At 46.1% G+C, this 288,358-nt stretch overlaps 3 protein-coding genes and 3 pseudogenes across 46 annotated transcripts in view; 1 reads left to right on the plus strand and 5 right to left on the minus strand.

Annotated features, from left to right (window-relative positions):
• Positions 1-3,036: 3,036 nt before the first annotated feature.
• Positions 3,037-213,345, plus strand: LOC129560676 (ankyrin repeat domain-containing protein 26-like). Of its 40 annotated transcripts, XM_088827789.1 has the most exons (21): positions 3,038-18,436; positions 27,936-28,449; positions 30,022-30,225; positions 35,471-35,618; positions 36,773-36,884; positions 55,756-55,989; positions 78,618-78,687; positions 81,680-81,832; positions 84,040-84,213; positions 85,320-85,445; positions 95,428-95,542; positions 95,705-95,878; positions 102,033-102,139; positions 103,965-104,102; positions 111,460-111,529; positions 116,166-116,226; positions 116,316-116,514; positions 119,996-120,092; positions 122,783-122,811; positions 133,346-139,915; positions 143,164-158,498. In XM_088827789.1, the coding sequence occupies exons 11-17, from the start codon at positions 95,537-95,539 to the stop codon at positions 116,492-116,494; spliced, it is 735 nt and encodes a 244-aa protein (XP_088683915.1). In that variant the 5' UTR covers positions 3,038-18,436; positions 27,936-28,449; positions 30,022-30,225; positions 35,471-35,618; positions 36,773-36,884; positions 55,756-55,989; positions 78,618-78,687; positions 81,680-81,832; positions 84,040-84,213; positions 85,320-85,445; positions 95,428-95,536; the 3' UTR covers positions 116,495-116,514; positions 119,996-120,092; positions 122,783-122,811; positions 133,346-139,915; positions 143,164-158,498. The 40 variants fall into 40 exon arrangements, 34 of the variants coding, with proteins under 34 accessions (XP_088683934.1, XP_088683915.1, XP_088683914.1 ...); XM_088827788.1 differs by lacking the exons at positions 35,471-35,618; positions 36,773-36,884 and adding an exon at positions 30,762-30,812; XM_088827806.1 differs by lacking the exon at positions 55,756-55,989 and having other exon boundaries at positions 81,676-81,832.
• On the minus strand, positions 26,320-27,091 carry LOC129560674 (acidic leucine-rich nuclear phosphoprotein 32 family member D-like; annotated as a pseudogene).
• On the minus strand, positions 47,687-50,061 carry LOC148775026 (large ribosomal subunit protein eL21 pseudogene; annotated as a pseudogene).
• On the minus strand, positions 112,215-113,370 carry LOC129560675 (U5 small nuclear ribonucleoprotein 40 kDa protein pseudogene; annotated as a pseudogene).
• A 22,006-nt stretch (positions 213,346-235,351) lies between the features above and the next one.
• On the minus strand, positions 235,352-252,927 carry LOC129560671 (little elongation complex subunit 1-like). Of its 5 annotated transcripts, XR_016035263.1 has the most exons (7): positions 252,569-252,926; positions 248,198-248,328; positions 247,938-248,058; positions 246,031-246,137; positions 238,973-239,071; positions 236,448-236,596; positions 235,352-235,717 (listed from the first exon to the last, which is right to left on the minus strand). XR_016035263.1 is itself a non-coding variant. In XM_055432767.2 (6 exons), the coding sequence occupies exons 3-6, from the start codon at positions 246,116-246,118 to the stop codon at positions 235,637-235,639; spliced, it is 351 nt and encodes a 116-aa protein (XP_055288742.1). In that variant the 5' UTR covers positions 246,119-246,137; positions 247,938-248,058; positions 252,569-252,923; the 3' UTR covers positions 235,352-235,636. The 5 variants fall into 5 exon arrangements, 4 of the variants coding, with proteins under 4 accessions (XP_055288742.1, XP_055288743.1, XP_055288740.1 ...); XM_055432767.2 differs by lacking the exon at positions 248,198-248,328 and having other exon boundaries at positions 235,352-235,651; positions 252,569-252,923; XM_055432768.2 differs by lacking the exon at positions 248,198-248,328 and having other exon boundaries at positions 252,569-252,918.
• Positions 252,928-264,922: 11,995 nt separating this feature from the next.
• LOC129560673 (liprin-alpha-1-like) overlaps positions 264,923-288,358 on the minus strand; it is a 23,974-nt gene continuing 538 nt past the window's right edge. The window contains exons 2-11 of the mRNA XM_088827589.1: positions 287,587-287,688; positions 286,953-287,117; positions 285,620-285,841; positions 283,562-283,708; positions 279,478-279,609; positions 277,772-277,995; positions 275,761-275,971; positions 271,119-271,258; positions 270,101-270,273; positions 264,923-268,792 (exon numbers count right to left, since the gene is read on the minus strand). Of these exons, the coding sequence (XP_088683715.1) occupies positions 270,144-270,273; positions 271,119-271,258; positions 275,761-275,971; positions 277,772-277,995; positions 279,478-279,609; positions 283,562-283,708; positions 285,620-285,841; positions 286,953-287,117; positions 287,587-287,688 (1,473 nt within the window). The 3' untranslated portion in view covers positions 264,923-268,792; positions 270,101-270,143. The remainder of the gene's footprint in view (positions 268,793-270,100; positions 270,274-271,118; positions 271,259-275,760; positions 275,972-277,771; positions 277,996-279,477; positions 279,610-283,561; positions 283,709-285,619; positions 285,842-286,952; positions 287,118-287,586; positions 287,689-288,358) is intronic.

Here is a 288,358-nt window from a genome sequence, read left to right on the forward strand (position 1 = left end):
TATCTCCAAGTGTGGGAATGTTGAAGATATTCTTTTTTCTGCACCCTCTCCTATGCTGTGTTCTTTTCTTCTTTTTGCTCATCTGACTGGCAAAAATGTTATGTATCATGTTTGTATGTTTTTATTAGTAAAGTTGAATATCTTTTCATATGTTTGTTGTCCCTTTGTATTTCTTTTGTAAATGTATGTCCTTTTTCCATTTTTCTGTTAAAGTAGTATTCTTTATCTGCTTTTTAAAAAAATTCATTGTATATATTACTTTTGCTCAGCACATAATTCGGAGAAGGCAATGGCAAGCCACTCCAGTACTCTTGCCTAGAAAATCCCATGGATGGAGGAGCCTGGTAGGCTGCAGTCCGTGGGGTCGCTAAGGGTCGGACACGACTGAAGCGACTTAGCAGCAGCAGCAGCAGTTAGATTACCAGATGTATCGTATGTATGAAATTAACAGCCAACAAATAATTATTTCTGGGCTTATCAAAGCACTAGCTCTTTGCATTGACACGATTGAAGTGACTTAGCAGCAGCACCAACAGATACACCAGGGAACCAGTAGATGGCATGCCTGAGTAAGGATGACTCCAAACTGGGGAAATGTTAGGATCTGGTCTAATTTAGTTAATTAAATTTATGAAGCATCTACCATGTAATGAGAGGCAGAGTGAGAATGCAAGAATATAAAAAGAAATCTAATGAGGAGGATTTGAAAAGGCAATGTAGAAATATCTACTGTGATAGAACTATAAACTAATGCTGGAGAAAAACAACGTTTTAGAAGGGACATCTGGGAAGTGTACAACAGTTCTTATGGGCAGCAGCTAACCAAATTAAAAGAAAAGACGTTTCTCATTATCTCATGTTTCCTAAAATAAATAAATTTACCTTTTCCAAGGTAAATAAATGTAAACCCTATGTTTATATTGTTTCATTGTTTTGAAGTAGGCAGCATTTGTGTATCTCCCATTTACAAAGAAAATGAAAAGTAAAGCTCATAGAGGTCGCTGCTTTCTTTAGAGTTAACAAAGGATCAGTGAGTGTCCAAACTGAAATGAGATCTTATGTTGTCCGAATTCCAGCCCAGTGGTTTTAAGTATGGTTGTATGTTTTATGATCAGGTTGTACCTATAATGAATAAACAAAGACTTTTGCAAGGGTGGAGGCCTGGGGGAGGTAAGTAGATGCAATACTAAGTTACCATGTATTACCAGTTAACATGGATGGTGTCAAAACGGGTTCACCCAGAAAAAGACCAGTTTTGGCTGGATGGCATCACCGACTCTGTGGACATGAGTTTGAGTGTACTCCGGGAGTTGGTGATGGACAGGGAGGCCTGGCGTGCTGTGATTCATGGGGTGGCGGAGAGTCGGACACGACTGAGCGACTGAACTGAACTGAACTGAACTGAACTGAACAACTCCCTAGGACTGTGAAGAAAGCTGATCGCTGAAGAATTGATGCTTTTGAACTGTGGTGCTGGAGAAGACTCTTGAGAGTCCCTTGGACTGCAAGGAGATCCGACCAGTCCATTCTAAAGGAGATCAATCCTGGGTGTTCATTGGAAGGACTGATGCTAAAGCTGAAACTCCAATACTTTGGCCACCTCATGTGAAAAGACTGAAAAAGTCTTTTCCACTGGCTGGAAAAGACCCTGATGCTGGGAAGGATTGGGGGCGGGAGAAGGGGACGACAGAGAATGAGATGTCTGGATGGACATGAGTTTGAGTGAACTCCAGGAGTTGGTGATGGACAGGGAGGCCTGGCGTGCTGTGATTCATGGGGTTGCAAGGGGTCGGACACGACTGAGCCCCTGAACTGAACTGAACTGAACTGAAGCTCAGTATTTATTATCATTTAGGGAGCACCTTTAAAAAAAGATTGTTTCACTAGTGGCTCAAACAGGAAAGAATCTGACTGCAGTGCAGGAGACCTGGGTTCCATCCCTGGGTCGGTCGGGACGATTCCCTGGAGAAGGGAATGGCGATCCACTCCAGTAGTCTTGCCTGGAGAAGGCCATGGACAGAGGAGCCTGGTGGGCTACAGTCCATTGGATCGCAAAGAGTCGGACACGACAGAGGGACTAACACTTCCACTTTTCTTTGTATAAAATGCTGCTGCTGCTGCTAAGTCGCTTCAGTCGTGTCCCACTCTATGCAACCCCAGGGACGGCAGCCCGCCAGGCTCCCCCATCCCTGGCATTCTCCAGGCAAGAACACTGGAGTGGGTTGCCATTTCCTTCTCCAGTGCATGAACGTGGAAAGGGAAAGTAAAGTCGCTCAGTCCTGTCTGACTCTTCGCAACACCATGTACTGCAGCCTACAGGGCTCCTCCGGCCATGGGATTTTCCAGGCGAGAGTACTGGAGTGGGTTGCCACTGCCTTCTCTGATTTGACGGCTACCCAGAAGCTCCAAATGCGAGCGCGCAGCCGAGCGAGCGCAGCGCGCCTGCGCCGTACGTGCGCGCGCATGCTCCCCGCCCCCGCCCGCCCCCGCGCCCTGGCCGTGGCGAAAGCCCGCCGGCGCTCCTCGCTGATGCCGCTTACCTGAGGGACCCGCGGCCGCCGCCGGCCGCCGCCGGCCGCCGCCGCAGCCTCCCGGGAGCCCGGCCCCGAGGTGTGAGGTGAGCCCCGGGTCGTGCAGGCCCCTTCCCGTCCGGCGCAGCGGGAAAAGGAGTGGGGAGTGGGGACTGAGGAGGTGCCGCCGCGGCTGCCCGCTCCTCGGTCTGACCCTGTGCCCAGGAGGCACCAGCAGCCGCGGCCCCTCCTCCTCAGGGAGCGTTATTCGCGTCGCCGCCGAAACAGAAGCCGTGGGCGCCGCGCTGTGGAGGGGTGTGTCGGGGCTTTCTCGGGGTGGGCGGCGGGCCGGCGCGGCGCGGGGGAGCCCGAGTTTGGGGCTGGGCGGCGCGGCGGGCCGATGCCCGCGGACGGGGTTGACCCTCTGGGTCCCGAGCCCGCGCCGAGCAGCCTGTTGGAGGGCGGCCCGCGCTCCCTCCGCGCCGCGCTCCCTGCGCCAGCCCTGGGGCTCGAGCGGTCGGCGCCGCGGGGGCGTGTGGCGCTCCCGGGCCGCTGGGGGCTGTGCGGGGAGGCCGCGGCCGCTGGCGGGAGGACAGTGCGCCGAGGGCTGGGCGCGGGCCCGCGGGGGGCGTCGGGGCTTCCCGGGGCCCGGGCGGCGTCGCAGCATCTGGACTGCCTCCCGTTTCTAGTCCTGAAAGCTGTCCCCTCTCCTCCCTCCCGTCAGTTTTGCAAAGTCTGCATATTCCTCCTCGAGCCTTCCCCCTCTGCCCCCTTGGACGCTCCGTGTGTTTGCCCTGGGGTAGGGCGGAGAGATTCATCCATAGCCTCTGAGACTTAGCAGCAGCAGCAGCAGCAGCAAACATGTCAAGGCATTGTAGCATCTTCCTAGAGGCCTTTATCAGAGTTAGGTGCCTTCCTCAATAAGAGAAAAAGGGGTGTTTTTTCTTTCGCTCTTAAAAGAACAAAAGCATATGCCACTAATTTAGGCAGAGGAGTCAACTTGAAGTTGCAGCATATCTAGGAAGGAGGACAAAAGGTCTGGGTTTTGGCCCAGAATAAATGAAATTTTGAATTTTGGTTCCCTTCTGAATGTAGGCAGACAGAACAGCAGAGCAGCTCAGCAGCTATAGAAATAAATGACTGCTGTATAAGGTTGGTCAAACAAGATCTTATTTTGTAGAAGTAGTTTGGAGAGACCTGTAATGTTTGTTTACGGGAATTGGGTTACTTGGCAAAGCCAATATCGCAGGAGCAAGGAAACAGACTTGACAAGGGGGATGTTACCTCCCTCTTGAGCCTTCTTTTAGCCTTTGGTGATGTGCTGACAGTCAAAGGGATAGAGGAATCCGTAGTTCTGTTATTAAGAACCATTTACTCCTCAAGATAATGCTTTCCATCCGTACTTTTTTTTTTTTTTTCCCATCCGTACTTTTAAGCAAATCAATGCCATCTTTTTCCTCCAGAAGAAGAAGGAAAAGAACAGAAAAGTGTTTGTTTGAAGTACCAAGATAGGAAAGTGATGTAAAAGCTTGAGTGGCCTGGCTTCCAAAGATAGAGCTGAAAATAAAAGATAATCGAGATGCAATTCTTCTTATAGTGTTGCGTTTTCTTTAGTGAAATAACAGGTTCTTCCTCTCCCCCCCTCCCCCCAAATGCTTTGAAACTGTCAGGAAAGTAAGGTAATTAGTAAAGCCTACCGTCCTACCTTCTCTTTCCTCCTCCTCCGTTATTTATTTTTTTCTCGTCCACTGACATTCCCTGCCTGTACGTCTCTCCAGAATCTACCAGTGCCCTATTAATAGAAGAAGAAAGGACTGTAGGTTCTTTCATCCCTTTTTCATCTTAGGTACTGTGTTCCTCTGAACTTTGTTTTGTGCTTTGAACATGGAGGTGGATTTTTGTAGAGAGATCCCCAGCCATGATTGAGATATTTGAAGTAGGGAGCCTTGCGGGGAAGATAAACAGTAAAGTGCACGTTCGTTCTTTGTATAGCACAGTGCTGTGAGAGCCTCATCATTGGGCAGAGAGAGGGGCTTTTAAATTCCCTGTAAGTCCTCTGTTGCCCACTTCACAGGCAAAGGATCTCTCTCTCCAACTTAAGTTTCGTATGTGTTAGTAAACCTATGAGATTTCATACTGAAAACGTACTCTGAGCTTGTTAGTTTGTTGATGTTAGACTGCTGTTGACTTTATTTTCTTCAGGAGACTTGTGATAGGAAACAGTTCTTACTGCATCTTTCCCTTCTTTCACAGGGACGAGCAGTGTTGGCCTCAAGTGTTTTTTAACCCCTAAATCTCTAGAATTAGAGACGTTTAAAGCTGCAGTTGGCCACAAAAAGAGCAGTAGTGCAAATGAAAAGCAAGACTTTGAAATATGTATGAGAGGAATTGTTCAGTATAGATTTGTGAGAAGGGTCACAGCGTCTTGAGGGAAGAAGTGAAGGTTTTTAATAGTGGCATTTCCAGAAGTTAGGAATGAATGTTTGAAGAGCAACAACTAACTCTTCTTTGACTAGAAAACACTTTCAACTGACTGTTGCATCAGAAATGATGAATCTATCTTTGAGTTACAATCTTTGAGTTATGCTGAGAACTAGCAACAGTTTTGGTGGATCCAAGGAATGCACTGTGAATGAAGTTTAAGAAAAAACAACTAGGCTAGTAGGCCTAAAAAAATCTTGGTCCCCGAAGTTTATCTCATTAAACTAATTTTATAGTCAAAACATGCAACCATGCTAAAGTGGGGGGAAAATCAGGAGCTTGATATTAGAGCATTTTCTGAACACATTTTAATGAAAAAGGGAAACCAGGATGGAATTTCAACCAGATTTTTTTTTTTTTTTTTTTAATTTTAAAGTCCAGATTCTGGCCATCTTTCAACTTTCCAGTTTTGCTTTTCGTTTTAAAAGATCTTCTGCTTCTGCTTTCTCTAGTCTTAAAAGTAATGTATACTTTGTAAGATGGACTGGATTTTGATGCCTACTGTTCATTTTAATCTTGAACTTGAATGTTTTCCCTGTATTTTTTTAAGCCCCATCACTCAGCACACTGGAAGATTAGATTATCTTTTGTAATCAGTAGATGACTAGATGGACTTTAAAAATTAGATAAAGTAGCAAAGTGATACCTTGAGATTAGTAAGAATCTAGGCCCTAAGAATTAAATATGGAGCTATATAAACTTTAGCAACCAGAGAACAGTATCCTGAGAGTGAATTTATTTAAAAAAAATAAGATATGGAAAACAAAAGGCCAAAACCCACATGAGTTTTAGGAAAAGGAATCGAGCACTTTGAGCAGTGATATGTTCTCAGTGTGTACTTTGCTGTTTATGTTCCTTGAGAGAAGCAGCTTCAGAGGTAATGATTGCTAATCCTTATAATGCAGTCTTGGAAAACTCTGAAAGAAGACAAAAGAATATCCTCCTGTTCCCATTGTAGCCAGTGTGTTTGAGGCAACCTTTAATTTCTGAATTGGAAACGCAAGATGTTACGTACATTTATAGTGTGTCAAGATAAGTAAATCTAAGCTGAGAAAGAGGAAAGGAATCACTTTCTGTACAGGAAGTGTGAATTGGAATAGAATTGCTAACATCTTTTGTTGCAGGGCCTTGCTGCAACAAGGGCCCACTTGCTGCAAGCCCCCAGGGCCCACTTTTGTCATTGTCTCTTCTGGGATTCAGCCTGCTTTCTTTCCTCTTCACAGTTGCCATCTCCTGCTTTTCCCAGCTGAGTTCTTTGGGTCTGGCTTTGTAGCCAGCCTCTGAAGACAGTTCCAAGACTGCATCCCCTTTATTGCTGTTCTTCAGGACAAATACTCACCTTATTTTAGGGGCTTTTACTTTTTATCTTCACAAGAGAACTGGTAAATTGGGGAATATCAGATTCCTGATGTTACACATTGATAAAAATTAAAGTGTAGGGTTAAGTGTATCTAGTCCTTTTTGTTTTCTGATGAAATAATCATCAGGTCACTTAATCTGAAATTAGTTTTCCCACATATCTTGTATTGTTCTGTAAAGAAGTGAATGTCTCTTTTCTCAGGGTTAGGGCATGGAAAACTGTTTCCAGACCCCTCATTTTCTACTGGTCCTTGGCGCCTGAGACTGTTCCCTCCAGTGAATCCAGCAATTCCCTTATTCAGCTGAGATTCTGCAGATTTCTGTAGTCAAAGATATAATATCAAAAAGAATGCAAAAAATCTTTTAACCTTTATGTAATCAGTTGCTGTATTTTGTCAGTGTTTCTTGGTTTCCTCAATCTTCTGTGTCCTGCTGTCTGAAACTTACAGCTTCTTCAAGGATGGTTCTCTTAGGAAAAAGGATTGTTGCTATCCATACTCACGTGATCCTGATTAGAAGCATTTGTTTCATTATATTATTGGAAAACAATTTAGAATATATATCAACTTTTTTTTTTAAACTGTGCATAATATTTGGTTCAGCTGAGAGGTGATCTGATTTTTTTTCAGTATTGAAAATCAATTTTTGACCCATTCTGAGTTTATCATCATTTTTTTTTTTTTTTTTTTTTGCTTTTCTTGCTGCCTGTAGTAGGGCAGTTTTGTGTCCCTTGGCTTGTTACTTAAGCAACAGTCAGTAAACATTGATTCAAGCAGTAGTATTGTCACCACACATTTACAGATTTAGCAGACTTAATTTTCCCATACACAAATAACATGTGACAGATTTAAAAATAACATTTCAGCATTTATAATACTTTACTCCTTTTTTGTTTTGTTTTTGTGTTTTGACCACGCTGTGCAGCTTGTGGCACCTTAATTCTCTGACCAGGGATCAGGGATCAAACTCGAGCCCCCTGAAGTAGAAGTGTGGAGTCCTGGGAAGTCCCTATAATATTGTATTTTTAAACAATTCAGGTAGTTTTATTCTGTTTCATGTATGTATATTTTTGACAAAAGTGGGAGACTATATGCTGTTTTGTAAACCATTTAAAATTTTATTTTTCACTTACTGTATTGCTCCTGTCTTTTCAAGTCAGCATATACAGATCCTGCTCATCATTTTTAGTGAGTGTGTTATGTGTTGGTTGTGCTGTAGTTTAACCAATTCCTTATTGGTAGACTTTCAGATTGTCTCTGGGTTTTTATTTTATAAACAGTGTTGTACTAACATTTCAGTTATACATCATGTGTACTTGTGTTTACTTGCTTAGAATAAATTGTAGAATAGGTCTGCTGAATCAGAGTGTATACATTTTAAGAGCTTTTGATGTCCATAGCTATTTTTTTGAAATACCAACTAGTTTACTTTTCCTCCAGTAGTATTTGAAAATGGAGAATTTCCTGGCGGTCTAGTGGTTAGACACTTCACTGCCTTGGTCCGGGTTCAGTCCTTGTTTGGGGAACTAAGACTCTGCAAGCCGTGAAGGACAGCCAAAAGAAAAAGAAAAATGTATCTCCAAGTGTGGGAATGTTGAAGATATTCTTTTTTCTGCACCCTCTCCTATGCTGTGTTCTTTTCTTCTTTTTGCTCATCTGACTGGCAAAAATGTTATGTATCATGTTTGTATGTTTTTATTAGTAAAGTTGAATATCTTTTCATATGTTTGTTGTCCCTTTGTATTTCTTTTGTAAATGTATGTCCTTTTTCCATTTTTCTGTTAAAGTAGTATTCTTTATCTGCTTTTTAAAAAAATTCATTGTATATATTACTTTTGCTCAGCACATAATTCGGAGAAGGCAATGGCAAGCCACTCCAGTACTCTTGCCTAGAAAATCCCATGGATGGAGGAGCCTGGTAGGCTGCAGTCCGTGGGGTCGCTAAGGGTCGGACACGACTGAAGCGACTTAGCAGCAGCAGCAGCAGTTAGATTACCAGATGTATCGTATGTATGAAATTAACAGCCAACAAATAATTATTTCTGGGCTTATCAAAGCACTAGCTCTTTGCATTGACACGATTGAAGTGACTTAGCAGCAGCACCAACAGATACACCAGGGAACCAGTAGATGGCATGCCTGAGTAAGGATGACTCCAAACTGGGGAAATGTTAGGATCTGGTCTAATTTAGTTAATTAAATTTATGAAGCATCTACCATGTAATGAGAGGCAGAGTGAGAATGCAAGAATATAAAAAGAAATCTAATGAGGAGGATTTGAAAAGGCAATGTAGAAATATCTACTGTGATAGAACTATAAACTAATGCTGGAGAAAAACAACGTTTTAGAAGGGACATCTGGGAAGTGTACAACAGTTCTTATGGGCAGCAGCTAACCAAATTAAAAGAAAAGACGTTTCTCATTATCTCATGTTTCCTAAAATAAATAAATTTACCTTTTCCAAGGTAAATAAATGTAAACCCTATGTTTATATTGTTTCATTGTTTTGAAGTAGGCAGCATTTGTGTATCTCCCATTTACAAAGAAAATGAAAAGTAAAGCTCATAGAGGTCGCTGCTTTCTTTAGAGTTAACAAAGGATCAGTGAGTGTCCAAACTGAAATGAGATCTTATGTTGTCTGAATTCCAGCCCAGTGGTTTTAAGTATGGTTGTATGTTTTATGATCAGGTTGTACCTATAATGAATAAACAAAGACTTTTGCAAGGGTGGAGGCCTGGGGGAGGTAAGTAGATGCAATACTAAGTTACCATGTATTACCAGTTAACATGGATGGTGTCAAAACGGGTTCACCCAGAAAAAGACCAGTTTTGGCTGGATGGCATCACCGACTCTGTGGACATGAGTTTGAGTGTACTCCGGGAGTTGGTGATGGACAGGGAGGCCTGGCGTGCTGTGATTCATGGGGTGGCGGAGAGTCGGACACGACTGAGCGACTGAACTGAACTGAACTGAACTGAACTGAACAACTCCCTAGGACTGTGAAGAAAGCTGATCGCTGAAGAATTGATGCTTTTGAACTGTGGTGCTGGAGAAGACTCTTGAGAGTCCCTTGGACTGCAAGGAGATCCGACCAGTCCATTCTAAAGGAGATCAATCCTGGGTGTTCATTGGAAGGACTGATGCTAAAGCTGAAACTCCAATACTTTGGCCACCTCATGTGAAAAGACTGAAAAAGTCTTTTCCACTGGCTGGAAAAGACCCTGATGCTGGGAAGGATTGGGGGCGGGAGAAGGGGACGACAGAGAATGAGATGTCTGGATGGACATGAGTTTGAGTGAACTCCAGGAGTTGGTGATGGACAGGGAGGCCTGGCGTGCTGTGATTCATGGGGTTGCAAGGGGTCGGACACGACTGAGCCCCTGAACTGAACTGAACTGAACTGAAGCTCAGTATTTATTATCATTTAGGGAGCACCTTTAAAAAAAGATTGTTTCACTAGTGGCTCAAACAGGAAAGAATCTGACTGCAGTGCAGGAGACCTGGGTTCCATCCCTGGGTCGGTCGGGACGATTCCCTGGAGAAGGGAATGGCGATCCACTCCAGTAGTCTTGCCTGGAGAAGGCCATGGACAGAGGAGCCTGGTGGGCTACAGTCCATTGGATCGCAAAGAGTCGGACACGACAGAGGGACTAACACTTCCACTTTTCTTTGTATAAAATGCTGCTGCTGCTGCTAAGTCGCTTCAGTCGTGTCCCACTCTATGCAACCCCAGGGACGGCAGCCCGCCAGGCTCCCCCATCCCTGGCATTCTCCAGGCAAGAACACTGGAGTGGGTTGCCATTTCCTTCTCCAGTGCATGAACGTGGAAAGGGAAAGTAAAGTCGCTCAGTCCTGTCTGACTCTTCGCAACACCATGTACTGCAGCCTACAGGGCTCCTCCGGCCATGGGATTTTCCAGGCGAGAGTACTGGAGTGGGTTGCCACTGCCTTCTCTGATTTGACGGCTACCCAGAAGCTCCAAATGCGAGCGCGCAGCCGAGCGAGCGCAGCGCGCCTGCGCCGTACGTGCGCGCGCATGCTCCCCGCCCCCGCCCGCCCCCGCGCCCTGGCCGTGGCGAAAGCCCGCCGGCGCTCCTCGCTGATGCCGCTTACCTGAGGGACCCGCGGCCGCCGCCGGCCGCCGCCGCAGCCTCCCGGGAGCCCGGCCCCGAGGTGTGAGGTGAGCCCCGGGTCGTGCAGGCCCCTTCCCGTCCGGCGCAGCGGGAAAAGGAGTGGGGAGTGGGGACTGAGGAGGTGCCGCCGCGGCTGCCCGCTCCTCGGTCTGCCCCTGTGCCCAGGAGGCACCAGCAGCCGCGGCCCCTCCTCCTCAGGGAGCGTTATTCGCGTCGCCGCCGAAACAGAAGCCGTGGGCGCCGCGCTGTGGAGGGGTGTGTCGGGGCTTTCTCGGGGTGGGCGGCGGGCCGGCGCGGCGCGGGGGAGCCCGAGTTTGGGGCTGGGCGGCGCGGCGGGCCGATGCCCGCGGACGGGGTTGACCCTCTGGGTCCCGAGCCCGCGCCGAGCAGCCTGTTGGAGGGCGGCCCGCGCTCCCTCCGCGCCGCGCTCCCTGCGCCAGCCCTGGGGCTCGAGCGGTCGGCGCCGCGGGGGCGTGTGGCGCTCCCGGGCCGCTGGGGGCTGTGCGGGGAGGCCGCGGCCGCTGGCGGGAGGACAGTGCGCCGAGGGCTGGGCGCGGGCCCGCGGGGGGCGTCGGGGCTTCCCGGGGCCCGGGCGGCGTCGCAGCATCTGGACTGCCTCCCGTTTCTAGTCCTGAAAGTTGTCCCCTCTCCTCCCTCCCGTCAGTTTTGCAAAGTCTGCATATTCCTCCTCGAGCCTTCCCCCTCTGCCCCCTTGGACGCTCCGTGTGTTTGCCCTGGGGTAGGGCGGAGAGATTCATCCATAGCCTCTGAGACTTAGCAGCAGCAGCAGCAGCAGCAAACATGTCAAGGCATTGTAGCATCTTCCTAGAGGCCTTTATCAGAGTTAGGTGCCTTCCTCAATAAGAGAAAAAGGGGTGTTTTTTCTTTCGCTCTTAAAAGAACAAAAGCATATGCCACTAATTTAGGCAGAGGAGTCAACTTGAAGTTGCAGCATATCTAGGAAGGAGGACAAAAGGTCTGGGTTTTGGCCCAGAATAAATGAAATTTTGAATTTTGGTTCCCTTCTGAATGTAGGCAGACAGAACAGCAGAGCAGCTCAGCAGCTATAGAAATAAATGACTGCTGTATAAGGTTGGTCAAACAAGATCTTATTTTGTAGAAGTAGTTTGGAGAGACCTGTAATGTTTGTTTACGGGAATTGGGTTACTTGGCAAAGCCAATATCGCAGGAGCAAGGAAACAGACTTGACAAGGGGGATGTTACCTCCCTCTTGAGCCTTCTTTTAGCCTTTGGTGATGTGCTGACAGTCAAAGGGATAGAGGAATCCGTAGTTCTGTTATTAAGAACCATTTACTCCTCAAGATAATGCTTTCCATCCGTACTTTTTTTTTTTTTTTTCCCATCCGTACTTTTAAGCAAATCAATGCCATCTTTTTCCTCCAGAAGAAGAAGGAAAAGAACAGAAAAGTGTTTGTTTGAAGTACCAAGATAGGAAAGTGATGTAAAAGCTTGAGTGGCCTGGCTTCCAAAGATAGAGCTGAAAATAAAAGATAATCGAGATGCAATTCTTCTTATAGTGTTGCGTTTTCTTTAGTGAAATAACAGGTTCTTCCTCTCCCCCCCTCCCCCCAAATGCTTTGAAACTGTCAGGAAAGTAAGGTAATTAGTAAAGCCTACCGTCCTACCTTCTCTTTCCTCCTCCTCCGTTATTTATTTTTTTCTCGTCCACTGACATTCCCTGCCTGTACGTCTCTCCAGAATCTACCAGTGCCCTATTAATAGAAGAAGAAAGGACTGTAGGTTCTTTCATCCCTTTTTCATCTTAGGTACTGTGTTCCTCTGAACTTTGTTTTGTGCTTTGAACATGGAGGTGGATTTTTGTAGAGAGATCCCCAGCCATGATTGAGATATTTGAAGTAGGGAGCCTTGCGGGGAAGATAAACAGTAAAGTGCACGTTCGTTCTTTGTATAGCACAGTGCTGTGAGAGCCTCATCATTGGGCAGAGAGAGGGGCTTTTAAATTCCCTGTAAGTCCTCTGTTGCCCACTTCACAGGCAAAGGATCTCTCTCTCCAACTTAAGTTTCGTATGTGTTAGTAAACCTATGAGATTTCATACTGAAAACGTACTCTGAGCTTGTTAGTTTGTTGATGTTAGACTGCTGTTGACTTTATTTTCTTCAGGAGACTTGTGATAGGAAACAGTTCTTACTGCATCTTTCCCTTCTTTCACAGGGACGAGCAGTGTTGGCCTCAAGTGTTTTTTAACCCCTAAATCTCTAGAATTAGAGACGTTTAAAGCTGCAGTTGGCCACAAAAAGAGCAGTAGTGCAAATGAAAAGCAAGACTTTGAAATATGTATGAGAGGAATTGTTCAGTATAGATTTGTGAGAAGGGTCACAGCGTCTTGAGGAAAGAAGTGAAGGTTTTTAATAGTGGCATTTCCAGAAGTTAGGAATGAATGTTTGAAGAGCAACAACTAACTCTTCTTTGACTAGAAAACACTTTCAACTGACTGTTGCATCAGAAATGATGAATCTATCTTTGAGTTACAATCTTTGAGTTATGCTGAGAACTAGCAACAGTTTTGGTGGATCCAAGGAATGCACTGTGAATGAAGTTTAAGAAAAAACAACTAGGCTAGTAGGCCTAAAAAAATCTTGGTCCCCGAAGTTTATCTCATTAAACTAATTTTATAGTCAAAACATGCAACCATGCTAAAGTGGGGGGAAAATCAGGAGCTTGATATTAGAGCATTTTCTGAACACATTTTAATGAAAAAGGGAAACCAGGATGGAATTTCAACCAGATTTTTTTTTTTTTTTTTTTTAATTTTAAAGTCCAGATTCTGGCCATCTTTCAACTTTCCAGTTTTGCTTTTCGTTTTAAAAGATCTTCTGCTTCTGCTTTCTCTAGTCTTAAAAGTAATGTATACTTTGTAAGATGGACTGGATTTTGATGCCTACTGTTCATTTTAATCTTGAACTTGAATGTTTTCCCTGTATTTTTTTAAGCCCCATCACTCAGCACACTGGAAGATTAGATTATCTTTTGTAATCAGTAGATGACTAGATGGACTTTAAAAATTAGATAAAGTAGCAAAGTGATACCTTGAGATTAGTAAGAATCTAGGCCCTAAGAATTAAATATGGAGCTATATAAACTTTAGCAACCAGAGAACAGTATCCTGAGAGTGAATTTATTTAAAAAAAATAAGATATGGAAAACAAAAGGCCAAAACCCACATGAGTTTTAGGAAAAGGAATCGAGCACTTTGAGCAGTGATATGTTCTCAGTGTGTACTTTGCTGTTTATGTTCCTTGAGAGAAGCAGCTTCAGAGGTAATGATTGCTAATCCTTATAATGCAGTCTTGGAAAACTCTGAAAGAAGACAAAAGAATATCCTCCTGTTCCCATTGTAGCCAGTGTGTTTGAGGCAACCTTTAATTTCTGAATTGGAAACGCAAGATGTTACGTACATTTATAGTGTGTCAAGATAAGTAAATCTAAGCTGAGAAAGAGGAAAGGAATCACTTTCTGTACAGGAAGTGTGAATTGGAATAGAATTGCTAACATCTTTTGTTGCAGGGCCTTGCTGCAACAAGGGCCCACTTGCTGCAAGCCCCCAGGGCCCACTTTTGTCATTGTCTCTTCTGGGATTCAGCGTGCTTTCTTTCCTCTTCACAGTTGCCATCTCCTGCTTTTCCCAGCTGAGTTCTTTGGGTCTGGCTTTGTAGCCAGCCTCTGAAGACAGTTCCAAGACTGCATCCCCTTTATTGCTGTTCTTCAGGACAAATACTCACCTTATTTTAGGGGCTTTTACTTTTTATCTTCACAAGAGAACTGGTAAATTGGGGAATATCAGATTCCTGATGTTACACATTGATAAAAATTAAAGTGTAGGGTTAAGTGTATCTAGTCCTTTTTGTTTTCTGATGAAATAATCATCAGGTCACTTAATCTGAAATTAGTTTTCCCACATATCTTGTATTGTTCTGTAAAGAAGTGAATGTCTCTTTTCTCAGGGTTAGGGCATGGAAAACTGTTTCCAGACCCCTCATTTTCTACTGGTCCTTGGCGCCTGAGACTGTTCCCTCCAGTGAATCCAGCAATTCCCTTATTCAGCTGAGATTCTGCAGATTTCTGTAGTCAAAGATATAATATCAAAAAGAATGCAAAAAATCTTTTAACCTTTATGTAATCAGTTGCTGTATTTTGTCAGTGTTTCTTGGTTTCCTCAATCTTCTGTGTCCTGCTGTCTGAAACTTACAGCTTCTTCAAGGATGGTTCTCTTAGGAAAAAGGATTGTTGCTATCCATACTCACGTGATCCTGATTAGAAGCATTTGTTTCATTATATTATTGAAAAACAATTTAGAATATATATCAACTTTTTTTTTTAAACTGTGCATAATATTTGGTTCAGCTGAGAGGTGATCTGATTTTTTTTCAGTATTGAAAATCAATTTTTGACCCATTCTGAGTTTATCATCATTTTTTTTTTTTTTTTTGCTTTTCTTGCTGCCTGTAGTAGGGCAGTTTTGTGTCCCTTGGCTTGTTACTTAAGCAACAGTCAGTAAACATTGATTCAAGCAGTAGTATTGTCACCACACATTTACAGATTTAGCAGACTTAATTTTCCCATACACAAATAACATGTGACAGATTTAAAAATAACATTTCAGCATTTATAATACTTTACTCCTTTTTTGTTTTGTTTTTGTGTTTTGACCACGCTGTGCAGCTTGTGGCACCTTAATTCTCTGACCAGGGATCAGGGATCAAACTCGAGCCCCCTGAAGTAGAAGTGTGGAGTCCTGGGAAGTCCCTATAATATTGTATTTTTAAACAATTCAGGTAGTTTTATTCTGTTTCATGTATGTATATTTTTGACAAAAGTGGGAGACTATATGCTGTTTTGTAAACCATTTAAAATTTTATTTTTCACTTACTGTATTGCTCCTGTCTTTTCAAGTCAGCATATACAGATCCTGCTCATCATTTTTAGTGAGTGTGTTATGTGTTGGTTGTGCTGTAGTTTAACCAATTCCTTATTGGTAGACTTTCAGATTGTCTCTGGGTTTTTATTTTATAAACAGTGTTGTACTAACATTTCAGTTATACATCATGTGTACGTGTGTTTACTTGCTTAGAATAAATTGTAGAATAGGTCTGCTGAATCAGAGTGTATACATTTTAAGAGCTTTTGATGTCCATAGCTATTTTTTTGAAATACCAACTAGTTTACTTTTCCTCCAGTAGTATTTGAAAATGGAGAATTTCCTGGCGGTCTAGTGGTTAGACACTTCACTGCCTTGGTCCGGGTTCAGTCCTTGTTTGGGGAACTAAGACTCTGCAAGCCGTGAAGGACAGCCAAAAGAAAAAGAAAAATGTATCTCCAAGTGTGGGAATGTTGAAGATATTCTTTTTTCTGCACCCTCTCCTATGCTGTGTTCTTTTCTTCTTTTTGCTCATCTGACTGGCAAAAATGTTATGTATCATGTTTGTATGTTTTTATTAGTAAAGTTGAATATCTTTTCATATGTTTGTTGTCCCTTTGTATTTCTTTTGTAAATGTATGTCCTTTTTCCATTTTTCTGTTAAAGTAGTATTCTTTATCTGCTTTTTAAAAAAATTCATTGTATATATTACTTTTGCTCAGCACATAATTCGGAGAAGGCAATGGCAAGCCACTCCAGTACTCTTGCCTAGAAAATCCCATGGATGGAGGAGCCTGGTAGGCTGCAGTCCGTGGGGTCGCTAAGGGTCGGACACGACTGAAGCGACTTAGCAGCAGCAGCAGCAGTTAGATTACCAGATGTATCGTATGTATGAAATTAACAGCCAACAAATAATTATTTCTGGGCTTATCAAAGCACTAGCTCTTTGCATTGACACGATTGAAGTGACTTAGCAGCAGCACCAACAGATACACCAGGGAACCAGTAGATGGCATGCCTGAGTAAGGATGACTCCAAACTGGGGAAATGTTAGGATCTGGTCTAATTTAGTTAATTAAATTTATGAAGCATCTACCATGTAATGAGAGGCAGAGTGAGAATGCAAGAATATAAAAAGAAATCTAATGAGGAGGATTTGAAAAGGCAATGTAGAAATATCTACTGTGATAGAACTATAAACTAATGCTGGAGAAAAACAACGTTTTAGAAGGGACATCTGGGAAGTGTACAACAGTTCTTATGGGCAGCAGCTAACCAAATTAAAAGAAAAGACGTTTCTCATTATCTCATGTTTCCTAAAATAAATAAATTTACCTTTTCCAAGGTAAATAAATGTAAACCCTATGTTTATATTGTTTCATTGTTTTGAAGTAGGCAGCATTTGTGTATCTCCCATTTACAAAGAAAATGAAAAGTAAAGCTCATAGAGGTCGCTGCTTTCTTTAGAGTTAACAAAGGATCAGTGAGTGTCCAAACTGAAATGAGATCTTATGTTGTCTGAATTCCAGCCCAGTGGTTTTAAGTATGGTTGTATGTTTTATGATCAGGTTGTACCTATAATGAATAAACAAAGACTTTTGCAAGGGTGGAGGCCTGGGGGAGGTAAGTAGATGCAATACTAAGTTACCATGTATTACCAGTTAACATGGATGGTGTCAAAACGGGTTCACCCAGAAAAAGACCAGTTTTGGCTGGATGGCATCACCGACTCTGTGGACATGAGTTTGAGTGTACTCCGGGAGTTGGTGATGGACAGGGAGGCCTGGCGTGCTGTGATTCATGGGGTGGCGGAGAGTCGGACACGACTGAGCGACTGAACTGAACTGAACTGAACTGAACAACTCCCTAGGACTGTGAAGAAAGCTGATCGCTGAAGAATTGATGCTTTTGAACTGTGGTGCTGGAGAAGACTCTTGAGAGTCCCTTGGACTGCAAGGAGATCCGACCAGTCCATTCTAAAGGAGATCAATCCTGGGTGTTCATTGGAAGGACTGATGCTAAAGCTGAAACTCCAATACTTTGGCCACCTCATGTGAAAAGACTGAAAAAGTCTTTTCCACTGGCTGGAAAAGACCCTGATGCTGGGAAGGATTGGGGGCGGGAGAAGGGGACGACAGAGAATGAGATGTCTGGATGGACATGAGTTTGAGTGAACTCCAGGAGTTGGTGATGGACAGGGAGGCCTGGCGTGCTGTGATTCATGGGGTTGCAAGGGGTCGGACACGACTGAGCCCCTGAACTGAACTGAACTGAACTGAAGCTCAGTATTTATTATCATTTAGGGAGCACCTTTAAAAAAAGATTGTTTCACTAGTGGCTCAAACAGGAAAGAATCTGACTGCAGTGCAGGAGACCTGGGTTCCATCCCTGGGTCGGTCGGGACGATTCCCTGGAGAAGGGAATGGCGATCCACTCCAGTAGTCTTGCCTGGAGAAGGCCATGGACAGAGGAGCCTGGTGGGCTACAGTCCATTGGATCGCAAAGAGTCGGACACGACAGAGGGACTAACACTTCCACTTTTCTTTGTATAAAATGCTGCTGCTGCTGCTAAGTCGCTTCAGTCGTGTCCCACTCTATGCAACCCCAGGGACGGCAGCCCGCCAGGCTCCCCCATCCCTGGCATTCTCCAGGCAAGAACACTGGAGTGGGTTGCCATTTCCTTCTCCAGTGCATGAACGTGGAAAGGGAAAGTAAAGTCGCTCAGTCCTGTCTGACTCTTCGCAACACCATGTACTGCAGCCTACAGGGCTCCTCCGGCCATGGGATTTTCCAGGCGAGAGTACTGGAGTGGGTTGCCACTGCCTTCTCTGATTTGACGGCTACCCAGAAGCTCCAAATGCGAGCGCGCAGCCGAGCGAGCGCAGCGCGCCTGCGCCGTACGTGCGCGCGCATGCTCCCCGCCCCCGCCCGCCCCCGCGCCCTGGCCGTGGCGAAAGCCCGCCGGCGCTCCTCGCTGATGCCGCTTACCTGAGGGACCCGCGGCCGCCGCCGGCCGCCGCCGCAGCCTCCCGGGAGCCCGGCCCCGAGGTGTGAGGTGAGCCCCGGGTCGTGCAGGCCCCTTCCCGTCCGGCGCAGCGGGAAAAGGAGTGGGGAGTGGGGACTGAGGAGGTGCCGCCGCGGCTGCCCGCTCCTCGGTCTGACCCTGTGCCCAGGAGGCACCAGCAGCCGCGGCCCCTCCTCCTCAGGGAGCGTTATTCGCGTCGCCGCCGAAACAGAAGCCGTGGGCGCCGCGCTGTGGAGGGGTGTGTCGGGGCTTTCTCGGGGTGGGCGGCGGGCCGGCGCGGCGCGGGGGAGCCCGAGTTTGGGGCTGGGCGGCGCGGCGGGCCGATGCCCGCGGACGGGGTTGACCCTCTGGGTCCCGAGCCCGCGCCGAGCAGCCTGTTGGAGGGCGGCCCGCGCTCCCTCCGCGCCGCGCTCCCTGCGCCAGCCCTGGGGCTCGAGCGGTCGGCGCCGCGGGGGCGTGTGGCGCTCCCGGGCCGCTGGGGGCTGTGCGGGGAGGCCGCGGCCGCTGGCGGGAGGACAGTGCGCCGAGGGCTGGGCGCGGGCCCGCGGGGGGCGTCGGGGCTTCCCGGGGCCCGGGCGGCGTCGCAGCATCTGGACTGCCTCCCGTTTCTAGTCCTGAAAGTTGTCCCCTCTCCTCCCTCCCGTCAGTTTTGCAAAGTCTGCATATTCCTCCTCGAGCCTTCCCCCTCTGCCCCCTTGGACGCTCCGTGTGTTTGCCCTGGGGTAGGGCGGAGAGATTCATCCATAGCCTCTGAGACTTAGCAGCAGCAGCAGCAGCAGCAAACATGTCAAGGCATTGTAGCATCTTCCTAGAGGCCTTTATCAGAGTTAGGTGCCTTCCTCAATAAGAGAAAAAGGGGTGTTTTTTCTTTCGCTCTTAAAAGAACAAAAGCATATGCCACTAATTTAGGCAGAGGAGTCAACTTGAAGTTGCAGCATATCTAGGAAGGAGGACAAAAGGTCTGGGTTTTGGCCCAGAATAAATGAAATTTTGAATTTTGGTTCCCTTCTGAATGTAGGCAGACAGAACAGCAGAGCAGCTCAGCAGCTATAGAAATAAATGACTGCTGTATAAGGTTGGTCAAACAAGATCTTATTTTGTAGAAGTAGTTTGGAGAGACCTGTAATGTTTGTTTACGGGAATTGGGTTACTTGGCAAAGCCAATATCGCAGGAGCAAGGAAACAGACTTGACAAGGGGGATGTTACCTCCCTCTTGAGCCTTCTTTTAGCCTTTGGTGATGTGCTGACAGTCAAAGGGATAGAGGAATCCGTAGTTCTGTTATTAAGAACCATTTACTCCTCAAGATAATGCTTTCCATCCGTACTTTTTTTTTTTTTTTTCCCATCCGTACTTTTAAGCAAATCAATGCCATCTTTTTCCTCCAGAAGAAGAAGGAAAAGAACAGAAAAGTGTTTGTTTGAAGTACCAAGATAGGAAAGTGATGTAAAAGCTTGAGTGGCCTGGCTTCCAAAGATAGAGCTGAAAATAAAAGATAATCGAGATGCAATTCTTCTTATAGTGTTGCGTTTTCTTTAGTGAAATAACAGGTTCTTCCTCTCCCCCCCTCCCCCCAAATGCTTTGAAACTGTCAGGAAAGTAAGGTAATTAGTAAAGCCTACCGTCCTACCTTCTCTTTCCTCCTCCTCCGTTATTTATTTTTTTCTCGTCCACTGACATTCCCTGCCTGTACGTCTCTCCAGAATCTACCAGTGCCCTATTAATAGAAGAAGAAAGGACTGTAGGTTCTTTCATCCCTTTTTCATCTTAGGTACTGTGTTCCTCTGAACTTTGTTTTGTGCTTTGAACATGGAGGTGGATTTTTGTAGAGAGATCCCCAGCCATGATTGAGATATTTGAAGTAGGGAGCCTTGCGGGGAAGATAAACAGTAAAGTGCACGTTCGTTCTTTGTATAGCACAGTGCTGTGAGAGCCTCATCATTGGGCAGAGAGAGGGGCTTTTAAATTCCCTGTAAGTCCTCTGTTGCCCACTTCACAGGCAAAGGATCTCTCTCTCCAACTTAAGTTTCGTATGTGTTAGTAAACCTATGAGATTTCATACTGAAAACGTACTCTGAGCTTGTTAGTTTGTTGATGTTAGACTGCTGTTGACTTTATTTTCTTCAGGAGACTTGTGATAGGAAACAGTTCTTACTGCATCTTTCCCTTCTTTCACAGGGACGAGCAGTGTTGGCCTCAAGTGTTTTTTAACCCCTAAATCTCTAGAATTAGAGACGTTTAAAGCTGCAGTTGGCCACAAAAAGAGCAGTAGTGCAAATGAAAAGCAAGACTTTGAAATATGTATGAGAGGAATTGTTCAGTATAGATTTGTGAGAAGGGTCACAGCGTCTTGAGGAAAGAAGTGAAGGTTTTTAATAGTGGCATTTCCAGAAGTTAGGAATGAATGTTTGAAGAGCAACAACTAACTCTTCTTTGACTAGAAAACACTTTCAACTGACTGTTGCATCAGAAATGATGAATCTATCTTTGAGTTACAATCTTTGAGTTATGCTGAGAACTAGCAACAGTTTTGGTGGATCCAAGGAATGCACTGTGAATGAAGTTTAAGAAAAAACAACTAGGCTAGTAGGCCTAAAAAAATCTTGGTCCCCGAAGTTTATCTCATTAAACTAATTTTATAGTCAAAACATGCAACCATGCTAAAGTGGGGGGAAAATCAGGAGCTTGATATTAGAGCATTTTCTGAACACATTTTAATGAAAAAGGGAAACCAGGATGGAATTTCAACCAGATTTTTTTTTTTTTTTTTTTAATTTTAAAGTCCAGATTCTGGCCATCTTTCAACTTTCCAGTTTTGCTTTTCGTTTTAAAAGATCTTCTGCTTCTGCTTTCTCTAGTCTTAAAAGTAATGTATACTTTGTAAGATGGACTGGATTTTGATGCCTACTGTTCATTTTAATCTTGAACTTGAATGTTTTCCCTGTATTTTTTTAAGCCCCATCACTCAGCACACTGGAAGATTAGATTATCTTTTGTAATCAGTAGATGACTAGATGGACTTTAAAAATTAGATAAAGTAGCAAAGTGATACCTTGAGATTAGTAAGAATCTAGGCCCTAAGAATTAAATATGGAGCTATATAAACTTTAGCAACCAGAGAACAGTATCCTGAGTGAATTTATTTAAAAAAAATAAGATATGGAAAACAAAAGGCCAAAACCCACATGAGTTTTAGGAAAAGGAATCGAGCACTTTGAGCAGTGATATGTTCTCAGTGTGTACTTTGCTGTTTATGTTCCTTGAGAGAAGCAGCTTCAGAGGTAATGATTGCTAATCCTTATAATGCAGTCTTGGAAAACTCTGAAAGAAGACAAAAGAATATCCTCCTGTTCCCATTGTAGCCAGTGTGTTTGAGGCAACCTTTAATTTCTGAATTGGAAACGCAAGATGTTACGTACATTTATAGTGTGTCAAGATAAGTAAATCTAAGCTGAGAAAGAGGAAAGGAATCACTTTCTGTACAGGAAGTGTGAATTGGAATAGAATTGCTAACATCTTTTGTTGCAGGGCCTTGCTGCAACAAGGGCCCACTTGCTGCAAGCCCCCAGGGCCCACTTTTGTCATTGTCTCTTCTGGGATTCAGCGTGCTTTCTTTCCTCTTCACAGTTGCCATCTCCTGCTTTTCCCAGCTGAGTTCTTTGGGTCTGGCTTTGTAGCCAGCCTCTGAAGACAGTTCCAAGACTGCATCCCCTTTATTGCTGTTCTTCAGGACAAATACTCACCTTATTTTAGGGGCTTTTACTTTTTATCTTCACAAGAGAACTGGTAAATTGGGGAATATCAGATTCCTGATGTTACACATTGATAAAAATTAAAGTGTAGGGTTAAGTGTATCTAGTCCTTTTTGTTTTCTGATGAAATAATCATCAGGTCACTTAATCTGAAATTAGTTTTCCCACATATCTTGTATTGTTCTGTAAAGAAGTGAATGTCTCTTTTCTCAGGGTTAGGGCATGGAAAACTGTTTCCAGACCCCTCATTTTCTACTGGTCCTTGGCGCCTGAGACTGTTCCCTCCAGTGAATCCAGCAATTCCCTTATTCAGCTGAGATTCTGCAGATTTCTGTAGTCAAAGATATAATATCAAAAAGAATGCAAAAAATCTTTTAACCTTTATGTAATCAGTTGCTGTATTTTGTCAGTGTTTCTTGGTTTCCTCAATCTTCTGTGTCCTGCTGTCTGAAACTTACAGCTTCTTCAAGGATGGTTCTCTTAGGAAAAAGGATTGTTGCTATCCATACTCACGTGATCCTGATTAGAAGCATTTGTTTCATTATATTATTGAAAAACAATTTAGAATATATATCAACTTTTTTTTTTAAACTGTGCATAATATTTGGTTCAGCTGAGAGGTGATCTGATTTTTTTTCAGTATTGAAAATCAATTTTTGACCCATTCTGAGTTTATCATCATTTTTTTTTTTTTTGCTTTTCTTGCTGCCTGTAGTAGGGCAGTTTTGTGTCCCTTGGCTTGTTACTTAAGCAACAGTCAGTAAACATTGATTCAAGCAGTAGTATTGTCACCACACATTTACAGATTTAACAGATTTAATTTTCCCATACACAAATAACACGTGACAGATTTAAAAATAACATTTCAGCATTTATAATACTTTACTCCTTTTTTGTTTTGTTTTTGTGTTTTGACCACGCTGTGCAGCTTGTGGCACCTTAATTCTCTGACCAGGGATCAGGGATCAAACTCGAGCCCCCTGAAGTAGAAGTGTGGAGTCCTGGGAAGTCCCTATAATATTGTATTTTTAAACAATTCAGGTAGTTTTATTCTGTTTCATGTATGTATATTTTTGACAAAAGTGGGAGACTATATGCTGTTTTGTAAACCATTTAAAATTTTATTTTTCACTTACTGTATTGCTCCTGTCTTTTCAAGTGAGCATATACAGATCCTGCTCATCATTTTTAGTGAGCGTGTTATGTGTTGGTTGTGCTGTAGTTTAACCAGTTCCTTATTGGTAGACTTTCAGATTGTCTCTGGGTTTTTATTTTATAAACAGTGTTGTACTAACATTTCAGTTATACATCATGTGTACTTGTGTTTACTTGCTTAGAATAAATTGTAGAATAGGTCTGCTGAATCAGAGTGTATACATTTTAAGAGCTTTTGATGTCCATAGCTATTTTTTTGAAATACCAACTAGTTTACTTTTCCTCCAGTAGTATTTGAAAATGGAGAATTTCCTGGCGGTCTAGTGGTTAGACACTTCACTGCCTTGGTCCGGGTTCAGTCCTTGTTTGGGGAACTAAGACTCTGCAAGCTGTGAAGGACAGCCAAAAGAAAAAGAAAAATGTATCTCCAAGTGTGGGAATGTTGAAGATATTCTTTTTTCTGCACCCTCTCCTATGCTGTGTTCTTTTATTCTTTTGCTCATCTGATTGGAAAAATGTTATATATCATGTTTGTGTGTTTTTATTAGTGAAGTTGAATATCTTTTCATATGTTTGTTGTCCCTTTGTATTTGTTTTGTAAATGTATGTCCTTTTTCCATTATTCTGTTAAAGTAGTATTCTTTATCTGCTTTTTAAATAAATTCATTGTATATATTACTTTTGCTCAGCCCACAATTCGGAGAAGGCAATGGCAAGCCACTCCAGTACTCTTGCCTAGAAAATCCCATGGATGGAGGAGCCTGGTAGGCTGCAGTCCGTGGGGTCGCTAAAGGTCGGACACGACTGAGCGACTTCAGTTTCACTTTTCACTTTCACACATTGGAGAAGGAAATGGCAACCCACTCCAGTGTTCTTGCCTGGAGAATCCCAGGGACGGGGGAGCCTGGTGGGCTTCCGTCTATGGGGTCACACAGAGTCGGACACGACCGAATTGCCAGCAGAAGCAGCAGTGTTCCCTTTAGTTGTTTTTTTTTAAGTTGCAAGTAGATGAACATGCTGCATAAGCAGCAAACTACAAACATGGAACTTATATGGATGTTTTGATACTGTAGCGAAATAAAGCTTTCAGGGCTTATTTGACATATTTAAGGATATGCATAATTGTTACTGTGCTGCATGATAAGCTTCCATATACATGACTGTGTTTAATATCACTTTTCCATAGCCAGGCATCACATTTCTGGGCCCAGCTTGAAGGAGGAAACAATACAATGGCAGGCCAAGAAGCTTTAACAAATATTTCTGACTTAGAGATTTCAGTATTAGAGAGATTAGACGTTTGGGGCAGATGTCGCTTGTAACTTTGGTGTTCCTAATTCCTAAGGTTGTAGACTTTCCTTTTCCCTTCTTCTACTCAAGACCATATGCTCGAGGGAAAAATTGGGAAGATTCAGCCATGGCTTTACTTTCTCCAAATAGTTTTTTCTGCCCAGTACTTAAAGCTTGGGATGCAGAGGTCCCTGTCATTGGTAGTGCACAAAGGACAGTTTCTTTCTCTGCTTTAGCCAAGCCAGTTCAAGTTTTCAAGGTCTAAGCTGTCACGGGCCCTAATATCTATTTGAATTGTCCTGTTAACCTGGGTCTCTGAGAATTTCTGAACCTGACTTTCTCATGTTTTCCCAAGTGAGGTTGTGTACTTCAAACAGAAATATTTGCCATCTGTGAAACGCGAATAAAGTAAAAGCAGACTTAACCTCATTACAAAACCAAATGGAAGAATGATAGTTTTAGAATATGCTTTTTTCCTACCAGTCCTGTCTTCCACTCTACCTACCCTTTCAGCCCCCAGTTCAGTTCAGTTCAGTGGCTCAGTCGTGTCCAACTCTCTGCGACCCCATGAGATGCATATTTTTGTCCCTAGAAAAAAAGTGAAAGTTGCATCCAACTCTCTGCGACCCCTTGGACTGTAGCCTGCCGGGCTCCTCTGTCCATGGAATTCTCCAGGCAAGAATACTGGTGTGGGTTGCCATTTCCTCCTCCAGGGAATCTTCCCAACCCAGGGATCAAACGCATGTCTCCAGCATTGCAGGCGGATTCTTTACCGTCTGAGCCACCAGGGAAGCCCCCAGCAAAGGCAGTGTCAAATCAGACTCTGAAACTTGGTAGAAACTCTTAACTGGAAATCATTCATATCCCACGTTGTAACTTTCTAGGGTTGACTCTTCTCTGCAGCCTGACTGTGTGCAATGAAGCATTTGTTGGTCAGACGTTTTCTATGTACTGAATTTTTGTACTATCTAAAAGGATGAAGCATTGTTGGGAAAATGTCCTGATACTACTCTTAGAATCTTGTTTGCCAGTTCAGTATTGGTTGATAGAAGTAAGTCTTTGTATCCGCTGTAATTCAGTAATGAAACTACCTAAAGTTTGATGTTGCTTTACCTTTTATAGAGTGCATTATTTTATAATTCACTTATGTACCATCTTTGATAGGGAGGTGCAATGTTTAGAAAGGAAAATTCTGAGCTCAGAGAAGTTAAGTGATTCACATAGTTGGGAAGAGGCTTAAATCCATATCTATTGATTTCTTTATATTTTACACCTTTCACAGATACCATCTGCTGAATTTATTTATTTTTAAATGTTAAGATTTTATTTACAAAACTTCTGTGTTGTATAGAAAGTAAAAATGCTGTTACAATCTTGGTGTGACTGGTAGCCACGGACAGTTGACTCACCAATCACAGCTATCCACACTACAGCAAGTCTTACACAAAAACCTAACAACTCTTACAGTTTTGTTGGGGTGAAGTCCCCAAGCTTGGTGGTGGATTTCCAAGAGGGACTAAATGGAGGAAGGTGGAATGTCACAGGAACTATTCTTTGGCTCTTTGGGTGGGTGGGTGTCCTGGGGTGTGTATCACAGCTACCTTTTTTTTTTTTTTTTTCTGTATAAAAAAAAAAAAGAAAAACCCAGCTACCAAGTCCATGTCAGCAGTCCAGCCAATACTGAACAGTTCTTTTTTTGCAGGTTATTGGGGTCTTATTAATCATCTTCTCCTTCGTCATCTGTTTCTCTCTTCCTCTTTTCACCTTTCCCGCTTTCTTCCTCTTCTTCATCCTCATCTTTGTCTTCATCCTCATCTTCATCATCTTCATCAACTGCTCCATCATGTCCAAATTCTTCTTCCTCCCCACTGACTTCATCTTCATCCTCCTCCCCTTCTGCATCTTCATCGTCATCCTCTTCATTATCAAACTCTTCTTCCTCACCATCTTCATCCTCCTCCTTATCCTCATCTTCATCATCCTCTTCTTCATCCACACCATCCACCTCGGCATCTGAATCTGGGGCTTCACGATCCTCTCGGTTATAGCCATCCAGATAGGTCAGCTGGGGCAGGAGCTTGAAGACACTGTCTCGGTAGTCGTTCAGGTTAGTAACCTCACAGTTAAACAGATCCAGGCTCTTCAGACATTCCAACTTTTTCAAAGGTTCCAGGGTGCTGATATCTTTCAGTTTATTTCCACTTAAGTTGAGATGTGTAAGTTTTGGGAGTTTTTCTGCTAACATATCCAGACCTCCACAGATTCTATTGTCACCGAGCTCAAGCTTTTTCAATTTAGGTAGTTTGGGAAGATTTGAAACTGAAATCAAGCCTACATTTATTAAACTGAGGAACTCTTAAGTTCACAAATTCAGCTGTTAAGCCCTCAGTTTTCCCATCATTTGATTTGCAATTGTCCAGGACAAGTTCTCGAAGAGCTTCCGGGGTCCGGTTCCTCAGCTCCAGGTAGATCCTTCTCTTCATGCCCATGTTTCTCTCTCTTCCCCCCTCTTCAAACTTAACTTTCCGCGGAGAGGGGAGAGGCGTCCCAGCCCAGCCTGCGCAGCGAGGGCCGTCGGGAGGGGTCTGCTTGAGGCAGAGGCCGACGGCACGGTCCTGGGTGCCGGCAGGCGAGCGGAGGCCCTGGAGCCAAGTTACTCGCGGGAGCAGAGAGAAACCATGGAGGGAAAAGCTGAATCATTTAATGATTAAAACATTTATAATAAAATGTAAGTAACTTGTTACTAAGTGTGGCAGATATTTAAATAAAATTTAGGACAACAGCATGCAAGTTTTTCCCAATGGATCAATTATGTCTTGTGACAAATGAAAAACTACCATTATAGATGGGAAATTAAACTGTATGGTATATAAACAACTGAGGGAGGAAACAGTGCCTTTATTTATGGATTCTCTGGTATATCTAGAGCAAGAATGCTAAGGTAGAAAAGCTATAGGATTTGTTTATGAAATACCCATGTGTTTTATCTGTAAGGCAGTATTGTGTCTCTCGGTCAAAGTCTGTGATTGTTGTTGTTGTTAGCCACACGCCCGGTATTTGGAACTTTAGTTCTCCACCAGGGAGTGCACTGGTGCCCCAGTAGTGGATGTGTGCAGCTTTAATCACTGGACCACCGGAAGGTCCCAAAGGCAGTATTTTAAAATTTCTCTTCCTAGAACTGATTGTTAGTGTGTAGAAACGCAACTGATTTTTGTATACTGATTGTGTATCCTGCAACTGTACTGAGCTAGTCAAAGTTTTAATATCAAGCCTGTAATATTTCAAGAGGAAATTGCTAATTTCTCCCATTTTTTAAAAACAATTATTTTTCAGATATTTCAGCCAAAGGCAGAAAGAGCTCTTCTCCTAAGATGGGAATGTGGTTGATCCACTTGACACGTTGGCCAGATGGTGCCCGATGTAATAAAATCAAAAGAAGAGGCAAGATGATGTCATTTTCCCGTATTGTGAAACCAAAAACAAAGGCCTTTCGTGAGACCAAGCTAACAAACCTCTGACGGTGCAAAGAGTAACTCTGTGTGAATAACTTAACAGCAAGATAGAAGAAGTACTTTCAAGCTGAGACCTGCAGGTGTACAAAGATCTAAAATACATATTGAGTAGGCCTGATCATCTGAATCTCATTCAGTCGAGAAAGCATGGCTATGAGTTGGATCGTCTTCTATCTGTGGCCCTTGACTATGTTTGTGGGCCGTATAGATGGGCACAGTTTGTTTTCTTTGAGCCTGTTACCTTGAGGATGTGCCAAGATTTGCCTTGTAACACTGCCCTCATGCCCAGTCTTCTGAATCATTATGACCAACAGACGGCAGCTTTAGCAGTGGAGGTAAGACTTCATCTGTTATTTGGCATGTTGTAGAAAATTGTTCGTGTATTGCCCTTTTAATCAGTCTAATGAATGTGTTTGATAAACAACAGGAAAAACTAATATGTTATTTTGAACTGCATCTTGTACATTAAAAAGTTATGTATTTAGGTTCAGACTCTGATCGATTGAAGATTTCAGGTTTGGGGAATGTTACTCATCTTAGTTTTCAGGTATTATTGTTTTATGAAGAAATTTGAAAGTTTGGAACTGGGGAAGTAATAGCCTTTCAGAAGTTTAAATTGTCCAGGTTATGGTTACATCTTTTCTGCTATTTGATAATAAGACTTTAAAGAGCAGACTATACTAATGATAATACTCATGAGTCACTTAGTAAATATTGAAGGTAACGTGATTTTGAAAATGGGTTCTTTGGTTCAGCCTTCAGGCTGGTGGGTTTACAGTATTTACATTGTCTTAAATAATTAAGATGGTATCCTGGTCTTACTATCTTCACATCGATTTAAGAACAGCAACTCCCAAGCAGTGATAAAGGTTTTGTTGTATGAATTATCTGTTCTTGACCTCTCAGGACTTCATGAAAATCTGTTGCCTTACTTGAAGTTTTCTAATGGTCATTCTTTAGGCACTTTTTAATTCTTTTACTTTAGAAGCTATGACCAGTTAATGGATATAGTTAATAATAGGTTTAAATAATTCCGTATGTGTTTCAATAATGGTTTTAGAATTGTGGACAAAGATATGTTGACCAGATAGGAATTAGGGGGCAGTAAACTGTGACAGTAAGAGGTAAAAGCTTTGGAGTTGTATAAACTGCAGCAGCAGCTACCACTTTCTATCTGTATTACTTTGGGCAAGTTACTTGAGTTTTCTTACCATTGTCACTTGGCTTGTAAACTAGAGTTAACACTTTGGAAGATACAAAATGAAGTGTTTCTAAAGTACTTGGCACAGTGCTTTTGGAGTAAGTTCTCTGAAAGTGATAGCTTTTCCCATTTTCCCATATTCTAATATTAATGTAGCTACATAGTACATAGAATTTAAAGTTTTTTTTTTTTAATTTTAGTCTTTAATCCTTTGTTACAGTGCTTTCAGCAAATTGAATACTACGTGTTTTAGAATCTTCATTTTATAGTAAAATTCAAAGGTTTAGTACTTCCAAGTAAACGAACATAAATCTGGGAAAGATTATTATTCATAGATTTTGAAATGTAGAGGGCAACTTGTATAGTCCAAATACTTGAAAATATTGTAGAGGTTGAATGAAATATTTCTGCTCTTCCACTGACTACACACAGTCTAACTGGTAAGGAGAGATTTGGTGTAGCCTGTGAGATTGAGTATATGAAAATGGGTATTGGTTTCATATAGGAATTTGGTTCGGGCATGGTATTCCCTGCCGGGTATTAAAACTACCCAGTTCTCTCACCAGGAAAATGAAGGAGGAATATCTTTGGCTCTGGTGTCATTTTAAGTCAGTATAACTCCTTTGGACAGCAAATAGGGTTGTAAGAAATAAGTCATGAAGATTTATGTACTGATTTGGGTTTAACTTTTGCCTCTTTCACGTAGTAGCTTTCAGACTTTGAAATTAAGTCACCTAACATTTCTGTGATCTGGAGAAGGAAACGGCAACCCACTTGCAGTACTCTTGCCTGGAAAATCCCTTGGACGGAGGAGCCCGGTAGGCTACAGTGTATGGGGTTGCAAAGAGTGGGACACGACTGAGTCACTTGACTTCACTTCAGCATCTTTGTGAAAATCATTTGTGAAAAGGTACTGATAACAAAAATACTTTGAACGGCTATTAGGATTAAATGAGAGATTTAAGTAGTTAGCACAGTGCATGACGCAGAATTTCGTTTGTAAGTGACACTAGAGCGAAAGTCCGAGAAAGACGATGTATTTGTTTCAGATGAGTTTGCATCTCTCATTGTGGGCTCCGAGGGCTTTCATGATGGTGGCATGGTGAGCTGTCTGTCCTCTCTTCAAACATGCCCATATAGGCTAGACATTTTGCTGGCAGTGAGACTGCATCTTTTTGAATTTCACTCATTCTAGGGAGAGCACCTAGATGAGAAAGAGAAAGCTTTGGTGATGTGAAGTGATGTCGGGGATAGTTGGCTTGGTTATCATATCAGGATAGTGATGCCACTGACAGTCTCCTGACAGTCTGAGAGTGTAAAGTTTCTATAATAGCGAAGGATATGGAATTTCAGCAATCAACACAGCACCCTTGCAAATAGAAGTAAGGATTCTTAGATCCTTACAAGGACTTGTCTGCTGATGACACCCTCCTTTCTCTGACCCAGGACCTTTGGATCAACTTGCCAGCTTTTAATGGGAGCAAATAATTGGAGCAGGTAACCCCAGCACATTCTTGAGTGTTCTTTGTGGGACTGGATGAGTTGAAAGACATTTCCTAGGTAATAGCATCGTTCGGCAGACCCAGGCTTCAAGCCTACCTCAGGTTCATTCCTGTACTGATGTTTGGTGAAATCAAAATGAGTGCTTCGAATGAAATAATATATGGTATTGAGCTAAGGGTGCCAGGAGAGAAATTGCAGAATGTGGGTTATTTCAGCGTTGCTTATTATTGTTCATAGTCAACAAGTTGGGTGTTCTTTCATTGTGTATTGAGAATTCCTCCTCAATACTTGGATTGAAATTGGAACATGTTCAAATAAATGGGGTGAATGTCCACTTATTAAATTGGAGAAAAGATCCTTGTTAGAATGTTAGTATGTATGTTTTTCTTACTTTACAAAAAGTGCGTTTCTACATAAACACATACATTAAATGTTTCTTCAGTTCTTAACTTGATGTCTGTCTTTTCCCCGAGTATTGTGGCTTTTGATAGAAACAAGATTGCTCATTCCTGAGTTTCCCACACCATTTTGAACTGTCTAAATTGCCAAGTACAGGATGCAGTACAGTTGTCTCCAATGTACAACTGACATTGTACAGGAGACAGGAATCAAGACCATCCCCAAGAAAAGAAATGCAAAAAAGCAAAATGGCTGTCTGAGGAGGCCTTACAAATAGCTGTGAAAAGACGGGAAGCGAAAAGCAAAGGAGAAAAGGAAAGATATACCCATTTGAATGCAGAGTTCCAACCAATAGCAAGGAGAGATAAGAAAGCCTTCCTCAGCGATCAGTGCAAAGAAATAGAGGAAAACAATAGAATGGAAAGACTAGAGATCTCTTTGGAGAAGGGAATGGCGGCCCACTGCAGTACGCTTGCCTGGAGAATCCCATGGGAGGAGCCTGGTAGGCTGCAGTCCATGGGGTCGCTTGGAGTCGGACACGACTGAACGGCTTCACTTTGACTTTTCACTTTCTTGCATCGGAGAAGGAAATGGCAACCCACTCCAGTGTTCTTGCCTGGAGAATCCCAGGGATGGGGGAGCCTGGTGGGCTGCCGTCTGTGGGGTCGCACAGAGTCGGACACGACTGAAGTGACTTAGCAGCAGCAGCAGAGATCTCTTCAAGAAAATTAGAGATACCAAGGGAACATTTCTTGCAAAGACGGGCTCAATAAAGGACAGAAATGGTAGGGACCTAACAGAAGCAGAGGATGTTATGAAGAGGTGGCAAGAATACACAGAAGAACTGTACAAAAAAGATCTTCACGACCCAGATAATCACGATGGTATGATCACTCACCTAGAGCCAGACATCCTGGAATGTGAAGTCAGGTGGGCCGTGGGAAGCATGACTACGAACAAAGCTAGTGGAGGTGATGGAATTCCAGTTGAGCTATTTCAAATCCTGAAAGAAGACACTGTGAAAGTGCTGCACTCAGTAGGCCAGCAAATATGGAAAACTCAGCAGTGGCCACAGGACCAGAAAAGGTCAGTTTTCATTCCAGTCCCAAAGAAAGGCAATGCCAAAGAATGCTCAGACTACCGCACAATTGCACTCATCTCACACGCTAGTAAAGTAATGCTTAAAATTCTCCAAGCCAGGCTTCAGCAATGCTTGAACTGTGAGCTTCCAGATGTTCAAGCTGGTTTTAGACAAGGCAGAGGAACCAGAGATCAAATAGCCAACATCTGCTGGATCATGGAAAAAGCAAGAGAGTTCCAGAAAAACTTCTATTTCTGCTTTATTGACTATGCCAAAGCCTTTGACTGTGGGGACCACAGTAAACTGTGGAAAATTCTGAAAGAGACAGGAATACCAGACCTCCGACCTGCCTCTTGAGAAACCTATATGCAGGTCAGGAAGCAACAGTTAGAACTGGACATGGAACAACAGACTGCTTCCAAATAGGAAAAGGAGTACCTCAAGGCTGTATATTGTCACCCTGCTTATTTAACTTCTGTGCAGAGGACATCATGAGAAACGCTGGGCTGGAGGAAGCACAAGCTGGAATCAAGACTGCCGGGAGAAATATCAATAACCTCAGATATGCAGATGATACCACCCTTATGGCAGAAAGTGAAGAGGAACTCTAGAGCCTCTTGATGAAAGTGAAAGAGGAGAGTGAAAAAGTTGGCTTGAAGCTGAGCATTCAGAAACCTAAGATCGTGGCATCCCGTCCCATCACGTCATGGCAAAAAGATGGAGAAACAGTGGAAACAGTGGCTGACTTTATTTTTCTGGGCTTCAAAATCACTGCAGATGGTGACTGCAGCCTTGAAAGTAAACGACGTTTAGTCCTTGGAAGGAAAGTTATGACCAACCTCGACAGCATATTAAAAAGCAAGAGACGTTACTTTGCCAACAAAGGTCCATCTAGTCAAGGTTGTGGCTTTTCCAGTGGTCATGTATGGATGTGAGAGTTGGACTGTGAAGAAAGCTGAGCGCAGAAGAATTGATGCTTTTGACCTGTGGTGTTGGAGAAGGCTCTTGAGAGTCCCTTGGACTGCAAGGAGATGGAACCAGTCCGTCCTAAAGGAGATCAGTCGTGGGTGTTCACTGGACGGACTGATGTTGTAGCTGGAACTCCAGTACTCTGGCCAGCTGATGCGAAGAGATGACTCATTGGAAAAGACCCTGAGGCTGGGAAAGACTGAGGGCAGGAGGAGAAGGGGACGACAGAGGATGAGACATGGATTTGGGTGGACTCCGGGAGTTGGTGATGGACAGGGAGGCCTGACCTGCTGCGGTTCATGGGGTCGCACAGAGTTGCACACGACTGACGTGACTTAGCAGCAGCAGCAAAATGGTGATATGCTGTCATTCTTCATTTCTCAGCTAGAATACTTTAAACAGAAACTTGCTCATTTTGATTATTGGACTGTTGAATTACTCTTATGTTCAGTCTATATAAAAAAAGACAGTAAATATGCAACTGTTCTCCTTTGTTACTTTTTAGTTTAATAAATTGATTCACAAGAATCTTTCAAAAGTGACTAATGAGATCTTTCTTCTTTCAAATATCATTGTTCTCCTTTCAAGTATCATTGTGAACTCATGGATTTTTTACCATATTTTATGCGTTTGAGTCCACTGCAGTTGTTGTTTTGTTGTGGCTGAGTCTGTTCTGTTTTTGGTAGTGAGCACCTCTTCAGGATAGCTCCTAAGTGTTTGTGATACTTCCCTAGTGGTTTCTGATAGCTTCCTTGCTTTCTGGTATGATCCAACCTTATTTCATAAAATTCTGCCTCAGAACTTGAATTATCACTTTCTTTAGGGAGTGCTGGTTCCTTTTGGTTGGAGAGAATTTTCACGGATTTTTGCAGACTGCTATCTGGGTGCTATGCTTATTGATACTGCGTTAGTAATTTATAGGTCTCGTCAAAGATGGAGCTAGGAAATAACTTTTTTTTAAAAAAGACAGTGCAGCATGAGTTTATACTGATAACTTGTAATTAAATAATATTGGAGAGTTTTTTGGAATTTTTGTTTCTTCTCGTGCTGAAAGCTTATGATATACAGACAGTACTTAATTTCAGAATCATATCAGTATCGTTACTGAGAGCCCTGTAAGGTTTCTTTGTATTTCTTATGTCCTTAGGATGTATTTCACCAAGGATGTGCAGTCAGATTACTGTGTTTTAGAGTTAAGTACTCCTCTGTTCGGCTTAACTCAATACACAGTTTAGGTGTGTGTTTCATTTTGATTTTGAGGAACGACTTAAACTTTTTTTTGTTTACATTTATTTTATAATCGTGTTTAAAAACTTGATATATACGACAAGGTACATTCAGAGGAGTCTAGTTTCTGGGCTGTGTTTGTGCTCAGTCACTCATCGTGTCTGGCTCTTTGAGACCCAATGGACTATAGCCTGTTAGGCTCCTCTGTCCATGGGGATTCTCCAGGCAAGAATACTGGAGTGGGTAATCATGCCCTCCTTCAAGGGAGCTTCCCAACCTAGGGATTGAACTCAGGTCTCCCGAATTTCAGGCAAATTATTTACCATCCGAGCCACCAGGGAAGCCCACGAATACCGGAGTGGATAGCCTATCCTTTCTCCAAGGGATCTTCCCGACCCAGGAACTGAACCGGAGCCTGCAGGTGGATTCTTTACCAGCTGAATCCTAACCTTCTTCTTTCCTTCCCTTGGGGGTAGTTGTTTTTTTTAAAGCTTTTTGTTTATCCTTCCATCAAAAATTATAGTAATTATAGAAAATGTCTGTATAATATCTCTATATAGCTATATATTGTTTCACGCTCTTTTGATATAGTGTCATACTGTTTGTTTTCTCTACCTTGTTTTTTTACTTAACAATATACCCTGGCTATTTCATAGTAGCACTTATAGTCAGCATTTTTTTTAATTGTGGCCAAATATACATGTTGCACTAGTGGTAAAGAAACCGCCTGCCAATGCAAGAGGTGTGGGTTCAATCCTAGGGTGGGGGAGATCCCCTGGAGGAGGACATGGCTTCCCAATCAAGTATTCTTGCCTGGAGAATCCAATGGACAGAGGAGTGTGACAGGCTACAATCCATAGTGTTGCAAAGAGTTGGAGATGACCGAAGTGACTTAGCATGCATGTACGCAAAATATATATAACATAAAATTTACCACTGGAATCTTTTCTTGTTTGTTTTTTGGCATACTGTGCAGCTTGTGGTATCTTAATTCCTCAACCAGGGATTGAACCCAGTTCCCGGCACTGGAAGTTCGGAGTCCTAACCATGAGACCACCAAGGAATTCCCCCATTCCAATCATTTTTAAGTGTGCAGTACAGTGGCGTTAAGTACAGTCACCTTGGTATGTCATTACCACTATCCTTCTTGAGCACTTTTTCAGCCTCTGCAACTGAAACACTATACCTGCTAAACAAGAATTCCCTGTTCTCCCCTCCCCTCAACCTTTGGCGGCCACCGTTCTACTTTTTTGTTTTCTCTCTGAATTTGATGACTCCAGTACCTCATTTAAGTGAAATCATAAAATATTTGTCCATTTGTGATTGGCTTATTTCACTTAGCACACTGTCTTCAGGATTCATCCATGTTGTAACAAGTGTCGGAATTCCCTTCCTTTTTAAGGCTGAATAATATTTCATTGTATATTTATGCCCAACGTTTAGTTTAATCATTCATTCATCAGACTCTTGAGTTCCTTCCACCTTTTGGCTATTATGAATATAGCTGCTCTGAGTACAGATATATAAATATTTGTTCCAGTCTTTGATTTAAGTTTTTTTTTGGGTATTCCCAGAAGTGAAATTTTAGGATAGCACGATAATCCTGTTTAATTTTTTGAGGAACCGCTGAACTGTTTTGTATAGCAGCTGCTCCATTTTACATTTTTGCTAGCGATGCACAAGGGTTCCAGTATCTCTCCATCCTCACCAACACTAGTTATTTTCTGGGTTTTTGTTTTGGAGTGATAGCCGCTGTATTGGGTACCAACTTGTCCTCATTTTTTAGTTCAGGTCCTGCTGAAGGACATTTGCTTTTGAAAGCAGAACTTGCTGTTGAGGTCCTTATTCATGTTTGTAGGGCCAGAAGCTACCGTGGTACCTCACACATAATAGCTGCTGAATAAATGTCTGAGTGAGTTAATGAACTTCATAAACTGAATTCCGGAAGGGGCGGTAGTCAGTCGTGGTTGTGTTACAGAGGTGTACTCAGCACATGATCTCCTGGAATTGTCAGTAGTTGTGGATTTGTTGGGGTTAGTAATGGTAGTCCTGACAGGAGTACCAAAGATACCACTTTCCTGTGAACACCAGTGTTTGCCTTTGCCCTTTTTTTTTCGGAGCGGGAAAAGGTCAAAGCGACTTGAAGCTTTCAACATTATGTATTTACACTTGTAAGTAGTATAGTAAAGTAGACCTCTCATTCTCTTTCTGCCTAAATAATCTCATCTCCATCTTTGCCTGTCAAATGCTAATGGTTGTACTTGATGTATCCCTCCAGGCTTCTCTGTCCATGGGATTTCCCAGGCAAGAATACTGGAGTGGGTTTGCCACTTCCTCCTCGAGGGAACCTCCCCGACCCAGGGATTGAACCAGCGTCTCCTACTTGGCAGGTAGATTCTTTACTGCTGAGCCACCAGGGAAGCCAAATTTGATCCATTAATTAATAGGAAAAAAATAGGAATAGATAATAAAATAATGTATGTGGTATCATCCTGTTTTTGTTGAAGAAAAGAAGTGTGTTCATGTTCATGTAGAGTAAGTGATCTGGAAAGATTTTTGTCAAGACCAGCAGTGATTGTTCTTGAATTAACACGATTTATTTGTGTTTTCTGTGTTTTTCATTTAATGTTTGTGTTTTCTGATTTTTTTTGTAAGAAACAAAATAGTAAAATTAGTACGGAAACTTTATTTTTAAAAATCCCAGCTGTCCTTTTTTGTCTAGCTCCCAGTTTCAGTGTCTCAGTATTTATTAAATATGTTTTTATGCGAATGACTGAAACTTAAGGAAGAACTTGGTAAATGCCATAAATAGGCATATAGTGCTCAGAGGATTCAAAAGAGAAAGGATCATGTGTGGAAAGGATCAGTTGCAGATTATGTTTGAATTGACCTTGAAAGGCAGGGATTTGTTTTGTTTTTGTTTTTTTTTTGAGAGGATACTATAATTTAATACCCCTTTGTACCAGTGATTAACATTTTGTGGATAGGCATTTGAGGAAACGAAATTTCTTTGATTGTATTTATTCTTTAAATTCATGGCTTATATTTTTAGGATACATGCATTATCAGTCAGACTGACTTATTATTTTCTATGTAGGTTAGTATTAATAAGGTGGTTTTCCCTAAGCAAACAACAGCCTGGTGAAGTGGATTGAAGAGCCTATCGTGTGACAGGGAAATGAGCCAGGAACTAGGAAACTTCTAAATTGAAAAAGGTGAAAAATACACACGTAGTGGAGAATTAATTGCATTTAGTTATTTCTGACTTTAGGGAAAAAAATAAACTTTTTGACAGTTTGATTTTCTTGCATTTTAGATCACTACACCCGGGGCAGATTCATGTCAATGTATGGCAAAACCAATACAATAATGTAAAGTAATTAGCCTCCAATTGAAATAAATAAAAGAAAAAAAAAGAATGCCTTAAAATGCTTATTTTAAATTAAAGTATTAATTCTGATGAGTTTGGTTTGTAAAGTTTTATCTTTTGAGACAGACTATAATTCATAACCACTCATGATACTTGAAATGCTAAAAGTTTACTTCCTGAAGAAAAGTCAAATTTTATGGGCTGCTTTAGGAGCTCCCCTTTGACCTAAGATAAATATACTCCTGTGATAAAGTCATATATCTGCAAACTAGCTCACTGAACTAATATTGGGAAATATTTAATATGCTGTCATAAGACATTAACAGAATAAATTTGTAAAAGAAAAGCAAATCTATGGGACTAAAGGTATTTTACAAACGTAGAATTTTATATATATATAATAAAGTAATTCTTAAAGTTTTAGACCTTTTCTCTTTAGAATTTTATTCTTAGAAAAAAGTTTTTAAAGATCTTCTTTTACATCACTTAAAATTATTCTATTTAAAAATAATTTCTTACTCTAATTTGGATCTAAAATGGAATGAATACCATTTTTGAATTTTCAAGGCCTTTCCACATTTGGTTTCACATTTAGTGAATTTAGTCATAATATTCCCAAACCCAGTAGGATACAGTTTCCATGGTTATCAGACCCTTTGTAGAGTGACAGAGATTGGCATTCTGATTCTCATGAATCAAATTTTGGCCTTTGACTCTGTTCCCCTTTCACACTCCTTGCTAAGCTTGGGCTGTTGCTGTGCTTGAAGGCTTGTCAGTAGGAATGGAAATTTCAAAGAAGAAAGAGAATCGGAGCACAAAGGCTTGGTTGATTTGAATTTGAACAAAGAATAGAAGGTTCCCTGTCTTGCACCTTTGTTGAAGAAGCCAGAAGTTTAATTTTAGAAAGTTATTTTTCAGTTTGTAAACGTCGTATACCCTGGTCTTAATTTAGTGAATAAAAGGACTGCAGCGTAAGGGAGTACTCAGTAAGAATCTTTTAAAAATTTTATCAGCTGAAGATTCTTTTTTCCTCCTTTATAGAGCTTTGATCGTCTGTGTTCCTGATATATATTCTCAACTTGGCAGTATGCTGGCTAACTCGTTTAATTTTTACTTTGCTGAAGTTAAAAATTGTTAGAGTTATAATCAGGGCAGTTTGCTTCTTTGAAAAAGATGAATGCTTTTTGTTTTTGCATAACTCTGTTGAGGTATGATTTGTATACAGTTAACTGTACCCATTTAACAGTGTTCAGCTTGAGTTTTGACAGAAGTATATATTTGTGAAACCATCATCACTATCAAGATATCATACATGTCCATCACCTCAAAAGCTTCCTGGGGATCGTCCCTGTGGCTTAGACAGAATCGAACCCAGGTTCGATCCCTGGATCGGGAAGATCCTCTGGAGAAGGGAATGGCAATCCACTCCAGTATCGTTGCGTGGAGAATCCCGTGGACAGAGCCTGGTGGGCACAGTCCGTGGGGTCGCAAAGAGTCTGACACGACTGAGCGACTAACAGTATTACACTACAGAAGCTTCCCTGTGCCCATTGTAGTCCACCCCTCTGAGTTGCCTCCCTGCTGTAAGCAACCACTGATCTGCTTTCTGTCACTGTGGGTTAGTGTTCATTTTCTAGAGTTTTATATGAATGTGCATGTAGTATCTACTTTATTATGTCTGGTTTCTTTCACCCAGAGTCGTGATGTAGAGATTAACGCATGTTTTCTTTTGCTTTTTTAAAAACACCATTCCAGTTGAGAGTTGACTTTTTCACTTGGTAGTTGAGCACAGGGAATCGAGCAGGGTTCCTCGTGCCCATCCAATAGGCCTTCTGCAGCTTTCTTAATTTGTAACTCTTTCCTAATCTCTTTTTAAGCTGTCATTTACTAGGTGCTGTATCCTATTTTATATATCCTTATTTGTATATATTGTTGTTGTTCGGTCGCTAAGTTGTGTCCGACTCTTTGGAACCCCACGGACTGCAGCATGCCAGGCTTCCCTGTCCTTGGCCATCTCCTGGAATTTGCTCAAACTCATCTGCACTGAGTCTGTGATGCCATCCAATCGTCTCATCCTCTGTCATCTCCTTCTCCTCCTCCCCTCAGTCTTTCCCAGCATCAGGGTCTTTTCCAGTGAGTCGGCTCTTCACATCAGGTGGCCAGAGTGTTGGAGCTTCAGCTTCAGCATCAGTCCTTGCGGTGAATATTCAGGGTTGATTCCCTTTAGGATGGACTGGACTGGTTTGATCTCCTTAATGCATCTATATATATTAACACCATTTTATAGAGGAAAAGCTGAAATTTAGAGAGGTTACAGAGGACAAACTGGTTAATAAGCTCAAGGGCTCTGGATAAGAATGCCACGGTTTAACTCTTGGGACTGTCTTTGTAGCTATGTGATCTTGGGCGAGGTACTTAACTTTCTATGTCTTCTTTTCTTCACATTTATTATAAAATGGTGTGACTGATTATAGTACCTCCCTTATGGGATTGTTGAGAAGATTAAGTTAGGTGTGTGAAGCACTTACAACACTGCCCAGCCTGTAGTAAGTGTCCATAAATGCTAGCTGAGACACAGCACAAGATACTTCTAGCTAGTGAGTGACAGAAGCATAAACTTAAAGCCTTATACTCAGTGCTGGCAGCACAAAATAGTGATTCAAGTCAATTTTAGAATTCATGATGGTGCTCACAAATGGAGGTTTTACTACCATGGTGACATGTCAGTATCAGCTTAGTTGGTGTTGTATGGTTGGGGACTGAGCGGGTCTGAGGCTGCCTTAGGGCATGCACATGCTTGCATGCATGATGTCTACACACGTATCAGCTGTGAGTATAATGCAGTTTTCAGCTTTGAAGTTGTTTTTTTTTTTTGGTGGCACTGGGTCTTCGTTGCTGTGCACAGTCTTTCTCTAGTTGTGGATTAAGAGCTTCTCCGATGCAGTGGCTTCTCTTGTTTCAGGGCACAGGCTCTAAAGTGCATAGGCTTCAGTAGTCGTGGAGCGTGGGCTTGATAGTTGCAACTTGCAGTCTCCAGAGCTCGGGCTCATTAGTTGTGGCCCATTGGCTCAGTAGCCCTGTGGCATGTGGGATCTTCCCAGACCAGGGATTGAACTGGTGTCCCTTGCATTTCAAGGTGGATTCTTAACCGCTGGACCACCAGGGAATCCCTAAACTTTAAAATAGTTGTAGACTCACAGGGCGAAGGCAGTGGCAACCTACTCCAGTACTCTTGCCTGGAAAATCCCATGGACGGAGGAGCCTGGTAGGCTGCAGGCCATGGGGTGGCTAAGAGTCAGACAAGGCTGGGTGACTTCACTTTCCCTTTTCACTTTCATGCATTGGAGAAGGAAATGGCAACCCACTCCAGTGTTCTTGCCTGGAGAATCCCAGGGACGGGGGAGTCTGGTGGGCTGCCATCTATGGGGGTCGCACACGGTCGGACACGACTGAAGCAACTTAGCAGCAGCAGCAGCTCAGGAAGTTAAAGTAGTGTAGAGATTCTATATACTGCAGCTGGTTTCACCAGGGGCCTGGAGGGGGCGGTGTCTTGCTATCTTTTGTAACTATTAGTATCAAAACTGGGACGTTGGACTTCCCTAGTGGTCAAGTGGTTAAGAATCCTCTTGGCAGTACAGGGGACACCAGTTTGATCCCCGATCCAGGATGATCCCACGTGCCTCGGGACAGCTAAGCCCATGTACCACAACTACTGAAGCCTCTATGCCCAAGAGCCTGTGTTCTGCAACAAGAGAAGCCACTGCAATGAGAAGCCTGCACAATGCAACTAGAGAGTAGCCCCCACTCACTGCAGCTAGAGAAAGCCTGCACTCAGCAGTGAAGACCCAGCACAGCCAAATAAATAAATAAAAAATTTAAAGGCACAGGTGATCTAAAAAAAAAAAAAGGAAAGTTATCATTGGTATACTCTTTAGCCCTTCATCATATTTCACCAGTTTTTACATGTACTCATTTTTGTGTCTGTATATGCACATGTACATGTATTTTTATTGTCTGTGCATTTTTATCACATGTATATGTTCATGTAGCCATCACTTTGGTTAAGATACTGTGGAAATTCCCTGGCAGTCCAGTGGTTAGGATACTGTGCTTCCACTGCAGGGGGCAGGAGTTCGGATCCCTCGTCGGGGAAGTGAGATCCCACAAGACCCGCAGCGTGGCAAAAAGAAAACAAAACACCAAAACCATACAGAACTGTGTTTATCACCACATCTTTCTTGTGCTTCCTTTCTCCCTACCACCCTTTCCTATTCCCAGGCAACGACTGATTTGTTCTCTGTCCCTATGCTTTTTGTCATTTCAAGAATGTTATATAAGTAGAATCATACAATATATAATCTTTTGAGATTGACTGTTTTCATTTAGCATAATACCCTAGAGATCCATCCAGGTTGTTTCATGTACCAGTCGTGACTGTTTTTAATTGCTGAGTACTATTCCGGTATAGAGATATTCTGCGGTTTGTTTAATCATCCACTGAAGGATACTGAGTTGTTTCCAGCTTTTTGCTATTACAGATAAAGCTGTTGTGAACAATCATTTACAGGTTTTTGTGCAGAGAGAAATTTTCCTTTTGGGTAGATAAATGCCCAGGAGTGTGGTTGCTGGGTTATATGATAATCATGTGTTTGAGTTTTTAAGAAACTACTCAATTATTTTCCATAGAGGTTCTACCGTTTTGCATTCTACCAGCAGTGTATGAGAGACATACGGTCTCAGCATTCTTACCACCATTTGGTATTTGCACTTTTTTATTCAGCTTTTCTCAGATGATGTGGTATCGTACGTGATTTCAATTTGCATTTCCCTTATGGCTAATAATATTGGACATCTTTTCATGTGCCATTGATATATCTTCTTTGATCAAATGTCTGTTCATGTCTGTTGTTCATTTTCAGTTGAATTGGTTTTGACTTGTGAGCTTTGAGAGTTCTTTATATATTCTAGATACAAATCCTTTGTTGGAAATGTAGTTTGTAAATAGCTTATTCTCGTTTATAGCTTGCTTTTTCATCCTTTTAACAAAGTCTAGGAGAATAGAAGTCTTAAATTTTAACAAAGTCCAGTTTACCAAGTTTTTTTTTCCTTTCAGAGAGTGCATGTTTGGTGTCGTTTATAAGAACTCTTCAGTTGGTCTGCAAGTTCTCTGAAGTTTTATACCTTTACGTCTCACATCTAAATCTATGATCAATTTTGAGTTAATTTGTATAAAGTAAGTTTCATTTTTTTGCCACTAGCTTCAGCGCTATTTGTTGGAGAGGCTGTCTGTCCTTACACTATTGAACTGCTTTTGCTTCTTCCTCAAAAATCCGTTATCTGTCCTTGTATAGATTTTCATTTGGGTTCTCTATTCTGTCCTGTTGATCTTTGCCTCTGTTTCACCACCAATACCACAGTGTCTTGATTTTTGTTAGCTATACAGTAAATCTTAAAATTGGATAGTAAGATTTTTCCCACTTTTTTTTTTTCAAAATTGTTTCATTTATTCTACTTTTTTTTTCATATAAAATCTCGAATAAGCTTGTCTTTAACTACTAAAAGTGTTACTGGATTGTGAACAGAAGTGTTACTAAATCTAGAGGTCGGACGTTGAATCGCCAATCCATAAACAGTGTTGTTGTGGATTGACTTGAGTCCCCCTGAAAAGTGAAAGTGTTAGCTGCTTGGTCGTGTCTGACTCTCTGTGACCCCATGGACTGTAGCCCGTCAGGCTCCTCTCTCCATGGAATTCTCTCCAGGGAAGAATACTGGAGTGGGTTACCATTCCCTTGTCCAAGGGATCTTCCCGATCCAGGGATTGCACCTGGGTCTCCCGCATTGCAGGCAGATCCTTTGCTGTCTGAGCCATCAGGGGAGTCCCTTGAGTGCCCCTAATAAGCCCTCACCTCCAGTACCTCAGAATGTGACCTTATCTGAAAATAGGGTCATTCTCAGTGTTATTAGTTAAGACAGATGTATACTGAAGTAGTGAGGGACTCCTGTTCCAATATGACAGGTGTCCTTAGAAAAGGCCATTTTAGACAGAGGTGCGCATAGAGGGTCGATGCGTGTAGAAGCTTGGAGAGAATGCTGTGTGAAGCTTAGGCGTGTGCTGCCACGAGCCAAGGAGCAGCTAGAAGCTGAGAAAGATACCTGGAGCATATCTTTCCCTATCACCTTTAGAGGGAGTATGGCTCTGCCAGCACCTTGGTCTCAGACTTTTAGCTTCCAGAAATGTGACACAATCAATTTCTGTTGTTTAAGCCACTCAGTTTGAGGGACTTTGTTACAGCAGCCCTAGCAGACTAATAAAACATATATCTGTTCATTTATTTATATCTTCCTTTCCGCACACAAGCCGTATGTGTTTTGTTAAGTATATACCCAGGTGTTTCTTTTTAAAAAAATAAATGGGATTATAAACGTATTGTTTTAATTTTGTTTCTGCATGTTCAATAGATATAAAAGCACAGTTGTTTACAGACATTCATTTTTTAGGTGTGTTTTTCTTGTATTCTGCAACCTTGTTGAACTTACTCATTCTAGGACTAATAAATTTTATTTGCTTTTTGGTGTTGTGGCTAGTTTAAGCATGTTTTTTTGAGATTCCTTGGGATGTTCTACGTAGGCAGTAATGACACATGCAAATCGGGACAGTTTTCTTTTTCCAGTCTCTACACTTGTTGTTTCCTTTCCTTGTTTTGTGCTGATGGGACTTCTAGGACTCTGCGGAATATGAGTGGTGGGACACGGCATTCTTCCCTTGTTTCCAGTGTTGAAGATAGAAATCCAGCCTTTCACCACAACGTATGATGTTTACCATAGGGTTTTTGTATATATACTTTGTCAAGTTGAAGAAGTTACTTTCTATATCTTCTGCTGCTGCTGTTGCTCAGTCACTTCAGTCGTGTCCGACTCTGTGTGACCTCCTAGACGGAAGCCCACCAGGCTCCCCCGTCCCTGGGATTCTCCAGGCAAGAACACTGGAGTGGGTTGCCATTTCCTTCTCCAGTGTGTGAAAGTGAAAAGTAAAAGTGAAGTCACTCAGTCGTGTCCGACCCTTAGCGACCCCATGGACTGCAGCCTACCAGGCTCCTCCATCCATGGGATTTTCTAGGCAATAGTACTGGAGTGGCTTGCCATTGCCTTCTCCGTTCTATATCTAGTCTGCTGAAAACTTTTAAAATCATGAATGCATTTTCGGCATCATTTGGTATGATCGTGTGATTTTTCTCTTTGTTATGTTAGCCTGTTGATTTGGTGGATTACATTGTTGTTGGAATATTGAACCAGCTTTGGATTTCTGGAACAAATCCTACTAAGTTGTGGTGTTGTATAATGCTTTTAATGTATTTTTGGACTTGATTTCCTACTATTTTATGAAGGATTTTTGCATTTTTTAAGGGGGTGGTATTAGTCTACAGTTTTCATCTTTTGTATTATCTTTGTTGGGCTTCCTTGGTGACTCAGAAAGTAAAGACTGTGCCTGCAATGCAGGAGACACAGGTTCAATCCCTGGGTCAGGAAGATCCCCTGGAGAAGGGCATGGCATCCCACTCCAGTATTCTTGCCTGGAGCTTTCCATGGACAGAGGAGACTGTTGGGCTACAGTCCATGAGATTGCAAAGAGTCAGATATGACTGAGCGACTGACACCCTTTTGTTTTGCTTTAATATTGAAGAATTCTTCTGTGTATTCTTGCCACCTCTTCTTCATATCTTCTGCTTCTGTTAGGTCCGTACCATTTCTGTGCTTTATTGGGCCCATCTTTGGATGAAATGTTCCCTTGGTATCTCCAGTTTTCTTGAAGAGATCTCTAGTCTTTCCCATTCTAACGTGTTCCTCTATTTCTTTGCACTGATCACTGAGGAAGGCTTTCTTATCTCTCCTTGCTGTTCTTTGGAATAGCAAAGATTGTTTGGCTCCATAGCAAGATTGTTTGGCCACCTGATGGGAAGAACTGACTCATTGGGAAAGACCCTAATACTGGGAAAGATTGAAGGCGGGAGGAGAAGGGGACGACAGAGGATGAGATGGTTGGATGGCATCACCAACTCAGTGGACATGAGTTTAAGTAAACTCTGGGAGTTGGTGACGGACAGGGATACCTGGCTTGCTGCAGTCTACGGGGTCTCAAAGAGTTGGAGACAACTGAGCAACTGAACTGAACTGAATATTAAGTAATCCGAAGTTCACAGAATTTGTTCGCATTAGTTCTCTGCTGTTTTCTGGAAGAGATTGTGTAGAATTGGTATTCTTTTAAAATTGTTAGATTTTTACCAATGAAAGCATCAGGCCTGAATATCTTTTTTCAGGAGATTTTAAACTACACATTCAATTTGTCGAATAGTTACAGGACTAGTTCAGATTATCAGTTTCATCTTGGGTGAGTTTTGGTCGTCTGATTTATGAAGAATTGGTCTACTTCATCTAACTTGTCTGGTTTATATGCATAGAGTTGTTTGTAATATTACTTATATATTTTTATCATTTTTATTGGAAGGTGAAAGTTAGTTTTGGCTGTGCTGGGTTGCCATTGCTGCGTGCAGTCTTTCCCTAGTTGCAGAGTGTTGGGGCTACTCTTTGTTTTAGGCTTTTCATTGTGCTGGCTTCTCTTGTTGGAGAGCCTGGGCTTTAGAGTGTGGGCTTCAGTAGTTGTGGCACACGGGCATGTCACTCTGAAGCATGAGGGATCTTCCCGGACCAGGGATGGAACCTGTGTCCCCTGCATTGGCAGGCGGATTTTTAACCACTGGGCACTAGGGAAGTCCTTCCTTATTCTGTTTTTAATGTCGGTACAGTCTCTAGTGATACCCTCTTTTTCATTCTTGATGTTGGTTAAGTTGTGTTTCTGTGTCTTTTTAAGTCATTTGTCCTAGAACCCTATCAATTGTACTGAAGTTTTCAAAGAACCATCTCTTGGGTTGAGTGATATTTTTTAAAAAATTGATTTTCTGATTTCAGTGTCGTTGACGTCTCTTCTTTATTATTTCCTTTCCTTTGCTTGCTTTTGCTTTATTTTGCTCTTTTTGGTTATTATGAGTAACACTACTCTGTTATGAACATTCATACGTACATTTTTGCTTCAGTTCAGGTCAGTCGCTCAGTCGTGTCCGGCTCTTTGCAACCCCATGGATTGTAGCTTGCCAGGCCTCCCTGTCCATCACCAACTCCCAGAGCTTGCTCAAACTCCTGTGCATTTAGTCGGTGATGCCATCCAACCATCTCATCCTCTGTCGTCCCCTTCTCCTCCTGCCTTCAGTCTTTCCCAGCATCAGGGTCTTTCCCAATGAGTCAGTTCTTCCCATCAGGTGGCCAAAGTATTGGAGTTTCAGCTTCAGCATCAGTCCTTCCAATGAGTATTCAGGATGGATTTCCTTTATGATAAGAGTGGTTTGATCTCCTTTCTGTCCAAGGGACTCTCAAGAGTCTTCTCCAACACCACGGTTCAAAAGCATCAATTCTTCGGCACTGGGCTTTCTTTATAGTTCAACTCTCGCATCCATACATGACTACCAGAAAACCCATAGCTTTGACTAGATGGACCTTTGTTGGCAAGTGATGTCTCTGCTTTTTAATGTGCCATCTGGGATGGTCATAACTTTCCTTCCAAGGAGCAAGTGTCTTTTAATTTCATGGCTGCAGTCACCATCTGCAGTGATTTGGGAGCCCCCCAAAATAGTCTCTCACGGTTTCCAATGTTTCCCTGTCTATTTGCCATGAAGTGATGGGACTGGATGTCGTGGTCTTAGTTTTCTGAATGTTGTGTTTTAAGCCAAGGTTTTGTTTTGTTTTGTTTTTTTACAGTCCAGGTCTTTATTTTTACACCCACCAGGCCATGAATTCATAGGGAATGGGCTCCAACAGTTCAGGTTCCTTTCCGTGGGTCCTCACAAAGTGTGCTTCTCTGGGTGGAGCAGGCTGGCGCTTCAGCTGAACCCAAGTCCCTTTCTCTTTGGCTTCCTTCTTTTTCTGATTGTTTTCCTTCACACGTTTCAGAAAGCTATCTCGGCTCTTAGAGTGCTTAATATGCTCGATATGCAGATTAATTCTCTTGGCAAGAATCTTGCCCTTAACTTGTTTGTTTACAATGATGCCAACAGCATGCTGGGTGACATTGTTGACTCTCCCAGTTTTGCCATGGTAACATTTGTGGGGCATTCGTTGTTGAACAGTACCCATTCCCTTGATATCTACAATATGCCCCTCCTTGTAGATTCACATGTATGTGGCCAAAGGAACAACTCCGTGTTTTCTAAACGGCCTAGAGAACATGTGGCGGGTGCCCCTCCTCTTTCCTTTTGTGGTGGTCGTTTTTTTTGGCGAATTAGCCTGAGGGGCCGGGGGAGAGATAGATGGAAGGCGGAGGGACAGGCCGGACTTTTTCACTCTCCTCTTTCACTGTCATCCAGAGGCTCTTTGGTTCTTTGCTTTCTGCCATAAGGGTCGTGTCATCTGCTCATCCAAGGTTATTGATATTTCTCCTGGCAGTCTTGAGTCCGGCTTGTGCTTTGTGCAGTCTGGCATTTTGCGTGATGTACTCTGCATGTAAGTTAAATAAGCAGGATTATTTTTGCTTAGTTAAAGTTATTTGCGGTAATTCCTAGGAGTGGAATTGCAGGGTCATGTGATGGTTTTATGTTTAACTGCTTGAATAGTGGCCAAACTGTTTTCCATAGTGGTTGCCTCATTTTGCATTCCTGTCAGCAAATTTTTTTTGTACCTAGTCCAGCAATCTTCCTCTCTTATGTAGTCGGTAGTTCATTTATATATAATGTAATTGGTGAGGTACTTGGGTTAAATCTGCCATCTTATTATTCGATTTCAGTGTTTCCAAACTCTTTTTCTTTTTCTCTCTCCTGTCTTGACTTCTTTTGTATTACTATATTTCTCTCTCTGATTACCTAGTTAGTTGTGCATTCTTTTATTGCTTACCCCAGAAATTATGATATGTACTCTTGACTTACAATAGTCTAATAAAAATAATAACTTTGGTCACTCTCCCATTAGTGTCCCTCTGACCCCTGTCTTTATCATTTTATTATTACACATAATTATTTTGTATTTTATACGTCTTTAAGGCATTATGTTTTGTGTTTACAGAGAATATTCATTTCTATTTTCCCACACATTCACCTCTTTTGTGGCTTTTAATTCCTTTTGAATTTTCATCTTAGATTACTTTTATCTTTTAGTGTAGGTTTGGGCCAGTAGTTTTTCTGTTTTTGCCTATCTGAAAATGTCTTTACTTTGCCTTCACTTATTAAAGGGTATTTCTGCTGACCATAGTATGATGGTGAGCAGTTGTTTTCTCTTAGTTTTCGGAATAGGTCATTCTGTTGTTTTCCAGCATTCCAAAGTCCAGCAGTAGTTGTTCTGTTGAAGGTAAGGTATCTTCCCCCCCCCCCCCCCCACTGGTTGTTTTTCCGATATTTTTCGTTGGTTTTCCACAGTTTAAATGTGATATGCTTAGGTGTATTTTTTTGTATGCATTCTTCTGGGGCTCTGCATACCTGTTTGAATGTATAGAAAAGTGAAGGTGAAGTCGCTCAGTCGTGTCCGACTCATTGTGACCCCATGGACTGTAGCCTACCAGGCTCCTCTGTCCATGCGATTTTGCAGGCAAGAGTACTGGAGCGGGTTGCCAGAAATATGGGTTGTCTTTAATCAGTTTTGACAAATTCTTGACCATCATCTTGTTATGTATTGCCTCTGTCCCTTCTTTCTTCCCTCTTTTGAGGTTCCAGTTATGTATATCCTAAAGATTTTCATGTGTTTCACACATCTACTATGTTTTTTTCTGTATTTTTCAGTAGGTTTTGGTCTGTGTGCTTCTGGTTTGGATATTTTCTATTGCCTTGTTTTCCATTTTGCCAGTTCTTTCTTCTGGTATATCTGATGAGCTCTTTACGTCATCATTTATGCATTTCACTTACAGAAGTTCCATTTGGTCCTCCTTATGATCGATTCCAATTTTCTGGAATCCTTCATCTTTTATTTTCTCACACATGTTTCTCATGTACCGTCTTGGGACTGAGCTGAGTTGAGGCTGGGTTTCAGTTTTGACCGGCCTCTGCCTCCCTGTCATTTGCCCCCACTGCTGACGTGTGGTCACTCAGGGGAGGGGCTTCCAGCTGCGAGCGAGTTATGCCCATTTCCCCTAGCTGGACTTGAGCCTCTAATTTATATTTCCTCATACTGATAACACTGGCAAAATCTCCACTCTGCTTTTCAGAGGCTTTGTGCTTAGCTTCCTAACCTCCTGCCCTATGCATCTCCAGAATTGTTAGATATCTTGAAGGGAAAATTTAGCTGTGTGTCAGGCCCAAACCTCGGAACTTCCCTGTTCACCCATCTGTCCCTTTTGTTTTGAATTCTGTCTGTAGTCTTTTTTTTTTTTTCCTTCTAATTTTTATTTTATATTGGAGCATCATCGAGTCACAGTGTTGTGTTAGTTTCAGGGGGTACAGCAAGGTGATTCAGTTAAATATACACAGGTACTGGCTATGGTCTTGCACGCCTACCAGAGCCCTGCTGGTTTCTTGGTTCTCTAGCATCAGCCTGGGCAAAACTTGCGTCTCAGTCTCTTGCCTTACACCCAGGTTCAGCAGATACCTCCTTGGAGAAGTGGCCGCGCTTATCGGGCCACCTCTGCTTGCTTCTCTGCTCTCTTATTCCTGGTCTGTCTAGTTGTTTTCCTTCAGTAGTTCTCTAGTAGCCTTCAAGAGATACTTTAAAACTTTTCCTATATTTTGAAGTTGTTCTTGATGGGAACATTGATTTAATTTAAAGTTATTCATTTAAAATGATTTCTTCATGCTTGGAAGTGCTGGGTGCATATAGTTTGTTATATGTTATTATATATAAATATGTTATATTTATTATATGTAGTATATATATATACTGTTATATGTAGTGTTGTTTTATACATTACTATATACTATATAGTAATAGTGATAAGAAGCGGTAAAGTGATCATCCCATATAGTTATGTATCAGTTATCACACCTCTTACACAGTTAACTTCTTTGAACACCAGTTTCTCTAAGTGACGCTTGGTTTTGTGACTGCGTTGTGTACAGAAGGCTTCTGGAAAATGTTTTATATCAATGTAAAAATAAATTGATTGAGTCTTAGTGGAAAGGCCTTGTGGTGAGATATATGTTACGAGGTAAAAGTCAGCAGTGACTCTGAAACTGATTGTATAAACATGTGAAAAAACTATTTGGTAGTCAAAAGCCCAGATGTACATTTCTTGGGATAATTGATCCCTTCCTGTGGTTATGATGATAATTTTAGTATGGTTTTATGTTTGGGGCCACTGTTTTTTCTTTTTGTTTCCTTAATATCAGCTTACAGTGTTAGCTCTGTTTACATCATGTGCTTTCAGAGTTCAAAGAACTCTAGTGTGTGTTTTTAAATTTTGCTTTTAATGTAAAAAGAACCGGAAAATATGAGACCGAAGTGATATCTCTTCCTTTACCTCCCACCTCAAAATGTGTATAACGACTGCTCTTCCTCTCCTACCCTCTCCTTTCATTTTTTGTCCTCGTCTCCTATTGATATATGTTAGTTGACAAAAATATAGAAATTGAAGTACATAAGGAAAACCACTTTGAAATCTCTTGTAATCCCATTACCAAGCAGTGATCAGGTTTCTGAGCATTTGACACGTATCTTTTGTGGGTTTTTCTATGTAAAACGGACTGTATGTATTGTTATTTGTCGTTCTCAGCCAGGCCTTTTCATTAATATCACCTGGAATAATTAAAATATGCGTATAGATTCTGCAGTACACCTCCTACTTAACCAAATCAGAATCTCTAGGGGTAGGGTGAAGAGGGTTTTGTTGAAAAACACAAAAAGTTCCCTTCAGAAGATTTTAATTGCCTTCAGAAATCTTCTAAAACAGAAAAAACAGGAATTTTGCCATATTATATGTGAAGAAAACTTTGACTTGTATACAACTCTCCATCTAATGGTTTGGTTTGGACTTTTTCTGGCCATTCCGCCCTGGGGTGAATTTGGACTGCTCTCGGGATTTCCGGCCATCTCTCTGTGCGCTCTGTGCTCCTATCTGTGTGGAGTACGGACGTGTCACATTTCCCTGCTGCAGGCTGTCAGCGGGCTCACAGTGAGTGCTCGAAGCTCAGGGAGCTGTTTGGTGTTCCTTGGCTTGAAGATATGGAATGCAGTAGGTGCGAAAATCATAGATTTTTCATGGACCATTGCTTCTTTTGCAGCATATTTAAAATTACTTGTCTTCTAGTTCATCAGTTTTTAAGAACTTTTCGAAGTGTGTATATTACTTATAATTTTGAACAGACGTTTCATGCCTCAGAGCTGTTCATTTCCTTAGAAATTTGGAATGAAATGAAAAAGGTAGAAAAAGGAAAACATTTCTGTGAAGAAGATTTTAAAGTAATCAAGAAAAACATAATCAAGATATTGATTGTTTGATATCTTTCCCTTACAGTTTTTTTTTTTTTTTTCGGGTTTTAAAAGTAATGCCATTTATAAAAGATTAGAAGATATAGAGAACATAATCATTTGTTGCTTCATTATTAAATATCTTTAATGATTTAATGGGACTCGAATATCTTTATGATTTCGGTGTTATTGACTACAGTAGTTCTGTCATTTCTGTTTTTCTTCCTTTTTTTCAATTTTGTTTTTTTGACCCTGCAACATGTGGGATCTTAGTTCCCTGATCAGAGGTAGAATCTGTGGCCTCTGCACTGGAAGCACGGAGTCAACCACTGGACTGCCAGGGAAGTCCCTTGGTTCTGTTTTACTGTCATGTATTAACATACCCAGACCCAGAAAATGTCAGATACTTTTCAAATCACTTCCAATATATAGATTGTAAGCATTTCCTAAAGGTTTGAGGACATTTACCTGACAGTCTTACAGATTTGTTTAAGAGAACATAGTTGTTAGTAATGACGTGTATGGTAGTAATAGTGCATTTTTTTATACTATAATGTTGTGCCTTTTCGTGTTCTTAAATGTTTCAAGGATAAAGCATAGATGAATACCTATAAAACTCTTACTGTCTAGCTTTGTCCAATAATATTTTGCAGTGTTTGCTTCAGACTTTTTTTTTTTTTTGTCCACACCCAAGATCCCAGATGGCTTGCAGGATCTTAGTTCCCCCAACTAAGGATGGAACCTGGGGCCCAGACAGTGAGAATACCAAGTCCTAACCATTGGACCACCAGGGAATGCCCCAGATTTCTTTTTTAAAGAAATAAAACAGTACAGGTAGAGCTGAAGATTCCTTCGTTAGTATCCATCTTGATTTCATTTCCTTCTTTTCTCCCCAGAGATGAGATCATCATTGTGTTGAATTTGTCGTTAATTCTTCTTATGTTTGTGTTTATACTCTTACTGTACGTCACAAGCATATCCATAAGCAACATTCTATACTTTTTTACGTTTCATATATATATATATATAAAATGTTGTACATGTATCTGTGTTTATATCTGTATCTGTTGTTTATATTTGTTAGCCTGGTTCTTTCCTCTTAAGTGCTGTGTAATGGCCAATTGTGTTAATACTACTATCTGGAGTTACTTAGCCATCTTCTACTGATGGTCATTTAAGTTATTTCCAAGGGTTTGCTATTATGGGCAGTGCTGCACAGAACACTTTTTTCTCCTTCATGTTTAAAATTAATTTTCTTTATCATCTGTCAATAGCCCTTGGAGATAGGTCAAAAGCCCACGTTGTTACTGTCATTTGATAGATGGAGAAACTTAAAACATGTATTAGTTACTTGTAGTCAGTTCACTGACAGTTGGCTTTCTTTTATGTGTCTACTCTGTTTTTCACCTATTTGACATACTCTCTTGTCTAGACCCACCCATCAAACCAGTCATGCACTGTCTCCCCAAAACCTTATAGTATTTATCGTCCCTCTTTTAGAAATCTAAATTTATTGGTATTTATAACAACAGTTATGAATTACCTCGGCAGGAATCCTATTTTATATTTTGTGTCTGACTCCTATTGTTTAATGGTCTCTTTATTTTAATAGATTTAGTACAGTTATAGAAGTGTCATTTTGATCTCTGTTTTGATAGTATTCAATCTGTTTTATGTCCTCAGTATTTTGCTGGAATTGCCCAACTCTGAATTCTTCCTTAAATTCTGACAAACTGATCTTTCACAATAACCTTTCATTCTTCCACGTCTCTCATATCCTTGTTCATCCTGTAGCTGTTCTTCAGTTTTAGGGATACCCCAGACTATCCAGTGTCATGAAATTAGGGTGCTGCGCACTTGTCCACTTTTTATGCTTAGTATATGTACATGTTTGGCCTCATAAACAGTGTGACTGTTTTAAAGAGCTGTCATAATTTACATACTTTGTAGTTCGCTTCTTTCACTCAGCGGTCTGTTTTTGAGATGTGATCATGTTGATACATTCAGTGATCATTTCTACATCATTCCCACCTCCCACTAGGAGCCAAGAGCTGTTCTGTGCCTGACAGTTTTCACAAGACCATGTGTAAATTGCATAAAAATGTGAGAGCAGCACACCTCTAGAGGTTCTGAAGGGACAAGGGATCTAGAAGTACCTGAAGCAGGTCCACACTGATTTTCATCAACGCTCTTAGCGGCTTCACTCACCCTCAGTAGAGGCAGTGTTGGCTCCACCAGACACAATGACTTGATAAGAATTAGCCTAAGGAGCGTTACTTTTTTTAAAAAAATAGTATTACTGCATTAGTATTTATTAATGCAATGGAAAATGTCATTTGAGATCTCTTATGATGCAATTCCCATAGCTCATCTTCTGACGTTAACCTATATTTATGACTGGAGAAATATCAATAACCTCAGATATGCAGATGACACCACCCTTATGGCAGAAAGTGAAGAGGAACTAAAAAGCCTCTTGAAGAAAGTGAAAGAGGAGCGTGAAAAGGTTGGCTTGAAGCTCAACATTTAGAAAACAAAGATCATGGCATCTGGTCCCATCACTTCATGGGAAATAGATGGGGAAACAGTGTCAGACTTTATTTTTTTAGACTCCGAAATCACTGCAGATGCTGATTGCAGCCATGAAACTAAAAGACGCTTACTCCTTGGAAGGAAAGTTATGACCAACCTTGATAGCATATTAAAAAGCAGAGACATTACTTTGCCAACCAAGGTCCGTCTAGTCAAGGCTATGGTTTTTCCCGTGGTCATGTATGGATGTGAGAGTTGGACTGTGAAGAAAGCTGATCGCCGAAGAATGGATGCTTTTGAACTGTGGTGTTGGAGAAGACTCTTGAGAGTCCCTTGGACTGCAAGGAGATCCAACCAGTCCATTCTAAAGGAGGTCGATCCTGGGTGTTCATCGGAAGGACTGATGCTGAAGCTGAAACTGCAATACTTTGGCCACCTCATGCGACGAGTTGACTCACTGGAAAAGACTCTGATGCTGGGAAAGGTTGGGGGCGGTAGGAGAAGGGGACGACAGAGGATGAGATGGCTGGATGGCATCACCGACTCGATGGACATGAGTTTGAGTGAACTCCGGGAGTTGGTGATGGACAGGGAGGCCTGGCGTGCTGTGATACATGGGGTCGCGGAGAGTCGGACACGACTGAGCAACTAAACTGAACTGAACTGAAGATCACATATTTATTGATAGAATCAGAACTGACATCCTGAGTTCCATATTCTAATACAAACCTTTTTCCTTCATACCAGTTTAGGGGACAGATTGACACAGATTTTTGTGTTAGTCTCTCTTCTGTCCACAGTGTTACCTTCTATCTGTCCTAAAGACATTGTTTGGAGAGCTTTCTTTTTTGAAGAGTAACATCAGTCTGTCAAAGTATTGTTTTTGGTCTGTAGGGTTGCTATCTTACACTTAGTATTTTGTTATCTAGGATAGTGAATGACAGCCGACAGGTCCTCCAGGAACCTGACTTTGCTCAGTCCCTCCTGAGGGATCCAGATACTCCTACCATAAGGAAATCCAGAGGAACTTCCACTCAAGGGATATCCACACATGCTCCTTCAATTCAGCTGGCCGTGGCGGATGACCAGAGAAGCACAGCAGGGAGTGTCCACAGCAAAGTGAGCAGCTACCATGGCAGCCTCCACAGGTCCCGTGATGGCAGGTGAGTTTTATCTGCAGCTTAGTTTATCTCATGTGCTAAGTTCGAGTCATACGGTGTCCAAAGGAAAAGCAGCCAGTTCTGAAACAGGAGTTGATCTTGATTGACCTTTCTGAACTTTGCTAGGTTCAGTTGTCCCACCCGGATTATGGTCAGACTTAATGCCAGCCAGAGGAGTTTAGACGTGATACAGCGAGCAACGTGGAGTCATTGCTCATGAGAGAGAAGGCAGAGTAAAAGTGGTTATTTTAGTGAGATTACCTTAGCAAACAATTATGGAATACCTATTATGTCAGACACTGTGTGAGTCTCTGGGGATACAAAACTGATTTAGACATGATCTTTGTTCTTAATAAGCTCAAGAAAAATAGGGTAGTCATTATTTGTGTTGTAGTTGAAAGCATGGGGTCTAGAATAATAAGCCTCAGTTTCCTCATCTGTAAAATGGAAATAGTAATAATATCTGTCCCTTAGCAATGTTGTAAAAAATAAATGAGCTGATATACCTAGTGGCTCAGAACAGTGCCCATCTCAGTAAGTGCCTGTTATCAATTTTTATGATCAATAGGATAAGGTAATAAAGTAAAATGCAAATATCATGGTATAGTCCAGAGGTTGTCAAATTTTTCTATAAAGAGAAAAATAACTAATATAATAAATATTGTAAGTGAAATACATAACAAATAACTTTAGGCTTTGTGGGTCACATGGTCTTTGTTGCCACCATTCATTTCTGCTGTTAATACCGTGAAAGCAGCCATAGACCGTATGCAGTCAAAATAGGAGTGTCTGTGTTCCAGTAAACTGTTTACAGAAACAGGAAGGGGCCCGATTTGACCAGCTGGCCACAGTTGGCCAACCCCTGTTTGGTAGCATGGACGAGGAGGGGGTGATTAAATCTGGTGGGCAGGAGGAGGGAGAAAGCTTCACAGAGACTGTCTGAGCGTGGGCAGGATGTGCCTTCTTGTTATATTTGATGATAGAGACACTAGAATTAGAAACCTCTTAGGAGCTCTGCAGTAATTCAGTTAAGAGATGATGGAGGTTTATGAAAGAACAGTGACAGTGCCAAGAGAGTAATAGCTGATCTGAAAGATATTCAAAAAGAAGAAATGAAAAGATAGGAGTTGGTGATGGATTCAAAGCAGTGGGAGAGAAGGAATGTGCCAAAAGAAATTTTTTTTAACATTTCTAAGCCTGGGATACTGAAAGAATGAAAATTATGTTGCCCGAAATTCTCTCTTCTGTGTTTCCGTGGCTGTGCTGTATCCTTCCAGGCTCATTCCAGCCTTTCTTTCCGTCTTCCCTGTCCTTGTCACGTAGGATACGATTCCTCGACGTACTCTCTTTTTAGACCTTCTTGTTTGTCCTCTCAACTTGCTTGCTTTTGCCTTGTAACTTGGTCAGCGACTCTAGGTTTTGAAAAGGAGCCGCCTTTGACCTGTTTTCTATCTTGTATCCGTTACCTTTACATGTTTGCTAACTTTGATGTGTTTTCTCTCTTGTATCCATTTCTTTTTATTTTCCTTGCGAGATTTTTGAAATATTTTGAATATTTCCTTTCTACCAGTTCCATCCTTCATTCTTTGTATTTCTGGTCTTTTTCACCTTCTTCCCCAACTGCTAACATAACCAATGACCTGTTTTTAAACCACCATCAAAGATCCTTTCTCTTTCCTGCCTTTTCCTTTCATTCAGCACTCCTAAGTGAAAAGCGCTCTTCTAGGTGCTAGGAACGCAGAGATGGAAGACAAAAGAGTAGTAGGTATGGTAAAATCATACACAGTGTGCTTTGGGTTTCCAAAGAAGAAAGCCTTTTAAGTCACTCTGGAAAGTCTCGTTCACAAACAAGGTAGTACTTTGATTTGACTAGGGTACAGAGGCGGCAGTTGGAAATCTCAGACAAGGAAAGAGCACGTGCAGAGGCAAGGAGGACGAAAAGGCATTTAGGTACCAGGGCCACTGAAGGAGATGAAACATGCTGAGGAGTTCGGGGTTTTTTCCCCTAGAGCGGTGAGAAAGTATTAAAAGACTTTGAGCATTGGGGTGATAAAATCAGATCTGCATTTTAGGAAGATCACTTTGACAACAGCACAGGAGAGGAGGTTGTAAGGAAGCCTAGTTGGGAAGTTTCTAGAGTAAAACTAGAGCTCTCAAGTTAAAACACTCATAGAGAGAGAGGAAACCAGAGAATGTTTCAGAATACCTGCCTCCATGAACTGCTAGCTCCAGCTGGCACGAGTGGTAAAGAACCCACCTGCCAGTGCAGGAGATGTAAGAGACATGAGTTTGATCCCTGGGTTGAGAAGATTCCCCGGAGGACGAAATGGCAACCCATTCTTGCCTGGAGAATCCCATGGACAGAGGAGCCTGCCATGGGGTCACAAAGAATTGGACATGACTGACGTGACAGCATAGCATGGCTCCATGAACTGACTTTCAGCAGTATTTGATATTTGACATTATTAGCCTCATCCTTTTCAATAAGGAATGAACAGTTATACGACAGCTCTTATGCCTGTGGCATTCTGTGTGTTTAGAGACACACAGAAGAAAGCTCAAGTATAATTTCTGCTTTCCAGGAGAATAGAACCTTACGGGAAAGGTAGGACATAGACATGATAACCAATTAAAAATAGTTCAAGCTAGCATATAATTAAAACTGTGCGTGTTCGAGATGGTCAGTGTTATAGAACTTCAAATGATCAGATTGGCTCCTCTGAAAATATCTCAGGAGATAAATAGAGTGAGCAAATGGTAGTACAAATTATGAGTTCATACTGAGCAGAGTTTCTGAAGGGAGTTAAATGTAGGAGAATTTTAGCTTCTGTAATCTAAATGAAATTCCAGTTTAGGTAAGAAAACTTTTAATCTTTAATATAAAAGTAGTGGTAATTAAAAAGCTGCGGGATGGAATTCCTTGAAGCTGAATCAAAAAGGGCATACCAAGAACAAGATCATCAGTCATCATCAGTTCAGTTGCTCCGTCATATCCAGCTCTTTGTGACCCCCATGGACCGCAGCATGCCAGGCCTCCCTGTCCATCACCAACTCTCGGAGCTTGCTCAAACTCATGTCCATCGAGTCAGGGATGCCATCCAACCATCTCATCCTCTGTCGTCCCCTGCTAGGTGAAGAACAAGATAGAGTAATGAAAACAATCCAGTAAGAATAGCCTAGCATGTGATTCAGAGAAAATGCTTATAAACACATGAGGGTCTCTTTGAAAGTTTAGTGTCATGGAAACTAGGGGATCGCGTATGACCTCCTGTGATGGCCTTTCTTATCTCTCTGCTTAATTAAAATCACAGTCATCCTTGAAGTCCTGCTTAATTCCCATACCATGGCAGCTAATTAATTGCTTTTTAAACATTCTTTGAGTGGGACCTATTTTCGGTACAGTTTGTTTTTCCCTCAGCTAAGTTTGCCGTTTCTGGAGAAGGTGAACTTGCTGACAGATATCTGTATATCCCCTGACAGTATCTAGCCCTCTGTTGTTCTTTAGTTGCTAAGTCGTGTGGGGTCTTTGCGACCCCATGGACTGTAGCCTGCCAGGCTCCTGTCTGTGGGATTTCCCAGGCAAGAATACTGGCGTGGGTTGCCATGTCCTTCTCCAGAGAATCTTCCCAACCCGGGGATCGAACCCACGTCTTCTGCATTGGCAGGCAGTCAGATTTTTTATCACTGAGCCACGAGGGAGGAAGCAAATAAATCTGTCAAGCAACTTCAGAAATAATTTGGGCATGCCATCTCATGGATATTTCTGTCTGCGTCAGTCAGTGTTTAAGTGTACACGTTAGCACTATATTTGGCCGTGGTTTTCTCATCATCTCATGTTATCTTGGCTGTAAGATTACACATATGCACACATATCTGCTTCTCAGTACTCACTCTGGTCCAGATTGCTTGATGGATAGTTACTGATCTCGGTGCTATGCAAAATAAAATAGACGTAGGTAAATATACCTACACATATATATCGACTTCAAAGAATAAGCAGTTGGTGGTTAGATGAGAGGATATAGAAAAGGAAATGGATGAGTAACTGGGTGGAATTTGAGAATGAGTGGTCAGTTTGGTACGTGGGTGACATTTTCCTGTGTAGTCAAGTCCTAATTATCCACCTCAGATAAGGCAGCTCTCCACCTGAAGGGTGTCTACTGACCCCGCTCCCTGCAGCTGAGAGGCTCGTCCTTCTGTGAAGGGGATCTGGTTGTGCATCCCCACAAGAGTTTTACATGGTACAGAATTCTGGTTGAAAGGCTTTTTTTCTCTCAACATTTAAAATATATCGTTTTCTGGCTTTTGGTATTGTTAAGGACTCTGCTGTCATTCTAACCGTTGGTCTCTTTTAGATCTGTCCCCTTTTCTGAGACTGTTTTTCATGACTCCTGTCTTTGGAGTTCTGCAGTTTCATTGAAGTGTGTATTTCTTTGTACTTCTCCTGCTAGTGGTATACAGTGCCTCCTTGGTCTGTGAATTCACGTGTTTAGCGGCTGTGGAAAACTTGTAGTCATTTTCTCTTGAAATATTGAGATTCTCTCAATTCCCTCCCTCCTGGGAATCTAATTATTGGGTTGGCCACAAAGTTCATTCAGGTGCAGAAAAGCCATACCGTCTTTCGGCCAACCCAGTATACTCCTATTCGACCTTCTCATTCTGCCCTCCATTTCTCTTGACATGACTTTCACATTTTCCTTGTCTCTCTTACGGCATTCTGGATAGTTTTATTTTCACCTACTACCAGTTCATGAAATTTCTCTTCAAACAGCAGCCTGAATTGCTGTTTCGTATTAAATATTTCAGGAGTTCTATCGAATGAGTTTCCATTTCAAAAATTATGTTTGTAGATTTTTTTAATCTGTTATTTCAAGTAATTTCTTGTAGATTGGTAACCTGTGACTGTATTTCCTATTTCTGTAAACATTACATACTTACCTATTCTGTCATTCAGTATTTGGCAATTTCAGTATCTGCAGTTGTAAGTTTGATGCTGTGACTCTGTCATAGTGGCTTGTTTTCTCATGTGTTTGGTGGCTTTATATTTTGAGCTCTTTGGTGAATCAGTTAGTGGGAATCCCGGAGAAAGTATTGTTCTAGCTGATTGATGGGAGGCACAGCTAACCTGCAAACACGTCAGCCTATGGGCCTGGTGATTTAGGCTAGCGAGGGAGTTCCTGGCTCCCTGTCTCAACTTCCCAACTGGCCCAAGGCTCACCTTTCCCAAATAAATAGCAACCACACTTGTGTGACCTTTCCCATCTCATCCACCTAATAGCCCCTGCTTGATGAGCCCTAGCTCCTTATTGGGCTGGTCCCAATTCATAATAATTTTTGAAGTGGGGGACTCTTTGGAGATCTCCCCTCAATCATGCAAGACCTGTGATATCTCAAATAGTGAGTTCTTTCCAGATTTAACTGGTTCGGACTTTGCTGTCGCTCCTACTCAGACGTATTGTCGGAAGTCATACTGTCGGAAGAAACCTGAGCATATTTATTTTCCTAATGCTCTACTTTAAGACAAACTGCTTAGCTCTTTAACAGCCTGAACAGTATGAATGAACTCAATGACCTTAACCAGTTACAGTGCGTGCAGTCACGTCAACCTCTTTGCCACCCCATGGACTGTAGCCTGTCAGGCACCTCTGTCCATGGAATTTTTCAGGAAAGAATCCTGGAGTGAGTTGCCATTTCCTCCTCCAGGGAATCTTCCCGACCCAGGGACTGAACCCATATCTCTTGCGTCTCCTGCACTGCAGGTGGATTCGTTACCACTAGTGCCATCTGGGAAGCCAAATTACCTTAACACATTTTATAAAGTCACTGATAAAATATTTGTGATTCAGTAGAGGGGTTTCTGGAGAAGGGAATGGCAACCCACTCCAGTGTTCTTGCCTGGAGAATCCCAGGGACGGGGGAGCCTGCTGGGCTGCCATCTCTGGGGTCGCACAGAGTCGGACACGACTGAAGTGACTTAGCAGCAGCAGCAGCAGAGGGGTTTCCCCAGTGGCTCAGCAGTAAAGAATCTGCCTGCAATGCAGAGGATGCAAGAGACCCAGGTTCAATCCCTGGTTTGGGAAGATCCCCAGCCCAGTCCAGCATTCTTACCTGAAGACTCCCATGGATACAGCAGCCTGGCGGGCTGCGGTCCATGGGGTCACAGAGAGTCAGACACAACTGAAGCGACTGAACAGCCAGGCAGGCAGAGGAAATAAAATGGAAGGTTTCATATTCGACATGATCAGGTAGGTGGTTAGTAGTCTTTGGAATCATAAATACAATTCACACCTTAGCTTTATCACTTACTGTAAGAACCTAGATAAGTTGTATTTAATTATAAGACTCAGTTCCTCCTTCGTAAAGCAGAATACAACTTATTGTGTTATTTTGAGAAATAAAGGAGATGATGTGTGTACATTCACTGAGGACAGTACCTGAGGCACAGTACATACTTAGTAACTAGAAGCTTCTATGACTGTTACATTATGTTGTTTCTATTTTACTATTCCCATAAACTACTCAAATTTTTCCTTGAACTGGTGTGGTGTGACTTCAGAGACAACTAGAAATAAGATTTGTTGGCATATCTTTACTATAGTGATGCGCTAGAATTTACTTTATTGAGTATTTTTAATACCATTATTTGATAGAGTAAAATGATGATCCTCGAAAGCAGTAACGAGAATGAAACAGTGACAGTTTCCATGGGACCGAAAAGTGCCATAGGTCACCAACCACTGTAATGAAAGAATTATCAAAGGTGATAGAGACTAATGCTTGCTATAGTTCAGAAGCTGGCAGACTACAACCTACGGAGCAAATCTGCCCCAATTATGTCCCTGCACACAAAGTCATACTGAAACACTTCCAAGTTGTTCATGTATTGTCTGTGGCTGCTTTTCTGTGATTGTGGTTTCCATTGCGCCCAGCCTCTGACAGATAAGGGTAAGAGGCTTATGGAAGCTTCCTGATGGGAGAGACTGACTGTGGGGGACACTGGGTCTTGTTCCCATTGGTGGGGCCATACTCAGCAAATCTTTAACCCAGTTTTCTGTTGATGGGTGGGGCTGTGTTCCCTCCCTGTTGTTTCACCTGAGACCAAACCGTGGTGGAGGTAATGAAGACAATGTCGACCTCCTTCCAAAGGTCTCGTGCATACACTGGCACACTCAGCGCCTCCCCATCCTGCAGCAGGCCACTGCTGACTCACCCCTCCACCCGAGACTCGTGGACACTCACAGGCACGTCTGGGTCAACTGTCTTGTGGGGTCACTGCTCAAAGCTATGGTTTTTCCGAGAGTCATGTATGGGTGTGCAAGTTGGACTATAAAGAAAGCTTAGGAATTGATGCTTTTGAACAGTGGTGTTGGAGAAGACTCTTGAGAGTCCCTTGGACTGCAAGGAGATCAAAGCAGTTAATCCTAAAGGAAATCAGTCCTGAATACTCAACTGGAAGAACTGATGCTGAAGCTGAAGCTCCAATACTTCGGTCACCTGAAGCAAAGAACAGACTCACTAGAAAAGACCGTGATGCCAGGAAAGATTGAAGGCGGGAGGAGAAGGGAACGACAGAGGATGAGATGGCTGGATGGCATCACCGACGCGATGGACATGAGTTTGAGCAAGCTCCGGGAGTTGGTGAAGGACAGGGAAGCCTGGGGTGCTGCAGTCCATGGGGTTGCAAAGAATTGGACCTGACTGATCACACGGACCACAGCCTTGTCTAACTCAGTGAAACTAAGCCATGCCGTGTGGGGCCACCCAAGACGGGTGGATCATGGTGGAGAGGTCTGACAGAATGTGGTCCACGGGAGAAGGGAATGGCAAACCACTTCACTATACTTGCCTTGAGAACCCCATGATCAGTATGAGAAGGCAAAATGATAGGATACTGAATGAGGAATCCCCCAGGTCGGTAGGTGTCCAGTATGCTACTGGAGATCAGTGGAGAAATAACTCCAGAAAGAATGAGGGGATGGAGCCAAAGCAAAAACAATACCCAGTTGTGGAGGTGACTGGTGATAGAAGCAAGGTCCGATGCTGTAAAGAGCAATATTGCATAGGAACCTGGAATGTTAGGTCCATGAATCAAGGCAAATTGAAAGTAGTCAAACAGGAGATGGCAAGAGTGAACGTCGACATTTTAGGAATCAGTGAACTAAGATGAACTGGAATGGGTGAATTTAACTCAGATGACCATTGTATCTACTACTGTGGGCAGGAATGCCTTAGAAGAAATGGAGTAGCCATCATGGTCAACCAAAGAGTCCAAAATGCAGTACTTGAATGCAATCTCAAAAACGACAGAATGATCTCTGTTCGTTTCCAAGGCAAACCATTCAGTATACAGTAATCCAAGCCTATGCTCCAACCAGTAACAGTGAAGAAGCCGAAGTTGAACGGTTCTGTGATGACCTACAAGACCTTTTAGAACTAACACCCCAAAAAGATGTCCTTTTGATTATAGGGGACTGGAATGCAAAAGTAGGAAGTCAAGAAACACCTGAAGTAACAGGCAAATTTGGCCTTGGAGCACAGAATGAAGCAGGGCAAAGGGTAATAGAGTTTTGCCAAGAGAATGCACTGGCCGTAGCACACACCCTCTTTCAACAACACAAGAGAAGATGCTACACATGGACATCCTCAGAGGGTCAACACCAGAGTCAGACTGATTATATTTTTTGCAGCCAAAGATGGAGAAGCTCTATACACTTAGCAAAACCAAGAGCAGGAGCTGACTGTGGCTCTGATCATGAAGTCCTAATAGCCAAATTCAGACTTATATTGAAGAAAGTAGGGAAAACCACTAGATATGACCTAAATCAAATCCCTTATGTTTATACAGTGGAAGTGAGAAATAGATTGACGGGACTAGATCTGATAGAGTGCCAGACGGAGGTTTGTGACATTGTACAGGAGACAGGGATCAAGTCCATCCCCATGGAAAAGAAATGCAAATAGCTTACAAATAGCTGTGAAAAGAAGAGAAGCAAAAAGCAAAGGAGAAAAGGAAAAATACAAGCATCTGAATGCAGAGTTCCAAAGAATAGCAAGGAGAGCCCAGAAAGCCTTCCTCAGCAATCAGTGCAAAGAAATAGAGGAAAAACAACAGAATAGGAAAGACAAGAGATCTCTTCAAGAAAATTAGAGATACCGAGGGAATATTTCATGCCAAGATGGGCTCGATAAAGGACAGAAATGGTATGGACCTAACAGAAGCAGAAGATATTCAGAAGAGGTGGCAAGAATACACAGAAGAACTGTACAAAAACGATCTTCACGACCCAGATAGCCACGATTTGGTGTGATCATTCACCTAGAGCCAGACATCCTGAAATGTGAAGTCAAGTGGGCCTTAGAAAGTATCACTACGAACAAAGCTAGTGGAGGTGATGAAATTCCAGTAGAGCTCTTTCAAATCCTGCAAGATGATACTGTGAAAGTGCTGCAGTCAATATGCCAGGAAATTTGGAAAACTCAGCAGTGGCCACAGGACTGGAAAAGGACAGTTTTCATTCCAATCCCAAAGAAAGGCAATAGCAAAGAATGCTCAAACTACCACACAGTTGCAGTCATCTCACACGGACGGGGAGCCTGGTGGGCTTCCGTCTATGGGGTCACACAGAGTTGGACACGACTGAAGTGACTTAGCAGCAGCAGCAGCACACGCTAGTGAATTCATGCTCAAAATTCTCCAAGCCAGGCTTAAGCAAAACATGAACTGTGAACTTCCAGATGTTCAAGCTGGTTTTAGAAAAGGCAGAGGAACCAGAGACCAAATTGCCAACATCTGCTGGATTATGGAAAAAGCAAGAGAGTTACAGAAAAACATCTATTTCTCCTTTCTTGACCATGCCAAAGCCTTTGACTGTGTGGAACACAATAAACTGTGGGAAATTCTGAAAGAGATGGGAATACCAGATCACCTGACCTCCCTCTTGAGAAATCTGTATGCAGGTCAGGAAGCAACAGTTAGAACTGGACATGGAACAAGAGACAGGATCCAAATAGGAAAAGGAGTACATCAAGGCTGTATATTGTCACCCTGCTTACTTAACTTCTATGCAGAGGACATCATGAGGAACGCTGGGCTGCATGAAGCACAAGCTGGAATCAAGATTGCCGTGAGAAATATCAATAACCTCAGATATGCAGATGGCACCACCCTTATGGCAGACAGTGAAGAGGAAGTAAAAACCCTCTTGATGAAAGTGAAAGACGAGAGTGAAAAAGTTGGCTTAAAGCTCAACATTCAGAAAACTAAAATCATGGCATCTGGTCCCATCACTTCATGGGAAATAGATGGAGAAACAGAGGAACAGTGTCAGACTGTATTTTGGGGGGCTCCAAAAGTACCGCAGATGCTGATTGCAGCCATGAAATTAAAAGCCGCTTACTACTTGGAACGAAAGCTATGACCAACCAAGGTAGCATATTAAAAAGCGGAGACATTACTGTGCCAACCAAGGTCCATCTAGTCAAGGCTATGGGTTTTCCAGTGGTCATGTATGGATGTGAGATTTGGACTATGAAGCAAGCTGATCACCAAAGATTTGAAGCTTTTGAACTGTGGTGTTGGAGAAGACTCTTGAAAGAGTCCTGTGGATTGCAGGGACATCCAACCAGTCCATCCTAAAGGAGATCAATCCTGGGTGTTCATTGGAAGGACTGGTGCTAAAGCCGGAACTCTAATACTTTGACCACCTCATGCGAAGAATTGACTCACTGGAAAGACTCTGATGCTGGGAGGGATTGGGGGCAGGAAGCAAGGGGACGACAGAGAATGAGATGGTTGGATGGCATCACCGACGCGACGGACATGAGTTTGAGTGAACTCCGGGAGTTGGTGATAGACAGGGAGGCCTGGCGTGCTGTGATTCATGGGGTCGGAAAGAGTCGGACACGACTGAGCGACTGAACTGAACTGAACTGAGCGAATGAACTGACTGATATCTGCTTTTACACTACACCCGCAGAGCTGAGTTGTTGCAACAAAAACCACGTGGCTGACAAAGCCTAAAATATCTACTGTATGACCTTACAGAGAAAGTTTGCTGTGCCCTGCTGTAGCCTGTGGCAAGAACACTGAATTTTTTCCTAAATATGTATAAACCATTTGTACACTAAATAGTATATGTCGGAAGATAGTGAAGGACAGGGAAGCCTGGCGAGCTGCAGTTCACGGGGTCACAAAGGGTCGGACACAACTTAGCGAATGAACGCCGCCACCACCACCACCAGATACATCTGCAGTTAAGCCTAAAACGGAACTCATGGCTTAGGGTATTTAGTCTCTTTCGCAGCGGCCAAAATGTCTTGTATATTTTAAAGTATTTATCCAGAAGTGCCCCTTGATAGCATTTTACCGCCTGTACATAATAGTATGAATACTTTAAAAATAAATTTAATATTCTACACTTCTAAAATATAATATTTCAAAATGTTTTCCTATAAGAGACTTAGAATATATTTCCATTAAGTCTCCCTCTTTCCCTCTATTCCAGGCACTGAACAGTTTTGAGGAAAAATCAGTTTGGTGGTAGGAAGTCACAGGCAGGAGACTTACCACTTTAAAGATTAGTTCAGTCAGTTCAGTTCAATTCAGTCGCTCAGTCGTGTCCGATTCTTTGTGACCTCATGAATCACAGCACGCCAGGCCTCCCTGTCCATCACCAACTCCCGGAGTTCACTCAAACTCATGTCCATCGAGTCGGTGATGCCATCCAGCCATGTCATTCTCTGTTGTCCCTGTCTTGTCCCACCCCCAATCCCTCCCAGCATCAGAGTCTTTTCCAGTGAGTCAGCTCGTCGCATGAGGTGGCCAAAGTATTGGAGTTTCAGCTTTAGCATCAGTCCTTCCAATGAACACCCAGGATTGATCTCCTTTTGAATGGACTGGTTGGATCTCCTTGCAGTCCAAGGGATTCTCAAGAGTCTTCTCCAGCACCACAGTTCAAAAGCATCAATTCTTCGGCGATCAGCTTTCTTCACAGTCCAACTCTCACATCCATACATGACCACGGGAAAAACCATAGCCTTGACTAGATGGACCTTGGTTGGCAAAGTAATGTCTCTGCTTTTTAATATGCTATCTAGGTTGGTCATAACTTTCCTTCCAAGGAGTAAGTGTCTTTTAATTTCCTGGCTGCAATCAGCATCTGCAGTGATTTTGGAGCCCAAAAAAATAACGTCTGACACTGTTTCCACTGTTTCCCCATCTATTTCCCATGAAGTGATGGGACCAGATGCCATGATCTTTGTTTTCTGAATGTTGAGCTTCAAGCCAACATTTGCACTCTCCTCTTTCACTTTCATCAAGAGGCTTTTTAGTTCTTCTTCACTTCCTACCATAAGGGTGGTGTCATCTGCATATCTGAGGTTACTGATATTTCTCCCGGCAATCTTGATTCCAGCTTGTGCTTCATCCAGCCCAGCGTTCCCCATGATATAGTCTGCATATAAAGATTAGTAGCAGGAAAGAAGAAAAGATTAGTAGTACATCCTATATAGAGAATTATTTGCTGTCATTAATGTTGGAAGAGCAAAACATACTTGTTTCCTTATGATCCTTTCAGAAACAATGGTGATTCCTTTTGGTAATGTCTGGTAATGGGGAAACACTCTTATCGGAAAATGAAGCTAAAATCATAAGTTAATATGATGTTGTTATTCTATTTTTGTATGTTTCTGAATCAAGATTAGATAAACAACAGATGGGCTGCCTTCTGTGGGTGCAAATAGGAATAATGGGTTTTTTGTTTGTTTTCTACACAAACAATTTTTTTAAAATTGTAGAAATGGCTCTAATGTGAACTTGACAGTCTTATCTAAGCTCCTTCTATCACCGTAACACATTTCTATTATTGAAACACAGGTTCTAGTATCAAAATTCCTTGGGACATAGATCTTTGGATTAGATGGATGAAAGAGAAAAAAACGAAGGGGGAAACTTTAGGAAAGGAAACATGTTCTTTGGATAATCAGTGTGTTGAAAAGACAAAATGATGATGCTAATACAGAATACAAGAACAGTTCTTTTTTAAACCTCAGCAATTATGTACTTGCAACAACAGATAATGAAATTTTTCTTTGTGCATGGCCTTCTAGGAAGAGGCTTAACTTTATTTTCTCATTAATCTTCACAGCCACCTGTGAGGTAGATATTACTGTATTTAACATATTATTCCCTGTATTTCACATGAGGAAACTGAGACTCAAAGTGTTACAGACAGGACTTTAAACCCCATGTTTTTAATAAATACGTTACATGTGCATAGCTTTCTAGAAATAATTTCAACAAACTTTGAAATATGTAACTCTTTCATAAAATGCTTTGAGCCTCTTGCTGCTGCTGCTAAGTCGCTTCAGTCGTGTCCGACTCTGTGCGACCCCATAGACGGCAGCCTACCAGGCTCCCCCGTCCCTGGGATTCTCCAGGCAAGAACACTGGAGTGGATTGCCATTTCCTTCTCCCATGCATGAAAGGTGAAAGTGAAGTCGCTCAGTCGTGTCCGACTCTTCACGACCCCATGGACTGCAGCTTACCAGGCTCCTCTGTCCGTGGGATTTTCCAGGCAAGAGTACTGGAGTGGGTTGCCATGGCCTTCTCCATTTGAGCCTCTTGCTGCTGCTAAGTCACTTCAGTCGTGTCCGACTCTGTGCGACCCCATAGACGGAAGCCCACCAGGCTCCCCCGTCCCTGGGATTCTCCAGGCAAGAACACTGGAGTGGGTTGCCATTTCCTTCTCCAATGTGTGAAAGTGAAAAGTGAAAGTGAAGTCAGTCAGTCGTGTCTGACCCTTAGCGACCCCACAGACTGCAGCCTACCAGTTTGAGCCTCTTAGAAGCCCCTAAATAAAGAGAAGGAACTACTTTAAAAGAAAAAAAAAAGCCTAAGTACTTGGAAAATTACTGTTACTCAAATAACACATAAGGTGAAACATATTCTATGAATAAACTTTACTGATTTTAAACTGTAAAATATACATTATTCTGAAAACTCAAGCTATATTTCACGACCTACTCTTTTCAGGCATTAAATAGTACTTTCTCTAGAATTATTTAAGAGACATTGTTTAAAAAGTGTTCTTGCAAAAAACAGTTGGTGTCAAGTGTTTTAAAATCCAAGCTGTGAATTCCTGTTTTCAGCAAGGACATTCATTTAAATATTTTAAAATACTTTACACAAGCCCACTTTTCTTCAAATCAGGGACTTAAATACATGCAATTTACTTTAAACCCAGCTGGGTATTTTGAAACGAAAGGAGTCTTTTGGGCCTAGAAAAGAAAACAGCAGTCTCAAAGACCCTTGCTGAATCACCTTACTTCAGAAAAAACAAAACAGAACTTTAGGTCCCACCCTGATGGCTCCAGGCCGGTTGCATTGCTCTGGGACTTATCACCCCCTGTCTAGAAACCTTCCACCCCCTACACCTGCCCTGAAGACTTATCACCCCCTGCCCGAAAACTTTCCACTCCCTATACCTGCCCAAAAGACTTATCATCCCCTGCCCAACTACAAATGCCATCTCAACTGAAGAATACCCAAACCATCCCGCCTGATTATCGTTTTCCTTATCGCTTCCACAAACCTCCCTATAAATATGGAGCCTCCCTGATCCCTCTCGGCGCTCAGCCTGGTCGTTAGGCCAACTGTTGCCCCCTCCTTGCCTGAATAAAGGTAGCCTGCTTCTGTTGAGGTCGTCTTTCCTTTTTCTGCTTCGCCTGAACTATACCTCACAGAAAGAATGTGATCAACTACCTGAAACATTTTCAAATATTGGAAAGTTTCATTAAAATGAGAAATGACTACAGAGAAACTGCACTGATATTCACGGGAACATATATTCACATGTTATGTTCTGCAGGATACCTAAGGAGGCTACCTCAAGGATAACATCATTGCTAAATACATTTTAAAAACCTGTCACTAGGAATTACCATCAAAATGTGACAAGCATTCTTTTAGGCACACTCCGTAATAGTAAATCTTATTCAATTATGTATGGCTATTACTTCAAATAGGAATTCAATAGCTCTAGTGCACAGTTTACAAGTCTGTATAAAATTCCTCTGAAGTTAAATCCTGAATGAAAACTCATATTAAAATTCTAGTGTTTGAATTTCATTAATATGAGGTACCGAGAGCAGTCAAATTTATAGAGAAATAAAGTAGAACAATGGTTGCCAAAGTCCAGGAGACAGGGAGGAATGGAGAATTGCAGAATTTCAGTTTGGAAGGATGAAATTTCTCCGTCTTTACTTCAAAGATACCATGACAGAGGATTTTTACAGGATGATATTCCGACTCTTTCAAAGAGCAAATAGTCCTTATTCATTGTAAAAACTGTTTCAACCAACAGGAGGAAAAGACCTTACTTTATGAAGCTATTATATCCTTGACACCAAAAAGGAAAAATACATGGCAAGAAAAGAAAAACTATTAATATCACAGTCTGTATCTCTCATGAGTATAGACACAACAATCTGACCTAAAACATAAGAACTGGAATGTGAGATATGAACTTGGCCCCGCCTGCAGCAACAGGATTTCTACAAAGAATACATGAGAGAATGTACACACAATTAGAGCTAACAGAAGAGTTCAGCAGGGACGCTCTTTATAAGGTCAGTATATAAAAATCAGTGGCATTCTTGTAGACCAGCAATAACCAACTGAAAAATGTAACAGAGAAAAGATCTCATTCACAATTGAAACAAAAACTGTAAGGAACAAATTAATGAATACATACATAAAGAAACAAAAAGATACTAAAACTCAGTATCACAAAGACAGAGATTTTCCTTGGATTCATTTAAAACCTAAAACCATTTCAACAAAATACAAACTGTTTCTCACGAAGAAATTATTCTAAAATTCAAACAGAAGAGTGCCAGAACAGTTGAAATGATTTTGAAGAAGCATAAGGTAGAGGAAATGTGGGATTGAAACAAGGTTGTTCCAACAGAGCAGTAAATCAGAGAGCCTGAAAATGGAACTTGTATATTACAGCAATGCATTACTATTCAGATGGGCTATTTGATACATGGTGCAAAAAACACCGTTCGTATGAAAAACTAAAATTGTTCCCCATAACATAGATAAAAATGAATTTCAAGAGATTAGAGCCATGAATTAAAAAATCAAATTTAAAAAACTGCTGGAAAAAAACGGCAGACCGTTTTTATGATTTTCAGAGGTAGGGAGGGATTTCTTGAAACACAAAAGGCAAAGAAAACACAAAGTGAAAAGAGAAGCTACAGGGCAGGATAAGATATCTGCGAGGCAAGTAACTGACAAAGAATTAAAACAAGAGTAACAACCAAAGGCAAATAACCTGACAGAGCAGTGGACAAAAGGCAACAAATTGGCAAATCACAGAAGAGAAACCCCAAACAGCCAAGAAACATATGAAAACACTGAGGCGTAAGGGAAATAAACATCAAAATCAAGACAGGCTTGAGGTATTGTTTCAGAGGTTGACAGAAACCTAAAAGCCTGAGAACACCAAGACGGGGCGAAATGGGGAATTCCAACTCTATCCTGCGAGTGTGAATTGAAGTAACCACTTGAGTTGCAGATGCCTGTATGTTAAAGTGCCACGACTACACTTTTGGGTATCCACCCCATGAACATCCTTGGTCATGTACAAGGAAGATAGGTATCACAAGAGTGAAACACTTGGAAACTCGATGTCCATCAGAAAAATAATGAGTCAATGATTTAAAGTATATGTGTATATTAAATCTCTCTACTGCAGTTAAAATAAACAAGTTAGTGGTACACATAGTGCCATGTATATTCTCAATAACTTAAACATGGCATTTTAAAGTTTGGTGCTGAATGGTTTAAAACAAAGTGTATGTATGTGTGTGTGTGTGTCAATAACAGTAACAGCAGCAACAATAAATGAAAAAATGAGTCTGAATACTAACATTCGAGCACTTTATACAGAAGGCACACTTCTAACTGCATGTAGATGCCTAAAGACGGTCCTAGGAGACAGATTCTACTACTATTTCTACCTAACATGATTACTCTTTTATGACTATGAGATTCCATTACTCATTCTACAGATGAGGAATTGAAGTGGAAAGAGGTGACGTTGATCTAAAGCTATAAAACTAGGAAATAATAAGAGTCAGATATGAAGCCAGGATTCCTGACCCAAACTTTATAGCTTAATAACTATGTTATAGTTATTATACCATTTTTGATTCTTTTTAGGATGTTGGAAATCCAACATTATTTCTGTAAGTTGGAAATAAAAAATACTTACAGAACGTATGACTGTAAAGAAATGAATACACACACAGATTTTTGTATAGCTCAAGCTGGTTTCAAAGATGCTAAAAGAGTCTTAGGAATGTCCTGAAAATAGTGGCGTCCCGACTACTCTAATTTACTAATTGACATGTTTGAGGTCTGGTATTTTTGAGATCATTATTTCAGAGCCACACATTATTTCTTTTATAGTCCTAAGATAATATCTATTTGGAATCCTAGAAACCTTACATGGAGAAGCATATGCTGTAATTCAGTCATCTCTTTCTCTCTCATCAGAGGCAAAATTTGATTACTTAGCTTCAGGCCTGAAAACTCATATTCAGTGTTTTTAATAAGCAATTCTATCAAGAAATGAAATAAAATTTCGATTATTCATTTTTTCTGGTCTCTCAATTATAGGTTGGTTTTTTAAAAACCAGTGGCTAATATTTATAATATTATTTGTGTAATAATAGTATAATAAAAATGTAATTTTGTGTAGAATTATTTATGCCAGAAAATAAAAAAGGAAATGGCATTTTCAGTCATCAAGTATTTACGAGAATTGACTTTGTGCTAATCACACACTCCTTGTTTCCAGTAAAACTGGAACATTTCTTAAAAATGTCTTTTCTTCTCAATCTACACATTCCCATTCTCAATGCCATCATCTACTAACCTATAGAACATGCTTTGAAAAAATAAGAAAAAGCTGTTCTAGCGTTTAAAGAGTTCACTGTCTGTTAGGGGAAAGAGACAAGTGAACGGCAGTTATCTATAACGCATAAGTACTTTAATAAAGTGTGCAAGTCACTTAACATTTCTAAGCGTCAGATGAGATGGATGTTTAAGAACTCTAAATTATAGAGGGAAGTTGACTAAACCATCTCTAAGGTCCTCTCTGGGAGGGATTGGGGGCAGGAGGAGAAGGGGACGACAGAGGATGAGATGGCTGGATGGCATCACCGACGCGATGGACATGAGTTTGAGTGAACTCAGGGAGTTGGTGATGGACAGGGAGGCCTGGCGTGCTGTGATTCATGGGGTCGCAAGGAGTCGGACACGACTGAACTGAACTGAACTGAAGGTCCTCTCTAGATCTTAAATTCTATGATTATCCGATCTCTTTAAATTAAAAGGTAAATCACAACATATTCAGTATGCAAAAAAGAAAAACTAAGACCAACTAAAAGATGAAACTGTACAAATGCACTCTAATTTTTTTTTCAAAACTGTTAAAACTCCCGTTCTAAATATCAAGTAAAATTCCCACAGACACTCTCTTTTAATCAACATCTTTCCCTCAGACCTGCAGACTTCTAAGTAATCAACAAGCAACTACTTTGTGATAACAGAAGTAAAGTGCTTAAAAGCCCATGGCTTGGACTCACGAAAGTGATCTTTTAAAAGGAAGATGTTAACAGAAACGTGTATATGACATTCTTACTACGATACATTTGTTCATTCACTTGACTTCAAAATTTTAATGTTCAGGTTTTTCATGAAGAGTTAAAAAAAACAACAACAAAAGAAACAGCTAAGATTAGCTCTTTTCACTGCTAAACATTCTGAAATTTAGAACAAGGTTTCTCTTCCCAGATATGGACATGGAACGTGATAACTCTCTGCAGCTTTCTGGTATCCACGTTGTTTCCCAGATGCCACGGTAAGCTTGCTCATAAACGTAGCATCCAATTACAACCAAGAGTGGTACGAGACACAGAGTGCTGACAACATCAATCCGGATTATCAACTTCACCGGTTTATCCTGGTTCTGCTTTTCTAATGGAATCTCAACTTTTGCACTCTGTTTAGGGATATAATGCCGACCGCAAGGAGTGAAACCCCAACTACCACATATAGGCAGAGGGGTGCAAGAACAAAATACCTCAAGGCATCAACATCGTAGAGGCCAGCAAAACACACGCCACTGATACTGTCACCTTCCTTGTTATTCACTGCTAAAAGGATGATGGTCAGCGTTCCAGGGATGCCTCACACACTGGCGTGAAACAGCAAGGCTTTCTTCTCAATAGCTTCACTACCCCACTTTGGCACAGCTGCCAAGAACCACGTGATGGTAAGAATCACCCACCAAGTGCTGCCAACCATAGTATAAAAAGATAGAGTATCATAAAAAGCATGATCCAGGCTTTGCTATGAGATCCTTGGGTCACTGTGGAAGCCTTATACTGTGCAGGGCTGGGTGCAGGGCTGGATGCATTGCAGGCGACTCGGTCCTCAAGCAAAAACCCAATAAAGAAGATTAATGACACCATCATGTAGCAGACAGCATAAAACATAATGAGTCTTTCAGGATAACGGAATCTTATCACATCAGTCAAAAAAGTTAAAAAAGGAAACAACGTGGCAGAGAGGCAGATGATTGAAAACAGTCCTGTGACAATCCCAAGCAAATGAAAGCTCTTCTCTCCTAAAGTACATATTTGGACAAGGAGGTGAACAGTCACGCACGTGCAAAAAGGAAAAGCCAAGATCAGGATCAATTTTCAACTCTCGGGGACACCAAAAGCCATAGTCCCTTCTGATCTGCCCCTGAGGCTCCTTCAGTAGGATTGCCAGCTAAATTCAGTCCACCAGCTGAGGATACGGCTCATCACAATCTGGGAACCTAAAAACACAAGAGAAGAATCACTTACTTATTGGGAACCTAATGATTTGGATTTCCACATTTAGCACTTCCACCCAGTTGACCCCCCCTTTAACCGTTTGCCCTCCTCCACCTCCCTTTCAAGAGATTATTCTTTCTAAACCTAGACTCAGTCCATCTTTCATACTTCTATTGCATCTGGAAATAGGGCCAGGAAGACTTTGTTTCCTATGTTTCACCATGCTCTGAAGTTCAGTGCCTGTAGACCAAGCTTCCCTGAGATAGGGCATTTTCATCCTGAACTGAATTAGGGCGTTTTCATCCTGAACTGAAGAGCCAGAGACGTAAGACACTTGCATTCTCTGTTCAGTGCTCCAGGCGATGGGGGCCAGAAACACTGTGCTGTTTCAGTGTGCTATTGTCAGCTTATAGTGCTGATTCTGTTAATGGTATGATGCCGTTTTCTATCAGTCTCCTAAAGTTTGGTTAGGATTATGGTCATTGTCAACAGCAGTTCTTTCTTCTTCTTTTGTTTTGCATTTGATGACTATAAAGGAGAGGAGTGGTTCTTAGGCATTAGTGGCCTGCTAGTATAGTACAATCACTATTCCCTCTAGTGTGATCTCCAGGTATGGTCCGAAAGGAATACTTCTCAGCAGAGCATCAGTCTTGAGGTTTTAATAGTCTGCGTTTTTCTTTTGTTGATTTAAAACGTGTCTTACTTTTTCCTTTAATAGAGGATGAGAGTTCTGAAGAAGACTCTTGAAGCAGGTAGGATTTTATGGGTGTTTTAAAATTGTGTGTTTAAGTAAGGGAACGCGGAGAAGAGAAACTCATGTTTGTTGAGCGTTCTGCTCTGGGTTAGATACTGCATTCCGTGCTTAACATTTGTGACCTCACAGAGTCATCACAGCAGCTTTGTAAAGTAGCTGTGTCCTACTGAAAGCTTGTTGTTGAAAGAAAAGACACGGGGTTCTTGGCCTCCCTCCGGAGGAGGAGAATTCAATCCGGAGCCAGAGACGAGGCTTGATTGCTCAGAGCTTTTGTGTAATAAATTTTATTAAAGTATAAAGGAGATAGATGGAGAAAGCTTCTGACAGAGGCATCAGATGGGGGCAGAAAGAGTACCCCGCTGCCAGTTTTCAGCTGGGTGTTATATAGTCACTAGCAGTCTGTTAATGAAAGAAAGGAATGATTTAAAACTCAGAAAGGCACCAGGCCCCTCACCCATAAGATGCATTTTGGGATAATCTTGACACCAGACGATTCATCCCGGGCCATAAAATGATTAACTTGAATCTTGGAGAAGGGCAGATTACCATAGACATAGTTGTTTCGTTTACATAGATTAGGGGAACGATATCTGAGTATAACATACTGGTTTGTCGAGTAGGTTCTGAGCTATTTGGCGAAACTTGAAGACAGAGCCTGGGGTAAATGCGTAGTACATTGACATAGCTTAAGACCAACATTTCTATAAGAAAAATGCATTGGTTAACTCAAGGTTTGGGAATAGTTAACTTCAGGTGAAACCAGGGGTCATTATGGCAACACAGTATTTTAAGAGAAACCTCCTTTTAAATTTGTCTAGAAAAGAAAAAATATCGCTAGTTTGTTTCCTCCTGCCGCTTAAGAGAGAGAAAGATGTCTGACACTTGCAGGCTGTTTCCTCTGTTTGGAGACCCCTGGCCTTCCTACCTGTTACCCTCTCACTGCTGCTGCTGCTAAGTCGCTTCAGTCGTGTCCGACTCTGTGCGACCCCATAGACGGCAGCCCAGCAGGCTGCACCGTCCCTGGGATTCTCCAGGCAAGAACACTGGAGTGGGTTGCCATTTCCTTCTCCAATTACCCTCTCACTACTGTTACTTAATTAGCCAACTGTGGTTCAGTTGGAGGTTGATGAATTGACCCATGATTCCATTGTTAAAATGAGTTGACCTGTGATTTGACTGTTGGCCTGCTTGGCTCCCAGGTCCACTCTCATGTCCCTCAGCAGAGACTGAGAAATACTGTGTAGCATATAAGTTAAACGTATAAATTAGTTCTTTGATTTCTGTACATTTTAAGTTTCAGACATTGCCAAGAATCCTGTACTGTTCAGAGTAAAGGGGAGGGGTGGGGCCATGAAGGACCAAGACTGCCATTTTTGACGGATGCCGTTTATTTCGTCTCTGAACTAGGGACAGAGAATGGATAAGGAACAGCATATCTTTCCACTTTAAGTCATCAGGTTTATTCCAGTTTGGGCAAACAAGAGTTATGTCAATCCACCAATTCGATTTTCAGTTCAGAACTAGATATTTCCATAGTTGGGAGAGATGGAAGCAGAAATAGGTAATTAAAAACCTTTTAGAGACTTCCCTGGGATTGCAGTGGTTAAGAGGGGTAATAAGACTTCTCCTTCCAGTGTAGGCAGGGTGGGTTCGTTCCCTATTCCGGAAGCTAAGATCCCACATGCCTCAGGGTCTGAAAGCCAAAACATAAAATAGAATCAACATTGGAACAAATTCAAGAAAGACTTTAGAAGTGGTCCACATCAAAAAATCTAGAGACCAAGTTTTAATTATGTCAAGAAACTTCATTTAATACGCAGACAGCCAAACTTTGACTTGTGTTTTTCTTGTTTTTTTTTTTTATTTATTTATTTTAATTGGAGGCTAATTACTTTACAATATTGTATTGGTTATCACTTGTGTTTTTTTGTTTAAAGAGATGAACTCACTCATTTTTGTTGTATATGTTTTTGCTCTAAAGGTTTTCTAGCAAACCTGATGTTGATTCATGGCCTACATCAGATGATGAAGACTTCGATTTGGAAACCAAGGTAAAGTGCTCTCTTCTGTAATTAGTTTCCCTGCTCTGAATTAAGTTTCATATAACATTTACTCCTCATATTCGGCAGTGGTGTCCCTCTTACTGTTGTATGTTTGTAATGGAAAGTTGGTGAGAGCAAACCAGTTTATAAAACTATGACTAGTTGATTTTTTTCTTCTTTGTACTTTAGTAAATACTGAAAAGTGAAAGTGAAGTCTATCAGTCGTATCCGACTCTTTGCGACCCCATAGACGGCGGCCCGCCAGGCTTCCGTGTCCTTCACCAACTCTCAGAGCTTGCTGAAACTCATGTGCATTGCGTCGGTGATGCCATCTAACCATCTCATCCTCCGTCGTCCCCTTCTCCTCCTGCCTTCAATCTTTCCCTGCATCAGGGTCTTTTCCAGTGAGTCAGTTCTTCACATCAGGTGGCCAAATTCCTGGAGCTTCAGCTTCAGCATCAGTCCTTCCAATGACTGTTCAGGACTGGTTTCCTTTAGGATGGACTGGTTGGATCTCCTTGCAGTCCAAGGGACTCTCAAGAATCTTCTCCAACACCACAGTTCAAAAGCATCTGTTCTTTGGCACTCAACTTTCTTTATGGTCCAACTCTCACATCCATACCTGACTGCTGGAAAAACTGTAGCTTTGACTAGATGGACCTTTGTCAGCTTTGTAACATGCTGTCTAGGTTGGTCATAACTTTTCTCCCAAGGAGCAAGCATCTTTTAATTTGATGGCTGCGGTCACCATCTGCAGTGATTTTGGAGCCCAAGAAAATAAAGTCTGTCACTGTTTCCATTGTTTCCCCACCTATTTGCCATGAAGTGATGGGACCAGATGCCGTGATCTTAGTTTTTTGAATGTTGAGCTCTAAGCCAACTTTTTCACTCTCCTCTTTCACTTTCATCAGGAGGCTGTTTCTTCCCTCTTCTCTTTCTGCCGTAAGGGTGGTGTCATCTGCATATGTGAGGTTATTGATATTTCTCCTGGCAATCTTGATTCCAGCTTGTGCTTCATGCAGCCTGGCATTTCGTGTGACGTACTCTGCATATACGTTAAATAAGCAGGGTGACAATATACAACCTTGACGTACTCCTTTCCCAATTTGGAACCATCTTGTCTGAATGCTCATCTTTTACAAGATGGCTGGGCGGATTCCAGTTTGGGGCTCCCACAGGAGCTGCAAAGAACATTCCTAGGCAGGTCTTTGTGTGGATGTAGGTTTTCGTGTCACGGGATAAATGCCCAGGAGAGCAATTGGTCTGTACAGCAGTTGCATGTCTAGTTTTATCTGAAATTGCCCAGCTGTTTTCCAGAGCGGCTACTAACAGTTTATGTTCCCACCAGCAGTGTATGCTAGGTCCAGTTGCCCCACATCCTTGTCCACACTTGGTGTTTTCACTCTTATTTTGGCCACTCCAGTAGGTGAGTGACACTGAGTCAGAACAGCTAGAGGGGGCTCTACTTGGCTATTCCCTTCCCCTGGCTGATTCTGGTAAAGAAGGAGGTTTCCCTTGAGGGCAGAGAGAAGAATGCTCTGTGTACTTCAAACCAGTCGCAGTCCTAGTCTGCTCAGGCTCCATACAGAATGCCACAAGCAGGCGGCTTAAACTACAGGAGTTTGTTGTCCTAAGGTTCTCAAGGCGGGGCTGGCTTGGTTCTCGTGAGGCTCTTCCAGGCTTGTGGGGAGCCCCCTCTCACTGTGTCTCCTTATAAAGTCACTGTCCCAATGGATTAGGACCCCACCTTGTGAGCACATTTAACCTTAATTACTTGCTGCAAGCCTTGTCTCCAGACATGGGGACTTTGTGGACCCGGTTCTGCCCACAGCGGCCACTCTGTGTAGGCCTCCAGCCTTTGACTCCTGGTGAGCTGTGACGCTCTTCGCCTGTTTTTCTTTCTGGTTTTCAGAGCATTGGTTTGCCCTGTGACTTCAGTTCTCTGGTGGATCTCAGAAGAACTGTTGACTCTCAGTTACTCAGCTTTTTGTCTCTTCTTCTTGGGAGGGTGGGAGGGACAACTTCCAAGCTCTTTCCAGGCCAGAGCGGAAATGGTGTTTTGTTTTTCACGTGGGTTTCTGCACGTTCACTGTCAGGACATAGAAGCATAGTAGATTTTCACCTGTGGACCTTGTGTCCTTGCTGAGTTCCCACTCGTTCTGGGAGTGCTTTTGTCGCCTCTGGCTTCTCAGACACCTGCTGTACCCTGGAGAGACCCGCAGTTCCCATCTGCCTCTTCCCACCGCTGCCTGCCTCCCCGAGCCTGGCTGATAAGGTGGGAACACCCACCCTGGGGCGACAGTGATGCATCCGCCTAGCTGTGCGTGAACCCTGCTCTGAGGCACAGAGGGCTTCAGACCCTCAGCCTCCGGAGCAATTCTAGGGAAAAGCAGAGGAGCAAAACATGGTTTGTGTGAAGGCGTGTGACGCACAGTTGGAGATAATGAACTTTGTTGTGTCTCCTGCCGGCTGCTATTTATCCCAGGCTGCACTGCTAGGGTCCAGCATCCACTGTCTGGCAAGTGGGTCATTTCATCAGTGTGCTGTGTTTACTGACAGTGATCAGATTTTTTGAAGAGAATCACGTGCCTCAGGTGTAGCCAGGGTTTTGTGGTTTCTTTTCCTTCCACTTGTGTAAGATAATGTCATAAATAACCGTGGGAGAAACGAGAAAATCATGCTAGTTCTCCCGAGCGATGATGGGATGTTGATGGGGTGCGAGCACGTCTGGTGCCCAGCATTTGTTTCTTGGGGGATGGATCGTAGTTCATCCTCCGCCCGGTGGCCTGAGAGCCCATCACTCTGGGGACTCTGAGCAAGCGCCTCACCCACTAGTTGCTAATAGCAGCCCCACCCCCAGCTGTGATGACCAAAACGGTCTCCAAAGATTGGCAAGCATCCCCTGGGGAGAAGAGTGACCCTGGTTGAGGACCCCCGGAAGTCTGCTGGCTTAAAAGTAATTTATCTACCCATGTTTTCTCCCTTTTCATTCCGGAGTCAGAAGTGTAGGAGTGAACTGTCCCAGCTCCACCACAGGGTCCTACAGCTCGGAGAGGAGGCCTCTACCCACCAGGCCCAAAGCGAGAAGAATCAGCTCACCATCCAGGTGCTGACACACGGACTGGAAGAGGCCATGCTCCGGGAGGAGCTGCAGGTAAATGACGGGTCGGGCAGGGAGGGGTGGGCAGCCTGGCCCACAACAGACCAGGGACAGCCCTGACGTGCCTGGAGGTAAAGCGAGGGGCTTCACAAGCAAGCCCTGCAAAATGTGTGAACTTTAGCAGATTTTGCAAAGCCTCAGGCCCCCTGGTGGAATCAGACATGGGGTGTGCTTGGAGGGCCAGGGTCTGCAGGGGGAAGGGACTGTGAGAGAGGGTCTCTACGCCTCGTGTCTCTGCTCAGCCTGGTCCCAGGTTCCCCACATGGCCCTGGTCTGACCCCTGGGCTTAGCTTGTGCACACCTAGTGTGAGAGGTCACTTGTCAGATGGCCTGGGTTGCAGAAGGGTCTGTCTGCATGTGGGACTCCTCCCTGTCCAGGGTCTTAGGAGGGGCTGGCAGACCCCTGTGGGCCCAGCCCGCTCCTGTCAGCAGGCACTTTCTCCAAGGTGTCTGTGTACTGGGGGCTCCCTTCCCTGTTTGTAGTGCAAACTTGAGAAATTGCCGGACTGGTTTGAGCCTTTGAGGTGAAGAAGACAGATCCACCCGTGGGCAGAAGGGCTGGGCTGCTGGAGGCGTCCATGCCTGCTGGGGTGGGGGGATGCCCAGCACTCAGCCACTGTCAAGGGCAGCAGCAGCTGCTGTGATGCAGCTGGCATCACCTTTGGTGAGTTAGATGAGGACCCCCCGAAACACGCCTGGATGAAAGTATGCAGAGGGAAGTAAGGCCGTCGTCTGAGGGGCTCACTGCCCTACCCCAGCACCCAGAACACGGAGTTCCTGGCTTCTTGGCTGCAGGGACCCCGCTTCTCTTCTGGGGACGTCCTGCCTTCTCACGTGGCGGTCGAGCAGGGCTCTCCGGAGCGGGCCCACCCTCCACCCACACCTTGCTTTACAAGGAGGGCCTCAGGGGCACTCAGCTGGGCCGTGCTGAGGAGAGTGGATGGCGAGGCCTGTGGTCAGGCTTCAGGGCTCAGCACAGCATTGGCTGCAGGAGGCGGCAAGGCGCCCAGGCAGGTGTGCGGGACTCAGACATGGGCTGGAGTGACTGCATAGTGATCATCCGAAGCTCTAAAGCCACGGGGAGGAGGCTGCGTCTGGTGGAGGGTGTGTGAAAACCTTCCTCCCCTCTCTTCATCCCAGGAGGGTGGCGGCTGCTCTGCTGAACCTGTGTGTGTGGAGAGCCTCTGGGGGTCTGTCCGGGGAAACTGCCCGGGGTGGCCCCTCAGACAGGCGGTGACACAGGGCAGTGAGGGAGTGGGGCTGTGGCTCACGGTTTCACCCATGCCCAGGGTGGCCAGCGCCCTCTTCTCCGGCCTGCCCTCAGCAGGGCCCTGGTGGAGCCGCTGCCTCTCCCGTCCACAGTGTCTCAGAGGGCAGTTCTGTGTGCTCCAGACGAGGCCGCTGGAGCCCGTGGTGTAAACAAACGGTGTTTAGATGACCTCCCAGGGGCTCCATTCAAGGAAAGCGGCCAGGCTCTGGACAGCCTGGTGCCAGTGATCTCGTGGGTTCTGTGCCCAGGGAGCAGGTGGCCCAGTCTGTCCACATACACGCCCCGCCAGACACTGTGCAACCATCTCCAGGGCCCTGGCCACAGCCCGTCTCAGGAGCGTGAGCTCTACCTTTAGAGGGAGGCTGCCGTTTGCAGCTGGTGTGGGTCCCATTATTGCAGGAATTAAACCCAGCAAAGAACCCAGGAGGTAAACAGGACAGAATAACTTGACCCTCCCAGGATCCGGCGCGAGGTCACAGGGAGGGCTGCAGGCAGGCCCTCCAGGCCTTCCCTGAGGCGCTTCCTCAGGGTGCAGACGCGCCAGCTGAATGGACTTGTGTCAGTCCCTCAGTCCTGTCTGATTCTTTGCGACCCCATGGACTTTAGCCCGTCAAGCTCTTTTGTCCGTGGGATTCTTTGGGAAGAATGCTGGAGTGGGTTGCCATGCCCTTCTCTGGGGGATCTTCCCAACTCAGGGACCAAATCCACGTATCTGGTGTCTCGTGCATTGCAGGCGGATTCTTTAGTGTCCGAACTACCAGGAAATGGAGTGTGGGCATCAGAGAAATGGACTCTTTAGAGATTGGGGGCTTTGCTGGACACTCCCTTCTCTTGTGGGGTGGCCTACCAGGTAGAGATGCAGTTTTCTGTGTCTGGCGGTGACCCTGTAGCTCTGGGCAGTCACCCCACAACCGCTGTACCTTTTCCCCAGCAGCTGTATGGAGCCACCCAGAGGCTGCGGCTGGCCCAGTCCCAGAACGCCCAGCGGGTGCGGCAGCTGTGGGAGGAGGTGGCACAGCTCGTGCCTGCAGGCCACGTGGCCGAGCTGCACCAGCTGCTGGAAGGGGAACAGCGGGCGGCACGGCGGCTCTAGGAGGAGGCCCGGGTGAGTGGGGACCGGGATCGGGGGCCAGCTGGGAGTGACGGGGAGGGCGAGTAGGCTCTCTGGTGCCAAGGGGAGGATGGCCCGACAGCCCTCTCCCCACGTGGGATGTTTCTGGAAGCCACGGGACCCGGCTTCCGCTGGGAGCTGGTGGGCATTGAGCGGCCGACCCTGAAGTCCCCCAGCCTGTTTTCTGGGCTGCGTGTGAAGGGCCACAAGAGAGGCCTGGGCAGAGATAGCCCTTCAGGAGTGCAGGCAGGGGCAAAGGTCCTGAGGTGGGCTGTGCTTGGCATGTTTAAAAGCAGCAAGGGGTGGTGGGGGGGTGCTGGTTGCACAAGAGATCAGCACAGTGACAGCACGGGCTTGGGGAGCCCTGCTGTGTGCCAGGCTCACATGTGGAAGCAGAGTTGCTGCCTTAAAAAGGGCAGCAGAACAGTGGCTCAGAGCGTGCACTAGGGGACTGGATCCTGGCTCCGCCACCTGAGCTGAGTGATTTAACTGAGTGAATGATTTAACTCTGTGCTTCCGTTTCTTTCAACCTCTGGAGGCAGTGGTTCCCACCTCAGAGCAGTCTCTCAGGCATCACTGAATCAGCACCTCAAAGTGCGAGCCTGGGGAAGCACATTTGGGTCCTCAGAGTTCATGGGTCAGTGGGAGGGTGAGGAAGGGCAGAGGGCCAGGTGCCTTTGTGAGGAAGGAATTTGTGCAAGATTGGGAAGGTGGGTAAAATCTAACATTTCTAAAACACATTCTAACGAAGAACAGCCTTATAGCAGTCGCAAACACGTTGTGCTGGAGAGACATTTAAGCTCGGACAGATTATTGGCAAAGGAAGTTTAGTCAGAGATCCTCTAGAAAGACTAGCATGTTTGGGGAAAGTCCACTTTGAGTCATTTAGGATTAAAATCCTAGGACAAAGAGTCTCTTCTCTGCTCACACTACAGTGAGAAATGCAGCTTTGTGGCTTGTCAGACATTTCTAACCATCCCTCCCTGTGGATGAAAGGTTAGCCAGATGCTCAGATTTTGTACACTTTGCTGATTTCCATTCTAAAGTAAATAAGCCTGAGATGATTCTTTTTAACATGTACCGGTGTTGATCTCTAACAGCCACTTGTTCAGGAAGCGCATGAAACACAGCTGAAAGCAACAGAAGAGCGGGTGGAGGAGGTGGAGACGCGTGTGAAGAACAGGGAAGCGCTCCTCTGAGAGCAGGCGGGAGAGCTGAAGGAACGGGTGAGTCAGGGACGCCGCCTGTGGGCGTCCGGGCAGCTGATGAGGGAGACAGGCCCCAGGAGAAGCCTGTGTCCTGGGGAAGTGCTGAGGAGGGGAGAGGAGGGCAGGGAGAGAGGGGAGAGCCGGGAGAGAGAGGCCTTGCTGTCCTCTGAGGTCTGCTTGGTGCTTCAGGAAGTGAAATGTGAGCATCTGTGGAAATGACTTCTCTTCCGCAGTGACCGAATGTGTTTTATCTGCAGCGCCCTGAGCCGCGGGGCCCCAGTTCGAGTCCCTCCGTGCAGGCTGCCCGCTCCAGACCCCCACTCCCCAGCTGTGTAGCCCCTGCCCTGCCGGCACTGCCGCCCTCCAACCTTTTCAGTCCCCAGGTCCTCACTTTCCTTCCCAGCCGTCAAACTCTTGGTGACCCCCCTACCTCCCAAGTCACTCTTGGCCAAATCTCAACCCCAAGTAAATCTTGAGGCTCCTACTTGCGGCGGGGGTGGGGGGTTGCGGGTAGGGGCGGACTGTCCCAATCGCCGCCTTTCCCCCACACCCCTCTCTGGGGGGCCCTTGCGCTCTGCCTCTGACCCCCAGCCCTTCTCCCCTCCTCTCAGTTGTGACTTGGGCTTGTGTCCCCGTAAGACCAGAAGGTCCCAGAGAAATGGCTGTGTCCTCAGCTCCCGCCGCCCCCTCTCCGGTCTCCTCGGCAGCGCCTTCCGGAGCCCTGGCCTTCCCAGTGAGTTCTCTGCTGCCTTGACGGGCGCCCCTTCTGACCTGTCTGCTCCCAGCCGCCCACCCACCCAGGGGCCCGTCTCACTCTTCAGCGCGGCCCTTGGTGCGGAGCAGAGCTCCCATCGCCCGCCCCGCGCCCCGCCTTTTGGGTCCTGGCAGCTGGGCACAGCAGTCATCCTTAGATACGTTGGAGCTGCCGGCCTTCCTCAGAGTAGACAGCGGCTTCTCCGGTGGCCTGGAGATTCTGCAGGACCTGGTCCCCTCCCCTCGGCCTCTTGCCCAGCCGGCATGGCGGCTCTGCCTTCCTCACGGGCCTCCTGGCCGTTCCTGCTACCTCCGCATGTGCCGGCCTCTGCCTGGGAGGTTTGCGCCAGGCAGCCTCCCCGACGTCCCCCATGCTTCTTTCAGGTCTCTCTGTTCACCTCAGGTTCAGCCGTGTGTCCCCCGCTTGGGTTCTTTGTTCACACGCCAGCAGACACTGCGTGCTCTGCTGGCTTCTCCCGTTAGAACACGTGCCTGTGGGAGCAGGGCCGTGGCCGGGCAGCACTTGGCCCGCAGCGCTGCTCAGTAGCTACTTGTGTGAGTGAACTCAGCGCGGACTTTCAAAGCCCAAAGCCGGGACCCTGTGTCTTTGCATCTTGACTGGTGTATCCCGTGTCCCCATCGCTGAAGCCCCTGTCGGTGTTGTGTGGGTGGCACCCAAGGTGCCTTGGTGCGTCCTGGCTGACATGGTGGGCCTGCAGAGCACACTGAGAGAAGCCAAACCTTTTGGGTACTCTTGGCAGTTTCCTCGTTGTCTTTTGGAGGCCTCCAGATTTGGGTCGTCTTGTCTTCATTTCGTGGTAAATCAGTGTGTACAAAGGTGGCTTGAGTTTTCTCTACCACATAGTTCGTCAGTTTCCTCTCTCGTGCCAGGATAACAAAGCCTGTCATTACATCCAACATGTCTCTGATTTGTAAGGTTCCCCGAACTAGTCTGAACGCATGTGGAGGAATAGGAAGGGAGAGCTGGTGGCGTGGCTGCGTTAGACGTGCAGTACACTGTGGCTTTCTCCCCTCTCCAGTTTGAAAAGAACACACGATCTGATCTGTTGCTCAAGGAACCCTGTGTGGAAAATGCTTACCTGACAAAAGCACTTCAAGTCACTGAAGAGAAACAATGAGGTGCCGAGAAAAAAATCCCGATTCTTGGAAGAAAAAGTTAGAGCTGTCAACAAACTACTCAGCAAGATTGCTATAGCATCCCTCGCTGTGTAGGCTGCTTTTCTTCCTGGAGTTCGTTTGGAAAGAACATCTTTTCGAGTAAACCACGGTGACGCTGTAACTTACTGTGGCTCACTGGCTGTACACCGCTGGATAGACGAGGATTGTGATTCTGTTTATTCCACAAGCGTTTAATGAAGGTCTGTGTGCCAGATGCTGGGGAAACAGGTTGGAAAAGACTACTGTTTTTTCAGTAGTCCTTGGGTAACTTCCAGAGTTATATTCCTGATTTTGCTCCCGACGAGCAAAACAGATTGTGGGGTTCTCAGCAAGGTAAATGGTAAAATAAAGCAATTTTCATGTTGCACTTCTGACCTTGGCTACAGAGATTCATCTGCAAAGTCAGGGCTCTCTAGTTTTACCATTGCAATGTTAGTGCTGTGGGTTCAGTCACTGGCATTCTCGATGGTGGATCGATATAGACACTCCAGAAACGTTGCACTTTCTGTGACTTTCAGCTGGCGATAAGGGATAGAGGAAGGAAGCCTTTTTGTCAGGGCCTGTTCCCCACGAGGGAGTCTGAACAGTGCTGGTATTTTAGGGCTGTGGACTCAGGGAGGATGGTATCCATTGTGAATGCGATATTTTCCTCATTGAAATGTCATCACCCTGGAAAGTGTATTATATGTTTAAAAAAAAAAGGAAAAAAGTATAGTTTTATATCCATGATATACAGAAATTATGGTCATTTGATTTATCAGAATAAACTACTGTAATATGAAGTCACTGTATTTGCAGTAAAATCCTTTTCTATTAAAACCAATTAACTTCTAAGTATTGTTTAAAATATTTCAAAGATATAGGAAAATAGTTCTATAGGAAGCATTCATATGTATTACATAAACACGCAGATGTGTGAAGGACACTGTTACAGCATCTTGGACAGAAGCCTAATCCCTGTTCTACTGCAGCCAACCTCTTCCCCTTCCTGGTGGCAACCGCTCTCCTGAAGCTGCTGTATGCTCCCTCCCCTCCATCTGTCTGCACACTTACTGGATGTGCTTGAAAGAGAAAAACCTTAAACTGCTGGAATCGATGGAAAGATCAGATCTGGGGTAGGAGGACTCAGCAACATGAAGTGGATTCTTCTCTCCGTGCACCTATGGGTCGCTTAACCTATGACAAAGGAGGCAAGGATAGACAGTGGAGAAAACCCTCTTCAATAAATGGTGCCGGGAAATCTGGACAGCTACCGTCAAAGAATGAAATTAGAACATTCTCAGATACCATACCCAAAAATATACTCAAAATGCATCCAAGACCTCAATGGGAACTTTTAGAGGAAAACATAGGCCGAACACACTTTGAGGGAATTCCCTGGCAGTGAGACTTGGCACTTTCACTGCTGTGGGCCTGAGTTCGATCCCTGGTCAGGGAACTAGGATCCCACAAGTGGCATGGCACAGCCAGAAAAAAAAGCACTCTGACATAAATTGCAGAAATATCCTTTTTGATCCATGTCTTTGAGTACCAAAAATAAAAACAAAAATAGACAAATGGGACTTAATTATACGTAAAAGCTTTTGCACACCAAAGGAAACAATAAACAAAATAAAAAACTAACAGAGAGGGAAAAAATATTTGCAAAGGAAGCAGCTGACAAGGGATTAATCTCCAAAATATACAGATAGCTCATGTAGCTCTATGTCACAAAAATAAGACAGCCAAAACCCGATTTAGCAAAGGGCAAAACAAATAAAAAGTAGAAATGGGCAGAAGACCTTAATAGACAGACCGATTGCCAGTAGGCGCACGAAATGATGGTCATCATCACTAATTATCAGAGAAATGCACGACAGAACTGCAACGAGGTATCACATCACTGGTCAGAATGGCCATCATCCAAAAGTCCACAGATAATAGAGGCTGGAGAGGGTGTAGCGAAAAGGAAACCCTCCTACATTATTGGTAAGACTGTCAATTGGTACAGCCACTATGGAGACCAGTATGGAAATTCCTTAAAAAGCTGAAAATATGATAGAACTACTGTATGATCCAGAAATCCCACTCTGGGGCATATACCTGGAGAAAACTATCATTCAAAAAGACACACATACACCAATGTTCATTCCAAACTCCCTTCCCATCCGAGGTTGCTACATGCCATTGAGCAGAGTGCCCCGTGCTGTACAGTGGGAAAGACAAACTGAGTTTTCAACCTTGGGGCCATCACTTACTGTCTGAGTGGCTTTGGTGAGGTTACTTAACCTTCCCCAAGGGAAGCATCCACTCAGCTTCTGCTGGAGGAACCAGGGAGATGGGTTCCCCTCTGTCCCCTTCCCAACAGCACATTCCTTGGTCCTGGTCCACTGGGACTTTGTCTTGTCCAGGCAGGAATGTTTAGGCCTGAGTTGTGCTCCTCTTCAGTCGCGAACCTTCCTCATTAGCCTTCCTCTACTCACCAGCCTGGGGTCTGGGGCCTGGTGCCCACCCGTCCCAGGCCCACTGCCTCCTGGCCTCCTGCCCACTCTCCAGAGCAGCTGGGCCCCTCCTTCCTCCCCAGCCTTGCCTTGATTATACCTGATGCCCACCCTTACGAGACTAGCGTTCCACCTGGTGACAGTGCATCCCTGATTCTGCAGAAACAGTGATAACGCACAAGTTAACAAGAGTAGTGACCGCTGCCACGTGTACGCTTAACAAAATGCCCCTTCACTCTGCGTGATAACCTCCAGCACCCACAACTTCATAAAGCTGGATGAGACAATTGAGGCTGAGGGTTTAAAGTTACTATTTGAGCTGGGATTTGCACAGGCACGGCCTGCCTGCCACCAAAATCTGACTCCTTCTCCTGCACCCCTTGGTTTTTCTGGATCACTGTGGGGGTTAGTTTATATTCGTGCCAAATCAGTACTGGAACGGCCTTGCTGGGTGAGAGCTATCCCTCTTCCTCCCCAGGCAAACAGTCTAATTTGCAGGCTGAGATCACAGTAGACGGGAGATAGATACGTGGATCCGTAGACAAATGGAGAAAATAAATTGGTTGAAATATCTGAGGCTCATTTAGGGGCGGAGCCAGAGTAATAATTCCAAAGGATTGCAGCATCCCGAGCTTTGTCTTTTCCAGGTACTACTATGATCTCTCTTAAAACTGAGGGCCCAGACATGGCCTTTGGGTTCTGCCCTCCTACAGATGTGGTTGATTTAAGCGTCTGAACACCAGCATCCCACTTTCCTTTAAACAGATTTCTTGTGCTCTGACAGCTTCAGAAGCTAACCAGGGAGCAGATGTGGACACAGCAACCCAAAGACTGCTTGGAGCTGCCGGCTGCACTTGCCTGGATCCTGGAGAAATAATTCTCCAATCCCTCAGCCTGAAAACAGCCCCAGGGCCCATCCGTGATAAAGAATCTCTCTCTCCACCCCACACACACCCACGTTCAGACCTGGGCCAATTCCACCCCCTTTCAGCTTGGCTGTTGCCTGTCCTGCGGTTTCAGGAATGATAGGTTGACGCTACACTGTGAGTTTGGATGAGAATGTGCTCTTGAGCAAATGTGTGTTTCCTGCTTCTTTGCAGCCTCAGCCACTACCTGGAAAGAGAAAAAAGCTCATTGCGCTTTCCTGGGAGCCAGGCTGAGGCAGGTTGAACATCCGCTCCAGCTGTTCTCCACTCCTGGGATACGTTTAATCAGAGCACAGTGTGTCAGCCGCACAGACACAGGGCAGGAGTCCCCTCCCCGCCGGGAAGTGATAACAGCCCCCTGACTGCATGCATGTCAACCCGCCCCCCACCCATCGATGGGGACAGATCAGTGACTGAGGGTCTTGAGCTCTTTTTCCCTCCAGTGAGGATCCAGCGCGTGGCCTCACCATGTGATGTTTATACCCTGGTAACGTCACTGGCAGCTTTCTCTGAACCTGACCATCTAGCACCCATGACCTGAAGTGCTGCGAGCTCTCCCCCTTCACCTGCAGGCAAGCCATTTGCTTTCCGCTCCTCTCCACTCCGGTGGCAGAGAGAACAATTCCGCAGAGTGAGAGAGCAGAATCGAGGCTGTGGCGAGGAGGAGAGCGGGGGTGGGGGTGGGTGGGGGGGTGGGCAGCTCCTTCAGGGTGTTTGGTTGTGGGTTGAGCACCGTTGAGACTGCAGGGGAAGGGGGCAGCATAGTTGAGGGAGAGGTGGTTTTGTTTTTTGTAATTTATTTGTAACTGAAGGATAATTGCTTTACAGTATTGTGTTAGTTTCTGCCAAACATCAGCATGAATCAGCCACAGGACAGAGGGCGTTTTTGTTTTGAAAGATGGTAGCCATCCTGGTCAAAGCTTCTCGGTCCCTGCTGTTCCTGATATCAGACGCTGTTTTCCCATGTAAACTAGCTTCCCTGTTAGCTCAGCTGGTAAAGAATCCACCTGCAATGCAGGAGACCCCAGTTTGATTCCTGGGTCAGGAAGAACCACTGGAGAAGGGATCGACTGGCTACCCGCTCCAGTACTCTTGGGATTCCTTGGTGCTCAGCTGGTAAAGAATCTGCCTGTGTTGCAAGAGATCTCGGTTCTATCTCTGTGTTGGGAAGATTCCCCTGGAGAAGGGCAAGGCTACCCACTCCAACATTCTGGCCTAGAGAATTCCATGGACTGTATAGTCCATGGCATAGCAAAGAGTCAGACACGACTGAGCGGCTATCACTTTCACTTTTCATGCTTTTCATAAATGGCCTTTATTGTATTGAGGAAATTCCTATTTTATTGAATTTTTTTTAATCATGAAGGGGTTTTAAATTTTGTCAAGTGTTTTTTATGCATAGTCTTACTTCTAATTCTTACTTGAATGTTGGTAGAATTGAGCTTTAAATCCATTTGGTCGTAAGCTTTTAACTTTGGGGAATTTTTTTTTTTTAATTAATATTTGAATCTCCTTATTTGTTACTGGAGTGGTGAGTTTTTCTTTTTTTTTCTTGTTTTAGTCTTGACAGGGTGTATGTTTCTCAGATTTTATCTGTTTCTTCTAGGTTCTCCAATTTGTAATTGTTCATCAATAATAATGGTCCCTTATGATTTTGCTGCTTTACTTCTCAGGTTGTAATGTCGCTTTCCTTTGTGTGTTTATTGCAGTTTCCTCTCTTTCCTTCTTACCTTAGGTAAAGGTTTATTGATACTGTTTCTTTCTTTCGAAAAATGCACTTGCAGTTCTTGCACATGCACACTGGACATTCTGGCACCCGGGCAATGTGTTTAGAGGTGTCGCTTAGCCACGATGATTCTGGGATGAAAGATTCCAAACCGTTGAGCTTCCCAGCTGGGAGGTTGTGGTGGGACGGCTCTGGCTTACCTGTAGTGCTCATGTTGGGTTTAGGAGACTGTGAAGAGCCGAGGGGGAGGTGAGGTGTGTTTGGAGCCCATAGGCTCTGCGATGAAGAAGATTTGGGGCTACAGGAGTAAGAAGGGCGTGTCGCCCTTCGGCTCCTCCATCAGCCCGGGGAGAGACAGAGGTCATCATGGAACCAACTTCCAGCCCGGGTACCACATCCGAGACAAGGACCTCGGAAAGGTCCACAACGCTGCCAGCGTAGGCAATGTAGCCAAAGTGCAGCAGGTTTTGTTGCTCGGAAAGAATGGCCTAAACGACAGGGACAAGATGAACAGGTAAGCGGGGTGGAAGGGGCTGGCAGGGGTCCCTCCTGTGAGTTTCCCCCGCAAGGCTCGCAGACGGCTTTGTGGAATCCAGCGCCCCACAGGCTTGATAGGCTGCAAAAGCCTTACCTGGTTTGGGACCCGCTTATAATTTTCCTTAGAGAGCACTTTACTGGTCGTTTGAAAAGTTATTTAACTGAATGTCAGTAATCACAGAACTGAAATAAAATATGAATAGCATCTTTGTTTCTTCTTCTTCCTCCTCCTTTTCATTTGTCATTATGCATGCGTTAACATGATGTACTCATGAGTAAGAACTCTCAAGTTCTATCGCCCTCAAGAAATCTTCTGGAACTCCCTGGCTCTCACATTGTTTTTCTCATTCGATTTGTGAAAACTCTTCTCTCCATGGATCGTCCATTGTGTATATTGGCAGTGGACAGATTTTTGATGTTGTCAGCATCTAATTTTTAATGTACACGTTTTTATATCATCATGTTATATATTACAGAAAACTGCATAGTGAGAAAAATAATCCCCATGACAGGTCAACTTCTGGGTTAAAAATTCTTCGGATACAATTCAGTATCCGTTTTATATCAGTGTACACTTCTGTGTCTATGTTCCTTGCTGAAGGACCTTTTAGGAGACAGCATTGAAGTAGGAAGCTGACTGTGTCCTTGAATAGGAAGACATTCTCTTAGGATATATGGTCTTCCCATGTTTAAACCAAATAAACATATCGTGGTTTTAAAGATTTTGGGTTACACATGCTGTCCTTGTGATGAAACGGAAAGTTTTGTATAGTAGACAAAGATTTGCCCTTTTAGATATCAAAATTTGCTTAATGACATTTTCTATTAGAGAAGATAAACTATGTGTAGATGGTGGAGAAATAACCTGGTAACTATTTAGAGAAAAGTAACTGGATTTTTATCTCACCAAAAAGTTTCAGATGGAGTATGGATCAAAACTTTTAAATACACAGGGTGAGAAAAGTACCAGAAGAAAACGGAAATTCCTATTTATATGTTTTTTGTGTGCTGACAAAGACCTCTCTTTTCTGCTTCTGCTGTTTATTAACCTTAATATTTTTTTTTTAATTGGATGGTAATTGCTTTACCATGTTGTGTTGGTTTCTCCTATACAACATCATAAATCAGTTGGACGTATACATATATCCCACCCCAGAGACCTCTCTAAGAATGATTTCAAAGGCAAGAATTCTGGAGTTTCCTGGGTTTTGGCACCAAAAAAAAAAAAAAAAAAATTTAAGAAAAAATCTGAAAGTTGATTTAGCAACCCTCCAAATTTAAAAATCTCTGTAGCTCAAGCTGTCTGTAGGGAAGTCGAACGAGCACAGGGCTTTTCTTTCTGGCACTAATAGGAATGTGGCACAGATAAAAATCATTTGTCACTTTCAACTTATTTTAGAATTTTTCATGAGGATTGGTATCCTGTGACAACTTTCAGCCTTTTCAGAAGTCAAGGGAATCTTGGGAATTTCCTGGCAGTCCAGTGGTTAAGACTCACTGCTCTGGGCCCAGGGTTTGCTCTCTGGTGAGGGAACTAAAATCCCGCAAGCTACAAAGATATATTGTACAGCATGGGGAATATAGCTAATATTTTATAGTCACTTTAAAGGCAATCTAACCTTTCACAATTGTGGATCACTGTGTTGTGCACCTGTATTATATAATAGCATATAAGATACATCATCTCTAAAGCAAACTTAGGCGAAAACACCTCATGGTAATTAGACCAACAGGAAAAACGAGAAATGAACAAACAAAAATGCTACAATTTATCGTTGTAAAGACTGTGAATTATAAATTACGTTCCAATGTCAGAGACGTTAAAATGTGAGAAAATGAGCATATTAGAATCATCGAAGTATAAGGTTGTCTCTGATCCTCAAAACATATCTGCAAAGGAGGTGTAACATCCTTTGACTTCATTCAGATGTTTTCCTTGTAAGAGAGTAGGAATAGTAGTAAGTCTGATAATATAATCTAACAATTACTAGCTGTTATCTGTGCCAGGAACGGTTCTGAACCCTGTGCATGGATCTCACTGAAGCATCGCAGCGGTGCCCTGTGAGATAACTGCTACTCTCTCTCCATTTTGCTGATGAGGAAACTGAGGCACAGAGAGGCTGAGTGGCAGCTACTGAGTGACAGAGTGAAAGTCAAGGTCAAACCCAAGTTGAGCTGAGTCTCGAGGTCTTGCGCATTCTATTCAAGTAGACTGTTCTTTCATTGCTGTGTAAGAGGAGCTAAAGCTAATATATGCTGCTCTTTCTCCAGAAGAAAACAAAATATTTGTTTTAGAGCGATAGGAGTACCATGCTATTGAGTGTTTTCAGTCACGTGAACAGTTGTTTGTTTTGAAACAGTTACGCTACAGTTTCCAAAACCTGCTCTTGCTTTCGTAGGACTGCCCTCCACCTGGCCTGTGCCAATGGCCATTCAGCGGTGGTCACTGTCCTCCTGGAGAGGAAATGCCGGCTTGACTTTGGTGATCATGAAAGCAGGACGGCGCTGATGAAGGTATGGGGCAGCGACCCGTGTCCCCACGAGATGGATGCGGTTTAACCACTGAGACTGAAAATGACTTTATCTCACTGAAATATAGGGGACTGGGGAAGCTTGTGGACTGTTGACTTTGCATTCCTAGAATTTACACTCTGTTTCTTGGCACAACACTGACAGGCCGTAGAATGCCAAGAGGAGGAGTGTGCGACTCTTCTGCTGGGGCCTGGTGCCGACCCGAATGGCGTGGACGCCTGTGGCAACACCGCTCTCCACTGCGCTGTCTTTTGCCACAACTTATCACTCGCAGCAAAGCTGCTTTCCTACAATGCCTATGTCGACGCCAGGAACAAGGTATCAGTCAGCTGACTTTATTTATCAAATGTTTGTGAAGCACTTTCTTAATCTACAAGTGTTTTATTTGGAACAGTATGTAAATAGGTAAACTCAGTCGTGCCCATGAGGGGCTGTTACCATGGAAACAGTTGCAAACCCGAGTCGGGGGCAGGGGTGAAAAAAGTTGGTGCCCCCAGAAAGGGCAGAGCTCTGTCTGCCAGCCACCGTTCTACCCCAGAAGGAAGCTTTTCCCATTAGAACGTGCGTGGGAGTGAGTGGTAGGCTCCGAGCCCACAGGAAATGAAGGCTTGCGGGGAGTGAAGTGATGTGGGGACTGGCTGTCTACAGGGGCTCAGGGAACGTGCCCCGTTGGGGGTGGGCAGAGGAGGAAGGAGACCCAGTGCCCAGCAGGGGGAGTTGGGTGAGTGCAAGTGGGCCTGGGAGGCAGCAGGCCTGGAGCCCTGAGCCCTCCAGGACCCCGGGTTCTGAGATCCGGCTAGGAGGGTCAGGTCATGTTTGACACCCAGCAAGGGCGTTCACTTACACCTCGGGGTCTTCCACGCTCAGCCCCGGGGAGCTGCTCGGCGGGGTTGCAGCGGTGCCTGGGGAGCTGCCCCTCCTGCTCTTTCTTCACGAAGCACGTGAAGTCCAGCCTCTGCAGCCCCACCAGGGACTCACTCCATCTCACAGGTGGGCTCAGTTGTCCGTGTTTGGAAGCTCCAGTCTTCCCTGAGTGAAAGTATTTTGAAGGAACCAAACTGTCTAAGATTTCACTTTAAATCATGATATTTCTCAACCATTAGAGAGGAAAGCATTCCTTTATGTGTTCATGGCCGGTATTCGTCATCACACCGCGCTTGTTAAAGGTAAAGCATTTTCCAAATATTTTCTCCCTCTGAAGGTTTTTTTTTTCTTCTTCTTCTTTGTAATCAGTCTGAACTAACCCAGTGAAGCCAAATTTGCCTCAGTAGACTTTGTCTTAAAATTCAAACATAACGAAAGCATTTTACCACATAATGCACATCTTGGTTGGAAGAGGGTGTTTGCTATGACCAGTGCATTCTCTTGGCAAAACTCTATTAGCCTTTGCCCCGCTTCATTCCGTGCTCCAAGGCCAAATTTGCCTGTCACTGCAGGTGTTTCTTGACTTCTTACTTTTGCATTCCAGTCCTCTGTAATGAAAAGGACATCTTTTTTGGGTGTTAGTTCTAAAAGGTCTTGTAGGTCTTCATAGAACCGTTCAACTTCACTGGATCATGGAGAAAGCAAAAGAGTTCCAGAAAAACATCTATTTCTGCTTCATTGACTATGCCAAAGCCTTTGTGTGGATCACAATAAACTATGGAAAATTCTGAAAGAGATGAGAATACCAGACCATCTGACCTGCCTCTTGAGAAACCTGTATGCAGGTCAGGAAGCAACAGTTAGAACTGGACATGGAACAACAGATTGGTTCCAAATAGGAATAGGAGGACGTCAAGGCTGTATATTGTCACCTTGCTTATTTAACTTATATGCAGAGTACATAATGAGGAACGCTGGGCTGGACAAGCATAAGCTGGGATCAAGATTGCTGGGAGAAATATCAATAACCTCAGATATGCAGATGACACCACCCTGATGGCAGAAAGTGAAGAGGAACTCAAAAGCCTCTTGATGAAAGTGAAAGAGGAGAGTGAAAAGGTTGGCTTGAAGCTCACCATTCAGAAAACAAAGATCATGGCATCTGGTCCCATCACTTCATGGGAAATAGATGGAGAAACAGTGGAAACAGTGTCAGACTTTATTTTTTGGGGCTCCGAAATCACTGCAGATGCTGATTGCAGCCATGAAACTAAAAGACGCTTACTCCTTGGAAGGAAAGTTATGACCAACCTTGATAGTATATTAAAAAGCAGAGACATTACTTTGCCAACCAAGGTCCGTCTAGTCAAGGCTATGGTTTTTCCAGTGGTCATGTATGGATGTGAGAGTTGGACTCTGAAGAAAGCTGATCGCCGAAGAATTGATGCTTTTGAACTGTGGTGCTGGAGAAGACTCTTGAGAGTCCCTTGGACTGCAAGGAGATCCAACCAGTCCATTCTAAAGGAGCTCAATCCTGGGTGTTCATTGGAAGGACTGATGCTAAAGCTGAAAAACTCCAATACTTTGGCCACCTCATGCGACGAGTTGACTCAGTGGAAAAGACTCTGATGCTGGGAAGGGTTGGGGACGGGAGGAGAAGGGGACGACAGAGAATGAGATGGCTGGATGGCATCACCGACTCGATGGACATGAGTTTAAGTGAACTCCGGGAGTTGGTGATGGACAGGGAGGTCTGGCGTGCTGTGATTCATGGGGTCGCAAAGAGTCGGACACGACTGAGTAACTGAACTGAACTGAGACATCTTGGTGCTGTTGACAGATTCCCATTTTATGAAAAATGATTTATATAAGCACGGTTTCTCTCTCATTGCTCAAGTCTTAAGAGGGTAAAAGGAAAGGAAAAGGAGTGAGCAAGTGAAAAGTGCAAGTCAAGCTGGAATTTTGGCAGTTGGGAAATGCCAAGAAGAGGATTGATTTATTTTAATATCTATTTATTTAGCTGTGCTGGGCTTAGTTTCAGCATGTAGGATGTAGTTTCCTGACCGGGGGTCGAACCCAGGCCCCCTTTACTGGGGCCGCCACGGAAGTCGCGAGAGTTTAGCTTGTGCTTTTTTATTCCCTTCCGTTGATATATTTCTGTGAGGTGCTTTTCAGTTTTCAGGGATAATAGTTGTTATTTTGAAAAAGAGTGTGAGTGACTTGTAAACTTGCCTAGGGGCCAGTTTTAAGAAGACTGTGAGCAAAACAGACTGGCAGTGAACAGGTGGCGATTAAGTGGGAATTGAGAGAGAAGAACAAATAATTAACTGATATATTATCCTATTCTGGCAGAACCATCCACTTAGATAAGCGTCTAGACTCTGCTCTCCCATCTAGAATGTCTTGATGGGAAGGAAGTAAGGGGTTTATGAATAATGAGATCAGGTTGCCTTTTGGGATTCCTCGTCCCTGTTCTTGGAGAAGGCAATGGCAAGCCACTCCAGTACTCTTGCCTAGAAAATCCCATGGATGGAGGAGCCTGGTAGGCTGCAGTCTGTGGGGTCGCTAAGGGTCGGACAGGACTGAGTGACCTCACTTTCACTTTTCACTTTCACACATTGGAGAAGGAAATGGCAACCCATTCCAGCGTTCTTGCCTGGAGAATCCCAAGGATCGGGGAGCCTGGTGGGCTTCCGTCTGTGGGGTCACACAGAGTCGGACACGACTGAAGTGACTTAGCAGCAGCAGCAGCAGTCCCTGTTCTACCACTGTGTACCCAGGAAAATTTTAAAAATTGCAGTTTTGATGACTCTTCCCTCTTGCCCTTTTCTCTTTTATTCAAACCTTCTCGTAAGAGAAGGAATTGGCCGTGTAAGTAAGAGATCAGACTGGAGTGGTTGCTGCCCTAATTCTCAGCTATATTCTGCTGGTGAATCACAATTATTTGGGAAAACATTAAAAATTTATAAGCCTAGGCTGTTCCTTGAAGATTTTGACTGAGTAAATGGAGGAACGCTTGGACGTGTGTATTTAGAACTATTCCCTTGATTGGAAGGACTGATGCTAAAGCTGAAAAACTCCAATACTTTGGCCACCTTATGCGACGAGTTGACACACTGGAAAAGAGTCTGATGCTAGGAGGGATTGGGGGTGGGAGGAGACGGGGACGACAGAGAATGAGATGGCTGGATGGCATCACCGACTCGATGGACGTGAGTTTGAGTGAACTCCAGGAGTTGGTGATGGACAGGGAGGCCTGGCGTGCTGTGATTCATGGGGTCGCAAAGAGTCAGACACGACTGAGCTACTGAACTGAACTGAACTGACTGAGATTCTGATCCAGCCCTTGATGAATAACTCTGGAGTGAATATATGTAATTTCTAAATGCACCTATCACAAAAGAAAGTGGTCTCTAGAAGCATTGGAGTTTGATCAATGGTAGCTTCTTCCATCAGCTCCCTCCTTTCCAACGATATTAGCCTGACTCTTTCTCTGCCCCTGTGTTTGAGACATTAAAAGGAGGATCTTTGGCTGTGTCTATGGGCTTGAACCAGAGCTCCTTTTCCTTCCAACCACTCATCATTCAGTGACGGTCCGAGAGTCTTTAGAGATTTGCTCATGTTGAAGTCACTTCGTCTGTAGAGTCTGACCCTTTAAGGCTTTTGCACCAAAGCGTCTGCCTGCAGTGCAGGAGACCTGGGTTCCATCCCTGGATCAGGAAGACCCCCTGAAGAAGGAAATGACAACCCACTCCAATACTCTTGCCTGGAAAATCCCATGGACAGAGAAGCTTGGTAGACTACAGTCCATGGGCTCGCAAAGAGTCGGACACGACAGAGTGACTTCACTTTCTTCACTTTCACTTTCACTTATCATCCAGGTCATTAGGTCAACAGATGTTTGGTACCAACAGGGTTTTCCTGGCTGCAGTAATAGTAACTCAGGAGCCTTTTTTAGTGTCAGCTGCCGGACAGACTCTTGCAAGGATTGCTGATCCCTGGCATAGGCAGATGAGAGCTTTAAAACCCGTGAAGTTAGTAACAGTACAGAGGGGAATTGTTTTAAGCATTTATTTTCAGCAGGCTTGGAAAGTCATTATCCGTTCGATTAACAATCTAGAAGAATTCTAGAGCCAGATTGTAGTTTCAACAGGCAGTGGAAATATTCTTGACTGTGATTTCTGAGTCTTTTTAAAAGAATTTGTTTACTTGAATTATGAGTCTTAATAGCCGTATTTGTTACGTATTGGGACCCACTCTTTTTGTGAAACATATGATACTAAACAAAGGAAAGGTTTCACTTATAAATATTTGCTTTAGACCCACCTGTTTGGAAACAGCAAACATAAACCAAAAGTGGGCCAGAGAGCAAACATGGCCCTGGATCTGTTTCGTGACCTCCACACCGTGAGTCAGCACTTCAAATTCAGGAGGCTCAGGCAGAAGTTCAGGCTTCTCCAAGGACCAAACCCGGACCCGCTTGCGCCCATCCTACTGTTTGGTCTGCGTGCAGAGGCCACCCCTTCTGTATGGGACATGTGTTTTCGGGGTTACTGGTCTCACCTGGCTTTTTTACTTCCTCAGCTCATCAGCTTTCCGTCCATAAACATTTGCGTTTCCAATTTTTGATGGATAGTTTATTTTGAGAAATATTTGAAGGTTTTGAAGACAGTAATTAATCCGTCATTGATTTCACATTTCAAAAGCTCTCTTAAGAACAGGATTGAATTTTTCAAATTAGAATTTTTAAGTTGGTTGTGGCGGTTTCACACTGAATAATTCTCACAAGCACACAAGATTGTAAGAGCACAGGGAGAGCTTGTGGAAGAGCAACTCCCCAAGAAAATGTTGAGTGTGTATTTATTGGAAATTTTATGTTGCAATCTTTAACTAAGAGCAGTAAAGCAAGACAGACACCAGAATTCTAGGATTTTGGAAGCTTCCTCCTGGTGGTCTGGAGGTAATCACACGAGAGTCATCAGGAAGGGTCTTTGAAGATAAGGTGGGGAGGGCGCTCATTCTGCGTGCAGTTAGCATCTAGCTAATGCCGACCTGTCAGCCAGAACGTCTGACTTAAGGAAGGGCGGTGGAAAGAGCAAGCAAGGAAGAGAGAATGAGTAGGATTAAATTCCAGGAGACATTTCTGAGAAAGCAGTAAAACAGGGTTCCCACAGTTGATTTTTTGAAAAAAAAAAAAAGTTTCTCTCTTTGCATGTTCATGTACAGAACAGTATTCGAACTGGAATGTCTGTAAACCTTTTGAGTTTACTCATGGTTCATCCTTGGATAGGGTATGCATGCTACAGATAGTATTAAATATTTCTACCTCAGCATTGTTCCTAAAATACGCCGTTGATACAGTAGCTAAGGGATACCTGCACCCCCTGCATTGGGAGCTTGACTCTGAGCCACTGGCCCACCAGGGAAGGCCCAGGGGAGGAGCATATTAAAGAGAAAGAAGGTGCCCAGGGCGATGAGGAGGGCAGGGCTCTCTTTCATTTACTGCCTGACTTTTATTTTTAAGTTCAGAGGATCTATTGCATGATTTTAATTTCAGTTTAGAAGTAGGTTAACTGTATACATTAGAAATGGTTTTCCTGTTTTCCAGGATGACCTGACACCACTGTTAGTTGCGATCTGTGAAAGGAGAGAGCAAATGGTGGAGCTTTTAGTAATGAACAAAGCAAATATACATGCAGTTGATAAGAAGAAAAGGTACTGTTGTTCATTTTCTTTTTAAAACCCTTAGTGCTGTTCTAGGATGGTAATATCAAGATTAAATGAATAAGAGGATTCATTTGTGATCAACACATCATCACTTAGGTAGATAATCAATTATTCTGACTGGGAATGATGAACAATATATAGCAGGAATATATAGCAGGAATCATATTCCTTTATAATATTGACTGATGTCATATGCAGCCTGTTTTTTGTGTGTGTGTTTGATCTTGTAATAGCTGAGGGATTTCAAATTAGTTTTATTAGCGTTATGAAATATGGGTTCTGCTTTTTAGTTTACCTCATGACAGTATCGGGTTTCTTCATTCTAGTAAAAGGATTCTTTAACCTCTACTTTGTATATATGTATTTTTAAAAGATGCAAAGTAAACCTACAAGACTTGATTTAGTCTTTTGGATAACTCTTTGCTTTAAATTACTTTCTTTGAAGCATGCTGATATTATTAGGTTGCAAAAGAGTCAGATACAACATAGCGACTAAATAACAGCAGCCACAAAACGAGATTATCACTCACTGTCAGCAGATCCTGTGGGCTCATCAGTTTTTATCCTTTCTCATTTGAGTCCATTTTGATATTTTCTTTTTTTTTTTTTATTGGAGGCAAATTACTTTCCATTAATATATTGGTTGGTTTTGCCACATATTGACACGAATCTGCCCCGGGTGTACATGCGTTCCCCTTCTTGAACCCCCCTCCCACCTCCCTTTTCCCCATATCCTCCCTCCAGGTCATCCCCGTGCACCAGCCCCAAGCATCCTGTATCATGTGTCGAACCTGGACTGGTGATTCATTTCACATATGACAATATACATGCTACAATGCCATTCTCCCAAATCATCCCACCTTCACCCTCTTCCACAGAGTCCCAAAGACTGTTCTATACACCTATGTCTCTTCTGCTGTCTCATCTAGTTTTTAATACAGGTAGAAGGAAGAAAGATAGCTTTGATTGGATAAACAGTTCCCTTAACACAGAAAAGTCAGAGGTGGACGATACAGAGGCAAATGATGGGCTTTAGATTCAGACTAGGTTCAATTCCTAGGTTCTAGGTTTCCTAGGAATTGATTAGGGTTTTTTCTCATCAGCAAATAAGTTTCCTGATACGAAAGGCAAATAGTACTGCGTCTTTCAAAGGTGCCCGTGTGTGAGAAAGATTTTATATATAGTATTTCATTTAAGGGCCCTAGCACATGCTTGTCCACACCATTACCTGCCACCTTGGCTATTCTTATTCCCATTATTATCAGTATTTTTGGTTTAATCCTGCAAGTAGCCTTTCCTTAACCCAAGCTCTAGCTGACTTTGAAGCCGAATATGTCAGACTAAGGAGGAAATGGGGAATTCATCCCTTGAGTAGTCACCTGCCTCAGATGAGTGACCTCAGCATCGTTTCTTGTCCATCAAGGACTTTCTTATTATTTTTAAAAAACATTTATTTATTTGGCTGCGTGGGGTCCTAGTTGTGGGAACTCTTAGTTGCAGCATATGGGATCAAGTTCCCTGACCAGGGATGGAACCTAGGCCTCCTGCATTGGGAGCCTGGAGTCTTACCCACTGGCCCACCAGGGACTTTCGAAATAGTAAGTGCTGCTACCTGGCATCCCAGTGGGACAGGAGGCTTCTTTTCCGTCCCTTCGTTTTAGCCTTGGAGGTAATTTACAAAGATGAACACTTGAGCCTGTAAATGGTCAGCTCTTCATGAAAGGGCAAGGCGTTCACTTGGTAAAGCAAAATTAACTGTTTAAGTAAGTTAACTCAACTTCCTAAGGCTGAAGTCATCTCTCTGTTGTTTTAGAACAGCCCTCATGCTTGCTGTCAAGTATGAATCAGCAAATGTCGTCAGATTGCTTCTTCAGCAAGGCGCTGACATCTTTTCCCAAGATGTTTTTGGTTGGACTGCAGAAGGATATGCTGTTACTAGTGGTTTTAATACGTGAGTGTTCACATTAAAATGCCAGTTCTCACTAAACTGCAGCCAAAAGTAATTTTACCTGTTACTTGCTACATGACCGGTGAGAGTCCAGTTTGGTGCAGGCAGTTTAGAGAATGGTGGAGAGATGTTCCCCCTCAAGAACTGAAAGCCAAGCAAAGGCCAATTAGTGACTCTTGGCTGTGGGCTTGGAGTGCTTTATCTCAGGACATGTAGACCTTGATCCTGAGAAAGCTTGCCATGAGCCATTTCATTCCAAGTCTGACCTCTCGGTATGGCGTACGAACAGTGTCATGGTTGTGGTATTTCTAACTAGTTCTTTGGGTCTGGAAAGATTTAGTTCAGCAGCAAATCCTGTGTTTTCCCTTAAGGACTTGCCTCTCTCGAGGCTTCCCCTTGAATTTTCCAAGAACCCGGCGGATTCCCTAAGATCAAGGTCCTCTTCCGGAAGTCATTTGGAGGGGAGAAAATAGTTCTTTCTTCTCATTCTGCTGCTCGGATTGATTCTGCTGCTGCAGCACTGCTGCTACAGCTGGTCTTGACAGGGTCTGCTTAGCAGCTGGATCTGGAGTCTGGATGTAGCTCTATAAAGACCTTTAATAAAATCAGTTTCAAAGGAAAGAAAAAAGAAACTCTTCCTGCGGTGGGCTCACGGCTGACCTTTGCTCCCAGGCCGCCCCTGCGGGTCCAGGTTCCCCAGCCTTTAAGGTGATGCACACGTCGACTCCAGAGTGAGAGCTCTTTGTTCTCACACGTGTGCTATGCTTGTCGCTCAGTCACTGTAGCAAACAAAGCACCAGCACACAGTTGGAGCAGCTGGGCCTCCTGGCTTCCCCCCTCACTCAGAGACCTTATGTGGAGCCCATGCGTAAGCCTAGATCTTCACGATGAGGTGCCCTTGAGGCTCTTATTTATCTTTTCTGCTAGTAGATGGCAGTGGGGACCATTTTCGGCTGTCAGAGAGGGTCAAGTGCTCCTGCAGGGATTGGGCAGACTTCCCTTTCTCCTTTGTATCTAGACTTGAACCTCAAGGCGGCTTTCTGTCATGTGGGGGCACCTTTTCTTAGGTCACAGGTTCCCTGTCATCCTTCCCAGAGTAGTGGGTGCCAGCTTGCCTGAGATTCCCTAATTATGCTTAGCCCTTCATGGGATCTGTTTCCTGTAATTATGAAAATCTTCCAACGGATTCCTATCTGCCTCCACCTTAAATGTTTTCAGAATCTGCCCCATAAGGAACCCATTCAGCAGAAATCCCTAAATCTCAAGTAAGATAGTTGGAATTCAGAGAGGTAAGCCCTGTCTAGAACTTGCCAGTATCCACTGTAAGAGTAGGGATATGTCTTCCAAGTGAATTGGAGAGGAACATGGAGATTAAACATCATTGTCAGAAAGATCTGCTGGTTCAGAGTAGGTAGAGAAGGAGGAGTAGTGGTCCAGGCCAGGTCTTGATTGTGATTAGTTTTCTGCTTTTGGTGTCATTAGCTGCAATAATGGGGCATCATTCCGTTCTCTAATGTAGTGAATTCATATGTTATAAATAAATGTAGGTACACATTATATAAGAGCTGAGATTCCCTAAATTGCAAACCACAAAGAACAGCCAATCACCAGAATTAATAACAGTTTCATGCAACACTTGAATGTTAAACGTATGAAAAAGCACACATTGGGATTAGCTTGGAATTCGAAAGTCATTCCAGCAGTAACATTCAGGAACAAGTTATCCCATTCTTTGACTGCTCCTGCAAGCATTTTGGGGGTATATGATCTCGTTAAATCCTATTAATCCTCTTCTGAAATAAGGTGGTAATATCCCAGTTGTGTAGAGGAAGACTGAACTGCAGAGAAACAGCTCCTCCAGGAACAAAGAGCAGCTGGTTATAGAGCTGGGATGTGCAAGCTCGAGAGATGTTTCGTAGCCAAGCTGACTCTAGCTAATTATTGGAGCTGTCCTGATCTGAGTTCGTGACTGCTTCATCTGCCTTTCAGTTCAGTTCAGTCGCTCAGTCGTGTTCGACTCTTTGCGACTCCATGAACTGCAGCACGCCGGACCTCCCTGTCCGTTACCAACTCCCAGAGTTTACCCAAAATCATGTCCACTGAGTTGTTGATGCCATCCAACCATCTCATCCTCTGTCGTCCCCTTCTCCTCCTGCCTTCACTCTTTCCCAACATCAGGCTCTTTTCAAATGAGTCCGCTCTTCGCATCAGGTGGCCAAACTATTGGAGTTTCAGCTTCAACTTCAGTCCTTCCAGTGAACACCCAGGACTGATTTCCTTTAGGATGGACTGGTTGGATCACCTTGCAGTCCAAGGGACACTCAGGAGTCTTCTCCAACACCACAGTTCAAAAGCATCAATTCTTCTGTGCTCAGCTTTCTTTATAGTCCAACTCTCACATCCATACATGTCTACTGGAAAAACCATAGCCTTGACTAGATGGACCTTTTTTGACAAAGCAATGTCTCAGCTTTTTAATATGCTAAGTTGTTCATAACTTTCCTTTCAAGGAGTAAGCGTCTTTTAATTTCTTGGCTGCAATCACCTTCTTCAGTGATTTTGGAGCCCAAAAAACAAAGTCAGTCACTGTTTCCACTGTTTCCCCATCTATTTGTCATGAAGTGATGGGGCCAGATACCATGATCTTAGTTTTCTGAATGTTGAGCTTTAAGCCAACTTTTTCATTCTCCTCTTTCCCTTTCATCATGAGGCTTTTTAGTTCTTCTTCACTTTCTGCCATAAGGGTGGTATCATCTGCATATCTGAGGTTATTGATATTTCTCCCGGCACTCTTGATTCCACCTTGTGCTTCATCCAGCCCAGCGTTTCTCATAGTGGCCTCTGCATGTAAGTGAAATAAGCAGGGTGACAATATACCTTTACTTTCTTCTTTACTACATGCTAAATAAAAGTTTATAGAACTTAGAAACTTGAAATGTATGGGACAGTTGAAGTTTTGATATTGTCTCTGGCATTGTCTGAAATGATCTAAGAATTTGGTAGTTGTTTTTCATGTCAGTGTTAAAATATTATTTATCACATTTTTCATACATAGCTTTCTCCAACTGATTTCTGATTATAAGGAAAAGAGACCTAAAACTTCTCCTGAAAATAGCGACCCAGGTACATCATCTGATACCAAATTACTCTTGCTGATTCTCCCATAGATAAAGTAGGAATGAGGAAGTTTCAGTAATGAAAGAACTATGAAAACATTAGTGTAAATTGCATGCATAGTTTATTTTTTCAAGTAATTTCTTTATACTCTAGTATTCAGAATTCTTTAAGAAGTTAATTGTAGGTGATTTAACATCAAGGACAGCATTGTCTGAAAAGAAATCCATCTATTTAATATGGCCCCTAAAGTCCTATATTAGATCTTTGTCTAAATCAGAAGAAAACAAATTAAGTGAGTATGATGTATATTTCATCTAGAGTCATAGTGTATATAGCAGATTAGACTTCTTATGAAAGTGAACTTTCATTTTTAGAAATGGTTTGCGTTTAGTGAATGAATAGGTTGTAGTTACTGTATTAGTCTCATTAAAATAGTTACCATCATTAAAACTGGGAACCTGAATAACCCCTTCCTGGTAGGAGAAGAAATGATAAACCATAACTAACTGCAAAGCTGAGCCAGTGTGCAGCACAGTAGTGAGAGATTATTCCTGAAAGATACCTACCAATAGTACAGAAGGCAGAAAAGCAATGCCTGGTTGAGAACCAGTTATTTTGCCTAGTGTTGTACCAAGCAGGTCTAGATTACCAACTTCATTCCTTACGGATCCCGAGAGAGTGAGATCGGTTGACTTCATTAGAACCAGATATTTTCTTTTGTGTGTTGGACAATGGTCATGACAGGATAATTTTGTAAGAACAAGATGTTCTCTTGCCATCAGTTAAAAGATTATCATAATAGATATTCAAATAGAACAACTTGGGACTCTGCTGCTGCTGCTACTGCTGCTAAGTCAGTTCAGTCGTGTCCAACTCTGTGTGACCCCACCAGGCTCCCCTGTCCCTGGGATTCTCCAGGCAAGAACACTGGAGTGGGTTGCCATTTCCTTCTCCAATGTGTGAAAGTAGAAAGTGAAAAGTGAAAGTGAAGTCTCTCAGTCGTGTCCAACCCTTAGTGACCCCACGGACTTCAGCCCACCAGGCTCCTCCTTCCATGGGATTTTCTAGGCAAGAGTACTGGAGTGGCTTGCCATTGCCTTCTCCGTGGGACTCTGCAGGTTCTAATAAAAGCACAAAAGTACTTTGCATTCACAGAAACAGCATTAGGTCCACTGTGTGTGGCATCTAGCACATTGTACAGGGTATCCGAGGATACCTTTAACTGAGTAGACCTCTATCTAATCCAAGGGGGCTTCCCAGGTGGCTCAGTAGTAAAGAATCCCCCCGCCAGTGCAGGAGACACGGTTTGATCCCTGTGTCGGGAAGATCCCCTGGAGAAAGAAACGGCAACCCACTCCAGTACTCTTGCCTGAGGAAATCCCATGGACAGAAGGGCCTGGTGAACTGTAGTCCATGGGGTCACAGGAGTCAGACATGACTTGGTGACTGAACAACAGAAGCGTCGATCAGAGAACTGTAGGCTGGTTTAACACACTAGTCAGAGGAGACGCAGAGATGACAGTTTTCTGGTCTTCAGTACGCTCAGAGTAGAATAGAGTTTTCTCTGGTTAATTTCTGTATTTTTCTAAACAAAATTGTCAGAGAAAGCAGGCTTATTTCACTTGTTCACTAAACAGATAACTTGCAGGTGTCTTTTATGTACTCAGCATCGTTCTGATGTCACAGGGTGCAAACATTTCAAAATCACTGCCCCTGCCCTCCAGGCTCAAGCTTGCAGTGCTCCTCTCCCCGTGGAGTAACTGCCTGTGAGTCATCCCTCCAGCATCAGGTCATGATGACCCCTGGGAAGCGTCCAACAGCACCGGCGTCCGTGGCGCTCTCCTTCCCTCTCTCCCCTTGTTCGTCAGCGTAGGATGTGATGATGTATGCCTTCCAAGGTGAAAAAGCATGATTTCTATCAACATTTGCCATATAATGGGGAGGATTGATATAATGATGTCCTTCACTAGCATACAGCACTCTGTGGCCCATCCTGCTCTGTGTGGCCCAGATACTCGTGAGCAATGGAAGGAGAGAGTCTCAAGAGAGTCTTTTTAAACATATTAGTGTGTATATGCATATATATATATATGCATATGGAACTTCTTTAAAAAGTCCAGCTTCTGTGCACCCGCCTGCATGCTCACCACTACAGGTCTAGTCCCCATTCTCACCACTGAGTTGACCCCTTCACCTCTTTGCCCTCCCCCACCTCCGTTTCAAGAGATTATCCTTTCTAAGCCTGGAATGACTACATCGTTCATACTTCTCTTGCCTTTGGAAAGAGGGCCAGGAAGAGAAGACTTTTGCTTCCCATGTTTTACCGCACTCTGAAGTTCAGTGCCTGTAGACCAAGCTTCCCTGTGATGGGGCGTTTTCATCCTGAACTGAAGAGCCAGAGACGTTGTCATGTCCCAGCAAGACACCTATAGTCTCTGTTCAGTGCTGCAGGTGATGGAAGTCCAGAAACACTGTGCTGTTGAAGTGTGCTATTGTCAGCTTATAGCGTTGATTCTGTTAATGGCATAGAATCATTTTCTGTCAGTCTCCTGGAGTTTGGTTAGGATTATGGCCATTGTCAACAGCAGTTCTTTGTTTTTTTTTTTTTTGTTTTGCATTTGATGACTATAAAGGGGAGGAGTGGTTCTTAGGCATTAGTGGCCTCCGAGTATAGTACAACCAAGGTTCCCCTCCTCTAGTGTGTCCTCCAGGTGTGGTATGAAAGGAATACTTTTAAACAAAGCCTCAGTCTTGAGGTTTTAATAATCTGTATTTTTCTTCTGTTGATTTAAAACGTATCTTGCTTTTTTCTTTAATAGTGGATAAGAGTTTGGAAGAAGACTCTTTAAGGAGGTAGGATTTTATGGATGTTTTCAATTATATGTTTAAGTAAGGGAACATGGAGAAGAGAAACTAATGTTTGTTGAGTGTTCTACTGTGGATTAGACACTGCATTACGTGCTTAACATCTGTGACCTCATAGAGTCATCACTGGAGAAGGCGATGGCACCCCACTCCAGTACTCTTGCCTGGAAAATCCCATGGCCGGAGGAGCCCGGTAGGCTGCAGTCCATGGGGTCGTGAAGAGTCAGACACGACTGAGCGACTTCACTTTCCCTTTTCACTTTCATGCTTTGGAGAAGGCAATGGCAACCCACTCCAGTGTTCTTGCCTGGAGAATTCCAGGGACGGGGGAGCCTGGTGGGCTGCCATCTATGGGGTCGCACAGAGTCGGGCACGACTGAAGCGGCTTAGCAGCAGCAGCAGACTCATCACAGCAGCTTTGTAAAGTAGCTGTATCCTACTTTTACTTAATTAGGTAACTGTGGTTTCAGGAGGTTAATGAATTGACCCTGGTTAAAATGAGTTGACCTATGATTTGACAATTGGCCTTCCTGGCTCCCATGTCCACTCCCGTGGCCCTCAGCAGAGACTGAGAAGTACCCACGTAGCATATAAGTTAAAGATATAAATTACTTCTTTGACTTGTATACATTTTAAGTTTCGACATTGTGGGGAAACTACCTGTACTCCCTCTTAGAGTAAAGGAGAGAAGTGGTGCCATCTCAATAAGTGGTGCTGACGGACCAAGACTCCCATTTTGGACGGACTCAGATTCGTCTCTGAACCTTGCACAAACACTAGAGAAGGAAAAGCCTATTCTTCCGCTTTAAGTCATCAGGTTTCTTCCAGTTTGGGCAAACAAGAATTATTTCAGTCCATCAATTGGATTTTCAGTTCAGCTCTTTTGGTGAAAACAAATGGGTTTTAGGCTCTGCTGATATGTTGGCTGTCACTCTGTTATGGAAACTAAGAATGAGTGTTAACTAGATATTTCATAGGTTGGGAAAGATGGAAGCAGAAATAGGTAACGACAAACTTTTTTGGCGACATCCCTGGGGGCGCAGTGGTTAAGATGGTTAGTAAGACATCTTCCAATGTAGGCACTGTGGGTTCAGTACTCGGTCGGGGAAGCTAAGATCTCACATGCCTCGGGGTCAGACAGCCAAAATATAAACTAGAAGCACCATTGGAACTCATTCAGTAAAGACTTTCAAAGAGGTCCACATCAACAAATCTTAAAAAAAAAATTTTTTTAAAGCTGTATAAAACGGGCCAAATTTTATTCAAATCAAGAAAGTTCATTTAATAAATAGACAAACTTTCACTTGTTGTTTTTTTTTTTTTCTTTTGTTCAAAGAAATGAACTCATTCATTTTTATTGTATGTTTTTTCTTTAAAGGTTTCCCAGCAAACCTGGCGTCGATTTAGGGCCTACATCAGACGATAAAGTCGTAGATTTTAAAACCAAGGTAAAGTGTTCGGTTGTGAAATTAGTTTTCCTGCTCCTAATTTAGTTTCGTGTAGTATTTACTCTTCTGATTAGACAGTGGAAGTGACAGATAGATTCAAGGGATTAGATTTGATAAACAGAGTACGTGAAGAACTATGGATGTAGATTTGTGACATTGTACAGGAGGCAGTGATCAAGACCATCCCGGAGAAAAAGAAATCAAAAAGGCAAAATGGTTGTCTGATTAGGCCTTCCAAATAGCTGAGAAAAGAAGAGAAGCCAAAAGCAAAGGAGAGAAGGAAAGATAGCATTTGTTTTTTTTTTTTTTAAAGGCATCTAGTTGGCTTTTAATACAAAATGAGTCAGAGAAACAAAGAAAGAAAATATACAAGTTATTGAACTAAACAACAACAACAACAACAAAAACCGACAAATACATTCAGTCACATTCCCTGTCTTCAGCCTGGATTAGGAAACAGGAAATGATGAACCAACCAATGTCTGTCCTTTTGAAGAAACCTTATTTTTAAAAAAAAAGAGGAAAAAAATAAAACAATCCCTAAAATCTGGCAGGTGGTTTTAAGAGGCCACTGGAAGCTTGCCTTAGTCATCCTGGTGAACTGGGACACTGGTGGTTTGGAACATGGCTACGTCCTCCTCATTTCTTGCTACTAGCAATCTTCATCTGAAGGGAGGATGCTGGCTTGGACATCATTTGATGCCACTTACGCTGTCTGAGGTCTCAGGGTCAAGCAGTCTTGTGGAGTCTTCCATTCCATATCTTCACTGAATCTCCCCCATATACAGTCTCTTGTCACTGGATGCTGAGAGAATGATGGGTTCATCGGGGTGGAAAGCCACTTCATTGATGGAGCCAGCGTGGCCCGGGAGCTTACACAAAATCCTCCTGCTTGTGGTATCCCAGACGTAAACAAACCTGTCAGCTGAGCCACCTGCTATCTTGCTTCCATCAGGTGACCAAGAACATCTCAGAAGATTCTTTTCAAAGTTGTGCACATTTCCTTGAAATATCTTCACACACCGCTCTTTGGGAGTAAATGGCCGGACATCCCAGACCCGCACTGTGTTGTCCATTGCATTGGACAAGAGGTAAGAGCCTTCAGAACTTAAACTCAGGCCAGTCACTGAATCTGCATGACCTCTCATTGTGTAGGTCAGTTTATTTTGGCTCAGGTCCCAGACCTTGATATCGTTGTCTATTCCACCAGAAATAATCTGATCACTTGTATCATTGAAAGTCACAGCTAAAACTTGGTAGGTGTTCTGAAATGTCTGGATGGCCGCTTTCTTGCGGATATCCCAAAGCTTAACTGTACTGTCCTCACTGCCAGTGCAAACAAGCTGGGGGCCCCTCCTGGCTGGGTAACAGGAATTCACAAAGGAAGTATGCCCCTTCAGTCTTTTTACCCTCTCGCCTGTTTCACTATCCCACGCTGCCACAGTTTTATCTGTGGATGCTGAGAAGAGCATACTGCCGTCTGTGTTATAATGAAGTTCCATCACTGCTCCACTGTGTCCCTTCAAGGTAGCATAGTTATCGCAGTCACCATAGACATTCCACAACAATGTCAGTCGGTCAAATCCTGCAGATGCTAAGGTGGATCCGTTGGGGTGAAACTTGCAGCAATACACTTCCCCTTCATGTCCTGAGAGAAGCATGATTGGGGCTTGAAGGGAGGAACATCTTGGAGGACCCGCTTGCAGCAAAGCTCCCGGCGCTGCCTGCTGCTGCCCGGCTCCAGGGCCCGACCCTGCCGCTCCCAACAGTAATTCATGTCGCTGCCGCTTGACTGGGACCAGTGGCAACTCTGGGCCCTTACACTTCTGCTGTTCTATCATGGTGGCAGCCACTCTCCTCAGACCGCCACTGACCGCGCCGACACCCTCTGAAAGATAGCATTTGAATGCAGAGTTCCAAAGAAGAGCAAGGAGAGGTAAGAAAGCCTTTCTCAGTGATGAAAGACTAGAGATCTCTTCAAGAAAATGAGAGATACCCTGGGAACCTTTCATGCAAAGATGGGCACCATAAAGGACGAAATGGTGGGGACCTAACCGAAGCAGACTACATTAAGATGAGGTGGCAAGAATACACAGAACTCTGCAAAACAGATCCTCATGACGCAGATAACCAGGATGGTGTGATCCCTCACTTGGAGCCAAACATCCTGGAATGCGAAGTCAAGTGGGCCTTAGGAAGCATCACTACAAACAAAGCTAGTGGAGGTGATGGAGTGGCAGCTGATGCTGTGAAAGGCTGCACTCAGTATGCCAGTAAATCTGGATAACTCAGCAGTGGCCCCAGGACTGAAAAGGTCAGTTTTCATTCCAATCCCAACAAAAGGCAATGCCAAAGAATGTTCAAACTACCGCATAATTGCACTCATCTCAAATGCTAGCAAAATAATGTTCAAAATTCCCTGAGCCAGGCTTCAAGGGTACGTGAACCATGAAAGTCCAGATGTTCAAGCTGGATTTAGAAAAGGCAGAGGAACCAGAGATCAAATTGCCAGCATCCTCTGGATGGTAGAAAAAGCAAGCGAGTTCCAGAAAAGTATGTACGTATGCTTTATTGACTGTGCCAAACCATTTGACTCTGTGGATCACAACAAACTGTAGAAAGTTCTTCAAGAGATGGGAATACCAGACCACCTGACCCGCCTCCTGAGAAATCTGTATACAGGACAAGAAGCAACAGTTAGAACTGGGCACAGAGCAACAGCCTGGCTCCCAATCAGGAAAGGAGCACAGCAAGGATGGAAATTGTCCCCCTGTTTATTTAACTTATATGCAGAGTACATCATGCGAAATGCCGGGCTGGATGAAGCACAAGCTGGAATCAAGATAGCGAGAAGAAATATCAATAAACTCAGATACGCAGTTGACACCACCGTGATGGCAGAAATTGAAGAGGAACTAAAGAGCCTCGTGACGAAAGTGAAAGAGCAGAGTGAAAAAGTTGACTTATAACTCAGCATTCAGAAAACTAAGATCATGGCATCTGGTCCCATCACTTCGTGGCAAAGAGACGGGGAAAGAATGGGAACAGTGACCCAGACTATTTTTTTGGGCTTCAAAATCACCGCAGATGGTGACTGCACCCATGAAATTAAAAGACGCTTGCTCCTTGGATGAGAAGCTATGACCAACCTAGACAGCATATTGAGAAGCAGGGACATTACGTTGCCAGCAAAGTTCTGCCTCATCTAAGCTATCGCTGTCCAGTCGTCATGTTCGGATGCGAGAGTTGGCTATAAAGAAGGCTGAGTGCCGAAGAATTGATGCTTTTGAACTGTGGTGTTGGAGAAGACTGTCGAGAGTCCCTTGGACTGCAAGGAGATCCAACCAGTAAATCCGAAAGGAAATCAGCCCTAAATATTCATTGCAAGGACTGATGCTGAAGCTGAAGCTCCAATACTTTGGCCATCTGATGCGAAGAACCGACTCATTGGAAAATACCGATTCTGGGAAAGTTTGAATGCGGGAGGAGAAGGGGACAACAGAGGATGAGATGGTTGGAAGGCATCACCGACTCAATGGACATGAGTTTGTAAAACCTCCAGGAGTTGGTGATGGACAGGGAAGCCTGTCGTGTTGCAGTCCATGGGGTCGCAAAGAGTCGCATACAGCTGAGCAACTGAACTGAACTGATGTTGATATTTTCATAAAATTTGAAGAACATGCAGATGCATGAAAATATATTAATAAAATCGTATGAAACAGAGGTTTTGCTCATCGTATGTCCTTAAGAATACTGATATATTACTGATCTCTCGTATATAAATTCTAAATATGTGTTTCTCCACACACCTTATGATAATACTTATGTTTTCCTTCTGTAAAGTTTGTTCTTGACTAGGAATATCTCACTTTTTACTTTCTTCTTCCTCCTCTACCTTTTCTTTTCTTTTTTTTTTTTAATATTTACTGTTAACCTAATTTTTCCTTGCAGAACACATTTCTTCAGGGTCTGTTCTTTCAGTCCATCTCTCTCTGCCTCTCTTGTGAACAGTCTGCTTATGGCTTTCTGTTTAGAGTGTTTGTGGCTTTCATTCATGATCCTTGCCCTGCTGCTTTAACCTTGTTTTTTTTTCCCGTTTCTTAGAAGCAACTGAATATTTTTCCCTGTTTCATTTGTCCCTAGCTGTTTGACAAACAGAATAGAAGTAGTTTATCCTGTTTGCAGTTCTAGCCCATCTAAATAAGGTTCTGCTAAAACCTAAACTTTCATATTTTCCCTTCCCAGGTGATAATTCATATACATATTAATTGTGGAAGCAAATTTCAAAATGTAGCAATTCAAATGTCTTAGTTTTTCAGTAGTGCTCAAACTACCGTGGATAAATTATTACTCTAGAACATTTTGGTAGAGAAAGTAATCTAGCGGGTGTCATAGTATTTGCATAGCAGTCAATTAGGGGTAAGGAGAGGAACATCAGGGGCTTCTGATGTCATCTGTCATAATCCTTTCCCCGTGAGAAGGTCAGTCAGTGGCAGAACTGGGATTTGAATCCACATCTGAATGACTCCAGAGCCTGTGCTCTTTGTGTTAGATCCTAGAAGAATGGGGGCTGTTATAATTCTTTTATTCAGGTTGATACTTGTTATAGTCTTCAAGCTCTTACTTTCTTCTCCAGCATGTCGTGAAATCAAAGTTAACAAAGCCAGTGAAGCCTTCTCAGCAATCGAAGAGAATCAGTAAGTCATTTGAAGACTGTCCTCCTGGTGTTCTTCCCTGATTTGAAATGACACGTGTTCTCATGTACTCTCTCCTGTTTTCACGGTAGTAGAAGCAAAATGTGGCATTTTGAGACCGGAGAGTACAACTTTCTCTGGGGACAATAATTCCGATAGTAACATTGAAGATGTGGTTGAAACATTTCTCAACCATCACCCTGGTTTGAGGGCATCTGTCATCTTGCCTTCCCATCGCCTGAGCCTGTTCCAAAACTTCTCAAGTCTGTAGCAGGCCTCGGTCGTATAAAGGTACGTTGTTCTGTTTGTAACTGTTCTTTCCCTGTACTTTTTCACATACCATTCCCCTGATCCTTATGATGACAAAAAGGATCCCACCACAGAAACAGAAGCCCTCAAAGTCACGATACGAAGTGGTGTGATAATAAGAGCCACACATGTGTGTGATTCAGATTTATAAATATTGGCATACTAAGTATGCCGTTCTGAAAGAAAAGAGTTACAAAGCACTGAGGAAAAACAACTAGATGAATATGAAGATGGGGAGGAGGATGAAGGGGAAGAATTCCTTTAAGAAGGACAAGATGAATATAAGACGGAATGAGGGTGACGATGAGGCAGATTATTATACAAACACAACAGAAATAGTAGGGGTAAATCAGACCAGGAACTCTATATTATACATATGCGAGACATTATTTCAGTTCAACTTAAGAGAAAGTGAGGTCATGACAAAACAATGCTCATACTCTTTTGAATGACATAGCCGATTTTTATTAAGAACTGAAAGGAAGTGTGTTCCTTATTTTTTTTGGTGGCTGTTTTTGACGTTGGTGGTGGTTCTTGATTTTTCCTTCAGTTGACGTGTAGTCAGTTTGAAATACTGTGTAAGTTTCAGGTGTACAGCAACGTGATTTGTTTATACTTGTGTATGTATATATGTTTTTTGAACATAGTTCCCTCTGGATGTTCATTTAAATTTGAAGTGATTTCTCGTTTTAAAGAAATTCTCACTTTGAAATTAATGAAGCGATGTCTTCTATTTAATCTAGCCAAACTTTCGTTTAGAGGCAATTCAAGATGAGCCCTGTTTTAGGCCTTAGGAGATGTATTATGAATTAAGAAGTTTTGGTCCTTCTGTTTCTTGTGGTTTCTAACTTCGGTTCAGTTCAGTCGCTCAGTCTTGTCTGACGCTGAATACTTAATGTAGTTCTCTAATTTATCTGACTGTTTGCTATAATCTTGGTGGGTGTTTTAGATCTTTCTGAAGATAAAGAGGGAATAAATAAGCATTTTATCTATTCTTTTCACTAAAATTATAATTTATCATTTTATAAATGAGATTCTTAATCTCTCTTCATTAAATGAGAAAATTTTTGGCTGCAACAATCTGAAAGAAAAAATGTAGAACTATATTCTTTCCTCTGGAGAGATTCTGATTTCTTTTTTCCGAATGTCAGCAAATAATGGGTAATTACATACATTAAATGAATGAAATCATGATTTATGCTTTTTTTCTTATATAGACTACTTGCTATTATAAAATTATAAGAGAAGAAAAAATACCACCATAGTTTATAAAATTATCTGTGGAAGACATTTTTTCTTTTAAAAATATCTCTAGCAGCATGTACATTCTATGTTATTTTTAAGAAACTTTATTAATTGCAGTGTTTATAGGTGTTAAATTACCATGTCAATTCTTTGTTATGCATGTGAAACTAACATGTAAGTTCTTCCATATCGAAAAGTTAGTCATTGTGGTTACTTGATTTTTTTAGTTTGTTTTTTCTTTCCCGATGTGAATACTGAGTCCTGCTTGATCATCATAAATGTATTTGAAAACTTTTAAATCTTCACCTTGGATAATCATAGTTTTACTCCTTTGTTTATATCTACATCATTCTTTTCATCTTTACCTGCCATTCCAGAAGACATAGATAAGAAATTAGAGTCGTTAGTGTGCTGTTTACAGGGAAAGAAGCAGTAAACCATGTGCATGTTCAAATAGGGCTGTAGAAAATGTATTCTTGATTGAAGGATAATTGCTTTCCAGAATTTTGTTGTTTTCTGTCAGACATCAACAAGAATCAGTCATAGGTTCACCCATGTGCCCTCCCTCCCAACCCACCTCCAATCTCCCTCTCCATCCCAGCCTTCTAGATTGTTGCAGAGCCCCTCTTTGAGTTCCCTGAGTGATCGAGCAAATTCCCCTTGGCTATCTGTTTTACATATGGAATTGTAAGTTTCCATGTTACTCTTTCCATCCATCTCAACCTCTCCCCTCTCCCCCTTCCCCCGTGTCTCTAAGTCTGTTCTGTCTGTCTGTGTCTCCATTGCTGCCCTGCAAATAAATTCGTCAGTAGCATCTTTCTAGATTCCATACATATGCGTTAGTATATGATATTTATATTTCTCTTTCTGACTGACTTCAGTATGTATGATAGGCTCTAGGTTCATCCACCACATTAGAACGGACTCAGATGCGTTCCTTTTTACAGCTGAGTCGTGTTCCTTTGTATATATGTACCACCCATCTTCACCCATTCATCGGTTCGATGGCCATCTAGGGTGCTTCCATGTCCTAGCTATCATAAATAGCCCTGCAGTGAGCATCGGGGTGCATGTGTCTTTTTCCATTTTGGTTTCCTCAGGGTATACTCCTAGGAGTGGGATTGCTGGGTCATATGGCGGTTTTATTCCTAGTTTCTTAAGGAATCCGCATACCGTCTTCCATAGTGGTTGTATCAATTTACCTTCCCACCAGCCGTGCAAGAGTGTTCCCTTTCCCCCACACCCTCTCCAGCATTCATTGGTTGTAGACTTTTTGATGATGGCCATTCTGACTGGGGTGAGGTGGCACCTCGTTGTGGCTGAGCGGTAAAGAATCTGCCTTCAGTGGGAGGCCTGGGTTTGATCCCTGAGTCGGGAAGGAGGGCATGGCAACCCACTCCAGTATTCTTGCCTGGAGACTCCAATGGACAGGGGAGCCTGGCAGGCTTCAGTCCGTAGGGTCACACAGAGTCGGACACGACTGAAGCGAGTAAGCAGCAGCAGCAGTAGCAGACTTTTGGATGATGGCCATTCTGACTGGTGTGAGGTAGTACCTCGTTGTAGTTTTGGTTTTCATTTCAATTGTGGTTTTTTACCACATTGACGTTGACCAGATAGTGCTTGGAGCTTGAGGGTATGACCACATTTGGGTTGTCTGGTTGATCTGCAAGGAACATTTCAGGAGAAGCAAAAGCATGGGAAATAGTAATGAATATGTGGGACTGTAATAACAGCAGTTAGCTTTAGTGATGTTTTAGTAAGTGCAAACCATTTTGGACAGCTTAAGTAGCAGGTGCAGAGTACCTTAATGGCAGCTGTACTTGAAGTAACATAAAGTAACGGTGCCCTGTTTGAAGGAGGCAGCTATGGAAGGAGATAACAAGGGCCTGATCTCTTAGATGCGGCAGCCACTGCTTGGTGATGCAGCACCGTGTTTGAATTCAGCATCCCGGTTCTGTCACACAGCAACTGTGGGATCTTGGCAAAACCTGTGTTAACCGGGTTAAAAGTAGGGTTGCTGCTGCTGCTGCTAAGTCACTTCAGTCGTGTCCGACTGTGCGTGACCCCATAGACGGAAGCCCACCAGGCTCCCCCGTCCCTGGGGTTCTCCAGGCAAGAACACTGGAGTGGGTTGCCATTTCCTTCTCCAAAAGTAGGGTACTTTCTTCAAAAGGGATTAGGAACTCTTCATGCAACTCATGGTTATCGTTCATTCTAGCGGAGTGTCTCTGAGGCCCTTCCACAGAAGTATGTGGATCATTTACCTGGAACTGCTGGTCAGAGAGGACAAAAGACATTAAATGCACAAGTAGAAGGTAAGAACTGTGTTTTACAGAAAAATCATTTGACAGAACGTTGATTGAAAATGGGAATGCTGATATATTCTAATAGGCAAAGAAAATCACCTGTTGGATGGGTAGTGAGAAAAAAGACGAGAAAAAGAGGGCAAGTATGCATCTTATCAGGTGTCTACCACAGATTACATTGAGAATCCAGTTTAAGGAGCTAAATTATTAGTTCTTAGACTTACTTTGCAGTCCAGTGCTTAAGACTTTGTCCGGTTAAGACTCTCCAGTGCAGGTGGTGCAGTTTCGATCCCTGCTCAGGGAATTAAGATTCCATGTGACACATGACCGAAAGCAAATTATTAGTTCTGTTTCAAGATACTCTGCAACCTCAGGGAGGTCAAGAAATAAGAGGCGAGAGGGAACGAAGGATGAGAGAGGCAGAGGGTACAGGGAGGGAATGAAGAAAAGGAAGCACAAGTCTGTGGGGGAAGGGGGCAATAAGTAATGAAGGTCTTTAGATAAAGGGAGAGTATTTGACATGGACGATGAATTTGAAGTGAGCTTCTGGCACCAAAACTTGTCAGAGAAGAAGAGCAAAGTTCTCCCCTCTTCCTGTTTTGCTCATTATTAGGAAGACATTCAGAACTGCGGTCCCCGGGCGTGCAGAGCGGTGTGTCATCCTCTGGGGGAGCGTGGGCATAGGTGCTCAGCTGTAAATGTGTGCAAGTTGGTGTCATATGAAGTGTTGCCGCTTTCCAGGATAGTGTCACATGGGACAAAACAAGAGAACTGGAAAGAAGGAGAGAGCAGGGGGCGTGATGGGGAGACCAAGGAACCTAGAGCCTCATAGAGAGTCCACTGGAAGGTTTCCAACTTCTAATGCCATTTCAGTTTGGGGGGGATGTGTTCGCGTGAGGAAACGGAGGCTGAGATTTCAGGAGAATGAATTAAGTGGAAGTCATGTAGAAACAGACTCCCTGTAGACCAGCGTTTCTCAAATTTTAATTAGTCACTTGGGGACCATGTGTGAAGCACATGCTGAGCAGGAGGTCTGAGATTCTGTGTTTCTAACAAGCTCTCCGGGTAGCAAGGGTGTAGCCTTGCATACAGAAAAATCTGGAAGAAGAGCATTGGATAGGGCAGGACCTAACAGGATCAAGGCAAAGCATTATTTTCTGTTTCTTTCTGAGCATGTTTATAGCCAGAGGGAAGCAAAGAGTTTAAGTAGCAGTTATAGGTGTAAGAGGGAGAAAGAAATGGCAGGGATGATCCATGGAAAGGATGTCAAGGGGGAAGATTTAAGTCCATGGGTCCAGAGATGACCATTCAGAGAGGAGCGAATCTAGTGGAAGGACACAGGGAGGGAGAGGAAGGCCTCAGGGAGGCGAGTGTGGAGTTGATGAGGACACTTGAGAGAACTCTTTCTAGATGACTTCAGTGTGCGTACCCTGAAAAGAGATAAGACCATTATTGCCCCCAGAGAATCCTGGAGGTGGGACGGGGTGCCAGAAGTGGGGGAAACCGCAGCCCCTCCGAGTAATTCATATATGTTGTACCGGTATCTGTTGTTCAAATTAGATTAATTTGAAAAAGGAGGCATTGACTTTTTTTTAAGATAGCTGATGTTTTGAAAGTTGTTTCATAGAAATCCTCTGAAGCGTTCGCATGATGTACCAAAGCAAACTAAAATTTAAAGCCAAACAGATCAACAGGGTTCATTCCCTAAATGCTAGAAATACTTTTAATAAATACTACACTGACTCTGAAACATGCAAGCTTTTTAATTTCTAATAATTGTGTAGCAATTAAATGTACTATTTCCTTTTTGATGATTGTATTTCCATATTGAGAATTTATTTTACATTATTTCCTAGATGTGTCTTATATACCTTCTTGCATGAGTGGATTGAGAAACTTTGAGATGGCTAGACTAGAGGAGCCAAGACATGTAGGCATACCAGTAGCCCACAAGGATATGGGGGGAAAAATGAATATTTTTATGAGCCAGTTTTCTACAAGTGCGTATTTAGGCTAATCAGTTCATTAGTTTGTCTTTGATGAGAAATGAATTATACATGCTGGTGAACTGTCATCCCCACTGTGTACTTCTTAAATGACTGGACAGGTTGAAGAACATGATAAATACTTATCGTATAATGGTGGAAATGATAACCTGCTGTGTTGCATTCAAGATGTGCTGTTGCATTTTAACCATCAGCTTTCACGTTTATCTTCTTGGGTTCATGATTTGCTCCCCGGATTAAGATCCATTTTCTCCTCATCAGTCAGCATGTTCACACTGGTCTATGTGCTGCTGCTGCTGCTGCTGCTGCTAAGTCACTTCAGTCGTGTCCGACTCTGTGTGACCCCATAGACGGAAGCCCATCAGGCTCCCCCGTCTCTGGGATTCTCCAGGCAAGAACACTGGAGTGGGTTGCCATTGTTTTATAAAGCCATTGCAAACGTAATGTTACTTTTGAAATCTTAACAGCATGTTTTGGTGAACCTGTATTCCAATTTTTTCTTCACTGTCTTTAGTGGATTCCTATGTCTGTCTTACCAGTGTCCTAAGATCCCCCTAAAAACAAGACACTAAAACTGAATGTATTCAGTGCCAAGGCTGGGTTGAGGATTCTGTTCGGTACTAACTCTGCACGAATGTACAGCTGGCTTTCATATTTACGTGTAATTAAATCTGTGTCCCTTTTGCCTTTTAGATTCTCCTGGGAAATATCCTAACGTGAAGGTAAAAACGTTTATGATTTTATCTTGAATTCTGAACTGTGGATTGTCTCATATGTCCATCATTTAGTAATCAACTTGTTTCCAAACCCCATTCAGCCAGCAGTCAGAATGAGAGATTCTGTTCCTAATAGAACAGTCAGAATGAAGGATTTACAAGCATCCAGTTCAGGCAAATTTTGCAGGACACAGTTAACTCTGGAAAAAGGGACACTGAAATATTTGAAATGCTCGGTCTTCATACTTCTAACGTTTTCTTTGCAAATTTAATTGAAGAACTGGACATACATAAGGCAAATGTTACTGTTGATACCTGTGTTTTGAAACAAAAGATATTTACAAGCATAAGAGCAAGAAATTTTTACATTGTAAGCTTCAACGCAAGATGTTTCTGTATATATTTCGACACTCTGAAGTTCTGAGTTTGGAATCTGTGTAATTCTTAGGAAATCTCAGAGATTAAATTTTAGACTCAAAGTTTTTTCCAAGCCCAAAATGCTCGTTTGAACTCTTAGCTTTCCCTAAGTAAAACTTCACTTGCTAATATGTCAGTTGTATTTCAGCTTGTAATTATTTCGTTATAATGTTGTCACACAGATGACTGTAGGCCAATCAGATGTTTTCATTAGCAGACTGTGTGTGTTTGTGTGTGTGTGAGGTTGTGGTGTCTTTGATTATTAGAAGTAGGGGAAGTAATCATACTTTAATGACTATTTGATAGGCATAATCTTTGGAAACAGTGATTCTGAAAGCTGTTGGCTTTAGGATCATATTCTACTTCGGAAAATTATTGAGAATTTCAAGGAATTTTGTTTATGTCTATTGATGTTTACTCTATGGGAGGTCAGTTGAGTTCAGTTGCTCAGTCATATCCGACTCTGCGACCCCATGGCCTGCAGCAAACCAGGCCTCGCTGTTCCTCAGAACGCCCGGACTTTACTCAGACTCAAGTCCATCGAGTAGGTAATGCCATCCAACCATCTCATCCTCTGTCTTCCCCTTCTCCTCCCACCTTCAGTCTTTGCCAGCATCAGGGTCTTTTCCAGTGAGTCAGTTCTTCACATCAGGTGCCCAAAGTATTGGAGTTTCAGCTTCAGCATCAGTCCTTTCAAAGACTATTCACGACTGAATTCCCTTAGGATGGACTGGTTGGATCTCCTTGCAGTCCAAGGGACTCTCAAGAGTCTTCTCCCAACACTACAGTTCAATAGCAGCAATTCTTCGGTGTGCAGCTTTCTGTACAGTCCAACTCTCACAGCCGTACATGACCACTGGAAAAACCATAGCTTTGACGAGACAGATCGATGTTGGCAAAGTAATGTCTCTGCTTTTGAATATGCTGTCAAGGTTAGTCATAGCTTTTCGTCTTTTAGTTTCATGGGTGCAGTCACCATCTGCAGTGATTTTGGAGCCCCCCAAAATAAAGTCTGTCACTGTTTCCATTCTTTCCCCACCTATTTGCCATGAAGGGATGGGACCGGATGCCATGATCTTCGTTAGAACATTCAAAACCAACTTTTTGACTCTCCTCTTTCACTTTCATCCAAAGACTCTTTAGTTCTTCTTCAATTTATACCATAAGGGTGGTGTCATCAGCATATCTGTGGTTATTGATGTTTCTCCCGGCTATCTTGATTTGAGCTTGTGCTTCATCCAGCCCAGCATTTTGCATGATGTACTGTGCGTGTCAGTTAAATAAGCAGGGTGACAATATACAGCCTTGATGTACTCCTTCCCCTATTTGGAATCAGTCTGTTGTTCCATGTCCAGTTCTAACTGTTGCCTCTTGACCTGCATACAGATTTCTCAGGAGGCAGGTCAGGTGGTCTGGTATTCCCATCTCTTTCAGAATTTCCCAGCTTGTTGTGATCCACACAATTAAAAGCTTGGGGGTGATCAATAAAGCAGAAGTCGATGTTTTTCTGGAACTCTCTTGGTTTTTCGATGATCCAGTGGATGTTGGCAATTTGATCTCTGGTTCCTCTGCCTTTTCTAAATCCAGCTGGAATATCTGGAAGTTCACATTTCATATACTGTTGAGGCCTGGCCTGGAGAATTTTGAGTACTACTTTGGTAGCCTGTGAAATGAGTGCAATTGTGCGGTAGTTTGAACATTCTTTGGCATTGCCTTTCGTTGGGATTGGAATGAAAACTGACCATTTCCAGTCCTGTGGCCACTGGTGAGTTTTCCAGATTTGCTGGCATGTCGAGTGCAGCACTTTCACAGCATCATCTTTCAGGATTTGAAATAGCTCAGCTGCAATTCCGTCACCTCCACTAGCTTTGTTCATCGTGATGCTTCCTAAGGCCTACTTAACTTCACATTCCGGGATGACTGGCTCTAAGTGAGGGATCACACCATCGTGCTTATCTGGATCATGAAGATCTTTTCTGTAGAGTTTTTCTGTGTGTGTTCTTACCACCTCTTCTTAATATCTTCCTCATCTGTTAGGTCCATACCACTTGTGTCCTTTATTGTGCCCATTTTTGCATGAAATGTTCCCTTAGTATCTCTTACTTTCTTGAGGAGAACTCTAGTCTTTCCCATTCTATTATTTTCCTCTATTGCTTTGCACTGATCCCTGAGAAAGGCTTTCTTATCTCTCCTTGCTGTTCTGTGGAACTCTGCATTCAAATGGGTGTATCTTTCCTTTTCTCCCTTGCCCTTAGCATCTCTTGTTTTCTCAGCTATTGGTAAGGCCTCCTCAGACAACCGTTTTGCCTTTTTGCATTTCTTTTTCTCTGGGATGGTCTTGATCAATGCCTCCTGTACAATGTCACGAACCTCCGCCCATGGTTATTCAGGCACTCTATCAAATCTAATCCCTTGAATCTATTTGTCACGTCCACTGTATAATCCTAAGCGATTTGATTTAGGTCATACATGAATGGTCTAGTGGTTTTCCCTACTTTCTTCGATTTCAGTCAGCATTTGGCAATAAGGAGTTCATGATCTGAGCCACGGTCAGCTCCTGGTCTTGTTTTTGCTGACTGTATAGAGATTCTGCATCTTTGGCTGCAGAGAATAGAATCAGTCTGATTTCGTCATTGAGCATCTGGTGATGTCCATGTGTAGAGTCTCCTCTTGTGTTGTTAGAAGAGGGTGTTTGCTGTGACCAGTGCGTTCTCTTGGCAAAGCTCTGTTCGCCTTTGTCCTGCTTCATTCTGTACTCCAAGGCCAAATTTGCCCGTTACTCCAGGTATCTCCTGACTTCCTCTTTTTGCATTCCAGTCCCCTATAATGAAAAGAACGTCTTTTTTGGGTGTTAGTGCTAGAAGGTCTTGTCGGTCATCATAGAATCATTCAACTTTAGCGTCTACAGCGTAACTGGTCGGGGCATAGACTTGAATGACTGTGATACTGAATGGTTTGCCATGGAAACGAACAGAGATCATTGTGTCATTTCTGAGATTGCATCCAGGTACTGCATTTGGGACTCTTGTTGACTGTGATGGCTACACCATTTCCTCTAAGGGATTCTTTCCCACAGTAGTAGATACAATGGTCATCTGAGTTAAATTCGCCCCTTCCAGTCCATTTGGGGGCTTCCCTGGTAGCTCAGTCGGTAAAGAAGCTACCTGCAGTGCAGGAGACCCGGGTTCGAGGCCTGAGTCAGGAAGATCTCCTGGGGAAGGAAATGGCAACCCACTCCAGCATTCTTGCTAGGGAAATCCTGTCGCCAGAGGAGTCTGGTGAGCTCCAAATAGCCCAGGGGTCAGAAGCGTCGGACACGACTTACGGGCTAAACCACAAACCAGTCCATTTTAGTTCACTGAGTCGCAAAATGTCGATGTTCACTCTTGCCATCTCCTGTTTGCCCACTTCCAATTTGCCTTGATTCATGGACCTAACATTCCAGGTTCCCATGTAGTATTGCTCTTTACAGCCTTGGACTTGACTCCTATCACCAGTCACATCCACAGCTAGGTGTTGTTTTTGCTTTGGCTCCTTCTCTTCATTCTTTCTGGAGCTATTTCTCCACAGATCTCTAGTAGCATATTGGACACCTACTGACCTGGGGAGTTCATCTTTTAGTGAGTGTCCTATCTTTTTGCCGTTCATGGTGTTCTCAAGGCAAGAATACTGAAGTGGTTTGCCATTTCCCTCTCCAGTGGACCATGTTTTGTCAGAACGTTCCAACATGACCCGTCTGTCTTGGGTGGCCCTTCACGGCATGGCTCGCTCAGAGTTTCATTGAGTTAGACAAGGCTGTGGTCCATGTGATCAGTTTGGCTAGTTTTCCTTGGTTGTGGTTTTCAGTCTGTCTGCCCTCTGATGAAGGATAAGAGGCCTATGGAAACTTCCTGATGGGAGAGACTGACTGAGGGCGATGGGCGAGGCCATGCTCAGTAAATCTTTCATGCAATTGTCTGTGAATGGGTGGGTCTGTGTTCCCTCCCTGTTTGACCTGAAGCCAAACTCTGGTGGAGATCCTGAAGATAAGGGCACCTCCTCCAACAGGTCCCATGCTTGCACTGCTGCACTCAGTGCCCCTGACCTTGAGGCAGGCCACCTCCAACCCTCGCCTCCGCCAGAGACTCCTGGAAAATAAAACTGAAAAACGTAAAAATACAGGCACACACAATCATAGTGGCTAATTCCATTAGTCATTAGAGTTCTGATATCACATATCCTGTCTCTGGAGAAGTCGTGTGTGCACTCAGAACATAATTGAGCACGGAAGTAACGTTTAGAGTTGTTGTGAAAATAGTTTTGACCTCTTGGACCCCCTGGCTTAGTGGGTCTCTGGACTTCAGGAATTCTCAGGGCACACTACAGAACCACCGTGTTAAACCATTGGCATGGTTGGATGCGAAATGATAAAGGGGCCCTTGTGTTGACATGGGGCTTAAAGTTTCACTTTTACATTTCTTGCTTGTTTCTTTGGTTTCTCTTAAGAAATTTAGACCTGACAGTTCCTTTTTTTTTTAAAGCAAATATGTCTGTGTTGCGTTCATTCTTGCCTCATGGTGCTCTGTGCTCTTTGGATCCAGTGTGGTCCTAGACTTATCCTTTTGATACTGTTCATGGGGTTCTCAAGGCAAGTATACTGAAGTGGTTTGCCATTCCCTTCTCCAGGAGATCAATCCTGGGTGTTCACTGGAAGGACTGATGCTAAAGCTGAAACTCCAATACTTTGGCCACCTCATGTGATGAGTTGACTCATTGGAAAAGACTCTGATGCTGGGAGGGATTGGGGGCGGGAGGAGACGGGGATGACAGAGAATGAGATGGCTGGATGGCATCACCACCTCGATGGACATGAGTTTGAGTGAACTCCGGGAGTTGGTGATGGACAAGGAGGCCCGGCGTGCTGTGATTCATGGGGTCGCAGAGAGTCGGACACGACTGAGCGATGGAATGGAACGGAATGGAGACTTATCCTATTTCCACGTGGAAACAATCATTTCTTATATAAGTTTATGATGTCTGTCCAGGGCTTAAAAAATCAGTTCTGGAGATAGTGATAATTTGAGGAAAGACCACCTCATTGTAATTGAAGAAGTTGTCGTTGGTGGTGGTGTTCAGTTGCTAAGTCAGGTCCGACTCTTTGTGAGCCCATGGACTGCAGCACGCTCGGCCTCCCTGTGCCTCACCATCTCCCAGAGTTTGCCCGAGTTCACATCCATTGCATCAGCGATGCTCTCCCACCATCTCATCCTCTGCTGTCCCCTTCTCCGCCTGCCCTCAATCTTTCCCAGCATCAGGGTCTTTTCCAGTGAGTCGGGTCTTCATATCAGGCGCCCAAAGTACTGGAGCTTTAGGTTTAGCATCAGTCCTTCCAGTGAACATTCAAAGTTGATTTTTCCCTTAGGACTGACTGGCTTGATCCCTTTGCTGTCCAAGGGACTCTCAGATGTCTTCTCCAGCACCACTCTTTGAAAGCATCAATTCTTTGGTGCTCAGCCTTCTTTATGGTCCAACTCTCACTTCCGTACGTGAAAAAACCATGGCTTGGGCTGTATGGGCCTTTGTCAACAACGTGATATCTTTGCTTTTTAATGTTGTCTAGGTTTGTAACATTAATTAAAGTAGTAGCATTCGTTAAAAGTGTTTTTAAAACCAAGGTCTCTAGAACACACAGTATTATAAGGCATAATTAAGTGTAAAATAAGGTAGATATAAATTTTCTGAATAATATATTTGTATGTTGAAACAATAATTATTGGAAAAGTTCTTATGGAATACAGAATATGTAACAGAAATGGAGTGAATCAAAATCAGTAATACTAGAAAATCGAAAAGTAGAAGAAATGAGACACACTAGTTTACATCTCTTCATGACTGACAGTGACATGTGAGATACTGTAAGCTGTGAAAGACTAGTGAGTTACAGGGGAGAGGAGGACATGGAGCTGATTCTCTGAAGAAAGACTTTGTGCAAGTTAGCCAGAGTTGTATTCTTACTCACATTCTAATAAATGGAGACTTTGTTTTCACATTTTTCGGCTTGGGCTTCTACTGCTTTGAGCCTCAGTAATGAGGCTTGTCAGAGAGCTGGGCATTTGAAAGTTGATGATCTGTGTCCATTGATGTCACAATCAATGACCAAAAATCAGTTAACATCTACAGAATTGGGACAGATGACCGTACTAGATAAAAGTAAAGAGGAATATTGCGGCGGTGTTTCTGGTAGGGAATTCCATGCTCCATAACCTGTGCCAGTCTCAACTGCCAGAAAACAGAGAAAGCAAAGAAGGTAATGCAGAAGCCCAGAGCACTCAGGTGTGGGCCGCCTGGGCACGGCCTTACCATCATTCTGACGGTTCCAAATTTGAGATTTTGTGGCAAAATCTACCTTGTGCTGACTCCTGTCATGCAACCTACAGCCAATGCCAATAAATACCTCCTAGCAAGATGTCTGCATTCTCCCTCTGAAACAGAGGTCTCCTGCATTGCAGGCAGATTCTTTACCAAGTGAGCTATCAGTTCAGTTCAGTTCAGTTGCTCAGTCATGTCCAACTCTTTGCGACCCCATGAATCATAGCACACCAGGCCTCCCTGTCCATCACCAACTCCCGGAGTTCACTCAAACTCATGTCCACAGAGTCGGTGATGCCATCCAGCCATCTCCTTCTCTGTCGTCCCTTCTCCTCCCGCCCCCAATCCCTCCCAGCATCAGAGTCTTTTCCAGTGAGTCAGCTTGTTGCATGAGGTGGCCAAAGTATTGGAGTTTCTGCATCTGGTCTTTTTATTTTTTGAGAAATAACGTTTTAAGGTTCAGAAATTATTATTTATAGTTATAGCTAGACATGGAATAATGCTGTAGATTCATTCGCCATCATGTTACTTAAAACGACTTTTCAATATTACTTTCTCAGCATATTTTGGAAGAGCAGTGTTGAAGCCAGATTTCCTGGGTTTTGAATTCTGGGTCTGTTGGTGATGTGCTGTGTGGGCTTGGGCGAGTTCCTCAGCCTTTCTGTGCTCCATCTCTTCTTAAACCTATCTCCCAGAATGACTGTGAGGATTAAAATGCCTTTAAGACATGTCAAGTGCTTATAATAATACATAGCAGGTGCCTAGGAAGTCCTCAGAAAGCTAATATCGTGGTTATTCAAAATGGGTTTCTTTCTTAGAAGGACTTAAGGACTATCTCCCAGATAGGTTTTACTGCCATAAAAGTTAGCTCTTATTGAAAATGACAGGTGCGAAAAACCCTGGTATACTGCTTTCTGTCACATAACGCAAGTAACGTTATGTTTTTCCTTTTCCTTGGATCTAAATGTAATGCTTTCTTACTATTACTGATATATTTTCTTTGTCCTTTAATGCTCCTCTTACTAACTGTTGCATCCTTTTATAGAAAATTACTTACCAATGTAAAAAGCTTATCTAAAAAAGAAAAGTTTAGGTATTGTTTGCATTTTTGAGTATTTACTATCAGCCTGAAAAGAATCATTTGTTTTTTTAGGCCTGCAAGAAAAACACCGTATGAAAAGAAGGTATCGTAAAAAGACAAACAAAAAAAATGAACTTTAAAAAATATTATCCTCGTAAAAAATACTTTGTAAAAGGAAGAGTGGCAGAATAGAAAATCTTCCTTTGTTGTAGAGAACTGTACTTTGAACACATCATTTAGAAACACTACTGATAAAGTTATCCTTTTGATAAAAACCTGTTCTTTTAAGAAGTGTCTGTTTTTGCTTTGATAAAGAGATTTATCACCTCTGTACACTTAATCTATTTTACACATATTTTAAGGACATTGTGAGACAGTATTATTTATGTGTAGGTCAAAGAACAAATTAATTATGTGAACCACCTGGTTGACTTAACTCAGTCTTCTGAGACTGTTTCTGAGGATGATGATGTGCTTTACTCTACAAATTCCGTGTTGCAAGTAGAACCACTTGGCTTGGGGCGTAAAGGTAGGAGCGCAGTGCAAATATTAACAGAAAGCCTGTTTGCGTATAGAGTGATATACGCACATCTTCTCTAGTACTGCTCTAGAGCCAGGGATCTGTTATAGTGCTGTGCACCTCAGAAGTATGTTTTGCATTAAAAGAACATGAAAGTGCGTGTATACTCTGAGCCACAGGCCTGTGATCATTCTCACTCACTGTATCTTCTGCTGACTCTTCTTTCCTGTGCCTTCACTCAAGGTCATGTTAGCATCATTTTCCTCCTAGAATAGCTGAAATAATCTCAGAAATTCCTTCCCTGCCACTCCACCTTGAGGAACCTCGGTCTGCACAGCAACTTTAATTCTTTACTATTTTTAAAACTTCAGGTCTCATCATGTAACCCAAGTGTTATTTCTCTTTGCTGCATGGTTAAAGGTCACAGTTGTCTAGCTTCATCTGGTTTTAATTTTTACCCTTCTTTCTACATGAATGTTAGAATCAGCTTGTCAGTTTCCTACAGTGTCTGCTGGTCTTAACGTTCTCATTTTCCTTCAGTTCAAAATACTTTGTAATTCTTCTTTTCATTCCCTCTTTGATCCGAGGGTTATTTCGATCCGTGTGATTTTGTTTCCAAATATGGAGAGTTTTCCAGAGATCCTTCTGTGCTCCTGCTTCTCCTGATTTGTTAGGTGTATCCAGAGGGACCCTGGGGCTGGGGCTAGGGCTGATTATTTCCTGCCTTGGAGGCAAGACCTTACTGACTACCCCGTTCATTCTACTGTAAGGAGCAGTTTTTCCAGCCTGGCTCATGAGAATAGATGGAATTCCTGGGACTGAATGAGCACAGGCTCCTATAGTCTTTTGAGATGGTTTCTCCCTGGTCTCAGGTGGTTTCTCCCAGATGGGCGCTGTTCGGTCCTCTGCTGAATATCCGAGGGGCTCGTCCTCAGATCTCCAGGGTCCTTTTTCTCTCTGTCCCACTCTCTCCTCTCCTCGGCTCTGATCTGTGATCTCTGCCCACTTTGGTTTCACCAGACTGTCAGCTTCACCACCTCCTGTCAGGGAGTCTGGCTGACTCAGCTTCTGTTCCTTCTCCCCGTGTTGGGGCCTGGAAATTCTCTCCAGGCAGTGAGCTGGGACATTCCTTAGGCTATCCTCGTGTGTTTCCAGGATCATTGTCTTTCATTCCCTGAAGTCCTTTGTCATGAAAATCATTGTTTAATGTACTTTGTCTTTGGCCTTGTTTTTGCTGGCTCCCCTCAGGAAGGTCAGTCAGTAGCTGTTCACTCTGTCTTGGTTAGCAACGTACGGCAGCTGGAGACTGTCCACAGTGTTGTTCTTCCTACTCTACTTACTACTTCCTGCTCATCCTTCATTTCTCAGTGTGACATCTCTTCCCCAGGAAAGTGTTTCCTGGACCCAATCTATGTCAAGTTCTGTTATGTGATCATAGAACTCTCTCTTCATAGAGTATCTGAGTTCATAATTATTTTATTTGTCTTTCTCTTCTACTAGACTTCAAGCTAAACAGGAGCCAGGGGCATCTGTTTTATCTGCAGAGCTTAGAATAATGTCTTCCACATTATAGACACTGAATACTTGGAGTGCAAGGAGATCCAACCAGTCCATTCTAAAGGAGATCAATCCTGGGTGTTCATTGGAAGGACTTATGCTAAAGCTGAAACTCCAATACTTTGGCCACCTCATGCGACGAGTTGACTCAGTGGAAAAGACTCTGATGCTGGGAAAGGTTGGGGGTAGGAGGAGACGGGGACGACAGAGAATGAGGTGGCTGGATGGCATCACCGACTGGATGGACATGAGTTTGAGTGAACTCCGGGAGTTGGTGATGGACAGGGAGGCCTGGCGTGCTGTGGTTCAAGGGGTCGCAAAGAGTCGGATATGACTGAGTGACTGAACTGAACTGAAAGACCGGAGACTTTGTCTCAAATACTTACCTCCCACCGTCTAAGGAGCTGACTCTACATTCTTATGTACAAGGGAGCCACTCGAGGGAATATAGTATTTGATGTGTACAGGTGTCTTGCAAAATAAAAAGAGTGTTTTCTTGTTTTTTCTATGACAGAATCTGCTTTTTTCTTGAAGCCATTATTAATCAGAAATGTATTGATTTTTAAAAAAAGATGAAAAGAATGACTATCAAAAATTCATGTCGCGTTTTTTTCCAGAGGCTGTGTCTATGATGTTCTACTGTTGGAAAAAAAAAAAAATACCATGAAAAAGATCGAAACCACCAATACCTAAAGCCAAAACTAACAAATGAAAAAGTTTGATTAAAATTATTATTATTCCACATCAGCAGAAGACTCAGAATTTATTGAAGAGCTAAGGTTCTTCTCTGGCTTTTATCAATAATGTAGACTACAGCTCAGGGCATCCACTTCAAGATGGCTAAGCACACAAATCTACCTCAGTCTTTATTGTACTGAATTGAAGAAAGTGTTGTTAGTCACTCAGTCATGCCCAACTCTTTGAGACCCCGTGGACTGTAGCCCACCAGGCTCCTCTGTCCATGGAATTCTCCAGGCAATAATACGAGAGTGGGCAGCCATTTCCTTCTCCAGGGGATCTTCCTGACTCAGGGACCAAACCCGAGTCTCAGACCTGCATTGCAGTTAGATTCTTTACCACTGAACCACCAGGGAAGTCTGACAGAATAAAGACAGAATACCCAAATAAGAATAAAGATGCCACATGATCCAAGGCATCAGGATAGGGAACATGGGTGACCTTGGGGCCGCTCATGGAGTAACTAATTCAAGACTCATAGAATAGCTGTGTCACTTCTAGCTGTTGGATTACTGGACCCTAGTTTGCCCCAGCTAACTCTGGAAGAACCATTTCCTACATGGAGGGAGTTCTGCATTGAGAATCTCAAGAATGAAACCTGGGCACAGACCAGACACGGGACAGAGTCTCAGTGTTTTCTGGCAGTGGACAGAAGCCCCTGATAACCATTGATAGGCAAGCCTCCCCTCACCCGGGAGAAAAACGTGCTCATACAGGCTGATGGAATGACAGTCTCCTATCACAGTGACACCAGCATTGGCAAATCCTAGAAGAGGTGTGTCAGGGGCTCTCATCCATGGACCCTGAAGGGAATCAGGTCAAGCTTCCCAACTCTGCCTTTCTACCTGAAGAGCTAGGAAGTTAACCTAATACCTCTCAGTCTGCAGAATTATAAATGAGCTCATCTGCCTACCCAGCCAGCAAAGGTCCATCTAGTCAAAGCTATGGTTTTTCCAGTAGTCACATACAGATGTGAGAATTGGATCATAAGGCTGAGTGCCGAAGAATTGATACCTTCAAACTGTGGTGCTGAAGAAGACTCTTGAGAGTCCCTTGGACAGCAAGGAGATCAAACCAATCAATCCTAAAGGAAATCAACCTTGAATATTCATTGAAAGGGCTGATGCTGAAGCTGAAACTCCAATACTTTGGCCACCTGATAAGAAGAGCCAGCTCATTGGAAAAGACCCCAATCCTGGGAAATATTGAAGGCAGGAGAAGAAGGGGATGACAGAAGATGAGATGGTTGGATGGCATCACTGACCCAATGGACATGAGCTTGAGCAAACTCAGGGAGATAATGAAGGACAAGGAAACCTGATATGCTGTAGTCCATGGGATCACAAATAGTCAGACACCACTGAGTGACTGAACAGCAGTCTACCCAGGAGGATTACCAAGAAGAAAGCAGATGGCACAGGGGCTAGCACATGGCAAACCCTCAAAGCAGAACTCTGCTCTATTTCCCATACCAGCTCACATCCCATTTATAGCCCTGATCAGGGCAGCAGGCTTCACCACATGGACCCTCTTCCTGTTGAAGCAGATTTGACCAGCTCAGCTGCCAATCATATTATCTGCCAATCAGATTTGATCTAAGAGACACAGAGGCTTAGCCTTTGGATTTTATTTGTAAAGCACTATGGCAAACATGGGCTTCTCAGGTGGCTCAGCAGTAAAGAACCTGCCTGCCTATGCAGGAGATGTGAGTTCAACCCCTGGGTTGGGAAGATCCCCTGGAGGAGGAAATGGCAACCCATGCCAGTACTCTTGCTTGGGAAATCCCAAGGACAGAGGAGCCTGGCAGGCTGCAGTCCGTGGGGTTGCAAAGAGTTCAGCAGGACTGAGCCATTGAGCATGATAGCAAACATTCCTGAACTCAGTAAAATTAAAATCATCTTCCTTTTCTTGAGTGGGTTTAAATGAGTTTCTGTTTCTTACAGTCAACCAGTCCGGGTTTAGCTGACACTCAAAGATGCCAGCTTTCTCCCTGTCCCTATTTATTATGATAGAGTCGGGGGGTAGAGGTGACTGTCATCTTCACAAGGTCTTTCCTACAGCGAGTGAGGAATGGATTTGAGCATGGGGCCAAGCCCTCCTGATCTATAAACTGGACCTGTTGATGCATCTCCTATGCTTGTGTGTTCATTTGCTCAGTCACGTCTGACTCTTTGTGACCCCATGGACTGTAGCCTGTCAGGCTCCTCTGTCCGTGGGATTCTCCAGACAAGAATCCTGGAGTGGGTTGCCATTTCTTCCTCCAGGGGATCTTCCTGATCCAGGGATCGAACCCATGTCTCCTGCACTGGCAGGCAGATTCTTTACCACTGAGCCATCTACCTTCTGTGTTTGGCTAATGAGAAATTCCATTCACCAGGCTATTAGTTATTTAACTCAGCATGAGTATTAAGTGTGTCATCTTATAAGAACAAATGAATATGGACAATTTTAGAACTTAGAGCTTTTCATTGTGCCTTTAACTATTCAGCAATACATAGTGAAAATTCATCCAGTTCTTAACCTCAGATTTTTAATATTTTAATCTCTCATGAAACAAAAGTTGGGTTCATACTCAGCATTTTGGAAAACTGCACTAAATGAACAGCGAATAGCAAACACTGCCAATACAGACAAATGGCAACAATAAAAGCCAACGTTATTGAGACTTTGTTATGTGACATTTCATAAATTTGGCACAGATGTTAAGTCATTTGTTTAATCCCACCAACTCAGCAGTGATGGAGCTACAGTGTGAAGGCACACACCTCTGGTATAGCAGGCACTGTGGTATCTACCCGAGGTCTCCCCAGCAGGCTGGTGCCAACCTACCAGCTGCCCCAGCTTTGCTGCTGGTGGGATACCTCCAGCCCTATGGCCCACAAACAGTAGGTTACTGATACAGGGTGCACGACACTCCTCTGTCTCAACGGGTGAGCAACGTGATGAGGTGACTTAGGTCCAGAGTTGCCCCCCGCCAACCTGGATCTTCCCCTGAAACCAGCTCTTCTCAGATGCTCCTTCCCTGTTCTGAGTCTCTTACTCTTCCACAATTTTTCTCCCTCCCTGAGGATCACCACCTCTGTGGCCATGGGCGCCTGAATCTCTGTCTGTGACTCTGCTTCTTGGGAACCTGACCCAAGACAGCTGGTTTCTTGTCTTCAAATGTGCAACTTCTATGCCTGGAAAACAGGTGGAAGAAGGCGTGTGCCCACCACCATCAGTCCCCATGACCAACACAGGATGGGCTTGTGCTTCCCATGTCAACAGTGTGTGGCTCTGTGGCCAGTCTTAGCTCGGAGCCTAGAGGTCCCTTCGCCAGGAGAGGTGATGCTGCCAACGGAAGCCAGGAAGGGTCCTTGTCAGTGTGGACAAGGCTGCTGCTGCCCACTGGGCTGTGTGTGCTGTGGACTCAGCAGGCATAGAAAACAGCTTCCTTGCCCCTCAGGGTAACTTCCCCTGACCACCGTGAGGTCATCACAGCACTAGTGTGCTTAGGTAACCCACGAGGTGTTTATAGGTGCCTCATATACAGTTAATAATCGGTAAATTGATGCTTTTGAACTGTGCTGTTGGAGAAGACTCTTGAGAGTCCTTAGAACTGCAAGGAGATCCAACCAGTCCATCCTAAGGGAGATCAGTCCTGAATATTCACTGGAAGGACTGATGCTGAAGCTGAAACTCCAGTACTTTGGCCACCTGATGCGAAGAGCTGACTCATTTGAAAAGACCCTGATGCAGGGAAAGATTGAAGGTGGGAGGAGAAGGGGATGACAGAGGATGAGATGGTTGGATGGCATCACCGGCTTAATGGACATGAGTTTGAGTAAACTCCGTGAGCTGGTGATGGCCAGGGAGGCCTGGCATGCTGCAGTCCATGGGGTTGCAAAGAGTCAGACATGACTGAGTGACTGAACTGAAGGAAATAGAGCCTGATAAGAGTTTAATCGCCAGGGTCTCAGAACTGTCAAGGGTGGGGATTGGGCCAACACACCAGACAGTCTGCTAATCAGCTGAAATTCTAGCTGAGTGGAGAATTCAGAGCTGGCGGTCAGCTGCAGCCATCTGTCAGTGGTGGGTGCCTTTTCTCCACCACAGCTTGACTTTTGTATGCTTCCCTTGCAACCACGGAACCAGAAGTGAAGCTAATGGAGACCGTAGATTTGGGCAGTGCGTGGGGTGGACTGTCATAGTCAAAGTGGTACCCCACGGGACCCCCTTAACCAGGCTATCACTCCCATCCCCCCAGCTACTGTGTGTGTCACCCCCCTCCCCCAGTTCCCTGGAGCTGACTGTCCTCTGCTGACTGGAACTTCTCCATCTGGGAAGGAGCCCTCCCTACCGCCACCCCCTTCACTGATGCACGTTTGATTTGAGGGAACAGAACCCGGGGGTACATCTCAGCAGTTAGTTTATGCTCCAGAATGCCTCCTCATTAAGACTGGACCAAAGCCAGACTTTGTGACCTCACCCTTGCTGGGCTCTCACTCCTTCTGACCCTGCTTCTCTCCCTTCATCCAAATTTTCCCTCAGTAAATCATGAGCACCCAAATCCCTGTCTTGAACTCCACTTTTAAGGACCCCAACCTAAGTCACTGGGTGTGAAGTTAATCCACGTTTAGTAATCATCATTCCCATAAAAAGAAAAACACAACTTCTGATTTTGCAGTTGGTTTTTTATAACTCATCTTAAAGTTTTACTGAGTCTAATATTCAGCAGGCTAAGACTCACTAGAGTACAAGACAGAATGATGTTCTAAACAACTGAGATGGCAAAATTAAAATCACCAGCCTGACACAATAGTAGCTCAGGTGGTAAAGAATCTGCCTGCAATGCAGGGGACCCTGGTTCGATTCCTGGGTCAGGAAGATCCACTGGAGAAGGGATAGGCTATACACTCCAGTATTCTTGGGCTTCCCTGGTGGCTCAGATGATAAAGAATCCTCCTGCAATGCTGGAGACCTGGGTTCGATCCCTTGATTGGGAAGATCCCTGGAGAATTAAAAGGCTACCCCCTCCAGTATTCTGGCCTGGAGAATTCCATGGACTGTATAGTCCATGGGATAGCAAAGAATCAGACATGACTGAGTGACTTTCACAGCCTGACAGAATTGCTTCATCAAAAAATCAGTGTCTTCCTACACATGGCACTGAGTCATCAATAAAAGACTTTCTAATTACCCAAGAGTCCAAATGGATTGGTTTCATTTGCTCCTGTTGTCGCTTGCTAAAATTCCATTCTATATGAGGTGTTGGTCCATCTTTGCAAAGAAAATAAGTGACTCATTCTAACTGACAAGATTATTTCCCTCACGGCCCCCAAAACTTGTCACCAAAAGTTAAAGACACATTTTTAATGATATTTTAAAAAGAATTTGTCCCTTGTCAACCATAACTGTGACAACTTGTCAATTATGTAATTTTGCTTATGGTTTAGAAACATGGAAATCTTTGCAGAAAATCTCCCAAACGGCCAGAACGTGGGTGTGTTTGCATATGTGTATATCAGTTTTAAAATTACACAGATCAAAGACCAGAGGGATGTATTAGGGTCCCCAGGTCAGTAAACAGGAACGGGAAGATCCCCTGGAGAAGGAAACGGTAACCCACTCCAGTATTCTTGCCTGGAGAATCCCATGGACGGAGAAGCCTGGTAGGCTGCAGTCCACGGGGTTGCATAGAGTCGGACATGACTGAGCGATGGAATGGAACGGAACGGAAAGACAACAGAGAGACTTAATATAAGAGAGAGGCTCTCAGAAAAAAACTCTGCAGCCTGAACCTCCAAGACCCATGCCAACGCCTTCACATATCCTCAAGCCTCATTTTTTTTTTTTAATGTACTCTATTGTGGTAAGAATACGTGACAAGAGATCCACTCCCTTAAGTAAGTACACAGTACTGCATTGTTGACTACAGGTACAGTGTTGTACATGGGTCTCTAGAACGAGCTCATCCTTCTTTAACGGAAACTTTGTGCCCCTTGGTTAGGAATTCCTTCACTCTCCCCTCTGAGTCAATGAGTTCAACGATTTTTAGATGCCTCATTTAAGTATAATCATGCAGCATTCATCTTTCTAGAGAAAAATGGCAACCCACTCCAGCGTTCTTGCCTGGAGAATCCCAGGGATGGGCGAGCCTGGTGGGCTGCCGTCTAGGGGGTCGCACAGAGTCGGACACGACTGAAGTGACTTAGCAGCAGCAGCATCTTTCTGTAAATGGTTAATTTCATTTAGCATCTTGTCCTCCTGAGTCAACCGTGTTGTCCCCTGCGGAAGCATTTCCTTCCTGTCTGCGTCGGTCCTCCACGGTGTGTAGGGACCACATTTTCTTTCTCCGTTTATCTGTGGATGGACTTTGCTGCTGTTCCCACACCTCTGCTTGTGTGAATAATGCTGTGGTGAACGCGGGAGTGCCACTGTCTCTGAGACCCTGACTTCAGCTCTTTTGGGTGAGTACCAGACGTAGACTGCGGGTTGTACGGTGGCTCTATTTTCAGCTTTCTGAGGACCCTCATTCTCTTCTCCACAGTGGCCGCGCCAATTTGCATTCCCACCCACGGGGCACAGGGCTCTGTTTCGGGGACAGTGCCTCAGTGCCGGGAGCTGGAGCGGTGATCGTGGAGCAGAGCTGGAGCCTCTGACCTGAGTCTAGACTTTTCCTGAAGTTGACATCCTAGGTGGGGGATGAAGGCTGAGGGCATGTCACACAAACCTGGAACCTACATCCAACCTGGATCCGTCTCTCCATGCAAGGGGTGGCAGTGTCATAAAGTCAGTCCCCCAGGGAGGGTAGGTTCATCTCCACCCACCGCTGGGAAGGACTCCTCCTCCCACAAGGAATCACTTCCAAGCTACGTGCAGCCTTTCCTAGATGCCAAGGACAATCGCCAACATGACCAAGAATTTCTGAGCAGCCTACCAACTGTTCTATAACAAAAGGGAAAACAAAAAGTTAACCCAAATATATGGACACTTTTTTAAAATACTAGAACATTTCAAATATACACAAAGTAGGAAAAAAGATAGTAAGCACACATTTAACATTATTCTGCCAAGAAATATTAACTGGTTACTCCCATTACTTAAGATTTTTTTTGAAGAATCAATGTGTTTGATACCAGTTCTTATAACTGCATTCTGATCTATTTGTAAAAGTTGCTACTATTCTGAAACTACATTTATCATTCGTGACATTTAAATTTTTTATTTTATATTTTAATGTACATAATAGAGTGGTGTTCTGTGTCATGAAATTTACTTCGATAACAAATTGTTCTGAATGTGTTCTGTGATGTGTTTCTTCATTTCAATAGAACAGAAAAACAAAATTTTTTCTTTCTCTTTAATTAAAAATTTGGCCCACCCTTTGCTTCCCACTTCTGGCAACCAAAAATCTGTTCTCTGTATGAGTTTGTTTTTGGAGGATTTTTTAGATTACTTTTTATTTTCCACACATCAGTGAGATTATACAGTATTTGCTTTCTCTGACACTTCATTTAGCATAAAGCCCTTCATGTTCATTCCTGTTGCCACAAATGGCAGGATTTTCTTCTTTTTATGGCTGAATAATATTCCATTTTGTGTCTGTGTGCTTCTGTGTGTGTGTGTGTGTGTGTGTCTTTTTCACTTCTCCTTTATCCTTTCATCCACTGATGGACATTTATTCTCTAACTTGGTTAATGTAAAGAATGCTACAAAGAATAAGGGGGTGTAGATAACTTTTGAGGTTAGTGATTTCATTTCCTTTGAATAAATAGGCAGAAGTGGAATTGCTGGATCATGTCTCGGTTCTACTTTTAATTTTTTGAGGAAACTTCATATTGTTTTCCCAAAACAATGTTTTAACACTAAACACTTTTAGATAAACCACGTTTATATTCAGTGCAGTTCAGTTCAGTCGCTCAGTCGTGTCCGACTCTCTGCGACCCCATGAATCACAGCACGCCAGGCCTCCCTGTCCATCACCAACTCCCAGAGTTCAGTCAAACTCATGTCCATCGAGTCGGTGATGCCATCCAGCCATCTCATTCTCTGTCGTCCCTGTCTCCTCCCGCCCAAAATCCTTTCCAGCATCAGAGTCTTTTCCAGTGAGTCAACTCGTCGCATGAGGTGGCCAAAGTATTTCAGTTTCAGATTGTGTATATAATTTTCTCATCTTTTTTAATTGTAACAATGCTTATTTTATTTAAAAATACTTACAATTAACTAATTATCCATTAGTGAGGGCATGTGTATTTTTTAATCTTAGATTTTTACAAAGGCTGTTGTGGAATGCTGAGAGAGGGGTCAGCCCATCTGGTTAACCACTCCATATAGACTCTATCACACAAAAGTATCAATGTGTTTAACAATGCCTAACTGATAGAAACTCGGGTTGTTTTAAAAGATGCAAGTATTTGTGAGCATAGCCATGATTTTCTAGTGTTTACCACACTTCCTCTGTAGTACACTTAAAAGGAATATATGTGTGTGTCTATGTATACACACAAATGCATGCGTTTTAAAAATTTGTTTTATGTATGTTTATTTTATTTGTCATTTTATATTTCTTCATTACTGAATTTGGTCCTCTAATGTTTGGTTTAAATGTTAATCTACAATCCTTGGTGACGCTTTTCCTTGTCTGTGCTCTCCAGGTTTCATTTAGAAACAAAAGCAAGGTTATCCTAGATTTATAAACGCTGTTCATACATTTTCCTGATCTTTCCGTGTTCTGGGACAGTTTGTACATGATAAGATTTATGTAGCTCATGAAGTTTTGGCAAAATTGCCAGTCTAGTCAACTGTTCCTGATACATTTTTGTGGGTAGTCCTGAGAATTAATACAGGGCTTATTTAGGCTTTTTCATCTTCTAGTATCAATTTTAGTTTTTAGATTTTTGTTTTTGAAGGGGTTTTTTGATCAATGCCATAAATTTTTCTGTTGATTTGGCTTATAATTTTTAAACTCTGCTCTATATTATATCCCTATCTTACTCTTAATTTATATGTCTTTGTCTTAATTGATTTACATTCTTTGTAAGGCATCAGATTTTTATGGTTGCTGTTGACCTTCTCTAAGATTATTTATTGTACATTTAGTTAATTTTTCTTTTGTTTTATTATTTCTTTCCATCAATTTATTCCACTAATTCATTTCTCTAATAAAAGTTCAACACTTGACTTATTAATTTTTCACCTTTCTTCTTTTGTGAGATATAGATTGGAGACAATGAAGTTCCCTATAGGAATTTCTTAAACTGCATCTTAAAAGTTTCAGTACATACATTTCCTTTGTAGGTTGGTTTCAGATTTCTTAAGTTTCATTTCCTTTTCTGATCAATAAGATATATAAAGCTGATTTTAATAGATATTTCTAGTGCATAGTTATTTTATCAGGGTATTGATCTTGAATTTTTGTGTTACTCAGAGAGTCATATAATGTGTTTTCTATAATATAAAAAGTGCTTCTCTATTCAGAAAATGACAGGATTATTGATAATCACAGTATTAATCTTCAAAGATCTTGAAGAATGTCAAGCAACATCAGAATTTTCTAAGGGTCGATGGAACTTAGATAGATCAAGTCATATTGGATGATGCTCAGAACCCATAACAGGACAAAATTTGATGACACAAGTCATCATTAGGAGCACTAGGATGATGCCATATTTAGGCAGTGTTAAAGCATTATTCTCAATGTTTTTCTTTTAAACAGTTCTAAGGCCAACTGAGAAATCCTGGAATAAAATATTTCATTGTAATGCAGCTCCAGTCAAGATTAACATTTATCTTCAAGTTCAAAGGTTTTAGACTCTGTCCAGTGTTTAATACGCACCAGTTAGTAAGTGAAGCACCATCTGGACCACGTAACCAGGCAGTGTGTGTGAACCAGGCTGCAGAGTCTCCAAGACCCCTGATCAGGTCGGTTCCGGGTCACAGTGCCCTGCTGTGTGACCACAGACTCACCTGCTGCCCCCGGGATGGCAAAGCAAACACAGCAGGATCACAATCCCGCACGAGGTGAAGAGAACTCTGTAGGCTTGATCATTTAAGGCCACGTGACTACAAGGACTCCCGCAAAGAAGGCCCCTGTCCTCCCAGGAGCTTTGGGGTCACCCTTTCCCATTTTCAGCACAAATCGGATGCCTTGTGGGTGACAGGGAGCATTCCTGGACTCTTCCTCAAAACAAATACATGGCTGACCTTATTACCATCAGAGAAGAAAATGGGACCTGAAAATAGATAAGAAGCAGAAACATCCCTTCTACAGAAGGAGAGGAAGCCTGGGTTTATGATGAATGGTGAGGATATTCTTAGCCCGGAGGCACAGACCTGTCTCTGTGTTAGTCCCCGTGGGCACAGCAGCCTGCCTCCTTTCCAGAGCCCACCGCAAATTATGAACTTGGTTGCACACAGCAGGTTGCATCCATAAGGAAATATTCTCCTGGAAATATTTTAATTCCTTCAATTTAAATTATAATTTCCTCTAAGAGGCTGCCTAAGAGTTAACCTGTGAGAGCAGGCAAGAGGAGGCGCGGAAATAACCTTAAAATGAGCTACTCTTATGTGCAGCAACCTTTCCTTTGTTATGTCGTGTAATCTTCCAACAGGACTGCACGTCTGTACAAGGATCCCTGTGTTTGCAGGGGTGCCGTGCCAAGTCACTTCAGTGATATCTGACTCAGTGATCACGTTGACTGCAGCACGCCAGGTTCCTCTGTCCATGGGGATTCTCCAGGCGAGAATACTGGAGTGGGTTGCCATTTCCTCCTCCAGGGGATCTTCCAGACCTGGGGATCGAACCTGCATCTCTTACCTCTCCTGCACTGGCAGGTGAGTTCTTTACCTCTAGTGCCACCTGGGAAGCCCATATTGCAATTCAGAAAGATCAGTGGATTTATCCCAGAAATAACCTGGATACGAACTTGCTTCCCTACCTCCAAAAGCCACCATCCCAGGCTGATACCCCAAATTCAGAAGAGTGTGAGCCAAGTCTAATACTGAGATGTAGAAGAGAAGATCTCCCAACTCTTAGGGTGCTGAGCCGAAGAGAGAAGCATTTGAAGGGGGAAAGCCTTCATCTCCACACCCTTTCTCTCCTCATGGCCTCTGCATTCTCCGCGTGCCTTGCTCACAACATCTGCTCACCTCCTCTCCCGCCTCCACCAGCCTCCCAGAGGCTTCCACCTCAGCCAAGAGGCCACCTTCCTGGGAAGCCAGCACCTTCTTGGAGCTCCCAGCGCTCCCCCGTGCAGTGAACTGAAGGGTGTTCCCCGGAAGGCTTGCCCACATGGACTCCCAAACGTAACCCTCATAAGGACCTGTATAGACATAACCTAGATGAAGACATTGGCATGAGATCCTCCTGGATTGAGCTTCCCTGATGAATCAGATGGTAAAGAATCTGCCTGCAATGCAGGAGACCCTGGTTCAATCCCTGGGTGGGGAAGATCCCCTGGCAGAGGACATGGCAACCCACTCCAGTGTTCTTGCCTGGAGAATTCCATGGACAGAGGAGCCTGGCGGGCCATAGTCCTTTGGGTCTCAGAGAGTTGGCTACGACTGAGGGACCGAGCGCGCACACACGCATCCTGGGTTAGAGGGGACGCCACAACAAGTGTCCCTCCAGGAGACAGGAAAGGAAAACACAGAAGGGAAGGCCATGTGACCACAAAGGCAAAGTCTGGGTGAGGCGTCTAGAAGTCACGGCAAGCAGAGGCGGGGTGATGCAGCCACAAGCCATGGCATGCCGAGCCCCTCCCAGAATCCGAGAGACTCTCCCACACAGCCCTCAGAAGGAGCCCCTCACTGACACCTTGATCCTGGGCCTTCTGGCTCCCAGAACTGTGTGCACATAAACATCCTTGTTTCCTGCCACTCAGTGTGGTCCTCTGTCATGCTTGCTGCCTGGTTATACATGCCTCCCTCACATCAGCACCCTTGCCTTCTCCTTAGACGTCTCCCCAGAGTTTAGCACAGCATGTGGCACATTCTGCATGTTCAAAATGTCCATGGATGGCCCCCTTCCCTGCCCTGGGCTCCACCACATGAAACCACCCACTCCTGTGGCCTGCAGACCACAAAAGCAACCTCTCCCATTTATTGGGAACTAGCCACACACCTGGCATTTGGCAGACAGTTTAGTGTCCCACTTTATCCCTGTCAGTAACTCAGAACAGTTACCACGTTTGCTGCTTCATGGTGGAAGAACAGAGAGGTCAGACATCTGAGCCCGAGTCTCCTGTACTGTGCCTGGGGGCGGGGAGGGGAGGCAGGGGTAGGGGGTCTGAGTCACCTGAGCCCAGTTCCTGACCATGTGGCTCCCCGGCTCCAGCTCAAACTGATGAAAGAGTTAATGAGTTGTGCACATCCCCTCGTCGCTGGCCGCTTTATCTCACATGGACTTGTTGAAGTCTGCCTGATAGGAGATGAATGGGTCAGTGTAATGCACCAGCAGGAGCCAAAGGGAGGCGACCACAAAGGGAACAATGCTGCCCCCTCCTGACACCAACTTCTGCTGTCCCTACAGCTGTGTCAATCTCTGACAAGCCACCTGAACCAGGGAATGGATCTGCCCTATATACGAGGACACCTTGGCGTGCCCTCTCTAGGTCCCTCAAATCCAGGACCAGCTGTCAGCCTTCTGTCCAGGCCTTCATGCAGAATCCTGCACTCCTTGGAAGCCCCTTTCCTTACTGTGAATGTGTCAGACTCTATCTAATGTGTACAAATCTCAAGACAGCTAATGGGATCCATTGCAGGTAAATCAATACGCTACTCATTCTTTGTACATCATTTGTAGGGAGGCAGGAACTAAAACAAAACAGTAGCTGATTTTTTTTACGGGATGATCAGCAGAGTGTTGGGAACATGCCTTTTAATGTCTCTTCTTTAGGGGTTTCCAAGGAGACCAGGCAGCTAATGAAGGGCTTGTTCTGCCAAGCGCGCACCCCTCCGCCTCTCTCGGTGGGTTCACGATTAACCACCGCTCACAGCTCACTCCCAGTCTCTGCTGGTTGCAAATATGTCTTCAGTGGTGCCCCTGAGACCACCGCGCCTTCTGCTATGCGGTCTGCCACCCTGAGCTCTCAGCAGTGGCTCCGGAGGCAGCAACCACACTGTTCTCCAGCTCAAAGGAAAGGAACGAAAGAAAAATAAAATCAGATGAGGGGCCTATCACTGGGAGTCTGAGTTCCACGTGGTCATTATTTTGCTTTGATGTTATTGTTTAGTCGTTAAGTCATGTCTGGCTCTTTTGCCACCCCAGGGACTGTAGCCCACCAAGCTCCTCTGTCTATGGGATTTCCCAGGCAAGAATCCTAGAGTGGGTTGCCATTTCTTCCTCCAGGGGCTCTTTCCCACCCAGGGATGGAACCCACGTCTCCTGCACTGGCCGGTGGGTTCTTCACCACTGAGCCATCAGGGAAGCCCAGGACTTTTGCTATTCACTATTAAAGATGCGAAGAACTGACTCATTTGAAAAGACCCTGATGCTGGGAAAGATTGAAGGCAGGAGGAGACGGGGATGAGATGGTTGGATGGCATCACCGATTCCATGGACGTGAGTTTGAGTAAACTTCGGGAGCTGGCGGTGGACAGGGAGGCCAGGCATGCTGCAGTCCGTGGGGTCACGACTGAGCGACTGAACTGATTAAAGCAAGACGGACGCCAGGCATGTTTACTGACTCTTCTGTGCAAAGTCCATTTCAGTGCTGGCCACAGACCAGAAAGCCTCCCCGCGTCTCAGGTGTACCAGCAAGGATCCGCGTGGGCCTTGCTCCACAGGATTGGTGAGCAGCTCTGCGCCAGATTGCCGCAACAGACAGAGCACCCCCCCACGGGAGCTGACACTTGGTTGAGCCACATGGGTCAACCGTTCAGGCTGCCCTAAACCCTCCCCACAGCTGAACATCCATCCTGAGGTCCAAACAGCAGCACTCCTTTGGGGCTGGTCCAGAGTCCCTACAAGCCCCCTGTCCCCAGGGCGTGTCATGGCGCACAGCACCCAGTGCCTCTCAGACTTGCAGGGGCTCCTCGGCCCAAGTATGGGATGAAGACTCTGGGGTCAGAACAGGCAATCTGAGAAAAGTAACATTTCAACCCTACCCAGCAAGGGCTGGCAACCAAACTGTCCAAGTAAAGAATTCTTTGCTTTTTTTTTTAAGTGGAAAAACATCTGTCATATGTATATGTGTATTTCAGAAGTCTTTATTCTATTCAGATTAGAACTGGAATGCAGTCGAGAAGAGAGCTTATCTCCTAACCTTCGGTCTTTACAGCCAATGTCACTTTTCATGTCCTTTCCCTTCGTCCACTTTATTTTAATTATCCCTGTTGCCATTTCCTTCTTAATCTCCTTTGAATAAAAGAATCAAATTCTTTACCGAGAAAAAGATAATGAGGATTAACCCTTAACTTCAAGCGTTGACTGTTTAAGATGCCCCAGGAACGGCCATTACCACCCTCCCCCCGTGTGGCCTCTCCCCGTGACCCGCCGTGGACCACCTCCTCTCTGCTCTAGTGCCATTTGACCCCGCGGGCTATGCAGCTCACCCTGGGCCCTGGACAGTGGCCTTCGGATTCCCACACTCGCCCGGTAGCCTCCCTTTCCTTAGGCTGTGGCCTTCCCCCAGCCCTGTCACCTGCACACCTGTGATGAAGCCAACGCTCAGCTCAGCCCTGACCTTGCTCCTTTTTCTTTTCCTCTGGGAAGCATTAATGCGCTGAACTATTGGCATTCTCAGAACTAAGGCCACCGACCCCTTGGATAAGCCAAAGGAAATGAGCCCTGTTTGAAGAACTTCTTCCATAAGCTGGTCAAGTCCTGTTTAAGGTCCTTTCCTTCCTCCCACTCCCACCCCAAGTCACAACCTGCAGGACCTTCCCTGCTGCTGCTGCTGCTGCTGCTAAGTCACTCCAGTCGTGTCCGACTCTGTGTGACCCCATAGACGGAAGCCCACCGGGCTCCCCCGTCCCTGGGATTCTCCAGGCAAGAACACTGGAGTGGGTTGCCATTTCCTTCTCCAGGTCAGCCTAAATGGAAAGCATCTGCCTTTCCTCTGATCATGGAAAATTCCAGTCTCCTTTGTGCACAGTGGCTCTGGGGGATTGCAGGGAGACAAGGAGGTCATAGGAGGATTTCGGATAATGAGTGTCTTACTCTTTCCAATCAGGCATTGTTGGTAAGAAGGGAAAGTGTACACACATCAGGAGGGCAGAGGCTGTGTGTCATCAGCCCTTTGCCTTCACTCTCACTGAGCAGCAGTTCTGTCTGCCTCCTGGCTCCATTTCCATCTTCACTCCATCACCCCTGTAGGCACCACTCTCTCCAACTGTCCTCTCTCCAAACAGTGACAAGGCCCTCCCTGTCCTGGGGCCCCTCAGAGGGATGACCAGCCCTACACAGCTGACGTTACAAACTCAATGACCTGAAAGTACAGTGCATCTTCCCCACCCTGTGCTTTGAATCTTTAAATGAATTGCTCATATTGAAAACCAACAGCATGTTCATTTCCAGGTTTTTTTTTTTCACAAAATACCTGGCAATGCTCAGTCTGCTTTTCCACACGGCACCAACTGACCAGAGCTGGGGGTAGGCACTCAGTGCATCTCACGGTTGTGGGTTGAAGGTGTCCTCCAGAAATTCATGCATTGAATGCTAATCCTCAGAGTGATGGTCTCTGGAGATGGCCTTTGGATGTGATTACGTCATGAGGGTGGAGCCCTCGTGAAAGGGATTAGTGCCCTTATAAGAGGAAGCCAAAGAGCAGGTGAGTTTTGTTTTGTTTTGTTTTCCTCCATTTCCTCCATTCGAGGACACAGTGGGAAGGAAGATGTCTGCAACCCAGAAGAGGCAATGCTGGCACCTGATTTCTGACTCTCTGGCTCCGGAAATGTGATAAATGAGTATCTATTGTGTATAAAGCATCCAGTTTATGATGTTGTATTATAGCAGCCCTAGCTTTTGTAAGACACTAACCAAGTAAACAACCAGCTCATAAGATGATTGAGTTCCTCACCAGTAAGATCCTGCATCAAGGGTGGAGTGACCATCTGCAGACACATCTCTAAATCACAACTCTCTGAATTGACAGCTGCCCACTGGGACTATCTGAATCTTTTCAATCCTGTCTGATTTAATGAGTCTGGAATACAGCCTGGGCACTTAGATTCTTAGGGGTTCCCAGGTGATTCTAAAATCCAGACAGGAGTAAGACTCATGGCCGTGTGGATTTCTTCTTGTCCTGGACAGTGAGCCAGGTGACCTCTGGATTTCTTTCTGTTCTAAGACTCCACTATTTTCCGAGTTCTTCCTCCAGTCTGTTGGGAATCATTTTTTTAGTTCAAAGAAGGCTTGCAAGAAACAGGCAGAAAATGTATCTTTTCCAGCTTCATTGGGATATAAGCAGCGTATAACATTGCCTAAATTTTAAGTGTACAATGTGCTGACTTGATACACTTACATATTACAAAATTATTACCATCACAGTGTTAGCTAACACTTCCATTGTGTCACATAATTACCATTTCTTTTTTTTTTTTTTTGTAGTGAAAATGTATTCTTTTTGAGCTTCTCTAATTAAAAAGAAAAAAAAATCACTGAGAAAATTAAAATTGCAAACTGGTAGAAGTAGTATTTGTATTGCAATGGTAACACTGAATTGACATTTTGGAATTAATTATTTGAGGGAGGGTACATCTTGCATCTTGAGGTAGCTACTGTCAAGGATGATGAATTTAGTAAGGTTAAATAGCCGGGTAGTAGAGCTTTATTTATATAGGTTAAAAAATAATTCATTGAAAAATGACAGTGGGACAGTGAGTGGCAGAGGGAGGCAAGTTAAAGGACACAACATTATGTTAATGATAAATGGTAGATAAGCATCTCTAAATGGATCATCTTGTTTATCCCTAAATCACTACCAAGATAGCATTAGAATTATTCTCAAAATGGCAGGGGAGGAAACAGAAATCTTGAGAGCTTAAGAGACAGAATCGAGACTCACCCTTCCAAACTCTAGGCTTTGGACAGCCATGATTTCCCATCTGCCTGGGGTGGGGAGAGAGCTGGATAGAAATGCGTGTGCCCCGCTGGCATCACGCAGTTCCACTTGCTCCCCACAGTCAAGACCAGAAAGAAGCATACAAGTGTGGAGCCCACGAGGCAAGGGAAGGGGCCATAGGCAGGGAAGTCACCTAAGTTCAGAAGACGAACTGCTCTCCCAGCCATGAAGACATCTGCCTATTTACAATCCTACCACCTGGCTTCCCAGGTGGCACTAGTGGTAAACAACCCACCTGCCAATGCAGGAGACACAGGTTCAATCCCTGGGTTGGGAAGATCCCCTGGAGAAGGGCATGGCAATCCACTCCAGTATTATTGCCTGGATAATCCCATGGACAGAGGAACCTGGCAGGCTACAGTCCATAGCATCGCAAAGAGTCAGACACGATTGAAGGGACTTAGCAGAACAACACACCACCAAAATATCCATCATCCTTCTTTTGGCAAAAAGAGACCTCCCAGTTATACTCAGCTGCCCCTGTCTTGCCCGCAGCTGGAAGTGGCATTTACACAGATGGCTCTGCCTGCCTGCTCTCAGCATCACTCTGTTCTTAGTACCGAAAGTCTGAGATGCAGCCAACGGACATGACATACCACCTGGACATCCTCTGGCTGGTCCTGAAATCCCAGCCATCTGCACGGCCCCTCACGCATCCACAAGCACCCTGCATGAGCCTGGGAACAAAACATGGTGGCCCGGCTCCTCTCTCTCCCGCAGTGAAGCGGCTACTCAACCATCAAGTCTTCAGAGACAAGGCGATGTGACGCTTAATGTCACTTGTGATAGAAGGTGTTGCGTCTCAGCATATGGTTGGCAAGTACAACACAAGGACTTTTGGAGGACGCAGTGATGTGTCTGGGTCTTTGCATAATAATCACATTAGAAGGATGCACAAAGTACACGACGTAATGAATGTAGGCACAGCTTGGCGACCTATTTTCCCTTGTGAAGGCAGTGCAGCGGTAGGTAGGAAATTTCCATCTAACTAGTAGGAGTAGACTCCATCCATGGGCTGTGTGTGTGTCTGCTCAGTGTGTGCTCAGTCGGGTCTGCCTCTTTGAGACCCCTTGGATTGCAGTCCACCAGGCTTCTCCGTCCTTGTGATTTTTCAGGCAGGAATACTGGGCAGAGTTGTCATTTCTTTCTCCAGTGCATCTTCTTGATCCAGGGATCAAATTGGCATCTCCTGTGTCTCCAGCATTGCAGGCAGATTCTTTACCCACTGATCCATCTGGGAAGGAAACCCCAAATTTTGGGGTATTTGAAACCCAGGATGCCTCTGGGAAACCAGAATGAGATTGAAGTGAAAAAGTCAACGGAGCCCAGAACATGACATAGTGTGTATGTCCTATTTTACTTGTTCACTCCTTGGTCTCCTTCCCTGTCTTTGCATGAATGGTTTCTGTTATATGACCATTCTAGCCTGACACAGATGCTGTCTCCAGTTCATCCTTCTCCCTTTTATCTGGATTTGTTTTTCAAGTAGAAAATTTCCCTGATCATCTACTGTGTGAATACCCTACCATACCACACAAGATATTTTTTTCAGTTTCATTGTTTTCAACAACCTCTTCCACTGATCTCAGCAACCCAGATCAGGTGGGAGGCTGGTGACTGCTGCATACATTAAGCACTCTAAATAAAACTGCACTGCTTTGAACCACCCCACACTTGCACTCCCTGGGCTCAATACCTCCTAATCACACCCAAATCCACTAGACCTTTTGGGGAGTGAAAGTGCATCACAGCCCTCAACTACTAAATTGTACTTCATCCCAATTCTGGTGGAGGGAAGATAATCACAAGTGTTGCTACTCATTATGGTATTTATGTCATTTTAGCTTTTTCATACTTAAGAGTAATATGAGAGTATTACTATAAAGTGTCGAGACAATAAATTATCAATAAATTATAGCCCATCCCCCACTGCCAGTGCTCTTACGAATCCAGATTATTAGCCAGTTTTCAGAGAAAGAAGCACTTCACCTCAGAATAACTACAGATTATGAGAAGCCAGGAGAAAACATCAGAACCCCAACTACTGCGAAGGCCTGGGGGAGTTTCCTGGGTCTGGGAGGGGAGAGCTCTGTCCTGGGGACAGATAATAGTCACCCTTCAGAGAAAAAAGAGAAACCAGGTCCCAATATAACACAGTCATTAATCTCTTGACTGAAGTTAAATTCTAGAAAGATATCATTTGCTCTTGTGGGTTTACTGTTCTAAAACAAACAAAAACCCTTACATCCATAATGTCTTCCTTTTTAAACATAAAGACAAAATTTCATCCAAGTATATTACACACAGGTGGGGAAGCTAGTTCCAAGCTCAGTTTTCCAAAAGGGTAATAGAGTCTAGCTTATTTTCCTACTTCAGAAAATTAGCAGAGCACCGGGGATCATTCCATAGATGATTTTTTAAAATGATCACTTGGGATCCCCTTCAAAGTCAGAGCTCAGCCTTAGGAAAGAACCAGTCACCACAAGCATAACAACAGACGCACCAGTGCCCGTGAACCTCAGCAGTCGGACACCAGGTCAGCACCTGGACAGCTTCTGGCCTCTCCTCTCTGCTCAGCATGGCACCATCTGAATTTGCATCTTCGTGTCCCCCAGAACCAGAGCTGCACTGCATCTCCCAGTCCTTCTTCCAACCTACCCAGTGGTCTGTCCTTAGGCTTCACTTCTGACCTTCTCTTCATGATCTGGACATTCTTGGGTACTGCCTCTTGTCTGGCAGTTCTCTCTGGGTTCCCATCTGCTTCCCTGTCGTCATGAAATTCTTAGCCTCTGCTCTTTCCTCTTTCCTCCAAGAGTTCATCCATTCATTCATGTGGCTTCAACCATTGAGTCAAAACTTAAATCTGAATACCTTCCCTTGGAATCACTCCTAATCATTAGTCCTCACCCCAAACTTTCACCTCCAGGGATGCTGCATAACTCAATAGTCACTGAAAGTTGAACTTAACACTTCCCCAACTAATTCTACCTGCAAATATTTCTATCTTCCGCTCTTTTTCAGTCTTCTGATTGGAAGAGTTGCCTTAATAACGCCTTCTCATTTTTTCACCAGACAACTTTGGCATCTCTGTTTTTCTCTCCTACCTGCATTTTGTTCTGATTCTGCGCTGCCACAGCCATTCCTCACACACGGACCTTTGCAGTTATATTCAGTCTCTGTCCCCTTCTCCTCCAGCTCAGGTTTTTCTATTAGTACAAAATTCATCGTCATAAAACCACGCTTGGAACACGTCAACCCCAGCTGTCAAGCACAGTGACTGTTCATTGCTTGTCAGATAATGTGCAACCCTTGGCTTCACATGATATCACCAATGACTCTCCCAACCATCACATTATTTTCTCTTCATTATTCCTTCACTTTATTCCGTCAGTCACACTGTGTGCCAGGCACAGGGCTATGTACTGGCCGTTTGTTGTTTCACTGGATTATCACAACAACCTGTTAAGGTTAATGCTAATATTCCTTTTGGCAGATGAGAGAAGTGAGACACAGCAAAATAAAGACGTTGCAGCAGTCTTATGCACTCAGCTCCACAACTGTGGCTTTAACCTCGTCATCTGCGTCATCAGCAGTTTTGTCCCTATGACTCTATGGACGTGGCTAAATAAGGGTTTAATGGATTTAATATATTCAGATTCCCTGCAAACTTCTACTCCACTTCACCTCATTTTTGTAACAATGCTCAGAGCAGTATCTTCACTAAGCTCATTAAATCACAATGTCAAGATTTTCTTCTTTTAAATGCTAATTAAGTGCCATCGAGTCCCCCACTTCTTATCATTAAAGGGACTATCAGGTAACAGACCACAGTGAGAACAGCAGTTTCATATTGTCTTTGTTAAATCAGGGACCAGCCAAGGGACAATCCCAGGTCTCCGTTGCACTGTCAATGTCAGGGTTAGAGGTGGAGACCAGCCTCAGAGTCCAACCCAAATGACAAGGAGGAGCTTGTTCTCTGACAGAAAACATTGCCATCAATCATCTCCCAATTGTTCTCTTGTTTCAAGCACAGAGAAAGTGAAAAGTGAAAGTGTCAGATCCTCAGCCGTGTCCGACTCTTTGTGACCCTCTGGACTATAGACCCCCAGGCTCCTCTGTCCATGGGATTCTCCAGGCAAGAATACTGGAGTGGGTAGCCATTCCCTTCTCCAGGGGATCTTCCCAACCCAGGGATCAAACCCATGTCTCTCGCATCTTCTGCTTGGCAGGTGGATTCTCTACCACTGAGCCACCTGGGGAGCCCAAGAATACTGGAGTGGGTAGCCATTCCCTTCTCCAGGGAATCTTCCCAACCCAAGGATCAAACCTGGGTCTCCTGCATTACATACAGGTGGATTCTTTACTATCTGTGCCACCCAGGAAACCGCATATAAATATATACTATTAAGCTATGTAACTATAGTTATATATACAACTATTAAATATATATGAAGATGAAACAATAAAATGTTAACAGTTATTCTCTTTACATGTGCAATACATATAGTACAGCTTTGTCTGAAAATAGAAACATGCTTTGCTTATCAGATTACCCTTTTCACTTAAACTGTATTTTTTTTAATTCAGCGAAGAGTCAGCATCGCTTTAATAGCTCAGTCTTCAGCCACCCCATCATGCTCTAACCAGTCGCATCAACAGCAGTGATGACGCAAGCATTGGTCTCCGCGCTTCCACATGCGCCATCTCATTCAAGGCTCAGAGCAACTCTATCAAGTCGCAGGTGGGTGAACTGAAGCACAGATTGGCCACTGGCCCAGCATTGTACAGATAATAAGCACTTGTTGTTCAGTCACTCAGTCGTGTCCAACTCTTTGCAGCCCCATGGACTGAAGCACGCCAGGCTTCCCTGTCCTTCACCATCTCCCAGAGTTTGCTCTAACTCATGTCCATTGAGTCGGTGATGCCATCCAACCATCTCATCCTCTGTCGCCCCCTTTTCCTCCTGCTGTCAATCTTTCCCAGTGTCAGGGTCTTTTCCAGTGGGTCAGCTCTTAGCATCAGGTGGCCTAAGAATTGGAGCTTCAGCATCACTCCTTCCACTGAATGTTCAGGGTGGACTTCCTTTAGGACTGGCTGGTTTGATCTCCTACTGTCCAAGTCACTCTCAAGAGTCTTCTCCAGCACCAGAGTTTCAAAGTATCAGTTCTTGGACTATTTGATATTGTGACATATCGGGATATATGTATTTGGACTTTACCTTCAGTTCCTGGCACAGAGCTCCTAAAGCCCTTCCCACTTCATGAGTGGTAGGAGCATCTTTTGTTCTAATGTGGTGACCCTGGGTGAGCCCCAGATAGCTTCAGGATGCAGGCTGGTCCCCAGAAAGATGCAACTTTGTTTGGAAGCCTGACCACCCCTCCCCTCAGCCTCTAGGAAGGAGAAAGGGGCTGGAGATTGAGTTGATAGTCAATCTGCCTTCGTGATGAAACCTCCCCAATAAATCACTAACTGATGAGGTTCAGAGAGTTTCTGGGTTGGTGAATTCACATGCATGAAGGGGCACCCCAACTCTGCGGAGACAGAAGCGCTTATCCTCAGGGACCTCGCCCAGTGTACCCCCTCATCTGGCTGTTCGTTTGTACCTTCAGTTCTACCCTTTATAGTAAACTGATAAATATGAGTAAAGTCTTTCTCCGAGTTCTGTGAGCCTTCATAGCAAGTTACCAAACCTGAAAAGGGCGTTGGAAAACTCCAATTTACAGCCAGAACACAAGTGGCAAATCAGGTGTGTGCAGTGGGGAGCCTTGCAGGTCTGAGCCCTCCACTTGCGAGGTCTGTGCAAGCTCTGCCTACTTAGCGTCAGAATCACAGTAAATTGTAGGTTGCTGTCCACAGAGAACTGGAGAATTGCTTGGTGTGGAAAACCTATGCATTTGGCAGTTTTTGCTGTAAAAATCCTGAAATTATAGCTGTCTCCAATTTTTTGCTAAAACTCACATAATGAGTATCTTTATGGCCAAATATTCATGCATATCTGTGATTATGTCTCTAGGATAATGTTTTTGTATAAGGGTGATTGCTGCACTTAAGCACATGCTTATTTTAAAGACTTTGGCTGTGTGTGTGCCCCATCCTGTTTTTTTAATTTTGTTGGCTGGTGGGGGAGATGTTTCTATTTCTGCTCTAATCCTATCATGCACCACAATAAACTCATTTTTCACCCAATGCGAGGCTCCTCCCAGAGACACGAGGCTCCTTCTCTCCTTGGACTTCTCAGGGGAACCGGGAGACCCTCGGCACTGCTGTGGACACACTATGCGCTGCAGAGCAGGGTGCTTCTGTGGGGCTGGGCTGCTGCACCCCCTGAAATCTGAACCTGGACCGTCAGCAACACCGCCCTGGGAGGCTCCACACCATCGAGGTCTGTCAACAGCTTTACTTGAAGAGTCCTTTGCCCCAGAGCGGCTGCAGATTGCAGAAAGAAGTCTGGATCAATACATAAACTGACACTAAGTCTAATTTTATTCAGGTTCCAGCGCAGAAGCACCTTTTCAATGGATGCTTTTGCTCAGCAACTCTTTTCTCTCATTTCTCATTTACTAGACGCTTCCCAGGATAATGTGCTCAGCGCCGAGTTAAATCAATGTCCACATTAACGCGCGTTCAAAGGCAGCAGGCCACCATCAGTGTTTTCACTTCACGTGACCTTGCTCTCCACGCGGGCTCAGCACTGTCCTCGGGACGCCCCCACCAGCGCCGGCCAGTGTCATCCCCAGACAATATCCAGGTTAATTAACCTTTAGGCGAAGATGCCCACTCACCTCCTTCTTGCCCATTACATTCAGTCCGAAAGGCAGCAGGGAGCTGTGATGAATGTATTAATTAGGAAAATGATTGAATGCAGTTGCTTTTATTACCTTGGCTATTAATCTTCTCTGCAAGATGCCTAAAAAGTCATCCTCATCAGGGGGGCATCGATGCAGGGGAGAGGCAGCCACTCAAAGCCCTGGGTGCGCCCCCTCCCTCCACCGACTGTCTTGCAAAGATGAACTCGAGCTTCCATCAAGTAAGTGCCACAAAAACCCAGCCAGGTGCCCAAAGGAAGCGCGTTCATGTCTTCCCCAAGCCGCCCAGCCAAGGGAGTTTTTAGAAAAGGGGCAGGTGCAGCAGGAAGGACCAACCCCGTCTGAGAGGCTGAAGCAGCAGGAAGGACCAACTCCATCTCAGAGGCTGGGATGCTCTGTGGCTGCCTAGGGTCTCATGATGCTTGGATGAGAAAGGTTCCACGTATGACTTGAATGGAAATTAGTAACAATATTCAAGGCCAATCGGAGCAACGTTTTGAGGAGGTGATTCACTGACATGCCCCTTTACCACGGATGAAAGAAAATGGAAGTGTTGGTCGCTTAGTCATGTCCACCTGTTTGCGACCCCTCGGACTGTAGCCCACCAGGCTCCTCTGTCCATGGGATTCTCCAGGCAAGAATGCTGGAGTGTATTGCCATTCCCTTTTCCAGGGACTCTTCCTGACCCAGGGATCGAACCTGGGTCTCCAGCATGGGAGGCAGAGTCTTTACCACTGAGCCACCAGGGAAGCCCATCAAAGATATGTGATCAGAACTCAAAGGGTGACTCCTTATATTTCTGGCCCCAGAGGGGTGCATTGCAACCTGAATGGGTGTATTCATCTTGCTGAGTTAGGAACATTGCTGGGTTCGGGTTAGCCCGCACCCACTGGACAAACGTCCAAAGCACTCGGGCCCTCGCCTCTGGTCCAGGCAACCCTAGTGAGCCCCAGGACGCTCTGCCTCCCTTTCAGTTCAGTTCAGTTCAGTTCAGTTGCTCAGTCGTGTCCGACTCTTTGCGACCCCTTGAACCACAGCACACCAGGCCTCCCTGTCCATCACCAACTCCTGGAGTTCACCCAACCTCACCTCCATCGAGTCAGTGATACCATCCAGCCATCTCATTCTCTGCCGTCCCCTTCTCCTCCTGCGCCCAATCCCTCCCAGCATCAGAGTCTTTTCCAGTGAGTCAACTCGTCGCATGAGGTGGCCAAAGTATTGGAGTTTCAGCTTTAGCATCAGTCCTTCCAATGAACACCCAGGACTGATCTCCTTTAGGACGGACTGGTTGGATCTCCTTGCAGTCCAAGGGACTCTCAAGAGTCTTCTCCAGCACCACAGTTCAAAAGCATCAATTATTCGGCGATCAGCTTTCTTCACAGTCCAATTCTCACATCCATACATGACCACGGGAAAAACCATAGCCTTGACTAGACGGACATTTGTTGGCAAAGTAATATCTCTGCTTTTTAATATGCTATCTCTTGAGAGTCCCTTATACTGCAAGGAGATCCAACCAGTCCATTCTAAAGGAGATCAATCCTGGATGTTCATTGGAGGGACTGATGCTAAAGCTGAAACTGCAATACTTTGGCCACCTCATGCGACGAGTTGACTCACTGGAAAAGACTCTGATGCTGGGAGGGATTGGGGGCGGGAGGAGAATGGGACGACAGAGGATGAGATGGCTGGATGGCATCACCGACTCTGTGGACATGAGTTTGAGTGAACTCCGGGAGTTGGTGATGGACAGGGAGGCGTGGCGTGCTGTGATTCATGGGGTTGCGGAGAGTCGGACACGACTGAGCGACTGAACTGAACTAGGTTGGTCATGACTTTCCTTCCAAGGAGTAAGCGTCTTTCAATTTCCTGGCTGCAGTCACCATCTGCAGTGATTTTGGAGCCCAAAACTTACTCCCCATCAAACCCCAACTCAAGCATCAGTCACTGTTCTTTCATTCTAATATTCATTTTTGCATTTGGCTGCACCAGGTCTGGGATCTTTGATCCTCCTTGTGGCAGGAGGGGACTTTCGTTGCAGCAGGTGGGATCTGGTTCCCTGATGAGGGATGGAGCCTGGGTCCTCAGCATCAGGAGCAGGGTCGCAGTCGCTGGGCCACCAGGGAAGTCCTACCCACTCTTCCTGATTCCGCCAAGCTCCCTGCTCACCCACGGGCATCACTCTCCTCTCTCCCGTGTCCCGCTGACCTGCCTACAGATCACACTGCTACACGCGTCCCAATGAATCTAAGTCCGTCACATTCACACCCACAGCCTCACACTCCAGGGGGTCGCCTACCACACAGTGGGAGCTCATGCATGTGCAGGGAGTCTGATTTAGAAGCACGTATATGATATCTTCTGTAGAGATTTAAGGAACGAAAACCAGGTATGCTACATATCCACTGTGCAATGCTAACTAAAATGGCTGGAGGCTCTCTGACCACCTGGTGTAGGACACAGGAGAGAATGCAGGCAAGGAACCATGGCCTGCTGGACAGCAAAGGTGCAGGATGCTTCAGGGAGGGTCTTGAGCTTCAGCTCAATGCCAGCAAACTTCCTTAGATAATAACCCTCTGCCCTGCCTCTGCAGGGCCCCTCAGCTCTCTGACTTTCTGTCCTAGCATCTGTATGCCTTGTTGAAAATACAACCAAAGCTCATTGAAAGTGAAGTCTGCCAGTCCAGAGCTTTGACATTTCCCTGGGTTGGGAAGATCCCTGGAGAAGGAAATGGCAACCCACTCCAGTACTCTTGCCTGGAGAATCCCATGGACAGAGGAGCCTGGTAGGCTACAGTCCACGGGGTGGCAAAGAGTTGGACACAACTGAGCGACTTCGCTTAATGAGGAGAACAGTTATCAAATTGCTACGACTTAAAATATTACCTACAGTCACTGAAAATCTTACCTCTCCAATCAGTTCTCAGCCTTTCCTTTTGACAGAAGCATTATGAGCCCTTGTTTCTTCCTACTCTGTCTGACAACTCCCCACACCCAGGGCATCTGTCATGTGGGGCTGGGCTATGCCCAGGCTGAACAGTTAAAAGTGATTTTTCAAAGAATTCCACAAGGGGACTCCAGTTCTCAACACTGGCCATCCCGTTGACCTGACTGAGGAAGTTGCTGACATACTTAGCTCCTTTCAGAGTAACTTACTACTCTATTTGGAGAATAGTTCAAGGTCCCAGACTCCTCCACCTGCTCCTTAAAACCTGAAGCTATTTCACTCCCAGGAGGCTCCAGGAAGCCTGGGACCACGTTTTTACTCTTAACGGGAATTAAAACTGATGTCATTTCTCTGTCTGCAAAGGCCAGTCCAACCAGTACCCTTGAGAGTAGGAAACTCCAGCCCCAAAAGCCAGCCTCGGCCTGTGATGGGTAGAGCCATGTGTGCACATGTTCCGTCGCTCAGTCGTGTCTGACTCTCTGCGACCCCAGGGACTGTAGCCCCCCAGGCTCCTCTGTCCATGGGACTCTCCAGGCAAGAATACTGCAGTGGATTACCATGTCCCCCTCCAGGGGATCTTCCCGACCCAGGGACTGAACCCACGTCTCCTGGGTCTCATACACTGCAGGTGGATTCTTTATCACTGAACCACCAAGGAAGCCCGATGGCTGAGTCGTGTCCCTACAAATTCACTGATGTCCTCACAATGGAGTCTCAGAGCGTGACCTCATGGGGAATAGAGCCCTTGTAGGTGTGGTCAGAGTGTGACCTCACAGGGAATAGAGCCCTGGTAGACATGGTGAGTTTAATTTATACGGGGTCGCAGTAGAGTAGGGTAGGGCCCTTAATCCAGGATGACTGACATCCTTATTAAAAGAGGGATTTGGGACATGGAGACTTTCATTCAGGGAGAACACTGTGTGAACGCGAAGTCAGAGAGCAGGATCATGCTTCTACAAGCCAAGAAACATCAAAGATCGTCAATAAACCCCCAGAATCTCAGGAGAAGCCTGGAGAAGATGCTCTTCATAGCCTCAGGAGGAACCAGCCCTGCCAACACCTTGGTCGTGCACTTCCAGCCTCCAGACGGTGAGACAATACAGTTGTGTTGTCTAAGCTGCCCTTTCTTGGATGCTTTGACCCAATCAGCTTCCTGATTCCTAAGCCTCTAGGAATGGCTTCTCCTCTCTGTCCTGCATCCACGTGGGCTTCCCCAAGATGGTAGGAAGCAGTCCTTCTGTGAGTTCGCTGAGTCACTGGGGCTGACTTGTGACCCTGTCCCGAAGCTGCCCTGCAGGTTTAGCCAGAAAGTGCAGTGAGGGCTCAGAGCAGGAAGACAGTGAGAATCCAGGGGTGAGAATTGCCCAACGTGCTCATCCCACCCCCTCCACGGAGACTGGGGATTGCAACACAGGATGAGGGAGCAGGCTGAGCCGCGTGCTGGTTGGTACAGGCACAGAGCCGACAGTGGGGCGGGCCCCGGGGTCACTGGTGTCACCTATGCTAAGGTCCGCCCTCCCAGCTCGGCTCAGCCCGCTGTGCCTGCAACTGCAACGCCCGTGAGCCCCTGAGACACCCTCTGGCAGTGCTCAAGCTCATCTCAGCTCTGCCTGGTGGAGCCCGGCGGCTCCCAGGCCTCTGGGCAGTTCGAGTGTCCAGGACAGGCAGCAGCTGGGGTCCAGTGCACCTGCCACCCAGCACCTCCCAGTGCGAGGTGGGGCATTGCTACTGAAAAGGCCAGAGGTGAGCTGGCCACCTGGGCCCACCGTGGACCCACAGACACCGGGAAGTTCTGCCATCAAGGAGAGCAGCAGTGACACCTCCCGTTCCCTTCAGACCAGCCAGCAGAGCGGTGGCTACACCTGGTCCAGTCTCCCCTTTCTCCATGGCAGTCCACCGCCCAGCCCCAAAGCGGCCTTGTCTTTACTCCAGAACCACCTCACTGGCAACCGGAGACCCTCGGGATCGTGTTCTCTGTAAATCCATGTTGAGAGTCGGGTGGGAGCTCCACGAGACAGAGAGAGAGTGTGAGGGACAGGAGGAGCTGGCGTCTGCCGTCCCAGCCCAGCGCTGCCCCCAGACGGCCTGTGTAGCCAGCCTCCTGTCTCCTGGCCCGCCAGGGCTCAGGGCCAGGGGCCAGGAGTGCTTCGGCCTTTGGCCTTCACGTTCCTGGCCCAAAATCTCCCTGCTCAGACATCCTCTCGGGAAATCTCTCCACCCAGGAATGCACCATGATGGGAACATCCCCGGCCCCGCCTCCCACTGCCCTGAGCCAATGAAGGTATCTCAAAGGAGCGTTATTTCTGAACACACAGGAAATGCTCAGAGTCCATTTCAGCAGCCTTGGAGTGATCGTGTAGGTATCTACAGGATCTGGGAGGGAGCCCCCACGGGGCTATGGAGCTGTCATGCCTGAGCTTGGAGGAACGGATGCAGACCTCTCAGCCCTTCTCCAGGGCACTGGCGTCACCCCTCCCTGCCATCTGGGCTCAGACACCCCCGTGATGTCTCCCCACCTCTGCTGGAGGACAGGTGGTCTGCAAAGCATGGAAACAAAAGAACTCCCTTCATCCGTCATCGGCACCCATGTCACCGCGACGCTGCTCTGATGTCCCCACACTGAGTTAACCTTGACAGGGAATGGTCGGCCCATCGGCTACCCTCTCCGCGTCCTGGTTCCTTCTGCATCCTGGCAGTCAGTCTGTCTGCAGCCGTCTTGCCCGAAGCGAGCACCACTCCCTCCTGGTGTCCACCCATGCATTTCTGACATCCTAATGACGCTTAAATATGCATGACCATTCCCAAGGAAGGCATTCCACACTTTTTAATCACTTGCATAAACCAACTGATTTTGAGAGCTCGCCTCTGGAAAGGGACACCGGTGATCTGTACGTTTCACTTGCTCTCGCGTCTGCTGTTGTGACGGCAGGGTCCCCCGGCCCAGCAACTGTCCGGGATTCATATGTCCTGACACCTCGGGGTTTTTTTATATTGTTTTTAATTAAAAGCGCTTCCACCAAAATGAATGACCATTCAGAATTCCAGCCGAGGAAGCCATTTTTTTCCTATTTAGCTAAAGTGAACCAAAGCACATTTGGGCAAGAAATGAGGAGGCTCAGAACGAATCCATTTCCAGAGCAATCACTGTCTGATACTGTCAGCGCCTGTGCATGAATCCCAGAATTCTGTGTGCGCTCTGGGTCTCGGACCAGCATTTCCAAAACTGTCACAGAAAAAGGCTCTCAAAGCTCTAGGTGCATTCAGTTTCAGGGATCCAAACGCCCCCTAACGTTACACAAAGCCATTTCTTTGCTTGGAGGTCACCTCTTTGATCCAGGCTTTTCCCTGCATTATTCTGCAGTTAGTTAATATCAAGGAGTAAGAAGGTGGGACTGTGGATGCAAATTGGGCAGCATGGCTTGTTCCTGAGCCTCCTGTTCCATCCCAGACGAACCACAGGTGGGGTGATGCTACATGGCTAAGGTCCATCAGGAGAGAAACAGGCTATGTGGCTCCAGGGACACTAATGCCTGGGCCTCCCAAGGCAGATTGTTGTTCAGTCCCTTGGTCGTGTCCGACTCTGCGACCCCAAGGACTGCAGCACGCCAGGCTTCCCTGTCCTTCACCATCTCCCGGCGTTTGCTCAGATTCATGTCAATTGAGTGGGTGATGCCATGTAACCGTCTCATCCTCTGTCACCCCCTTCTCCCCCTCCCCTCAATTTTCCCAGCCTCAGGGTCTTTTCCAATGAGTCAGTTCTTCGAATCAGGTGGCCAAAGGATGGAGCTCCAGCTTTAGCATCAGTCTTTCCAGTGTTCCCCATGGCAGATGCTCCAGGGGAAATCCAGGTAGAGGTGACTTTAGACAGAGAATGAAAATGGAGGTGGGTGACAGAGGTGTGGAGAGAGCGATGAGAAGAATCATGAAATCATGATCCCTGATATTAGAACTCTGCCACAAAAAAACAGTCCATGCAGCCATTTCAGTCACCCAACAAAAACTGCGCTATTGATGGACGCTGGCAGAATGGGTTTCAGCAGAGACTCAGAGGACTTGACACAGCGTCCACTCCCGCCTAGGTGTCGAGTGTGTGTTTCTGTGTCCTGGACAGACTCCGTGAGTTGACTTTTTCTCCTAGAAGCTGATCTAAAGCAAGAAGAATAGCCCTGCATGTCCCATGAGGGTGAACTTGAATCCCCTCTAACTTGAGAGGCAGGAACCATAAATATTCTCTGGGGTCAGACAAGGAGCCTTGGCTCCTAGAGGGCTTTGTCCCCCAGGGACCCACCTGCAACCCCTCAGTGACAAAACCTTTCAGACATCTCAGTCCCAGATCTTAAGCTTTCTGAGCATCAGTACAGAGTTCGCAAGGCAACCCCATGCCACAGGAGATGTTCTGAGCATCTGAGTTTAGCAGGGCTCTGAGGGTTTCCCAGGAACTTCCCCAGCTCCCAGGGCTACTGGATGCTGGCCATTTGGCACTGGATCCTGATTTCACCTGCCACTGCAAGAGACAGAGGAGATTAGAGTTCGATCCCTGGGTAGGGAAGATACCTTGGAGGAGGAAATGGCAACCCACTCCAGTGTTCTTGCCTGAGAAATACCATGGACAGAGGAGCCTGGCGGGCTACAGTCCATAGGGTCACAAAGAGTCGGACATGAGTGAGCACTCACACACCAGCACCTGACTCAGTGCTCTTACTCACCCTCCTCCCCTTGTCAAGTAAGCAGGATTGCTCTTTTAAATCTCAAGACCCAGACAGACACGGCTCAGATGCAGCTCAGCAATCACAACCTGAACTCAGGACAAGAAAGTAGATCTTTCGCCACCGGCTACAATGCCACCACAGCTCAGGCCTCCCGGGTGTGCTCGGGACAACAGGAGGACACACCTGCCCTGAGGGATGCTCAGTTGCATCGCTGATGGCTTGAGGCAACTCCAGCCCCTGACTCAGCATCAGAGAGCCCGGGAGCCAGCACACGGCCCAGCCTGAAGGAGCCCCAGTGCTCTTTATGGTGCAAGGGGGTGATAATTTTTCTCTCAGAACCCTACTTCAAGGGTTAGTAAAGAGAAAGGTGCTGTTTGACTTTTAGAAGAGCATCTGATACTCCCACAGAGCCAGAATCCTGACAGAAAGCAGCAGCCCATCTCTGTTTATAGTTACAATCCTTCATTCATGCTTCCTGCCCTGCAGGGGCCCTGGAAGCTCAAGGAAAGGTGGTGAGATGGCAGGAGCAGCAGCAGCTCTGCTTGGCAGGAGGGCCAGGAGGCCTCCAGCAGAGTAAAGAGTTGGGATGCGTTTTGGAAGTGTGGATCATGGCCATGTGAGTGAAAAGTGAGACGGCCTCACAGAGGGTAGTAAAGTATGAGAGGATGGAGTAGGCAGGAAGTGACTGAAGACGGGACTCTGACCCACGCTGTCATGGATAAATGTGGGGTAGACTGGAAGTGTTCATGCAGGCAGATCCAGAAGGCCCTGGAGACCACGAGGATTCTATACTCTCTGAGGCTGTGGAGCAAGGGACAGAGCGACGGGGGTGGCATTTTCTATGTAAGGCACCCTTGCCACCGCCGTCATCTTTACAAGGTATTGCTGATGCGGACTAGGGGCTGAGGTGGTAAAGTGGGAGAAGCCGAGAAGGAGGGGCGTCCCACATGCAAGGGGCCAGGAGCCCACGGCAGGCATGCTCTTCACACGTGGAATTTACCTCCTCCCCACAGAAACTCTGTGATTCCCACACAGAGATGAGGATGCAGACAGTTATCAAAGTCAAGTAGTCTGCCAGAAAATGCACAGGCAACACACCAGGATTTGTGCTCGGGTCTGACTCCAAAGACCATGTCTATCCATTACTTCATAAGGAGGTTTTAGAAATTGAAAAACACACATAAACACACATAAATACAACTTGGTGACTGATTAATTGAGGAGGCAAAGAAAGAAAAGAAAAATGTCTTAAAATGGAATAATTGCTCAGTGTATAAAGCTCAGGAAGTTCAGTATGGGCATTTATTTGCGGAGAAGGTCATGAGTTGGATATTAAGCATGTGGGCTTCATTACAGAAGAACAGCATTTATCCAAGATGGACTGATCAGGATGAAGGTAAGGGCGTGTCTCGGCAGCTTAGGAAATAAATCACATCAGGTCAGGGGCTACATTTTGGAGATGGGGACACAGAGGTCAAGTTCACAGATCTGTGCATAACAGGTCTTCCAGGGTCAAGGTCACAGGGGAGTTTCTGAAAAGAGGAACTGGTGCATTGTATCAAATGTCTCAGAGTTCAGGAAGATTTTAAAAGAATGTCCTTAACTGATGATTTTTCCTCTTTCTGAGTAGAAAGAATTCGTAACCACCCAAAGTATTTATTTTAAAACAGATTTGTGGACCACAGACAAAATCAACAAAGTCGACATGGGTTCCCAAAATTCTACCTGCAAATACTCCTCCTCCAGCAGTAAGTCTCAGCCCTGCCATCCCAAATTGCCTTCCTGAGTGTGGGCTGCACCTCTAAAGACAGAGGATGGACAGGGAGAAATCAGGCGTGGTGGGTCCCCTCCATGCCTGCACCTTTGGGGAGGGCTCCATCCCACACATGGGGCAGCAGTGTCCAGGTTTGGTGGGACCCCTTTATTAGTACCTCACTCCTTCCCTCAACCCAAGGCCTCTGGACTACCTCCTTGGGCCAGGTGTCTCCAGGTGTCTGATTGACACACAGAACAACCCCAGTTTCACTGGGCTGTGACCAACCCAACAAGTACCTTCTGATCAAAACATGGATGACCGGAAAATGATGCTCGGCTCTGGAGCCTTTGTGATCCCTGAGACAGTGAAAGCAGGCACATCTCGGCAGCATCCCCGTTGTGCAAAAAAATCCCATCTCCTGATGGACCAGAACTTCATTTCACCTTGCACCCGCCATGGTCCGCTGCCATGATGTTAGGAAATGACAATAAATGTGCCCCTCACCTCCACTTCCATTCTGTCTCCAGCTTTTTAATTTGACTGATACTGAATTCAACTCTACAAATTCCAGGGACCCTTGAATAAATGGCTATAAGATACTTAATCCACAACTGAGCAGAAGCCTTCCTTTCTGAGTGCTCCATATCATCGGAGCATCCTACATGTGGAGTCATAAGCAGTGTTTCCAGCCTGATTTCTCAGACCTCTGTTTCTCTCAGCCTGGAAAAGAGGAACTGTGGGTGGATAGGTTTCCATCCAGAGAAGGCAATGGCACCCCACTCCAGTACTCTTGCCTGGAAAATCCCATGGATGGAGGAGCCTGGTAGGCTGCAGTCCATGGGGTCGCAAAGAGTCGGACACGACTGAGTGCCTTCACTTTCACTTTTCTCTTTCGTGCATTGGAGAAGGAAATGGCAACCCACTCCAGTGTTCTTGCCTGGAGAATCCCAGGGACAGGGGAGCATGGTGGGCTGCCGTCTATGGGGTCACACAGAGTCAGACACGACTGAAGCGACTTCGCAGCAGCAGCAGGTTTCCACTGGGTACAGGGAGCTGGAGAAGAGTCGGCAGGCTTCTCAGGGTGGAGGTCTTAGGTGGGCATGTTTGCCCGTGTCTATAGGAAATGACACCCTGAAGACACCCCGTTCCGATGCCATTTCTGCACCAAAGAAGAGATCAAAGAAAGCAATGTTTTGAGTTCTTCCAGCTTCTCCCCTTCTTTGGGGGTGCAGCAGAGTCCACAAGAGGCATGGCTGGAAACCAAATCTTTAGTCCAAGGGGTCTCGGGAAGGAAGGATCTGGAGAAAGTGAGAGCGAAGACGACGCTTCAGCCGTTTCCTCACCCACCACAGGACTCTTCTGGAAGCAGCAGCTTCTAAGGTTCTAAAACAGCTTGCTACTTACACTGTCCATTTAAGGAAACTTTTCCTAGACTGGTCTGATCATGAAAATCGCCTGGGAAAGTTTAAAAATTCAGAATCCCAGGCTGTCTCATGAAAGATGCTGATTCAGTCTCCAGTCATCATGCGAAGCCATGTGGTCACATGAGGCGGGAAATTGAACTCACGGCCCTGGTGTTTGGAAGGACAGCGCTCAGACTGAAGATTTCGCTTTGGATTATTTTCCATATTCTGCCTGATATCGACTATATACTGTCAATGTAAAAAATAGTCACAACCTGAAAGCTGAGAGTTATGTTTTATTTGATGGGAATTTTTAGGACCTCATGCCTGAGATGCCTAGGGTCACATCTCCAGTGACCCTAGGAGAACTGCTCCAAAGTGACTGGGGCAGGAATCAGGTTATCTAGAAGTTTTGCAACAAGGGGCAGGTAAACTAAACATCAAATGATTATTGTTGATTAAGGAAAACCAGATATCTTAAGTTATGGAATTTAGCGCTTTTCTGGGTAGGGGATGATGCAAGGGTCTGGGCTCACTGAAATCTTTCCTTTCATGTGCATCGCAGCTATCCTCGGCCAGTATCCTGAGTTTCTTTACGTCCTGAGTTCCTCGGTTCTCAGTGTAGTGAGTGGCTACAGCCTGATGGCTCTGAGATCATAGGTATCATTCTCCTTCTTGGTTGCCCTGGGGAGCTGGAATCACTGATGACTCTTTGTTTACTGATATGACAGGAAATACTCCACTTCTCAATACAAAGCAATAAAGGAAAAGGCAGAATCACATCCCTTCCTGTCATTCTGTCTCTGTGAAGGACCCTGCCTGCCCATGCACAGGCATCCCAGCAGGCGGGGGGATGTCCACTGGGAAAGCAGGGACCGAGAAAGCAGGGATGCACAAACGGCCAGAGTGGAAAGGAGAGGCGGACGGCAGCATAGAAGCATCAGAAAAGGGACCCGTGGTCCCTGAAAGGGCTGTGGGGTCCCCTGTATGCCCACCCACAGCACCACACTGACCCACCACCTGCTGAAATTCTCAGGTCTTCTTTCTGAGGGATGGTCTAAGAGCATCAGTGACTCGGAGGCCTGTTGCCTAGCAATGATTATCTAACTAGCTCCATCTCATTACCCTCCTTCATTCAAATCTGTCTATCTACTGCGCCTCTGTGTTGAGCCAGAAACTGGGGGAAAACTGTGAACAACTTGTCCATTGAGCTTGAGCGCATGGAGCTTCTATTTTAACAGAGGAGCATTCATTGAGCAAAACTCAGTATCAGTTTGAGCAAACTCCAGGAGATACTGAAGGACAGGGAAGCTTGACGAGCTGCAGCCCATGGGGATCGCAAAGAGTCAGACACGAGTGAGCGACTGAACAGCAACAGGATATAACTAAGACTGTATTGAAAGCTGGGAGGGTCAGTGTTCCAGGGGCCCTAACTAAGGAGGCTTCAAAATGCCAGCAAGGGCACGTCACTTGTGGTCTTCACCAGTGACTAAGACTCCAAGCTCCCGATGCAGCAGGCCTGGGTTCCATCCCTGGTCAGGGAACTAGGTCCCATATGCTGCAGCTAAGAGTTCTCGTGCTGCAACTAAAAAGACTCCACACGCCACACCAAGATCCAAGATCCTGAGTGCCACAACTTAGACCTGGTGCAGCCAAATAAATTAATAATTGTTTAAAAAGAAATGAATTATTAAAATATCCCAGCGTGAACCTGAGGGTTGTGGCAGAGCCTTCCAGACAAGGAAACCCCACTGGAAAGTCGTTACTCTATGGCCATTATTTTTCAAGATTCAGCACTAACTACACATCTGCACCACTGTGTGGTGGGGAGGATCGGTACAAGCCCTATTTTACGGTCCACTTCCTTATATCACACCAGCTCTGACACACTTTCCCTCACTTAAGATCACCCCAGTGCCCCAACTTTGCAGGGCTAGGGCTCCCAGCAAAACTTGTTGAAGAGACTACTTTTTCCCACATCGAATGGTCTCAGCTTCCTTAGTCGCTCAGCTGTGTCTGACTCTGGGGGTGACCCCATCGACTATAGCCTGCCAGGCTCCTCTTGTCCATGGGGATTCTCCAGGTAAGAATACTGAGGTGTGTTGCCATGCCCTCCTCCAGGAGATCTTCCCAACCCAGGGATTGAACCCTTGCAGGCAGATTCTTTACCATCTGAGCCACCAGGGAAGCATTGTTGAAAAACCAACGGGCCATAAATGTATGCATTTATTTCAAGATTCTCAAGTCTAGTCCATTGGTCTATATATCCATCTTTATGCCAGCACCATGACATTTCGATGACTGTATCTGCATCCATTGCTTTTTAAACTTTGGTTTTACTTAAGAAATACAATAATTTCTGTAATACTAAATATCTTCTATAACATCATGAGTCAACATTGTTCTGTTTACATTGTCCGTACTTTTTATAATCAAGAACACCATAATAATGGTGTTCCCTGGTGGCTCAGTGAGTAAAGAATCTGCCTACAATGCAGGAGAAAGGAGTTCAAACCCTGGGTCAGGAAGATCCCCTGGAGAAGGGAATGGCAATCCACTCCAATATTCTTGCCTGGAGAATCCCATGGACAGAGGAGCCTGGCGGGCTACAGCCCATAGGGTCACAAAGAGTCGAACATGACAGAAGCGACTGAGCGTGCACACACATACCCCAGTAGCTTCACGAATGAAGCTGTTGTTTCGTCACTCAGTCCTGTCCAGCTCTTGCAACCTCATGGACTATAGCTTCCAGACTCCTCTGTCCATGGGATTCTCCAGGCAAAAATACTGGAGTGGGAGGCCATTCCCTTCTCCAGGGATCTTCCTGACCCAGGGATTGAACCTGGGTCTCCTGCATTAGCAGCTGGATTCTTTACCACTGGGCCATCAGAGAAGCCCAACGAATGAAACAACCTACTATTAAACCCTCTAAACCTACTATTAAACCTACCAAAAATCCTGTTATTTCTCCGAATAACGTACTAGCAGTGGAATTACTGGGTACAAAGATATGCAAAATCCCCACACTTTGAGTAGCGATTACCGAATTCCACTGCAGCTCAGTTTCTGTACTCCACCATCTTTTGGCCCCAAAGAGACCCCAAGGACAGGGATCTCATCCTCAATCTCCAACTTTGTTGAATATCAACTCTCCTTCATCTCAGTTTTAAAATTAATTTCAAATTTGAAAGTGTAACACTCCTTTTTTCCTTCTTTGGCCCAGAGATTGAAAAGACAAGCTCCCTTGAAAAAGCCTGAAAACCCCATTCAGCAAGATGATCCAGCAAGAAATGACCTGATTGCCTCTTGCCTATTGACTCCACTGAATACAGCTGATGATGGTTGGCATCCTTTATCTCAACTGAGCAATCTCATCACTCAGTAGCAGCCTGAGAATAGAGATGATAGATAGGTAATGAACAGTCAAAACTGTTCAGCATAAGTACAATGACTCATCTCAACTGAATTATGCTGGTAAACAAGACCATTCAAGCCCACAGGGCAGGAATGACAGGACAGAGGGGAAGAATGCCTCATTGCACACAGGAGCCTGCCCTGCCTCTGTACACTCCGAGAAAAAGCAATTCTGGAAATTCCCGCTCTGTGGCTTCACAGCATCAGAGACGCATGGGCTGTGAAGTTTTATTGAGATGGAAACAGCTTCCTTTGCCAAAGAACTCAGATCCGTGGTTGCTGACAAGCACGTGGAGAAAAAGAAAAGCGACCAGGACAGCAGCTGGGCAGCATGTGAAAAGCAGTCAAACATCACAGCTTTAAATATCTCTGATTCTGAGACGCATGCTGCAACTCAGAGGGTGCCAACAACGTTTCCTAACCAAGGTCTTTTCACCGACTAGAAACACTTTAAAGTATTCTTTTTAAGCATTAAGGGACAAAAGAATAAATGTCCCAGGAAGCTTCTTATGTAATCGAATCATGAACAACTCCAAAGAGGAAATGAACCAAGATTGGCTTGAGTATGGAGAAGAGAATTCTAACGCGCGTGCCCCAGCTCTCCAGCTCAACACCTGCTCAGACATCAGTGATTAGTAAGCAGAGGCCTCCTGAGTGAACCAGTGTTTCTCCACAGCGCTCCAGGAAGCCAGAGCCACCACTCTGAGTGGCACAGGAGTCCACTTGGCCATGTCAAGGCTAGACATTTCCCTCTCCAGGTGACACAGGATCGAGTCTCTCCTTTCCTTCTTGCCTTTATGTCTCTCTGTTCAAACCCATTCCCTGTTTTCTGTTCACTTGCTAAGTTGTGTCCAACTTTGTGGAACCCCATGGACTGGAGCCCACCAGGCTCCTCTGTCCATGGGATTTCCCAGGCAAGAATACTAGAATGGCTTGCTGTTTCCTTCTCCAGGAGATCTTCCTGGACCAGGGATCGAACCCATGTCTTCTGCATTGGCAGGCAGATTCTTTACCACTGAGCCACCCAGGAAGCCCATCCATTCCCTAGAAAAGGAATACAGGAAAATGAGAGCAAAGAAGATGAGGGCAGAGGTGGTCAGCTTAGTATATTTTCTTGGTGTGATCATCCTGCCAGGTGTCCAGGTGAGCTGTATCTGAAGGGAAGCTTTCCATGCAAAAGAAGGACCATCCATTTCAGTCACGTGGACACTGTTGTGTTCAAGCCATCAGTACCAGGGGCATCAGTCGGTAGCAGGGACATTCCAGGGTGCAGAGTTTCTGGAGTTTGCATTTATTTCCATGCACCTTAAAGAATGTCATGCAGAAGAAAAATTGTAAATAAGCAGAAATGTAAAAGACACCAGAAGCAAGAAAGATAATGAAAAGGTGCTCAGTTCAATTCAGTTCATTGCAGTTGCTCAGTAGTGTCCGACTCTTTGCGACCCCATGGACTGCAGCACACTAGGCTTCCCTGTCCATCGCCAACTACCAGAGTTTACTCAAATTCATGTCCATTGAGTCAGTGATGCCATCCAAACATCTCATCCTCTGTCGTCCCCTTCTCCTCCTGCCCTCAATCTTTCCCAGCATCAGGGTCTTTTCAAATAAGTCACCTCTTCACATCAGGTGGCCAAAGTATCAGAGTTTCAGCTTTAGCATCAGTCCTTCCAATGAATATTCAGGACTGATTTCCTAGACAGAGTAACAGAAGAAGTGGTCTGTGACGAGCTCAGGGAACAAGGTAAGTACATAGAAATATAGATCGACTCTGTCTTGTACTTTCACTTCACAAAACACTTGAACAGTCATCTCACATTCTCCGTGATGCCTCAGGGGCAGGTAGCCTCCGTCCTCCACGTCAGGTGAATCAGTGAGGAGGGAGCCACCTGTGTTCCGAGCAAAAGTCACAGAGCTCAGCAGTGGCAGGTCTCTGACTTCTGCCGGCTCATCAGCTGAAAGACAAAAGTACGAGGAAGCACCCAAATTGGAAGCAGAGCAGAAGGGAGTAGGTAGAATGGCTTGGAGTCGAGGCAATGTTTAAACGTGGAAGGAAGCAAAGTGGAAAGAATCTCTGGACAGAGGGGGAAGAAGAGAGGGTTGGGACAGGAGCAGGTCTTCATTCTGTAAGTGAATGGCACAGCTGTCCCACGAGTGTCAGGAAAATGGCAGCTGGGGGATGGGAAGAGTTGAGACTGAGCTGGTTTAAGTCACAGAAGCCCAGACTCAGAAGGAACGTGACAAACTCAACCGGTGATGAGGAAACTTCCAAGGGATGCATGAAAAACCTAGCGTTACAGAGAAGAACCCTGCTGACTCAATACAGAAAGTGAGGCAGCGGTGACTCACACATCCAGGCCTTTGACGAAACTTTTTCATACTGTGGGTTAAAGGAGTTTGCTGGTATCCCGTGTTTATCCTCCAAAGACATTTTGAGTCAAGGAAGCTAATCCAAAGTGAAAGTGAAAGTCGCTCAGTCGTGTCTGACTCTGAGGACTTCCCTAAAGAGCCAACCGACTGGCCACAAGCAACCACTGCTAGTATCTGTGTTTTAGGGGTTTGCATTCACAAAACATGGCGATTCGTTTTCCTTGGAGAAATTTCTGAACAGAGTAGCTTTCAGTAGCCATTAATCTTCGTGGCCTCATTCGCTAGTCTCTTCAAAGAAGGCAGAAAACAGAAACAGATCTCAAATGCAAGCTGTTGTAATGAGCAGTGACAGAGGGGCAATTTGGGAGCAATGATCCCTGAGTCTGTGACCAGCCGCTGCATTAAAAAGCGTCCCCTGATACGACGGTCCTTGGAACCTAAACACACACACCTGCCCTGGTTTGGCTTCCTCTCTCCAGATAACCGTTCCCTTTGCCTGTAATTTCCTGGACCCCTCTCTGTCCCTTCCTTCCCTCCAAGGAAAAGGCCTGGCGGTCTTGGGAATAATAAGTCTGATTATTTGCTCTGACCCAGTGGTTCTCAAGCAGAGTGAGTCTGCCTCCCCGGGAATATTTAATAATGTCTGGAGACGCTTCTGATGATCATGATGGCAGAGGCAGTGCAGTGCTATTTGCATGTAACGGGCAGAGGCCGGGACGCAGCTGATCATCCTTCAGTGCACGGGCCCTTGGACAACAATCTGGGCTGCAACGCCGGCAGAGCAGAGGCTGAGAAACCATGGCTAACTGAAAGGTACATAACAAATCAGAGCCGTCCTCTGGCACCTCTGGGACAGGAGCTGGTTCATAGTCACACCCTGGGGTCTGCCTTCTTTCCTGCAAATACTCGAGTGTGCTCACAGGGCTGAGTGCAGCTGATGCCTGTTGCTGTCTTCATCTTCTGGTGAGGTGAATTACACAGGGATGTGAAGCAGGGCGGGCTCCAGAATGTGTGAACGGCAGGGCATGGGAGGTGGGATGCACCATGGAGAGGGAAGTGCAGCAGAGTCGCCAGTGTCCATTTTTCAGTGGGAATCCCAAAGGCTACATTCTTACCTACATCCTACATTCCAGAGGCCTAAAGTCTTGCAGGACATCCCAGAAGCCTGTGACCTTCTGGAAGTCTTATCTAGTCCTGACTGTTGAAAAGGAAAATGAAAGCCACTCTTTAACTCCAGACACGAGGCTATAGAAAAAGTGGAGTCCAGTGTGAACCTAGAATAAGAATGAGTGATGCATTTTTTTAAAAAAATCTGTGGCAAAAACAACAAAGAAAAAGGCCTTTAAAAAAAAAATTCGTTTTGCTTACCACATAGTCAAAAAGTGGAAACAACTCAAGAATTCATCAACTAACTGATGGATGGATAAACAAACTCAATAAACCCATATAATTTGGCCATAAAAAGGAATGAAATACGAACATATGCTCCAACATGGAAGAGTTTTGAAAATATTATGCTAAATGGAAGAAACCAGACACAAAAGGGCACAGGTTGTATAATTTTGCTTATGTGAAATGTCTAGAATAAGCAAATGAATTGAGGTGGAAATATTCTAGTGATTGCCGTTTGAGGTGATGAAAATGTGGAACTAGGTAGGGGTGATGACCGTACAACACTTTGAATGTACGATAATGTTTACCTTCAAGGTTTTAAAAGTGAATTTCATATTATATCAATTTTATCACAATTTTAAGAAATATTTTGAAGGACTTTCACTTGGGAAATCTGATGAAATGTATTCTTCTGAGTGGAAAGGAAGTTAAGTATAAAAAAACGTTCAAAATCTATTGACTGACAAAACAATAAAGGCAAACAAAGAGCAAAAATTATCAACATGCCAGGTGTCTGCGGATGGTAAATTAAATAGTGTGTTCCCGTGGGTGCTGGGCTGCACGACTCTGGGACAGGATAAATGAATACACAATGGCAAACATAAGTCATCCCCTGCTCATTAGCCAGGTGCATTGTTCTGCCATCCCCATATTTAATTGTTCCATGCAGTTTCATTTCTCTGTGACTCAGAGAGAGTGGAATGCAATTACGGTCAACACCAGCCTTTGGCAAATCAGGCTTCCTGTCCATCAGGGCGCTAAGATCCTCCCAAAGCAGAGCTCCACCACTGGCATCTGTGCGTCCCCAACCCTGGAGTCAAACCTTGTCTCTGGATGGTCCTGGGGAGAAGACAGAGGGTCACGTGATGTCATCTGTGAAGTCTGCACAACACTTAGCAAAGAGAACAAGATCTGGGATGAGAGACCAGTTACCTAAACTGCAGTGTGCTTCCTACACAGGCTGAAATCACGCTGGGGACCCCTGAGGGCGTGCTCAGACTGAGGACGAGAAGGAGAAAGGCACAACCATTCTAAAAGGAGGAGATTCTAAACGAAAGACGGTTGAAGTGGGCTGGGAGGAACTTCCCATGAGGGGCGGTACAATTCTGACCATTGCTTCATTCATTTGACGTGCGCTTAGCTCCCACCCTCCTGTGATTGATTGCCCCTGACCTTCACCCACACACTCCAGAATCTCCTTTCTCTTCTGATGTCACTGAGAAGGGCTGACTTCAGCCTTCCAGAATGTTCCAGCTACTTGTCAATCCCACAATCAAGTTCATAGGGTCAGAGACACTGCGGGGCTGGAAGGGTCCACCCCAAGCTGCTCTTTGCAAAGGACAGGCGAGTCCAGACGGCCAGACTTTGGACAATGTTGCTCCTGTTCATTTCTGTCCCTCAGTTGCGTGTGGACATGTTCTTGGCTTTTGGCAGTGTTAAAAGATGAAATGAAGCATCTTAAAATTTTTGAGAGTTTGAGAAAAATTGGTTTGAATCAGGCAGCCTCCAATCGAGCAGGAAGGCAGGAGTTCTGAGGAGCTGTACAGAATGAAACACTTTCATAGGTGGAAGGAATGGAAACAAAGATGTTATCCTGGGGAAAAAAGAAAGAGAAAGCAGGTGGGTTGTTGCCAGGTTACTTTCCTTGAGGGGATGTCAGGCTCCACCAGGCGGATTCCCTAACCAGAGCTGATCAGGAGACCTGGTTTAAGCTTCCATTTCTGGGAGAGACGAAACTGTAATTAAATTGTCTCTGTTTGGGGCTCAGCTTAAGCAACTCCCTTTGGGACCTGTTGCCTTGTTTTTAACAGCAGACTTGGGTGTTTTCTTCCTTGATTTGTATCAGGGTTTAAAAATCACCATGGCCAACCTGAAGCTTTCCAACCGTGAAGAAAAAACCAATTTCCATTTTAGGATTATTTTAGGTGCTGAAATGGGTTTTGCTTTCAGTGTTCAAACAACAGCATAAGGCTTTAATAAAATTGTAAACAAAAATAAACTGACTAATTTATAAAGTTCTGAAAACTATGAATTGATTTCTAGGCTCCTGAGGGGCGGACCCCATACTTGTCTGGAGACATGTGGAGGGGATACAGAGGGCCACCTACCCCTCTGGGCTGTTGGGTTGTCACATGGTCACATAAGCAAAGCTGTGGGCCTTCATTTTATTAAACTCCTGGGCCTCTGTGTGTGAGGGTGAGCACTCGTCCTACACATGCCCTCCGCCATCTGTACACACACCCTCCACCGTCTGTCCACACCCACGTGTCCACAGGAAACTTCTCCCCAAGTCTTGTTACTTCCCCCTTAGAAACCTCATCTATTTGGTTTTTTACGTTGAGTTGTTACATTTTATTGGGGTATAGTTGTTTTACAATGTCATGTTCCAGGTGGCACTAGTGGTAAAGAACCTGCCTGCCAGCGCAGGAGACAGAGGAGACACAGGTTCGATCCTGGGTTGGGAAGATCCCCTGGAGGAGGGCACGGCAACCCACTCCAGTATTCTTGCTGGAGAATCCCATGCACAGAGGAGCCTGGCGGGCTGCAGTCCCTGGGGTTGTGAAGAGTTGGACACGGCTGAGTGACCGACACACAGTTGTTTTACTGTGGTGCGTTGGTTTGAGGTGTACAATGGAAAGGTCCATATGTATGTATCTGCAGATTTCTTTCCCATGTAGGTTATTGTAGAGTGTTGAGTAGGGTCTCCTATGCTATACAGTGTGTGCTTCTTGGCTACCTGCTCTATATACAAGTGTGTATCTCAATCCCAAACTCCTAATTTGTCCCCCTCCCTAGTCCCCTTTGCTAACCATGCGTTTGTGTCCATGCTTGTGGGTCCATTTCTGTTTTGTGTGTGAGCTCATTTGTGTCATTCTTTTCCATTCCACGTATCATTGATACAATATAATATTTGCCTCTCTGTGTGCGACTTACTTCACTCCGTGTGATAACATCGAGGTCCATGCATGTTGCTGTAAATGGCATTATTTCATTCTTTTTACGGCTGAATAATATTCCCTTGTATATATGTACCATGGGTTCTTTATCCATCCCTCTGTCGATGGGCAGTGAGGTTATAGTCCTGGCTATCATGAACAGCTGCAGTGAACACCCAGCTCTCTCCTGGCAGAGTTGGAGTGAGGGGATCTCCTCCAGGGAGAGGACAGGACCACAGCAGCGCCTTCAAGGAGGCCCTTGCTGGGGGCACAGTCAGCCCACCAGGGCTCTCATCTCACTCGAGTCTGTTGGGACGGTGCATGCAAGGCAGACACAGGAAGAGGCAGGGTTTGTGCAAAGGCTGGGGCTGCCTAGGAATCCAAGGTTGCTGCTCTGCCTCGGTGAGGGAGAGCAGGAGGATTGCCAGGACTTGGGATGCGGGGGGCGGGGAACATTCTATGTTGGAAAACTCCCTCAACATGTCTGCATGTGTGGATGGCTCTCATGGATGACATATTTAAATACATATAAACATGTACATATGTAAATTAAAAGACATTTGCTCCTGGGAAGAAAAGTTATGACAAACCTAGACGACATAATAGAAAGCAGAAACACCACTTTGCTGACAAAGTTTCCTATAGTCAAATCTATGGTTTTTCCAGTAGTCATGTACAGGTGTGAGAGCTGGTTCATAAAGAAGGCTGAGCACCAAATAATTGATGCTTTTGAACTGTGCTCCTAGAGAAGACTCTTGAGAGTCCCTTAGACTGCAAGGAGTCCAAACCAGTCAATCCTAGAGGAAATCAACCTGGAATATTCATTCAAAGGACTGATGCTGAAGCTCCGATACTTTGACACGCTGATGCAAAAAGCCAACTCATTGGAAAAGACCTTGATGATGAGAAGGATTAAATGCAGGAGGAGAAGGGGACGACAGAGGATGAGATGGTTGGATGGCATCATAGACTCGATGGACATGAGTTTGAGCAAACTCTGAGAGACAGTGAAGGACAGGAAAGCCTGGTGTGCTGCAGTCCATGGGGTCGCAAAGAGGTGGACATGACTTAGCTACTGAACAACAGCAAACACACCCAAAGACGGATGTGTGTATAAAATGCATAGTGTGCCTGCCCTCGTCAGCTAGGACTGCTGTACAGAGAACCACACGCTGGGCAGCTCCCACAGAAGTGTGTTCTCTCACAGCCTGGAGGCTGGACGTCCACGATCAAGGTGTCAGGGGCACTGGTTCCTGTCTTCTGAGGCTGTGCAGGAGGATCTGCTCCAGACCTCTCCTCTGGTTTCTGAGGGTTTGCTAGACGTCTTTGTTGTTTCCTGGTTTCTAGAGGCATCTTCCTGAGCTCTGCTTTCATCTTCACATGGCCTTCTCCCTGGATGCCTATCTGTGTTCAAACAAGGACAGCAGTCATATTGGATTCGGGGCCCTCCCACTCCAGGGGGACCTTGCGTGTGTGCATTAGTCACTCAATCATGTGCAACTCTTTGCGACCCCATGGATTGTAGCCTGTCTAACTCCTCTGTCCATGGGATTCTCCAGGCAAGAATACTGGAGTGGGTAGCCATGCCCTTCTCCAGGAGATCTTCCTGACCATTTCAAGCAGATTCTTTACCATCTGAGCCACCAGAGAACCCCTAGAGGGACCTTATCTCACTAAATACATCTGCAAGGATGGTATTGCCAAACAAGGGCACATTCTGAACTCTGTAGGTTAGGACAGAAGCTTATGAACTCAGAAGGGATGTAATTCAACCCCTGACTGTAAACACACATGCGAGCACAATACACACTCAGACATATGCAGCCCATATCCTGCCCACTTTCTTTCTAAAGAGCACATACTAATTCCCACTGTGGGCACATTTCTCTTCGTGGCCCTGGGGGGTCTCTGTGCCATGTGGCTACAGATACATGTCACAGAGATGACAAACCTACGCAAATCCAGAACACACAGCTCACCCCTCGCCTTCTTCTTCACTGCCACATGTCTGTGAGTAAAACTGCCTCCCTGACTCAACCACCGATCCTGGCGTTTCAGCCACCCCAACAATTCTTTATTTCCATGCTGATGGGGGGTTAACGGAGGCAACTTCCAGCATTGGAGGGGGCCGAGACATACACTCTAACTCTATTATTAATTAACATAAAGAGTCACATTCCAGCGCTGCGCCTTGATTTCTTCGCCTATTTGTGCACTGAATGGAACTCATTCATTCTGTTACATGCTCAAAAAGCTCTGACGCATTCACTACATGCCAGTTACTGGGCAAAACCCTGGATGACAGAGAGAAAGGGGAGGCATCCTGGGGGCATCAACCTTCCATGGTTCTCTGTCTTCCGAGTCTAGTAATTCTGAGCTGGTGAAGCGGGAACAACGGGTTTCAAACAGTCCCATCGTTTGGTGGATGTGGCCACAGGCATCCTCCGAGCTCTGCTGCTTTAAAGGCTGCAGGTGTTTCTTTCAATGCCGGAGCTGAGCTGCAGCTCACGCCCTCCCAGGGACCTGGCAGAGAGACTGGATTCGTGGGTTTCTGAGAGGAACAGCAGAAGGACACGTGTTCCAGGCCTCTGGCCAGCTGGAACCTGACGGCCACACCTGTGCTGGTCTCCCCTTGCTCCCCCATCACCAGGCCTTCTGGGCTGCTTTGATGGGGCCCCCTGGTGGCCTGACTTCCCCTCTGAGTGCAGCCAATGTGTGGCACCAGCAGGGGACTGGAGCGGGCAGAGGGGGAGGGCAAGCTGACCCTTCTCCACTCTCTGTTCTTGGCCGCGTGTTCCGGCAGGGACTGCAGTCCTTCCTTCACGCTCCTGCTCAGATTGGATGAAACCCCTCTCCCTTTTATTAGGGAAACATTTGCTCAGGACACTGTTAGGCAGCCTTTGCTCAGAGCGACTGTGGCAGTAGCGGTAGAAACTACCCAGCGGGATTTTGCAGTAGCGGTTGGGGGAGGGTCAACTCTGAATATGATGTGAGAATTTATAGCCGTGGAGTTGTTGTGGTTGCTGTTGTTGAGCTGTGTCCGACTCTTGTGACTCTGCCAGGCTCCTCTGTCCATGGGATTTTCCAGGCAATAATACTGAAATAGCTTGCCATTTCCTTCTTTAGGAGATCTTCCCAACCCAGGGATCAAACCCACGTCGCCTGCCTTGGCAGGCCGATTCTTTACCCCTGAGCCACTGGGGAAATCCCATAGCCAAGGAGTGGTTCTGGCTAAACTGAGCTGGTAGGATTCCTGCTGAAGGCAGGCTGGGGGCTCACTCATCACTTTGGAGTGAGGAGCCTGATCAGACAGACACCATGATCAGACAGTGGGGTGAGCCATTCCAGATAAACCAACCTAGCAGAATTGCTACTAAACTTGGGTGATGTTCAGGATCCAAAGGTCAGGATTCAGTTGGGAAAAGGGCTCTGAGAACTCTACCTAGAGTTTGATGAAAGAGAAACACTCTCCCACACTCTCCCACACTGGCCTCTGGGTCTGGGAGAGAAACAGTAATCTTCTTTTTCTGTTTCCTCCCAACAAGCCCACACTTCTGAGATCAGACCTTTCCTTAAGGTCTCTTGAATCAGCCGGGTCTGAGTTTTATCTTCTGTTAAGACCCCAGCAGACACAAGCCTTCAGTCTGGTCCCAGGCTGTAAGCACCATCAAAATTCTTGCATCTCCCAACACAAGCTAAACTGTTTTGATTCTGATGTCACCCTTCAACAGAGACTTCTCCAACACCTCCTAACAAGACACAGATCCCACCTTCAAACTGGGGCGCGCAAAAGGCACAAGCTCCCCCTGCTCTGCAAGGTGCTTGCAGAGCCTCTCAAATGAGCGGCGTGTCCGCAGGAAGGCTGTGCCACTGGCAGTCCTGCCATGGAAACAACTCTGCACCTCACATCAGAGAGCCCCAGAGAACAAAGTCAGATGAAATCAGATCGTGAAGACAGCTGGAAAGGTGGTTCCCAGCCAGAGTGAGGGCTGCATGCGTTCTCCCTCTGATGAATGCTGATTGCTTCCAGAGACGGCCTCTCTGTTCTACACAGCGGTGCCCACACTCCCATTCCGAGCCTCTTTTTGTCGCTGAGAACAATGCAACATGAGCTCACTGCAAGCAGTGACCCATCTTTTCTTGCTGAAAGGGCCCATCAGGAGACACGCGTTAGGTAAATCTGAATTGGGAAAAATGTGAAGTTAGATGCTTGCTGGTTTTCTCACACCCAGAAAGTAAAATAACATCTTTCTTCTATTAATCTCTTTCTTCGTTGACTCCAACAGCTGAACCAGGTTAAATACTTTTCATTATGTGTGTTCAAAAGCCACCAAATGTGCCTGAAATTTCATTATATTTGTTCAAAAGCCACCTAAGGTGCCACCTGTATTTCACAGCCTGATGTGAACCCTGAAGTTTACTTTCTTCGGAGGAGCCAACGAGGATCCAGTGTTTTTTGTCTGTCCGGCCCTTCCACGCCCCATCTGTCCCTGACACTCGCTTCCCCTGGGCGGTCTGCCTCATTTCGCTTCACTTTCTGTAACTCAGAGTCAGGTGTCTCCTTCTCATGATGGCAGCTGCAGTGGTTGCCAGACAAGGAGGCACTTAGCCCCCACCCTCCCTCTATGTTGAGTGAGAATTTATGCTGAGCATCTCAAAGACCAATCACCTTGAAAAGAAGGACACTTGGAACCCTACTGAAGTTATTTCACATTCTAGAAGTCAAAAGCAAGGCTGAACAAGGCCTCTACTAAAGGAAAAACATGTTTGTTTCAAGGAAGATTTAAGATTTAAGTGACTAAGAGCCTGACGCTCTCAAGCCTACGCACGGTGTTGACTAGATATTAAATATCTGTGTTCTGGAGTTAACCCTGCATTCATGTGTATGTAATGTGTATTACCGTAGTCAGAAGATGAAAGCATGCCAGCTCACGTCAACCATCCTCAAGAATGAGGGAAAACGGTTTCCCGTTTTTGCAAAGAAAGTTTTATTGGAACACAGCCACTCCCCTGGGTCTATGTTTGTCTGTGGCCACTGTCCCACACCAGCAGTGGTGTTGAATGGTTGCAACAGTTGTATCTGAGCTTCAAGGAAGCAAGGGGGTGCGGTGGGGGCAGAGCCTGCAGAGTTTACAGGGCAGATGGGGACACGGGAGAGGCGGCCGGGGGTCCACGCTGTGTTTACAGAGCGACCATCTCCATGCCGACTTCACAGACCATTAACACAAAACACAGCTAAGGTGGCGGGACATCCAAGTGCCCTGAACACTTCAGAGCAAAGGGGCTGCAGTGCTGAGAAAGGAGCTGTCTTTTTTAAATATAATCACAGCAGTGGAGAAGAGGTTGGTGAGAAAGGATATTAGCTTGGTGGGTAGATTTAATTACTTTCTCACACATTGCGTGCAAAATTCTCATGAAACAGATCTCTCTAATATATGGTGAGAATACTGCTCTACAGGCAAGTTCCAGCTCCACTGGAACCAGACTAATCCTTCCCAGTGAAAACCCCCGGAAGATCTGAGAAAATATTGTTGAGATGTAGTTAAATATGTCAGGAAATTAATACAGCAATAAAAAAAAAATTACAGAAACTAGGTTTTATGAAAAAAATAAAAAAGTGAGTCTGGCATATGTGGCCATTTTACCCTCAATGCTCTTCTTCAGCTGAAAGGGGCTGTGGAACTGTTAGAGGCGGGCAGAACCTTTGCCAGCTGCCCAGAGTGGACACAGAAGCCAGAACTCAGGGCGGCCCAGCAGGGAGGCAGTTCTGCTAAACTGAGTCCGAATGTTAGAGGGGGTGAACCGAGGAATAGGAGGAACCAGAAGTAGATAGATCCTCGGAGACAAACTGCAGTCAAGATCTTGGCCATGCTCGTCCCTCTCAGAGACAAGGTAATCCCAGCTCTCTAACCCCCCTGGTCTAGTCACCTTCCAGAAGTAAACAAACACCCTGTGTAGGAGGCGAGGTCATCCAAAGCGTTAAATTATCTCCGAAAGTGAAAGCGTTAGTTGCTCAGTCATGTCCAACTCTTTGCAGCCCCATAGACTGTTGCCACCAGACTCTTCTGTCCATGGAATTCTCCAGGCAAGAATACTGGAGTGGGTAGCCATGCCCTCCTCTAGGGGATCTTCCCGACCCAGGGATCGAACCTGTGTCTCCTGCATTGCCGGCAGATTCTTTACCCCTGAGCCACCAGGGAAGTCCTATGACTTTTCAGATACAACACATACACCCAGTGAAAAATGACCATTCATGGGGAGAAAAGAAAGCATTATTTAAAACAAAGAGGAACAGTTGACTTATAAGGGATTCAGACACAGGCTTTAAAATAACAAGGCTTAAGATGTTTAAGGGGAAAAAAAGGCCAGACAGAAATTTTGTAAAGAACAGGGAAAGATTTTGGTCCAGAATCTTGTAAAGAACTAGAAATTATTTTTAAAAGCCCAGCTGGGCATGCTAGAACTGGAAAACCACAATGATGCCATGGTAATGGATTTGACACAAAGTCATAGAAAGTTGAAGATGAAATCAGTAGACTGAAAAGTAAGCCAGAAATAATTATCCAGACAGTGTAATGAAAACAGTAGAAAGAACATAAGAGACACCGGGGTGTGGGAATATAGTCTAAATGACCTACCACTGAAGTCCTAGAAACAAGAAAACAGTAAGGAGGCAGAAAAAATAATGGCAATTTCCCAAAACTAATGAAATACCTAAAGCCACGTATTCTATAAGCTTTACAAACTTCAAACAGGATAAATGCAAAAATACCACACCTAGGCACAAAACAGAAAAATATTAAAAACAAAAAAAGAAAGCAAACAGAGAAGAGACAAATTACTTTCGAAGTGATGTCTTAAGAGTTAAAAGACCCTTCCTCCTTGGAAGAAGAGCAAGGGGCAAACCTAGACAATGTATTAAAAAGCAGAGACATCACTTTGCCAATGAAGGTCTGTATAGTCAAATCTATGAGTTTTCCGGTAGTCGTGTATGGATGTGAGAGCTGGACCATAAAGAAGGCTGAGCACTGAAGAATTGATGCTTTCGGACTGTGGTGCTGGAGAAGACTCTTGAGAGTTCGCTGGACAGCAAGGGGGTCAAATCAGTCAATCCTAAAGTAAATGAACCCTGAATATTCACTGGAAGAACTGATGCTGAAGTTCCAATCCTTTGGCCATCTGATATAAAGAGTTGACTCATTGGAAAAGACCCTGATGCTGGGAAAGATTGAAGGCAGGAGAAGGGAGTGACAGAGGATGAGATGGTTGATGGCATCAGTGACTCAAAGGACATGAGTTTGAGTGAACTCTGGAGATGGTGATGGACAGGGAAGCCTGGTGTGCCGCAGTCCACGGGGTCACAAAGAGTTGGACACTACCTAGTGACTGAACAACAGCAAGAATTAAAGCTGACTATTTGCAGATGCTGCTACTGCTGCTGCTAAATCGCTTCATTCGTGTCCGACTGTGCGACCCCATAGACGGGAGCTCACCAGGCTCCCGCGTCCCTGGGATTCTCCAGGCAAGAACACTGGAGTGGATTGCCATTTCCTTCTCCAATGCATGAAAGTGAAAAGCGAAAGTGAAGTTGCTCAGTGTTGTCCGACTCTTAGCGACCCCATGGACTGTAGCCCACCAGGCTCCTCCATCCATGGGATTTTCCAGGCTAGAAGTTATGAAATCCAGGAGGAAATAAAATTACATCTTCAAATAACAAAAACAACAAATACAAGAATTTAAGTTTCTTTTAATTCTAGAAAAGTGTATCTCAAAAATGAAATAGAAGTGGAAACATCTTAGATCAAAATGAAGAGAATATTCAACATAAGAACCACAATAGTGGAGATGCTAATGGCAGTTCTTCAAGTGGAAAAGGACTCCAGATGAAAACTGAAAGAAGCAAGAGTGCAAGCTTAAATGTGTGACTAAATCTAAGCAGAATAATCTGCAGAAAATAACAATAATGTAGAATGCAAACCAATGACGACAACAACTCATAAGGTTTATCATTGTTTAGTCGCTCAGTCACGTCCAAGTGGACTGGGGCCCACCAGGCTCCTCTGTCCATGGGATTTCCCAGGCAAGAATACTGGAGTGGTTGCCATTTCCTTCTCCTGGGGGTGTTCCCAACCCACGGATCAAACCCACATCTCTTACATTGGCAGGAGGATTCTTAACTGCTGAGCCACCGGGGAGCCCAAACTCATATGGTAAGAGGAGACTACATACACTGGAGGCATTCTAAATCCCCTGCATCGGGTAGAAATAGGTAAAAGGGCTGATTTCTATTAGACTTTGTAAATCAAGACTGCCTGCTGCATTCCCTAGGGTAATCACAGGCTTAAAAAGATTACACACCTATGAAGCTAATATGGGCAGGGAATAGAACGATTTATAAATATTTAACCAGTCCAATAAAAAAGATACTCTTAAGAAGAAAAACAAGAACGGAAACCTTCTCTTCCAGACATCAAGACTCACTGTAAAGTGATCATAATTAGCACACTGGTACTGACAGGAGGGTAAACACACCTTTAGAAAATGGAGTCATTATCTTTGGAAAATTATTTCACGTTGGCAGCTAAGGAGGTTCATCTGCTGGATAACAGAATGGTACTAAGAGTAGGGGCGGGGGGAATAATGGTCTTTTCAGTAAACGAGTCCATTGGATGGACACACATGAAAAACAGTGAATTTTAACCCCTACCTGACACAGTACAATAAAATCAATTCCAGGCGATTACAGTCATACCTGTGAAATGCAAAACAATAAAGGTTCTGGAAAATGACATAGAAGAAAGTAGGAAAAAATAAAAACAAAAAGAGTGATAAAAAGAGATGCTAACTTAAGATAGTGTTTTCATCCAAATAGATACAACTAAGGGAGTAGTAATGAAACCGGAGGGACCGGCCCAGGGCATGACCTTTAAAAGAGTGACAGGGCCACTGGGTGTGACAAAAACTGGTTAGAACTAGCGAGGTCCAGAATGGCAGAGGGTTCAACTTCCAGGGGACCTTGAGCCTCACTGCAGCCTCACTGTAATATAGTAGGTAAATGACATACCCACAGGTGCCAAGACAATTCTGAGACCAACCATAAAAGGTCAAAAAGTGGGTGATGGCCCAGTTCCCAGAAATCTCTGTCCCTGCCCTCAAATAGTTGGAATAAACCTCCCACTCATCCGCCTATGAATTTACCCAGCCCGTAAAAACTAACCACACCGTATTTCAGGGCCCTTGCCTTCTGAGGTGGCCCACAGTCTGTCTGTGGAGTGTGTTTCTCTCTAAATAATTCTACTTCTTATCTTTCACTTTGTCTCCCACTGAATCTCTACGACGAGACGTGAAAACCTGAGCTTCATGATATCCGAAGATCAGGTGTGTGACCTCAGTTAAAAGGACATGAGTTTGAGTCCCAGTCCGGGTTTTGGCTGAGTTCAAGTCCTGGCACGTGGGTTCAAGCTCCAGTCTGAACTGCATGGTTTCAGTTTCAACAAGGCTGGAGTAGTACCATTGTTGTTGTTCAGTCACTCAGCCGCGTCCAGCTCTTTGCGACCCACGGACTGCAGCACGCCAGGCCTCCCTGTCCTTCACCATCTTTCAGAACTTGCTCAGATTCATGTCCATCGAGTCAGTGACGCCATCCAACCATCTCATCCTCTGTCATCCCCTTCTCCTCCCGCCTTCAATCTTTCCCAGCATCAGAGTCTCTTCTAATGAATCAGCTTTTTGCATCGGGTGGCCAAAGTATTGGAGCTTCAGTTTCAGCATCAGTCCTTCCAATGAATATTCAGGATTGATTTCCTTTAGGACTGACTGGTTTGATCTGTCAATCCTAAAGGAAGTATTATCACATAAGCTCCTCATTGTATATCACATATACTATTTATAGCCTATCTAACTGCTAATGACCTTCATCCTGCACTCCTAGAGGATAACAAGGAAAACCCCAATGGGGGAAAAAATAGAGGAGAGATTTGAACAGGCAATATCACACAACAGCATACCAAAAGGGTTAATAAACACGTGAAAATGCATTTAACCTTATTCAGTTCAGTTCAGTTCAGTCGCTCAGTCGTGTCTGACTCTTTGCGACCACATGAATCATAGCACGCCAGGCCTCCCCGTCCATCACCAACTCCCAGAGTTCACTCAAACTCATGTCCATAGAGTCAGTGATGCCATCCAGCCATCTCATTCTCTGTCATCCCCATCTCCTCCCACCCACAATCCCTCCCAGCATCAGACTCTTTTCCAGTGAGTCAACTCGTAGCATGAGGTGGCCAAAGTATTGGAGTTTCTTAATCTTATTAGACTTCTACAAAAATATATATTTTAATACCACAATGGAACACCATGATACACCCTCCAAAACAAATTCCTGGATTGACAGTAACAAGCATGTTGCTGGGAAATGCTTGCGTCTTTTGAACCAATGCTTGTCCTATGTCCCAGCCTCGGTATTCTTTGGTTTGTATCCAAAGACAGGAATGATAATACTTGTGCAGCCTTGTTCATAAAAGCCCCAAACTGGAAATAACTCTAATAGCCATCAATAGCAAAATGTAGAAATAAAAGGTAGAATATTAATACAATGAAACTTCACAAAGCGATGAAAATAAGCAAACTACATCCACATACCGCAGCACAGCTGAACCTCGCAAATGGAAGTTGAATGGAGGGGAAAAGTACTAAAACAATTACTCTGTGTGATTCCACTTACACAAACTCAAAAACAGGTAAAACTGATCTGAGATATCAGAGTCTCGTGGCGGTTAGTTGTGATCAAGAGGTAGCGTGAATGGTGTTTTTGGGTGCCTGGCAGTGCTCCGTATCTTGAACTGGATATTAACGACATGGGGGTATTCAACTGGTAACAATTCATTGGCTGCACATCTGTGACTTGTATTTTATGGACATGTGTTATCTTTTATTTAAAAGAGGGAATTCTGTGCTTTCAAATGTCAAACTTGAAAACACAAGAACTTTAACATTTGATAGCTGGAGCTGGCAGTATGTTCCTTGGAAGCCTCTAACTTACCCTTTTGATCAGATTTTGATATGTGATTCAAAACGGGTTCTGTTTACAGTTACCAGTATTTGCTACTCTAAAAGACATGAAGGTTTATGCCATAGATAAATGGAACCTTGAACATTTAATGAAAGCAAAAGAGAATATAGCTATTCTTTTGGAGTAGAAGGCGGATCCACACCAGGGAAGATTCTGAAAAAACGGGTCCTTTATTAAATCAGCCCTAGGACTAGTACTGAGCAGGACCCTGTGGGGCTCTTGGGCACAAAGCCTTTCTGTGCCCCCCATTTCTTGGTTACAGGAAATAGGCTTCATTCTGCCTCCATGATCTTCCTTGAGTTCCAATGGGCAGGTTCAGAGAGTTGCTAATTAGAGAAGGGAGGGCTGCAGAGACAAGGGAGGAGTAGTCCAAAGACACAACAGTGCACGCTTCAGGTAGGGTCTTGGATCTCCCTCAAGGGACATATGTGATAATGTCTTTGAGTTATTTTGCAGATACCGAAACCTACACCAGATGGGAAGTTAACCATGCGCTGCCCACACAACTGGTCTGTAGACCCCAGACCAGTTGGAACCAGAAGACTGATGCTGACGGCCACTTACCTCACCATCAACCAAATCAGAAGAACGTCCATGAGCTGATCACACCCTCTGAGAACCACCAGTATGAAGCCTCTCACTACCCCCTCCAGGTGGGGACACAGTTTTGAGGGCATTAGACCACTGAGGCCCCCTTTGGCTGACAAAGCAGTATAGCTATTCTTCTCTATTTCACGCAAAACTCTGTCTCCAATATGTAATTTGGTGTTGGGGCACAGAGGCTGGATTCAGCTACAGGACCTTGTAGATTGCAGAACAGGTGTGTCTTATGGCCCAGAAGCCAGCATCTGGTAAGAGGATCCCAGGTCCCTCATAAAACTGGACTCTTTATCTTGACCTCTGCTCGAGAAGGGTCATCTTGAACTATGATATGAATATATATGAGAGGCAGATTTTATTTTCATGGGCTCCAAAATCACTGTGGATGGTGACTGCAGCCATGAAATTAAAAGTCGCTTGCTCCTTGGAAGGAAACCTCCAATACTTTGGCCACCGGATGCTAAGCGCTGACTCACTGGAAAAGACCCTGATGCTGGCAAAGACTGAAGGTGGGAGGAGAAGGGGACGACAGAGGATGAGATGGGTGGTCGGCATCACCAACTCAGTGGACGTGGGTTTGAGCAAACTCTGGGACGAGGACAGGGACGCCTGACACGCTGCCGTCCATGGGGTCACAAAGAGTCGGACACGACCCAGCAACTGAACAAATGTGAATATATTTATTTTTTTCATGAATTAGACAAAAGAACATGGAATTTGAAATCAAAACACCTATAGTTTCAATGCAGCCATTAAACTAAATTTTTTTAGAAGACCTAGAAGATAAAATATATATTATTATATTATTCTATAAAGCAAGTATGAAACAATACACTTCCAAGGCCTTTATCATATAGATTTTAAATGAAGCATAGATGGTTGTTTCATCAGAACTCCCACTGGTGTTGGGAGTGAATGAACCACAGAACTCAAATCTGATAAAGAATCAGGTGGGTCAAATGTCCCTCAGCAGTTGCTCCAGATGAGGCGTTGCTGAGATCTGGAGTGATTTGAGGGGGTCCCAGTGCATATTACAGCTCCAGGCTTTCAGAATAGGTATGTCAACCTGGCTCTGCTGGTCTATTCTGGAGAATAAGTGCCCTGAGCTCGGACCTCTCTCTGTGGTCTGTCAGGAGAAGCTCTGCCCGATTCAGGGAACATTAAAATCAGGATCAGCAACGATTCCTGCATCAGCCCACATCCTCACCGTAACTCTGAGTGAGCCCATCTAATCTCGGACGGCATAGAGCACGGTGAGACTCTGGCAAAGGCTGGTGTGCCAAGTCCTTTTCGTCCGTCCTCAGCCTCCTCTGAGCGGTTTGTCTTTAGTCTCAACCTCTGTCTCATAGCCTGAGAGACAAGAGCACATCCTGACCTCAATTCCACACACGTGAGGGCAGGTCCGTGTGAGCGCCCTTCCGAAAATGCCATCACGGCTTCTCCAGAAGAATCATCCCACACAAGAGGAGTAAGACCTCATTGAGGAGAATTTCCAAGCCAGCCAAACCAGGCCAATAATAGGAACTCTCCCCCAGGGCTTGAGGCTTACGTTAGATTAATTCAGAGGCAGGTGCCTGAGACAGAGCGTTCTCTACACATGATGGGCCTCACCGCCAGCAGCACTGTCCTCATCACCATCGGTGCCACATCGCCATTGTCATCACATCACTGTTACCCTCACCTTCGCCAACACCGCCTTCATGAGTGTTGGCAGCAGCAGCGCCACCGTCATCGCCACCAGCATCATCACATCCCCGTCAGCAGCATTAATACCGTCGTCACCACCATCGACTCCATCCAGAGCTGGGAGATCGCCTCCGCCTTCCCCATCCTCCTGATGCTCCACCCCAGACCTGTGGATCCAAACGCCGCCGGCTACGCCCATCACAGAGGCACTGGTAAAGTTGTGTGTCCTCCCTCTCCGACCACAGGAAAATGGCAGGGATACATGTCAACAGCCAACCGTGCGCTGTGCGGGACAGAAACCAGGATGCACGGCTTTGCGTTCAGTGGACGCCGAGCACGAGGGCCCCGGTCCCAGGGGCAGTGTGACTGGACGGCCGAAAATAAAGATATTAAGGAACTGGCTGCCTGTGATCTGGAAAGCGCAGTGACTTGTGGCCTCAGGGAGCCTTTCGGAGACTCTTCTGCCTTGATGCTTTGAATGAAGCTCATTGTGATGCATGCCTGTTCTGCTTATTTACAGCGATGAGATGAAACCCAGGTGAGTTATTTGGCAGCAGGGAATGCTGCTGTTTTTAATCAAAGCAACTAAAAAGACAATCTCTTTATTGAAAAGATGTACCCTCAAGGCCTTTTACAGACGGCAGATGTGTGCACCTTAATCTAACATTCCTTTGAAAAGAGAACTCTCCTGAAAAGCAATCTGTATGTTCCTAACGTCACGATAAAACACTCAAATAGGCCTGTCTTTCTGAATCAGGAAAGAAAAGAAAGAAAAAGAATCATTTCTCTGTGACTCAGGAACCACTGAAAAACACAGGCCCTTGGAATTGGCAATGCTGGTGTTCAAGAGTCAGAGTTGAACTCTCCAGAGTTTAAGACCACCAAGTCTGACACTGCTAAGAGGCAAATTTGATTTCACAACTTAGACATGAGAAGCCAAGGCAATGAATAAGACATGCGGGCACGAAAAGATGAATAGAGGAGCAGAGCCCAGCGTGTCTGAGGAGGCGTAAGTGTCCATTTACTCAGTGTGCGGAGACTTCCCTCCACAGTTCAAGGAGAAGTCGCATGCCACCTGGGGGATCCCACGCAGCCACAACGGCGAGTTGAGGCCAGGCCTGAAGACCAGGCAGAAACACTTCCACCTCTAAGATTTCTCATGCAGAAACCCGAGAAGACAAACGCCCAGAGAACAGCTCCTTCCCAGGCTGCAGTGGACAGGAACCAGTAAGACTTTTCATACCAACTGGGGGAGAGAGATGATCTGTTTGGTGACATTGCTAAAGAAAAACATTTGTGTTTTTAAAATATTCAGGTCACATGATTTTATAGAAGACAGATAATGTATGGAAAACATACATTGTCTCTGGATTTCTAATAAGTTTTTTTCAGCCAACTAGGTGAGGAAAAATAAAACATTTGCAAATTACTCTTTGTTTTGTTTAAAACAAAGGGTTTTAACACTCTTTTATTTAACAAGTTTTAACACTCTTCTGTTTAACAAAGAGTTGTTTTGTTTAAAACTGGTTTGTCTGAGTGCAGACATAGCTTGGCCTTCTTCAATTGTTCTACTATTTTCAAATGACTCATGCAATAAAACCTATTAATATTTCAAGGAAGTATTCAAAACAAAAAGAATAATTCAGTCAGAGAAGAACACAGCTGAGGGGCATCAGAACCTGAGGTCTGAGCTTAAGAAGATAAATATTTATAAGGTATAGACTGGGTAGGAGAATGTCTCCCTAAGAGCCCCGTCTGTCTGCCCTAAATCTCCTACTGTGACTTTATTTGAGAAAAGGGGCCTCTGCAGATACACTGAGCTAAGAAGTCATTCTGGCTTAGGCTGGGTTCTAGCCCAATGACTGCTGTCCTTGTTGACTTAAAAATCAGTCACAACCTGAAACCAGAGAGTTATTTTATTTGGTAAGAAGGATGAGTCCCAGAGACAGCATCTCAGTAGCTCTGAGAAAACTGATCCAAAGAGGCAGGAAAGGAAGTCAGATTATATACAAGCTTGCAACAAAGCAGGCAGGCAGTCTGAACACCAAAGATTGTTATTAGGTAGTAAGGAAAACCGACAGACAATGAGATGGTTGGAGAGCACACCAACTCAGTGGACATGAGTTTGAGCAAGCTCCAGGAGATAATAAAGGATAAGGAAGCCTGGCGTGCTGCAGTCCATGGTCACGAAGAGTCGGACATGACTTGGCGACTGAACGACAACAAGGAAAACCAGATAGCAAGCTAAGGAATTTAGTGAAGATGCAAGGCTCTGGCTTCACTGAATTCACTCCTTCACATGCATCTCAGGATGGACTGGTCTGACCCCCTTGCAGTCCAAGGGACTCTCAAGAGCCTTCTCCATCGCCACAGTTCAAAAGCATCCATTCTTCAGCTCTCAGCCTTCTTCATGGTCCAGCTCTCACATCCGGACATGACTACTGGAAAAACCATGGCTTTGACTAGACGGACCTCGCGAACACAGTGACCGGTCTGAAAAGGCAAAGCAATAAAGCTCTTGTTTTCTACTCCACCCAAAACTCTGTCTCTGAGATTTAATTCTGTGTTGGGGTTCAGAGACTGGGTGTGGCCCCACACTGGAGAGTTCTTTACGTCTAGCAAGGGCAGAAGCTCCTGGAGTAGATTAAGCACTGCTGGCCTGAAGGGACCCCACCCAGGCGCGAAGTTCTGACAGACGCCCATCCCTTCCATGCACTCCGTCTGTCCTCTGGGTGGGATGCGTTTCTTTTACTCTTGATCAGGCTTAGAGAAAAACGCTCTCTTTTTCATCATCCAACCTGCATTTTCAAAGGCCTGGGAGGCCTTTCAGTCGACAGTGCAGGGTTTTCAGCTGAGACTCTGGGCTTTCCCCTGGTGTTTGAGGCTGCCCTGGCTCTCCTCCACTCCCTACATCCCCTTCCTCCCCAGCCTCCTCTGGCTCTGCCCGAGCTCCACCGAGGCTCCTCCCACGTGCACAAGGCCTCCTTCATCCTCGCCCCTTCTACCGTGAATGTCCCTCCTTTGCCTCTTCAGAGCAGGTGTGTCAGGCCCCTAGGGCTGCCGTAATGGTGCTGCAGACTTGGTAGCTTAAATCAGCAGAAAGGTCTTCCTTTGCAGCTATGAAACCAGAGGAGTCAGCCGGTCCCCGGAGGCTCGGGGGAGAGTGTGACGCCTGCTCCTGCTTTCTGGAGTTGCCTACCGCGCCCAGCATCCCTTGGCTTGTAGCTGCATCCCAGCGACCTTTTCCTGTCACCAGAGTCCTCCTGGTGTGCCTCTCCGTTCCGTTCTCTCTCCCCTCATCGGGCAATGGGTCAGCGCCATCCTGCACCTACGTCTGGACCTCACTCTCCCTTCCACTGGTCCCCCATGACCTGAGCTCCCCACGGGTCCCCAGGCCTTCCCTCCTTCCAGTCAGTCCCTTGTCTGGGCATCACCACCAGGGGCCGTCTCTCCAGACAGAGACCTGCTCACCACCCCACCTGCTGGGCCTTCACTGACTCCTGCAGACTCCACAGAAAGCCCCCGTGTTTCTGAGCCCACTTGGACCGTTCTCCCAAACCTGGGCCCTTCCTCCTGTCCCTTTCTCCTACGTTGCTCAGCACCCAAAATTTGCATCAGTGATGCAGGACAGCGTGGAGACCGTGGCCCAGGGTGGCATGTTTCATTGGGCACTTTTACTTTTCATTTTTCTTCCCTTCTCGCTAGGGGGAGAACACTAGAATTCTTTTTTCTGCCTTATCTCCTGGCTAACTGTTTATACTCTGCAGGGCCTGGTGGGGCTCCCGGGCACAAGGGCTTTCTGTCTCTCCCGTTTGTATAGGAAAGTCTTCATTTAGCCTCCATGACCTTCCCTGAGTTTTAATGGACAGATTCAAGCAGTTGTTAATTAGGGAAGGGAAAGTCAAAGTGTGAGTCGCTCAGTCGTGTCCAACTCTGTGAACCCATGGACAGTAGCCCACCAGTTTCCTCCGTCCATGGGATTCTCCAGGCACGAATACTGGAGTGGGTTACCACTCCCTTCTGCAGGGGATCTTTCTGACCCAGGGATCAAACCTGGGTCTCCTGCACTGCAGGCAGATTCTTTACCATCTGAGCCACTGGGGAAGCCCAGTTAGGGCAGGGAGGGGAAGTGAAACCTGGGAGAAACAGTCAGAGCAGCCTTGAGGCAGGGCCCTGGTTCCCCATCAGTGGGTATACACACAACGATATCTCTGAGCTGTTTTGCAGATACAGAAAACCCTTCCAGGTGGGAGAAGTCAATGATTAATGATGATACGCTGCCCACAAGCAGGTAGACTCCAGACCAGTTAAACCCGAAGGCTGATGATGCTGACCCCTACTTACCTCACCACCAACCATCAGAAGCATGTTCACACCCTCTGATCACACCCTCACTTACTGTTAATACAAAACTTATCACTACCTTTCGCAAGTGGGGACGCTTGGTTTTGAGGGCATTAGCCCTCTGTGTTCCCCCTTCCCCTGACAGAGTAACAAAGCTCTCCTTTTCTACTTCACCCAAAACTCTGTCTCTGAGATTTGGTTCAGCACTGGTGTACAGAGAAGCTGAGCTTTCGGCATCAATTTCATCATTCAAGCTTTCAAGACCAAGTGCAAGGCCAGTCTGCAGGAAGCCCTCTTAGCCCTTCCCCCAACCCAAACTGGCAGCAGAGCTGTCTCTGGGCCCCCAGAACCCAGTGAGCATGGCCAGCTCTAAATGGCTGCCCGCCCACCCATCTCCCTTCCTCATCTGGGGTGCCTTGTGGTTCCCAGGTGGGCAGATGCAGCCCTTCACAGGGTGTGGGCACTGGGCAAGATGAGCTGAAGGGCAGCCTGTTTCTCCTCGCCCCCCCCCCACCCCAGTATCCCCCACTGCCAGGCCAGGGCTGTGTGCCCAGCCTCCTCTGCTTGATGCCAGGCTCAGCTCTTCCTGGGGGCCTCTACTGGTCTTCCAAATGAGGACTGTGATTATCAGCTCCTTCATGACAGTGGAGGGAACCCAGACCTCCCTCGCCACACTCGGCTTTCAGCCCCTTGGCCCCTCAGAAGACACAGGTGCCCGTCTTCATCAGGGGGCCTACCTCCCAGGAGGGCAGAGTTCACCAGAGTCCTCAGCTTAAAGAGAAAGCACAGTGGGACTTTAATAGGATCAGGCCACAGGCTACACAGACCCAGCTTTAGACTTCTGGGAGCAAATATCCGTATCCATAAACAAAAGTCAGTTGTCTGGAATGCTGACAGCCCCCTAGGGCCTCGCTGGGTGACAGCGGTCCCAGACCCCACGTGTCCCCAGCCTGAGCCGGTGTGACCAGGGCAGGGCTGTTCAGGCCAGAATGGGACCAGAGCTGGGTCAGCAGCCCAAGTTGGAGCCGAGCTGTGCGACCTTTTCATGTGCTCCATATTCCTCCTTAGAAACCGTCCAGCTCTCATTAAGGCATTGGCTTCCCAGGTGGCTCAGTGTTAAAGAATCCACTTGCAAATCTAGGAGATGCCAGAGACATGGGTTGGATCCCTAGGTCAGGAAGATCCTCTGGAGAAGGACATGGCAACCCTCTCCAGTATTCCTGCCTGGAGAATTCCATGGACAGAGGAGCCTGGTAGGCTACAGTCCATGGGGTGGCAGAGTCAGACGTGACTGAGCGTGCACACACACACACATTAAATCAAACTTATTTAAGTTTCAAGTAGTGATTGGGGCAGAATGAGGTATTTCAAGATGTACCTAACCTCAAACTTATGTGAGGTTATACCTCATATACATTTTACCTAATAATGTGTTTTTGACGGGGCGGGGGGGGACCCTTTATTTAAGAAAGTAAGATGACAGATGAGAGAAATGCAACCAAGCAAGTCACCCTGCAGAGCCTCATTTACGACCATGTCCTCTCCAGATCCAGCCTGGAGCACAGAGTTGCTGACAGGTATGACTGGAAGGCTTGCTCAGGGTTGACCCCCAGCCCCCCAGCCCCAGTCTGGTCACTCCCGGGACCCCATCAAGCAACCTGCTGGAAGGGCAAAGAGGTGAAGAAGGGCAGCTGGTTGTCGGAAGCGGCGGGGCGGGGAGGGGAGCCGCTCCGTATGAACAAACAGAGGTGTGTTCACAGACGTGGAAGAGCGGCAAGCTCTGTGCCTGGGGAGTATTTCTGCTCACTCAGAAACCACACTCCCTAAGACAGGTTTATCTCAGGGGCCATCGGCACCATGTTGAGAAAGATCCTGAGGCTGGATCAAGGCTGATGACCAAGCGCCCGACTGTAAGGAGAGGTACCAGCCAGAGTGCGGGTAGGGCGCGCAGCCAGGCAAGTGCTGCGTGTTCGGGCCCTCTCTCACTGCAGAGCGTGCGCAATGACAGCTATTCCGCACATCCCCCAGCAGGTCGGGGACATCAGCATCTTCTCACTTGTTCCTAAAACAACCTCATGGTGCAGGTAAGACAGGCAGCATAAAGCCCGCTTTTCAGGTGAGAAGCAGCCTTTTAGAGGCAACAGGATCTGACACGCCACTCCCACTTTTATGCGATTTTCTCGCTGCTGCTCGGAAGACAGTCAAACACCTGGTGACCAGGTTAAAACGCGGACGATGCAATAATATTTACAGCACTGCTCTCGGAAAACACAATCAATACTCCCTAAAGAACAGCAAGCTATCCTGTCCATTCGTGTTAAGACGTGAGACAAAACATAATTAAAGGATAAAAATTATGAATGATCATGAATATGAACTTCTTTGCAAATGGAATAGTATTTGAACTTATACACAGATTTTTTTTCAGTAAATATGTACTGCAGTGCTACACAATCCATGGTTGGCTGAATTCACTGATGTAGAACTGTATATACAAAGGGCCAACTGAAAAGTTATATGTGAATTTTTTACTGCACTGGGGCCCAATGCCCCTAACCCCCACAATATTCAAAGGTCAACTGTATGGCTGATTTATGTTGACATTTGACAGAAAATTCTGTAAAGCAATTACCCTTCAATTAAATAAATAAATAAAGTCAACTGAAGCTGATGCCCCAACGTGAAACGAAGTATAAAAGAGATTGAAAATCCTCACGGCTAATTTCTGTACATGCACAAAAGCAAGGCAGGAAAAGAGAAGTTTAAGTAAATTAAGAGTATATCTTTGAGTCACATGCTAAATGCATAGAATATGCTAGAATATAATCTAGTGTGAGTTAGATTAATGTACGCATGCGCATGTGGTAAGTCGTTTCAGTCGTGTCTGACTCTTTGTGATCCTATGGGCTTCAGCCTGCCAGGTTCCTCTGTCCGTAGGATTCAGGCAAGAACACTGGAATGGGTGGCCATGCCCTCCTCCAGGGGATCTTCCCAACCTACATCTCCTGCAGCTCCTAAATTGCAGGTGGATTCTTTACCACTGAGCCTCCAGGGAAGCAACATTAGATTAATGTAAAAATAACTAAAATCCAAGACAGGATATGATACTTGCCATTGGAGAGACACAAAGAAAACACAGTGGGAGATCACTGAGTCGGGAGATGTGGGTGTAAACATTCGGCATGATTACTGAATGAATTGTCGTAAGTATATAAAATTTACTTTCAAATTTAGGAAACCAAAGAGAGAGAGCGTCTCTCTCATGGGTTAACTCTGACTCGGTGTGGTTTCCTGTTTCCTGGATGAGGAGGTGGTATGAGCAAGCCCAGCCTATGATGTATTCATGTCCATTTCCTGAAACCTTTCTAGGATCATATATAATGAACATTTGATAATAAACCAATTTAGCTTGGGACTCGTGGCATGGATTTTAATCTCTGCTTTATAAATTTTCAAAGGTTAGTAAACGAGCAAATAGAGCTTCTACAAATGAACCCAGAAATCAAGATTTTGATGTAAATCCTTCCACCGTTAAATAGAAATGTTTTTAAACTCTCCAACAGGGACGATTACCCATCTTATTCCTTAACTCTCCTGGAAATGAGAGACCCTCTGCTTGTCTGGAGGCTGAACTAGTCCACTCCAGGCAGAGGGTGAGGGTCTTCCATGTTATTAATTCCTAAAGTCTCTGACTAGGGACACTCTTAGGAGTGACATCTCCTCCATCTGCTCTGCCTTGGTGCTCAGGTCTTTGTGGGCAAAAGAAAAAAGTCACATCTTCTTTGACTTTTGCCCCATCAAGGGATTGAGACCGTGTCCTCTCCCCTCAAGTCAGGGCAGGCCTGGGATGGCTTTGGTCAAGCAGTATGGTGGAAGGGATCCTGTGTCTTCTGGAACAAGGTCTTAAAAGTCATGTTGCTTCCACGTGGTCTCCTGAAGCCAGTCCCATGCAGTGAGAAGCCCAAGCAGGGGGAGAAGCCATGTGTGGACACACCGCTTAAACCATCCTGGGGAGCCCGTGCTTCAAGCCATGCAGCCCAGGTAACACATGTCTGGGTGAGGAAGGAAACGGACAGTTCCAGTCCCCAGCCTCGGGCCAGCCCAGCCGTTCAAGTCTTTCCCAATGAGACCCCAGACCTTTCTGTGTTCCATGCAGTTTCCTGACCCACAGCATTTGGGAACATGATAATGATTGCGGTCTTACCCCTGCGAAGCCTGGGGTCATTTGTTACGCAGCATTCAACCAGAACGCCCACCATTACTTCTGCCCATGTTGCTCAAATGTGTCCTGAGTCCACCTCTCAATCTACTTCTATCCTGACTACGGGCTTCCCTGGTGGCTCAAGGGTAAAGAGTCCCCCTGCCAATGCAGGAGACTCAGGAGACGTGGGTTCGATTCCTGGGTCAGAAAGATCCCCTGGAGGAAGAAATGGCAACCCACTCCAGTGTTCTTGCCTGGAGAATCCCATGGAGCCTGGGGGGCTACAGTCTGTAGGGTTGCAAAGAGTCGGACATGACTGAGCATGCCACGCATGCATACATACACACAACCCAACTATGAATTCTCTGCCAGTCCTAACACAAACTTTCCATCTTTACACTCACTCGACTTTACACTAATGTTATTTGCATCATAATATTTTCTTGTATTTATTTCCAAAATGTATTTGTAAAGCCATTTTACTATCATGGGATATTTCCATTCTTTTCCATTATAAATAAGCCATCATAAACATCTTTGTATTTGATTTTATGCTTGAGTTTCAGATTCATTTTGAAGGGTAGATTTTTCAGAAGTTCAATTACTGGGTTAAAGAGGATTAACAACTTTAGGCTCTGGAGACATACTGGCCAATTTACTTTCAGAGTTATAACAATTCAGAGCGACACCAATGATCTATGAGCATGACTGTGCTGCTCTGCCCTCTCCAGTTAAATTAAGCTTTATAAATAAGAAAAAACACTAATTTGAAGGGCAAAATTCACGGTTTTGTTTATCTCCCAAATTTATGTAGAGGTGGGATGACAAGGGCAGCTAGAATCATAGGTACGTCACAGCACAAGATACAAAAACAGACAGAATATGATTTAGAAGAGAAAAAGCAAAAGGAATGATTGTTGAGCCCAAGGTGGCGCAGAGAGAGAGAAAGATGGTGCAAAAGGAGATGGAAGAAGGTAGCAGAAGGGACCCTCAGACCACGGCAAGACCAGATGCATGAAGAAAAAGGAAACCAAAAAGAAAGATGAATTCCATGCAGCTGTGTGGGTCACTGTGTTGAGTAAAATTCTGAGGCTCTGTCAGAGCTCCCTGGGGGTCAGGTAGCAGACAGGGCTCCATGGGGTTTTCAGCTGTGTCTGAGAATCAGACCAAGGTATTGGAGAGACCCAGATGCAGAGTCTTTTAGAGAATAAGAAAAAAAAATTCTGATCAGCAGTGTCGTTATGATAAAATGTCCACCTTGTTAATCACCCCACAGTTTCATCAGAGAGAAGCAAGAGGATAGAACACTAGCTTTAGATAAACAGCAATAGGGAAAATGTTTTCAGTATTCAAAATATTCCAAATAATATTTGGAATGGGAGGGAATTTGATTCAAATACCCTTACTGTTATTTTCTGAAACAATTAACAATCCATCTTTTTGCAGTTAAATGCAGTTCCTTGAACTAAGAAATGTATAAGAAAATTCCAAACAGTCTTTTCAAAGAGTGTATTTTTTGAAATAGTGTTGTTTAATGGTCAGCTTGTTGCACTCTTTTATTTATTTCTTCCCAGATACCAAGGCTGGTGATAAAAAAACATCTGGTCTGGGTGAGCCTGTGTTTGACAGCAGCATATTATGTAAATCAATATCTGCTTAAAAATGTATCACACAGTTGGAACTGATATCATCAGCTACCCAGTTTTCTAAGAACAATATGAGATAAAACACAATTAAGTCTTCTAAACAAGAAGACAGCTGCAGTTAGAATAGTCGGTTTCATTTAAACTCTGCTCTGGACTGGCAGCCGGACCTGTGTAACTCAGGACACTGCAGGCTGCTGGACTTGCAGAAAGAAACATCTTTCCCCCAGACCACATTCAAGGGCTTGGCACAGACACCTCACATGTGCAAGCAAATCAATATTTTATTTCTTGCTGAGCCAGGAAACAGGCAAACTAAACACTCTACTTCATGGTATAAGTGATATATGCATGGCAGGTGTGATCACTTATATTTGTACACTGACCTACAACGTGCTAAGGTGATTCCCTTGTTATATCCCATTACATTATCACAACAATTCTGACAAAAAGCTATTAGTATCCCCACTTTTTTCCAAAAACTGGTCTAAATAAATCCAACCGCTTGCCTACCTGTGGGGAGCTCAGTGCTAAAGGGAGAAACTATACAATTGCCATTTGATTCAACTTAAAACCAATGTTTTCCTATTGTACCTGGGCCCTCAGACCCCAGCACACCTGGGCCCTAAGACCTCATCACACCTGGACCCTCGGATCCCACCACACCTGAGACTTCAGACCCCACCACACCTGAGACTTCAGACCCTACCACACCTGGGCCCTCGGACCTCATCACACCTGGGCCCTCAGACCCTCCACAAACCTGGGCCCTCAGACCACCAGCCCACGCCGACCTCACCTCCCACCTCAGAGCGGGGTCTGGCCCTGCCTGAGGACCCAGAAGGCGCCGGCTGCCCTGCCCTGCTCCGCACTGCTCGCTCTGCATGACCTATGTCCAACTCGGTGTGACCCCACGGACCGTGACCCGCCAGGCTCCTCTGTCCAGGAGGTTCTCCAGACGAGGATCCTGGAGTGGGCGGCCGTTTCCCTCTCACGGTGTCCACTGCAGTTACCAGGCGCTCCCCTCCCCCGTGAACCCACCACCTGCGTTGCTAGGAGCGGACCCACCACAGCCCAGTGACGAACAGGAGGCCCTATGTCTGCAGGGTCTCCGGGTCCGGGGACCACCGGATCACCACTTTCTGGAGAAGCCCCCTCCCGCTTACACCAGCACTCCACAGGAGCAGCACGGCCTCGCTCACGTCCAGAGGCTCTTTGAAGAGAGGACTGCTGTTTTCCAACCTGCTTTCCCTCCACACGGCTGAACCCTGTCTTGGGAAACGAGGATTTCTCCTGGGAGCCTTGGGAAAGCCCAGCGGGCGGCTTTCTCGCAGCTGCGGGGCGCTGCTTGTGGGGCGGGCCCGGGGCGGCCCCCAGGGGCCCCAGTCTCGGCAGCTCAGTCAGTCTGCACAGACGAGGCTGGGGAACGCGATGGGGCCGGAGCGGGCAGCCGGCCCCAGGCCAGCGGGCAGCGTGGGTCCAGCCCGGGGTCTTCGGCTGGGAGCGCACGTCTTCAGGGATGCTCTGTGTCATCAGATTCCGCAGAAGCAGACCCGAGACGAGGGACAGAGGCGTGTGATGGGATGGGGTGTGGGCGGGAAATGAATGGTGTGAGGTCCCGGCTGGAGGAGAAGCAGGAAGCCATGAGGCAGGCGTGCCTCCAGCCTGATCCTGAGGGGCCCTGGGAGTGAGTTACCCCCCAGCGCAGTTCCAGCCCGGAGCCAGGAAGCTCCAGACCAGGAACCGGGGGTCGTGGTGGTCAGGGGGAGGGGTGGCAGGCCCTAACCTCTGGGCACTTCCTGTCTGTGCAGGTGAAGGAGAGGTCAAGGTCAGCTCCCCACAGAAGAGCCACAGATCCACTGGGGAGGTGGGCGCAAAGGCAGGAGGGCTTTTGAATCAAGTACCAGCATCGCCCTCCACAGGTAACAGGTATTTAATTACTTAATACTTGGGCTTCCCTGGTGGCTCAGGCAGTAAAAAATCCACCTGCGATGCAGGAGACCTGGGTTCGATCCCTGGGCTGGGAAGATTCCTCTGGAGGAGGGCATGGCAACCCACTCCAGTGTTCTTGCCTGGAGAATCCCAAGGACAGAGGAGCCTGGTGGGCTACAGTCCACGGGGTCACAATGAGTAGGCCGTGGCTGAGTGGCTAACGCAACGCTTGCTGCCAGCACTGTTCCTGAGTGGGTCCCCTTTCTTCTCCTGACAACCCTCACCGCCCTGACTTCACAGAGGAGCAACCTGCGCACGCCTGCTGAGGCCATGCTCCCTGGTGGTCACACTGCCGGTGGCGGAGCCTGGCCCTGCGGCCGGGATCAGGCCTGTGTCTGCACGTCTCTCGCACAAGAGCCTGTTTCCTCCTCTGAAATAAAGGAGCAACCAGCTGGCAGGGTTGTGAGATGATCCTTATCGATTATGACACGGCCCTGCACTACCCCGGGGCGGGAGCAGGGAGAACCAGGAAGGGCAGCAGACGCCCGCAGCCTGCTCAGCTCCGTGTGGGGTGAGGCTCTGGAGCCCACGTTCATTCTGATGCTGGCTCACAGACAGAAGGGGCTCTCCCGGTGTCTCAGTGGTAAAGAACTCGCCTGCCAGTGCAGGAGATATGTGTTCAATCCCTGGGTGGGGAAGATTTCCTGGAGGAGAGCATGGCAACCCACTCCAGTACTCTTGCCTGGAGAATCCCATGGACAGAGGAGCCTAGCCGGCTACAGTCCATGGGGTCACAAAGAGTCAGGCATGACTGAAGCGAACGAACTGAACACGCACTCATAGGTAGGCGCGACCACGCACGTTTAACTCCATTCTCTCAAGACCTCGGTATGAGGGCACCTGCTCCATCCTATTTCACAGGATGTAACCAACCAGCTCCCGTGTTACATTTGTACGTTCCGTCACCTCAGTCATGTTCGACTCTGCAACCCTACAGACAACAGTGCGTGCTCTACTCTGACTTGGCCCAGTAGCCCAGTTCACCAAGCCCTGGTCCAGGCAATGATATCCTTGGGGTTTGTTTTTCGTTGGAACCCCAGGTTCATGCCAGGTCAGTGCAGCTGGGGAAATACACGGCCAGGGTCCTGAGAGCCTCTCACTGATGCAGCTTTGCCAGCAGATCAAAACTGAACCTGTATCGTGTGTGCTTCTGTTTAAAGACACTTGTTTAACACATGGTTGAGTTATTCACATTGAATTCAAGCCACCATCTCTGGAGCTTGTGTCTGAGTGAAGCTCATCTAACATGTGTATTTTCAGAGCCTCTTGTTCTTAGGATTCTGGGCAGCGTTTCAGTGTGATGCTTGAGGGAAATTTTAAACACTAAGGTCATCCACCAGAAGCCTAAAAACAGGGAAAATGTGTCACTAAACAGACTGAAAAGGCCACTTGTTTCGTGTGAGAGCCGAGGCCAGGAGGCAGAGGGCCTTGGTTCCACCTCCGCTGGGACCGTGTGTGTGTCAGGAACTCAAATTCCCCACTACTCTGGGGTTAGACAGATAAATGCATGAAAGCACTGAGGCCATTGACCTGAAGCCACAGAATAATGTTAGCAAATGGGTGAATGCACGAATGCAGAATCTGCAGCCACTGAGGACAGGCTGTGTGTGGTGCTGGTCACCAGGTCAGTTTCACGATGAGAGATGTCTTACTGGAAAAGCTCCATGACTGTAACGCTGACATCACCAGTGAGAATGGACGCTGGTCCTACAGCACCGATGCTCTGGCCCTGAACAGCTGCAGGAAATACCAGTGCTTCTACCAGTCGAGTGCCAGCTTCCATCTAGAGAAGGACTAGTGGACAACTGGTGCTGGCCAAGCCCTGCCTGCAGCCTCTGCCAGCATCGCTGGTGGGGATCCACAGTTCTGCAGACCAGAGGTTTATGACACGGTGCTCAGAGGAACAGCATATAAGAAGCTGTATTATCCACAGAACTGGATCCTAAAAGCCCTGCCCAGGCTGGTGCTATGACCTGGGTCCATGCAATGCCTGTGAAGCCTGGTGCAGACCCAGGGCCCAAGCGGGGAACTTCATATACGTCAACACAATGAGCAACCAAGCCTGGGCCCCTGAGGCCTGGTGTCCTGGGTAAGTGACGGCGGCTCTAGGGTGATGTGGCCTCAGGCAGGCTCCTCAGCCACCCTGTGCCTCAATTTCCTGACCTAAGGCACCCACCCCACAGGCGGAAAGGGAGAACCAGAGATCCCGCAGCCTCCGAGCAGCGCGTGGAGCACAGGGAGAGGGGAGGTGTTGTCTGCCACCTTTGCTGTTACAGCCCAAGTGCTTCCTCTGTTCTCATCCTGTAAAATCCCGATTAAATGAGCTGCGTCTGCCATTCCTGATCCCCAACCTGTTCCATTTCACACTCGGAAACCAAACACGCAGCACTTTGTCGAGTTACAGAACGCAAGCTGAGGAGATGCCGTTCACGACGATGCGTGTACACCCAGAGGACGTTACATTCAATGCAATAAGGCAGACACAGAAAAGCAAATATCACATGGTATCTCTGATACTGAGAACCTAAAGAGGTCAAACTCTTCGAGACAGAGAGTAGGTAGCTGGTTGCCAGGGGCTGGGGGAAGCGAGAAATGGGGAGGAACTGATCAAAAGGTACAAAGTTTCACTTACAAGATGAAAGGGTCCTAGTGATTCACTGTACATTAGAGCTGGCTAGAGTTAACAATACTGTACTGTGTACTTAGAAATTTGCCGAGAGGATAGATCTTATGTTAAGCGCTCTTATCACACACACACAGATTATTTAGGAAGGAGGAGGGGGGCAGAGGAGAGGAGGAGAGCACACGCTGGGAGGCGACGGATATCTTTGCTCACAGGTGGCGATGACGGGTCCGTGCGTGTTTGTGTACTCCACACCCATCAAGTGTGTGCACTGAACACGTACTGCTGTTTACATGTCAGTTGTTGTTCAGTTGCTCAGTTGTGTCCGACTGCTTGTGACCCCATGGACTGCAGCACACCAGGCTCCTCTGTCCTGCACGACTTCCCGGAGTTTGCTCAAACTCATGTCCATCGAGTCGGTGGTGCCACCCAGCTGTCTCATCCCCTGCCGCCCGCTCCCCTTTCGCCTTCAGGCTTCCCCGCATCCGGGGCTTTGTGGCGGGGTTAGTGTCCTTCAGAGAAGAGACCCCGGGCCCCGCTTCCTGTCTGTCTCACTGTCTCTGCCACGTGAGGACACAGCCAGCAGACCGCCATCTGCAGACCAGGAAGGAAGTGGCCCTGGCCCAGTTTGCAGACACCCTGATCTCCAGAACTGTGAGGAATTGAGGTCTGTGCTTCAGGTGCCTGGGCTGGGTTGCAAAGGAGCTAGTGAAAAAGGCAGCCCTGCGGCCTTGCACCCCATACGGCACCGGCACGTAATCCTTTCCTCAGGCTCTGCTTTCTGGAGGACACAGCGTTGGTTTCAAGTGTTCAGTTTTTAAGATGGAGATTAAAAGATCTATCTTGCATGCTTGTTGTGAGCACGAAATCATACACGTGGAGAATGAAATCACACCCACCTGCATAATCATTTATTGGGCATTAACTGTCGACAGAGACTATCCTAAGACTTTTACAGTCACAACCTCTGGTCCTCAAACAACCTACCAGAGAAGCCCTGTGGTCACCTGTTACCCAGACGAGGAGAGGGAGGGAGAGGGATTTGAGGAGGTTTATCCAAGGGGAGTTGGTGATGTACAGGGAGGCCTGGTGTGCTGTGATTCATGGGGTCACAAAGTGTCGGATATGACTGAGCGACTGAACTGAACTGAACTGATCCGAGGTCAACATTGCAGTGAGGTCAGGAACTGTGAGGGACTTCACCCTTGGCGATCCGGCCTGGGGTGGCACCTCCTTACCCTCTCTGCATGATTAGTGACACTAGGAAGACAGACCAGCACAGGGGAGGGGTTTACAGATGACAGCTGCTCTTGCCCTCCTTCTGCCTTTACAATCGTCATGTAGCATAAGCCGTCATTATTTCAACATAGTTTTGTAACGGGTGGTAACCCCCAAATGCATATTTCCAGCTGTGGGGAGAATTATTCCTGTGACATCCCCTACAAGAGCTTGGACTGCACTGGGAATTGAGGTTCAGAAACAACAAAATGAATGGACTGTACAGTATACACCGTAACATTATTCTGCAAGATCCTTAAAAACGCATGAGCACCCTTCCTGATAATCACTTATCCTTGGAAGCTGGTGGCTCTTTCTGAAACACTTGCAGCGTTTTGAGTTGTGTGACAATACTGAAAAGTTATTCAACTGTATTATATTGGGTTCTTTGTGATGGTGATTGTGCAAGCAACTTTCTGATCCTCCCCCCCCCCCAAAAAAAAAAGCCAGATGAAAGCTGGCTGTGGGGATGGCACAAACCACACTTGGGTTTGGAGCCACTCACCTTGTCTCCACATGAGGTTCACGGACAGCAGAAGGGCCGCGCGAGGTGTGTAGTCCACCGGCCACTTTCTTTTCCGGCATTAGAGGACGTTATCGTCACTGAAAGGAGCCAGCCACGCTGCGCATCTTGCAGAAAATTTGGAACAGTTATTGGAGAAAGTGGAGTTCTACTCAGGCCCTGGGCCTCCTCAGACGCACACCTGGTGCCCGATCCAGCGGACGCTACAGGAGAACAGCAGGTCCGGGAGGGGAGCAGGTGAGGGTCTCCAGGCCAGAGCTGGGGGGCCACATGCAGCATCTGGGGCGGGGCAGGAGACAGCCTCCTCAGGGTAGGGAGAGAAGAAAGTGCCAAAGAGGGCACGCTTCGGCAGTGGATTGGGAATCCTAGTGCTTGTCCAACAGACAGAGGGGGAAGGGACTCCCTGGGTGATAAAGGTGGATGGAGCACACCCAGCAGGGTGTTTAGGACAGGTGAGTGGGGATGGGAGCTGGAAGGACGAGGCTGGAGATGCAATGGGCAAGTGACATAGCCTTCCCCTGGGCCCCCCAGTCATCCAGAATGACAGGTAAAACAGAGCAGGTGATGGTGGAGGCAGCCAACTAAACACATTAATGATCCAGGTCCAGAATGAGGCCACAGGCTCCCTGAACAGCAGCTCTGAGGCTGGGCTGTCAGCCCCACCTGGGTCCCATCTGTGCCTTTGAAGAGAAAGGAAAGAGACAAGGCAGAGGGGGCACAAGGCAGGAGCACTGGAGCTTCTGCCTGGTGGTCAGCAGTGGAGGTGGGAGTGGGCAATGGACATCAGGGTCTGCAGGAATCCAGTCCTGATGAGCGGCAGGATCTCCTCCTCAAGCCCCCGCCTCAGGCTTCTGCTCTGCAGCCTGCATCCTATCCCAGTTTGAAAGCCATGGGTGCAAGACAATCCTGCCCCTCTGATACACTGAGGATTGCAGACTGCCGCTGAGACCCAAGGTGGGATCCTCGGGTCTGCATTGCACACCACATACAAGATGGAGGGTGCCATGGTTTCAAAGGCAACCACGTACCTGCAGAAAGGAGCTGCTGATCCTGGGACAGAGAAGCAAAGGGCTTAGTACACCCCAAGCAGGGGTGGAGCTGCCTCCTTCCATTGCGTGGTCCTATAGATGTGGTCCAGGAGGGGTGGACAAAGCCCCACGCCCCGTCACCGCCTTCACTCTGGGGTCCCAGTCACACTCAAGCAGTTAAACCCACAGTGACTCTGAGAAGCTGACCTTCACCCACTGCTGAGTTCACGCTGGAGTCCTCAACAGCATAACAGTCAGCAGAAAGAGGCACCTTTTGATTAAAAAGCCCACAACCCCCTGGAGAATAGATTGTGGTTTAACAATTTTGCACCTGACCACTATTTCTCATGGGGGAAATAATGAACAGGTACATCAGGAAGAATTATGTGATGAGCACTCAGCACCCCGTTCTAGGGAATCTGGATTCAGAAATATGAATGTCCTTGTCCCCAAACATGCCAGCTGGCAGACACCCTCATCCATCACTCCAGGAATATTTCCTTCCAAATAAACAACCTTTCACCCTGGGCCACCTGCTTCCTCTGACTCAGGCTGTGGGGCTGGTGTGGCGGGAAATACAGTCGGGAGTTAGTCTGGGTTCTCCAGGTACACACAGCATAGGACACATTTGTCATGGACTGTGGTTCTGAGTCTCTGGAGGACCATGCTCTGCTGATGGGTGGATGGGTGGGTGGATGGATGGATGATGGATGGATGGATGATGGATGATGGATGGATGATGGATGGATGATGGATGATGGATTATGGATGGACAGTGGATGGATGATGGATGGATGGTGGTTGGATGATGGATGGATGATGGATGGATGGATGATGGATGATGGATGGATGATGGATGATGGATGGATGATGGACGGATGATGGATGGATGATGGATGGATGATGGATGGATGGATGATGGATGATGGATGGATGATGGATGGATGATGGATGGATGATGGATGATGGATGGATGATGGATTATGGATGGATGATGGATGGATGGATGATGGATGATGGATGGATGATGGATTATGGATGGACAGTGGATGGATGGTGGATGGACAGTGGATGGATGATGGATTATGGATGGATGGTGGATGGACAGTGGATGGATGATGGATGGATGATGGATGGTGGATGGACAGTGGATGGATGGTGGATGGACAGTGGATGGATGATGGATGGATGATGGATTATGGATGGATGGTGGATGAACAGTGGATGGATGATGGATGGATGGTGGATGGATGATGGATGGATGGTGGATGGATGATGGATGGATGGGTGGATGATGAATGGATGGATGGATGGATGATGGATGGATGGATGATGGATGGATGGTAGATGGATGATGGATGGATGGATGGATGATGAATGGATGATGGATGACGGATGGATGGATGATGGATGATGGATGGATGGATGATGGATGGATGGTAGATGGATGATGGATGGATGATGAATGGACGGTGGATGGATGATGGATGGGTGATGGATGGATGGTGGATGGATGATGGATGATGGATGGATGGATGGATGATGGATGGATGATGGATGAATGATGGATGGACGGATGATGGATGATGGATGGATGGTAGATGGATGATGGATGGATGGATGGATGGACGATGGATGGATGATGGATGATGGATGGATGAACAGATAGATAAGTAGGATTATAAATATGATCTATTTTTATATGTATATATATATATATATTTCTGGATCTATAGATATATGTACAGATCTCTACACCAAATATCTGTATATGCATGCATGCATGCTAAGTTGCTTCACTCATGTCCTTGCTAACATTTGGACGTAACCCACCAGGCTCCTCTGTGCATGGGATTCACCAGGCAAGAATAGTGGAGTGGGTTCCCATGCCCTCCTCTAGGGGCTCTTCCCAAACCAAGGATCGAACCCATATCTCTTATGTCTCCTGCATTGGCAGGCAGGCTTTTTTTTTTTTTTTTTTACCACTAGCGCCACCTGGGAAACCCCTATCCACATATGTCTATATATAATCTATGGGAATCTCTGGCGGCTCAGAGGTAAAGAATCCACCTGCAATGCAGGAGATGCAGGTTTGATCCCTGGGTCAGGAAGATGCCCTGGAGGAGGAAATGGCAACCCAGTCAGTCCAGTATCTTGCCTAGAGAATATCAGGGACAGAGGAGACTGACTGGCACAGTCCTTGGGGTTGCAAGAGTCAGACACGACTAGGCGACTAAACCAGCACTATGTGTAATCTATGCCTCTCTACGAACATCTGATCTTTCCTATCGGTTTCTTCATCTCTTCTTCATTTATTCCAGCTCTGATCTCTGTGATTCCTTTCCTTCTACTTTGGGTGTTTTTTGTCGCTGTTGCTGTCTGCTTCTAATTGCTCTACATATAAAGTTAGGTTATTTATTCGAGGATTTTCTTGTTTCTTGAGGTAGGATTGTATCGCTGCAATTTTTTTTTTATTAGAACTGCTTTTGCTGTGTCCCACAGTTTCTGGGTCACCATGTTTTCGTTGCCATTTTTTTCTAGGTATTTCTTTATTTCCTCTTTGATTTCTTCAGTGATCTCTTGGTTATTTAGAACTGCATTGCTTAGCCTTCATGTCTGTGTGTTTTTTAGTTTTTTTTTCCCTTAATTGATTAATTGATACCTTATGACCAACATAGACAGCATATTAAAAAGCAGAGACATTACTTTGCCAACAAAGGTCCGTCTAGTCAAGGCTATGGTTTTTCCAGTGGTCATGTATGGATGTGAGAGTTGGACTGTGAAGAAAGCTGATCACCAAAGAATTGATGCCTTTGAACTGTGGTGCTGGAGAAGACTCTTGAGAGTCCCTTGGACTGTGAGGAGATCCAACCAGTCCATTCTAAAGGAGATCAATCCTGGGTGTTCATTGGAAGGACTGATGCTAAAGCTGAAACTCCAATACTTTGGCCACCTCAAGCGAAGAGTTGACTCACTGGAAAAGACTCTGATGGTGGGAGGGATTGGGGGCAGGAGGAGAAGGGGACGACAGAGAATGAGATGGTTGGATGGCATCACCGACTCTATGGACATGAGTTTGAGTGAACTCTTGGAGCTGGTGATGGACAGGGAGGCCTGGTGTGCTGTGATTCATGGGGTCGCAAAGGGTCAGTCACGACTGAGGGACTGAACTAAAGTGAACTGAATCTCTTAGTGCTATGGTCAGAAAGATGCTTGATACGAATTCAATTCTCTTCATTTCTGGGTATAGATACAGCTATATAGAGACATGGATTTATTTTAAGGAATTGTCTCACCTGACTGGGGGCCCAGGAAGTCTGAAGATGGTGGAGCAGGCTGGGAGTTCAGGGAAGAGCTAACCCTGCAACCTCCAGGCTGAGTCCTGCAGGGCCACCGCCTGGGACATAAGGGAGAGTTCCTAAGGCTGTCTTGAGGCAGAACTGCTTCTTCCTTGGGAAATTTCAGCCTTTGGCCTTGAAACTTCAACTGATTGGATGAGGCCTGTTTCGTCCCGTTGACTTCTGTTCAGTCGCTCAGTCATGTCCGACTCTTTGCGACCCCGTGGACTGTAGCCTACCAGGCTTCTCCGTCCATGGGATTCTCCAGGCAAGAATACTGGAGTGGGTTACCATTTCCTTCTCCAGGGGATCTTCCCGACCCAGGGATCGAACCCGGGTCTCCCGCATTGGAGGCAGACGCTTTAACCTCTGAGCCACCAGGGAAGCCCTGGTGAGGTCTACTCACACTATTAAGTGTTTGGATGAGGCAATTCCCTGGTGGCTCAGACGGTAAAGTGTCTGCCTGCAGTGCAGGAGACCTGGGTTCAATCCCTGGGTCAGGAAGATCCCCTGGAGAAGGAAATGGCAACCCACTCCAGCACTCTTGCCTGGAAACTTCCATGGACTGAAGAGCCTTGTAGGCTACAGTCCATGGGGTTGCAAAGAGTCAGACACGACTGAGTGACTTCACTTTCTTTTCACTTTCAATTGCAGATATTAATCACGCCTAGAAAGGACCATCACAGCAACACATGGACTGACGCTTGATCACAAAACAGAGCAGCACAGCAGAGCCACATTGACACCTAAAGCTAACCACCCCAACCGGCGTCAGTTTCCTTCTTTCTGGAACTCCCTTGGGATGAACAGTCATCTTTTCCCAGAGGTCAGCTGTGCTCTTGGATTAGCTACCTGGCCGTCCGTGGACCAGAGAGAACTGGGGTGATGGGAGATCACAGAGGGAGGAGCAGAAGAGCTGGTTGCTCCGGTGATGTTCTCAAGACCAGCTTTTTTCCCCCTCTAGAAAGTTCCTTGTGACGGCAACTTCAGGCATCAGGTCTGTTCTCTCCAGGCATGGCAAAATGCCCCAAATTCACACAAGTAAAACTTTTTTGGATAAAATTCACACACATCGATGTGCTCAGACGTCAGGTGAACTATTCGACAAGACTTCTAGGAATATCATGACGGCACCTAACACTTTTCCCAGCAGCCGCATCCCCTTCTCAGTGCTGCCCTCCCACCCAGAAACTGCGGGTCTCTGCTGCTTACTCCTGACTGTTTCACCTACTGAATTATATAACATGTATGTCTGCGTTTGGTTTATTCCACTCAGTCTTTTACTCTGAGACTTAGATCTATTGCTTGTCTATCAGTAATTGATTCCTTTTTTTTTTTGTATGAACAAGCACAGTTCAGTTCAGTTGCTCAGTCATGTCCAACTCTTTGCCACCCAATGGATTGCAGCACACCAGGCTTCTCTGTCCATTACCAACTCCCAGAACTTGCTCAAACTCATGTCCATTGAGTCTGAGATGCGATCCAACCATCTTATCCTCTGTCGTCCCCTTCTCTTCCCGCCTTCAATCTTTCCCAGCATCAGGGTCTTTTCAAATGAGTCAGCTCTTCGCATCAGGTGGCCAAAGTATTGGAGTTTCAGCTTCAACGTCAGTCCTTCAATGAACACTCAGGACTGATCTTCTTCAGGATGGACTGGTTGGACCTCTTTGCAGTTGGTCTTCTCCAACACCACAGCTCAAAACTATCAATTCTTTGGTGTTCAGCTTTCTTTATAGTCCAACTCTCACATCCATACATGACTATTGGAAAAACCACAGCTTTGACTAGACAGACATTCGTTGGCAGAGTAATGTCTCTGCTTTATAACATGCTGTCTAGGTTGGTCATAGCTTTTCTTCCAAGGAGCAAGCATCTTTTAATTTCATGGCTGCAGTCACCATCTCCAGTGATTTTGGAGCCCAAGAAAATAAATTCTCTCACCATTTCCATAGTTTCCCCATCTATTTGCCATGAAGTGATGGGACCAGATGCCATGATCTTGGTTTTTTGAATGCTGAGATTTAGGCCAGCTTTTTCACTCTTCTCTTTCACTTTCATCAAGATGCTCTTCAGTTCCTCTTTGCTTTCTGCCATAAGGGTGGTGTCATCTGGGTATCTGAGGTTATTGATATTTCTCCCAGCAATCTTGATTCCAGCTTGTCCTTCATTCAGCCTGGGATTTTGCATGATGGACTCTGCACATATGTTAAATAAGCAGGGTGATAGTATACAGCCTTGATTTACTCATTTCCCAGTTTGGAACCAGTCCATTGTTCCATGTCCCGTTCTAACTGTTACTTCTTGACCTGCATACAGGTTTCTCAGGAGGCAGGTAAAGTGGTCTGGTATTCCCATTTCTTTAAGAATTTTCCAGTTTGTTTTGATCCACAAAGTCAAAGGCTTTGGTGTAATCAATAAAACAGAAGTAGATGTTTTTCTGGAACTCTCTTGCTTTTTCTATGATGCAATGGATGTTGTAATTTGACTTCTGGTTCCTCTGCCTTTTCTAAGTCCAGCTTGAACATCTGGAAGTTCACGGTCATGTACTGTTGATGCCTGGCTTGGCGAATTTTGAGCATTACTTTGCTAGTGTGTGAGATGAGTGCAATTGTGTGGTAGTTTGAGCATTCTTTGGCATTGCCCTTCTCTGGGATTGGAATGAAAACTGACCTTTTCCAGTCCTGTGGCCACTGCTGAGTTTTCCATATTTGCTGGCATGTTGAGTGCAGCACTTTCACAGCATCATCTTTTAGGATTTGAAATGGCTCAACTGGAGTTCCATCACCTCCACTAGCTTTGTTCATAGAGATCCTTCCTACGGCCCACTTGACTTTGCATTCCAGGACGTCTGGCTCTAGATGAGTGATCACACTATCGTGGTTATCTAGGTCATGAAGATCTTTTTTGTACAGTTCTTCTGTGTATTTTTGCCACCTCTTCTTAATCTCTTCTGCTTCTGTTAGGTCCATACCATTTCTGTCCTTTATCCAGCCCATCTTTGCATGAAATGTTCCCTTGGTATCTCTAATTTTCTTGAAGAGATCTCTAGTCTTTCACATTCTATTGTTTTCCTCTATTTCTTTGCATTGACCACTGAGAAAGGCTTTCTTATCTCTCCTTGCTATTCTTTGGAACTCTGCACTCAGATGGGTGTATCTTTCCTTTTCTCCTTTGCCTTTCACTTCTCTTCTTTTCACAGCTATTTGTAAGGCCTCCTCAGACAGCCATTTTGCCTTTTGCATTTCTTTTTCTTGGGAATGATCTTGATCACTGCCTCCTGTACAGTGTCATGAACCTCCACCCATAGTTCTTCAGGCACTCTGTCTATCAGATCTAATCTCTTGAATCTATTTCTCATTTCCACTGAATAATTGTAAGGGATTTGATTTAGGTCATACCTGAATGGTCTAGTGGTTTTCCCTACTTTCTTCAATTTAAGTCTATTTGGCTTATAGGAGTTTATGATCTGAGCCATAGTCAGTTCCTGGTCTTGTTTTTGCTGACTGTATAGAGCTTCTTCATCTTTGGCTGCAAAGAATATAATCAATCTGATTTCAGTGTTGACTCTCTGGTGATGTCCACGTGTAGAGTCTTCTCTTGTGTTGTTGGAACATGGTGTTTGCTATGACCAGTGAGTTCTCTTAGCAAAACTCTGCTAGCCTTCGTCCCGCTTCATTTTGAACAAGCACAGCTTATTCATTAAAAGATGTTTTCTCTTGGGACAAAAAGCTACGACAAACCTAGACAGCATATTAAAAAGCAGAGACATCACTTTGCTGACTAAGGACTGTATATTCAAACCTTTTCAAACATGGCTTTTCCAGTAGTCATGTAGGGGTGTGAGAGTTGGACCATAAAGGAGGCTGAGTGCTGAAGAATTGATGCTTTTGAACTGTGGTGCTGGAGAAGACTCTTGAGAGTCCCTTGGACAGCAAGGATATCAAACCAGTTAATCCTAAAAGAAATTAATCCTGAATATTCATTGGAAGGAATATTGCTGAAATTGAAACTCTAATACTTTGGCCACCTGATGCAAAGAGCCAGTCCATTGGAAAAGACTCTGATGCATTTCCATCAGATGGAGGGCAAGAGGAGAAGGGGGCGACAGAGGATGAGATGGTTGGATGGCATCACCAACTCAATGGACGTGAGTTTGAGCAAACTCTGGGAGGTAGTGGAGGACAGAGGAGCCAGGTGTGCTGCTGTCCATGGGGTCACAGAGAGTCGGACACAACTGAGCCACGGAACAACAGCTAGAATTCATTGTGTTGGTCAAGAGTCAAGATTTCACTATGATAAAAGTCTCATAAAGTGCTTTGCATGGACATACACACACATTTCTTTGGCACACACACCTGGCAGTGGAATTACTGGGGAGCCTTCCCAGGTGCTGCTAGTGGTATTCTTGCCTGAAGAATCCCATGGACAGAGAAGCCTCGTGGGCTACAGTCCAGAGGGTCGCATACGGTCCATAGGGTCGCATACGGTCTGTAGGGTCACAAAGAGTTGCACGTGACTGAGACGACTTAGCGTGCACACACACACAGAGGTGGATTTGACACTTCAAGAACCTGACACTTTGCCAAAGTGGCTGCACTGCTTCACACTCCTGCCAGTGACATGCGCAGGTGCTGGCTTCCGCAGAGTTCTTTCAGCTTTGCTGTGGCCAACCTCCTGTGTTTTAGACTTTCCAGCGGAGCTTGTGTAACGTCTCCCTGGGTTTTTAGTGTGCACTGTCCTGGTAACTAATCAAGTTGAAGAGTTTTCCATGTGTTTATTGACAACTTCATATTTTCCTTCGTGAGGTGCCTGTATGCCTTTGCCTCTTAAAATTGAGCTGTCTTCTTGTTATTGATTTTCAGGAGCTCTTTGCAGGTGCCGGATAGAAATACTTTGTTTTATGAACACATCCTCACAGTCTGTAACTTGCTTCTTATTATATTGACAGTGTTTTATGAGGAAGATTTCTTGTTTGTATTTGATGAAGTCTAACTTATTTTTCATTTCATGATCATGACTTTTGTCTCACAAGAAACCTTTTCTTACCCTAAAGTAACAAATATATTCTTCTATGATTTTTTGGTTTGTTTGTTTTAGGTTTTACATTTAGGTCTACAGTTTATCTCAAATAGGTTATCATTTCAAGTGAATTAGTGACTGAGGTTTTTCTTTTCTTTTTAAATGCGCCTCACATAAGCACATTTTACACCCTGCTTAAAAGGTATTGATACATAGCAACAATAAAATCTTTCCTCAACTTAGCTATTAAAACAGGTTTTGACAACTTGCTTTAATACCCCTGGGAGCATTAGGTGACCTCACAAAATACAACTGCTCTTCTTGCATTTTTAAACTCCTCTGCATGGGACCACTCTGACTCACCAACCGCATTTATTCATCACTGTCGGTCTCCTGCTGTCAAAATAGCAGCCCTTCCTACCCCTCTTGTGTATAGCACAGCACATGTATCAGTCTCCAGATGGCATCACCTCTCTTGATTTCTTCCTTTTTCTATTGTTTTAAATTATGAAACTTGCTATTCATACACATATGTAAATAGATGTGTGTATATATATATGCATATGTATACAACTTCCCTGGTGGCTCAGACGGTAAAGTGTCTGTCTACATTGCGGGAGACCCAGGTTCAATCCCTAAGTCAGGAAGATCTCCTGGAGAAGGAAATGGTAACCCACTCTAGTATTCTTATCTGGAAAATCCCACGGACGGAGGAGCCTGGTGGGCTACAGTCTATGGGGTTGCAAAGAGTCAGACACGACTGACTTCACTTTCTTTTCCTATACATTTTCAAAAAGACACACACATTGATAAAATTGGCTCAGCTGGTAAAGCATCCACCTGCAATGCAGGAGACCTGGGTTCACTGCCTGGGTTGGGAAGATCCCCTGGAGAAGGGAATGGCTACCTACTACAGTGTTCTGGCCTGGAGAATTCCATTGACTGTATAGTCCATGGGATTGCAAAGAGTCAGACATTGACTGAGTGACTTTCACAGCACACAGCAGTTCAGGATCTTTTAAATTTGTACAAATATGTACCTTTTCTGGTGCTCTTCATGGCTGCCTATAGATTCAAGGCTGAGTCTGATACAATTTTTCTTTAAACTGAAGAAATTGTTTTGGTATTTCTTGCAAAGAAGTTCTGACGGGGAGAAATTCTCTTAGGTTTCATCCCTAAAAATGATTTATTTTGCCTCCGATTTTTAAGGTTTATCGACTTACTTTGGGGAAACAGTGGATCCCATGACACAGTGAGGAACGCAGAGAGATTCCACGTAACCTTTAGTCAGTCCCCTCCAGTGATAACACCGCACAAGACTACAGGTAGTATCAGAGCCCAAGTCAGTGGCACAGACGCAGTTAAGAGCGACAGCACCCATCCCTGCGAGGGTCTCTAGTGGTGCTCTAGTAGCAAGGCCTCTCTCCTCCGTCTCCATCACTCATCTTTGGTAACCACTCACCTGTCTCTGATGCTGGGAGGGATTGGGGGCGGGAGGAGACGGGGACGACAGAGGACGAGATGGCTGCATGGCATCACTGACTCGATGGACGTGAGTTTGAGTGAACTCCGGGAGTTGGTGATGGACAGGGAGGCCTGGTGTGCTCTGGTTCATGGGGTCGCAAAGAGTCAGACACGACTGAGTGACTGAACTGAACTGAACCTGTCTCCCCACTTCATAATTTTGCCATTTCAAGAATGAAATTGTAGGAGGGAACAGTTTGAGATTGCTGTGTGCTGTGAAAGTCATTCAGTCGTGTCCAGCTCTTTGCGACCCCGTGGACTATACAGTCCATGGAATTCTCCAGGCCAGAATATTGGAGTGGGTAGCTATTGCCTTCTCCAGGGGAATCTTCCCAACCCAGGGATCAAAACTCAGTCTACCGCATTGCAGGCGGATTCTTTACCAGCTGAGGCACAAGGGAAGCCCAAGAATACTGGAGTAGGTAGCCTATCCCTTCTCCAGCAGGTCTTCATGACCCAGGAAAAAAACCGGGGTCTCCTGCATTGCAGGCGGATTCTTTACCAACTGAGCTATCAGGGAAGCCTAATAAGTGAAAGTCACTCAGTTGTGTCCACCTGTTTGCAAACCCATGGACTGTACAGTCCATGGAACACTCCAGGTCAGAACACTGCAGTGGGTAGCTGTTCCCTTCCCCAGGGGATCTTCCCAACCCAGGAATCGAACCGAGGTCTCCTGCCTTGCAGGCAGATTCTTTACTAGCTGAGCCACCAGGGAAGTCCAGTTTGAGATTGTGTTATCTTTATTTTTAAAGCTATTTTTGTAAGATATGGACTTCTAGGTTGACATTTGTTTGTGTATGAGTGAGGGGTGTCTGTGTGTGTCTGCTTTATTTTTCCTGATTGATGTTTTCTGAGTTCTTTGGATGTGTGGGTTGATGTCATCCAACAATTTTATACCATTCTCAGCAAATATGAAATATTTCTTGTTCTCTTTTCTCTTTCTTGGGCTCCAATTATGGATATGTTGGACCAATTGATATTGTCCCATAAATTAGGAGACTCTGGTTTATTGTTTTTTTCCTTTTATTTCTTTGTTTCTTTATTTCTTTTATTGATTTGCTACTTTTTTCTAAATTCATCTGTCGTCAGGTTCACACATTATTTCCTCTGCTGAACCATTATGCTATTAAAACCAATTTAATTTTTTTATTTTTGATGGTGTATTTCTCATTTCTAGAATTTCTACTTGATTCACTTTTGTAGTTTCTTTGTGTTTGCTGAAATTTGCCGTCTCCTCATCTATTCTGTATGCTTTTCTGATAGATCATTTAGCATTTTTCTAGCTATTTTAAAGTTCCTGTCAAATAATTTCAACATCTTGTCACCTACAGTTCTACTTCTATTACCTGTTTTCTTTCTTCATGAGATGTTAGAACAGCGGAGTCTAAAGCAAATAATAGTTCCCTTCACAAAATACTTTTCTTTCTTGTGTCAGGTCACTGGTTTGGAGTGATTGAGTAAATTTGTTCTATAGTCAAGTTTGGTCTAAGCTTTTTGGCAAGTTTAGTTTGTTCCAGTTCAATACCAAGCTTCAGATATGAGAATGGGCGCTGGGCTCAGGAGTTTCCATTCTTCAGGGCTCTAGGTGTGAACACTATCAAGCTGATTCATCTTTTCCACCAGTTTTCCACACCACGTTAGCTCTGTCTCTATAGCTCTCTCTCTGATTTGCAACTTGATTGACATCTTTGTACATTGTTGGGTAGTTCCCTTTGCTTTCCAGGCTTTTGGACACCTGTGAAGACGCTGTTCCACCTAGAATACTTTAGAGGGACTCCTTTCAGGTCTCCTGCCCCACCTGCAGCTGCTGTCTGTGGAAAATCTGATGTGTCTGGGGAGTGGGAGGTTCCGGGTCTCTTGCTTATGCACAGCCCTTGGCAGCTGGAAATCCAACGTGCCTTTGGCTGACTTATCTCAGGTCTCCCCTCTTTTCGTAGCTGCGCCCTCAGCTCTGACTGGCTCAGAGAGACTGATTTTATGGCTTATGCCTCTTGTTTGGGTTGAAAACAACAGTTTCTATTCATTTTTCACTTTCTAACCAAACGGACGTCTTACACGTCTCTTACCTTCTATTTTCTCTCCTTCTGTCTGAGCTGTTTCTTGTTATATTCAGACACTAATATCTCATCATTTGTAACCAGTCAGCTTCTATCCTGTCCCTTGGTTTTATATGATACTTGGAAATATACACATGTGTATATATTTGTATCTTTTTGTTTTTAGAAGTTCCAAAGTTTGTTAGTTCTTAGAATCCACGGTCTGAGAACTTTTCACAATCTTCTTTTTCCTTTGTCATACTTTTACACTCCCCTTATTTTTTAAACACGTTGAACACAATTATTCCGTGTATTCCAAACCTGGTAAATAAAACAAATAAACTCCATAGATCTGACTACAAACATGGTGGTTGCTTCTGGAAATTCTCTTTCATGGAGTAGGTTTTTGTTTATTTTTTCTCATCTGTTTTAGTACTTTTGCGGGTATGAGTATGAATTCATGCTCCTTGGAACTTTTGTCTGTGGGGATTCTTCAAAGATGGGGTTTTGAAAAGATGCTTCAGTGGAACAGAACTGGGAGTACTGTCAACTGATGTGGTGGTATTGGGGCCACACAGAGGGTGTACATTTCGGCCCAAGCTCCCACGAGAACAGGCCTGTCGGTAGGAATTCTCACAGAGGACCCCAGTGAGAGTTAGCGGGGATAGGGTTGGGGTCCTGCTCCACCCGTAGCTGGGATGGTGGGGCTTTCCTATCCTACCTGCTCCTTCTGTGGATGTTTCCTGGTCTTGACCTGAAACCTCCTGTGTTTATGGGGTGGGACTGCCAGGGATGTCACATTATTCTGGCCCCAGGACTCAGCTCCACTGACCTTCCTCATGGTCTGTAAACTTCAATCTCATTTGCCTCTGAGACCAGTTTCCTCCCACCTGTCCCCATCTAGGCCAACACCCTGGATGATCCTAGGTGATCCTTCCCACTGTGGATTTTGGCTTCCTTGTCTGTTCTTACTCTCAGGAGATTCCACCGTGCAGACCTTCCAAAGGGGGCAGCCTGCTCTTGCCACTGGGCCATTCCATCTTTAAAATTATCATGTGAAAGTGATTTTCATATTGGTCTTTATCTTGTTAACTGTAAATGCTGGCATGAATATAGATATTACTAAGTTTAAAGGTAAACTTTTGCTACATTTTACTACATTTCATTACTACAGACTTACTATTTTAAATTTCAAACAAGCTCATATGATTCAAAGAACAATGCTTAACAATTATTTCTAATTTTACATTAATTGTTGGGCAGAAATATACACTTAAATAATGACTAGACATTGTCTGGTGTTCATTGTGCTTGCAGATTTTTTGTAAATGGTTGAATAAGTCTGTGTAAGCTTAATAATTTAGAAGGGAAGCGCATAATCAAAACTGGAATTACACAGAAATGTTGTGAGATTGTCTAGGGTAAAATGTATCTGATAAAGTAGAAGTAACTGTGACGTTCTTAAAATGTTCTGCTTTCCCTTTCTGCAGATAAGTAATCTCACATGTTGTTCAGTCGCTCAGTCATGTCTGACTCTTTGCGACTCCAAGGACTGCAGCACAGCTGAGTCCTCTGTCCTCCACGATCTCCCAGTTTGCTCAGATTCATGTCCATCAAGTCAGTGATGCCATCCAACCATCTCATCCTCTGCTGCCCCCTTCTCCTCCTGCCCTCAATCTTTCCCAGCATCGTATTGGAGCTTCAGCATCAGTCCTTCCAATGAATATATTAAGATCTAACAAACAAACTAACAAAGCAACAGGATCACTACTGAATTACTGAGCGGAACACGCTCTCAGCTAATGGAAGAGCTGTCTCCACCGCTGATTGTCTCCTGAGCTCAGATCCTCATAACCTGTGTGGGCATTTGTGTTGCAGGAAGGGGGACCCCTTCCGGGGCCCAAGAGTGGGCTCTTGTCTAACACTCATTATCGGAGGAGACACGTGAGCTGAAAAAGCAGGAGACTCTATCGGGAAGGGGCAACGGGGCGGAGAGCAGCTGGGGAAGGGAACCCAGGAGGACGGCTCTGCCACGTGGCTCGCCGCCTCCGGTTTTATGCCGATGGGGTTAGTTTCTGGCCTGTTTCTGGCCAATCATTCCCACTCGGGGTCCTTCCTGGTGGTGTACTCATCACTCAGCCACAATGGATGCCAGCGAGGAGGATTCCAGGAGGTGGTAGGACGCGTGGACCGGCAACGATTCTCTTCTTTTGACCTTCCCTAGGTTCTGCTGGATGATGGTAGCTCATTAGTTCTGTGTTCCTTACTACCAAGTTCAGTTTCAGTTCAGTTGTCGCTCAGTCGTGTCCAACTCTTTGCGACCCCATGAATCACAGCACGCCAGGCCTCCCTGTCCGTCACCAACCCCTAGAGTTCACTCAAACTCATGTCCATCGAGTCGGTGATGCCATCCAGCCATCTTATCCTCTGCCGTCCCCTTCTCCTCCCGCCTTCAATCTTTCCCAGCATCAGGGGCTTTTCAAATGAGTCAACTCTTTGCATGAGGTGGCCAAAGTATTGGAGTTTCAGCCTTAGCATCAGTCCTTCCAGTGAACACCCAGGACTGATCTCCTTTAGGATGGACTGGTTGGATCTCCTTGAATGGACTCTCAAGAGTCTTCTCCAACACTACAGTTCAAAAGCATCAATTATTCAGCGCTCAGCTTTCTTCACAGTCCAACTCTCACTGGAAAAACCATAGCCTTGACTAGGCGTACCTTTGTTGGCAAAGTAATGTCTCTGCTTTATAATACCGTATCTAGGTTGGTCATAAGTTTCCTTCCAAGGAGTAAGCGTCTTTTAATTTCATGGCTGCAATCACCATCTGCAGTGATTTTGGAGCCCCAAAAAATAAAGTCTGACACGGTTTCCACTGTTTCCCCATCTATTTGCCATGAAGTGATGGGACCAGATCCCTTGATCTTAGTTTTCTGAATGTTGAGCTTTAAGTCAACTTTTTCACTCTCCTCTTTCACTTTCATCAAGAGGCTCTTTAGTTCCTCTTCACTTTCTGCCATAAGGGTGGTGTCATCTGCATATCTAAGGTTATTGATATTTCTCCCAGCAATCTTGATTCCAGCTTGTGCTTCTTCCAGCCCAGCGTTCCTCATGATGTACTCTGCATAGAAGTTAAATAAGCAGGGTGACAATATACAGCCTTGACGTACTCCTTTTCCTATTTGGGACCAGTCTGTTGTTCCATGTCCAGTTCTAACTGTTGCTCCCTGACCTGCATACAGGTTTCTCAAGAGGCAGGTCAGGTGGTCTGGTATTCCCATCTCTTTCAGAATGTTCCACAGCTTATTGTGATCCACACAGTCAAAGGCTTTCCTTACCCAGACCTCCCCTTTAAGATAACTCACGCAAGTGGTAAGTACAGTTCTTGGTCAGGGTGGGCAATTTCAGTCAGTGGTTCCGCTAGCATTCTTAGGGGCATCTGTCTGTATTTTCTATAGAAAAAAAAAGTTTTCAAACCTCACTGACAATTCTTGGGTGACTCTGAAATACCATCTATGGGATACCTGGCTTGTTTCATCATTGCTACCCTGAGACAGGAGACAAGGCCCAGGGGTGCAAGGAGCCACGCGAAGCCACAAAAGGAAGGCAGGTGTTCCCCACTCAGCCTCCACCCCAGGGACTCCAGGTCAGTGATCCCGGTGAGCTGCCCTGCGATCGGTAACAGGGGAGGGTGGACTTGGCCAGTGCTCCCCTAAAACCTGGGCGCTGGGGGCCCCTTCCCAGGCCCCTCAGAAGCCTGGCCACCAGCAGTGGACGCAGCCTTTGCCTCGTGGAAACATCTTCCTTGCAAGACACCGGGAGCATGTGAAATATGCCTTGATGCCCTCCAGTTTCTTTTCTCTCCTAAACCTGCATTTTTGTGTCTGAGTGGATGCGTGGGTGGTTCTGGGTTCAAGACCAAGGTTAGAGCGACACCTGCTGGGAAGGTCAGGCGGCTGCAGACCCCAGCTTGGAGTAGAGCAAGGGAACCGACGAGGTAACTGTATTTCCCCTGGAAAACTCTGGCATGAAGTGAAGAAGAAAAATACGTATGCATCAACTTGAGCTGGGCACAAGGGTTTCGCTATTTGAAGATTTTGTTCTCCCTCTCCTTTCTGTCCCCTTGGTCAGATTGTGGAATTTGAATGGAAAGGAACACCCGGTAAGGACAAAATGCAAAGCTCGACCTGTGAATAAGAAATCATCCACGATAACATGTCGCTTTTCTTAAGTCCTGTGAAAGGGGGACATGCACACTGCTGTGTTTAACAAGGATCACCGACAAGGGCCTACTGCAGAGCACAGGGAGTGCTGCTCAGCGCTCCGCGGCAGCCGGATGGGGGGTCTGCTGTCCGCCCGAAACTATCGCAGCACCGTGGCTCAGTGGCGTTGCTGCTCAGTCCCTCAGTCACGTCTGACTCTGCAACCCCAGGGACTGAGGCCCACCAGGCTCCTCTGTCCATGGACTTTCCCAGGCAAGAATTCTGGGGTGGGTTGCCATTTCCTTCTCCAGGGGATCTTCCTGACCCAGGGATCGAACCTGTGTCTCTTGCAATGGCAGGTGATTCTTCACCACTGAGCCATCAGTTCAGTTCAGTTCAGTCGCTCAGTCGTGTCCGACTCTTTGTGACCCCATGAATCACAGCACACCAGGCCTCCCTGTCCATCACCAACTCCCGGAGTTCACTCAAACTCATGTCCATCGAATCGGTGATGCCATCCAGCCATCTCATTCTCTGTCGTCCCCTTCTCCTCCTGCCCCCAACCCTTCCCAGCATCAGAGTCTCTTCCAGTGAGTCAACTCGTCGCATGAGGTGGCCAAAGTATTGCAGTTTCAGCTTTAGCATCAGTCCTTCCAATGAACACCCAGGACTGATCTCCTTTAGAATGGACTGGTTGGATCTCCTTGCAGTCCAAGGGACTCTCAAGAGTCTTCTCCAGCACCACAGTTCAAAAGCGTCAATTCTTCGGCGATCAGCCTTCTTCACAGTCCAACTCTCACATCCATACATGACCACTGGAAAAACCATAGCCTTGACTAGACGGACCTTGGTTGGCAAAGTAATGTCCCTGTTTTTTAATATACTATCTAGGTTGGTCATAAGTTTCCAAGGAGTAAGCGTCTTTTAATTTCATGGCTGCAATCAGCAACCGCAGTGATTTTGGAGCCCCCCAAAATAAAGTCTGACACTGTTCCCACCGTTTCCCCATCTATTTCCCATGAAGTGATGGGACCAGATGCCATGATCTTTGTTTTCTGAATGTTGAGCTTCAAGCCAACCTTTTCACTCTTCTCTTTCACTTTCATCAAGAGGCTTTTGAGTTCCTCTTCACTTTCTGCCATAAGGGTGGTGTCATCTGCATATCTGAGGTCATTGATATTTCTCCCAGCAATCTTGATTCCAGCTTGTGCTTCTTCCAGCCCAGCGTGCCTCATGATGTACTCTGCATTTAAGTTAAATAAGCAGGGTGATCAGTTCAGTTCAGTTCAATTCAGTCGCTCAGTCGTGTCCGACTCTCCGCAACCCCATGAATCACAGCACTCCAGGCCTCCCTGTCCATCACCAACTCCCGGAGTTCACTCAAACTCATGTCCACAGAGTCGGTGATGCCATCCAGCCATCTCATTCTCCGTCGTCCCCTTCTCCTCCCGCCCCCAACCTTTCCCAGCATCAGAGTCTTTTCCAGTGAGTCAACTCGTCGCATGAGGTGGCCAAAGGAAGCCCTATTAACCAGCTATTGTTTTTCAGTAGCTAAATTGTATCCAACTCCTTTTGACCCCATAGACTGCTGCATGCCAGGTTCCTTTGTCCTTCACAATTTCCTGGGGTTTGCTCAAACTCACGTCCATTGAGTCAGTGATGCTGTCTAACCATTTCATCCTCTGCCACCCTCTTTTGCTTTCAGTCTTTTTCAGCATTAGGGTCTTTTCCAAGGAGTCAGCTCTTTGAAACAGGTGGACACAGTATTGGAGCTACAGCTTCAACATCAGTCCTTCCAATGAATATTCAGGGTTGATTTCCTTTAGGATTGACTGGTTTAATCTTGCTGTCCAAGGGACTTTCAAGAGTCCTCCAGCACCACAGTTCAAAAGCATCAATTCTTCAGCGCTCAGCGTTCTTTATGGTCCAAGTCTCACAACTGTACATGACTACTGGAAAAACTATAGCTTTGACTATACCTTTGTCGGCAAAGTGATGTCTCTGATTTTCAATACACTGTCTAGGTTTGTCATAGCTTTACTTCCAAGGAGCAAGTGTCTTTTAATTTCATGGCTGCAGTCACTGTCCATGGTAATTTTGGAGCCAAAGAAAAGAAAAAAACTGTCACTGTTTCCACTTTTTCCCCTTTGATTTGCCATGAAGGGATGGGACCAGATACCATGATACTCCAATATAAAATAAAAAAGTTTTTACGAATGTGATATTTAGCTAAAGAAAGCCAGAAAAAAAGGAAGTAAACCTACAGTTTCTGAAATTGTATTAGTTTTCATTTTACCTTATTTTTTCCAATGCCAATATCTCTATTTAGAAATTGAAGTCATGCACTGCAAAATTGCATCCAAATCCAGAAAACTCATTTCCCTGTCACTAATCAAATAGGTTTATGAGCAGAAGACACATTAAAAATATTATTCTGGATGATCTGGCAAGATGGTAGGAGCTAAATTTCAGTCTCTTTAAAAATACAGAGTAGGAAAGGTCAAGAGTGAGTGCTTTAAAAATTCTATTTCTGCTCCACTGCTGATTTAATAGATTTTTCAATGTGTGCATCTAGGCTGCTTCCCAGTTGCAGATATTCAGGGGGGGATGCTTGACCCTGCAGGCAGCCCTCTGGTTCAACCCAGGTTCCCTGAGTCTCAGGCAGGAAAAACAGCTACGACCTGACCTGCAGGAGGCGCAGCCCGCACTTCATCAAGCACTCCTGCAGGATTTTAGGGCAGGACGCGGTCCAGTTTGGTTTTGTCCCTCAGCCGATGACACGGTTCCGGAGCAGATGCCATCACCCCGGAGCAGGCTGTCTCCACCGCAGAACGCAGCCCTGCTTTTCTAGATGTTTCCACAGTAACAAGACTCCGGAGGGAGCAGACACCCTACATGGGCAGGTTTTCTCCAGTATCTGAGGGTGATGGGAGAGCAGAAGTCCTGCTGGCCTCGGGATGACTGAGGGGAAGCATCTCAGTGACGGGGCTGGAGATCCAGGCCCCTTAGACCTTCCTCTGCCTGGTTGGGAGTGAGAGCTGGCAGCTTGCTCCACTTAACAAAACAAAATGCCTCTTTGTGAAAACTCTTCCCCCAACCCCCGCCGCCCAAAGTTGAAGCAAAGGTTGAAAGACATACAGGGCTATGGACAGGTCAGGAGACCTTTCTCCTGCAGAAACACGCAGACAGACACTTACCATGGTTTCCTATGAAGGATGCTCCTGGAAGTCAGTCCTGGGTTCCAAGTCCAAACACTTGTAAATGACTGTTGTTTTCTGTTGAAAAGTCCTGATCACAGGTAGGCGGCTGGTGAGCAGGCTGAGCTGGGGCTTTGCCCATTGCATGTGGGGCAGGTCCCTGACCTCTGAGGGACAAACTGGGTGAGGTACCTGGGGCGGGGCTGACTGCCTGGCACTTGGGCCTTGTCTGGTCAGTTGCCCCCCAACCCCCAGTCCCTCCAGAGTCCACGTGACCAAGGTGACTTCAGTCCGGGGGAGCAGATGGGTGTGAATGGACAGACAGCTTCTCAGCATCCCCGGAAACAAGGCGACCTCACCAAGGACGCAGTGATCGCCTCTACGCCCTAACCCCGGAGACCTCACGAGGAGTTTTTACGTAAAGAACTGTCCCCAAGCTTTCAATGTGATTGTTACTCAAAAATCACAAGGGTTACCTCCTTTCTTCCCTGGTGGCTCAGACGGTAGAGTCTGCCCGCAATGCAGGAGACCCGGGTTCGATCCCTGGGTTGGGAAGATCTCCTGGAGAAGTCCTGGCAACCCACTCCAGGACTCTTGCCTGGAAAATTTCACAGACGGAGGAACCTGGTGGGCTACAGTTCATGGGGTCGCAAAGTCAGACATGACTGAGCGACTTCACTTTTTCTCCTCCTTTCTGGTTTTGCTGCATTTTTATTAACGACGGTTTTAAGGATCTGTTAACAACTGGTGTGGGCTTGGACTTTAGGGAACCATAAAGCAAACACCCACCGAGTTGGGAGCTAAGGTGTGCAGGCTGCCTGGGGTGACAGCTGGGTGGAGACTGGACAACACTGGCCTGCCCCCCAGCTGCACCCCCACTGAACTGCAGGCTCAGGGGAGTCGGTGGAGAGCAGGGCCCCGCGGAGACCACCCAGTGCTCTGTTCCCTCCAGGGGGCCAGCGGGCAGCAGCCCCAGGGCCCTCCCTTCCCCGGCCTTCCACCCTCCAGGACCACTTCCCCAGGTAGAAATGAATTCTGGAGACAGAGCCAGTGCCTAGTTAGCTGCTAACCCCGAGGCCATCAGACAGAACAGAGCACAGCAGGTAAGGTCCCTGGCGTCCCTTGTCCTCCACTGGTGCCGGGCCGGGGTCTCCGGAAGGAAATCCAGAGCCTGCTCACAGAGCTGCCTGGAACTGCAGGACCCAGGTGACGGGGTAGACAGTGTATCAGCTGCTTCAATGGTTAATTTACTGTAGGCACACAAAACTAGCAAGAAAAGATGAAAAATAAATGAAACACATTGGATTACAATTTAAACTGTCAAGGTGGACATTTAATAATACTAATTTACTTATAAACCCATGGCAGTCAAGAGGGGGCCTCCTGTGAACACTGAGGGCATGGCAGGGTCAGGGTTCACTTCTTCAGCCACCGTTTTTTTCCCTTCGTGTTTGCCATCTGAACACTCACGGTTTAGGGTGAGATCGACTCTGAGTAGCAATCAATGACGATTTGTTAGGGAAAACATATTTTATTAGAAAAAATAATGTTCTTAAAAACAACATAAAGAATGAAAAACAAGGGCTTCCCTGGTGGCTCAGGGGCAAAGAATCTGCCTGCCAAGGCAGGAGACACGGGTTCGATCCTCGGTCCAGGAGGAAGCCACAGGCCTGGGAGCAGCTAAGCCCATGTGTCACAACTACTGAGCCTGTGCTCTGGAGCCCGGGAACCACAACTGCTGAAGTCCATGTGCCCAGAGCCTGTGCTCCACCCGACAATAAATGAACACAAAAAAGCCAGAGTCTTAAAAACAGAAAAATGGGCAGGGTCTAGATTCCTCTCAAGATGGAATCAAGATTGCTGGGAGAAATATCAACAACCTTAGACAAACCACTCAATGGCAGAAAGTGAAGAGGAACTAAACAGCCTCTTGATGAAGGTGAAAGAGGAGAGTGAAAAAGCTGGCTTAAAACTCAACACTCAAAAAACCGAAGATTATGGCATCCATTCCCTTTCAGTTCAGTTCAGTTCAGTCACTCAGTCGTGTCCGACTCTTTGCGACCTCATGAATCACAGCACGCCAGGCCTCCCTGTCCATCACCAACTCCTGGAGTTCACTCAAACTCGTGTCCATCGAGTCAGTGATGCCATCCAGCCATCTCACTCTCTGTCTCCCCTTCTCCTCCAGCCCCCAATCCTTCCCAGCATCAGAGTCTTTTCCAGTTCATGGCAAATAGATGGGGAAAATGTGGAAACAGTGTGAGATTTCATTTTCTTGGGTTCTGAGATCAATGCCGATAGTTACTGCAGCCACGAAATTAAAAGATGCTTGCTCCTTGGAAGAAAAGCTATGACAAACCTAGACAGTGTATTAAAAAGCAGACATCACTTTGCCAACAAAGGTACGCCTAGCCAAGGCTATGGTTTTTTCAGTAGTCTTGTATGGATGTGAGAGTTGGACCATAAACAAAGTGCTGAAGAATTGATGCTTTTGAACTGTGGTGCTGGAGAAGATCTTGAGAGTCCCTTGGACAGCAGGGAGATCCAACCAGTCCATCCTAAAGGAAATCAGTCCTGGGTGTTCATTGGAAGGACTGATGTTGAAGTGGAAGCTTCAATACCTTTGGCCACCTGATGCAAAGAACTGACTCACTGGAAAAGACCCTGGTGCTGGGAAAGATTGACGGCAGGCGAAGGGGACGATAGAGGATGAGATGGTTGGATGGCATCACAGACTCAGTGGACCTGAGTTTGAGCGAGCTCCGGGAGACAGTGATGAAGGACAGGGAGGCCTGGCGCGCTGCACTCCACGGGGTCACAGAGTCAGACACGACTGAGCAATTGCACAAAGTCAACAGAGGCTCACCTCCCAGTGGCAGAAGGTGGTCAGCATGCTCACCTCCTCTTCCTCCCAAACCCCACCGAAATGCATCGCATGGGGGACAAGGCGGAGGCTGCCTGGAGAGTGGAGCTCTGACCTGACGGCACCGTGGACGGGGGAGCAGAGGTCACGCCCAGTCTGAGCTGCGGGTTGTCCAGGGCAGGTTGGGCTCCTGGGCTGTAGACCGCATGCCTCTCCGGAGGCGGATGCACACTGGACAGCCCAGTCTGGTGCCCAGCGTGTCCTGGGCGAGGCTGTGCCCTCTGAGAACCACCAGTCTGGGGCCCAGCCCGCCAGGCGTCCCCTCTCCCATCCCCCAGGGCACAGACCCTGACAGGTGCGAGGTAGCATCACCCTTCCCGGCTGGAGAAGCAGAGCCCCCCTGGGAGGGCTGGATCCAAGCACAGGCAGGAAACCCTGGTCCTCAAGTCAGGCACAAAAGCCCATGGTCTTTCGTAAAAGCAAGAGGATGCTGCCATTTTCATAAACTGAACTGAAGCATCCCTCACCACCACTCTTCAATGGTAATTCTGTCTACATGGTTAGAACCCCTTTCCTGTGCTGAACACACTGACCTCGACACCGTGACGGCTCTCTGATTCATGAAAACAATCCGCGCATATTAGGACAGAAATGTCACGCTATGAAAGTAGGGCTTCCTTAAAACCCTCTTTTAGAGGCAAGAAAAGGAACTTCCTGCTTCTTCCACCATCAAACAAGCACACTGAATTTCTCTGAGAAAGCATCGGGCGAGCGAAGGAAATGCAAGCAGCTGTTTAGCTGGGCGGCTCTTCCTTTCCAAAGTCCCCTCAATTCCCAGAGCGTTCCTCAGGGAGACCTGTGCAGCGTCGCTGTCCTTAATCAGGCACGTTGACCAGATTCTGGGTCACGGCTTTCTGCACCGTGCTTCTCCACGAGGGGACGTGCTCCTGGAGAACGGAGCGCGTCCCGGGTGGGCAGGGCTGTTATCCACCTGTATTCATGGCATCGGGCCGCATCACACGACCCTCCACCACACTATCAGCACCGCCCACATAGCATGTTTTACTTTTGTCAAAGTATTTTGTTTTAGGATCATTAGAAAATATCCAAGAAAGAATCTGACCAAACTGGCAAACATTTGCTTCGATTTTTTTTTTTTTTGGTAGTGATGATGGGAGGAAGAAGGAATTACTATGATCTTGTTATTCAATAGACAAGTCATGTCTGACTCTTTGTGACCCCATGGACTGCAGGCCTCCCTGTCCATCAACTCCCAGTTTGCTCAAACTCATGTCCACTGAGCCGGTGACGCCATCCAACCATCTCATCCTCTGTCGTCCCCTTCTCCTCCTGCCCTCAATCTTTCCCAGCATCAGGGTCTTTTCCAATGAGCCAGCTCTTCGTGTCAGGTGGGCAAAGGCTTGGAGCTTCAGCTTCAACACCCGTCTGATGCTGTTGAATACCATCTATTTTACAAGTTACCCTTTCCACACGTTTTCCCCACTTAACTCCTGGAGAAAAGGGCCCAGGCAGTAAACCCACCTCTGTTCAAGGCCACAGATGTGGGCAGATGTCTTTCAGAGAGCTGACCGCAGCCCAAGAAGTCCTGTGCCTGGGGCCCTGCGGTTTGCCGTGGGGCCACAGCGCCCTCTAGTGGCACCGCATTGCTCCTTCCCGGCCAGGCTCAAAGCCCCTTTCACGTTTCGACAGGAAATTTGTGAGTTATGCTGTCTCACCCTATCTAAACAAACCAAGTAGGCAATGTGACCAAGCATTCCTGGGCGGGGGCATTACAGGCTCAAGTGTCACTCCAGGCTCCGAATGAAAAGCTGGGGCCTCCCTAGGAGTCCTGGGGACAAGTCCAGTAAGAGCTCTGGCCATGTGTCCGAGGGGTGTGATGGGGAGGGAGGTGGGAGGGGGCTTCAAGAGGGAGGGGACATACGTGTACCTATGGCTGATTCACGCTGATGCATGGCAGAAACCGTCACAGTATCGTAGAGTAACTGTCCTCTAATTAAAAATAAAAATTAAAAAAAGAAAAAAACCAAGATCGCTGGTCACACTGCTGCACGTCCTCCTCGCCCCACTGCCCGCCCCTCGGGCTCCAGAGTCAAGCATGTGGCTGCAGGCAGAGGGCTGGGTGCCTGTTCCAGGGGGGCGGCCAGCACACCTACGCTCCCGGATGCCCTGACCTAGTCCGGCCCAGAGCCCCATCCCACTCCAAGTCCAAATGTTTACCTGCATTTTTGCGTGCATCCATTTTTTTCTAAAGTGATGAAACTACAACCGTGTTCTGCCCGGGGACCAGAAACGATCAGTTTACCAACAGTTTAAAATCGCTTCACCCTCTGAGGGGGTCACGGTACGATGGGCCCGCTCAGGCATGTGTGTTCTCAGGAGTGACGCCAGCCTCCTGTGGGCAGAGGGGCAGCCACGTCAGCACCGCCTGCTCCCCTCCAGCCGAGAGCGCGTGGGACTGCGGAGGTCAGAACACGACCTGAACCATGGTGGTCCACTCACTCAGCCGCGTCCAACCCTTTGTGGCCCCATGGGCTATACAGCCCACCAGGCTCCTCCACCCATGGATACTGGAGTGGGTTGCCATTTCCTTCTCCAGGGGATCTTCTCGACCCAGGGACGGAACTCGAGTCTCCTGCATTGGCGGGAGGGTTCTTAACTGTGAAAGTAAAAGTCGCTCAGTTGTGTCCGACTCTTTGCGACCCCATGGACTATATACTCTATGGAATTCTTCAGAATACTGGAGTGGGTTGCCATGCCCTCCTCCAGGGGATCTTCCCAACCCAGGGATCGAACCTGGGTCTCGTGCATTATAGGCGGTTTCTTTATCAGCCGAGCTACCAGGGAAGCCCTCCTTACTGTGAGCCATATGACAAACCATGTGACACCAGGCAAGTTTACCCCCACATTGTGTCCCCAGCCCTGCCCTCTCCCCCTTTTACTCTGCAACCCTCCAGGCTCGGCACACCCCTACGAGCAGCAGAATCCACCCACCCCGGCCACTCCTCCGGGACCACGGACCTCATGGCCTCCAGCAGCTCAGGGGCCGCTGCCTGCCCTCCTGCTCCCCTGACTCGGGCCAGGGCGCAGGTGCCAATGCGCTTCTCAGCCGGCCCCTCCTGGCGCCTCCTCCTCCACCCACTCCCAGGCGTCTTCAAATCACAGGAGGCGCTAAGGGAGGGAAGTAACTTGTCCTAGGCGACCACTTGCTTTAAACACCCTCCAAGCTCTGTCACCTTTCTGACGTCTACCCCAGCTCGTCCCAGCTCAACTCCTGCCTGTACAGGCTCCCGGCTGCCTCCACGGGGATGTCTGCGTCCCAGGACACGCCCAGGGTTCGTGGCTCCTATCACCAAGCCAGAACCCCCGTCCCCAACTCAAAACTGTGGGACCCCTGACTTCTTTCTGTCCTTCATCCAACTCAACAGTTTTCACTCCCAAGATCCGTGTGACATCCGCCCCCTGCCCCTGCTGATGGTCTGCGCCCACCAACATCAGCTCCCTGCCCCATCACACCTGCTCAAACCTCCCTCGGAGTGTGACCCAGCCCAGGGCTGCCCAGGTCTCAGGGAGGGGCGGGGGCATCACCCCTCATAGGGCGCGTTTAGTACACCAGCCTCCTGCTGACACAGGGCAGGCCCTTCCCCTCTCAGAGCCAGCATACCTGTCCACCAGGACCATTCCAGGGCCCCTCCTCTCAGGGCCTAACTCACGAGTGACCTCCTCGGGGGCACCCTCCTGGGCCTGCTACCCTGCTCCAACTCCCCGTGTCCCCCTCACTGCACGTAACCGAAGTCTGGGGTGACAGATCACACAAGTCTTTGAGAAACCGGCCGCTTTCTTCTCCAGCTCCTCCTAGCCAGGCTCTGGCACGGACCACGCGCTCCGGGGACGGAGGGAGAAAGAAGGAACACTCGGACAGAAAGCATCCAATGGGGAGGCAGGTTTCTTTTTACAAATCTCCATCTGTTACAATTCCTTTAAAAACGGGGGGGACGGAATAACAAAATAGTTGTCAGAGGTAATTTTTTAAGGGGAGCATCTCTACCTAAAGGGAGACATCCAACACTGAGGGCCAGGCAGCGCGGGCGCGGGGTCTGCCGTCCCCGAAAGCCTTGGAGGACACGGCAGCGAGCGCCCCTCGGCGTCCGTGCCCGCGTCCGCAGAGGGGGCTCCCGGGCAGCGGCTCTCGTCTTTGGTCAGCACCTGGCGCTCACTTCATCTTTGGCTGGAGTAGAAGGCAGGCAAGGGTCACTCTGTACTCATCAGGACTCATGTGCGTGGCATACTTTCACTTTTTATTATAAAAAAAAAAAAACACGTACAAGAGTTTTAAGAAATGATGACTAGCGGACAAATCAGGACCAGGGTGAGTTATTAAACCCATTTTTCTCTGTACAAATACTAAAATTCCCAAAAGTGGAATATCATCAAACGAGAGACGCACTGTCGGCTGTCCGTATATACAGGGCACACGCGGGGGCCTGCCTGCGCTGGGCGGGGCGCAGACCCGGAGCCTGGACTCCCTCCTCCCGGGCGCCCCGGGTCTCTACCCTGAGCAGTGGCGGCCCTTGCCGGCGAGGACGCTAGCAGAGTCTTCAGCTTCCGCCTCCGCCACGCTTCCTCCCCGTCAGTCGTTTGGGCACAAGGTCCAAAACTGGCTCAGGAACCAAATTAATGTTTTTGTATTAAACTCAGTACAAAATGCCACTCAGTTTCAAAAAGCGACAAAAAAAAAAACCACTTTCTGCAGCAAAAAAGGGCTAAGTTCAAGTTTCTGTTGTTCGACCAAGACACACAAACTCCAGTCCGAACGTCTGTGCTCACCACAGCCGGAAGGGAAACATGCGTGGCTCGGGGCCAGCCCCGGTGTCTCGGCCTCGGCCCAGGGGGCGCAGCCCGGCCTCTCCCCGGGGCCCGGGGCCGCATCCTGGAGGCTGGCTGCCCCGCGGCCCCAAGACCCATGAAGGCACTTGTGCGCGCACAGGCGCTCAGCCTCGCCCCTCCACGCACAGCGCGCCCACCTCATCCAGGGCGCCGAGCACCGCGGCGGGGACGCTGCGCGCAGTCTCCCTGCGCCAGGCCTCCAGGATCTTGGAGATCTCCGCCCGGTTGCTGGGGCTCAGGTCACACAGGGCATACACAGCGGCCAGCTGGACCCCCCACGGGATATCTGAAAAGCATTTCCAAATCAGTCATCACACAAGAAAAGCTCTGCTATTCACAATCTTAATGTTGTTAATCTAGTGAATCACTGTTCATATACTTTCCGCCAGCAATGAAAACTAATACTAATAAAAACAAAACCGACAGTGACAAAAAAGCTCATTAAGTCCTCCTACTAACAGAAAAAACAAAACGGAGCCCAGTCTCGACAGGCCCCTGGTGATGCTGGCACCCTGGGATGGCATGCGGAGAGGAGGGCACACGGGGAATGCCCCTCCTCCCGGACTGCAGCCAAACTCTCCAGCGGCAGTTCTGGAAGGACCACACCCTGCACTTAAGGTTCAACAGAATGTGGATCCCAAAGCATCTGTCAAATAAACGACTCCATTATACCCACTGCAAGTATTTACACATGGACTTTGGAAAGGAAAAACATGAAATGAGAGCAAATGAGAAACTGGTTTTTAGTATGGAAGTTTGAGTCACTCAGTCGTGTCCAACTCTTTGCAACTCAGACTGTAGCCCGCCAGGCTCCTCTGTCCATGGGATTCTCTAGGCAACAGTACTGGAGTGGGTTGCCATTCTCTTCTCCAGGGGATCTTTCTGACCCAGGGATCAAACCTGGATCTCCTGCTTTGCCTGCATGCTCTTTACTGTCTGAGCCACCAGCGAAGCCCAATACAGTACAGCAAATATACTGTTACACACTAGAGCACCGTGCATGATCACAGACATGGCATTTAACTAGACTAGAGATTGTGGTACCTAAGAGTTCTCATTTAGCCTGAGGTTATTTAGGAGTTATTTAATTCAAGTTTAATTTAGTTCAGTTTTAGTCGCTAAGTTGTCCCCGACTCCCGTGACCCCATGGACTGTAGTCTGCTGGGCGCCTCTGTCCATGCGATTCTCCAGGCAAGAATACTGGGGTGGATTGCCATTCCCTTCTCCAATTTTAGTTAAATTCACTTAAATTATTTAGTTTAAAAAATTTAGAAGCCATTTCTTTAATCTTATTATTAACTATACACTGTTAGTGATGCTGTGTTCAACAAGGCAAACAACAAGTGTTTAAAAATAAACATCACAAAACCCATAGGTTCAGATGGTGACACTGTGGATGTAGGCAGTGCCGCACCAGCTTTAGAGTTACTTTCCCGTTTACCTACATGGTCATCAGAGAAGTGGACACAAGACTAAAACAAAAAGCCTAACAGAGGAGTCACACAGGGGTGTGAAAGCCACTGTGATGAGCAGGAATGCGTGCGCAGCTGCGGCTCTGGCCTCGGGCCCGGCTGTGAGCTGGCGGCACCGTCCAGCTCGAGGTCTCTCCTGGAGTGTCAGCTTCCTGAGCATAATGCAGTCAGTGCTGCCTGGGAGGGCCAGCCGGGGAACCCGTGCTGCGCTGGGCGGCAGGCAAAAGTGAGTCCCCGCGAGCCTCCTTCTGCTAGGAAACGTCTTGAGCTGGCGGCTCGGGGACAGTCCGTCAACCACTCTCCAGCAATTCTAAGATGACAATACACCGTCTAGATGGGAAGGGAACACGGTCCAGACGGGAGGGGCACACCATCCAGACGGGAGGGGAACACGGTCCAGACAAGAAGGGAATATCGTCTAGCAGGAAGGGAACACGGTCATGGGCATTATCTCAGCGGGTCAAAGAGAAAGAGCTCTCAGCAGCTCAGCCTGCCCAGCCTCACCCCGAGAGGGGAGGACAACCTGGAAGTTAGGCTCATCTGGGACGTAAATGTCCGATGTCACTGTGCATTCCTGATGGAAGCTGTGTAAACGCATTACCCCTGATGGCATAGCATTCAAATAAAAACGAGGGAGACTCACTGCTCAAAGGGTCCCTTTTTGAGTTTTAAGCTCTTCCCGAATAAGACTATAAAATTATGTGCTCTGCAGAATGCACGTTGAAGGAAACGGGTGGTGTGAAGACTGGCTCAGAGGTCTCCAGTCTCCGAGTTCTGCCGGGTGCTACAGATGGACACCCAGGCCGCAGTGGAGCCGCTGCTTCACACATGCGACCCCACTTATCATCAGGACACACCTTCGGACGGGCACCGTTGGGGCAGCGGGGTTCACAGGGCGGCATGAAGCCAGTGCCGACAGCTGCTGAGACAGAACGCCAGCACCAGGTCAGGAAGAATAGCTTCTTCCTTAGGGGTTTGCTGCCCGGCATGAGCAGTGACCACACAAACTGCAGGAAACCCACACAAGTTCTAATGCCAGTGCTGAGAGCACAGGCAGAGCGTGGCTTCATCAAACTCATGCCCGAACAGTGGGAAACGTGCAGAGCACGCACACGGTTAGGAAGGCAAGAGAGACTGGATAAGAGGAATGCGAATGACCTGAAAATAAGTGTGATAAACAGAAGCTGTACCTTCATCCTGGGCATGCTGGATAAACATACCAATCACCGTACTAATGTTCTTCACTGCAGACGGGAACCCTTCCTTCAAACCCAACTGCCCTAAACGACCTAGAGGGAAAAAAAAAAAAATGTAAACAACCTTGGGTTAACGTTAACTTTTCATCAGAATTTAAAACTGATGTTTTCTTTTGCTCAACATTATGTGCACGGAGCTTCAGGCTCTGAAACCGGGCTGTTGCTGCTGCTGTCGTCATTTGGTGCGTGTCCGACTCTTTGAGACCCCATGGACTGCAGCCCGCCAGGCTCCTCTGTCCATGGGCTTCTCGAGGCAAGCACACTGGAGTGGGTTGCTGTTCCCTTCTCCACGGGATATTCCTGACCCAGGGATGGAACCTTGGTCTCCTGCATTGCAGGCGGGGTCTTTACCGTTGAGCCACCAGAAAGCCCAGTGTCAGAGAAGTACACCCACAATTATTCCAACAGGCTATTAAAGTACTCCTCTCATCAACTACAGATCTGTATGAGACCGGATTTTCTCCAACCAGAGCAACGAACAGCCAGAAGAGAACGCAAACAGCTACGGGAAACCAGACAGTAAAGAGGCTTACAACAAGATAAAGTTCCATTCTATTTTTGTTTGGAAACAGCTGTTTTTCATCAAAAATGCCATTGACAACTACCAGTATCATTTTATGAATTTCAAATGAATAGCCACATTTTTTTTAAAGTGTGAGTTCTAATTTCAACTACAGTCATTAACACACAAAACCTGGGCTGACAAAAGCTCTTTGGGGGTCTCACCAGGACAATGCTCCTCGCTGAGCCACCACTCACTCACCTGGGGGAACTGGCCTGCTGCAGAGCGGGACCCCTCGCTCACCCAGGGCCAGGCCGCCTGCCTGCCCCTCTTCCACGGGAGGGCGCTCTCGGACAAGCCCTGGATGCCGCTGTGCCCAAGGCCCCTCCCATGTGCTGTGACCACGCGACCCTGCAGAGGCACCGCTGCATCCGCGTGCCTTCTCAGCTCCACAGGCAGCCCACAGGCCTGTTCGTGAGCCAGTCGACCCGCCCCTTTGTGCTGCACACGGAGGCACTGAGGCACGGGGCGCTACGGGAGCTCTGTCACTTCGTGTCCCCTGTAGGGGTTTGCAGTGCTGGCCACACGCACCCTGAACACCACGACAGACACAGCCTGCCAGGAAACGCCTTCTACCAGAGACTCCCCGGAGAAGGCCTAACCCGGGGTGAAACCATGAACACCTGGATCATCTCTCAGGCAGTCTTTCACTGAGGCTGAAAAGTAACGGCTTCAGAGAAGAGAAAGGTCAAGGCACCGTCACTCTTCAATACCTCCTTGTGTGAGATCCAAGTGCTAAGCGCCTGTCCTCTGAGACCATCTATGAGCAGTGTTCAGTGCACGACTCATAGCACAGGAAGGGGTAGGGTGCATGCCTCCACAGCTGTGGGAGCATGTGGCTGTGTCCCCAGGAAACACATGGCCTTCCCTGGTGGCTCAGGGTAAAGAATCCACCTGCCAATACAGGAAATGTGGGCTCAATCCCTGAGTTGGGAAAATTCCCTGCAGAAGAGAATGCAACCCACTCCAGTGTCCTTGCCTGGAGAATCCCATGGACAGAGGAGCCTGGTGGGCTACCGTCTATGGGGTCGCAAAGAGTCGGACACGACTAAGTGACTACACCATCACCACCAGATAACACCTGACTGTGTTATATTGGATCCTCTTCTTTTAATTAAAGATGCTTAATGAATTGGGTTTTAGAAGCTATCTACCAGAGTAAATCAGAGATACAATAAGAGGAACTCATGAGTCTGCGGTATGTAGTTCAGGACTTAACACTTACACATATGATGACTTGACAAAGACAATGGACAAATCTGTGGAACTGTCTTAACGAATGCATCCTTGCCTTAACATACTTGCATGTAAAACCATGACAGAGAGCCACAGGGAAGGAAAGCCCCCCCACGGAAGGAACGTGGGTGAGTCCGAGGCAGCTGGGCCACAGTGAAATTCAGGTAAGAAACATGGAGGTGACCTCAGATCAAAGACAACACTGTCCACACTCAGGGAGGCCTGAGGAGAGTTGAGGGTCATAGGGAGTGTGGCTCAGTCCACAGGGCAGGGCTCAGAGCTGGAGAGTCCCCAGGGCTCTCTGTCACGGTTTTACACGCATGTTAAGGAAAGGACGCATTCATTAAGACAGTTCCACAGAAAAGCTGAACGACGTGGCGAGACCCTGGACAGAAATCAAGCAGGACTGGCTACTGCAAGAGACGTGCAAACCCTGGCGGGAGGGACAGGGCCGTCCGAGCTCGGGGCTCCGCTGACCCCAGCCGGGCTGTTTAACAGTTAGAACGCTCTGGGGGCAGCAAATGGTATCACGTGGCTTTATACGCCTCTGTGTCCAGTGGAGGCCGACTTCCAGCCTCGCTCCGCTCCCTTTCAACCCAGGACCTCAGACAGGCTCACCTCTCCCCACACCCCAGCTCTGCCAGGCTCTCCTCTCCTCCAGAGTGATCCAAACGCTCCCCACGAGGCCCTGCGCTCCGTCAGCGTTCAGGCAGGTTGATGATCAGGCATGCCCATGGCGCGTGCTCACGGTGCTGTTCACACCCCAGCCCTGCTCCACATGACCCTGGATCGCTCAGCTTTATTTCCCAAGGAGCAGAAACCCCACCGGGATTTACACGTGAGGAGTTAAGAATACAGACGATTCCAGTATTTCATGAACGCCTGCTGTGTGACTTCATTTATTACTATGAAGTCATACTAACCAACTTAATTATTAACTAAATTCTTTAGTAAATGTCAGTTTCAGAAACTGTTAAGACGCTTCTCCAACGCCGCCTTCTCAGAAACGGCTGAGTGCACGGGAAGGACACCACCAGTCCCACCCCTTAAGCTCTCGCAGGATCCGCCTCGTCCTCAGACTGGGCCGCACCGGTGCCCAGCCCCAGACCCCCTGCTAAGCAAGCCCCCAGCACCTGCTGTGCATGGGGGTCAGGAGAGCCTTCAGTGCCAACAGACGCTGAGTGAAGCTTGCTGAGGTCCTCCTGAACGGCTCGGCGGCCCCCTGCCCTCTGCCCACCAGTCTTTCAGACACGTGAGCTCCATCCGCCATGGTCCTCCTGTGACGAGGCAGCATTCGCCAGGTAGGCCAGACTTTGTTATATTCCACATGACACTTGCTTCCTAATTACCCTTCCTCTGAACTAATTACATTTACTTCTACATTATCGTTTTATTATACAGTACTGTTAACTATATATTAATTATACGTTATTAATTACTCCTATGGGCTTCCCTGGAGAAGGCAATGGCACCCCACTCCAATACTCTTGCCTGGAAAATCCCATGGACGGAGGAGCCTGGTAGGCTGCAGTCCATGGGGTTGCGAAGTCGGATACGACTAAGCGACTTCACTTTCACTTTTCCCTTTATGCATCGGAGAAGGAAATGGCAACCCACTCCAGTGTTCTTGCCTGGAGAATCCCAGGGACGGCGGAGACTGGTGGGCTGCCGTCTCTGGGGTCACACAGAGTCGGACACGACTGAAGTGACTTAGCAGCAGCAGCAGCATGGGCTTCCCTGGTACTCAGAATCCACCTGCAATGTGGGAGACCCGGGTTCGATTCCTGGGTCGGGAAGATCCCCTGGAGAAGGGCATGGCAACCCACCCCAGTATTCTTGCCTGGAGAGAGTATTCTTGCATGGACAGAGGAGCCAGGTTGGCTACAGTCCATGGGGTGACAAAGAGATGGACAGGAATTATTCCTATAAGATACACAATTGCATTATATGTCACTCTTAATTATGTAAATATACATATATTACTCTAAATAATATAACATCAACTCTTATAAACTATTTTCTCAAAGTGTTAGCTGCTCAGTCATGTCCAACTCTTTGCGACTCCAAGGACTATAGGCCGCCAGCCTCCTCTGTGCATGGAATTCTCCAGGCACAGAGAATTCTCAAGATGTACGGACAATCCTTCTTGAATCCGTAAGAGAAGCTGCTACTGAAACCAGGGTTTCCAGACACACTGATGCCGTCACCCGATGGCTAGAAACGCTGCTACTGGCCTGTCCGTGTCCTGGCGGGACACTGATCTCACAGGCTCAGGAGAGCCATGCCCTAAGAAGCCACCTGCACTCCCACACCTCCATGCTTTCCTGTTCGGAATCTTAACTCCAAGTATATGGGTTATCTCCAGTGAAACTTAGTAGGCTGTTGTCAGGACTCAGCTTATATGTTTATTTACAACGTTCCTATGTCTGCAGGTGAATGTGCAGTGCGTGTTAGCGGACACGGCAACAAAACCAGTCAAAGCTGTTAGATTTCTTACTGTGATCTACTTACAAGACTGACTGACGTGACTTAAAAGTTCTTAAACCTCATTTCAAACGGTGTTATCTTTGAGTTTTAATTAAATGCCAAAGATACAGAGGATGAGACTCTTTTGACTCTTTTTGACCCCATGGACTGCAGCACGCCAGGCTTTCCCATCCTTCACCATCTAACAGAGCTTGTTCAAACTCATGTCCATTGAACCGGTGATGCCATCCAGTCATTTCCTCCTCTGTCCTCCCCTTCTCCTCCCGCCTTCAATCTTTCCCAGCATCAGGGGCCTTTCCAGTGAGTCAATTCTTAGTATCAGGTGGCCAAAGTTTTGGAGCATCAGCTTCAGCATCAATCCTTCCAAAGAATATACAGGACTGACTCCCTTTAGGATGGACTGGTTGGATCTCCTTGCAGTCCAAGGGACTCTCAAGAGTCTTCTCCAATACCACAGTTCAAAAGCATCAATTCTTCAGCATTCAGCCTTCTTTATGGTCCAACTTTCACAACCATACATGACTACTAGAAAAAACAGAGCTCTGACTAGATGGACCTTTGTTGGAAATGTAATGTCTCTGCTTTTTAATATGCTGTCTAGGCTGGTCACAGCTTTTCTTCCAAGGAGCAAGAGTCTTTTAATTTCCTGGCTGTAGTCACCATCTGCAGTGACTTTGGAGCCCAAGAAAATAAATCTGTCACTGTTTCCACTGTTTCTCCATTTATTTGCCATGAAGTGATAGGACTGGAGGCCATGATCTCAGTTTTTTTAACTTTTTAAGCCAACTTTTTCACTCTCCTCTTTCACCTTCATCAAGAGGCTCTTTAGTCCCTCTCCACTTTCTGCCATAGTGTGGTGTCATCTGCGTAGCTGCTGCTGCTGCTAAGTCGCTTCAGTCGTGTCCGACTCTGTGCGACCCCACAGACGGCAGCCCACCAGGCTCCTCCGTCCCTGGGATTCTCCAGGCAAGAACACTGGAGTGGGTTGCCATTTCCTTCTCCAGTGCATGAAAGTGAAAACTGAAAGTGAAGTCACTCAGTCGTGTCCAACTCTTAGCGACCCCATGGACTGCTGCCTACCAGGCTCCTCCGTCCATGGGATTTTCCAGGCAAGAGTACTGGAGTGGGGTGCCATTGCCTTCTCTGCTGTGTATCTGAGGTTATTTATTGATATTTCTCCCTGCAATCTTGATCCCAGATTGTGCTTCATCTAGCCCAGTATTTTGCATGATGTACTCTGCATATAAGTTAAATAAGCAGGGTGACAATATACAGCCTTGACGTACCCCTTTTCCTATTTGGAACCAGTCTGTGGTTCCATGTCCAGTTCTAACTGTTGCTTCTTGACCTGCATACAGATTTCTCAGAAGGCAGGTTAAGGTGGTCTGGTATTCCCATCTCTTTAAGAATTTTCCAGTTTGTTGTGATCCACACAGTCAAAGGATTTAGCATAGTCAATGAAGCAGATGTTTTTCTGGAATTCTCTTGCTTTTTCTATGATCCAACGGAAGTTGGCAATTTGATCCCAGGTTCTTCTGTCTTTTCTAAGTCCAGCCTGACCATCTGGAAATTCTCAGTTCACGTACTATTGAAGCCTAGCTTGGAGAATTTTGAGCATTATTTTGCTAGCATGTGAAGTGAGTGCAATTGTGTGGTAGTTTGTACATTCTTTGGCATTGGCTTTCTTTGGGATTGGAATGAAAATTGACCTTTTCCAGTCCTGTGGCCACTGCTGAGTTTTCCAAATTTGCTGGCATATTGAGTGCAGCACTTTATAACAGCATCATCTTTTAGGATTTGAAATAGCTCAGCTGGAATTCCATAACCTCCACTAGCTTTGTTCACAGTGATGTTTCCTAAGGCCCACGTGACTTCACACTCCAAGGTGTCTGTATAGTCATGATAACTACCTTCAACGACCTAAAAGGCCCTGACACAGCAATTGGGTGAACCCAGTTTTGTTTGCTCCCAGGAGAGGAATACATGGCAGAGTCAGTTCATAGTAAAGACAGCCTTCTAATAATGAATAGATCTCATCACTGATAGTGAAATAACACAGGGAATGGAGAGCAGTTTGTCAGAGATGTGGCAAAAAAGTAAGAAAATAAGTCAGAGTAAAAAATAAAAACTTGCAAGGTGCAAAGGGAGCAGCAGAACTAAAGGGTCACTGAGGTCCTCTTTAGACCTGAGATTAAAAACAATCTGTTTTATTTAAAATACTTTAAAGCAATGATTTTAATTTCTGTATATTCAGCTTAGAATTGTAGAAACAAAATTAGTTCCAATTATGGAAGTACATCATTATCCTTAGTGAGCAAGTACAAAACAAAAAAAATGGGTGAAACTAGGGAAGATAAACTTATTTTATAAATCAAATTAGACTATAACTTATAGCAATTTATGTATCCCGGTATGTATGTGTGTATATGTCTCTGTATATTAAAATCAGTACCTGAGAATCAAGAGTTCAATTATAAATAAAATGTACTAACAAGAAAAATCTTGACTCTCTGACATAGTTGAATAAAATGTTCACTTATAAAGAGTATGAGTAATGAAAATTAAATGAGTGCAAAAGTGCCTATTCTAATGGCTGTGAAGTCAGTCACAGTGAAGTTTCAGTCCACACGTATCATTATTCCACACTTGCTCTCCCACCAAGACAGCGTCAACAACAAGAACAAATCCAGTACAAGAGACAACTCACCGATGAGCCTCAGTGCTGACGCTATGATGATGTCAGGAATGTAGGCGATGTTCGGATGCCCTTTCCTGCACTTTATCCACTTATCCATTACAGGCCACAGCTCCTTGCTACAAAACAACAACAAATATAGACACGTATGTATGTGTATGAAAGTATGCACACCCACCATGGCTCAGATATTAAGAACCTATCTAAAAGTGGTGCATAAGTGACAATCAGTGAAGAAGAGGAACTTCTAAAGATGTAACATTTTTGGCTAACAACAGAACAGACTCTGAAAACTCAGACTTTCCAAATATTCAGCATCTCAGTGCTCACAGTGGATTTAAAAAGGCTGCAAACACCCGTGCTGGCATCTTTATTCTGTTTAAACCCTTTTCACAAGGCAAAGGACCCAGTACCATCCCCAAGCTGCAGAACTGGAAGCAGCAGAGTCTGGATTTTCATGTGGACCATCTAGACGTCAGAAGCACCTGTGTTCTAGAAGCCTCGTTTCCTGGGGAGGAGCAAGGACAGGCTGTATTTCATAAAAAGAACTAAACCAGAGAAAATGAACCACACTTCACAGGGATTACAGACACTTTCTACTCAACAATGGAAATTCCTCTGCTTTCTCTTCTCAAAAATGTATTAACTTCTTACATAGTATTTATAACATTAGAAAAGTTTAATACAAACGAAAGGAAAATGTAAATTAAAAGCATCCCAAATAGCACACTGTCAGGTAACTATCATTCTTTTAATTTGGGGCTTTTCCTCCCACACACGTCTATGCCTGCATTTATGTAAAAAACACGAACAGTGTGACCACAGAGCTCAGGAATCAGGGTCACAAGTAGCTTAGGCAGAGATCCTGCTACCCGTCAGTCTGTCCACTCCACTAGTGGGGTACCCTGGACAAAGCGCCTCTCACTGGCACCATCCACAGTGGTCTCACCTTTCACTGGGAGAAGGGCCCTGCCCCCAGTTCCCAGGAAGAGGGGACCCAGGGTAGCCACTCGCTTGTCATTACACAGCACGGAACAGATGGCCCTGGCACCTTCTCAGTAATATACTACGAAACACTTTCGTCTCCACACACACAAATCTACAAAGTGTGGCTCTTAATTCTAAAACGGTTGTACCTCATTGTACAGATGTCCCAGGATGCAATTATCTACTTACCTGACATTTAGATATACCATCTTTTCCCAGTGTTAGGAGAAAACAAGACCAAGTTTCCCCAGGATATCAAGATACATACTATTAATCCTTTGGGGACTCCTTTTCAATGTCATAAGCCCCTTTAAACCAGCCTTGCTCAGTCAGGGTTGTAAGAAAATTAAGGTTATATTTAATTGCGGAACAATTATAAATACTTGACTATTTTTCCATTCTCCAAAGATGCTGCATAGCTGATGCACCGAGAAAAGTTAGCTCATTACACAAAACAGATGCCGTTCTCTCCTGAAGCCCAGTGAGAAGAGCCGCCAATGCGGAATCCTGAACAGCCCTGTTCCTTTGGCCTTTCCACAGCACCTGAACGTGAAGACAGTGATCACAGCACTCCATCTACATGCATTCGCTGAGCACCTTGCTTGAGTAGGCACAGGTCTCCAAATGCCAGGGAGGCCAGGGAAGCAAAGGCCCCCCACTCATGAGATTCATTTCCCATTGGGAAAGAGACAGTAATGAGAGCATACAATGAAAAGTAGGAAAGGTACCATAAAAAAATAAAGTGAGGGATGTCACAGCAACACTGGCATTTTATGAGCAGTTTTATTAACTCCTATCCAAATAAAAATGTGCGTTCTAAACGGCCCAACTGCCTTAAAAGCAAAAATGATTCAGACCACAATTCAGCAATCACGGAACGGACTACTTGACAATTCAAATAACCCAGCCTGGGTCAGTAGAGCAGCCAGTACCTGATAATGTTGTCGTGCGTCCAAACCCACTTCTGATGGCAGCAGAGCAGGTCGATGGCACATACGTACTCCCAAGTGCTATCACTCAGGTCTTCCCCAAACCTTGCACTGGGCTGAAATTCTGTTTTTGGACATAAATGTATGGTCAAAAGCAGCTTAGAAACCATGAAGCCAACATCTACAGGCGCATTCTAGCAAATAAAGGAAAAAAAAAAGGGAATTTAGAGTTTCAAATGTAACATATCTTTTTGATTTTATACCTTTGACTATAGAAATCTGCAGAATCTCAGCTGAAGAAAGGGAATTGCTGGATTAACTGGAGGGAACAGTCTCAGGCGCCAAGGACCAGTAGAAAATGAGGGGTCTGGAAAGAGTTTTCCATGCCCTAACCCTGAGAAAAGAGACATTCACTTCTTTACAGAGCAATATAAGATATGTGGGAAAACTAACTTCAGATTAAGTGACCTGATGATTATTTCATCAGAAAACAAAAAGGACTAGATACACTTAACCCTACACTTTAATAATTTTTATCAATGTGTAACATCAGGAATCTGATATTCCCCAATTTACCAGTTCTCTTGTGAAAATAAAAAGTAAAAGCCCCTAAAATAAGGTGAGTACTTGTCCTGAAGAACAGCAATAAAGGGGATGCAATCTTGGAAGACTGTCTTCAGAGGCTGGCTACAAAGCCAGACCCAAAGAACTCAGCTGGGAAAAGCAGGAGATGGCAACTGTGAAGAGGAAAGAAAGCAGGCTGAATCCCAGAAGAGACAATGACAAAAGTGGGCCCTGGGGGCTTGCAGCAAGTGGGCCCTTGTTGCAGCAAGGCCCTGCAACAAAAGATGTTAGCAATTCTATTCCAATTCACACTTCCTGTACAGAAAGTGATTCCTTTCCTCTTTCTCAGCTTAGATTTACTTATCTTGACACACTATAAACGTACATAACATTTTGCGTTTCCAATTCAGAAATTAAAGGTTGCCTCAAACACACTGGCTACAATGGGAACAGGAGGATATTCTTTTGTCTTCTTTCAGAGTTTTCCAAGACTGCATTATAAGGATTAGCAATCGCTACCTCTGAAGCTTCTTCTCTCAAGGAAATCATCATCTTGTCAGACAGCAAAGTACACACTGAGAGCATATCACTGCTCAAAGTGCTCGATTTCTTTTCCTAAAACTCATGTGGGTTTTGGCCTTTTGTTTTCCATATCTTATTTTTTTTTAAATAAATTCATTCTCAGCATACTGTTTTCTGGTTGCTGAAGTTTATATAGCTCCATATTTACTTCATAGGGCCTACATTCTCAGTAATCTCAAGGTATCACTTTGCTACTTTATCTAATTTTTAAAGTCCGTCTAGTCGTCTACTGATTACAAAAGATAATCTAATCTTCCAGTGTGCTGAGTGATGGGGCTTAAAAAAATACAGGAAAAACAAATACATTAAAGTTCAAAATTAAAATTAACAGTAGGCATCAAAATCCAGTCCGTCTTACAAATTATACATTACTTTTAAGACTAGAGAAAGCAGAAGCAGAAGATCTTTTAAAACTAAAAGCAAAACTGGAAAGTTGAAAGATGGCCAGAATCTGGACTTTAAAAAAAAAAAAAAAAATCAGGTTGAAATTCCATCCTGGTTTCCCTTTTTCATTAAAATGTGTTCAGAAAATGCTCTAATATCAAGCTCCTGATTGTTTTCCCCCCTTTAGCATGGTTGCATGTTTTGACTATAAAATTAGTTTAATGAGATAAACTTTGGGGACCAAGATTTTTTTAGGCCTACTAGCCTAGTTGTCGGAGAAGGCAATGGCAAGCCACTCCAGTACTCTTGCCTAGACAATCGCATGGACAGGGGAGCCTGGTGGGCTGCAGTCCATGGGGTCACTACTAGTCGGACACGACTGAGCGACTTCACTTTCACTTTTCACTTTCACACATTGTAGAAGGAAATGGCAACCCACTCCAGTGTTCTTGCCTGGAGAATCCCAGGGACGGGGGAGCCTGGTTGGCTGCCGTCTATGGGGTCACACAGAGTCGGACACGACTGAAGTGACTTAGCAGCAGCAGCAGCAGCCTAGCTGTTTTTTCTTAAACTTCATTCACAGTGCATTCCTTGGATCCACCAAAACTGTTGCTAGTTCTCAGCATAACTCAAAGATAGATTCATCATTTCTGATGCAACAGTCAGTTAAAAGTGCTTTCCAGTCAAAGAGGAGTTGTTACTCTTCAAACATGCGTTCCTAACCTTCTGGAAATGCCACTATTAAAAACCTTCACTTCTTCCCTCAAGACGCTGTGACCCTTCCTCTCACAAATCTATTCTGAACAATTCCTCTCATACATATTTCAAAGTCTTGCTTTTCATTCGCACTACTGCTCTTTTTGTGGCCAACTGCAGCTTTCAACGTCTCTAATTCTCGAGATTTAGGGGTTAAAACACACTTGAGGCCAACACTGCTCTTCCCTGTGAAAGAAGGGAAAGATGCAGTTAAGAACTGCTTCCTATCACAAGTCTCCTGAAGAAAGTAAAGTCAACAGCAGTCTAACATCAACAAACTAACATGCTCAGAGTACGTTTTCAGTATGAAATCTCATAGTTTTACTAACACATACGAAACTTAAGTTGGAGAGAGAGATTCTTTGCCTGTGAAGTGGGCAACAGAGGACTTACAAGACATTTAAAAGCCCCTCTCTCTGCCCAATGATGACGCTCTCACAGCACTGTGCTATACAAAGAAAGAACGTGCACTTTACTGTTTATCTTCCCCGCAAGGCTCCCTACTTCAAATATCTCAATCATGGCTGGGGATCTCTCTACAAAAATCCACCTCAATGTTCAAAGCACAAAACAAAGCTCAGAGGAATACAGTACCTAAGATGAAAAAGGGATGAAAGAACCTACAGTCCTTTCTTCTTCTATTAATAGGGCACTGGTAGATTCGGGAGACGTACAGGCAGGGAATATTAGTGGATGAGAAAAAAATAAATAAATAACGGAGGAGGAAAGAGAAGGTAGGACGGTAGGCTTTACTAATTACCTTACTTTCCTGACAGTTTCAAAGCATTTGGGGGGAGGGGGGGAGAGGAAGAACCTGTTATTTCACTAAAGAAAAAGCAACACTGTAAGAAGAACTGCATCTCAATTATCTCTTATTTTCAGCTCTATCCTTGCAAGCCAGCCCAGTTAAGCTTTTACATCACTTTCCTATCTTATTACCTCTATGTTGGGGTTTGGTACTTCAAACAAACACTTTTCTGTTCTTTTCCTTCTTCTTCTGGAGGGAAAAGATGACATTGATTTGCTTAAAAGTACGGATGGGAAAAAAAAAAAAAAGTACGGATGGAAAGCATTATCTTGAAGAGTAAATGGTTCTTAATAACAGAACTATGGATTCCTCTATCCCTTTGACTGTCAGCACATCACCAAAGGCTAAAAGAAGGCTCAAGAGGGAGGTAACATCCCCCTTGTCAAGTCTGTTTCCTTGCTCCTGCGATACTGGCTTTGCCAAGTAACCCAATTCCCGTAAACAAACATTACAGGTCTCTCCAAACTACTTCTATAAAATAAGATCTTGTTTGACCAACCTTATAGAGCAGTCATTTATTTCTATAGCTGCTGAGCTGCTCTGCTCTTCTGTCTGCCTACATTCAGAAGGGAACCAAAATTCAAAATTTCATTTATTCTGGGCCAAAACCCAGACCTTTTGTCCTCCTTCCTAGATATGCTGCAACTTCAAGTTGACTCCTCTGCCTAAATTAGTGGCATATGCTTTTGTTCTTTTAAGAGCGAAAAAAAAACACCCCTTTTTCTCTTATTGAGGAAGGCACCTAACTCTGATAAAGGCCTCTAGGAAGATGCTACAATGCCTTGACATGTTTGCTGCTGCTGCTGCTGCTAAGTCTCACAGGCTATGGATGAATCTCTCCGCCCTACCCCAGGGCAAACACACGGAGCGTCCAAGGGGGCAGAGGGGGAAGGCTCGAGGAGGAATATGCAGACTTTGCAAAACTGACGGGAGGGAGGAGAGGGGACAACTTTCAGGACTAGAAACGGGAGGCAGTCCAGATGCTGCGACGCCGCCCGGGCCCCGGGAAGCCCCGACGCCCCCCGCGGGCCCGCGCCCAGCCCTCGGCGCACTGTCCTCCCGCCAGCGGCCGCGGCCTCCCCCCACAGCCCCCAGCGGCCCGGGAGCGCCACACGCCCCCGCGGCGCCGACAGCTCGAGCCCCAGGGCTGGCGCAGGGAGCGCGGCGCGGAGGGAGCGCGGGCCGCCCTCCAACAGGCTGCTCGGCGCGGGCTCGGGACCCAGAGGGTCAACCCCGTCCGCGGGCAACGGCCCGCCGCGCCGCCCAGCCCCAAACTCGGGCTCCCCCGCGCCGCGCCGGCCCGCCGCCCACCCCGAGAAAGCCCCGACACACCCCTCCACAGCGCGGCGCCCACGGCTTCTGTTTCGGCGGCGACGCGAATAACGCTCCCTGAGGAGGAGGGGCCGCGGCTGCTGGTGCCTCCTGGGCACAGGGTCAGACCGAGGAGCGGGCAGCCGCGGCGGCACCTCCTCAGTCCCCACTCCCCACTCCTTTTCCCGCTGCGCCGGACGGGAAGGGGCCTGCACGACCCGGGGCTCACCTCACACCTCGGGGCCGGGCTCCCGGGAGGCTGCGGCGGCGGCCGGCGGCGGCCGCGGGTCCCTCAGGTAAGCGGCATCAGCGAGGAGCGCCGGCGGGCTTTCGCCACGGCCAGGGCGCGGGGGCGGGCGGGGGCGGGGAGCATGCGCGCGCACGTACGGCGCAGGCGCGCTGCGCTCGCTCGGCTGCGCGCTCGCATTTGGAGCTTCTGGGTAGCCGTCAAATCAGAGAAGGCAGTGGCAACCCACTCCAGTACTCTCGCCTGGAAAATCCCATGGCCGGAGGAGCCCTGTAGGCTGCAGTACATGGTGTTGCGAAGAGTCAGACAGGACTGAGCGACTTTACTTTCCCTTTCCACGTTCATGCACTGGAGAAGGAAATGGCAACCCACTCCAGCGTTCTTGCCTGGAGAATGCCAGGGATGGGGGAGCCTGGCGGGCTGCCGTCCCTGGGGATGCATAGAGTGGGACACGACTGAAGCGACTTAGCAGCAGCAGCAGCATTTTATACAAAGAAAAGTGGAAGTGTTAGTCCCTCTGTCGTGTCCGACTCTTTGCGATCCAATGGACTGTAGCCCACCAGGCTCCTCTGTCCATGGCCTTCTCCAGGCAAGAATACTGGAGTGGATCGCCATTCCCTTCTCCAGGGAATCGTCCCGACCGACCCAGGGATGGAACCCAGGTCTCCTGCACTGCAGTCAGATTCTTTACTGTTTGAGCCACTAGTGAAACAATCTTTTTTTAAAGGTGCTCCCTAAATGATAATAAACACTGAGCTTCAGTTCAGTTCAGTTCAGTTCAGGGGCTCAGTCGTGTCCGACCCCTTGCAACCCCATGAATCACAGCACGCCAGGCCTCCCTGTCCATCACCAACTCCCGGAGATCACACAAAATCATGTCCATCTGTGCTAAATCCTATTCAATCCTTTATGTTATCTCAGAGAATCTTGCCAAAGCCATAGGGGAAGAATTCTTTAAAATTCAGTTCAGTTCAGTTCAGTTCAGTTGCTCAGTCGTGTCCGACTCTTTGCGACCCCATGAATCACAGCACGCCAGGCCTCCCTGTCCATCACCAACTCCCAGAGGTCACTCAAACTCATGTCCATCGAGTCGGTGATGCCATCCAGCCATCTCATTCTCTATCGTCCCCGTCTCCTCCCACCCCCAATCCCTCCTAGCATCAGACTTTTCCGGTGAGTCAACTCGTCGCATGAGGTGGCCAAAGTATTGGAGTTTCAGCTTTAGCATCAGTCCTTCCAATGAACACCCAGGATCGATCTCCTCTAGAACGGACTGGTTGGATCCCTATTTAACAGAAGCGGGGAAAGGACAAGTTCAACAGAACAGTAAAGACAAAATCTACCCACCTGATGTCCTCGTGGCCTGGGTCTAGCCCCACTGCCCTGGGACTCAACCTCCATACTTTCCATTTCTTTTTTTTTCTTTCTTTCTTTCTAATTTTTTAAAAAAAACCATTCCACATCCTACTCTCTGAGCCTTTCCGACCTGGTCCCTGAGAGGGAAATTAAGCCTCATAAAGAGGACTGAAGGAGACTTCCCTCGTAGTCCAATGGCTGAGACTCCACACTCCCAATTGCAGGGGGCCCAGATTTCATCCCAGGTCAGGGAACTAGCAGAGAAGGCAATGGCAAGCAACTCCAGTACTCTTGCCTGGAAAATCCCATGGACGGAGGAGCCTGGTAGGCTGCAGTCCATGGGGTCGCTACGAGTCAGACATGACTGGGCGACTTCACTTTCACTTTTCACTTTCACACATTGGAGAAGGAAATGGCAACCCACTCCAGTGTTCTTGCCTGGAGAATCCCAGGGACGGGGGAGCCTGGTGGGCTGCCATTTATGGGGTCACACAGAGTCGGACACGACTGAAGTGACTTAGCAGCAGCAGCAGCAGCAGGGAACTAGACCCCACACGCCACAGCAAAGATCGAAGATCCCGTGTGCCCCAAGTAAGACTTGGCACAGTCAAATAAATAAAACGTTGTTTGTGTGTTTTTTTAAGAGACTGAAGCTACAAGTCACAGGACAGCTACATGGCAGAAAAGGGAGGGTCCCTTGTGCTCTCAGCCGCACCAGCAGAGTCTGCCATTTGCAGAGACAGCTGCTCTGAGTAGCTGCAGCACTGAGGCCGGAGAGCAGCCTGTGTGTCTGCAACCCAGGAGGGTGGTTTTGTGGCTGGAGAGTGGTGCTCGTCTGCGACAGCGGGGTGACCCTTTACCGTGCATCACGCGGCAGTGTCAAAACGGACATGCTACCACTTAGCTACACTCCCGAAGACGGATGTTCTCTTTGTTCTCGGGAACTGACCCCACACTGGAAGACCCATTCCCTCCAAGGATGGACGATGGGAAAGCCTCTCCATGAGGGCCTGGGGATGCAGGGAGCACTGAAGTGGCCTGGAGGCCCTGGCTGGGGGTGAGGGGCGAGGCTCTCACCCTGCGGGTTCCGGTTTCTGCCTGCGGAGGTGTCCTCTCACCTTGCTCCGAGCTCTGGGGACCCGTGGTCCACTCACGGGCGTGGTGGCCGGAGCCCCTGGTCCCTCACTTGCAGCCTCTGCCCTACCCCGTTCTCCTGGACCTGAGTCTCAGCGTGTCCTCCCTCCTTTTTAAGCCACCCACCTGGCAGGTTCTGCTCTGGGGTCATCCGGAGCCTCAGCAAAATATCCCCAAAACTGGTTCTCTCCGGCATCTCAGCGTCTGCAAGGTGTCAGGAAGCTCAGCCCATCCACATGCCCTCGTGAGAACTGAAGGCTGGGGCTGGGTCCTGCCACCTCTCCTCTCCAGTTCCAGCTTCCACTGAATTCTCTCTTCCTTCACACGTAGGGCCCTCATCTCCCCAAAGTAACCCCTCTGTGAGTTATTGGGTGTTAACAGATGCTTACTGGAAATTTGGGCATAAGATAGGTTCTGAATGTAGCACAGAATAATTCGGGTGAGAACTTAAAATTAGGTATTAGGGACTTCCCTGGTAGTTCAGTGGCTAGGACTCTGTGCTCCCAATACAGGGTGTCTGATCCTGGTTCAATCCCTGTTCAGGGAACTAGATTCCACATGCCACAACTAAGAGTTCAAATGCTGCAACTAAGAGTTTCATTGCCGCAACTACAGATCCCATATGCTGCAATAAAGATTGAAGAGCCTGCGTGCTGTAACTAAGACTCAGCACAGCCAAATAATTAAATTTAAAAATAAATAAATAAATAATAAAATGAGATATTAGCCACAAAAATCCCTGCTTTAAAAATCCACTGGCCAGAGACTTCTCTGGTAGTCCACCGGTTAAGAATCTGCCTGCCGATGTAGGGAACACGTGTTTGATCCCTGGTCCCAGAAAACGTCACGTGCCACGGGCAACTAAACACCATGGGGCAACTAAGGCCCAACTACTGAAGCCCCCGCACCGCAATGAAGAGTGGCCCCTGCTCACCTCAGCTAGAGAAAGCCCGGGTACAGCAATAAAGACCCAACACAGCCAAAAATAGCTAGCTAGCTAGATAGATAGATAAATTCATTTTTAAAATCCACTGGCGATTTCCTGACAGAAAAAAATTAATCTCTTCCTGGCCTGACTTTCTTCCCGAGACCTGGGACCCTTGGGCATCTCCCCTCTTCTCCCTCACGACTCCACACCAGCTCTCACACTGACCATGAAAACCCTCAAACCTGTTTCTTTCTTTTGCAGAAAAATGAGCCCTCTCTAGACAACAGAGGAAGGGTGGGGTAAGGCAGGGAGTCTCCCCTTTTTAATCAGACATGCCCATTATGCACCTTTTCCCCAAACCCAAAAGTAATTCCCTCGCTCAGAAGATTTTTGCCCTCATTTTGACCAATCAGCTCAGCTTTAACCAGCTCTCCTGAGACAACATTTTTGTACTGCCTCACACATCTCTGTGAATCCTCACAGTGAAAAGTAGGCAGCGTTATTATCCCCATTTCACAGACAAGGAAACTGAGGCTCTGAAAAGTTAAAGAACACAGCCAATGAGTGAATCAACGTCCAGGCAGGAACTCCAAGCCAGGCGGGCCTTACTCGAAACTCTGTGCCCTCCACCACTGCCCCCGCCTTGAAGGCGTGGATGTTTCTGTCGCTGGGAGGAAAACCCCATTTTGAAAACAATTCCCAAGTGGCAGGAAAGGCCAGTGTGCTGCAGAGTCACGTGTGGAGCCAGGAAATAAGAACCCCTGATGCCGGGGTCATGCCAGCCTCCCAGAGCAGCTTCCAGCACTCCTGCTTCTTCCTGAGTCAGGCTCTTCCTTGACCAGAGTCACCACCATGAACACCCGTCCTGCAAACAGTCACCTTGGGGCCGACCACACCATCTCCAGACGTCAGAGCTACAGAGAGGCGGCTGCAGACTTGAGGCTCTCTCAGACTACTTAATCACCGAGCATTCCTGGCAGGCAGGCACCATGCCCTTTCACCTCTACCCAGCAAGGGGCCAAGCTCAGGGGGCCCTCAATTCCACCCACCACTGTTTCTTCCCTCCCTCGTGAGAAGAGGCCACCCCGACTTCAGTGACCATGGGCGCAGCTGCAGCTATTCGCGGAGCAGCTGCTGTGTGCCAGGCAGTGTACACAATGACCTCCTCTCGTCTTTCCAGCCCCAGGACTCAGTAGCAGTCAGCCCGTTTTACAGATGAGCAGATCATCTAGCAAGGTCACGGCAGTTTCTTGAACTTTCCCAGCTTCGGCAGCAGAAGCTGGAATTGGAAACTAAGCTTGTGCAGCTGCAAAGCCGGTGCAGTTTCCACTACACAACACCCTCTATTGGAGGGGATAGTAATCCGTCCCTCCTTTCCCAGGGTTCAGACATCATTCTTCTTCTAGGGGAAGGCACAGAAGGCTGTGTTTTTGGGGTCAAAGCATGATTCCAAAAGCCAACGCAACTGGTGGGACGAGGGATTGGGTGAAAGACTGCAGCAAGGATGAGCCTCTGGGTGAGTCGTCCCACCCCCGTGAGACCGGGGTCCCTCATTGGACTTAGAGATCAAAGAGACTCGAAGACCGAGCCTGAAATGCCAAGGGACTCCTGGGCACCTCCTGCCAGATGACTCTTTATAAACTGACAGACAATGCACATGATACTAAATTCTGAAGATACAAAAACAGCATCCCTCTGGTGGGGAGGAATAAGTTGGGAGTTTAGGATTGACATATACACACTATTACGTTTAAAATAGATAATCAACAAGGACAGGGAACTCCGCTCTATATTCTGTAATAACCTAAATGGGAAAAGATTTTGAAAAAGAACAGATACATGTATATGTTTAACTGAATCACTTTCTTGAACACGTGAAACACAACATCGTTAATCAACTGTTGTCGTTCAGTCGCTAAGTCATGTCCTTCTCTTTGCGACTGCAGCACAGTAGGCTTCCCTGTCCTTCACTCTCTCCTGGAGCTTGCTCAAACTCATGTCCATTGATGCCATGCAACCATCTCATCCTCTGTCGTCCCCTTCTCCTCCTGCCTTCAATCTTTCCCAGCATCAGGGTCTTTCCCAATGAGTCAGTTCTTCGCATCAGTTTGCCAAAGTATTGGAGCTTCAGCTTCAGCGTCAGTCCTTCCAGTGAATATTCAGGGCTGCTTTTCGTTAGGATTGACTAGTTTGATTTCCTTGCAATCCAAGGGACTCTCAAGAGTCTTCTCCAACACCACAGTTCAAAAGCATCAATTCTTAGGCATTCAGCCTTCTTTATGGTACAACTCTCAAATCCATAAATAACTACTGGAGAAACCATCGCTTTGACTATACAGACGTTTGTCAGCAAAGTGGTACCCCAATATAAAATTAAAATTTTAGAAAAAAGATCAAGCAAGTTGGGCGAAGGAGTCATGTAAAAAAGGTTATTTTTTTTTTTTTTACCAGAAACTGAAAATAAATACTATAATAATTTTGAATGGTTATACTGTACTTTGGCCACCTCATGCGACGAGTTGACTCACTGGAAAAGAGTCTGATGCTAGGAGGGATTGGGGGCGGGAGGAGAAGGGACGACAGAGGATGAGATGGCTGGATGGCATCACCGACTCGATGGACATGAGTCTGAGTGAACTCCGGGAGTTGGTGATGGACAGGGAGGCCTGGCGTGCTATGGTTCATGGGGTCGCAAAGAGTCGGACACGACTAAGCGACTGAACTGAATTGAACTGAACTGTTTAAAATGATATATGTTGGGGCTTCCCTGGTGCTCCAGTGGTTAATACTCCGTGTTTCCAATGCCAGGAGCCTGGGTTCAACCCCTGGTCAGGGAGTTAAGAGCCCACATGCTGTGCAGCGTGGCCAAAAAGTAAAAATAATAATAATAATAATAAATTAAAAAAGAAGGACTCATGTCAATGTTTCAAAGTGTACTTTTGTCCTAAATAAACTCCCCTTTTTCTTTTGGGCTCTGCCATGCAGTATGTAGGGTCTTAGTTCCCCTACCATGGATTGAACCCTGTACCCCCTGCATTAAGAGCTTGGAGTCTTAACCACTGGACTGCCAGGGAAGTCCCTAAACTCATGTTCTAAGTGTCTGAAAGCTTAAAAGAAAAAAAGCACTGCCCCTCTTACCCATGCCCCCAGGCTTCCTTTGCATTGCCCTTTCTGATAGGAAGGGAAGGTAATTATTACTAGTTTCCCACGATCCTCCAGAAGAGAATCTGTATATTTACAAGCATGGATGAGTTTTCTTTTGTCACACACATGAAGCACACTTCAAAAGCTACTCTGTTTCTTACCTCTTGTATCTTAGAGATCATTTCATAACTGCACATAAAGAACGACATCATTCTTTTTAGTAGCGGCCTAAAATTCCGTTATATGGAAGCACCAGATTAATCAGCCCCTTGCATGCTCAGGCCCTTCAGTTGTTTTCAACTCTTTGCAACCCTATGGACTGTAGCCCACCAGGCTCTTCTGTCCATGGAATTCTCCAGGCAAGAATACCGGAGTGGATTGCCATGCCCTCTTCCAGGGGTTCTTGTTGACCCAGGAATCGAACAAACATCTCCTGCAGCTCCTGCATGTCAATAGGCAGATTCTTTACCACTGGGTCATGGGGGAAGCCCCAGTCAGCCCCTTCCTGATGGACAATGAGGCTGTCTGCAGCGTTCATTGTTACAGACCATGTCTATCTTGTAGATATTAGTTTGTGCACGTGTGCATATGAACGTAAGATCAATTCCTAGAAGTAGAATTGCTAGTGCTTATTAAATACAATATGCGCTTTAAAAATTCGACTGAATTTTGCCAAGCAACCCTCCAGAGAGGTGGCAGTGTGTGTAGACCACCAGCAACGAAAGGCAGCGCAGAGAGTGCTTTCCATGTGAGGAGTGACCATTAGCTGCAAGAGATGAGCTGGGGGCCTGTGCCTGGACAGACATTCATCCCAGGACAAGTGACAAAGATTAGGCAACACCACCAACAGGCAAGCCACCTGTTTTACAGATGACAAAACAGGCACTGGGAATTGACAAGCTTCACCCAGGGTCATGGCCTGGGTCCCTGTAAGCATGGGGCAATTTCCAGACAATATCTGTTTCACCCTCTGATCTCAGCTCTGATCTCTTGCGCTGACTTAGCAAAAACTTGGAGAACCAGCTCCTTTCTACTGTGAACTGAAAGCTGAGCCACCCACGTATTTCAGGGCTTTCTGAGTCACTGAATTCACCTCTACAAGAAACCAGGATCTGCTCACACACACACACACACTCACCCAGGGACTGTTTCCAACCAGCATGGGGCCCACAGAGCCCTGACCATTCACAGATCCAAGGTGAGCAGCAGTGATTATCCTGGACATTCATCCACCAGCCTAAAGAACCAAAAATCTCACCAGACCCTCTCCGTGGTGACCGCTAGGTGGAGGGCAGTGAGGACTGGAAAGAAGTGAGAGGGACACGTGAGCCAGGAGTGTCTCATTCTGGAGACAGAAATAAGCACGGCAAAAATAGTTCTCTGTCTTTGTACTTGGAAAGTACTTCACACCTACTAACTCACCCCACTTCACAGAACTTCTCTGAGTTATACTGGGCTGCTGCTGCTGCTGCTAAGTCACTTCAGTCGTGTCCGACTCTGTGTGACCCCATAGACGGAAGCCCACCAGGCTCCCCCGTCCCTGGGATTCTCCAGGCAAGAACACTGCCGGGCAGGGATTCTTATATTCACAGTCCCCGTTTGAGAGCTGTTAAAAAGGAACTATGACTTCCCTACTGCTAGAGAGGTAAAGAGACTAGAGGCAGAGCCTAGGATTCAGAGGTTAAATCCTGGCCACATCCTGTCGTGCACTTGTGGTGACCAATCTCCTGCAATACACGTCCACAAAAACCATCCCTTGTCTGCCCGCATGCAAAGCGAGTCACTCTGTCCCTAGAAATGTTGTTAGAGGCCCTCCAGTGCGTGGATAGACATGAATTCCTTTCTCTAGGTCCTCATCTTTGTTTCAGCTCCATAAATACATCCTTTGTATGTACATCCAAGAAGACTCTTGGGATATTTCTGAGGGATACATTTTCACTCTATCAAGTGCCTGGTATGGCCTCTGGAACACGAAAGGGAAAGTGAAGTCTCTCAGTCGTGTCCGACTCTTTGCGACCCCATGGACTATAGCCTACCAGGCTCCTCAGTCTGTGGAATTTTGCAGGCAAGAGTACTGGAGTGGGTTGCCATTTCCTTCTCCAGGGGATCTTCCCAACCCAGGGATCGAACCTGGGTCTCCCTCATCGCAGGCAGACGCTTTACCGACTGAGCCAGCGGTGCTGAATAAAAAATGTTTCTTCAGGGACTTCCCTGGTGATCCAGTGGTTAAGACTCCACTCTTCCAATGCAGAGGGCACAGGTTCCATCCCTGGTCAGGGAACTAGGATCCTACATGCCACACAGACCAAAAAAAAAAAAAAAGGCTTTTTCAGTGTGTTTCTTCTGCTATATTTAAAATAGATAACCAACAAGGACCTACAGATCTAGCACAGGGAACTCTGCTCACTGTTTTGCGGCAGCCTGGATGGGAGGGGAGTTTGAGGGAGAAGGGATACATGTATATGTATGCCTAGTCCCTTCACCGTTCACCAGAAACTGTTACAACATTGTTAATCAGCTATACCCCAACACAAAATAAAAGGTTTTGGCTTTTTTTTTTTTTAAGTGTGTTTCTGGGTTGGCCGAAAGTATAGATAGATAAATGGACAGATGGAGAGACGAATGGGTAGATGGTTGGGTGGAGTATGGGTTTGATATGTTTCTGTGGTTGTTTTTTTAACTTCCTTACACAGTATCCATTCTCCCTTCCAAATATCATCTTGATATCCTTTTGTGGACTTATTTCTCCTCCAGGGCATACAGTCTCAGGGGTACTGCGAAGTCCAGAGTTCTATCCTCTCCCAGCGAAGAAGCAAGCAAGTGACACCAGCTTGGCTGTTTACCCTCCCTCTTCTAGGACTATGAATCTTTAATAGATTGAGACGTGGATAGGAAACATGGCTGGGGTATATTTGGTTCAAGAGTGGTACCCTAGTGAGACCGTCCAGTAGCACTGCCGCCCAGATGCCCTGGTTTCTCACTTGCCCTTTTTCCAAGTCAGGTTCTCCAATGCTCTGTCCACTCTGTGAACTACTCAGCATGGCCCCCAGTACAATGCCCTCCTGCTTAAGTTGTTTTCTACATTAATAAACAAAGAATTCTATTTTTTATTATTTTATTTATATTTGGCTGTGCTGGATTTTCACTGCCGTGAGGGCTTTTATTCTCTGGTTGCACAGGCGGGGGCTGCCCTCAAGGTGCAGTGCACAGGCTTCTCATTGCGGTGGCTTCCCTTGTGGAGCACGGGCTCTAGGGCGCGCGGGCTTCAATAGTTGTGGCACGTGGGCTCAGTAGTTGTGGCTCCTGGGCTGTAGGGCACAGGCTCAGTAGTTGTGGCGCAAAGGCTTAGTAGTCACACAGCATGTGGGATCTTCCTGGACCAGGGATCGAACCCGTGTTTCCTGCATTGGCAGGTGGATTCTTAACCACTGAGCCACCAGGGAAGCCCCGAAGAATTTTACACGTCACAGACGTAGAAATGAATGGAAAGGTGGCGGGGGGGGGGGGGGCGGCAGGGGGTGGAGAAAGGGAAGGAGTGACGGAGGGAGTGAGGTGAAAGGACCGACCAGTACTGCCCACACAAGGACTTCATGAGCTAGGGAGTAACGTGAGTCCCGGGCCTTGGTGAGTCCCTTCCCTTGGACGGGAAGGAAGGAGAGATGATAAGTTAACCCCTCAGCCTTAGCTGCAGGAGAAGTGATGTGAATCGATTTTAGGGACAATAGCACACGTACCCCCAACTCTCCTCCAGAATACCACAAATCCTCTAGTTTTGTATCTTTCAACCGAGAACAGCCTCAGGAACACTACTGTCAAACCTCCACTTCCTAGATGAGGAAATGGAGGGCCTCAAAGGGCAGAGGGCTGCCACCATCTCACAAAGAGGACTGGAGCTGAACTGGGGCCAGAGCCCAGATCTAAATCCCTGTCCCCCCATCTTGTCACTGCCCAGAGCTGCCTCTGTCAGGAGTGACTAAGGTACAGAATTTCCAAATCCCATTTTGAGAAAATTCCCCAAGGGGATTTCCTCGCGAATGCCTCAGGAGGTCCTAAGGTCCCTCTCTCTGTGGCCTGAACACTCTGCAGCCAGGGGTGAGTTGGGGGCAGGTTGGAAAAGAAACAGGAGACTGCAGACCCCCAGCCCCAGGCATGGCTGCAACAGGCAAGAGGTCAAGGGGTGTCTCAGAACCAGCTCTTAAAAGGGGGCAGAATCCAGACTGCAGTCACAGAGCCCTGTGAGATTCTGAAACTTGTGTTACTTCCTTTGTCAGTTTGTCTGTGAAACTTTGAAAAAGGGGTCTGTGTGCTGGCCTGCAGGGCCAGCCAGGAAAGGGGAAGTGGGGACCAGGTCTCACCCAGTGGCCAGGCTCACAGAACGAGAAATCCAGGGCCTGAGTCTCTGAAATCTGCCACACAGAAGGCAGGAAAGTTCAAGGCAGGCCTGAGTCATTACCATTTTCTTGTGTGCTTTCTGCCTAATAACGAAATAACGCCTGAAAGATCTAGCAATGCCTAAAATATCCAGCACAGTGCTGAACAGCTAGTGGAAAATCACCGTCAATTTCCCTCGCCTGCCCCCATGTCTCCTGATGCTGAGCTGAGCTGAATACCTCTCCTGGGCGGGGGTAGGGGCGGGGGCCGAGTATCATAAGGGAGGAAACTCTGGGGCCTGACATTTGGGAGAACGGAGAGAAGGCATTGTTTTCTTTATGTGCTGGTGCCAGGATTGGCGATGGGCGGTCAACTGGTTGCCTCCTTTCATCCTCTGGGATGTCCCAGGAGCTAGGAGTTTCTGGCCTGTTCCTAGAAAGGAAACCGAAGTGTAGACGAGTTAATAACTCGACCAAAGATATACAGAGAGTAAATGATCTGTTTGTCCCCGCCTTCGCCAGGCTTTCTCCTAGGGTCTAGGGACAGCGGAAGGGGGCTCAGAAAGTGCTCATAGAGAAAGGGGAAGCCTGCAACAAACACGCAAAGTAAAACCAAGAACAGACTCCCAAGTGTCAGGAGGAGGAGGCCCTGAAATTGCTCCATCCCCCACCCCCAGCAATTTTGGAAGAACTGATCCTTCTGTCCGGGCCTTGATGCCCCACCTCCAGGGCGCCTTGTGGTGGGCTCCTCCAGTACCCCCCCAAACCTGCCCCGAAGCGAAAGGGGTGAGCACACGAGCAAACACACCACCTGTGGTCTCCAGCCGCAGTAAACAAGCAGGGTGCACACAGCCCCTGTCCTGTGTGGTGAAGGAGCCAGCAGAGGGGAGGCTGAGAAGCTGCAGCCCTTCGACCCTGCTGTGGTTGAACCCGGAGAACGGGTGTCATGGTCGGTGCCCTGACAGTGAAATGTACCAGGGGATGGAAAAGGGAAGAGCGGCCCAGAATAGGAAGACAGGATGAGCAAACCGCAGCTGGGCCCCCTGGGACTCCTGAGCACAGGGCTTCCTGTGTCCCCGTTTCTTTGATTAACGGCCTTCATTCAGCCTCCATGACCTTTCCTGAGTTCCACTGGGCAGATTCAGGCAGTTGTTAATTAGGGAAAGGAGGGGATGAAAGACCAGGGAGAAACAGTGGCAGCTGCTCACGTGGAGTAGCTGTCCCCATGTCGGCGTTTCTGTCATCGAATGTGCCGTTGCTGCTCTAGTGTGACCGCCCGCCCCCGGGTGGCAGGGGTTTCTAGATGGCAGCCGCCAGGCTCGCTCTCCCCGGCTCATCCTCCCTCTAGAAGGTTCCCCAGACCCGCAGTAGGAGTGGGCGCTGCTGCGGTTGTGAGCGTGTCCTCGTGCCCCGTGTGACGTTGCACGGCTAGCCGCACTCTGTGTTTGCACGCTTCCTCCCGCGCTCCTGGGATCGGTAGGCGTGGCGGGAACGCAGAGACTGGATTCCGCTGCAGTCAGGACTTGCTCCTGCTGAGCTTCGGGGTGAGTACTGGCCGGCCTGGTCCCGCGGGGGCACGGAGGCCACGCCCTGGGAGTGGAGGGTCAGCGGGTCTCCGGAGGTCGGCCCGCGAGAGCCCTCAGCAGCAGAGAACGTGACCTTGGCTCCCGGCTGGCGCCGGACTGGTCAGAGCACGGCTGGAGGCTCCCGCGCGTCTGTGCGCACGGGCGTCCCTCCCACAGCGGCAGTGCTGCTGGCCATGCCCTGCGTTGCGTGCACGGTCTCGGAGGGAGCAGGGCCCAGGGCGTCAGGGTTCTCGAGGCTGCCCTGCCAGCGTTTCTCACGGAGGTGCACCGGCAGTGGTGGGGCCGGCCCGGGGGCCCAGCTCTGCTCGAGCCGCTCTGAGGGCAGGAGGCTGTCTGCTCTGTCCTGTTCCCCTCTCAGCTAGAAAGCTGGATTGGGTTTTGGGGATTGTTACCAGCCGCTTTTAGCTATACGTCGGAATAAAGTCCGCCACAGAGTTCTCTCCTTCATCTGCTTGGTCCTCCGTGTTTCTCTGAATTCTCAAAGTCCCTGAAGCCCTGAATGGGGTGGGGGGGTGTCTGGAGGGGCAGGGGCTCGGGCACCAGCCGCCGTCCCAGGACTGACTCGTCTGTGTGTTTCCAGTTTACCCACACTACTTCTACAGGTGATTAGACAGCGTCCAGGATACGACAGAGACTACATTTTCAACTCGATGCAATCTTTAATCTGTTGATACTTGTTATATGGACCCGAAGATATTTTATGACAGGGTTTTTAATTAGTGAAAAGCTCATGGATACCATAGAGAAAATATTTTAGAATTTCATGTTTCTTATGTTTATGTAAACTTATGACTTCATTTATATAATTACTTACTTGTATATTCAGGCTATAAATATCCTTTCAGATCAATTCGTGTTCTGATACCCGATTTTAGTCTTTCAAATGAATGTACTGTAGTGCTTGTCTGTATCAATCCTATGAACAAATATAGGGCTTTTGTAAATGATGCATTTATTGTAATTATTCTTGTTTAATTTTTACAAGTTAAACCATGAGAGAAGGGCTTTTCCTGCGATTGTAAAATCATCATGACACGGTGTGCATTCTCCTTCCAGAATGTAACCGAGCTCTCCAACAATCACTCTGAAATCAGCAAACTTAATTCCAACCAATGGTTGTTGGATTTTAACGACTGACCTAAACCGTACTTTTTCTAGCAAGAAATGCTTTTTGTCTGCAGCATGAAGCGATTTAAAAGTACTGGGTGTTAAATGTGAGCTTCTGATGAAATTTGGGCTGAAAGGATGACTAGAAGACGACTATGAAAATCTCTCTGGTAACCTAGTCTCTGGACTCGGATCCCTCCTCTCCGGTGAGACTCTTCGGGGACCAATCGTGATGCCCTGCACCTGCTGCGGAGCCATCCAGCTGGACAGCGAAGGTGCCACTTCCCAGACAGACAGTGTAGTGCAGCTCTGACAAAGGCCTTATTTGTATGTAAATCATCTTTTTACATCTGTTTCTAAACATGTTTAAAGAATCGACCTAGGCATACATTTTTAGATTGCAATGACATAGCCATTCTGGATTGTATGAGTAGCAAATGTAACTTTTACTTTTTCAGCGGCACATTAAAAAAGCCAGCAAGAGATGCGTTCAGATCACGGTGTGATATTTATTATGCAGCTGGATCTCGGTAGACAGAGATAGCATGTCTCTTTACATGTGGGTTCTGCCTTTAATTTACTCGTACAATTCATTCTTACTGTTCTGTTTTCCTATTAATCTTTTGTGAACTTTCTGAATATGTGACAAAGTACGTACAGTCTACTTTGGAACTTTTTTTATTGCAGTATTATTTATTGCTTTCTTTCAATAAAGTACTGAAGCAAAATTTCCCACTGCCAATCAAGAGTGCCGAGGGTAAGCTGTCCTCTCCCTGAGAACAGACCAGAGCTGGTAATGGGAGCCTGTGTCATCACACGGGCATTCTGTTAGGAGTCGATGGATACAATGGAAAGGCCAGAAGGCGAAGACATAGGTGTCCCCAAAGGACGACCGACGGGGTGTTCATGCCCTTGGCTCCGGAGCCAAGAGACTCCATCACTTCAGCATCTGCCGGGGACAGGTCCTCTCCCAGCATCAGATCCTAGTCCAGCATCAGGCCATCCCCTAGCATCAGGCCCTAGTCCAGCATCTGACATTCCCCCTGCATCAGACCCTCCCCCAGCATCAGATCCTAGTCCAGCATCAGCCCTTAGTCCAACATCATGCCCTCCCCGAGCATCAGATCCTAGTCCAGCATCACGCCCTCCCCCATCATCAGACCGTAGTCCAGCATCAGAAGCTCCCCCCCAGCATCAGACTCCCTCCCCCCCAGCATCAGACCTTCCCTCCCAGCTTCAGGACCTAGTCCAGAATCAGACCTTCTGGGGCATTAGACCCTGCCCCAGCGTCAGGCACTCCCCCAGCATCCGACCTTAGTCCAGCATCAGAGGTTACCCAAAATATCAGGCCCTAGTCCAACAGAAACCCTCCCCCAGCATCAGGCCCTATTCCAGTATCAGGCCCTCCCCAAGCATCAGACCCTAGTCCAGCATCAGACACTCGCCCAGCAACAGGCCCTCCCCAGCTTCCGACCCTAGTCTTGCATAAGACGTTCCCCCCAGCATCAGAAGTTCCCAAAATCAGGCCCTAGTCCAGCATCAGACCTTCCCCCAGAATCAGACCATCCCACAGTGTCAGGCACCCCCCGTCACAGGCCCTCCCCCAGCATGAGACATCAGGCCCACCCCCACCCTCAGACCCTCCCCAGGCATCAGACCCTTCCCAGTATCAGGCCCTCCACCTCCAGTATGAGGTGTGGCATCCCCACTTTTCTGACACTCCTTAGCACACTCAGGCAGCCCCAGTGCAGCAGGACAATAGCTCTTGCAGGAGGTGCCTTTTTACGAATCACCTGCGGAGCAGCAGCACCTGGGGTTTCTTTCAGGTCAAGGACAGGCGAAGAGGAGGCACTTGTGCAGGAGGCAGTGGTGGCTGAGGGCACGTTCCCCAGCTCTGCTTCCTCCCCGAGGGTGGGGGAGGGCCTGATGCTGGACTAGGGGCTTTGCTTTCCTGCTCTCTCACGGGCCCCAGGGCGGTGTCCTTCCAGATTCACGGTCTCCTTGATGTCTCAAGCCCAAGTCCTGAGTTGCGTCCAGTTCTGCATGGCAGAGGGCTGGGAACACCCAAGATCAAGGGCTGAAAAGATCCCGGGGGACAGCCGGGCCCCAGGGGGTGGCAGGGCAGGGGATGAGCGTGGCCGCCCAAAGAGGGCCCCGCAGCAGCACTGGAAGGAGAGCAGTGATGTCTTAGCTCACTCGGGGATGCTGCCCGGCCTAGAACTCAAGAGATGTTACCGCCGGCAGCTCTGGGGACGCAGAAAGCCTGGTGAGTGACACTACTCCACTTGGGCCGTGTGGGTGGGCACTGCTGACCATGGCCTCGGTTTCCGTTCTGGTTCTACTGTCCCTCCGAGGGCTGACGGGCTCCTCTTCCGAATGGCACAGGTATTCTCTTTATGTGGGTGAGCGCATCCCTGCTTGTTTCCGTCAGCACTGCTGTCGCTCATCCTGCGTTTCCCTCTTTACAACCTGTGCTTGCTGCTCTTCTGGTTTAACTTAGGAGCAGCCCTTATTTTCTGCATTTCCTAGTTGTCAGCATTCACTGGGGCTTTCCAGGTGGCACTCGTAGTAAAGATCCTGCCTGCCAATGCAAGAGATAACAAGAGACGTGGGTTCGATCCTTGGGTCAAGAAGATGCCCTGGAGGAGGGCATGACAACCCACTCCAGTATTCTTGCCTGGAGAATCCCCTAGACAGAGGAGCTACTGGGCTACAGTCCCTGGGCTTGCAGAGTGTCGGACATGACTGAAGCAGTTTAGCACACACTCAGGTTTTAGTTCAGTCGCTCAGTTGTGCCCGACTCTTTGCCGCTCCATGGACGGCAGCACTCCAGGCTTTCCTGTCCTTCACTATTTCCTGGAGTTTGCTTAAACGCACGTCCACTGAATCAGTGATGCCACAGAACCATCTCATTCCTGCTGCATCCACTGGAGAGGCGGCTGGGGTTCGGCAAAGTGCCCGGTCCCGCTGCGTGGGTGTGAACCTGCCTCACCACTCCCTAACCGCGGGGCCATGTCTCCTCTGTAAATCGGGAGGTGGCAGCCCCTGCTTGGTGAGGGGCACGCGCAGCATCTGGTACACAATCAATGCAGCATCCCTCGCAGCGCTGTATTTCTGAATAACAGGGAGAGATGTAATAACCTGCTCCCTTTCCCCCTCTTGTCCCTAAACTGTGCTCCAGACCACATCTGCGTTACTTACCCCTGTACATCCCACACCCAGCACAAACAAGACACTCAGCAAATATCTGGCTGGAGAGGCAGGAACACACCCTGTCCTCCAGGAGATGGCGCCGAGCGAGGTCGGGGCCTGGTGATGACACTGTGTGCTGAGGAGCCCCCAGGAGCACCTGCGCGGCTGTGGGGTGGGGCGGGGGCCGTGGGCAGAGCCCCTGATGGGCTCCTGGGGGTGGGGATGGTGGCAGGAAGGAAAGGGCTGTTCCTTGTGGGCTGTCCACAGATTGTACCTCACCCCTCACTGATGAGCACTTAGCCGTTTCCAAACACCTGTCACTGTTCTGGAGGAAACAACCATTGTCCAGCTCCTACTCAAGCAATTTCGGAGAATATGTTTCTAGCATTGGAGTATAAACATCTGCTTTATTCATTCCATGCTCCCTTTGTCCACCCATCCAGCCAGCCATCTGTTCATCCATCCATCCACTCACTAATCTATCCACCCATCCACTGACGAATTCATCCATCCATCCACCCAACCACTCATTAACTCATCAGATCATCTCAGACCCACCGAGAAGACAGACGCCTCCTCCGCTCCTGCTCCCAGGAGGACCCCCAGAGTGAGTGACAGCTGCCTCGTGGGGATGACGGGGGAGACGCAGAAGGGACATGCCTGCAGGCCCCCTAACTCCGAACGGTGAAGCACCCACCTGGTCCGAATGCCTCATTGCCGGGGTGTCCAGGCCGGCCCTCTTACTTCTTTTGAAATATGCGGGTGATGGAGTACCTGATGCTTTTGTTTTTTGCCGCTTTGTGCGGCGAGTCCTGGCTGCTGCTGCTGCTGCTGGGCTTGCTCCCGGGGCTGTCCTGGGAGCCTGTTGAGCTTCAGGGAGAGAAAACGACCGTTATCCAGCACCCTCGTGCAAACATACACCCGTCCACAGGACCTACTGATAGAACTGGGCACCCAGCAACCCCCGCGCCTCAACCTCACAGCAGACCGTGGAGTCTCCTTCACCAAGCACACTCCACACGAGCAATGCAGGCTCCCGGCCACAGACAACCAGCCGGGGAAGCTGTGATTCCCTGCCTCTAGCTCTCCCCCAAGGAGGGCTTGACCCCAGGCCAGCTGGTGCAGAGGGCACTCCAACCTTCCCTCAGGGTCGCTGCTCGGCAGGTGACGACACTCCCAGGGAAGGCAAGCTCCCCCGCTCTGGGCAGTCCCCCTGCCTCCCGCATGGTGACTGCCCCTGGCAGTGGCAGGAGAGCGACGGTCACCGTGCAGGGCTGCTAGTCAGGTGACCACACGTGCCCTCCATCGAGCGCTGCCTGGCTCAGGACGGGAGTTCAGCAGGTGGTCGCCTGAATGAGGACAGTGTCAGTCACGGGAGTGGACAGAGTCTCCTGAGAGGAGACCCTTGAGGAAAAGGGAGGGACCCTCAAGAGTGAACCGGAGAGGCAAGGGGCCGCCACCGTCAGGAACGTGCCCCGGGCCGGGCAGACCTCTAGCAAGAGCAGGAAGAAAGCTCCCACTGGAGTCAATCCGTTGAGACGGACGTTTCCTAAAATCACTGAGGTCACTAAGCTCTCCTCCCCCAGTACCTGAAGTCCACCACTAAACACAGGCACCGAACCCAGTGGGATTCCTGTAAAATCATCCTTGCAACTCTTTCAAGACAAGAGGCGCAGGGCTCCTGAAACTGATGCCGAGGCGCGCAGGCTCCTTACTTGCAGGTGTCCCTGATGGCCTCGTGGCTGGCTGTGCGCTGCGCCCCCGTGTGCAGCCGGTCCAGCCGAAGGGACTGCGGCGAGGCAGGGGTCCAGGTTTTGCCTTCGACGCCTCCTACCTCTTCCCAGATAGCTGGCGGCTGAGGGAATGAGGTAAGTGTAAAATTGGGTAACAAAAGACTGTCGTAAAAGGCAATCTCACAGGCTTTACATTATAACCAGAAACTTTTTTGGAAATCTATCAGCTATGCTTTCCCCCAAGTACAAAATAAACCCTTGTTATAGCTTAATGCCATCTTAAAGGACTGTCTTGTTCAAGAGAGGCAGGGCTGTGGGGCAGCGAGAGCACCCGACTGAGTGCAGAGACCCTGGACCAGAGCCTCCCTGCAGCCGGGCTCTGCCCTCCCTGGAATCCAACAACCAGATGGCCCTGCCGGGCAGGAGGGCAGAGCGATGCCAGCACCGTGAACCCTGCATGGCATGAACTGCCCTGATGAAAGGACTGTGCTCATCGCCAGACGCTGCTCAGAAGCACCAGTTTCGAGAGTAAGAAACCTCTCGGCAAAGCCGTCCAGACCTTTCTGTTTGAAGGAGGAAAGGACACCGCTTGTGCCACCACCCAAGATCATTTGTAGTGATGATGCAGGTTACTGGAACCCATCATGACCAGAGAAACACAGAAAAGGTACCTAACCCCTCCATGCGAACACCATGGGTCTGGCTTGTATTTCTCGGGAACACACAGACTGGGGGCTACACCCTGAAGTGCTTACACACAGTTCGAGTGTAATTTGCTCACTGTGGTTTCCATAAAGCACCCCTAGGTCTCACTAAGAGATGATCTTGTATCAACCTAGAGCAGTGGAATGGGGAGGGAGATTTGAGTTAGGTTCAAAAGGGAGAGGACATATGGGTGCCTACGGCTGATCCATGTTAAGGTTTGACAGAGCGGCACACCCAGGCCACCAACCCCAGGGTGACGGCGCTGCCCTGCTGTGCCCAGCAGGAGGGCTCCCGGGCACTGAGCTGCCTGAACCAGAGTGCGGCTGCCCGAGTCCTGCAGGAAGGCCCCAGGAGTGCTCGGTTAGAGGGCTGGGAGCGGGAGAGGGACAAGGAAGGCCAGCCCTTGGGGCACTGAACTCCAACAACAGGGGCTCATCCAAGTGACCCGAGGGGAGCGGCACCGAGCTCCCTCCTGACGCTCCTTCCATCAGGGATGCCGTGATAGACACGAGAGCCTCAGGAGGAAAGCGGGCTGGACAGCACCACGGGTACGCGTCCAGGCTCTGATCAGACCAGTCCGCACCACACTGCTGTGTGTGCGAGCCTGGGCACGGTGCCCAGCCTCTCTCAGCCTCAGTGTCCATGTCTGCTGAATAGGGATAACAGCAGCCTGGACCTCACCTGGGTGTCTGCGGGATGAGATGACAAGACTCGCAAAGCACTCGACACGGTGCCCGGCGCACAGAGTCTCCTGCACACTGTTACCCACCGTCAATAAATTGGCTTCCCGCAAATCTAACATCTATGTCTTTTAAGAAAATCTAACAGTCATGTCTTTTAAGAAAACACTGAGCATAAATTCCACGGTGGTCCAGAGGTTAGGACTTGGCACTTTCACTGCCGGGACACTGGTCTGATCCCTGGTTGCGGAACTAAGATCCCATAAGCTGTGCAGCATGGCCAAAAGAATAAGTAAAGAAAGTTTAAAAAATAACCAATGATACTATGTCTATTATAAATAAGCATGAGATGATTAGAAGGCAAACAAGTGGGAGAAAGGCAAACTGTTACAATTGTCCCAACGAATGACCTATTTCCAACAGAACCATCAGCATGTTTTACGTGGTGGGTGAGTTTCATTACTTCCATTAAAACATCAATTATTCACCAGTACATAACCACATAGTGTTCATTCACGTTAAACGATAAGGACTATTCAACACTTCACAGAGAAACAAAGGCATGCTAAAGTTCTAAGTAGTTTACCTTTCAACGATGCTTCCTTAAATCACTAGGCTGATAGATGCATGCAAAGAAATGAAGAGAAACCAGATTTATTGCGACTCTGAAGCTAAAAATTCAAGAATCAGTATAGGCAAAGACAGTAAAGCAAAAAAGACTGCAAACATATAAGTGAGATGAAGATTCAGAGAACATGGAACTGGAAACAGAACATTTTTTTTGACCACAGAAATTAAATAAGCTATTGAAGATTTACTAGAGAAACACTATCAATTATTACTCAGAAGATACAATTCCATTACAACATCATGATTTAATAAAGCACAGCATTCTGTACAATAAAGGGCCTTAACAGTTGTCTATTCTCAAACTTCTCTATAAGTTAGTTTCTCTCAACAAAAAACATGTTCAACGTTAAATCAGTAATTTAACTGATGAGGAAGTTACCATAATACCTATTTCAACATTGAACGAATCTAACCACCTACTGGACATTAATGTAAAATCCTTACATAGAATTTGATTTAAAACTTCTCAAAATAAATTCATTAAAGCAGGTTCCCTGTGAAAATATGTAAGAATGAAAGCTAGCATAGTAGCAGGTGCAGTCTTTACATTTTATTAGCCATAGAAGATACTTTTTTAAAGTCTAAGAGAGACATTAACTGTGCAAAAGCTGATGAGATTGAGAGTCTTAAATACAAGCACCAACGCAGAAAGGATATTGTGTCAAAAGTCCATTAAATCTACACTTAAGAGGGTCATTTCTTTATGTAAGGATCATCTCATTTATGAATTACACATGTTATGTAGTTTAGGATCCATCTACATTATGCTTATAACTGCATGCTGCCGCTGCTGCTGCTGCTAAATCGCTTCAGTCGTGTCCCCTCTGTGCGACCCCACAGATGGCAGCCCACCAGGCTCCCCCGTCCCTGGGATTCTCCAAGCAAGAACACTGGAGTGGGTTGCCATTTCCTTCTCCAATGCATGGAAGTGAAAACGGAAAGTGAAGTCGCTAAGTCGCGTCCGACTCTTCGCGACCCCATGGACTGAAGCCTACCAGGATCCTCCGTCCATGGGATTTTCCAGGCGAGAGTACTGGAGCGGGGTGCTATTGCCTTCTCCTGTAACTGCTGCTGCTGCTGCTGCTAAGTCATTTCAGTCGTGTCCGACTCTGTGTGACCCCATAGACGGAAGCCCACCAGGCTCCCCCGTCCCTGGGATTCTCCAGGCAAGAACACTGGAGTGGGTTGCCATTTCCTTCTCCAGTGCATGAAAGTGAAAAGGGAAAGTAAATTCGCTCAATCGTGTCCGACTCTTCGCGACCCCATGGACCGAAGCCTACCAGGCTCCTCCGTCCATGGGATTTTCCAGGCGAGAGTACTGGAGCGGGGTGCCATTGCCTTCTCCTGTAACTGCTTAGTGAGACGCTAACTCAAACTTACTGCTGTGGGGGAAACACACCATTTAATGAGACATGAAGACAAAGCACAAACCCGACTGAGGGGACACACGCTGTGGACCACAGCACCGCGATGACCAGAGCACGTGGGAGGACGGGGGAGGGGAGGGGGATGGGCAAACGACAGCTGATTGACAACGACTGATTGACCGCTGTCTGACTGACAACGACTAAGCAGACAGCAGGATGAGACAGGAAATCAAAACCAACGATGAAAGCAGACCCACCGTCAGAGAACAACAACAAGGAAAACACATACAGAACTGTTCTTTTACAAATGCTTGGAAAGAAATCAAGCATGAAACCATAGAGAAATCGTCAAAGAATTTTAAATATCAACTACTTAGCCAATGATGCAAATGATAAAAACAGCGTGTCAAAAGACCACAACATGGACTAGTTACCACTTCACATGCCGCTAAAATGATTCACAGTGAATTTAATTATATGCTGACTAACAATATAGCTAACATGAAACGGGTGGTAACAGAAAAAGGTGATAATACAAGTGCAGTTACAAAGCAGAGTGTTGTACACGTGATTTCATGGGGTAAACAGCAATGCACTCACAAAACCTAAGCTAAACATGGAAGCAAGCTGGGACATGTGCTTTAGAGCCACACACTCTGTCACCAAAAGCCCTAGGACGTCATCCTGTTTTTAGACTCGGAAGAGTGAGGAAGCCCGACTTCTTCCCTGGGGCCCCCGGCTTTTAACCTGGTTTCACACGCAGAGCTGGCCTGAGCGCACGGCCAGGCCCGTCAGCAAGCAGACCAGTTGAGATTCTTGGGTTTTCTTCCCACCGCAGGCCCTGCACCCTGCAGCCAGACATCCCCAGGGGAAAATGTGCGGCATGGTTTTCACACGCCATGAGAGCTGCCTATGGTTACTTTCACAAAGCTGTCTGCTCCCTGAGAACAGAAACTTCCCTGCAGCTGCTGTGCCCAGCACAGACCAGGCCCAAGTTACAGAGGTAGGCTCTGGCTGAGGTCACGATGACGTGCTAAGCCAGTGGTCCAGAACTGAACTGAACTGAATTTGTCACTGTGCCATTATGGAATGATGAAAGACTAGGAAGTTTTAAAAATCTTAGACCTCTGAGCATAGCAAATGTACCTGATTTTCTTCTGGGTAAAAAGAGAAAAAACAAACAAACAAAAGAAAACCAGTGTGCTGGGGGAGGGACGCGGCAGGGAGGAGGCAGACACATACCCCAGTCGTGATGCCCAGCTCGTCTACTTCCTGCGGCGGGCTGTGCCACCTCCTTTGGGGCTTGGAGCGCCCACTGCTGGGCGAGCTGGAGCTGAAATACAGGCTGAGGGAGCTCATCGTTTTACAACGATGGAGGTTGCCTAAGCTCCCCCTGTCCACCCTGCTCTCAGTCTCCTCGGCCGGCTGCTCCGTGTTCTTCTCTTCAATCAACCTAAAACAGAATAAAACCCGTCACCCACCTTTGTCAGCAGAGGAGTGTGTCTGGACAACACATTTGGGCTGGCATTCTGTGTCACGATTAGCAAATTCCAGGAACAGCTGCGCAATTAACATCTCAGCAAAAAGGTTCAACGTTCCCTCTTTTGAACATTCTCAAACTTAGAGTAACTTAGCACTGAGTCTTACCAAGTGGCCCCTGATCATTCACGTTTGATTGCACTTATTTACTCTAACATTCTGACGGGGCCTGGGTGGCGACTCTCTCCCTGTGAGGAGATACCTGAAGTTGACAACCTCTACCTTTTCCCCGCTCTCAGGGCAGAGATGCACGTCAGTGCCTCAAGTCTTTCCCACTGGGAGTCGGGAACTCTGTACAATCAAAACAGCGATGCACGAACAAGCTGGAGTTTCTAAACACAAGTCTCCAGACCAGATGAAGTGCTGAGTTGATCTTTCTTTTTTTTGAGGTTGTATATGTACAAACGCATCACTTGATGAGGTTCTCCCCCAGCTTTGTGTGAGTTTCTGGATTCATGTCAATGGGCCGCATTAACCTAGAATTCACGGTTACTGCTCTTCTGCCCTAATGTGTCATGGAGGATGTTATACAGCAGTTTAAATACTCGATTATGCAAATAAAAGGATTTTCAAATTAAAATACAAGATTCTTACAGGAACTAAACTCTCCAGTTTCACTTCTACTTATACATCTTGAAAGGTTTTCACTGTTGATAAGTTGATGGACAGAATTTACCATTTACATCAAGTCAACTTGTTGCATAAGGAAAAAATCACTTTTACCTGACAACTTGCTATAAAAATAAGAATATATAACCGTTCCATATTTCCTGCGGGGACGGGGAAAGACAATCTTTCTGAGCTCGTCTGTGCTCAAACACGGCCTACAAAGCAGTCTGTCTATGGCGTCAAAAGTGAGGCGGCACCACCTGCGTTTGCTGGCTGTGCCGTTCACCCCTGCCTTTCCCCCGGGCCCCCCACACTCGGCCGACAGGGACGGGCACCTCGGCCTCAGCTGACGTGACGAGAACAATCTGAGCAGCAGCTCTGCCGGGTCCTGTGCAGGGTCGCCGGCCTGCGGCCACTCTGAACATGGACTTGGGACAGGGGAACCGCTGTGCGGGTGTGGCACCAGGCAGGCCTCGGGGCCCCCAGCCACCCGGCTGTACCCAGACCCAAGGCCCCCTGCTCCCCACGAGGCGGGCCTTTGGATTCTGTCCCCTTTTGTAAAATGCTATAACTGCCAAGACGATGTCTAAAGAAAACATCTTAAATCTACTGATGAGATGAGAAAAACTCAAACACATGTCCTTGGACCACTGTCTTCCCACAAGCCAATCTTCACACTGTATTAAGTGAAAAAGGAAAATGCAGATCTGAGTGGGAATTTGCCAACCCCCAAACCCCAGCTTTTCTGATGCAGGAGGCTTTTCACCAGAACGTGGGAGGCTCTGAGCGACACATGAGGGCGCGCCCTCAGTGCTGCAGGGTGCACGGGCTGCAGGGGACACCGCCTAGGCACCTCACCCAACTTGGGGCTCAGAGCTGAGGGGGGGACACCCCACAACGCCCCCCCACAGAGTGCTGACACCACACTGTGGACAGAACGCCCTGGCTGACTGAGCTCTAGAATCAACGGCAATCTTGGAATTGAAAATTCTTGAGGCAGACCTGAAGTCAGTTTTCTTACTATGGAACACTCAGACTTCTCTAAGGACAAGACAGCTCCCCAGAGAAACCGAGTTTCCGGGGAGCTAGGATCAGGCGCACCCACCAGCTCTCTTCGTTGATGGCGTACAGCTGCTCCTGAAGCGTCACAGTCAGAGTCTCGGCATCGTCCTGCCCTCTCGGTGACAGCTGAGTGGCCGAGCTGAAGAGGGTGACCCCGTCGCCCTCGCCGTCAGACACGCCCTCGTCACTCTCGAACGCCTGGGCCACGTTGGCCAGCACGCTGGCTTGCTGCGAGCGCTCCCAGCCCTGTTCCTTCAGGGTCTGCACCTGGGCATGAGAGGACCACGTCTCGTCAGCGACATTCAGGGCAGCTCAAGTCTATCAGGAACTGAACACAATTTTACATGGAAGCCCTGACTGAGGATAAATGGGCCATGCTTAGGAGACACTGGCATCTCTTACGCGAGCAGTACTGAAGAAACGGACAGGAGGAGAATTCAGTTCCCATATGGCCTGGTGACACTCAGCTCTTAGCGTGGACAGAAGGCAATCCTATGAGGTTATTCACAAGGGAGGGCTGATGGAGTCAGGGACAAAAAGCAAACATTAAAAAAAAAAATACATCCATGCCCCCATCAGCCAGGCTGAAGGAAAATAAGGAAAAGCAATCCTTCAGCTCCACAGCCGCTGGGTCCACCTCGGCTGTCATCACTTGTACTGGTTCACCGAGGAGGGCCGTCCTCGCAGGTTCCCAGCCCTCCGTTTTCCAGGCTGGTCTGAACACCCACAGACAGGAGAGAGCAGGGGCAGCCAGCGGACAGGAGGGCCAGCCCCGCCGCCGCTCTCCTCTCGGGGCACAGGCCCTAGGCTCTTCTGGGCGGCGGCCCCTCGCACTGCAAGGGCGGCTCTGGCATCAGAGACGCACGGGAGCGTGCCTGCGGGGCCCCGTGCCGCCCTCCCGCTCTCACACCTCACACCCTTCTCTCCGCAAATGTCCCCACTGTCACCCAGGTCCTGCCTTCTTTTCCCAGACATGACCTCAAAGCAACTGAGGGGCAGCCTCGAGATGCTGGCTTGCTGGATCCCTGTCCCCCGGGGCCAGTGCCCTCGCCCCCTGCCTTCGTCACGACCCCTCCCCAGGGCAGGGCCACCCCCTTCGCTGGCTCCAGGACCACCTGCCATCATTCCTGCTCCGCTCCAGCGAGCCAGCTGCCTATAGGTTCACCCCCATTGACCCCCGCGCCTTCAAATCGCACAACGGGAACCAGCAGATTCCTCCTCCAGGGCTCCCTGCAGCGCCTGCTGCGGGTCTCTGAAAGTTCCCTGGGAGCGGCCTCTCCTGTCCCCCTCCCTGCCTGGTCTCCAGCTCTCTGCAAGCAGGCGGTGTGCCCCGCCCCGCAGGGCAGCTCCCCGGGGGCTCTCAACCACTGGACTGCCAGCAAAGCCCCAGAAATAAACTTCTAAGAAAGAAACGAAGGGGTGAGGGTGGACCGAGAACAAAGTTCGAGCACGGCGGCTGCTAACACTGGGGCCATCGGGGGATCCGGCTCACTGATGCTTTCTGTAAGGGTTGCAGGCACACATCTACGTCTGTTCCTTTACACACTGCCTGTGGATGCTGTCACGCTTATTGACTAGCATGAAATGCTGCTACTCAATTATTCGTAACCAGTAAAGACATTCACTCTGAGGCCCTCTTGGGAACAGTTTTCCAACTCCTGTCCTGGAGCTTTTCCCCACACACAGACCAGGCCGGGATAGGCCCCGCCAGATGTGCCTCTTTGTAAAGGGGCCCTGGGGCTGGCTCACCTTATCCTCCAGAGCAGCCATTCTCTCCTTCAGATGAAGCTGAAGCCTCTCATCTGATTCGGACACAGGCTTATCCCCAGTATCTGATAAGGGTTTATTGTGTTCTTCCTTCACGTCTTCTCCCTGCCTTGCCTAAAACAGGAAAAACAAAAACTCATAAACTTCAAGAGCAAAGTACGGTCCTTCTTTTAAAAGCACCGGGGAGCCGTGACGTGAGCAGCCTGTGCCCTGGTTCTCGAGGCGGTCCCCTCCCACGGCCACTTCTGGTGGGCTCTTGAGCATCACCAGAGCAGACGGACAGGTGCAGAGGGAGGCAGAGACTTCACCTGTCAAAAGTCACTCCCAACGCTTCTCTTTGGCTGAGCACCTGGGGGTCCTTAATGTCACCAGCCATTACCTGTCAGAGGAGCTCGGAGAGCAAGCAGATTTACACTCAGAAACAAGCAGACTTTAAAGGGGATCAGCTTACACACACGTTGGTAGAGGAAATTCCCAGTATATAAACAGAAGCTTGAGTCTGGTTTAGGGGGTAAAATGAATTCAATTTATAAAGTAAAAGGTGAGAAAATTCATTTTGGGAAAAAAGCCAGTGGAGATAGATGTTCACATATTTTTCTTTACATGCAACATCACTTAAATTCTCTGTAATGATTGCTGTTGTTCAGTCGTGTCTGACTCTTTGTGACCCCAAGGACTGCAGCATGCCAGGCTTCCCTGTCCTTCACTATCTCCCAGAAGTTGCTCAAACTCACGTCCATCGGGTCAGTGATGCCATCCAACCGTCTCGTCCTCTGTCGCACCTTCTCTTCCTGCCTTCGATCTTTCCTAGCACCAGGGTCTTTTCCAATCTGTCAGTTCTTCGCATCAGGTGGCCAAAGTATTGAACCTTCAGCCTCAGCATCAGTCCTTCCAATGCATATTCAGGACTGATTTCCTTTAGGATTGATCGGTTTGATCTCCTTGCAGTCCAGGGGACTCTCAAGAGTCTTCTCCAACACCTCAGTTCAAAAGCATTGATTCTTTGGTGCTCAGCCTTCTTTACGGTCCAACTCTCACATCCATACATGACTACTGGAAAAACCATAGCTGCAAAGTAATGTCTCTGCTTTTTAATATGCTGTCTAGGTTGGTCATAGATTTTCTCCCAATGATAATTCATATTCAGTTCAGTTCACTTGCTCAGTCATGTCTGACTGTGCAACCCCATGGACTGCAGCATGCCAGGCTTCCCTGTCCATCACCAACTCCCAGAACTTGCTCAAACTCATGTCCATTGAGTCTCATCCTCTGTCACCCACTCTCTTCCTGCCTTCAATCTTTCCCAGCATCAGGGTCTTTTCCAATATGAAAATTCATATTAAAAAACTGCAAATAATTACCTCAAGCAATTTTTAAAGGTAATAACAAAGTTGGCAAGTCTGTGGTTTATAAAATGAGCATCAACCTCCTGGTTTAAAAAGCTGTTTTAGGACCTACTGTATAAAAAAAAATGGAGAGAAGATAAAAGGATGATCTATTTGAGACTGGCCCTGTGTTAGAAATTGCTGAGGCTAATTGCTGGGTCATGGGTATTTATTATACTATATTATAGAAGTGGTATATGATTATACCACTTTTGTGCATGTTTGAAATTTTCCACCTTAAAAAATTAAAAAACAGGTTATTTTCTGTTAAAACAAAGTCGTCTCCATCCACACAGTTCGAAAGCATCAATTCTTCAGTGCTCAGCCTTCTTTATGGTCCAATTCTCACACCCATACGTAACTACTGGAAAAACGATAGCTTTGACTATATGGACCTTTGTCGCAAAGTGATATCTCTACTTCTCAATATGCTGTCTAGGTTTGTCATAGCTTTCCAAGGAGCAAGCATTTTTAAATCTCATGGCTGTAGTCACCGTCTTCTGTGATTTTTGAGCCCAAGGAAACAAAACCTCTCACAGCTTCCACAGTAAGGCATCGGCATTCAAATATTTTTAAAGCAAAACAAAAGTTTACTTTGAACTGGCTTAGTCATAAACAGCATCCCGAGCTCAACAGCCTCTAAGCAGCTGTTCTGCAAGTAAGGAAGTGCACCCCTGATCGGGAGACATTGAGCTCTCTGCCTAAGCGGGGAGGGCGCCTCACCGTGGGTCTCACCATGGGAGTCAGAACCACTGCCCCCTGGGAGCCCACGTCTGAGGTTCTGCAGTCCAGGCCCAAGAAGACAGGCATGCTGGGGACAGTACTGACACGTGAGGCTTTAAAACCCTCAGAAAACAAGAGCATATGGTACGTAGTATTTTCTGATCTGCCTTTGGCAGCCACTATTTTGTATATCGTAATGCGTTCCACCTCATACATTTCAATGACTTTCTAGTGCTTTATTTTTGTGGTGGGGCCAATGCCAAAGCCTTTGACTGTGTGGATCACAATAAACTGTGGAAAATTCTGAAAGAGATGGGAATCCCAGACCACCTGACCTGCCTCTTGAGAAACCTGTATGCAGGTCAGGAAGCAACAGTTAGAACTGGACATGGAACAACAGACTGGTTCCAAATATGAAAAGGAGTACGTCAAGGCTGTATATTGTCACCCTGCTTATTTAACTTATATGCAGAGTACATCATGAGGAACGCTGGGCTGGGAGAAGCACAAGCTGGAATCAAGATAGCCGGGAGAAATATCAATAACCTCAGATATGCAGATGACACCACCCTTATGGCAGAAAGTGAAGAGGAACTCAAAGGCCTCTTGATGAAAGTGAAAGAGGAGAGTGAAAAGAAGTTCAACATTCAGAAAACGAAGATCATGGCATCTGGTCCCATCACTTCATGGGAAATAGATGGGGAAACAGTGGAGACAGTGTCAGACTTTATTTTTTGGGGCTCCAAAATCACTGCAGATGCTGATTGCAGCCAGGAAATTAAAAGATGCTTACTCCTTGGAAGGAAAGTTATGACCAACCTAGACAGCACATTGAAAAGCAGAGACATTACTTTGCCAACCAAGGTCCGTCTAGTCAAGGCTATGGTTTTTCCCGTGGTCATGTATGGATGTGAGAGTTGGACTGTGAAGAAAGCTGAGCACCGAAGAATGGATGCTTTTGAACTGTGGTGCTGGAGAAGACTCTTGAGAGTCCCTTGGACTGCAGGGAGATCCAACCAGTCCATTCTAAAGGAGATCAGTCCTGGGTGTTCATTGGAAGGACTGATGCTAAAGCTGAAACTTCAATACTTTGGCCACCTCATGCGACGAGCTGACTCACTGGAAAAGAGTCTGATGCTGGGAGGGATTGGGGGTGGGAGGAGACGGGGACGACAGAGAATGAGATGGCCGGATGGCATCACCGACTCGATGGACATGAGTTTGAGTGAACTCCGGGAGTTGGTGATGGACAGGGAGGCCTGGCGTGCTGTGATTCATGGGGTCGCAAAGAGTCGGACACGACTGAGCAACTGAACTGAACTGAATGCGTTCCACCTCATACATTTCAATGACTTTCTAGTGCTTTATTTTTGTGGTGGGGCCAATGATACACTTTGGCACACACCGGCCCGACTCACTTTGTTTGAGAGAAGCCAGATTTGGTTTTCCTGGTTAAGTCCTGATTATCTGAGACCACACGGGAACAGGAGCGAGTAAGGCTCACCAAACCACAGGAAGGACAATCCCTAACCAGACCGGAGCTCTAACCCTGCCTCTTGTCACAGTGACCCAGTTCTCAACAGGCAGCCCGCTGCCCTGAAGTTCCCTGCTGCTCTCTGCTCTTTCAGTAAAAACGCTAACAAGCCAACAGAGTCACGCTCAAGTAAAACAAGGGAGTCAGGAGAGGAATTTCACAAAATGGTTAAACCAAGTCCCGAATAATTCAAACCTGGAAGTTGCAGTCACCCCCAATTTTTAAAAAATGTATTTCCTTCCAGTACAGCTGATTTACCATGATGGACATCCACACTTTTGAACGCAATGTTTTAGGGTCATAAGAACTTTACACGGGGACTTGATTTTCAACATGGGAGTCACATGAAAAGGTCTTTCTTTACCTTCCCTCCTCAGTAATGCAATACTATAAAAGTCAGACACAGTTCAGTAAAGGCCATTACCTGTCGATGCATAGAATCCTCATTTACGATTTCATTTTCAAGTTTATCATTGAAGTCATGTACATAGGCAGCTTCGCGCTGTGCAGTGAGGGAGCGTTTCTCTAGGGTAGTGATTCTCTTTACCGTGTCCTCCATCTGGGCCATGGCCTACACCGGGCATTGCAGAGGAGAAAAGGTAAGCCGTTATCATGGAACACACCGATACGCTTAAGAGTAACAAAACTGGACTAAATCCTAAGTTTCAAGTCAAACATAAAGTTAGCGTCCTCAAAATTAAACTCCTAAACGTGGCAGTTTTCTCGGACGTGAGCAAAAACGCACCTACCTCAAAGGTCACATGTGCCACGATGGGCAGCCATCTGTCTGAATGTTCTGTCTGGCCACTCGGTTTACCAAGCTTCTTTGCTATATAATAAATCCAAACAGCAAACAAAAAGTATACTAAACTACCCTGTTATTGCAAGAATTCCAGGAGGGAAGGTATCTGGCATGAAGTCAGGACCTCTGTCTGCTACACCATACGGGCGGACTTGACCCAGAACAGGGAGGGACCTACAACAGACCCAAGAGGGAGCTCTGAGGCTCGTTTCCTCAGGTAAAAGTTGGAAAAATCTCATGCAATTTCCTCAAAATTAAAGTAAGACTATTAACGAGTGGAAACAGAAGTCAAAGTGTAACACAACTGGAAGCAGCCTTCTCAAGCAGAGTTAAACCACATATATGAAATGCCCAAACCAGGACCAGAACTTGCTGCTGGTATGACTCCTGTCTGCCAGCTCAAAATCCATTTCGGGTCCCTCCGCGGTCACTAAGTAACCAATGTGGGCCAAGTCCTAATATTAAAAGTGAAAGGTCTTAAAAACGCTTTTTCCAGAATTCTCAGCGTATTAAACTCTGCCACCTAATCTCCTCCTGTTGCCAAAGAGTAGTGTGAAAAGGTTATACAAACATGTGCAAATATTTCTGTTTTGAGTTCTCACACAGAATTCCTCACACCAAGCTACTAAACAAGTACACCTGCTGGAACACATGCTGGAGGGGCTCTGTCTGAGACGGTGTCACGGGGGAGGGGTGGGGCAGGGTGGGCGCTGTCTGTCTGCGTACAGAGGAGAGGTGAGGCTCACAGCAGGAGGCCTGAACCCCCAGCACACTTCTGTTTTCACAGGGACCGTTAGGTAGTTTCTCATAAATCATGACACCCGCAGACACGACCACCAGAAACATCAGGAGTCTACACGGTTACACAGCTCGGGCCTGAGGACCTGAGGGTGAGCAAACGCCACTCGACTGGTCTGACCGCCGGGATCACCGTCACACATCCCTGTCAAGGAGCGGAACCTCAGCAAACCAGAGAAGACGGCCAGGCAAGCTGCCTCGGCAGAGCCCACACAGCATGCTCCCATCTCTCCGAGAGAACGGCCTCCACACACGTCACCAGACTCGCCTGAGCGAATCAGAAGGAAATCTCAGCATCGTCAGGAATACATTCGACAGGCAGGTGTGGGGGATGAACTGGGCGACTGGGACTGGCATACATACACTGCTGATACTACGCATCAAGTCAACAGCGAGTAAGGACCTAGTGTACAGCACAGGGAAGGCTCCTCAGTGCTCTGTGGTGAAGGAAATGGGTAGGAAATCTAAACAACAGGGATATATGTAGATATATATATACACATATACATGACTGATTCAGTTTGCTGCACAGCAGAAATTGACCCAGCAGTGGAAAGCAACTACATGCTACGAAATGAATGAATGGATACATGAATGTTTTCAAAGGAACACACTGGGCCCCTAGAACTTGTAGAAATCAGGAGTCCACACCCAGGGTGCAGCACAGCGCAAGGGCTACCCTCATGTTGGTCCACTGCCAACGGACCGCCTGGATCAGGCCTCTTCTACCCCCGAGACCTCGACACAGAGGCAGGGAGACAGCCTGTCGTGTCTCGCCAGAGCTCTGCTCTTACTCGCGCAGCCATCCCGAGGCTGAGATCACCGGGAGAACAAGGGACCCACAACCACCTCAGGGCAACAGACACGGCCGCCGTCACTCACTTCGCGGACATCCCGCTCCAGTTTCCTGTTCACTTCCTTGGACTTGAGGAGTTTTCTCCTGGCTGTGTCCAGGTCCTCCTCCAGCTCTCTCATGTGGGCAGAGAGGGCTGCCAGGTGCTCTTCCATCTGGCTCTGCTCCCGCAACTGCTTGTCTATGACTTCCTGGAGCTCGCTCATCTTAGCCAGGTTTTGCTCGTGGCTTAGAGAGCCGTCGGACGATCTCTAAGGGGGAAAGGAAGCCTTAGAGAGCCTTGTTTTGGGAGGGAGGGAACACAGCACTTCCGGGAAATCGGTGAGGTCAAAACCGCCTTCTGCACTCTGGGAGTTCACAGGACCCTCACGGCTGCTCAGACCTACATGGTGCGTTGGTGATGCTGTCCATCCCGATTAGAACCGGGTGATTAGAGTCAGACTTTGTCTTCTCCTGGACAAAGGGGTGCTTAAGAGATCCTGCAGCTCTGAGCCACAAGTCTAGTTTGCTAGTCCTTAAAATACCCCAGGTGGGTGGGTCCTCAATCAGAAAGATAAATGGCATGTGATGCCCACCACTACAGCCTTCATACTTTTTTGAAATGAAAGGATACAAATGACAAACCCTTAACTGAAATTACACGATGACTGATCAAACTTACGTCTTTATGTGTAGCACCTAATTCTTCTTCTAACAAATGACACCTTTCGTGTGCTATACGTAATCGCTCTCTCAACTCAAATAAAAGGGGTCGAGTCACTGTGTGTTGATGTGTGTATACACGTTAGTGCACTCCTCATTCTATGCTCACCCTAATACATGGCTACTGTAACAGAGTATCTTTAATGGCTCTCACTGATCTTAACATCAAGAAAATCTGCTTGTTAACAGCTTTAAATTCTAAGTTTGAGAGAACAAAATGTTATCCTAAATTAATTCTAGTACCCAGTTTTTAACTGCAAATTGATACACAGAATATAATAAATCTTGAGACATTTATGCCAACTAATACTTTTTAACTGGGGGCTTCCCAGGTGGCTCAATGGTAAAGAATCTGCCTGCCAATGCAAGAGGGCAGGTTCAATCCCTGGGTCGCGAAGATCCCCTAGAGTAGAAGATGGCCACCCACTCCAGTATTCTTGCCTGGGAAGCCCCATGAAGAGAGGAGCGTGGTGGGCTACAGTCCACAGGGTCACAAAGATACGGACATGCCTGAGCCATATAAAACTCTGACTTCTTACAGAGAAAATGTATTTACAAGAATTCAAGAAGCTCAAAAGTCAACTAGTTACATAAATACATGCATCATCCACCTAACAAGGCAGCAAGTGTACAAATCCAGGAGGTTTGGGTGGCTGGTACCTTCTCATCCAGGGCCTTGTGGTGGTCAAAAAGAAATTTCAGCGCCCTGAGCACCTCCACCTCGCTGGTCATGCTGGCTGGGGGCTGCTCCTGCTGCTTGCCCGCCGTCATCTGGAGGGATGGCATGTTCTGGGAAACCAGGAACTCCAGGTGCTCCAGCAGCAGCTGCAGGGTGGGGCCAAAGGAGCACCTTCAACCTCACGCTTGCATCCAGGGTCGGTAACTCCTCTCAGCCTCACTCTAAAGCCGAAACCATGCTAAGGCACATCGGAATCCTGCCAGTTTTGTCTAAAGTTAGAGTGGACTTCCCAGGTGGCCCAGTAGTTAAGACTCCACACTTCTGCAGGGTCATGGGTTTTAATCCCTGGTCGGGGAACTAAGATCCCACAAAAAGTGTAGCGTGGACAAAAATGTAAGTGAAGAGAACTCCCCCTCGAATGTACTAAAATTACATTAGCTCTCATCATAAATTTGAAGCAAGGTATGAGAACCCCGAACTGATCCACCCCAGTCTGCTCAGTGGGAAGATGTGAAAAATGACTTTAAAATCAGACAGAGTTTAAAGTCACTAACACGGAGCCCAGTGGTGACCCCCGCGGGGCAAATGTCAACACGTGAGAATCCCCCTACTGACCCTGGTGTTGTTTCTTTCGGCTCTGAGCTCGGCGAGTTCTTCTTCCCTTTCCAGGAGCTGCTTCTTGTATACATTTACCTCCTCGTTAGAAGCTGGAGACTTCTAGAAAACAATTAAATGAGTCACTAAATGCAAACACAAGTTAAAAAGAGAGCGAGACAATGAAGACTGACCCTGTCAAGTCTCTCCAGGCTCCACACAAAGGATCTCCCTGTCCCCCCACAGAAGAGGGGGTCTGCCGACCCCAAGACCACACACGCCACCGCAACTCAGACCGGCCGTCAGCCTCCACCTCGACCTGGCCGGCACGCGGCCAGGGAGAACCCAGAATCCAAGCCTGCCTTCTCAAGACCCAGGGACGTCTGAGAAACGCTCCTAAACACAAACCTAACAACAAAGTGGATGAAGAGACTCTTAAACGACACACAGACAAGTGACCTAGAACCACTGGGGAGAGTGAAGAAGAAAGGTAAGGTCTACAAGGACACCAGGCTTTGGAGTGTTCCTCTGGGAAAAAGGCTGATGGCACCCCAAGGCCACCTGTTAGCTTGACTCCACTGAAGTCACACAGTCATTCAATGAACTGGTTAAAATGTTAAACTCATGTTATATGTATTTTACCACAATTTGCGTGCACGCAGGGCCGTCCATGTGGTGAACTTGCTCAAATTGAACCACACGGCATCATTCATACTTCTGTTTTTCTCGGCACAGATACAAAAATCCTGGGCTACGTATCCCCTATGCCATACTGAGTATGCAGCACCCAGAA

This window comes from Moschus berezovskii, chromosome 18, assembly GCF_049115385.1.
Source record: "Moschus berezovskii isolate FMDL1 chromosome 18, NW_MosBer_1.0, whole genome shotgun sequence".
NCBI classification, from domain to species: domain Eukaryota; kingdom Metazoa; phylum Chordata; class Mammalia; order Artiodactyla; family Moschidae; genus Moschus; species Moschus berezovskii.

Bases quoted from the DNA above. Each gene is read 5' to 3' on its own strand.
- LOC129560676 (XM_088827808.1), top strand. The intron at 111,530-116,165 runs GTAAAGTGTTCG...TTTCTTCTCCAG, and splicing joins TCGTAGATTTTAAAACCAAG to CATGTCGTGAAATCAAAGTT. The intron at 116,227-116,315 runs GTAAGTCATTTG...TTTTCACGGTAG, and splicing joins TCAGCAATCGAAGAGAATCA to TAGAAGCAAAATGTGGCATT.
- LOC129560671 (XM_055432766.2), bottom strand. From the start codon at position 246,118: ATGGATAAGTGGATAAAGTGCAGGAAAGGGCATCCGAACATCGCCTAC. The intron at 239,072-246,030 runs GTGAGTTGTCTC...TTTTCCCTCTAG, and splicing joins GTCAGCACTGAGGCTCATCG to GTCGTTTAGGGCAGTTGGGT. The intron at 236,597-238,972 runs GTACAGCTTCTG...AATGCTTTTCAG, and splicing joins CCAGCATGCCCAGGATGAAG to ATATCCCGTGGGGGGTCCAG.